The sequence below is a fragment of the Melanerpes formicivorus genome, unplaced genomic scaffold (genome assembly GCF_026170545.1).
Source record: "Melanerpes formicivorus ecotype bairdi unplaced genomic scaffold, bMelFor1.0.p_v2 SCAF_2, whole genome shotgun sequence".
Classification (NCBI taxonomy): domain Eukaryota; kingdom Metazoa; phylum Chordata; class Aves; order Piciformes; family Picidae; genus Melanerpes; species Melanerpes formicivorus.
The window spans coordinates 42,011,778-42,248,857 of record NW_027142354.1 but is presented as its reverse complement, the minus strand read 5'-3'; the positions used below and the strand labels follow the sequence as shown (position 1 = coordinate 42,248,857).

At 47.6% G+C, this 237,080-nt stretch overlaps 3 protein-coding genes across 9 annotated transcripts; all 3 read right to left on the bottom strand.

The window, feature by feature from the left end:
- Positions 1-7,066: 7,066 nt before the first annotated feature.
- On the bottom strand, positions 7,067-96,649 carry FNIP1 (folliculin interacting protein 1). 3 transcript variants are annotated; one of them, XM_068158244.1, is made up of 19 exons: positions 68,193-70,140; positions 67,370-67,960; positions 58,896-59,022; positions 45,354-45,497; positions 38,784-38,884; positions 38,421-38,495; positions 37,778-37,869; positions 35,637-35,720; positions 34,155-34,226; positions 33,249-33,384; positions 32,489-32,690; positions 31,612-31,697; positions 23,065-23,211; positions 20,657-20,826; positions 17,310-18,729; positions 16,468-16,636; positions 13,091-13,288; positions 12,297-12,412; positions 7,067-10,206 (listed from the first exon to the last, which is right to left on the bottom strand). In XM_068158244.1, exons 2-19 carry the CDS (start codon positions 67,378-67,380, stop codon positions 10,128-10,130), a joined length of 3,429 nt encoding a protein of 1,142 aa, XP_068014345.1. In that variant the 5' UTR covers positions 67,381-67,960; positions 68,193-70,140; the 3' UTR covers positions 7,067-10,127. The 3 variants fall into 3 exon arrangements, with proteins under 3 accessions (XP_068014345.1, XP_068014335.1, XP_068014354.1); XM_068158234.1 differs by lacking the exons at positions 67,370-67,960; positions 68,193-70,140 and adding an exon at positions 96,454-96,649; XM_068158253.1 differs by lacking the exons at positions 35,637-35,720; positions 67,370-67,960; positions 68,193-70,140 and adding an exon at positions 96,454-96,649.
- A 3,020-nt stretch (positions 96,650-99,669) lies between these two features.
- Positions 99,670-111,351, bottom strand: MEIKIN (meiotic kinetochore factor). 2 transcript variants are annotated; one of them, XM_068147829.1, is made up of 12 exons: positions 111,109-111,351; positions 109,013-109,100; positions 108,736-108,814; positions 107,974-108,034; positions 107,177-107,320; positions 106,681-106,800; positions 106,409-106,448; positions 105,702-105,763; positions 104,870-104,964; positions 104,379-104,555; positions 102,209-102,332; positions 99,670-99,904 (listed from the first exon to the last, which is right to left on the bottom strand). In XM_068147829.1, the coding sequence occupies exons 1-12, from the start codon at positions 111,275-111,277 to the stop codon at positions 99,858-99,860; spliced, it is 1,206 nt and encodes a 401-aa protein (XP_068003930.1). In that variant the 5' UTR covers positions 111,278-111,351; the 3' UTR covers positions 99,670-99,857. The 2 variants fall into 2 exon arrangements, with proteins under 2 accessions (XP_068003930.1, XP_068003940.1); XM_068147839.1 differs by having other exon boundaries at positions 106,681-106,797.
- Positions 111,352-113,024: 1,673 nt separating this feature from the next.
- ACSL6 (acyl-CoA synthetase long chain family member 6) lies at positions 113,025-181,821 on the bottom strand. Of its 4 annotated transcripts, none has more exons than XM_068158113.1 (21): positions 181,754-181,821; positions 154,764-154,984; positions 152,281-152,395; positions 150,022-150,086; positions 149,498-149,599; positions 149,268-149,367; positions 147,827-148,005; positions 147,278-147,310; positions 145,946-145,997; positions 139,538-139,611; positions 135,231-135,443; positions 133,390-133,524; positions 131,460-131,594; positions 128,554-128,649; positions 127,833-127,905; positions 125,004-125,092; positions 124,333-124,449; positions 123,975-124,118; positions 122,678-122,779; positions 121,334-121,405; positions 113,025-118,229 (listed from the first exon to the last, which is right to left on the bottom strand). In XM_068158113.1, the coding sequence occupies exons 1-21, from the start codon at positions 181,800-181,802 to the stop codon at positions 118,089-118,091; spliced, it is 2,307 nt and encodes a 768-aa protein (XP_068014214.1). In that variant the 5' UTR covers positions 181,803-181,821; the 3' UTR covers positions 113,025-118,088. The 4 variants fall into 4 exon arrangements, with proteins under 4 accessions (XP_068014214.1, XP_068014223.1, XP_068014232.1 ...); XM_068158122.1 differs by having other exon boundaries at positions 135,366-135,443; positions 181,754-181,817; XM_068158131.1 differs by having other exon boundaries at positions 135,231-135,308; positions 181,754-181,817.
- Between the last annotated feature and the right edge of the window lie 55,259 nt (positions 181,822-237,080).

Here is a 237,080-nt window from a genome sequence, read left to right as displayed (position 1 = left end):
CCTGAGAAAAACAGACAAGTATATGATGGTCAGCTACCATGTATGTCATAGAATCATAGAAACATTCTGGTTGGAAGAGGCCTCTAAGATCATCAAGTCCAACTGTCAACCTAACACCACCATGGCCATTAAACCAAGTGCCAGGGCCACACATTTCCTGAACACCTCCAGACATGGGCATTCCACCACCTCCCTGGGCAGCCTGTTCCAATCTCTGACCAGTCTTGCAGGAAAGAAATCGCTTCTAATGTCCAACCTAAACCTCCCCTGGTGCAACTTGAAGCCATTTCCTCCTGTTCCATCACCTGATACTAAGGAAAAGAGACCAATCCCCTCTCACTTCAACCTCCTTTCAGGGAGTTGTAGACAGCCGTGAAGTCTCCTCTCAAGTAGATCTCTAACCCAAGTCATATTTAGGTTAAGGATTATTCCCTCCCTAAACCCAGGAGTTTTGAAGAGCTGTGAAGAGCTGCAGTTGCTTGGAGCAGTGAGGCTTCCCACCAACCCAGGACAACTGTAACACTAGATCACTTCAAGCTCATGGCTCTTCCAAACCTGTGTTTGTGTCCATGGCAGGAGGCTGCTTTTCACCAACCTATAATTTCAGAAACTCTTCTCAGAAATGGTATTTTGAAGCCTCCATTTGCCTCAGGGCTGATGGCTTTTGCAGCCCAAGCAGCTCAAGAACGACATCAGCTGCAGTGACAGAGATCAAGACCTTCCTTTAAACTGTTGGAGCTGCACAAGACAAACAAGAGCCAGCGCTCATTAATTATTGAGGCACAGGCAGCGCAGCTGTAATTATCCTGCTCGCTGGCACGGCTCCTGCAAATTTTATCAGTCAGGTTGGTAATAGATGGAAGCAGGAGGCCACCTTCTCCCTCCTCTTTGTGGTGGTGATCAAAATTAGACCAGATTTGTAGTTACAGCTGCTGTTAATAAATCTGCTCCTTGAAAATCTGGTAATTTCTTAGGAATCAGTGCTCTCAATAAGCTACTGAAAAAGGTAATTGCTCGTGGCTGTAATTTGGAAGTAATTACAGCAGAATTGCTGAATGTAGGCTTCTCAAAACCATCAAAGTTCTCCAAAGTGAAAAGCATCTCTGGCAGGAAAATCAAGAACACAAACCCATTGGTACCTCCTTCCCCAAAGTCACTGTTGGCAACACCTTTGCAGACATATGCATAGAATGGCTTGGGTTGGAAGGGACCTTAAAGATCATCTAATTCCACCTCCCACTAGCCCAGGTTGCTCAGGGCCTCACCCAACCTGGCCTTGAACACTTCCAGGGAGGGGGGCATCCACAACCTCCCTGGACAACCTGCTCCAGTGTCTCTCCACCCTCAGTGTAAATAATTTCTTTCATAGTCCCCACACCAGAGCTCTTAAACCAGAGTCTTTCCTTAGGAGAAGTTCCACCAGTGGTCCAAGTGTTGACCAAGTGACATGTTGTGATCACCCTGTGCCTTCCAGTATTTGGAGCAGGCTACAGGGGAGCATGGCATGGAGTCACAGGACAAGGGTGATGGCTTCAAACTGGAAGAAGCTAGGTTAGATTAAACATTAGGAGGAAATTCTGCTCTTTGAGGGTGGTGAGACAGTGGAACAGATTGCCCAGAGAAATTGTTGAGGCTCCAAGCCTGGGAGTGTTCAAGGCCAGGCATTGAACAACCTGGTCTAGTAGGAGGTGTCCCTGCCCATGCAAAGGGTTGGAACTAGATGATCTTTAAGGTCCCTTCCAATCCAAACCACTTTGTGATTCTGTGATTCTGTATGGACTTGAGCTTCCTCTGTGCTGGCTCTGCGCTATTGTTTAGAAACCACTTTTCTTTTGGTAACATCAGTGGAAACATTCTAGAAACTCATTCTGTTGGCCAAGAAACGTAAAGGAACATACATTCAGGAAGCAAGATGTCAATTTTTCTCACCCATCTTTCTCAGCCCCACTCCACAAACAGCAGTTTAATTTCCTACACCCCTCAGCTCTCTCACCCAGCCCCAAGCAATGCCACAAGAAACACCTTCATGTGTTTCAGAGCTGTGACTTCAGCCCATCCTTCTTCAGAAGAAAATAACAAGAGCAGCCCTGCCTCTCATGTATCTTAACTGCTCCAACACAGCAGAGCCATGACAGGACATCACCACCACATCCCACATCCCCTTAGTGGTTTTCTTGAAGAGAAAAGCTGGGTCTGTCCCACAGAACTCGTGCTAAAGAGTTAATGAAGCAAGTTCCAGATTAAACACATGCTCTGGTTACGGTGGTTGGGAGCTGAACAGGAAGAGCAGCCAGAGACATGGTGGTCAGAGAATGTTCCTCTCTCTCAGCATTTGAGAAAGCACAGGACAGATGAAATCTTGAAACAAAAACCCACCACCATTGAACAGCATCTGTATGGGCCCAAAGATGGTTCCAGCCTCTGGCATCTGCAGCACCATGGGGGCTCTCCTGGTCCTGGCCCTAGGGTCCCTGGGGCATGTGAGCTGTGATCTGCATCCAAGGAAGTGGCTCCTTTGTTCACTTTGTAATGGGAAAAAGATGAGCCAGGGCAGAACAGTCCTGCCACCCCCTTCCCTGAGATAACAAGAGTTGGAGGCTTTTCTTGGTCTACAATTTCAGCTCTGAGAAGACACATTGACAGAACTGTTACTAGAGGAGCCAGGCTGTGAGTCCTTAAGAAAAATGAGCAAACAGAAAGCTCAAAGGTGGTCAGGGAGCAAAGGGTAGATCACCCCAACACACCCTACCAGCACGTGGCCTGGTGTTCCTCTACCTGCCCGTGGTTGGAGATGGCGCACAGGTAGAGCAGCTGTGTCACAAGAACCAGGCAGCTGCTTATCTCCTGTGGTGCTTTTGAAATCCAGGACTAACCTTCAGCCCAAACACTTCCTCTGGGATGTCAAGATGAGGACCAGCCGGCTGGTCTGGGATGCCTCATTGATGCCAAACAGCGGCAGAGCTCCACCATCCTCCCCACATCTGCCCAGGAGTTAACTTCCTCATTCTTGGGGGTGTCTGAGCACCCAAAGAGCTGGCCAGACCTATTGCAGAGCTCCAGTGTGGAGCTTTGGTGGAAATCCAGCCTGGAAAACAGCAGTGAGTGTCTGCTCCTTCCTGGAGCATGCAAACCGCAACATGAAGAAGCCACATGGCTGGGCTCACCCCACAAACCACCAGGGCTGGTTCTTCAGCCCTGTGCCTGTGGGGCTCCCAGGGGTGCTGATGGGTTGATCCATGGCACAAGCTGCCCTGCCCAATGCTGGGTATTGCTCAAACCCACAGAGGTTTTGAGCAAGAGGGACCAGGCAGAGGAAGTGCCCACGTGCTGGCCTTCAGCTGACGTGCACTGATGTCCCGGCCCGTGTCACCCCGCTGTGGCTCTCAACTCCCTCAGGAGACAGGATCTGGTGGCAGAGGCAGCAACACAGGGTTGTTACCAGGTGCCTCCCCGCTGCTTGTGATGTTCTTCAAGTAGTCTTTCCTTCAGCAGTAACACCTCAGACCTCAGGACCAGCTACATGCTGTCACCTTCCCACCTTCTGCACCTTTGCTGCTCAGCAATTACCAGGGACCCTTGGTCCCCGCTGCGGCAGGTTCGCAGGAGCGCAGCTGAAGGCAGGAGCCCAGGCCATGGCTCCCACCCCAAGAGCAGATGTCTTCAAGCTCCAGCTGGAAACAAACAGCTGGAAGAAGCAGAGGTTTAGAAATCCAATTCCGCTGCTGTACAAATATGTTCCGTAATGAAAACAAACAGAGGCAGGGCAGGAACTCGCTGCCTCCTGCTACTGCGCTTCCCGGGGGGAGAGGGGCTGCAAGGCAGCAGGCCACCTCTGTGGGACACAAGCAGGTGACAGCTCACACAAAACTGTCTGTTTCCAGAGGCCACACCACGTGTCCAGCCTTGCAGGATGGCCAGCAGACCTTCCTGAAGCAAAAGAGGCAAAAGAAGCTGCCCAGCAGCAGTCCCTTGGGGAAGAGGAGAGTCGCAGCACGCATCCAACAGAGGCCCTCCTGCCAGCTCCTCAGCCCATGCCATGGGGATCCACAGCTCCATGGGAAGCTCTGTCTTGGTGCTTTCTATGCTGGGCAGGGCAGGAGCAGCATGGAAGGGCAATGGGGCTGGTGAGGGGTCTTGAACACAAGTCCTGTGAAGAGTGGCTGAGGGAATTGGGGTTGTTCAGCTGGGAGAAGAAGAGGCTGAGGGGAGATCTTCTGACTCTCTGCAACTCCCTGCAAGGAGGTTGGAGCCACGTGGGGGTCAGTCTCTTCTCTCTAGTAACAAGTGACAAGACAAGAGGAAACAGCCCCAGATTGCACCAGGGGAGGTTCAGTTTGGGTATTAGGAAAAATTTCTTCCCAGAAAGGATTCTCAGGTACTGGCACAGGCTGCCCAGCGAGGTGGTGGAGTCACCTTTCCTGAAGGTGTTCAAAAGGTGTTTGGATGAGGAGCTTAGGGCCATGGTCTAACAGTTGTGTATGGGGAGGTATTAGGTTACAGTTGGACTCAATGATCTTAAATCCTTTTTCAACCAGGCAATTCTTCCATGGTTCTTTGACCTCACAGTGTGGTGCTGAACTGCATGCCCTGCAGGGAGGCTGGCAGAGCTGGCACAGCATAGCTAAAAGCTGGGGGAGATAAATTTAACTGGACAGGTTTGTGATGGAACAAGATCCCAGTGCAGCAGTTAACCCCTCTGCTCTGTTCTGCTGGGTGGGAGCTGTGCAGTGCCTCTGGTGTTACCCCATCCAAACACTGCTCCTCTTTCGCCTCCTTTCACCCCAGGAGGCAGCAGAACTTGCTGGGAAACCAGGGGACACCTCCATTCCTTCCCACTGACCCCCAGGGAGGGGGAGAATGAACCACCCCTTTGGGGAGACCCCAGTACATCAGACACAGCCAATTTACCTTCTAACTCCTCGGCTGGGAGAGGTCTCAAAGCAAAGCCCACGTTGCTAGGGAACCAGGCTCTGCTCTAACAGCCTGGCTGGATGCCACCAGGATTTGACCTTGTGGTTCTCTGACTGTCAGAGCTGGAAAGCGACAATTCCAGTGAAGCAGCATCTCCAGCAAGGACCAGCAAGGCTTCCAGCCTGAGCTGTGTTTAGGTTTGCCTGTAGCAACAGCAGAGGTGATGTTTTTGTACACCAGCAGGACAGGAAGGTCACCCTGTCAGTGAATGGAGCCTGTAACTGCTCCTGCAGCCTATGACAGGAGCGAGGGGCTGGCTGGAACGGAATGTGCACCCTGCAGCACATCAACAGAGGCGTTGTTACCTCCAGCACAGCCACAGCTCAGAGGCCTCCAGGCCATGTGCTCATTTCTAACCCCAGCCTCGAGCTCACTGTTTAAAAGTGATCAATGTTATAAGCCACTTCTTCAGCCAGAGGAGCCCCCAGCGCTGGTTCAGCAGCAAGCTGCTGATGAGTTCTGGGTGTTTGTGCAGCCACCAGCAACACACAGAGTTGCTTCCTGCCTTGTGGGCCCAGAAATTGTCCTATGGTTACTCTGCACCAAGCTGCATGGAAAACCATAGAATTGTTTGGGTTGGATAAGATCTCTAAGATCAAGTCCAACTGTTGAGCTAACACCACCATGGCCATTAAACCACGTCCCCAGGTACCATGTCTGCAATTTTTTTGAACACTTCCAGGGATGGTGACTCTACCACCTCCCTGGGCAGCCTGTCCCAGTGCTGGTCTGCAGCCCCCTGGTAATGACACGAGGGATGAAAGACGCTGCAGTACTCAGGTGCCCATGGCTTCCTTCCTGCCTGTGCCCAGGCAGAAGTGAGTCAGCTTTGCCCCTCGCCTCAGGAAGATGAAGGGCAGCACAGAAAAGGGGCAACAGCACATCAGGAATGCTGGCTGGCAAGTGCTGTGTGCCTGGAGAGTTAAGCAGGAAATCAGCTGTGGGCAGATCAGTGCTTTCTGGGTGCTGCAGGGATTGTTGCGCTGAATGTGCTGCTGATATCCTCGCTGGCCAAACACCCCCAGACAGATGATCACCAGCTCCCTCCCTGCATCCCCTGGCAGGAAGACACCACATGACCATCTAACTCTAGCAACACAAAATTCTCTGCCCTCCACGAGGTACCCTCAGCCCGACCAGTCCCAGCCTGGGAGTCACCACAGGAGGTCTGGCAGCCCACTGGAAGCAGTGGTGCCCCACCGTGTGTCACCAGCATCCCATGGCAGAATCCCATTGCCTGGTCTGCAGCACCAGCCAAGGCTGCAAGAGGATCTGCCAGCTCCAGATTCCACTGCAGCCTACTCGATACCTCCACCTGCTGTGGGCTCACAGGCTCTGCCTCTGGAATCCACCACGGCACAGACACACCAGGCCAGGCAATAAACCCCTGCACGGTCCTTAAAAGGCAACTGAACCTCTGCCAATTGCTTTTGCATCGCCTCAGCCGCTCAGAGCACTCAGCCAGTAGAGACAGAACCTCAGAATTGTTTTGGTTGGAAGAGACCCTTGAGATCATCAAGTCCAATTATTAACTAAATAATACCAAGCCTGCTGCTAAAGTATGTCCCTCAGCACCCCATCTACACAGCTTGAAACCCTTGCAGGAATGGGGACTCCACTACTGCACTGGGCAGCCTGGGCCAGGCCTTGACAACCTTTTTGGAGAAAAAATTGTTCCTCATATCTAACCTCAACCTCCCTTGGTGCAACTTGAGGCAGTCTTCCCCTATCCTGTTGCTTGCTTCTTAGGAAAAGAGAACAGACCCCACCTGGCTCCAACCTCCTTTCAGGGAGTTGTAGAGGGCAATGAGGTCTCCCTTGAGCTTTCTCCCTTCAGCCTTCTCCAGACTAAACAACTCCAGATTCCTCAGCTGCTCCTCACCAGCCCTGTTCTCCAGACCCTTCACCAGCTTTGTTACCCTTCTCTGAACATGCTCCAGCACCTCAGTGCTCTTCTTGGCAGTGAGGGGCCCAAAACTGAACCAAATACTCAAGGCGCAGCCTCACCAGTCCTGAACAGAGGAGGAGAACTTGAAATGGTTGCAGTTGATAAACCAAACCAAGCATAAAGACCCGACACTAAAGGTACCAGAAGTAAATTGACAGCCTGTATTTATTGCACAAATTTCCCCTAAAATTGGGAATGGTTATTATAATACAAGTGCACATCTTGGGAAATATATACAAAACCAGAAGAGAGAACAAGTATGTACATTTTACCCAGCATTTTACAAGTACCACCATCTAAATAATTTAGAGAAAGCAAAACAAAACAAAACAGAACTGTCATAAAACAGCCAGAACAAACTGAGAGAGAAAAGATAGGCGAGGTGTAAAAATCCTTTCCTTTGAATGTTGGTTGTTCTTAGCAGCCCAGTGCTTGCCAATTGCAATGAAAGGAGATCTATTTTCTTGGTGTGTGCCTAGTGCACTTCAGTTTCCAGCCCGCAAATTAAGACGTTAATGGCGATCGGTAAGGGTGGAGAAATCAAAGATTAGGTTTCTAGTCGAGGAAAACAATCGTGGTATCCTTCACCAGGCCTGGAGAACATCCCTTTTCGCATCATTGAAGCACACAGACAGACGTACCACATGGTTCTGTACCCAAAAAAAACCAGGGAGCTGGCAGCAAAGGTTCCTCCTGTCGGGGGTCTGAGTGCAATCTGACGATGGAGAAGCTGCATCAGTGGTCGCTTCACCTGGCACTGGCTGAACACACTATGGAGACAGGGTCTGCTTGGCAGGGGACAGCAGAGAAGGATGGCACCAAACAGCCATCTGTATCTCCTCACCTTAATACTAATTCCAAGCTGTTCAAGGACCTCTCTTGGGCCCTCGGGAGTCAAATCTGTTTCAAAGCAGTACCCAGAACTCACCTAGCAGTGGTTACCTGGAGGAGGTCAGAGCATTTTTCTACACAGATCGCTACAGGCACAGGCCTGGCTGGTGGCAGAATGAGGGTGCAGCACTGCCCAGCTCTTTGTGCATGTGCTATGGATGAACCCACAAAAGAGACTTCCCCAGAGAAGGGTAGAAGAGTGTCCTTGGGGTTCCAGCATCTCTGACATCACCAGGTCACAACTGCAAATCCAGTACAACGTTCAGAATTGGAGCAGTTTACTACCCAACATATCATAGCCAAGAGTTAAGAAGTCATCTTCTGAGCTCTATTCCAGGTTTCACTGTGTTTGAACAGCTGGGCCCTCCTGTTCTGTGCTGATCTCAAAAGCCAGGTATAATCTAACTGGGGGGTGAAGAAAGAGTTTTGGAAGAACAGGCAAGAAAGGCTTCCTTAAAGGATATATTAAACAAGGGTCTCCATTGCAGCAGTCAACACTCAGAGACAAGAGAGTTGCCGATGGCAGTGCCTCTACCAGCCTTGGGTTCACTTACTAACACAGTCCTGGGAGGAAAGGGGTGGGTTTACCATGTAGATTCTCCCTGGAACAGAGTCTGGAGTTATGAGAGGTCAGACATTACTGGAAAACTACCCTGGGCGAAATCCTGGCCCCAGGGAGGGAGGGGGTCTGTTGTTGGTAGCAAGGGGGCAGGGATCTCTCCTATTGTTTTGAAGCTTATCAAATTGTTAAAATAGATCTGTGTTTAAAATAACTCCACAAACAATGGCAGGCGTGTGGGACTGGTGAGAGGACGATTAGGGAGAGAAGTATTTATAGAACTGCTTAGAGAGTGGAGCCACCGAGCAAGCACAGATCTCCTCCTCCTCTGGAGGGCTCAGGAATCTCAACCTACAGATCATCACTGAGGAAAACAGAACCTGAAACTCAGCCACAGGAACTGGCTGCTAGGACAGAGGCTGTGGAGGAAAGCCTGTGGTGAAGTGTCCAGTTAAACTGAGGTAGTAGAGCCTTTGAAAACGTGATCCACCTCCCACTGCCTGCGTTCATCACTGACACCAGCCCGGGTCCGTCAGCTACGGGGACAGCTGCTGTGTGTACAGTGACAGAAGAGGGATGGCTGAGTAAAGGGGAAGGGAATAAACAAACATTTTCTGCTGGTAATTACACAAGTGAGTAGAAAAGGGCTTAGAGTCATCTGTGACATGGGGGAGAGTTGTCCAAAAATAATTCTGCTGTTCCTACCCCATGGTGCAATCAAGCCTGGGGTCATGCAGAATGGGTTTACGAAAGATATCACTGAGTCACCTGAGCGAGTAAGGGCAACAGCCTGGCCACTTTCTCCCCAACACTTTGGTACAGTTACTTGTAGCTCGTGCTCTCCACAGCTGGCTGCCTGCTGTCCAGAAGGAACAGACACCATGGTGCCATAAAGAAGGGAAGAGGTAATCGTCACGGCGCTCTGGGCATCCCGCGGGGAAACCTCAGCCAATGTTCTCCAGATTTCACTTCTCACCATCGGGATTAGCTTGTGGAAGAAAAGCATCATGTAGTATAAAGCAACATGGAAACGCTAGGAACATTTAATACTGGTTACAACATCCGGCCAAGAAGGAGAATCTCCACTGCTAGCTTGTCTGCTGGCCTCTCCCTCCCTCCTCCCTGTCCCCTCCCCATGCCCCCTTGCTTCCCTCTCCCCAGGAGAACGATCATAAATAAATTTCAGAGCTGTCATTAAGAAGCTTTGTACAAAACAACCCAACCCCCCTCCCCCCCAACCCCAGCCCTGCTCTTCCTCTGGCAAGTATCCAGACTCTGACTAGGACATGAAAAAAGTAGAAGTTGTTTACAAATCATCGCAGTGCGCGAATGACGGATCTGAGCGGGGTCCCAACCAGTGGAAGCCAGTCTGAAGCCAGCTGCTTCACTCTTGGGTGAGGTTCAGAGCTGGTGAGCATAAGGGATGTCTCAAAGCAGTTCTCCCTGAGCTCCCCAGTACGAATGACAGTCAGCCACTGTGGCAGAAAGTGGTAAAATAACCTCAGATCCTTCCTTTCCTGTGGCTGAAATCTCGGGCTTGCTCCTTGTTCTTTGTTCCTTTCTTAATCCTGTTTTATAAAGGACCAAGCGGGAGAGGACGTCTCCAAGTGTCTGCAGGACGTGCAGTCACATACAGAGGTGCTGCAGCTCAGCGAGCAGTCTGGTTTAGTTGCTTCCAAGAGAAAGAAGCCAGAACAAGTTGTCTTCCACTTTGTTTCCAGAGGGGAGAAAAAGTCAACGTCTGTGGCCTCTGGCACTTTAAAGAAGTATCTGAGCAACATACGGAGAGTGAGTGCTTGCTACAGCTGCCAGTAAGGGGAGGTCGCTGGATTCAATCCTAGAAGGAAGCACAAGAGTCACATTTAACCCAACCCAAACCCTAGCTGGGCTGAGCATGTGCCTGAGGAGCCACATTGCCAGCTGGAGCACAAGAGCTTTGCCCTGAGTGCACAGAGCTGTGAGGGGCAGGGTGGTCCTCAGGCATCAGAGAATGCTTTGGGTTGGAAGCGACCTATAAAGCTCATCTAGTCCAACTCCTGTGCAGGGACATCTGCAACCAGAGGAATTTGCTCAGAGCCCCAAACAGCTTCACCTGGAATGGTTCCAGGAATGAGGCATCTCCCACCTCTCTGGGCAACCTGGGCCAGAGTCTCACCACTCTCAGTGGAAAGAATGTCTTCCTTCTTTCCAATCTGAATTTCCCCCTTTTATATTAAACCATCACCCTTTGTCTTCTCACAACAGGCCCTGCTGAAAAGTCCATCCCCAGCTTTCTGATTGCCCCCTCAAAGGCCACCAGAAGGTCTGCCTGGGGCCTTCTCTTCTTCAGGCTGAACCACCACAGCCCTCTCAGCCCATCCTCACAGCAGAGGGCTTCCAGCCTTCTGCTCTGTAAGTAACACAGCAGCTGACTGTGCTACTCTCCTCACTCCCAGCTGGGCTACACGCTCCAGCCACCAGATTGTTTCCAACATCCCCTCCAGCAGTGCCTGCTCATGCTGAGGAGCAACAGCTCTGCCCTGTCAGCACTGCCTCAGCTCCTACCTGCCTGGCTGGGGTTTTTCTCATACAGCCAAAAAACTAGTGGGAGGGCAGATGGAGGGAGGGAAACCAGCAGATTCCTTCCTTCCCTCCAAGAAATGGGAGCAGTGCTTGAGGGACAAAGCAGGAGTACAGGAGTATGCTGAACTGCATAAGCCAGTGTAAGCTTGTATATATGTGAGCTTGTACATAAACAGGTATAAGCTGGAGCCCAGGAAGTTCCACCTCAACAGGAGGAGAAACAGCATTGCTGTAAGGGTGCTGGATCCCTGGAGCAGGCTGCCCAGAGAGATTTGGACACTCCTTCTCTAGAGACTTCCAAGACCCACCTGGATGCATTCCTGCATGACCTGCCCTAGGTGATCCTGCTCTGGCAGGGAGGTTGAAAACTCAATGATCTCCAGAGGTCCCTTCCAATCCCTACCATTCTGGGATTCTACCAACTACTTCTGCAGCAAGCAAGGAAGTCCTTGCACTATGCTGCAGCTGCTCCCCCATCCCTAGCTCCACATGTGCTCTGTGTTCATTCCAGCTCACCCAGTACTCTTCTGCAGCAGATATGCAGAGCCTTCCTATAAACACCCCTGAAATAGCTTCCCTGCCTGTGCCCCACACCCACAGGGAGGTGTCCTGTGCCTTATGTGACACTGAGGGTGTTTGCTGACACCTAGGGAAAGTCAGCCTGGAGGAATCAGGTGCCACACGTTGCACAGTGATGACTGACCAGCTAAGGAGGGAGTCAGATGAGCTCTGGAGTGCTGAGCTCACCTTCCTGCCCAAAGGGAAGAAAGAAAGGCTCAGAGAATGGTAGGGGTTGGAAGGGACCTCTGGAGATCCTCCAGTCCAACCCCCCCTGCCAAGGCAGGTTCACCTAGAGAAGGTCTCACAGGAACCTATCCAGGTGGGTTTTGAATGTCTCCAGATACTCCAGCACCGCTCTGGGCAGCCTGCTCCAGTGCTCCATTACCCTTGAATTAAAGAAGTTCCTTCTCACATTCAGATGGAACTTCTTATGCTCAAGTCTGTGCCCATTACCCCTTGTCCTGTCACTGGGCACCACTGAAAAATGTCTGGTCCCATCCTCTTGACACCCACCCTTTAAGTATTGATCAGCTTTGATGCTTATCAGATTGCTCTTTTCCAGACTGAGTAGCCCAAATTCTCTCAGCCTTGCCTTGTAAGAGAGATGTTCCAGTCCCCTCAGAATCTTTGTAGCCCCCAGGCAATGGCTAAGGAGGAGCCTGTGCAGCTCTGGGTGTTTTCTGCCATGCTGTGGTTCCAGTCCCAATTAGGAACAATTTTCTTGGGCTTAGAACAAGCCCAGGTGGGGGATGTGGCTCTAAGGGACCCAGAGCAGTGCTACCCAGAGGAAGGGTGTGACCATACCCCAGCACCACGCCCAGCTCCTTGACATGAACTCGCATCTGGCCCTTGAGATACTCAGACAGCATCTTGCTTTTGAAGTAGAGCTCCTGCAGTCGGTCCTCCAGGTGCATAACACACTAGAAAGCAAGAGGGAGTTGTGTCAGGGAGAAGGCAGCATGACAGCCAGACCCCACCCAGCCACAGCAACACAGCACAGACCCCACAACCCCAAACATCTACTGCCTGCTCCCTGCCCATGGTAGGTGAATAACCAGCAAGAGACTTGGGGCAACACTCTTACTTCTGAGCAGAAGCCATTGATTGTTCTCTACAACTCCCTGAAAGGCAGCTGGAAAGGAGGTGGGGGTTGGTCTCTTCTCCCAAGGACCAAGTGATAGAAAACAGCTCAGTCTGCACCAGGACAGGTTTAGGTTGGACACTGGAAAAAAATTCTTCCCTGAAAAGGTTCCCAAAGACTGAAACAGATTTCCCAAGGAGTTGGTTGAATCTCCATCCCCGAAGTGTTTAAAAGAGGCAGAAATAGTGGTGCTGAGGGACGTGGTAGGGTTAGAGAATGCCTGGATTTGAGGATCTTAAAGGTATTTTGCAACCCAAACAATTCTGTGATCAAATCAAAACCAAGAAGCCTCTGTCTTGGTGTCAGAGCAGCATTTAAATGGAGAGCTCCAAGAGAGGACGTGCTGGCTATGGAAATTATGGCTGTGGATAAATAACCAAGGCAGAACCTTACACCCCCTGTAACCTACAGAGTGAAAGGGTGCTCTAAACAACATCACCCTGGCAGCCATACTCACAAAGTTTGGAGATAAATTATGCTTGTAAAGCTGAAGAGTGGAATGAAGCAGGTTGGAGACAAGACTGGAGACCAACACTTCTTTCCCCAGTTTATTATCAATCATCCTTCTCTGGCTGCTGGCCACTTGCACTGTCCATTTGTCTGTGTCTGCAATAATGCAGACAGCTTCTGCGATGGGTTCATCCAGCACAGGATGCTAGCAACAGATAAAATGCAGAGGAGAACCTTGAGAATGCCAAGTGACAATGGTCTGGTCACAAAATGTCCTGGATAGCAGGGTCAGTGTCCAGTCACTGCTCTGTCTAAAACATGACTATCTGGTTCTGGCTCCCAGTTCAAGAGATTGGGATATACCAGAGAGTGTTCAGCAGAGGCTATTAGGATGATGAAGGGAATGAACATCTGTCTGTGAAGGAAGGCTGAGAGGGCTGGGGCTGTTTAGCCTGAAGAGCAGCAACCTGAGAGGGGCTCTCATTCATGTTTGTAGGTATCTGACATCTTTGCAGCGGTGTCCTGTGATAGGACAAGGGGCAATGGATACAAACTGGAACCCAGGAAGTTCCACTTCAACATGAGAAACTTCTTTGGTGTGGAGCTGAAGCAGCTTGCAGGGAGTTGCCTTCTCTAGGGACTTTCAAGACCCATCTGGATGTGTTCCTGTGTGACCTGCCCTAGCTGATCTTGCTCTGGCAGGGGCACTGGACTCGATGATCTCCAGAGGTCCCTCCCAACTCCTACCATTCTATGATTTTATGATTCTGTCTGTGCTGACGTTGCAGCCAGCTGTGAAATTCAGCTTCCCTGGGAGCAAGGCACAGCCCTGGAAGGACAATCACCACACTCCATTTTCTTCCAGTTCAGAAAGTGACAATTCTGGCTGACACTTCTAGCTTTTGATATTTGATGCAGCATTCTGACGTGGCTAAAGTATATTTTAAAGGCCTAAACCTGAAAGTAGCCAAAATCCTGTTCCACAGGGCTGTGTTAGCCAGGTGGGTTTCATGCCCAGTTTGTCACTGGTTTCCCTCTACAGAAGGACCAGCAGAGGGAGTCAGGAACCAAGCCTGCACCCAGCTCCTCCCTCCTTTCCAAGCAGCGCGTCACCTCCCGAAAAGCCATGGAGGCTTTAAAAAGGGCATATTCAGAACCCCACTGTCCTTCCTCAAGACATTTTTTGCTGGCTGGACTGCTAGGAAGCATCTTCTTCCAAAAAGTCCCCCAGGGACTCCAACAGAACTGGGATGCAGGGACTGGCTGGAAAGTAGCCCTGAAGAGAGAGACTTGGGGGTGCTGGTGGACAAAAAGCTCAACATGAGCTCTCAGTGTGCACTTGCAGCCTGCAAAGCCAATCAGATCCTGGGCTGCATCAGGAGAAGTGTGGCTAGCAGGTCGAGGGAGGTGATCCTCCCCCTCTACTCAGCCCTGGTGAGACCCCACCTGGAGTACTGTGTCCAGTTCTGGAGCCCCTATTACAAGAGGGATGTGGAGGTGCTGGAACGTGTCCAGAGAAGGGCCACAAGGATGATCAGAGGGCTGGAGCACCTCTCCTATGAGGACAGACTGAAGGAGTTGGGGCTGTTCAGTCTGCAGAAGAGAAGGCTCCGAGGTGACCTAATTGTCGCCTTCCAGTATCTGAAAGGGGCCTACAGGAAGGCTGGGGAAGGACTTCTCAGGATCTCAGGTAGTGATAGGACTAGGGGGAATGGAATGAAGCTGGAGGTGGGGAGATTCAGGCTAGATGTGAGGAGGAGGTTCTTCACCATGAGAGTGGTGAGACCCTGGAATGCGTTGTCCAGGGAGGTGGTCGAGGCCCTGTCCCTGGGGGTGTTTAAGAGCAGGCTGGATGAGGCTCTGTCCAGCCTGATCTAGTGTGGGGTGTCCCTGCCCATGGCAGGGGGGTTGGAACTAGATGATCCTTGTGGCTCCTTCCAACCCTGAATGAAACTATGAAACTATGAAACTGTAATTTTCCTTGAAGATATGCACAGAAAATCAGTCTCAGGCCTTTCACATCCTCCCCATCTTTGACTTGTGCAACTGAGATTTAATTGTGCTGAAGGACACACACCACTATTAGGTTGCATTTCAGATAAATCTGTTTCACAGCAGCAGCTGCCTTGCATTGCTGCCTCTCTTGCCTGAAGTTCACCTACACTTCCCAAATGACTTCAAAAGGAAGCCTAAACTGCAACAGGTTAAATCAGTGCAAGGATGGAAGTTCCCTGCAAGGAAAGGGGACAATCACGGGGAAAACTGTGGTAGGAAGGGTGCTGTGCCATCTGCCAGGCACTGGAACAGGCTGCCCAGGGAGGTGGTGGAGTCACCATCCCTGGAGGTGTTCAAAAAATGTGTGGCCATGGCACTTGGGGACATGGTTTAGTGGGCATGCTGGTGTTAGGCTGTTGGCTGAATTCAATGGTTGTAGAGGTCTTCTCCAACTGAAACAATTCTATGGTTCTATGATCTGGCCAAGGTGTGCTGCTGCTCATTACCTCAGAAGCTGTGGAAGGAAGGGACATGCTGGGGCTCATGGGAGCGGACTGCCTGCTCACCCCTCTCTGTGTAGGTCTTTCCCCATTCCCTTGGGAGTATAAACTAGAGGGAAGCAGAATGAGGCTTTTCAAGTGGCAGCCTGCTTCCCACTCTTCCTGGTGACTATAAGCAGGGGAGGAAATCCCACGCTCTCCAGTCATGCCCCAGTTGAGGTGTGGAAAAGCTGCTGTAGAAAAGAGACGATTTCTGGCACACACTACAAGTGGAAGTCCCCTTAAGGACAATTATCTCTGTATTGGTTTCTCCTCTTCAGATAAAGCCAGCACTATCAGCAGCACTTTGACTGCAGTCCAGAGCAACGTCCCCAAACTGCTGAACATTCCTGATGGCTCCACCACAGAGCACAGCTTCTGCCCTACAGGAGCAGCAGGTTGGCTGGACATGCATAGGAAGAGCAAAGACAGCTTCTGCCAAACCCTGCAGCAAGATTCCATGGCCAGGATGAGATGCAGAGTGACCTCAGGGTTTGGTCTTGTTTAACATCAGCCCATCTGTGGGCACACAATCATCAGCAGCCTGCTGTGTCTGCAGGAGATGATGATTCCTTCAGGGCTTGGCACAGCAATGGGCCTGCCCAAGGGCATGAGCCTCTCAGCTGCTTCAGCAGGAGCCTAAACCTTTGAGCTGCACCTCTGCAGTGAAATCCCCATGAACTTCAGTCACATTAACTGAGAGAGGAGCACAAAATTGGTGACCTGGGACTAGAGGAACCTGAAGAGAGCTGTGACAGTAAATATTTCCACTTCCAGCAGGTTTGTCTGTTCCAAAACATTTGCCATTCCCTACTGTGACAAATACATTTACCAAATATAGCTTCATTACCTGCACAGCATGAGACAGATCTGACACCAAGCAGTGCCTCAGCTTCTCGTCGCTGCCTATGCCTTGCAGAACAAAGTCAGGGACGTAAGATGAACAGTAGCCACCTAGCAAGGACCTTCCAAAATTGGCAATACTGGGCTGGACAGAGTTCACTTCAACTAATTTTGACCTGCAAGAAAGGGATATTGAAGAGATGGACAGCAGTAAACACCAAGTTCAGCTTATAGTGCGGTTACACTTGGTTCCAGTGAGGCTGAGACCTCACTGCTCTCTACCTCTGAAAGGAGGTTGGAGTGAGGCTGGTGTTGGCCTCTTTACTAAATGAACTAATGACAGGACAAGAGGTAATGGCCTCAAGCTGTGCCAGGGGAGGTTTAGGTTGGATATTAGGAACAATTTCTTTCCTGCAAGAGTGGTCAGGCACTGGAACAGGCTGCCCAGGGATGTGGTGGAGTCACTATCCCTGGAGGCATTCAAGAAACAAGTAGATGCAGCACTTCAGGACACGGACTAGTGGTCATGTAGGTGTTGGGTAGAATGTTGGACTTGATGCTCTTAGAGGTCTTTTCCAACCTTAAATATTCTATTCCTTGATTCTAAACCTCCTTCCAAGTGCTTTTCAAACCATAAGGCTTACAGTGAGGATGGTGAGATTCTGAACAGGTTGCCCAGAAAGGTTGTGGATGTCCCCTCCCTGGAGGTGTTTAAGGCCAGGTTGGATGAGGATTTGAATGACCTGGGCTAGTGGGATGTGTCCTGTCCCTGCTGATGGCAGGGGGGGTTGGAGCTAGATGGTCTTCAAGGTTCTTTCCAACCCAATCCATTCTATGAATAACACTTACCCGGGAAAAGGAATCTCATATTCTTCTGCCCAGTCTTCTTGCTCTCCTCCATAGTAGTTACCACTCGGTCTAGTTAGATCATGCCCTGTGTCCTCACTCTCACTGTCACCCAGGGCACTGTCTGAACTCTCATTTCTTGGAATGTCCCAGTCAATTCCCGGGGCCACCTTTTTCTCTAGGTTTTCTTTGTCCCCATGGGGGACGCGAATAGAGATTTTCTCTCTTTGGTCCTGCTCGTTGAAGCAGTTTTTGTAGGTCTCCTGTCGAACAGAGTCCATGAATCTACAAAACTGGCTGGGTGCTTTGCCAGCCTTCGTACATAGCTTTGTAGAAAACTCTAAACTACTGGTGTGAGCGAGGAGGTGTGGAGCTGCTTGCCCTGGAATATCATCAATAGTCCGGGTTTCGACTGCACTCTCGTCGGTAAAATACTCATCAAACAGACTCATGCTCTCCGCATTGTAGGGGTTTGGATTCCAGCTCTGGTGCTCACTAGCAGCTTGGGGAAAGGGTTCGGCTGTCCCACAGTCTCTATTTTGGTCCTCAACAGTTTGTTTGGCTTCACAGTTCTGCTCAGCAGACACTCCTTCCTGCGGCGCTGGCGGGCTGTGGTGCCTAGCCATTTGTTCCACTACTGCCTGGCTTCGGAGCTCGATGTCTGAGTCGGGTGACATGGAGTCCCCGATGAGGAAAGTCACCTTTGTCTGAGCTTCTGCAGCACTGCAAGGAAAGGCATCACAGAAGAGCTTATCTGGTGGCTTCTTCTCCACGGCAATCCCAGGAGACCTCACTCCACTGCCCGCCTGGCTGCCCGCCTCCAGCGGCTCCTCACTCCTCCAGGTGCCGGCTGCCGGCTCCAAGCCTGCTTCCGCCACCACACATTTTTCTGGGGAAGCTGCCCCTGTGCACACCACACTCTCTGCTGTGCTGTCCAGGCAGGCTCTGGGCTGCTTCACCTCATCTTCCTGGCAGTCATCAGGAACAATAGTCCTGTTCTCATCTGAAGAAGATTCCAGCTCTACCTTAGGAGTGTTCTGTGTGTCCTCTCTCTCTTGCTGTGCAACTCCTTCTATGTTCTGTGCAAGGGAAATGGGACACTTGCAGTATCTACAGCTACAGTTTGATGTTCTCATCTCTTCAGCCTCGGTTGGCAGCAGGTTGCCCCTGTTCTTGTGCATGGTGACGAGCACATACTCAGATTCCTCCACCTCTCCTTTCTCCAGCGTGGTCGTTATAACAGTTCCAGGCATGACGATGGCTTCGTCTTCGCCGTTCTCTAGGAGATGTGTCTCTTGAAGTTCAGAGCATCTGATGAAGTAAGTAAGGAAGTAAAGCAACCTCTGTACCAGGTCATGCCTCTTGCCAACCACAACTGTTTTTGCCAGTCTCACGGGTGATCCAATGGCCCCGTAGAGATCACCTGGAGGAAGAAATGAAAGAGTTATTTTGCAGGTTTACAAGAAATGATTTTCCTGGTGGTCACTTTTCAAAGGCCAGGACTACCACAGAAAGCCCCTAAGGCAGAATAGTGAGGACAGCTATGCTAGGATTTTGTTTTCCACACAGAGAATCCCAAAGATGCTGTTGGTATCGTGTGGAAGGTCAAGGTTCTTGTCATACGCTGCTCAGGGAGACATCTGATCTCACTCCCTAGGGAGTGTTCACACCACCTATCTGCAGTGCCTAGCTCAGGAGGCTCCTCTCCTGGGTTCCTTATATAGCCATGGCAAAGAGAAGGCATCTCCTCTGAATTACCCTGGAGAGTCTGGAAACTGGGCTGAACTTTAACCTACCAAAAGAAAAGCTGGAAGGAGAAATAAACCTTGCCAAGAACAAGGACAAAAAATGACAGTGGTGGCTGTACAGCTGAAGCCAACCACCTCCTCTCCCTCCCCTGGAGCTCCAGTATGGGTTGGATGCCTTGTTCTGACTCTGCTCCAGGTTCGCCTGGGGAGGTGCCTGTACAGGTGTTATTCTGGAGGCACTGGAGCACTGTGTGAGTGGAAGGATGGAAGGACAAGGGATACAACCACATGGAGTCCATGAGTTTGTTGTTTGCCAGCAAACTGGGAAGGCCATGCCTGCCTATACCAGAAGAGGGTGACCTCACCAACTTTCCCTTCCCTAGCCAGATTCCATGAGAGTTTGTGCAGACCAGGACAGTCTGAAAGTAGGAAGCTCATCTACTCTTCTCTACTCAGCAATTAGAATTACAGAATGGTTTGGGTTGGAAGGGATCTTAAAAGGTCATCTAAGTCCAACCTTCCTGCAGTCAGGCAGGGACATCTTCAACTAGATCAGGTTGCTCAGAGCCTTGTCCAGCCTGACTCGAAATGAAGAGAGTGTGATCAGCTACTCACTTGACTAGGCTCTGAGACCTTACCCAGGGGGTTACCTATTCATAGAATGTGTTTGGTAGGAAGAGACCTTCAAGATCATCTAGTTCTAACCCCCTGCCATGGCAGTGACACCATCCACTAGACCAAGTTGTTCATGGCCCCATCCAACCTGGCTTTGGACACTTCCAGGTTTGGAGCCTACACAACTTTTCAGAGCAACCTGTTCCAGTGCCTCCCCACCCTCCTGGGGAAGATGAGCATACTCATGATGCCCTCTACTGTGCCTGTTGCATTGAGAGTGTCTTGGTTTTTATCAAAAGATGGATTTCCTTCAGAAGCAGGATTATCAACAGCAGCATCCCAACAAATACAAGCTGATTTTCTTTGTAGAGGGAGGAGCCAAGCAGGACTGTAATCCTCATCATCAGGGCAGGTGAACTTAGGAGACTACAGACCTTAAGAGGCTGAAGAGGGCTTCCCATTTTGGCTGCCATTTTAAAATTGATAATTTACTGAGAAATTGGAGCACATGTCAAAAAATACAGTGACCATCTCTAAGCCTGAAATCCAGCCTTTTGTCTCATTTTGCATTAACCCCCCCGGCCATTAACTTGGGAGGGAATTAACAAGTGTCCTTAATCATTGCTCTCTACAGCTCCCTGAAAGGTGGTTGGAGTGAGGCTGGGATTGGTCTCCTCTCCCTAGTATCAGGTGATAGAAAGAGAGGAAATGGCCTGAAATTGTGCCAGGGGAGGTTTAGTTTGAAGATTAGGAACAATTTCTTTACTGCAAGAGTGGTCAGGCATTGGAGCAGGCTGCCCAGGGAGGTGGTGGCGTCACCATCCCTGGAGGTGTTCAAGAGGAAATGTGTGGCCACAGCACTTGGGGACAGGGTTTGATGGCTGTGGTGGTGTTAGGGTGAAGGTCAGACTCGACGATCTTGGAGGTCTTTTCCAACCCAAATGATTCCCTGGTTCTGTAAAACCCCAAGTGGTGTTTGCCACGTACCAAGCTGTGCCCAGAGTGGGTTGTAGGGATGAGTTTTGGCCAGCATGTCCACGCTCTGGGAAGAATGCTTCTCCAGGAAGATCCTTATAGGTGGTTGCCCATTTGGCATGACAGTGGGGACCCAGGCCAAGTGATTAGTCAGGACTGCAGTTAGGAGAGCTGGTAAAAACCTGCAAGCAAAACATTCCACATCTTTATTTTATTCCAAGTACATACTCAGGATGTTGAATTGACAGCACTGCTATGGATCAAGGATGGCACATACAACCCAATGAAGCCAGCAGAGCTCAGCCCTTTGCTTGGTTCTTTGGGAAGAGAAGGGAAGGCTCTACCCTCCTTTCCACCCCTGCAGTGTTCTTTGTTAGGACACACTTTTAAAGTAAAATGAAACCTTTTAAACCTTGGGGCCCCTCAGTTCCTCTCTTTGGCAATAATTAGGAGGCTTCTTATTTTGCAAGCTGAGTGTTGTAAAACATCTCAAACCCAACTCATTTAGTTGGCTGTAAAGAAACAGCAGCAATGTGTGGCCTCTCTGTTCCAGGAAGGAGACTCCAAACACTTTAAGATCTGTGATTATTGAGGAGAAGGAAGGCTGTTGCCACCAAACCTGCCACCAGCTTTCCTTCTCCTCAATAATCACAGCCACCAGGTGCTGTGTGTGTTCTTCCATCAAGCACATATGGCTGCTCCTTATCAAAAACAACCCCTCCCCAGAGCTCTGTAGCTCCACCATCAAGGCTGTGTCCTTGTACCACCAGCACAGCTTGCACTAGCTAAGCAAAGCAAGGTGAAAAGGCCTTCTGAAGCACAGAGCTATAATTTACTGTCACGATGGAGCATGGTTGGTGCTCCATGGAGGCAGGGCTGGCAGGAGGAGCGTGCAGCAGTGCAGCCCAGGAGCCTCCCACGTGCCGACAGATGGTGCTGGCGGCCACGCAGCAGCTCCAGTGCTGGGGAGGCGGCCAGTCAAACACCACCAAGCCTGTCTGAATAGTTTACAACCATCAGGAACCCCTCAATGTAGTTGTTTCCTCACTGCAGACTGCCAAAGGAGGAAAAAGGAGATCTAAAACTGGATTGCAAAGGATATGTGGCTTGATATTCCTCCTGCTTCCATCAGTGCAAATCTTACCCTATTGAAAATAAAGCAAACGAACCCCCAGGAGAGACCATTTAAATGTAAGCAGGATGCAGAGGGCTCAGAATGCCAGGGACCAAAGAGGCTAATCCCAGGGGGAAAAAAACTTCTACTGCAACAGGAACTGCCTGTAATATCTGAAGCCCTCACAACTCCCTCCATTTCCTCACTGAATCACACAGAATGCACTGGGCTGGGAGGGACCCTCCTCAAAAGCCATCTTGTCCAACCCCACTGCAGTGAGCAGGGACACCTCCAACCAGATCAAGGGCTCAGGGCCACACCTTGAATGTCACCAGGAATGGGACCTCAACCACATCTGTGGGCAACCTGTTCTCCCCTCACACTGAAGCAGGAGAAGGTGTATCACACTAACCAGATTGGACAGGGTCTTAAGCAGCCTGGTCTAGTGGGAGGTGTCCCGGCCAATGGCAGGGGGGTTGGAACTAGATGATTTTTAAGGCCCCTTCCAACCCAAACCATTCTATGAACCTATGACCACCAAGTGTCACTTTCCCATCTATGGGACAAGAAGATGGCAAAGCTGGCAGATGGTGAGCAGCAGCCCCTTCCCCACCCTGCAGAAAGCAGCTTCTCTGGAGCTACTAGCTGATCCTTCCATGCCATTCCCACTCAGACTCCACAGGTTTGTGCTCATTTTAGGGCTTTGAGGGAGTCAAAGGCTTTAAAATCCTCCCTTACTCGTGCCCTGAAGGAAAGAGGATGAAGTGTTGACACCACAAAGTAAATTTATCAGATTCTCCTGAGTTTATCAGGAACTTTCTCAATTTTTAACAACCCCTCATGGCTCTGTCCCCAGGGCAGAAGTGTGACTCCTAAGGAAGCAGTTTCTTTAGTGGCATTTCAGAGAAGTCAGGTTCCAGAGGAATTTGTGGTCAGACAGTGGTACAGACACAGCTCTCAGTGAATGTCTACCCTTGCTCATCACATGACAGCTATTTGGAAAGGTAGATTAATGCCTCCCAGAAGGTATCTTCAGCCCCTTCCAGACATACACACCCATCACATGTTTGAAATGTTCAGCCTTTACCAAGGGTTGGAGGACTATGAGGAAAGAGGCATTCAATGAGAGACTTTCCCGGTACTTTGTGTGTGTTTAAGAAGGTAGGTATTTAGGGCTGGCCTTTTGATTCTTTGATTACCTGGATTTAAGAAAACAAACAAACAACAACAAACCAAACCACAGACTGAAAGTTTGGTTTGAAATATATCAAGGCATCTGGGAGTTAAAAACTGAAATCCACCATACTGGTTTTTGGAAGCGTTTTCCATCAAGAAAGTGAATTCCTTCATGAAACGATGGCAAAGTTGATTCTTCTCTGGTGTTCCTGACATCATTGTAAGCCAGACAGGCTCCCCAATCCGTGGCATCGTGTAGAGGTTGCAAATTGTTGTTCTAGAAAGCAAAACCAAACAAAACAATCCACCAGATTAAACAAAAAAAAAGTCCCAAAAGAGAGAGATTCCAACCCAAAGAACTGACTGCCATGTGTAGTTCCTGCTCTCATTTCCATCAAGAAATGCTCTCATTTCTCTCAGCCATGTACTGAAGTTCTTTACTGTGAGGGTGGTGGAACACTGCAACAGGTTGTCCAGGGAGGTGGTAGATGCTCCATCCCTGGAGACATTCAAGGGCAGGCTTGATGAGGCTCTGAGCAACATGGTGACTGCAGAGCAGGTGACTAGATGAGCTGTAAAAGTCTCAAACAACCATTCCATGATTCTATGATTGTATCCAAATCACACTGCTCATTAAAGAGTCTGAATTCTGAAAGGTCTCTTGCAACCTCAACAGTTCCATGAATTCACCTTGGAGAGCTGAGCCTCACAGGTTTGTCATGGATCTACCTAAACTGGTCCCACTCAGCAACAGCCACTGTCCAAAGTTAGGAGCTGCCCTGCTCCAAATGAAGTGAATTTTGGTGGTGGTGATCTCTCTGCTTTCTCTTCATTCCATTTAAAACAGGCAACTCCTCCATAGTTCTGCCTCCTTATGACCAGGGCAGGTTTAGATGTATCTGACTCAGAAAAAACACTTCAACATCCCTGTGCTTTAAAACATTGGTGGATCTCCAAGCCAAATCCACCCCAGTGTGGACCTGTAGAGCAGGGGACTAGCTTCCTCCTTTAGCTTTACATAGACTGTAACCACCAGTAGAGTGGAACCACCCCGTGGTTCCAAGGATTATAAACCTGCCCACATCATTTTGGCTCTACAGGGAATTAAAAGTCTGGTTCTGCAGTAAAAACAAACAAACAAACAACCCACCCAGGTTAAAACACCTTGATTACTGTTATATTCTAACCTAAACAATAGCTTTAAGGACTGTGCCTCTGTTCTGGCACTAAGGGAACCTGTATTTGCATCAGAGGAAAAATGCAAGCCTGAAAAAAAAACCCAACACAAAACAACAAAGGAAGTGACTGAGCAACTCAGGTTTCTCCCCACCTCAGGCACTACTCTTCCTGTGTAAGATGCATTTTTGATTTATATAATCCCTGATTTATAAAGATCTTCTCTGGATATTTTGCTCTAAGAGCTTTTAGACACTGGCAGAAGTAAAGCAAAAGCTGTGCTGATCAGACAGGCAAACAAATCTGCTCTGGTTTGGAGTCTGAACCCCCTCAGCAGCAGGGCAGCATGGGATGGTGCTGGTACCAGGGGCACTCAGGGGAGGAAGAGGTTATCCCCTGGTTATTGGGCAGAGAAAGCAGCTGGATGGAACAAGACCCCCAGAGCAGCTCCCCGAAGGGCAGCCAAGGTGGCTGAAGTCAGCAGGACTGCTCAAGAAGAAAGGAGGTGAGGGGGGCAGTGGCACTTGCTGTCTCAGTTTTCATTACACAAAATCCATCCTGTGTGTTCAAAAGTCACTATCAGTCACAGGTTTCATTCTCAGACAACATGGTGGCAAAGCCAGAAAACAGTCAGTGGGCTGCAGAGGGGGAAATTTTCCTGTGCAGTGTGCTCTGGGTGACCCTGCTCTAGCAGCAGGTTGGACTGGATGATCCCCAGAGGTCCTTTCCAACCCCCATCATGCTGGGATTCTGTGAAAGCCAAGTCACCTTTATGCTTACCAGACCCACAGCACCCAGAGGACTTGCTGCTTGCTGGGTCACTTCAGAGCAGCCCCAGAGCTGCTCTGTTACCCTCTGCTGCTGGTCCTCTCTTGGCAGGAAAGCACAGCTTGGTTGCAGACCCAGGCACAGGAGTCCTGCTAGGTTACAGGCGAGTGGCACATGGAGCTTGTGGGGGGAACCAGAGGTTTTAGGGGTCTAGAATTCCGAGTTTCAGCAACAGGAGTAAAGACTAGAAGTGGGATAATTAGAGGAAAGCTTTTGGCTCACAGCCCATTAACTGGAGTGGATGTTAGAGGCCCCAGAAAGGAGAACCCCCAACTCCTGGGACTTCAAAGCTCAAAACAAGTATTGAAACTTGCACCCTGCAGACACAGCTGACATTAGAAGCTGAAGATAAACTGCACCAGTGAAGGTAAAATGCAACTTATTCCTCCTTCTTACACAAACTAACCCCAGCTGAGCCTCTCACAGCTTGGCTAGTTTGGAAGGGAAAAAAAAAAGAGAAAAAGAAAAGCTCCTCTGCAGTAAGGCCAACATATTAAACTATTTGTTTTCGTTGAAAAGATAGACCCAGTCTTGTGATTCGTTATTTACTATTCTGGTAACCCTGGGCTGCATCTGCAACTGATAGTGTTTCCTCAGAGAGAGATCAGATTGCCCTGGCTGCCGGCCAGCAGGCATGTGACTGCAGTGCAGGGAACCCTCCATGCCAGCGCAGGCAGCAATGGCACACAAACCAAGGGCAAGGATTAACTGCTTGCCAGCTCTGCAAACACGGCAGGGAAACGCTCCCCTGCCATTTATTAAACAAAAACAAAACTCAACAGCCACCTCCCCCCCACTCAAACCTACAAACAAGCTCTCAATAAACAGAAATTCCCAGAAGGCTGCAGAGTTTTTCAGTGGGTTTTTAAAATAGTCATTAAAAACCCCCAGTTGTCCCCTCTCAGCCATCTGCAGACCCCTGCCCTCTGCCTGCTCCCCATGCTCACACCAGCACCACACAGCAGTGTGCAAGGGAAAGTTCAGCTAACGAGAGACTCCATTTCTTCAGGAGTTAGTACATTTAAAATGGTTTCTTCTTAGAAATGCTCCTCAGAGGCTGAATTCCAGCACCTCAGCACCAGCGATGGGTGCAGCAGGGGCTGGGGCTGCTCCTCAGGAAACACCTTTGCAGCCAACAGTGGCTTGAAACCAAGCAAAACCCAGTTCAGCTGAACAAAAATGGAGACCTGAGCAAAAGCCCTCATGCAAACCCCCTGGGGTTTGTTTGTTCTGCAGGCACAGGTGGCACTGAGGAGAGCAGCACGGCTGGCTGCAGACACACCGGTGCCAGGGCAGCGCCCTTGGCATGGCACAGTCAGTGTTGTGCTGCTCCCCGCTTCTCCTGCGCCCAACACACCCACGAACTCGCCTGCCCTTTGGCCTGGGTTTTAGTCCCAGGCTGTGCTGTCCCAAGCTGTGCTTTCCTCAGCAGCAAAGGGTAGCACGGAGCAGCTCTGAGGCTGCTCTGAACTGACCTGGTGCTACATAAACACAAGGAGCCAGACAGCTCCTCCTGGATGTGAGCATTCCTCCTCAGGGAAGCACCTGGGGATCTTCTCAATGCTCAGCAGGGAGCTGAAGGGGGAGGGGCAAGAAGATGGGGCCAGACTCTTTTTAGTGGTGCCCTGTGACAGGACAAGGGGCGGCAGGCACAAACGGGTAGCTATGAGGTTCCATCTGAACAGGAGGAGAATTTTGTTTGGTGTGAGGGTGCTGGAGCCCTGGAGCAGGCTGCCCAGAGAGGTTGTGGAGTCTCCTCCTCTGGAGACATTCTAAACCCACCTGGACATTACAGTCCTGACAACTTGCTGTGGGTGACTACTTTAGCAGGGGTCTGGAGTAGATGATCTCCAGAGGTCCCTTCCAAACCTCACCAGGCTGCAATACAGAGATTCCAACCCTTGGCACTGTGCTGCTCTGTTCCTGAAGGGTTGAAATGTAACAGCCAAGCTCAGCATTTCTTTGGAGACCGATCCAAAACAGAACACAGATCAGTGGGCTGTAAAAATTTTGCTCCTTATTCATAGAATGGTTTGGGTTGGAAGGGACCTTAAAGATCATCTAGTTCCACCTCCCCTGCCATGGGCAGAGACACCTTCCATAGCCCAGGTTGCTGAAGGCCTCACCCAACCTGGCTTTGAACACCACCAGGGAGGGGACATCCACAACCTCCCTAGGAAACTTGTTCCAGTGTCTCAGCCACCCTCACTGTAAAGAATTTCTTCCTAATATCTAGATGGTTTTTCCCTCAAAAAAGGAAAAATAACAAGGCAGTAATAGCTGCAGTAACTTCAGGGAGCCCACACAGCTCCTGTGCCCATGCTGGCACCGCTGGGCAGGACTCTCTCACTGCTCAGTTCACAGCAGCCTAAGCTGCTTAAAAATCACTGGCACAAAATAGGATCAAATCTGGCTGCCAAAACCAGAGAGAGGTGTTTCCCTGGGCCTTGCACTCAGTGTTTCCTTGCCAGCCTGTGCGTTTGCCACACAGGTATTAGTCAGACACAGCATCAGTATTACTGCTGCGTTGTGCTGCGCTGGCCGCGGGGGCTGGGGGAGCAGAAGCAGTGATGCAAGTACCGTGGCTTATTTCACAAGTCATGTGTCTGCACAGCTGACATGCAAAGAGAGGTTTAAGCCTCTAAGTCAAGTGTTAATGGTTAAATCCACCAGTGCTTTAGAAAATGAAAAAGTGCTGTGAGGTAAAGAATGATGCAAGGGCAGGCCTGGAGCTAGGCACCAGATCGATGGCAGATTTATCAATAGCATCAGGGACAGGACAAGAGGTAATGGCCACAAACCCATCAAAACATGAGGAGCAACTTCTTTAATTTAAGGCTGATGGAGCACTGGAGCAGGCTGCCCAGAGAGGTGCTGGAGTCTCCATCTCTGGAGATGTTCAAAACCCACCTGGATGTGTTCCTGCGTGGCCTTCTGTAAGTGAACCTGCCTTGGCAGGGAGGTTGAACTTGATGATGTCCAGAGGTCCCTTCCAACCCCTATCCTTCTGTGATTCTGTGATCAATTTGCAGAAGAAGCCTTCAGAGAAGGCAGCTTTTACCCAGAATGAGATGACAAGAGCAAAGGCAGGGCTCTTGTTTGTTTGTTTTAGTCCCCCTCAACCTTCAGTACCAGCAGATAAATGCCTCTAAGTGCCTGGCTGAACCTGCAGTAGCTCCTTCCAACAACCCTCCTGGCAGGCTAGTGGGCTGGCCTACAACCTCAGCACCTTTCCTGCCCAGGGGAATTTTCAGGTGGCAGGACCAACTGTCATACTGCCTCCTCTGATCAGCATGGCAGCCTCCAGCTGGTCCCCCATGCCCCAGTGATCTGAGACTATTCTAATCACCAGAGGAGCACAGATCAGCTACACTTCAGACCCTCAGAGAGTCTGGGGCTTTACAAGAATAAAATTCTCCTTAAAAACAAACAAACAAAAACGAAGACAAGACTGCAATGAGTTAAACCAGCTCAGGATTATGTTTTAGAAACACCAACCCACTGAAGTCAGCACCCTTCTTCCCTCCAGCAGAATTTGCAAAGAGGGCAGGAATCAACATAAGTCTCAGGTTCACCAAAGGACTCAAGCTCCTGACTTCCCCGTGACTTCAGTGGGAAAGCAGACGCCTAAAGAGATAATAGTGGCCTAAATGGGATTGCTGAACCCATGCCAAAGCATCTTTGCATCCAGCCCTCACCATTTAAATATGCCTTTGCTTTACTGTTTTTCCTTTCTTGCTCCTTACCAGACACACACTGCCTTGCTTTGAAAAGCATGTGGCTCTTGCATGTTACAAACCCCAAATTTTCTCAGTGGCAGCACACTCTGTCACCTCAAGATACCACAAAGACCTTGCCCAGGCTGGGGGGCACTGGATGGTGCGAGGCTGCTGAATGCACTCACTTTAAAAATGACAACATGAAGCACCCCCCACCCCACCCCACAAACGGCCAGAGAATTGCTCTGGGAAATTCATTTCTATGAAATTAAACTGGATTTAATTGACCTTCTTGCACTACTGGAGAGTAATATTTATATCACCATGGAAACCCCTGCATGAAGCTGGTGGTTGGACACAGGCTGCCAGTGCTGGTTACGCAATGGCTGTGTCATGTGAACGATCGCTCTGCGAGCAGCTGGGCGCTGCCAAGCCTCCCAGCTCTGGTGGGACATGATTTTCCTGCTCAGAGGAGAGCAGCCTTCCTCATCCCACCACGGAGCTCCCCTCTCCTTTTTTTTCCCCCTCCTTCCTCCAAGGGGAAAATAAAAGATAGCAAGGGGGACGTGGTTTGTGTTCTCAGGGCTGTTTTAGCCAGGTTTGGCCGGGCCCTCCCCAGCACTCGGCAACTATTTAACTTGGAAGGACAAAGGAGAAGGGGCGAAGTCCGCTGAGCCTATCTTGAGGGGGAATGTTTTAGGGGAAGCTTGGGGAAAAAAGAGCTAGGGAGGTGCTGCGGTCAGCGGGTGGGAATGCAGAGAAATGGCTGTGGGTGAGAGCAGGGAAAAGAGGCAGAGCAGAGGGGAGGAGAAGACCCAGGGTGGTTGCTCGGAGTTGCCGAACTCGTCTCAGGCCCCTGGGCAGGCTCGGCGGCTCCCAGCAGTCACGAGCTCGCCCTGCTCCCTGCCTTGGCACAGCTCATCCCATCCACCTCTCACCACGGGCCCACGTGCTCGCTCTTCCCTGCCTCCCATCCCTGCTCAGCATACTCTTTGCCCTTCCTCACAGCTGCCCTGGGGTCAGGTTCTAGTAAATTAAAGAGAATAAGTAGATGCTGAGGGGACTGGAACAGCTCTCTTGTGAGGAAAGATTGAGAGAATTTGGCCTTTTTAGTCTGGAAAAGAAACGACTGAGGGGGATCTCATCAATGCTGATCAATACTTAAAGGGTAGGTGTTAAGAGGATGGGACCAGGCTTTTTTTCAATGGTGTCTAGTGACAGGACAAGGGGTAACAGGCATAAAGTGGAACATAAGAAGTTCCATCTGAACATGAGAAGGAACTACTTTAATTTAAGGGTAATGGAGCACTGGACTAGGCTGCCCAGAGAGATGCTGGAGTCTCTATAGTCATTCAAAACCCCACTGTGTGCTTTCCTGTGAGACCTTCTCTAGGTGAACCTGCGTTGGCAGGGGGTTGGACTCAATGACCTCCACAGGCCCTTGCAACCCCCCTACTATTCTATGATTCTGTGATAGATTGTGCCTTCATCCTGCCATACCACCTAAAGCCTGGGTATTCAGGTAGTGAGGGGAACTGGAGAAAAACAAAACCAAAACCAAATGAGCCCTCAAGATCCTTCACTGTCTGGTGAAATGCACCCTGATGTCAGCTTTTTCTTTTTACAGCATCAGAGCACTGTCTTCATAATGCCTTTTAAAAAGTAGCTCTGTGCTGGTTGTAAAAGGAAGCACCCTGCCACTCCCATCTGCAAGATGAATCACTTGAAACAGATGGATTTCATCTTAATTCTCTCCTCATGACTGAAGTATGGGAAGAAAGTACAGTTAAATGCCAGGGATGTGCTTATCTGCATTACTCTGTGTATTAACTGTCGAACAGGGACACTCTGCAGGTACTGATAGCAAGAGATTACAATGCTGCATTTTACTGTGTGAAAAGGATAGTCCCTTGGAATTGTTGGTTATCTGAAAGGCCTTGAGAGCAGAATTCAGACACAGGAAAAGTCATGCTTTGCTCATACACCAGGAAAATGGTGGATTTCCCTAGAGGAGGAGGATTTCCCTGACATGGCTTTGCAATTCTTCTCCCTCTTCCCTTCATGGGTCTTAAAAGATAATTTAAGAGGTGGCTAATTTAAGAGCTTCATTACCACCTAAAGTACAGAAAATCTTATCATCTGTGTCCTGTTCACATCAAGCCCTGATGGGTAAACACACTTAACATGGCTTTGCAGTTCATTCCCCCATCTCTCAATGGGCCTAAAAGTATAATTAAAGAGCTTTCTGGGAGCTTCATTATTATGAAACTGCTGGAACAGGTCCAGAGGAGGTCACAAAGATGGTCAGAGCACTGGAGAACTTCCCTTATGGGGACAGGCTGAGGGAGCTGGGGTTCTTCAGCCTGGAGAAGAGAAGGCTCCAGGGAGACCCTGCAGCGGCCTTCCACTACCTGAAGAGGCTTTTATAGAAGGGCTTGTAGTGATAGGATGAGAGGGCTTGAAGAGGGCAGATTTGGACTGGAGATTAGGAAGAAATTCTTTCCAGTGAGGGTAGTGAGACACTGGAACAGGTTGCCCAGGGAGACTGTGGATGTCTCCCCCCTGGAGGTGTTCAGCACCAGGATGAATGAGGCCTTTAGCAGCCTGGGCTAGTGGGAGGTGTTCCTGCCCATGGCAGGGGGTTTGCAACTAGGTAATCTTTAAAGTCCCTTCCAACCTAAACCATTCTATGAATCTGAAGTACAGAAACTCTTGCTCCTCTGTGTCCTGTTCACATCAAGCCCTGATGGATAAACGCATTCAGCAAAATCCAAACACACAAGCAGATTATAGCAGCTAGCGCTCACCAGTACCTTTGCTGTGCTTAATTTTGCAGAAGACTTTAGATACTTTAAATTACTTATTCTGCACTAAGGAGAAGACCCTTCTAAACCAGCCCTGAGTGCTTTTGAAGGGCCAGAAGACAGAAAAGCCAGGAGACAAAGAGTGCTCACCTGAATTCATTAAGGGCATCCACAATTCTGTTATATGCCAAACTCCGCTGACTGGCATCAGCTGATCTGCGACTCATTTTCATAGCCTTGAAAACAATCATTAAACAGATAAGTAACACAAGGCTCCAGAAGCACAGAAACTGGAAAACAAAGTCATGTGTTTGACTTTATCTTCCATGCAACCAGTCATGCAAATAATTCTTTTTCTTTTCAAGTGATAAAACGATGGTACAAGTGCCAGCTTTCATATCTGAGGGAAGATAGGTGAGGCACATGTATCTGCAGCCTCTGCTTCTCATGTGCTTCAGCATCAAGGCATAAAAAGGGTCAAAGTTTTCAGTGCAGTGGCAGAGAAACCACTAAGTATTTCCTAGAAGAGAGATTTGAAGCAAATCTAACCACATATTTGACACTTTGGTCATGAAAATTTCCTACACATCAGAATCAGGGGGTTAAAAAATACAAGAGAAAGAGGAAAGCTTGCTATTTATTTACAGCCTCGAGTAGTCTAGAGAGGGTTTCTGCCCCTGTGATCATAGGACATGGAACTGAAGCAGGCAGGTAGGAGGTGGCCTTAAAAGCACCTTTCACCCTTGATGATCCAGGCCTGGCTGGGAGCTTACACAGCCCAGTGACTGCTCCAGCTCCCACCAATCCCTCTAGTGCAGTGTCCTCACCCTGTTGTGCTTTCGCTAGCAAAAGGAAACATCATCTGAGATGCTGAAGAGCAAAGCTGTTCTCTGGTGCAGTTCCAACACCCAGCAGCAAGTTGATCCCACATTTGTAAACGAGTAACAAGAGTCAGGAATTAAATCTGCCAGGGCTGGGGGGAACACAGAGCAATACAAGCGCAGGAATCAAGAGAGCCTGTGTTTACCTGTTCTATTGCACTCTTCAGTTTGTTCATGTGACTCTCAAAAAGAGGGAAGTGTGAGAAGAAGAACTCATTAAATTTGTTGTTTTCATCTTCATCTCTCGAGAGTGAAAAAATAACTCCAATTGCTATCTTTTTCTTCCTGACAATTCCTGGGCTAGGCCCAGAGCTGTCATCTGACAAGTTAAAGCTTTCATCCATGGACCTTGAAGCATGGGAAAAAAAAAATAGAAAGTTAATGTAACCCACTGCTTAAAGTTGTACTTTGGTTTCCTGTCTGATGCAATTCTGGAACACTTAGCTTCAACAAACACCTTTTGTTTGCCTGTGTTGTCAAAGTGTCACCTTTGATAACAGCCACTTCCCAATTTTTCACGAGCAACCATCAACTGATCCTGCAGTCGCAGAAGCTGGCACCGGATTCAAAGTGCTGGTGGGATCAGAACGTGGTTTTCTAGTTCTCTCCCATCTCTGCCAAGAATTTGTGCTTTGAGTAGCATTTTAGGGCTTCTCATCCTCCCAAGTACAGCCCCCAGGTTTCTGTTTTGCTGCAGGATTTCTAGTGAGTGCAAACAACGAATGCCAGGGAGAAAACAAGATACCGAAAAAGATCAGGCGTGGAAGTGCCGCCTGGCTTACACCTCTGCAAGCTCCCCGCAGAAAGCAACAGCAAGAGCAGATGTACATTTGCAAGAGCAAAATCGAGCTGACAGTGGTGGAAAATCCATGGGCAGCAACCAGCATTTTCACATCCCCGGCTCACCATCGAGGGAAGACTCCGTTCTCCAAGCTGGTCGTCTGGCTGCGCCGCCAACGCCGCTGGTAGCTGCTAGCACAGCTTTTGTTAAACGAGGAGCCCGGAGATGGAAATGGAGTGATGAGCAGACTGCTAAGAGATGCTGCAGGAATAGTAACAATAATAGGAATGAAGAACTAATAATAATAAAAAAAACTCTCTCCAGAAGAAAAAGCATTTGGAAAATAACCCCAGCAACTAAATGAAGCCCCTCAAGATAGATTGGTGTTGCTTCTCGAGTGCCTTCTCTTTTGCTTATCTAGGTTTCTCATCTAAAAATAACCACTTTATAGTAACATTAACAAGCTATACAAGCACTGCAAGGGTGGGACAGTCCTGCAGCTTTACATAATAGGCAACATACAGGCTGCACCTCGCTCATCAGCCCTCTGTATCGGGAAAGAAATTCTTTGTGGAGAGGAGTAATGTTAATCACCGTCTTTAACAGCCTTTCCAATCCCAGCTTGAAGTGCCCAAGCCATTCTCATTCCAACCCAAAGTGCACAAGCTATTCCCATCCCAACCAGAAGTGTTCAAACCTCTCCAAAGTACCCAAACCTTTCAAATCCTAATCTGAAGTGCTCAATATCCTGAAACTAGAGGGAGGAAAGGGCTGTTGTGGGGACAAAGTCATGTTTTAACATTACCATTTGGAAAGGAGAAAGTATGGTTTAAAAATGCTGCAAATTGGTTGCCCCAAGAAGTGGACTCATTCCAGGTCTGGTTGTTGCAGGCTCTGAGCAATCAGCTCTAGTTGCAGATGCCCCTGCTGACTGCAGGTTGTTGGACTAGATGATCTTCAAAAGGTCTTTCCCAACCTAAATCACCCTGTGATTTTGGAGTCTACAGGGTTAACACAAGAACTGCCATTACCAGATCTTGCTATACCGCTGTCTCTGTCCTCATTCTGCTCCCTTCCAGGCATATCCATAGGGTTGCTGTGAACTGTAAAACAAGGAATACCAATTAGCAGGGGAATATACAGTTCCTTTCTTGTTTGCAGATCTCCATGTAATTAATGAAACAAAAACATGCTCATTAATTCAGATCAACAGCACTGCACAAGGCCATCACCAAGAAAGGCTGCTTAGCTGAACAAGCCAAAACGCTTCTCTGTGTGTGTTTTTTCTCAGATCCATGGGGTTTAGCACAAGCTAAACCCAGCACATTTTGTTCCTTTGCACAGATATTTGTCAATTAAATGTTAATATACCAGAAGGGTACTGGTCACATGGGTAGTACTCAGTGTATAGACAAAAAAAACCCCAAACCCAACAGTATAAACATGACTTCATCCATATACCAGATGGCTCAGATGTGATTTGTCTGATTTGAAAAGGATTTTTACAGTGCTGTCTTGAGAGAAAATAAATACTTTTCAAAGGGTGAGCAGTGTGTTGGTTGTTCAACTAAGCTGGAAGCTGTCCAGATTCACAGGCTGCACAGACACAAGATCAGAAGTCTCTCAGGCTCAATACCCTTTAAGTGTGATAGATTGTTCTAAATTTGTGTGTGAAATCAAAGCTACTCAGCCATGGAAATAAGACCCAGGTACTATGAGCAAGGAATGTCCGTTTTAAATCAACCTGTGCTAGCTTTAGTTTTCAGTTTGGTTGAAACAAGTCCAGATCAAAATAGCTTGAAATATTATAAACTGAAATACCAAAGTACTCTTGCACTGAGGGTGGTGAGACCTCTGGGCAGCCTTGGGCAGGAAGTGGGAGATGCCTCATCCCTAGAACCATTCCAGGTCAGGTTGGACAGGACTCTGAGCAGTGGGGTCCTGTTGAAGATGTCCCTGCTGACTGCAGGGAGGTTGGACTAGATGACTTTTATGGCCCCTTCCAAGCTAAATCATTCTATGATTGGACACTAGAAGAACCTTCTTCACTGAATCAGTTCTCAAAGACTGGAACAGGCTGCCCAAAGAGAGGTGGTTGAATCCCTATCCCGGGTGGTGTTTAAAAGCGGCAGAGATGTGGTGCTGAGGGATATGGTTTAGCACCAGCCTTGGTGGAGTAAGAGAATGGTTGGATTCAATCTTAAAGGTCTTTTCCAACCCAACAGACCTCCAGAAATATGAAACCCACCATTCAATCAATTCCAGTAACTACATGTTTCCAAAGAAGCACAACACAACCAACACCGAAGAGCACTATTAAAGTGCCTGCTGTCCTCTGGGTTTTTAAAGCATGTAGCCCAAAGGTGGAAGAGCAGACAGCACTCTCCATTTTGGGTTTGCAAAACAATTTTTAATAAAGGGTTAAAATCTTATTTCCAGGGCTGAACTACAAACCCACCCAAGTGCTGTCACACCAGCTAGACTAACCACACAGCACACAGCACACTGCAAACCTGCAAAGAAAGAGGCGCTCCGGATCAGGCGGAGCGGACCTTGCTCTGAGAATGCCCGCCTAGGGCTGCAAAGCTGTGAAAGACCTACATGGCAAAACGCAAAATACACATGAAAGAATGAGGTTAGTAAAGCAGAACAGTCTGGAGGGAGTGGGCCAGGGCAGGGAGAAGATATAAGCCAACATAAATGCAGACTAAGGTATGCAGGAGAGAAGCTCTTTCGCTTAACGAGAAGGTTGAGTCCAGGATAGGACTCGTGGTTGGACTACAGCATGTTTGTAGAACAGAAATAATAGGCCCAGCTTTACACTGTCTCCCATACAAGGCTGGGGGTTCTCTCCAAGTTGAAAAATGAGTAATTTATGCAGGCTCAGTGCCTAACTTGATCACAAGCAGGAGATTCATCAGGGAGTACAATGTTGGTTTTAATATCCACACTGCTGGCGTGGCTGAGGAACACTGTTGCTGGAGATGATGGTGGGGGGCGGGGAAGGTAGACAGGAACTGATCTTAGGAGGACCAACTGAAAATTATAGGATGAAGTGGTTGTTCTAAGTACAGTTTAGTGGCTGGATCATGGAGAAAACAAATGCTAGCAATCTATTTTATTAATACTGGGCTCGAACTGGAAGGAGCTGTATGAGATTAAATATTAGAAGACATTCTTTCCCATGCTGTTAAGGCACTGGAACAGGTTGCCCAGAGAAGCAATGGAGGCTCCAAGCCTGGAAGTGTTCAAAGCCAGGTTGGATGGGGCCTTGAGCAACCTGGTCTAGAAGGAGGTGTCCATGGCAGAGGGGTTGGATCTTTAAGGTCCCTTCCAACCCAAATCATTCTCTGATTCTATGATCATAGATGCACCAGTGAGAAAAGGTGTATTTACTGTACACAGAGGAAGGAAAAGTGCATTTTTAATGAGTTAATTGCCAGTCCCTCTTCTAAATGTGAAGCTAGTGCTCACTCCAAGTTTCCTGCTTGCACAAACCATGGGCTGCTCTGGTAGGTCTCCGCTCATTAAGGGGAAGGACGTGACCAGTGGTGTTTGTTTTGGTGTTGGGCTTTTTTTTTTTCCTTCTGTTTAAAGCAGTATATCTAAAAAAAGCAGCTTGTAAATAGTTCCCAACCAAAACACATAGAGCTGCCTCCTGTCACGGGCTGGTGAAAGCCAGGGAGCCAGGAGCAAGCTCTGCTCTTGAGCTCAGAAATGCTGCAGTTACAGTTTAACTTGGTTACCTCCTTCACCCATGGTTCCTGTGGCACTCAAAGGGGAATTGTAAACAGGCACTGCTGAACCCACTGAAAACTTTAGCAGCTCAGTCACAAAGCAGTGTTCAGCATCCTTAGCAAGCAAATGCTCCCTTCACATCCCATTGTGTGCCCACAGCTCCCAGCCAGCTCTTGGGACTGGGATCCTTTCTGTGCTCTAGGGAAGAGTCACCCAACTTGCTACAGAGCTGGACACAGATTAACCTAGCTACACCTAAATCATGCTGAGCCTGCACCTGACAACTGCGTTCTCTGAATATGAATTTGCAAGTTTAGCTCAGAGTACTGATAAGGTCTGAGAAGCTTGGAGCATCTGAACCTTGGGGGCCCTTCCAACCTGGCATTCTGGAATTCTGTGTGATACAGAAATCTTTTGCCAAGTGCAAACCACTGCAAAACCCTGAAAGTAGATGAAGAGAGTTCCCCTCTCATAGATCAGGCACTTACTCAGTCATGCACTGCAAAACATCACAACTGAGGTCTGAAAGGAATGCTGAATGTTTAGAAAGCTCCATCTTATTAATGTTTCTGACTTAAATTCAGGAAGCATTTAATAGAGAATAGGTTATTACAACTTTAGGAAGAAATTCTTCACTATGAGGGTGGGGAAGCACTGGAATAGGTTGCCCAGAGAATCTGTGGAGGCTCCAACCCTGGAGTGTTCAAAGCCAGGCTAGATGGGGCCTTGAGCAACCTGGTCTAGTGGAAGGTGTCCCTGCCCATGGTAGCGGGGGACAGAACTGGATGATCTTTAAGGTCCCTTCAATCTCAAACCATTCTGTTATTTCACTAGCTCTCTTTAGAAGACTTTTCTATTCTAGAATCTATGATTACTCAATTAAAGATACCAGGAAATAAAATCTTTTTGCAATTACCTATATTCCCAAGAAGTCCATTCATAATTGTACTGTGGTCAGGCTTCAACGTGTTGCTGTCTTGATTAATGAACTCAAGACTGTCCTGTAACCTGCAACACAGAACACAAAACACAAGCAGTGATTTGCATTTCAGTAGAAGACACTGATGCATCATTACAGCACAAATGAAATGGAGGAGATAAGAACTCAGGCTTCCACTAGAAAAAACTTTCAGAGCCTAAGCCACATTCTCAGGTTAATTAATGCACAGGAAATGAAACATTGAACCCTCTAAAGCCAGATGGTTGTGTAAAATCTTCATCTTGGACTAGATCCAATCCAAACTGTTCTATGATTCTATGACTCAGCTGCCCAAAACCACTCCTCATCCTTTCTCCTTTGGTAGTGGCAGGTACTTTTGTACCTTAACAGTATCAAGCTCCACCTTATCAGCATTCAAGGATTGGTTCATTCATTCACATAGAGCAAAGTGAGGCGAAGACAAGTGCAAGGGAAAGGTGAGGACACTAGTGACAGGATGTAACAGATTGGGGAAGAAGTAGTTATTTTTCTAGAGAAAGAATCTGGAAGGTCCAAAAAAAGTCTTCTGTGCTCTTTCATTCATCTGGTGTGCAAGAGACACAATTTGTACTGGACTCACGTGTTCAGACTTCCATAGATGCTGCTTCCAGTGCGAGCTGTGAACACCTTGCTGAGCATGAGCTGAGGAGGTGAGCTGGAGGACAAAAGAGATGCTGTCAGTCAGCAACACAGTGTCAAGAGAGGCTTTGCTTCCCATTTCCCAGCCCTCCAGATTTTGCAGACCTAAACATGCCCTAGCAGCCTTTTGTGTCAAAAAGTGACCTCAGAATAACTTGAAAGCAAACCCAGAGATTCCTTTCTCTGCACTTGTGGCATTCAGTTCATTATGTATCGGCACTAGGCAGGAAGCCTTCTGAAAAGACCAGCAGTAAAACAAAACAAAGCAAAACAACCACAAACAATCAAACAAACAAACTCTTACCGAATCTGGTGAATTTTCAATGTGGAGCCCTTGTAGCTCATGGCCACAGAGCCAAACATCATCTCTCCCAGCATGTTAGCATCAGAGGAGCATCGAGAGCCCTGGAAAGAACCCCCAACCCAACAACATTTGTTTTAAAGCATTTCAGGAGCACAATTCTATTCAGGCAACATACAACTAAGGCAAATAGTCCTTGTTTAAAAAAGAAACCTGCAAAACATCTGCACATGCTGTGCACCACAGAGAATGCTGGCACAGAAAGTGAGCTTCATATGGCTGTGAGCTAAATCACTAACTCCATCCAACAAACCCAACCTATACACAGGGGTGAGGGGAAGCAGAGTCGCTGCACACTGAGGCAGGGGACTATAAAGTTTAAAGAGTGTGGTAACACACTTGAAGAATCATTAAGATTGTGCTTGACAAGAATCCCAACTCCACTGGAGATCTTGCAGACCATGCATTGGAGTCAAGCTGGATCAGTCCTTTCTAGAGTGACTGATTCATAGAATTGTTTCGGTTCAAAAGGACCTCCAAGGCCATCCAGTGCCTCTGTCAACCTAACACCACCATGGCCACTAAACTATGTCCCCAGCTGCCACGTCCACACATTTCTTGGACACCTCCAGGGATGGTGACTCCACCACCTTCCTGGGCAGCCTGTCCCAATGCCTGACCACTCTTGCAAGAAAGAAATTATTCCTCATGTGCAGCCTAAGCCTCTCCTGGCACTATTTCAGGCCATTTCCTCTCATCCTAGCACTTGTTCCTTGGGACAAGAGACCAACCCCCAGCTCACTTCAACCTCCTTTCAGGTTATAGAGAACAATGGAGTGTCCCCTCAGCCCCCTCTTCTCCAGACTAACTTATCCATGGATGGTTATTCTAGTTTTGATGCATCTTTCCCTGGTACTCCTCTGATGGCACCAGTGAAGAACTGTAGCACCATGAAGCCAGGCTTCAAATTGTGCAGTTCCTGCTCCTTGGGTGGCGAGAGCTTGCGGTGAGGCACACTGGCTAAATAGGCAGGAACATCCTGGAGCTGCCTCACAGTCTAGACCAAATACTGCAGAGCAAACCCTAAAATTAAAGGGCAATCAACTGCAGATGACTGCTTAGCTGACAGTCACCTTATTTGTGTTCTTCCAGTGTCTAACATTACTGTCCCATTATCCAGGGCTGTTTCACCTCTAGGCTAGCAGAGCATCAGTGCTGGCTCTGCTCTCCATTTGTGTATCATTTACATCAATGTCCTGATCACTCACAGAGCTCAGGCAGATCATCAGTGAGGTACTTAGGTACTGTGCAAGAGGTGCATGGTAAGTCATAACACTACCTTGGAATAATCCTTCCAAAAGGTCCCTAAAAATCAGTCCCAGAAACATTCTTGTGTTTGGAAAAAGCTAAGTGTTTTATCTCAGTCTTCATTATCCAAGCTCTGAACATCCAGGATCCTTAACCAGATTCATGCACAGGTTTGGAATATCACAGGATCCCAACATGGTGGTAGTTGAAAGAGAACACTGGCCATCATCCAGTCCAACCCACACAGCAGCTTGCCCAGGATCACAGAGTCCAGGTGGGTTGGGAATCTCTCCAGAGGAGACTCCACAACCACTCTGGGCAGCCTCCAGCACCCCCAACCAAGTTTCTCTTCCTATTCAGCTAGAACCTCCTGAATTCCATTTTGTGTCCGTTGTCCTTTGTCCTGTATCTGAGCACCACTGAGAAGAGTCTGGCCCCATCCTCTTACCCTCAACCTTTAGCTCCTGCTGAGCACTGATCAGATCCCCTCTCAGGCTGCTCTTCTCCAGGCTCAACACCCCCAGGGCTCTCAGCCTTTCCTTCTCACACAGATACTCCAGGCCCCTCAGCATCTTCATAGCCTTCACCAGACCCCTTCTAGTAGTTCCCTGTCTCTCTTGAGCTGGGGAGCCCAGAATATTCAGCTATACCAGGATTTTGGCCAGCAGCAGTGAGCTCAGAGCACCACCAAGGACAGTGTCCACACCAGCAGTAAGCAGTGGTATGAAAATGGTCACTAGATGTTTCTGCTCAGCTAGCCTGTAGAACAAGGGCAGGAACAAGGAAATGCTAATCAGCCAAAAGGCAAAGTACTTCTAACACTTCTCAGTTTTTAGCTCTCCTCAAGCACTCTCAATTAGGATGATGACACTTCAACAGCCACACGATTAACCTCAGGAATCTGCCAGCAGTGCAAGGAGGAGAAGGGATGACTAAGAGGAGCCACCACAGTTAGAACAATGAGGATCCGATTGCTAGGTCTGTTGGTGCTCATATGACAGGGCAAAATCTGATCATTAGCTGGGTCTCAGAGGCATTTCCATCTTCCCCTCCCAGGATTTCAAACTGCCAGGATGCACTGGAAGCAGCACTGGAAAAACCAGACTTGGGCAGTCAGGATGACCCAGCAGCTCCAAGGAAACATGAGCACAGACCTTAATGGTGCTAGGAAATGATAGGTCTGGCAGCATCGTGAAATCCTGCAGTAAGGACACTGCAAATTACTACAGCCAAATGTTAGGGCTGTTCTTTTGGAATCTGCTGCAGATCTCCAGCTGAAGGACTCATTCTGGGTAAATGTCAAGTCCTTGATGGCTGGTTTTGGTTTTGATTTTCTGCTCTTGTGAACAGCTGATTCTAAAGCTGAGGGGAAACACGGTAAGATAAAATATTGATTTTCTTTCTCAAGCAAGCAGATTTAAAAAAGCAAGTGAAAAGCAGCTGCTTTCAAATTTAATTATAGGGGTTTCTCTTTCTCTGGAAGGCAGAGACAAGCTGTGCTGAAGGCAAAGAGCGTGGCAAGATGCACCCTTGGACTCTTTCAGTCTGTAATTTGTCTGCTCTTAATAGCAATAATGTTACCAGGCATAACAGAAGAGGTACATCTTTAATGTATCTCTTATGAGGAAAGCCTGAGAGACTCGGGGTTTTCAGTCTGGAGAAGAGAAGGCTGAGGGGAGGATCTCATGAATGCTGATCAATACTTAGGGTGGGTGTCAGGAGGATGGGACCAGGCTTCTTGCAGTGGAGCCCTGTGACAGGACAAGGGGTAACAGGAACAAACCTGAACATAAGGAGTTTCATCTGAACAGGAGGAGGAACTTTAAGGGTGATAGAGCACTGTAACACACTGTCCAGAGAGGTGCTGGAGTCTCCATCTCTGGAGACATTTAAATCTGCCTGGATATGTTCCTGTGTGACCTTCTCTGGGTGAACCTGCCTTGGCAAGGGAGTTGGACTGGAGGATCTCCAGAGGTCCCTCCAACCCCTACCATTCTCTGAACCTTTCTTTCTTCTCTTTGGGCAGGAAGGTGAGCTCAGCACTCCAGAGCTCATCTGACTCCCTCCTTAGCTGGTCAGTCATCACTGTGCAACGTGTGGCACCTGATTCCTCCAGGCTGACTTTCCCTAGGTGTCAGCAAACACCCTCAGTGTCACATAAGGCACAGGACACCTCCCTGTGGGTGTGGGGCACAGGCAGGGAAGCCATTCTGTGATACTGTACTGCATTTACTAAGGAAATGCTGCCACAGTTCAAGTCTTTGAGTCTTTAATGCTGCAAAATAAAGCTCACTCAAGACCAAAGCAGAGTGCAATCAACTGAGGAAATGGGTTACATATTAAAACCTCAAACAATAAGTAAATAAATAAAATAGCCAAGTTGCATCTGGCAAAAAGGGCAGAACTTGAGGCACTGAAAGCTTGGACCCAAACCAATTCCTTAGGTGATATTTACAAGCTGACATAAAAACTGATCATAAACCACCCGCAAGTGTTTGTTAGTGCACATTAGCATATTACAGGTGGTAACATTTGCATGATTTGGAAATTGCATTTCTGGATCTACTTACAGCACTTAATATTCCACTTACTGTACCTGTGTCCTGTCAATAGCTGAGTAGGGGTGGAAATTAAAAAGGCAGCACAGGAAGAAATGTCAAACATCATAGAATCATAGAATTGTTAGGGTGGGAAGGGACCTTAAGGCTCATTCAGTTCCAACCTCCCTGCCATGGGCAGGGACACCTCACACTACAGCAGGTTGCTCACAGCCACATCCAGCCTGACCTTAAAAACCTCCAGGGATGAGGCTTCCACCACCTCCCTGGGCAACCTGTGCCAATGTCTTACCACCCTCATGGTGAAAAACTTCTCCCTAACATCCAATCTGACTCTACCCATTTCTAGTTTTGTTCCATCCCCCCCAGTCCTATCATTATCTGACACCCTACAAAGTCCCTCCCCAGCTTTCTTGTAGCCCCCTCCAGATACTGGAAGGCCACAATTAGGTCTTCTTGGAGGCTTCTCTTCTCCAGACTGAACAGCCCCAACTCCCTCAGTCTGTCCTCAGAGGAGAGGTGCTCCAGCCCTCTAATCCTTGTGGCCTTTCTCATGACCAATAAATCAGAGAGACTTACAGTCCTGGCTGCACAGACAAGCAGTTACAGAGGTAACACTGCTGTCCTAATGCACAAATCATGGTGGGCAAGTTTAAGACCATGTTTAGCTTTATCTTAATGGATCCTAATTGGGATCTGGAGGAGGGATCTGGATAGGATAGAATTAAAGACATGGACACCTGGAACGAGACCCTGTATTTCACCTTGCAGTTAAAGTTGCTCATATACAGAATCATAGAATCATTAAGGTTGGAAAAGACCTCTAAGATCATCAGATTGGTGGATTTAAACAAGGAAACATAAAGAAGTCTTTTTCAGGCCATGTAGTACTGTATTATTTGGGCTTCCATTTTATAGCTTTAAAAACCAATCAAACACAAGAACTTGTAAATACTCAGATACATTCAGTAACTTCTGACGGCAAACTTACTCTGGGCTCTTCTGCACACATGCTACAAAATTTTATGGTGCAGTAAAGAACTTGTGTATTTATGGCCCTCTGCTCACTTGCTGGGGAAGCCTGAAAAGAGCACAGGGAACACAGCAGAGGGCTTACACCAAATACACTGTGGAAGATCAAGTTAAGCTGAAAGTTTCTTGTCTGTTTTCTGAGCTGGTTATGCAGCCACACATCACTTCACAGAATCACAGACTGCCAGGTTGGAAGGGACCTCAAAACTCATCTGGTCCAACCTTTCTAGGTAAGAGTGTGATTGAAATGAGCTGGCCCAGCACACTGTCAAAGGTCAGTCCTGTAATGGTCCAGTGTAGGCCAATCACGGCTTCCTCTGAGAGGTGATTCCTCCTGGGGAAACATCTTCTTCTGCATTCTTCAGAATCTCCCCAGCAATAACCTGTCCCCATCACCCCTTTCCTTTTCCATGGGACTCCTTGCAAAAAGGAAGAACCCTTTCTGTCTTGGCAGCCACCCTTTATGCACTGTTCCATGGTAATAAGGTCTCCCCAAAGCCTTCTGTTCTCAAGGCTGGATGAGCCCAGTTCTCTCAGCCTTTCTTCCTCTGGCAGCTCTTCCAAGCCTTTGATCATTCTCATGGCCTTTCTCTGGGTGACTGTCTGAGCGATACACGTGAGGAAAGGAGGACATAAAAGGGAAAACTTTCCACAGCTTTAAAATCCACTGTCATGCCAACCATTAAGATTAATTTCCATGAATAATGTAGACCATTGTTTGCACAGAGCCTGCCCAGTAGGAGAGACAATTTCTGGATAGTAGGGGGCACCATCATTCTTCTTGGTCACACAATGCACGAAGGAGGTTATTTTGTGCTGGAAGGAAGCTGCTGACAGAAACGTCTCTTCCTTTCATAACCACAGCTAAATGCCCTTCCAGGAAGGGAGGAATGGAAAAAACAGATCCTCAGCCACCTTACTAAAGCTGTGGAAAAGAGTGTGATGAGAAGGAGAAAACAAGAATACACAGCTTGCCAGATATAGCACGAGCTAATGTGACAGTGGGGAAGTCAGCTCCGAGAGGTTCTTCGTTCCTATCTACGGTAGATCAAGGCATCAGTAGTACTGTACTCCAGAGCAGGTTGTGGAGATAGCAGCTCCCTCAAACACACAATTACTTCATTACAAAGAGTGGAAGGGCTTAGTTCTATTTTAGGGTGGCTTAATATAAAACACTTGTGATCCATGGAAGGAGAGATGACAGAAATACATCCGTGTCAGATGACTCCAGCTACTCTCATGGCCAAACTCTCTTATGTAAAACCTAACTCGAGTGCACTGAATCCCTTGTTACTAAGCTCTTACACAGACTCACATTTCTATGTTCTTTGCCTGGCATTTAGCAATAAAGTACAATAAAACACCTGATCTATACCAAGATGAGATACTTATGCTCAGCTTGACCGTACCAAATGAGTGTTACCACCCAGGTCATAAGACAGAACAAATGCCCTGCAGAAGTCAAGGCCATTCAAGACCCATCCTGAGAGAACCACCTGGTTGGTTTCCAACTTGTTCAGACCCATAGCTACAGAATTAAACATTTCTGAGTCAGAACCAAAGTCTGATTTTGACTGAAACCTGCCTCTAGTTTCAAGCATTTTTAAAACACTGAGTACCTCACTTCGTATTTGGCATGGGTCACACCAAAAAAACAGAAGGAAGAGTGACTCACCTGGTATTTTGGGCATTGCTCTTTTGGGTCAGAGAAGGATGAGGAGGAATTGATGGAACTATCCAAGGAAGAAGAGCTGTCTCCTCCAGGCTTCAGCTGGCAGCATTTGCCAAACACTCTCACCTGAGCATCGCTGCAGAGTTTCTGAAACACAAACACCAGAGGTGACACAGTAAGACCCATGACCTGAAATCACAGTTTAGCAGCACTGCACTTACCTGTCTGGGTGAGTTGTTCAATAGCTGCAGGGCTTGTGCCCCGGGAAAACACAACATTTATTGATGTCTCTCATAGCCTGGCTGTACCAAAGAAAGCTCAGCTGGTTTGTTTCCAATTAGCCAGGAGCTAACAGATCACTCCAACCCCATTTTCCTAAGTCCTCATCCCTCTCTGAAGCTGTAGAAATCACAATTTTAGAGGCAGGATTAGGAGAAATGATGGCACTGAAGTGTTTTAAGGGAAGATGGCAAAATAGGTTCTAGCTGTCCTCATCTTGCATCCTCTGCCCAGTGGGACAGAGGTGACAAAGCAGCATGATAGACACAGACATCCAGAGCAACCATGTCAGCCAGCTGATGACAAGGAGCAGTTCCTGATATACAGGAAAACACACTGACTGAGAATAATGGAGCAAAAATTCAAGAGATTCATGCCACAAGGATAAGTGGAGAGAAAGATACACTATTTTTATCCCCTAGTCTCTCTAAAGAGCGGCACAGAGGTGATATGTTCCTCTTGCTCTCAGTATGAGGGAACTGTGAGCCTGAAAATGGACAAAGCTGGAAAATGGCATTAGTGTAACAGAGAAGCCAGGAACGTTTCACAGAATGATGGTAAATTGGTCCAAGGGGTGATTTCTGATAGAGATTGGGACAGAAAACATGGGCGGGGGGGGCGGGAAATGGGAGTTAGGAGGGCTCAGGCGGAGCTGGAACTGACCAACAGTATGGATAGGACCTGTGTGGTTATCAACCACTGCCATGGGAGATGCTCCACCACGGTTCTGCTGACTGTTCCAAACCACTAGTGATTTCCTCTGTGAGTCCCAGCATACCATTCACACCGGCATCAGGCAAACCCTCTTCACCTCCAGCTGTCGCTGTGTTTTTCATACGCTCGTTACACTTCAGCACACCCACGCAAGGTTGGCTTTATTTACATCTGCTGGTGGGCAGCACCAGGAGACAGAAATAGTCTCAACACTGCTCAAATTTACATACTAACTCTGCCCTAGGACTTCCTTCACTACCATTTCCTATACAAGCACCAAACCAGTCAGAGCAAGCTGGAGGCAAACCCTGCTGGAAGCAAGGTTCAAGGGGCAGATGGAAATGCAGAAGCACTGTTGTGTGTCACAGCTTCATCTCTGGGCTCACAGGTTCACACCACAAGCTCCCCTTTCATTCAAGTATGTCTCAAGCTTTAATAGCTATGACCAAAAAAAGGAAAAGGCATCAGGGAAAGGGTGGTGGGGGGGTAACTTCATCAACTCTGCTCAATAATCAGCAACAACTGCCCATGCTGCTGTGGTGGGATTTTGATGAGGGACAAGATGGGACCTAGACCCTTCACAACGCTGGTGAAGGGTCTAGAAAAAAGTCTTACATGGAATGGCTGAGACTGAGGGGAGACCCCATTGCTCTCTACAACTCACTCCCTGAAAAGAGGCTGGAGCTGCGTGGGGGTTGGTATCTTCTCACTACTATCAGATAATAGAATGAGAGGAAATGGCCTCAAATTATGCCAGGTGAGATTTACGTTGGAGATTAGGAAGAATTTCTTTCCTGCACGAGTGATCAGGCATTGAAACAGGCTGCCCAGGAAGGTTGTGGAGTCACCATCCCTGGAGGTGTTCAAGAAGTGCGTGGCCATGGCAGCTGGGGACATGGTTTAACGGCCATGGTGGTGCTTAGGTTCAAGGTTGGACTCAATGATCTTGGAGGTTTTTAGCAACCAAACAATTCCCCGATTCCCATGCCTTTGTCCTAAGCTGTGCAGCTTACTTTTTGGGTTTGGCTGTTGTTTTTTTTTTGACTAAATCTTGCCCACAGTTGGGGCAGGTGACTTTTACTTGGCCCTATCTGTGGGCAAGGTTTAGCGAAGCAGCAGAAAGCATCAGGGATTATCGAGCACCACGCAGCAGCCTGTGCTGCTGCTCCCATTAGAGAGCCGCTGCCGCAGAAAGCCTCAAGGAAAAATGTGCAGACAGATCAGGAATTCTGTGGCAAGAGGGGAAGGAAGCATCCAGCAGCTGCTGAGTCCTGGGCTTCAGTACCACGGAGCCTCCCATAGTAGGCTGCTCTGGCTAGGCCCTGGCGGCTCGGAGGCTGAATTCACGCAGTGTGTAGATTTGCTAATGGCTGGAGCACAGTACACAATGGCTGGAACATGTGAATGATCATCATATGACTGCAGCAGGAACTCGTGAACTAGAATTGCATTTTATCTCTGACACAAACAACAATGTCCTCGGCTAGGCAAGCATCATGTGATAAAACCACATAAAATCCACAGGGTTACAGAAGCTTTTGCAGGCAAACCGCATTTCAGCTTGTGCTTTCCATCAGATGTTGAAAGTTCCTTCTAACTGAAGCTTCCTCCAGACTGGAAAGCCAGTAAATGCATTTCTACAGGTGGAAAACAAACAAACAAATAACAATAAAAAAAAAAAGGCCTGTGCATTAAATAAATAAATAAATAAACAAAAGGCTGAGGCTACACATTACTTACTTTAAAATCATTTCTTCTCGTGAGCACTGCTGGTTGGTTTTTTCCCCCTGCGCAGCACCTTTCCCCAGATCCACTGGGGAGTCTACTATCTTGAAATAAAAGTTGCCTCATTTAAATAGCAAAGCAGGAGCAGGGCTGTTTGGTCTTTGCAGCGGAGTTTAATGAAACAAGACTCCTGCAAGGAGCCTACAAAGGAGGTCAGGATCTTTCAGGTAACACTTTCCAGCACCCTGAGAGCGGTCAATGCCTCCTAAAAGGCAGGTCACAGCTGAATTTTGCTGTTTGCTCTTTAGCACAGGGTTCAGAATAACCTGTTGGACAACGCCATCAAGCACCTGCGATGCCCCTCTCTCTCCTCTGTGGTTTCTGACTCCAAATACCAATGACATTTTAGATACTACAGATCTCAAGATATGCTGCATCAAAGCAGTGGGATGAGCAGCATTCCTGCCTAATACTCCAAAAGACATTCAAGCCAGGTTTCCAAAAATAAAGAGCTAACCTAACTATTTAAGAACTGTACATGGGGAAAGCTTCAAAGTTGTGGATTTTCATTCCAAATAAGATGTGAGTTGCAACAAAACAGGTCCCTGGAGCAAGGCTTCTGCTGGAGTCCTGCACAACACCCACTGTTGCTGGAGAGCAGAAGGCCTGCTGGAAGGAAGCCGCCGCGGGCAGCTGCTGCTCCTGCCTGCCAGGCTGCTCTCCCTGCTGTGGTCACACTCTTTGTTCTTTCTCTGCCAGCTCGCTGCAGATACTGCCCAGCTCCAAAGACTTCCTGGCAGTCACAGATCTTACATTAGAGGTCATCAGTTGCTGAAAGTCTTGGAGACCTATCAGGTAGTACTGAGGCTAACTTAAGAGTACAATGTCTTTATAGTACACAACAGGGTATAAAGGAGTTTTCTTCTACAGTTCTGCTTCTGGAGTCTCTTTGCTCCATCTCTATCAGCAAAGACTTTTAACTCTTTCCCACAAGGTCTATAAATTCATCAGTAACTGGAAAGAACATGCCCAGTCCTGTCCAAAGGAGGAGAAATTTCTGCTGGACCAGTTCTGGTTTCAGGATAATTATGGAATCATAAAATGGGTTTGGTTGGAAAAGACCTCTAAGATCACCCAGTCCAACCATCCTCCAACTCTGCCAAGGCTGGTGCTAAACCATGGCCCTCAGCACCACATCCCTATCTCTTTTAAACACCTCCAGGGATGGACATTCAACCACCTTCCTGGGGAGCCTCTTCCCGTGGTTGAATGGTTCAGTGAATAAGTTTCTTCTAATATCTAACCTAAACCTCCCATAGCACAGCTTGAGGCCATTTCCTCTTGTCCTATCATTTGTTCCTTGGGAGAAGAGAACTCCTACCTGACTCCAACTTCCTTCCAGGGAATTGTAGAGAGCCCTCAGCCTCCTTTTCTCCAGGCTAAACAGCCTAAGTTCCCTCAGCTGCTTCTCACTCAGACCTGTTCTCCAGACCCTTCACCAAATCCATTGCCCTTTCCTGGAGCTGTTCCAGCCCCCCAATGTCCTTATTGGAGTAAGGGTCCCAAAACTGAACCCAGTACTCAAGGTGTGGCCTCACCAATGCTGAGTTCAAGGGGAAAATTGAGGACAGTAAGAAAGTTGAAAGCAGCCTGGAATGTTGGACTAAATGCAGCCTGTGCACATGTGAGTGACAGAAGGAAAGAGAAATGTCATCATCTGCTTTGCTCTTTCCTACCTCTCTGCACCAGCAGGTGCTCAAATACCACTGTGGTGGCAGTGACAGCAAAATCTATCTCCAAGCCAAGTTGCCACTCTTCAAGAGCTCTGTACCTCACTTCTAGAACAGGTTTTTCTGCCATGCTGAAAAATCATTCCAAAACAGAGAAATTAACCCTTTTGCTTTACCTGCATGTGTAATTAAATGTGTGCACTCACCTCTGACAGGACAGTCACCTCAAGAAGCATTCTCCCCTTCCCTGGGACCATCCAGATATCTTTCTCAAAAAGGCAGCTGCCAAGTGCAACATTCTGCCTTCACCTCCAGAGCTCTCAACTTCCTCTCTTACTCAGAGGTCAGGGAAAGAACTAAGACGCCCCTCAGCTCCCCCACTCCACTATACTCTTCCATCTCTGTTCAGAGAGAAGAAACAGAGCTAAGAAGGTGGGACTTGGGCTCTATGCTTACAGCCTTATCTGCTCAGCCTGGCTCACTGCAAACCTGTCCACAGAGAGCCAGGGAGAGACCAGAGTCTCCATTTCACACAACTCACCTAAAAGCAAAAGGCTCACTATCCAATTACTAATCCCTCAAAGCAATTTGCTGTTCAACATTTATCCAGGGCTGAAGTGTATTAGAACACGTGGCTAATCCTGGCTTGTTGGGAGCAGCATGCCATTTTCCTGCTTTGGGCTAAAAATGGCATTTGGAGGGAGAGAAATTGCCACAGGAGGGGATCAAATCTCATACAAGCTTTCAGTGAAATGACCCCAAGGAGAAAACACAACCAGGTTACATGGCAGAAGTGAACTTCATGCTCCCAAAATCCAAGTCCACTGCTGCACCTCTAGAGCTCAGATTCTGCACCCTGGGCCACTCTTCAAAAAAAATACAACAAACTGCCTCTGGAAACCTTCTTCTGCCTCTGGGTCCTGGGAACAAGCCACTACCCTTCAATTCCTTGCCCTTGCACCTTCCCAGCCAAACCACCCAAACTCGGCACAGTGCACAGCTTGGTTCTTGATTCTTTCCTCCTTTCTCTTCCTCATTGCTCCCTGACACCACTTCTTCCTCCCTGGACTTGTCCAGCAACAGGACAAGAGGCAACAGGAACAGACTGGAGGTTCTATCTGAACAGGAAAAGAAGATTCTTTGGTACGAGGGTGCTGGAGCCCTGGAGTAGGCTGCCCAGAGAGGTTTTGGAGTCTCCTTCTCTCAAGGGATTCTAAACTACCTGGCCATTGTGATCCTGGGCAAGCTGCTGTGGGAGACCCTGCTTTAGAAGGGAGGTTGGACTGGATGATGTCCAGAGGTCCCTTCCAAGCCCTACCATGCTGGGATACTGTGACTCCATGCCTTCCTCTAGGCTGATCTTTAGACTTAAGAAATCTTTTGGCTTCTTCCATGCCCATCAGCACTTCAGTCAAATCGTGAATGGTAACTGCTGTGTTAAGTCACCAGTAGACAACATAAAAAGGGAAATGAGCAGTTAAAGGAGACAGCCAGCCCCCATCCCTGAGCTTATTCAGCCTGCTTTAAGGAAAGCCCTGACACAAGGTTCCCCTTCCCAGCTTCTTCTTTGGTTTACTCCTCACTTCTCTCTCATGGTCCCATTTCTGTAGGAGTCTTTATCCCAGTCGCTTGCCCCTTGTACTTCAGCTGGCCTCTGCACACTGCCATTTCTGGAGACACAACTTGTCCCTCACAAGAGCAGCAGCACAGCAAAATACAGCACAGCCTACACATTAGGTTAGCCTGAATGCAGCGCCAAGGTTGAGAAGCCAAGCACACTGTGGGCAGGAGAGGCAGAGTTAAGGCTGAAAGCTCAGCACTGGCTGGGCCATCTGCAGCTTGAAAAGGAGCTGCTTGTTGTGCCTGACTTGAAATTCAAACCAGGCCCAGTTATCACAGCTTCTTGGAGGAACAGATCTGTGTTCACACACAGCTCCTGGCTTGGACACTCAGTACAACCCAACAAGGTGGCTGGACCTCACACAGCCAAGAGGCACCACCCAAGGAGGTGAGTGGGACTGGTAGGACACGCAAGTGGAAAGCAGACAAGGAGGTGTTAGAGGAACAAGGAGCAGACAAGCACAGGAATGAGTCTGCTAGTACAAATCAGGCAGAGGACACAACACTCTCACCTGCAGATCAACATAGTCTCACTAGAAACTAGACACTTACTAATCACAGAACACCCTGTTGGAAGGGACCTCAAGGATCATCTGGTCCAGCCTTTCTTGGGAAGGGCACCATCTAGAGAAGATGGCCCAGCACCCTGTTCAACTGAATCTCAGAAATGCTCAATGTTGGGGACTTCTCCACTTCCCTGAGGAGATGATTCCACTGGCTGACTGTTCTTGATAAGAATTTTCCTCTTGAGTCTAATCAGAATCTCCTCAGGAGTAACTTGTATTAGTTACTCCTCATCTTCTCCATGTGCCTCCTTCTAAAAACAGTCTCCAGCTTCTTTGTAGCCACCCCATAACTACTGGAATATAGTGATAAGGTCTCCCCTGAGCATTCTTTATGTGTATGAGGAAAAAACTCTGAAGTAACTCTCTAGAGGAGACAATGGATCAAACCCACCAAGCACTTTGATACTCAAAAATCAAAGGGATGTGGATGTTTGAGTGTTGACCAAGGCAACAGCAACCTCTACTTCTCATGTCACAGGCTGTCATGGTAGACTCAACATGCAGATGCCTCTTCTGAAACACTTGCTCATGACCTGTCACAGGGCTGGAAAAGGCTCTGCTCTGCTGGCATATCCTGACAGAGCTCAGGCAGGGAAGCTCTCTAGTTTTCTGATGCTCATGAGGCAGCAGCCTTCCAGCTCTCTGCTCACAGAGCCTGGCTGATCAATAGCCCATCTCCTGGAAAGCCAAGGAAGAACCTCTTGCTTAGCACCAAAAAAGGCATAGGACTCACAAAGGGGATCTCTCTGCCTCCCCCAAGCCAAGTGCCCACAGCTGCCTAAGGCAGATCTGCTGCCGGCCTCAGTGGAAGCGTCTGGCACAGCTCTCGGCCAACATTCCCAGTGGAGCAGCTGCCAGCCCTCCCAGTCACCAGGCTGCTGCCTCTTGGCTCTGCTCACCAACTTTAACTCTAGCAAGGCTCAGGGAAAACATCACACCTCCTGCACAATTAAAATACCTTAAAGGCCACACTGCAAACTCTCAGCTGCCTTCTGTCCGTCTCTGGGCAATACCTTCCCAAAGTTCTTGTTCAGCTGATATTGAGTGTGGTAGTTCAACCCACCACACAGATCATTATTGAAAGCACAAAAAGGCTGATTTAATGTCCAATGGAAACACAAAATCCTTATTTGTGCTGTAGTCACATTGCCCTCATGGATAATACGAACCTAGTAATGCTTTAATAATTAGAACCCAGCTTGGTGTGAGCACTAACTCTGCAGTTTGCACTCATCACAGTTGGAGCCTACTGTTTTATGTCTTGAAACATCTGTGTCTGGGAAAGTTTGCTTGGATTCTCCTTAATTTTTATAACCATATCTTCCCTTAGAGAATTCCATCCAAACATGAGAAGGAACTTCTTTAAGGATGATGGAGTACTGGAACAAGCTACCCAGAGAGGTGGCGGAGTCTCCATCTCTGGAGACACTCAAAACCCACCTGGACATATTCCTGTGTGACTTTCTTGAGGTGAAACTCCCTTGGCTGGGGGGGTGGACTGGGTGATCTCCAGAGGCCCCTTCCAATCCCTACTATTTTGTGCAATTCCAGTGACTGAGCCATGCTCAGCCTTGGTCCACCACACATAACTCTTGCCATCTGTAGAGATGAGTTATATAAAGCAGAGCAATGCAGAGCTCACCTTGCTGCAGGCATCCAACTCACAAATGACAGTTGCTTCCACATCTCACAAGCAACAGAAAATGGGAACTGAAGACCACAGCAACATAAAGCAAATTGGAACCCTCTGGGTTCTCTGCATTAAGCTGAATAGACTTCAACCAGAACAGTCTGGCCGCTGCTAGGCCCTCCTGCAAAGCTCCACTCTGGGTTCTTTGTAAATCCAGAGGCATAAATCCCATTAGGAAATGGGGTGGGGAGGGGAAGGGAGATGCAGAAACTGGAAGAAACAGCAAGGTACCAGTTAATAAGTGGTCAGGTTCTATGGTGTATTAGCCCAGAAAAGCTCAAGTAGCCAAAGAGAGCAGAAGTTCCTACAGCCTTCTCAGTGCTTAGTCATGGAGTCACGGAATGGTCTGAGCTGGAAAGGATGTTCCAAGGTCATCTCCTCCACCCACCCTGCAGTCAGCAGGGACATCTGCAACTAGAGCAGATTGCTCAGAGCTCCAAACAACCTGACCTGGAATTGTTCCAGGGATGGGGCATCCACTGCCTCTTTGGGTGACCTGGGACAGTGAAGAACTTCTCCCTTCTGCCTAATGTAAATCTCCCTCTGTTAGTTTCAAACCATCAGCCCTTCTGCTGGCACAACAGGCCCTGCTAAAAAGATTGTCCCCATCATTTGCTCCAACTGCAGCCTCCTTGAGAGACACCACTCATGCTACTTCTCACTCCATCATGATGCCCAATCCATAATTCTTAAGAAGAGTCTTCATCAGTCCAATGTAGGCTAACAGGAGTGAACCATGGCAACGTTCTTTAGGAGCTTACATAAGCCACCCATATTGCAACACGGGGTCTTCTCATTAAGCACATGGGAAGTGGTTGTAATTTCTGTAAATGAGCAACTCTTGCCTTTTCTCTCCTGAGCAGCACACTCCTTTTCTCATAATCTCTTACAATAATGTTTTATGCTTCATTTATCTTACCTAACAAATAAGTGTGGCCAGCAGATTGAGAGAGGTGACTCTGCCACTCTACGCTGGTGAGACCTCACCTGGAGTACTGTGTCCAGCTATGGGATCCCAACACAAGAGAGACATGGATCTGCTGGAGTGGGTCCAGAGGAAGCCATAGATATGATCAGAAAGCTGGAGCACACCTGGAGGCAGGCTGCAAGAGTTGGGGCTGTTCAGCCTGGAGAAGAAAAGGCTCTGGCAAGACCTTAGAGCAGCATTTCAGTGTCTGAGGGGAACCTACAGGAAGGCTGAGGAGGGACTGTTTAGGGCCTATAGTGACAGGACGAGAAGCAGTGGTTTGAAACTGGAGCAGGGGAGACTTAGGTTGGACATTAGGAGGAAGTTCTTAACAATGAGGATGGTGAAATACTGGAACAGGTTGCCCAGGGATGTGGTTGAGGCCCTGTCCCCAAAGACATTCAAGATCAGACCTGATGTGGCCCTGGGCAGCCTGCTCTAGTTGGAGGTGTCCCTGTTGAGTGCAGGGGGGTTGAACAAGATGACCTTTGAGGGTCCCTTCCAACCCAATGCAATCTGTGAATAAAACAACCTTGGGCAATCTCACAGACTTGTTACTTCTTGTAAAGAGCTCATTCTTCCTTCTAAGACATCAACAATCACTACACTGGGTAAACTGTGTTCCAGATGTGTTCAGAGTGCTGTGTGTATAACTTGTGTGTCTATCTAGTGGGAAGGAGACTCACATCTCAGAGCTCCTCGTTGCTGTTGGCTTTTGTGGGGTGCTGAACAGATTCCCTTTCAGAAGGGAGAGTGCCCAGCCCACACACATCTTGCTGCAAAAGGGCGAGAATGCCCTGGAATGTGCTTAGAGCCAAGATATGGCTTTGTACAGGGCAGGGTGTATCTGTGTTAATGAAAATGGTCATAAAGAGCAAGGAAAATAAGCAATGCCTTGCACATGGCCAGTGTGCACTGCTGGCTGCTCAGGCCTGCTCTGAACCCCCAGCAAGCTGAGCCCAGGGCTCTCCTGCACATCGTTACCTGCACCAGGATCCTTCTCTTGCAAAGCTTTGTTCTGCCTGACATGAGGTTATCTGAGTGCTGTGGAAGGCAGATATCATGGCAAGGGAATGTTTCAATGTATTGGCTCTCAAAGTCTGTTTATAGAAAGGCACAACGAGGATCAGAGGGCTGGAGCACTGCTCCTACAAGGATAAGCTGAGAGAGCTGGGAATGTTCAGCCTGGAGAAGGCTCCAGGGAGAACCTGTGGTGGCCTTTCAGTAGTTCAAGAAGCCTGTAATAAAGCTGGGGCTAGAGTTTTTGACAGGGTCTGTTGTGACAGCACAAGGGGTGATGGTTTAAACTAAAAGAGGGAGATTCAGGCTGGAGAGGAGGAAGAAAGTTTTTAACACTGAGGGTGATGAGACCCTGGTCCAGGTTGCTCAAGAGATGGGAGATGCCCCATTCCTGGAATCACGGCAGGTCAGGTTGTTAGGAGCTCTGAGCAACCTGCTCTAGTTGCAGATGTCCCTGCTGACTGCAAGGAGGTTTGACTAGATGACCTTTAAAAGCCCCTTCCAACCCTAACCATTCCATGACTCTGTGAATACCACACAAAAGAAGAGCTGTATCAAGTTACTAGAGATGAGTCCTGGCCATTTCATACACCCTGGAAACAGTTTTCCTCCACCAGTCTCACCTACCCATTTCAGAGAGCTGGTGAATATTCACCGCCGCCTTAGCAAAGGAAACAAAGGAGAGGTTAATATGGAACCATAGAGGCTTCACTAGCAGCTATTTATTCTGCTGCTGTTGAGCTGCCACAGTCAATGATCTTCCTGGAATAAACCAAAACTGTGAAGTTTGCAAGCTCACTGTGGAAGAGCAGATCTATCTTACAGAGCTTTCAGGCTTTCAATAGATCAACTGAGATATGGCCACAAGGATTTATACTGTACATCATCTTTTTCATTAATGAAGTCATACTTTATAATTAATGATGTAACAGTAATAAGCACAGCCAACCATTCATAAAAACAAACCACTTCTAAAGACCTCTTGTCTTTAAAAACCTATTTTCCTGGCAAGAACACCTAGAAGAACAAGAACTTAGAAATTCTAAAGCCATTCTAATAAGTGAAAAATTAAAAGGAAAGATGCATTTTGTTCCAGGCTTGTGAAACTTGTTTTACTGCATAAAGTCCCCCAAAAGAACTAGGAAATTGGCATCTTGGGTCATGGCCATAAAAATGTTGGAGTAAGGGATGGAGAGGCCTGAAAGTTAGTGACTATTGAGGCACAAACTGATGCTAGAGGTGAGGATACGTGGGTGTAGGAAGTGCTCAGGATCAAGATCCCAGAATCCCAGCATAGTGGGGGTTGGAAGGGAGTTCTGCAGATCACCCAGTCCAACCTACCAGCTAAAGAAGGGCACCCACAGCAGCTTGCCCAGGATCACAATGGCCAGGGAGGTTTGAAATCTGTTCCAAGAAGGAGACTCCACAACCCCTCTGGGCAACCTGTTCCAGGGCTCCAACACCCTCACACCAAAGGACTTTTTCTTCATGCTTAGGAAGAACTTCTTTTGTTTCAGTTTGTTCTCATTGCCCCTTGTCCTGTCATTGGGCACCACTGACAAGAGTCTGACCCCAGCCTCTTGCTCACACCATTTATCTCTTGCTGAGCATTGATCAGATTCCCTCTGGGGCTGCTCTTCTCCAGGTTCAACACCCCCAGGGCTCTCAGCCTTTCCTCCTTACAGAGATGCTCCAGGACCCTCAGCATCTTTGCAGCCTCCACTGGACTCTCTCAGTAGTTCCCTGTCCCTCTTCAACGAGAAAGCCCAGAACTGGACCCAGTACTGCAGATGTGGCCTCACTAGGGCATCGTAAAGGGTGAGGAGAACCTCCCTTGACCTGCTGGCCATGCTTTTGTAATGCACCCCAGGAGGCCATTTGCCCTCTTGGCACAAGAGCACATTGCTGGCTCATGGTGAACTTGTCTACAAGGACTCGCTGGTCATTCTCCATGATGAGAAGCATCAGGCTGACAGCACTCAGAGTTTACAATGCTGGATGAAGATTCTTCTGGCTGTACTCCAACACCCAACATGAACACCAGGGCTTAGGGGTAACCTTGGTTTGTTTATTCCTACTTACAGAACTTAGTAGGTCCTAAGGGTAATAGCAACTGGGATCCTAAATGTCTGGTCTCACAGTGCTTTCTGTTTGCAGAATTGGAAATGGTTTGGAAGTGTTTTTAGGGATGGTGAAAAGGAAGTTCAAGGCAGTGCAGTTAAGTTGTTCAGCCTCACACAACCACTTACAATAGCACTGTGGCCTGAAATTAATCTTCTGGCCAGAGCCTTTAGAAGGAAGTATCCTCCTCTGACTGCATCCATTACAGTTTCAATTAACAGATTACCACACTGACTATGCCAAAAGAGAAAACAGAGAAAAAATTTTCAAGTCACTTGGTGTGAAAAATCTGTCAGCACTGCATAGAAATGACTAGCAAAAGCTAACCAAACAGGATGCCAAAAGACACAGGGCTGGAAGGACCTTCTGATTGAGAATGTAGACCCCACTGTGGCATAAAAGCACATCCCAAACTACCCATTTACACCCTGCCTCAGCTCCACCAGCACTACCTGATGCAGCCTCAGGAAGGAATCCTTCTCTTTGCAAGAGCGGAAAGTAGACAAGCCCATGAATAAAGAGACTGCCACAGCATTTAAAGCTCTCAAGAGTAAAAGCACTGAAGCCTGAGTAATTTGCAACTTAACAGGCATTTAAATATGGAGTCACAGAATTGTTTTGGTTGGAAAAGACCTTTAAGATCATCTAGTCCAACTGTTCTCTAACTCTACCCAGTCTGGGGCTAAACCATGTCCCTCAGCACCACACCTCTATCTCTTTTAAACACCTTCAGGGATGGGGATTCAACCAGCTCCCTGGGGAGCCTGTGCCATTCCACCCTTCCACTGAAGAATTTTGTTCTGATACTCAACCTAAACTTCCCCTGGTGCAATTTGAGGCCATTTCTTCTTGTCTTGTTGCTTGCTACTTGGAAGAGGAGACCAACCTTCACCTCACTCCAACCTCCTCTCAGAGAGTTGTAGAGAGCAATGAGGTCTCCCCTCAGCTTCCTTTTCTCTGGACTGAACAACCCCAGTTGCCTCAGTCATTAAATTACATAGCTCTGTGTATAACCAACATTTAAACATTACTGTAAATAAAGCAGAACATCTGGGATGTCTCAGTCTTGCCATTTCCAAGCCCACAGACCACGTAAGTTAGGAGAATGCTCACCGACACTGAAACGTCGTCGATTTTCCTCTTGGCACTGGAGTCAAACAAGACATTCCGTCCTCTTCTCTCACAGTCCTGATACACAATCAGTCGGATCTGACTCGGGTCAAACTCTGGCAGAGGCCAGCTGTAATTAGAAAAGCAAAGAGCAGAAGGCTCAGTTACAGCAACCCTTCATGGCCCTGTTCTTTCTCCATCATCTCCGTATACAACTTTATTAAAGCAGAGCATAGATGCAATGCCATTTCATCAAACCTTTTGATCCTACAGCCAGAGCTGTGGCTTTTGTTTTCCTCTTTCCCCCCCACTTGCCAGATTTCACTGGCACAAACAGCAGCCATCCACGACAACCGTATACAATGATGTGCGCAGCCCTGCGAGCTCCTGTCCTCTGTCTTGTGATAGCTCATGTTTTCATCCAGCTTTTGGAAAGCAAAGTCACAAGACTCAGCTTTTGTGTTTGAAGACACGACTTGGAAATTTCACAAGTCAGCAGAAGGGGGATTAAAAAACAGAAAAAAAGTATAAGTTAATTCGCACTGGCCTCTCCCTTAAACTGATGAATTTCTGCCTTTGCGGCCATGGGGTTCCAGCCTCAAGCACTCAACCCTACAGCTGAAAAAAAACACAAAGTACCTTTTGTACCCTTCTTGCTTTCACAAACACTGTGGTAACCTATGTGTAGAATTATAACATCATAGAATTGTTTTGGTTCAAAAAGACCTCTAAGATCATCAAGTCCAACCATTGACCAAGCACCACCATGGCCATTAAACCATGTTCACAACTTCTATATCCATGTATTTCTTCAGTACTTCCAGGGATGGTGACCCCCACCACCTCCCTGGGCAGCCTGCTCCAATGCCTGACCACTCTGGCAGCAAAGAAATTGTTCCTCCTGTCCAACCTAAACCTCCTCTGGTACAATTTCAGGCCATATAGAATCACAGAATTATTTTGGTTGGAAAAGACCAGCATTATCAACTCCAGCAGCAGCATCAACTACAACATCCCTCCTAATACACAGGCATAGGTGCTGGGGAACAGAGAACCACGGGTAGCTTGGGCCTGAGTCTATGTTCAAGTCTTGGCTATACTGACTTAGAAATAATCTTCACTTAAGCCATCATGATTCCAAGCCAGGCTGCTGCGTGGGTCAGCAAAACACACAAAGCAGTTCTCCTTCAACACATCAAACTGGTTTTTGCAGTCAAGATCAAGGAAGGGAGCTTTCCTGAGCCTTCCTGAGGAGCTCTGCCAAGGGAGGACTTGCAGAGCTCAGGCCTGGATCTCATTGCATGACCTTGTCTTTAAGAGTGCTTTGTAGCCATTCTCCTAAATTTCCATTTAAAAAAGGCAGGAATCACTTTAAAGCCCAGCAAGCACTGTTGCCCATGGACTTGGGAATCTATTTTCACCCATACCTTCTCTGTTCTTGGAAGATAAGAAACAAGATGCCAAGAGGAATCATCTTTCAGCTCGTTATGAGCCATTTCCTAGATCAAGTGAAATTCTGTCTCTCTTATCCTTGGCTTTTAGACAAGTAGCATTAGCATGAAAGTCCAAGAAACCAGAAACAAGGTCCTGGAACTTTCCAGCCATTAATGAAGGATAGAGACTCCCAGTTAACATTTATTTCAGCAAAAAGGCATCCAGAAGCCATCAAGCCAAGCTGGACAGGGCTTTGAGCTGATCTAGTTGAAGATGTCCCCACTCACTGCAGGAGGGTGGAACTAGATGATCTTTAAGACCCCTTCCAACCCACAGCAGTCTATGATTCTGTGATAACACAGATTAAAGTAAACCTGACAGGCTAGACTCCAGGACCATGGTAACTTTCCCTCTTCTCTCTCCCTCTAATTCACCAACCAAAAGGTTTCCTTCTGTGTGCCTATGCTTTATGCCACCAACAGGCTAATGGCGATTTGTAATACAACAGCTTCTCTAACAAGTCACAGCAGAGAACGAATTTGATCCCCAAAGCCATGGTTATCTGTCAGAAGTTTTTAAGACCAGCCAATATAGATTCACAGGCTTTACAACTAGTGTAGTCCCAGCAAGGTGAAACTAAGCATCAAGACATACAGTTGACTTGTCCTCTAGAGAGAGGAAATCCATTTCCTAATCCACTCTGCCTCACCATTTAGCAACAGGAGAGAAAACCAGAAGCTGCAGAGAAAAGGCTGTGCAACAAATGTCAAAAGCAACTTATTACAACAAAGCAGCTTGAGCAACATGAAACAGAAATAACTTGATGTCTAGATTTGGGGCAAAAGAGCTGCACACCTTCTGCATTCGGGCACCTAAGAGCCAAGCACTGTCCACAGAGGGATGAGCCCAGCCCAGGCTGCCCAGGGCAGTGGTGGAGTCCCCATCCCTGGAACGGCTTCAAAGCCATGGAGATGTGGTAGTCAGGGACATGGCTTAGTGGTGACCTGGCAGTGCTGGGTTAACAGTTGGACTCTATGCTCGTAAAAGGTCTTTTCCAACCCAAATGATTCTGCAATTCTCTGCCCACACAAAGAGCAAACTGAGCAAGTCCTCTACCAAAAGCCAAGCACAGTGACAGACTCGGAGCAGAGCTTACACTTACCAGGGGCTCCGCTAATGACCCCCATCTAGTACTGGATAAAATGTAGGAGAACAAAATGCAGTTTGATGCGTGTTTGGAGTGTTAGCAACCACAAGGCTCAAAGGCACTTGACTGTTAGTTGTATGAGCCTGAGCCTGGCTAGAGGGGAGGAGGCAAGTGAGGCTGCTGGACAAACCAGTTTCCCAGAGGAACCATCTCCTTATATTCAAGTGAAATCAACAGATGTGTGCAAACTCATTTGCCTGGCCACTGTGGTTCCTATGAAGACACAGTATGTGACAATAGCAATAAACTGCTGGTGCTTGTTCCACCCTCACAACCCATCTGCATTTCCTTCACACTCAGACCAAAGCTCATCTTCCATTACCTAGTACTTTTGATATTTGACTTTGAAATTACTGGCAAAGAAGGGCAGGAGCTGTTCCAGATCTTAGAAAAGTCTACTTATAAAAAGCTCCAAGAGCAGATTACACACTAAGAGGAGAGAAAGCTAAATATAAAACTTGCTGTATTCGGAAACATATTTGATCAAGGTAACAAGAGCTTGTTTACTTCTCAGCTCCTTCACATGACATTTTAACTTTCTCTAGGCCAGCCTTTAGAAGATATTATCCATCACAATTGGTGATAATTCCAAAGAAGCATTATCTCTCTTACATAATGGAGTCCTTATGCACACTGCAGCCTCCCAGAAACATTCCCTGGCAATAGCAGGCCACTTCCCAAAGCAGAAGAAACTTGAAGAGAGCTGGGGGAAAGTTCATTTAGACAGACAGTAAACAGAAGCAGACTGGCACCTCCAACTCACTCCCCCCACCATCTCCCAGGGAGGCACACTTCTCGGGGTGGGGGGGGAGCAAGACATCAAGGAGCTTTAAAATACCGTTAAGCTTGCTGTCTGGACAGATGATCCCCACCCCAAATGTACCAATTCCTGCATGAAACACACAGAGCACGTCCTCAAAACAAATGTAGCAGAGCAATGCTGCAGCCCTGCTCTTCATCTGGATGGAAACTGACCTAGATCTTCTGAATATAATTAGTTCTGTTTATAAATGGAAACCAACTTTGACATTTAACTGATGCTTTCTGGAGAATCTTAGAGGAAAACCAGGAAAGGTAGAATCAAGTGTTCTAAGCAATGCCAATGAAAGGTGAGATTCCATCTCCCTGGAAATGACAGGTCTCTTAATGAGGACTTTATCCTGTCTGACCTATCACTCTCTGATCATTCCTTGAAACTGAAGTAAAAACAAGCAAACAAAACAAAACCAAACCCTACAAAATGAAACCCAGAGCAAACAAACAAAGGTAAAAACCACCATCAAGAAAACCCCAACGATCTTTTCACCGGTGGATGTGTTTTTGTGGCTTTGCCACAAAGTTGGTGCTGTGAGTTCACGTGAAAAAACAGTGACAAAGAAATCTTTTCTGAGGAGGACACCAGTCCCGTGGAGCTCTCCACCACAGACTGAGCTGGTCAGAAACACCTGTATGGATAGAATGGGGTAGAAATCCTTGATGTATAAACGCTGTGAGGGGTATTTTGGAAACAAAGCACATAAGAGAAGGCTCCGAGGAGACCTAATTGTCGCTTTCCAGTATCTGAAGGGGGCCTACAGGAAGGCTGGGGAAGGACTTCTCAGGATATCAGGTAGTGATAGGACTAGGGGGAATGGAATGAAGCTGGAGGTGGGGAGATTCAGGCTGGATGTGAGGAGGAGGTTCTTCACCATGAGAGTGGTGAAACCCTGGAATGGGTTGTCCAGGGAGGTGGTCGAGGCCCCGTCCCTGGGGGTGTTTAAGAGCAGGCTGGATGAGGCTCTGTCCAGCCTGATCTAGTGTGGGGTGTCCCTGCCCATGGCAGGGGGGTTGGAACTAGATGATCCTTGTGGTCCCTTCCAACCCTGAATGAAACTATGAAACTATGAAAACCAGACCTCATACAGTCACAGCCTGGTTGGGACTTGAAGGGACTGCTGGACATCACCTGGTCCAACACTCCCTGCATGGATTCTACCATAAGTACAAAGCACAAAGGAAAGGAATTTTGGGGGTAGAAAGGCAAAACTTCCACATGAATAATCATGACATTAATAGAAACTAGTAACAATGAATTCAAGGTCTGAAAAATGATTTTTAGTGCATGGTCATTCTTAAACCCTACTATTGTTCAGCTCTTCTCTTCTTCTGTCTGTTCCACTTTCCTGCCTTTTTTACCTTATTTCTAGTTCACATTTCTAGATCTATTACATGCTTCCTGACACCTGCACTGCAAGCTGCACAGCAACCCAGAGCTCCAGGTGCTCTCCAAGGATGGATTTTGTCATATATCTGAAGTTTAGTACTGCTGGAGACTTTCCTCAGGAAGATGCAACTGAATGACTTTAAATCACCATTTTAGACTCTGCAAGTGTTAATAGATGGAAGGAGAGACAGAAATCCTTCATCACCACTCATCTAATTAAAAGACACGATTTTCCCCTGGAACTGTAAGCAAGTACATTCTCAGACTCATAGAATGGTAGGGGTTGGAAGGGACCTCTGGAGACCATTGAGTCCAACGCCCCTGCCAGAGTAGGTTCAACTAGAGCAGGTTGCACAAGAACACGTCCAGGTGGGTTTTGAATGTCTCCAGAGATAGAGACTCCACTACCTCTCTGGGCAGCCTGCTCCAGGGCTCCAGAACCATTAAATTAAGTACGTTCCTCCTCATGTTTAAATGGAATTTCTTGCATTCAAGCTTGTGCCTCTTACCCCTTTCTCCTGTCACCAGGCACCACTGACAAAAGCCTGGTCTCATGCTCTTGACACCCACCCTTTAAGTATTGATCAGCATTGATGAGATCCCCTTCAGTTTGCTCTTCTCCAGACTTAAAAGCCCCAAGTCTCCATTTCTCAATTCCTCCTCATTTCCACTACAACATGAGCAGCACTTCATGGCATTAAAGTTTAATACTGTTTTTCCTCCTGCCTGAGACTCTACTCTTAAAACCATTCCATATTAACACATCTTAGATAGTATCTGATGATGTATTAATAATTAACATAGATATTTAAGAGGCCTTGACGAAAAGCCACGGCAGCAACTGATCACAGACTCTAAGAATGGTAGGGGTTGGAAGGGACCTCTGGAGGTCGAGTCCTACCCCGCTGCCAAAGTTGGATCACGTAGGGCAAGTCATAGAGGAATGCATCCAGACGGGGCTCGAAAGTCTCTAGAGAAGGAGATGCCACAACTTCTCTGGACCTGAAGCAGGTAGGAAGTGCAAAAGACTTTGCTGAAGAGTAAAGTGGCTCAAATCTAGAAGATGACTAACCACTGGAAAAGTTAAGTTGAAGCTATCAGTCAAACTATTGTTTTCCTACATCATGTTACCCACAGTTATAAAAACTGCCTGCTGATGAATCACTCCCAACTATTTTTAAACGCATCTACGCAAATGATATTTATAGTTTGTGCTGGCTTATCTGTTCTGCGTGGTTTTCATGTTAGCACCTTTTTAAAGGCTGACAACAGCCAGGGCAGAGCAGGCGGCAGGTCCACCTGGCTCATGCCCTCCTTGTGAGGCTTCACACGGAAGCAAACGTCTTCCTCTGCTCCTGCAAGATGAGCCTCAGAGCTGAGCTTCTCTGCAGCTCCTGCAGGTGATACTTCACAGGTGGTGGTGGTGTTGCTGTGGTGCTTTGGGCCAGTCAGCTTGTACATGAGTGTCGGACAGAGGCTGTCCCTGTCCTGAAGAACTTGTGCTGTAGATAGGAGACTGTTCCATTAGGATATTTCTGAAGTAGATTATCTCCGTGTTGCTCTGAGGTGTACAGTCTCTTCTCTGCTCACCTGTACACATACAGCCCATGAGTATCCTGCGCAACAGGGTGAGAAGCAGAAGGAAAATGGTCCTTGCCTAACTCAGTCATCACATCACACGCTTCTCAGCCCTGTCTGAGATGCCTTTTCAACAAGGGATTCCCTTCTCCTGCCCAGATTCCTCTGCATACTTCTGTTACCTGTTAATGGATATTTTCTTCCTTTGGATTTGAGAAGATAGAAGTTGAGTATCTAGGACACATGGGGAAGGTATAATACGTATTTTCACACCTTTTTACTGCAATTTAACAATTCACTCATGCCTTGACCATTGCTGTAGACAGACAGCTGTGTAGAACATTCTGAAAGAGAACAACTAATTTGGAAGCAACGAAACCAGCAACGTTTCATGGTAATGATGCTTCCAGCTCTGGAAGACCACCCATTAGCTTTTGTCAAAGAGGCATGGGCAGATTATTTATCTTTTTGATATTAACCCCTGAAGCACAAAAGAACTTTGTCAGGTTTCACGTGATAAGGATGAGCCAGGCTGCACTGCCAATGTGCCAAGTTGGCATTTTTCAGTGAGAGCTCCCACTTCGGTGCTGGTGACATAATGTGACCATCAGGCTGGGAGGAGGAAGAAGATCCCTAAACTAGAGAAACCACGGGATCTATACTTAGACAATTTTTTTTGCAAGATAATTGTCTTTACATGAGCTGAGGTCATGCCAGGGTTGTGTGAGTGCTGTGGTGAACGCCTGCTGATTCTGCAGAGCAAGCTGGCACTGGAGACTTGGCCAAGGCCACGGAGGGAGCTTGTGATGTTGGATTGCAAAGCAGCTTGCCCAGTGCTCTGGGCAACGCTGCCCTCTCCTCTCTGACCTCAGCTGCAGTTTCACAAAGCTCAGAGGAGCTGTAGTCTGTGGAGCCTGGAAGAACCAAGAGATGGTGGGGCATCTCAGACAGCCTCCCAGGAGGGCTGACTGCTCCCAGAGGCTCCATTTCCTGGGTTTATCAGAAGGAAAGCATGTTTCTGTCAAAAACAAGACATCCAAGCCATCCCCTTCTCATTTCTTGAAGAAAGATGACACAGCCACGGGCTCTGCAGCACCGCAGGGGTCAACTCCATGCTACTTCTATAAATCTGTCTCGTTCATTTACCAGCTTAGCAATCCTCACCTTGAATAGCTACACTGCTTGAGCTCCAGGAAACTTCTGCTGCTGACACTAAGCACATCTTGTACACCAGGCACACAGGCAGCCAGATATTTCACATTCAGTATAATAAACTTCTATTGGCTTCCAAGGTCCTCGGCTCTGTCCAACTCTTTAACTGTATATGAAGCTGCCTTGAGTTTGTTTGCATTTTTCCCCCTCCCTTCTACCAAATCACTTGGCTCTCATTAAGATACCTAGTTTATACTCCCAAGCCTAATACATGAGCCAGATGCCTTTCCACCAGCAAAAACTAATCACAACAAACCAAAAACCAACATGTAACATCTAGAGGTTAGGTGCAGCCTGGTCAAACGTTAATCACAATCTGGAGGGTGACATTTAAAATAAGTAAGTTGGAAGGTTTTGAGTAACTTTGCAATTTACAGAGTTTCAGAACTTGCAATCAGGAATTTCAGAGAGAGTTTCTAGGACCACTCCAGGTATGTCATTCCCTAAAGCACCTGCTCTGCTCTTAGGTGATTTAAGCATATATATGCGTACAAATCTATGCACGTATTCTGTGATATGCACACACACACAAGCTTGGTGCTGTTTTGAAATACCTGTTTTAATAAAAACCACAGCTCCTGTCAGTGAAATTCACTAGCACTGAGCACATTTTGCAGGATTCAAGCAGACTGCACTTCCCCTGTGCAAAATTGCAAGAGATAAAGCCAGTTCGGGATAAAACCCACATATTTGTGCCATGTAGGATATAAGTAAAAGAGGAAAAATAAAACTATTAGACCTCCAAAAGCTTCACATCTCTGGAATAGAGATATTTATATCACAGTGCAACTATTAAGCTTTTAAATCCATAAAATCACCTCAAGAACTGTGTGGTGACCATACCTGGGAAGCATCTTTGTCCCCCGAGCAGTTCCACTTTCCAAAATCCCTCTAAACTCCTGTTGTGCCCGGCTGCCAACTCAGGTTAATAATAGCAATGAGCCATATTCATCCAAAACCACAAGACTGTCAGGTGACATATCAAGAGGTCTGAATTTAACTCAAACAAAAGGCTCTCCATGCTGCAATGCAAAAAAAGGCTTAATCCTAGCAACAGGATCACCAAAACCACCTTAAAGCGAGCATTTTGCCGAAGCACAAACCAGGCGTTTGCAGCAGGCTGCCTTTGCACTGCCCGGGAGTTTCATAACCCCAATCCTGCCCCTCCATTCTGCTGGGCTTCCTGCTGGAGGAACCACGCTGCCCGGCTGCCCCGCTCTTTTGTCTCTTCGCTGCAGAGAAGATCAATCTAATTCATCCCAACGCTAAGCGCTGCTTTGGCAGCCGCCGGAGCGTTCATGTCAGTCCCATCTATCCTCCTCCTCCTCTTCCTCTAGCCAACGCGATCGGAGTTGAGTCTCATGACCCAAGTCCCCCGGCAACTGTGGCCGCCGTCCTGCCACCTCCACGAGCCGCGACCGCCGGGAATTCAGCCTGCTCGGAGAAGAAGAAGAAAGGGAGGGGGGTGAAGCGAGGCGGCCTCCTTCCAGCCTGCACCCCCAGCCTTCACATTCCTGGAAGCGCCGGGATGCCTGCGCCGGAGCCGGGGCGAGTGGAGGCAGCGGTGGCAGCGGTGTCGCTGCCAGCCATCATGTGACCCGGCTGTCAGCACCGCCACCTGGAGCCGCCAGCCCCGCCGCCAAGCCCGGCCGCGACCCCTGCGCACCATTTCGCCACACAGGCAAAGGCCTGGCAAGCTTTAACTCCCCAGGGTCTCGGCTGCAGGCGTGCTGGGAAGCAGAAGCGGGCAGAGGTGCCCGCGCCCGGCTCTGGGCTCCATGGCGTTGTGGAGCGAGCTCCGCTCCGCTCCTCGCGGCGGCCGCTGCTCCCCCCCCCCCACCGGCTCCGGTGCCAACAAAGAAAGCTCTGTGTGCCCTGGCGAGGGCTCCTTAATATTACAAGGGAAGCATCAGGAATGAGCAAGACAATTGGATGGCGATACATAGGGGGCTTAGTGGGGGGAAAGGAGGTGAAAAAATAGCCACAAAGAAATCCTGACCCGCTCCAGAGCTGTAAACATGGTTGCTGTTGTGAATACCTGGACCACGCTAGCGAGGCTCCCCAGTGCATCACCAGAGCAAAGAGCTCACTATTTAAAGAACTTTCTTGTTTACTCAATAACTTTTTTTTTTTCCTTTTAATTGTGGGGGAGGACTGAGAGAGATGGGCAAGGACGTGAAGAATCACAGACTCACAGAATGGTAGGGGTTGGAAGGGACCTCTGAAGATGGAGTTCAACCCCCCTGCCAGGGCATTAAAGAAGGGGATTAAAGAAGGTCACACAGGAGCACATCCAGGTAGGTTTTGAATGTCTCCAGAGAAGGAGACTCCAGCACCAATCTGGGCAGCCTGCTCCACTGCTCCATCACCATTAAATTAAAGAAGCTCCTCCTCATGTTTAGATGGAATTTCTTATGCTCCTGCTTGTGCCCATTGCCCCTTGTCCTGTCACTGGCCAGCACTGCAAAAAGCGTAGTCCCATGTAGTCCCATCTTCCTGACACTCGCCCTTTAAGGATTTATAAGTATTGATGAGATACCCTTTTCAGGCTAAAAGAGGGAGCCAGGCATCCAAAAGAGCAATGCACATTAAAAGCAATCAAATCTTGTCACAGGCATACGTGGGGCTAACCATTCACTGTTCATTTTATACTATCTTTGGACAAAACTCAAGGAACACAGAAAGGCAGAGACCATGACATTGTAGCTCCTACTTTTTTTTTTTCCCTTTCTTTTTTCAGTGTCTGAAAACCTACAGGTTTTGCCAATATTCCATACACAAGGTCAACAAAAATCCATTTCTCATCAGGATCTCCTGTTGCGCTCCACAACACAAAGCTTAGGGCTGGCAGCGATGCTCTTTTATCACAGAGTGGATGCTCCAGCCCCAAAACCCAACCGTCCCTGTAACTTTGGTGACCTTTTGCTTTCTGGGATGGAACCCACTGGAGAACACCAAAGTCTCTCTTCTACTAGGCATGTCCTGGACTAAGTTCAGGGAGAAATCCTGAATCTATTCCCACACCAGCAGTTTTGCTGCTGACTTAAACAAAGGCAATAATTTTAAGCTTGGTGCTGGACAAGTATTTGGAGGCAAACACAGTAAATCCAAGACATACTTACTTGGTTCCCAATCCCAAACCATTCTCCTTTGTGACCACGAATGTTTTATCAGGAATTGCCCATTTAGAAAGGAGGAGTCAAGGTCCTGACCCCCCACAGAGTATATTTCTGGACTTGGCTGCTCACATGTGATTGGGACCAGGGGATTCAATGGAATTACTCACGTGAGCAAAATTGGGCAGTGGAATTCATGCCTTAAAACCAAATCTTGCCTTTGAACCTTAAAATGCCAAGCCTGGGGAACTGTAAGCACCAAGATTTGACCTCTCCTGCCTTCCTGACCTAGTGAAAGGAATGTGCTGTGCGCAGTAACTTTCTTTACCTGTGTGGCAAAGGCATCCCTCCCTAAAGGGTACTGATGTCAAAAGTGACCTTTTTTTTTTTCTTAGGCATGCAATGGTGAGAAGTTCAGTTCCATGTATTATGTAAACATTTATTTACAGGAGTAACATCTAAAGTTTCCCTTCTACCTCAAGGTAACCTGATGCGCATTAAAGACAAGTGCTTTGAAAGCAGACCCAGCCTCTGTCCAACAACTGACCAGGAAAAATACTGGAAGGAATTTCTCTTCAAATAGAGACAGACTCAAAGTGAAGAGAGAGTAAATAACTATTCACTGCTCTAGCCAAAGAGTTATTGCTTGAGGGAGGACTCCAGATCCTCAATGTTGGTTTCACACTGTCACCATTCCCACATCCAAGAAAATGCTCAGGCTTCTTTAGGATTACATATACATCATCCTCCACTCTAGGTGTACGGACATCCCACTTGCTGAGCTGGAACACAGGAGGTTGTTTTCAAAACCAACATCTCACTGTCCTCAGCGATTCAGAATTGGATGTTCTGGTCACACCAGAATGTTTTTAGTTCCAAAAGAAGTGCCTCATTTAGCATCTAGGCATAAACTGGCTTTGGCAGGGGAGAGGCACTCTCCATCTCTTTGAAAGGGTGGAGGCTTTTTGTGTGTATGAATTGGAACTTGGGAAGCAAAGCTGGTCATAATCTCTAGCTTCAGAACCAAAAAAAATTCCAAAACACATCACTTGAAAAAGTGATCAAAATCTCCTGCCTTAGCTCATCAACTTCCAGAGCCATCCTGGGAGTGCACTTCAATATCCATTCATGTCCACCCAACTGCAGATGGGAAAGATGGGGGTGAGGGTGTCCAGCCACATTAAAGAGCCCAGAGGATGAAGTACATCCCGCTGATGGGGTTCTGTGCAGATCTCTATGACAGACTGGGGCTGTGGCTTGGCCAGAAAAATTAAACCAAAAATCCTTAAAATAACATCAAAATGAGTTACTGTCTTCATCTTCACAGACTGCATTGCATTGGAAGGGACCCTCAAAGATCATCTTGTCCAATCCCCTGCAGTCAAGCAGGGACATCTCCAACTAGATCAGCTTGCCCAGGGCCACATTAAGTCTGATCTTGGATGTCTCCAGGGATGGGGTCTCAACTACATCCCCGCGCAACCTGTCCCAGTGTTTCACCACCCTCATCACCAAGAACTTCCTCTTTATGTGCAGCCTAAATCTACCCTGCTCCAGTTACAAACCATTGCCCCTTTATCCAAAAGCAATTCTGAAAATGTTTTAAACTGCTGCAAAGTCTCACAAGCACCTTTTGGCTATAAAACATCTGATTTTAAACTGAGCTGACAATAGTTTGCTCCAACCACAAGCTCAAAACGTACTGGAATGGTTCTGTTTTGTTCTCTGCTGCCTTAATGAGGTTTTTTAGTCTTTCTCCTGAAGGAAGGCTTCTCTCACTGTGTGCTGTAAATGCACACAACAAAGAGCCTGTGAGCAAGCCAAGAAATGCTTATTGCTTAGTAATGCAGGAAGGTAGGAGCTGGAAGCCACACTAGACAAAAAAAAGAGAGAGGGAAAGGCAATTAGGATTTGATTTGAAATCCACCTAGAAATACTTGGATACCATTTCTCTACAAAACACTTGCCTTGGTAGGACTACAACTGAGGCAGGCTTTGACAGAAAATGTGCTTTCAGTGCATTTTTCTATCACTGCAAGAAATATTCCACAGACTTCCTCACTGCTGGAGAGGAAGAGTGGACAGTGTGGAAGCAGAAACGCTCTGTACACAAGCAGAGCACACACTCGCATACCTGCAGGCACCAGAGACATGCACACGCAAACAGAAGCCCAGCCAAAGGTCAGCAAGAGCCCAAATGATGAGGAAGATCACTGCCAGCAGCCTGCAGGATTTGCAAACCCTAGACCTCAGTTTCTTTAAAGGAAACCAGATTTTTAAATATTGAAAGCAGCATTTTTCACAGACTCACAGAATGGTAGGGGTCAGAAGGGACATCTGGAGATCATCAAGTCCAGCTCCCCTGCCAGAATAGGTTCACCTAGAGCAGGTTGCAGAGTATGGTGTCCAGGCAGGTTTGGAATCTCTCCAGAGAGATTCTACAACCTCTTTGGGAAGCCTGCTGCAGTGCTCTACTGCTCTCAACAAAGAAGTTCCTCCTCATGTTCAGATGGAACTTCCTATGTTCATGTTTGTGCCCTTGACCTGGCACCACTGAAAAAAAGCTTGGTCCCATCCTCCTGACACCCACCCTCTAAGTATTTGTAAGGGTTAAAAAGATCTCCCCTCAGCCTTCTCTTTTCCAGACTAAAACTCCCCAATTCTCTCAGTCTTTCCTCATAAGAAAGATGTTCCAGCCCCCTCAGCATCTTTGTAGCCCTTATGTGTACCCTCTGCAGCAAATCCTTCTCTTTCCTTGACAAACTCAGTATCACAGTATCAATAAGGTTGGAAGAGACCTCAAAGATCATGAAGTCCAACCTGTCACCACAGACCTCATGACTAGACCATGGCACCAAGTGCCACGTCCAATCCCCTCTTGAACACCTCCAGGGACGGTGACTCCACCACCTCCCTGTGCAGCACATTCCAATGAATGACTCTCTCGGTGAAGAACTTTCTCCTCACCTCGAGTCTAAACTTCCCCTGGTGCAGCTTGAGACTGTGTCCCCTTGTTCTGGTGCTGGTTGCCTGGGAGAAGAGACCAGTCCCTTCCTGGCTACAACCACCTTTCAGGTAGTTGTAGAGAGCAATGAGGTCACCCCTGAGCCTGCCCTTCTCCAGGCTAAACAATCCCAGCTCCCTCAGCCTCTCCTCAGCTCAAGAGTTGTAAATGTGGTTGCTCTTATGATAACCTGGGACATGCTGGGAGGGCTCCCCAGCGCATCACCAAAGCAGAGAGCTCTCTATTTAAAGATCTTTCTTTCTTTAAAGAACTTTTTGTCTTTAACTTGTGGGGGAGGAGTGAGAGAAATGGGCAGTGACGTGAAGAAGGAGCCAGGCATCCAAAAAAGCAATGCAATAGAATGACAAAACAAACCAACAAAACCAAACAAAAAATTAAAACCACCAACAGCCACCCCCAAAACAATAAAAACAAAACAAAGGGGGGGGGGGAGGGGAAGAAAAAGAAAAAAAAAAAACCACAAACCCAACCCCAAAAAACTACCAAACCAAAGAGCAAAGAACCAAAGCTTCCAAGCTCTTCATGCAGAGGAGCTTCCAAGCTCTCCCTAGCAGCAGGAGGTCTCATGACTGGAATAAACTGTCTCTATGGACAGTGCAAGGGAGCATCAGCATAACTAGGCATCTGCCTGGGAGCATTCCTGGAGGGGATGACATGGAACATTATCTCTCTTTCAAGAGCATGGATGCTGAGACCTCAGCAGATTGACTGTGCCATCACTGCAGTAACTCTTCAAGTCATGATAAAATATGTTAATAAAACCCCACAAGTGGCAAAGTGAAAAATCTGATGCATGGTTAAGCTACTGGAACGTTGGTGTTTGTTTTGTGTCTCATTTCCAGTCTCCTATAAATGAGAGATAGAACAAACCTCCATAATACCAACTGGTACTGCAAGACAAGAGGGCATTTTCCCCCTGCCAAACAGCTATTTTATTGTGAGCTCTCGTCTGTGCAGAGCAGAATCATCTTCTGCTGCAGCTATTAAAAAAATCAAGTCTAAATGGCTCAGTATTGTGTGTGTTTAATGGAAAGCTGGGGAGAAAAAGGTTCCAAGACAAGTTGCTTTTGATGCACGCAAATCGTTGCTGGAAATAAAGGATTTTCTCAAGTCACGCAGAATTGCCCAGTGTGGCTGAGGAGAGCTGTGTGGGGGAAGTCTTTGTTCCCTCCTTTATGCTAGGGTCTCCACTCCTTAAGTCCCCACAATCCTTCTGTTCAATCCTTTTGGTTTCCATCCCCTCCCCAAAGCATGAATGATAAGAGAACATTCAGTGACATGCAGCATCCACCCCAGCCTAGACACAGAATCACAGAATTGTTTCAGTTGGAAAAGACCTCTAGGATCTCTGAGTCCAACCATCAATCTCACACCACCAGGGCCATTAAACCATGTCCCCAAGTGCTGGGTCCACGCATTTCCTGAACACCTCCAGGCATGGTGACTCCACCACCACCCTGGGCAGCCTGTTCCAATGCCTGACCACTCTTGCAGAAAAGAAATTGTTCCTCATCTCCAACCTAACCCCCCCCGGAACTATTTCAGGCCATTTCCTCTCATTCATGAGAAGAACATGAGGGGCTTGAGTCCACAGTTAAGCTAATTTCACCCATGAAAACCAGCACCTATGTCACATCTGAGATACCACTGCTGAGAATGACTAGTATGATAAGCTGCACCAGGGAAAGTTTAGGCTGGAGGTGAGGAGAAAGTTCTCTGAAAGAGTCATTCGCCACTGGAATGTGCTGCCCAGGGAGGTGGTGGAGTCACCATCCCCGGAGGTGTTCAAGAGGGGATTGGATGTGGCACTTGGTGCCATGGTTTAGTCATGAGGTCTGTGGTGACAGGTTGGACTTGATCTTTGAGGTCTCTTCCAACCTTGGTGATTCTGTGTGATAAAATAGTGACTGCTTCACAGTGCTGGAGAGAACATACCCAAGCTCACAAGGATGCATCAACCGCAAAGTTTGCAGAGGTAACTCAGTGGGCAACTGATGCTTTTTATTTTGGAGACTGTGGATATTAACAGCTGATGGAACAAAAAGAATATAAGATAGAAGGCAAGAATTCTGCTGCCAGGAAAAAGATATCAGAGAAATCACTGTATCTCCACTATTGCTATCAACATTAATGTTAATAATGCTAATAGCCCCTTGAATGCCTCCTGATGTAGCAAGAGTACTTTGGTTGAGGAGGGGAGATGTAGAGTAGACATTAGAACAATTCTTTCCAGTGAGGCTGATGAGACACTGGAACAGGTTGCCCAGGGAGGTTGTGGATGCCCCCTCCACAGAATTATTCAAGGCCAGGTCGGATAAGACCTTGAGCAACCTGGGCTAGTGCCCCCTGGCAAGGGGGTTGGAACTAGGTGATTTTCAAGGTCTTCCTTCCAACCTAAACCATTCTATGAATCCTAACATTTTCATTTTCTTTAATAGCCAGACACTGAATTCCCTGTATTTATCTTCAGCTTGAAGAGTCTTTTATATCCCCTGATGTATTGAGACTCTCAGTGTTTATTTTCCTGATCTTCTCAGTGACTGTAAGGACCATGGCAGTTCTCTTTTCATAGTTTCATAGTTTCATTCAGGGTGGAAGGGACCACAAGGATCATCTAGTTCCAACCCCCCTGCCATGGGCAGGGACACCCTACACTAGATCAGGCTGGACAGAGCCTCATCCAGCCTGGGCTTAAACACCCCCAGGGACGGGGCCTCGACCACCTCCCTGGACAACGCATTCCAGGGTCTCACCACTCTCATGGTGAAGAACCTCCTCCTCACATCTAGCCTGAATCTCCCCACCTCTAGCTTCATTCCATTCCCCCTAGTCCTATCACTACCTGAGATCCTGAGAAGTCCTTCCCCAGCCTTCCTGTAGGCCCCCTTCAGATACTGGAAGGCCACAATTAGGTCACCTCGGAGCCTTCTCTTCTGCAGACTGAACAGCCCCAACTCCTTTAGGCTGTCCTCATAGGGGAGGTGCTCCAGCCCTCTGATCATCCTCGTAGCCCTTCTCTGGACACGTTCCAGCACCTCCACATCCCTCTTGTAATAGGGGCTCCAGAACTGGACACAGTACTCCAGGTGGGGTCTCACCAGGGCTGAGCAGAGGGGGAGGATCACCTCCCTCGACCTGCTGGCCACACTTCTCCTGATGCAGCCCAGCATCTGATTGGCTTTGCGGGCTGCAAGTGCACATGGAGAGCTCATGTTGAGCTTTTTGTCCACCAGCACCCCCAAGTCTCTCTCCTCAGGGCTACTTTCCAGCCAGTCACTGCCCAGCCTGGATTTGTGCCTGGGATTGCCTCGACCCAGATGCAGGACCCTGCACTTGCTCTTATTGAGCTTCATGAGGTTGGCTTGTGCCCACTTCTCCAGCCTGTCAAGGTCCCTCTGGATGGCCTCCCTTCCCTCTAGCGTGTCTGCTGCACCACACATCCTGGTGTCATCAGCAAACTTGCTGAGGGTGCACTCAATGCCACTGTCCATGTCACCCACAAGTTTTACACAAGTGAAAACTCAATGCATTACTTCAGGAGACATAAACCAGAAGCTTCAAAGTGCATTAAAAAACTGCTGGTGTACTCTAGCTACACCTGACACGCCATGGGATTTCTACACCAACATTGTGGTTCAGAAATAAAATAACTAACTATAAATAAGTATTTCTTTTATTTACCAGGTAGACCTATCAAGAAGTAACTATTAGCTAAAACCCTAGAATGTCAACAGCTGCCATTTTTTTTTATGTCATGCTGATGTTTTAACCTGTGAGCTGTTTCAGGGTGGGTGATGCTATGCTCAGGGTACCAGCAGGCAGCAGGTGTCTGCCTTCTCGTAGGCTGAGCACAGCCCCACCCCCCTGCCAGCATGACAGCAGGCAGGCCAGGATGACCTCTGGTGGTATCTTCAACCGAGGAACACTGCAACGTGGAGCACCCAAACCATCACCATCATGTCCAGTGCCAGGGTATGACAGCAATAAAAGCACCTGCTGCAGACCCGACCATCTGCTGCGCAGCCCAGCACATCCCACTCACTACCTGGGAGGCCACCACCGTGTCAGGGTGGAGGTGGCCATCTGCTGCTGCTGATTAAAACATCCTGTAATACTTGTTTTGTGAGTTTTATAAAGGAAAAAAAAAATATTGCCTTGGTGGTGAAAGTCATGGAGCAGGAGCAGGCAGCATGGGGACTGCAGCATTCCTTGGCTGTAGGCCACATCCATCTAATTGATTAAGGAGGCTCTGCTCGTGACTGAGGGATAACTGAGAGACCAATAAATCTCCACACAAGTATTTGCCACTTGGAGATGGAAAGCAGCTGTTATGGACCCTTTGCAATGTGCTGTGAGTTTGGTATTACAATGAATATTAAAAATATCAAGAATCCTCCCCCGACCACTCAGAACTTCCCTGCTCAGTGTTCACATTTTCAGCTCAGTTACCACGAGTACCAAATGCACAAGGGCTACAAATTCAGGCTTTCACAGAATGGTAGAAAGCAATGTCAGGACATCATCCAGCCCAATCCCCCTGTTAAAGCAGGGGCAGCCACAGCAGGTTGCCCAGGATCACTGTGTGCAGCTGGGTTTGGAATCTGTCCAGAGGAGACTCCACAACCTCTTTGGACAGCAGGCTCTAGCACCCTTACACCAAAGAAGTTTCTCCTCATGTTTAGATGGAACTTATGTTCCAGTTTGTGCCTCTTGCCTCTTGTCCTGTCACTGGGCACCACTGAGAAGAGTCTGACCCCATCCTCTTGCCCCCCACCCTTTACCACTTGCTGAGCATTGATCAGATCCCATCTCAGGCTGTTCTTTTCCAGCCCCAGGGTTCTCAGCCTTTCCTCCTCACAGAGACATTCTATTCCCTTAATCATCCTCATAGCCCTTTTCAGCTATGTCATCCTCAGCACAAACTCAAATCATTCCAATTTCCCAAGATTTGATCCGTTACTTCCAAGCCTTCTCTTTCCCCCACCCCAGGTCCCATTTATCTGCACAGACAGCATTGCTTCAGCCAAGGCTTATGTGATCTTTTTTACCCCTGGAAAAAACCCAAGCAGCAAAACTGCAGCTGTTCAGGACTCCTTGGAGAAGGAGGAAGACAGATGTAAGTAGTTACTCTCCACAGATTCACAACACTCAGAGCCTGAGCAGCATTCTACTCTGTCCCTCATGTGACTGTTTAATTAGGTGTTGATTCACTCAGTCATGAGACACAAGGAAACAGGGCTGCAAGCCCTAACGTCAAAGTAATGCCTGTTCTGCCAGTTTCTGTATTAGCAAAGCACAAAGGGGACATCCAGTTCTGAGAAGCAAAACTCGTGTTTCCTTGCCCATAAGCCAAACCATCAAATCCCTTCAACCTTTCCATAAAAAAAAAACCAACAACAAGCAGATGAATTATTTGGGAGCGAGATGCTTGTAAACTCCACAACTGTTCACCTCTGTGAGAGCTGAGCCCAGCTTGAGCATGGGCAGTGTGAGCTCCCGAGCCAAGCTGTCAGCAGGGTGTGCCCTTCCAGCTGGTAATCCAGGTCCAAGCTGCTCCAGGATACCCTGCTTCCTTCTGGGGCTGCTTTGGTTGTTTGCTTTGGAGAAAAGACTACAAGCTGCTCGGCTATGGCTTTACTCCTGGTTGTTAACTGAATTTCTTAGCTGCCTCATTACAAAAAAGCTTCTCTGTTATGGGGTGCAGTTGCCACAGCAACAGGCTGTTAAAAATATCAAAGCCATTTTGAGCACATGGCAAAGCAATTTCACAAACCCTCTGTGTTTGTAACAGGAAAAGCTGGCGGACAATTATTTATATGTGTGAGGTTCAAGCGAGGTTGGACACAGGGATAAGCCCAAAATGCTGCTTCCAGTCTAAAACCTGCTGCTGTAGAGGACTGCAGGGAACTTCAGCTTGCTGTCTTAGCAGGTCACTTATCAAGCCAGTCACAACAAATAGAGCAGTTTGGGTTGGAAGGGACCTTAAAGATCTAGTTCCAACACCCCTGGCACGAGCAGGGACACCTGCCGCTAGCCCAGGTTGCTCAAGGCCTCATCCAGCCTGGCCTTGGACACTTCCAGGGAGGAGGCATCCACAACCTCCCTGGGCAACCTGTTCCAGTGTCTCACCACCCTCACTGTGAAGGACTTCTTCCAAATCTCCAGTCTAAATCTCCCCTCTTCCAGTTTCAATCCATTCCCTGTCATCCTATCACTACAACCCCTTGTAAAAAGTTCCTCCCTACCTTTCTTGTGGGCCCCCTTCAGATATTGAAATGCACCTCTAAGGTCTCCCTGGAGCCTTCTCTTCTCCAGGCTGAACAGCCCCAACTCTCGCAGCCCAGGGGAGGTGCTCCAGCCCTTTGATCATCTTCATGGCCTCCTCTGGACCAGCTCCAGCAGTTCCCTGTCCTTTTTTCCAACAGTGACATCTAAACTCAGTGTGTCATGAAAATGCATTAAACACCAAAAGCTTTTTTCCTGAAGAAAACTCCCCTAAGCCTTTGAGTTGCAGCATTTTCAACGCAGTGTTTGTCGTCTTAGCCTCCCCGTTTGTGTAGGTTTTAGTTCAACAAATAATTAGACTCTGGATTAGGAACTCTTCTTTAAAACACATGCCTAATGCTGAGTGCATGAGCAATGGTGATACTTCCATGGTTAAAGCAAGCAGCATGACTTGGGAGTGCTGACTTGGCCTTATTTCCCCCTCAGACCTCACCAGAACCCCCTCTCAGTTCCACAGGAACAACTGCAAACCAAAGGCAGAGGATGATTTGTGTAAAACAAGTACAACAAATTCCTGCCTGTGGAACGAAAGCCCTGCCTGGTCTATCCATAGGTGATGCTCATTTGTACCCACATCTCAAGAACACTAAGGAGAGATTCTCCCCATGAATCAACAACCATCTGACATCACTGTGTTTGGCACCTTTGATCTCAGCATCCTTCACCTTCTGCCAGTCCAGTGTGATGCCTGCCCCACTTCTACCACCCTTCTACACACAGAGCAGTTTCTTAGAATCGTTTTGGCTGAAAGAGACCTTTAAGGTCATCCAGACTAAGCATTTTCTAATTCTGCCAAGTCTAGGGCTAAGCTGTGCCCCTCAGCACCACATCTCTGCCTCTTTGAAACACCTCTAGGGATGGGGATTCAACCAGCTCCCCGGGAGGCCTGTGCCAATGTTTGAAAACCCTTTCAGTGAAGAAGCTTCTTCTAACGTCCAACTAAACCTGCCCTGGTGCAACTTGAGGCCATTTCCTCTCATCCTACCAAGTGTTAGTAGAGAAAAAGAGACTGACACCCCCACCTGGCTCCAATCTTCTTTCATGAGGCTTGCTTCTGTGCCAGCTCTGTATTTGGCAACCTTTAAACAATCTCCTTAGTTAAACCTCAAAACTACTAAGAAGCTCACTACACTTCAAGTGCACTGCCAGGCTTTGAACCAGAAACAATTAGGGACTCTTCCATAGATCTACCAAATCATGTTAATGGATGCCTAGGTGGACTGGATCTATACTCCAAACGCTTTTCAGGAGGGAACACTTCTCTAACTTGGCTCCAACCCAAGGAAATAACATCCCTCCCTTACTGGCTCTACAAGTTGGACAGGCCCTTACTTAATTTGTGGAAGGGATGAGATCTTGATTTGCACAGATACTGCAGGAGCCCCAAGACTAGTGTGAGGAGCTCAGGCTGCTCAATTCTCCAAGGTAGGAGTCACGCTGCTCAATTGTTTTCCAAATTAAGCATGCAAAGGTGACCTGAAACTATTTCAGGTAGATCTATATAGAGCAGGCACTGAAGACACTGCTTAACTTCACTTTCATGTAACTTGTAAGGACAAATAAAAATCAGATGTTTGGGCAAGCCACATGGCCTTGAGCAAGCCACATGGCCATAGAACTTCATTTAGTATCTCCAAGAAATTCAGACTGCTGGAACAATGGAACAGCCTGGCACCTACCAAACCAGTACCTTCACACTGGGAGGTCCTGAATTCTTTGGTTCTCCAGAGCAGACCACTCAAACTTCAGAAGAGCAATTAATGCTTTTAGGTGTCAGCTAGGCAGTGGTCCCTCTGATTTTGAAAGACTGCTGTCTTTAAACCAATCTTAACAGAGTGCTCTAGTGTGTTTGCAACACAGTGCTTTGCTCACTGCCATGGTGAGCTTTCTACTCTCAGGTTTTCTGCTGTCCCCTCTGGTTTTCTCACTCTGTGTTCACAGGCCTGGATTTTTAAGAGTGGTAGGAATGGAAAATACAGGCTTTGACTAGCCATTGCCCTGTAATGATTCAACAGCCTCCAAGGTTGCCCAGGAAGATTGTGGATACCCCTTTCCCTGGAGATGCTCAAGGCCAGGTTAGATTAGGCCTTCAGCAACCCAGTCTAGTGGAAGGTGTCCCTATCCATGGCGGGGGGGGCGGAACTAGATGATCTTTAAGGTCCCTTCCAACCCAACCCGTTCTTTGATTCTAAGAAAATAAGCTTTTCAATCCAATTATCCACAGAAGAGGGATTTCCTATTGCAGAACGACTGAACTGGTCAAGTCTTACTGAAAACTCCCCATGACAGATAGCTGCAAGCTCTGAGCATGAGCTGAGAGCAGCTCCTATGTCTCCATCTGCTGCTAAAATCTTGGTTTGTGACCAAGAAAGCGCAGGGCCAGCTCAGTGTGCCCTGCCTGGGTATCAGCACAAACACACACCTTCCTTATCATGGGACTGAGCTGGAACACACAGTCCGAAGCAGCCCTGCCTCCTGCAGCAGAATCAACAGAAGCCCTTGATAAACCCTGCATTGTTGCACTGGGAGAGGTTGTACTTAATCAAGATATCTGCAGTGGACGTTCGATAAACCTCTTGTTGCTGGTGGCAATGGATTGGAGGAGAACTCCAGAGCTCCAGACGCTGCCAGCCAACGCAGCTTGCCAGCAGATGTGGCTGGGGCAACTCCTGACTGTCTCCTAGAGGGACTCTCCTGGGGCTGCAGCAGAACAAGCCACTTCTGACCAGCTCTGATCAGCTCCACAGCGGTTCTTGCACCTTTTGTAGTTCACACATCAGAGTCTCCTGTGAACACAAGGAATGTGCATTGTTTCCTCTTTCCTAAGGAGCAGCAGACTCAGCTTTGCTTTCTCAAAAGCATTTTCTTGCCTCATCTCTTTTTACAGATTCACAGACTGCTTGGGTTGGAAAGGACCCTCAAAGGTAATTTTGTCCAATCCCTCTGCAGTCAGCAGGGACACCTCCAACTAGATCAGGCTTCCCAGGGCCTTATCAAGTCTCATCTTTAATGTCTCCAGGGATGGGGCCTCAACCACATCCCTGAGCAACCTGTTCCAGTGTCTCGCCACCCTCACTGTAAAGAACTTCCTCCTGAAGTCCAACCTAAATCAAACCTGCTCCAGTTTCAAACCATTGCCCCATGCCTAATCTCCACAGGCCCTCCTAAACAGTCACTCCCCAGCCCTCCTGTAGGTCCCCTTCAGATACTCAAATGTAGCTATAAGGCCTCCCTGGAGCCTTTTCTTCTCTAGGCTTCTGTTCTCCAGCCCCAGCTCTCCCAGCCTGTCCCCACAGGGGAGGTGCTTCAGCCCTCTGATCTTCTTTGTGGCCCTTCTCTGGACCTGCTCCAGCAGGTCCATGTCCCTCTCATGTTTGGAGAGGGGGCACAGCTAGACACAATACTCCAGGTGAAGTCTTACCAGAGCAGTGTCAGAATCACCTCTCTCCTTCTGCTGGCTACACTTCTTTTTCTCTCCCCCTTCAGCCCATCCACGTGAGCATCTCTAAGATGTGGGAACTCAAAGCAGCCTAGAGCTGCAGGTACCCTGCTGCAAGCCAGAACAGCACCACGTGAAGCTGTTTATTCTGCTGCATCGACAGGAAAGAAGGGCTCACATGCAGGACAGCCATAGCTGTCAATGCCACCAGGACACTTGGGACTGGGTTGTTTGGTTGGATTTTAGTTCTTTTCTGGAAAGGAGCCGTGGGCAGAGTAATCACTCTCTTGGCTCCTCGTTTCCCTTTCCCCTCCTCACGCTAGTGCATGTCATCTGAGGTGACACAGCAGCAACCCCAAACAGGATGCACCCTACTGCTTGTGGCAGGAGGAGGAGGGGATGGTGCAGCACCCTGGGGAGCCCTGCAGAGAGGAGAGGCAGTGTTGAGGTCTTCAACAGGACAAAACTAAGAAGAGAACAGAAAAATGGAAGGGAAAGTGAGCTGGGCTCGAGCTTTCTTCTTCCTCTCAGTGCTCTCTACAACTACCTAAAAGGAGGTTGCAGTAAGGTGGGAGTTGGTCTCTTCTCCCTAGTATCAAGTGATAGAAAGAGAGGAAATTGCCTGAAATTGTGCCAGGGGAGGTTTAGGTTGGAGATTAGGAACAATTTCTTTGCTGCAAGAGTGGCCAGGCATTGGAACAGGCTGCCCAGGGAGGTGGGGGAGTCACCATCCCTGGAGGCGTTCAAGAAATGTGTGGCCATGGCATTTGGGACATGGTTTAATGGCCATGGTGGTGTTGGGTGATGATTTGACTTGGTGATCTGTTCCAACCAACACAATTCTATGATGCTGTGAGTGTAAATACTAGTTTCTAAAGCAGAGCACCAAACAGCAGGGACAGTGACAAACACTATGAGGTTCAGAGAACACCAAGCAGAAAGAATTCTGTAAAGTATACTAATTAAATCCCAGCAGCCCCAGCTACCTGCTTCCAGCCACACTTGCACACATCTTTGTACCTTTCTGAACACAGGGCAACTCCAAAACGCTCATGACACTGACTTTGCACCCAGCATTTGCAGCCTTTTATTGTTGTCCTTAGCAGCTCTCAGCATTCACGTCAGACCTCCCAAATAAGAGCTCACTGCACTGCTCTCTGCTTTAGTGCCACAATGCAGAAGTTGCAGCCAGACCACCTCCCAGCCTAGGCACTGTCTCTCCCTGAGCAGATGCACCAAGTGCTGGTCTCCAGCTGCCTGCACCGCACTGATAAACGCAGGGGAAGATCCTTTTCTCGTCCACAAGACAAGGGAAGGAAAGCAACAATTACAACTTTTGAAAGTCTCTGCATCTCTTTTGTTTCCAGCTCAAAACCCATTGAGTCACACCGAGGACACTCAGGACTTCACAGGACTGGGCTATTTTGTATTACCCTTCAATTCTAGGTTTCTCTTCTTTGGTATGGGAGCAATTTCTTGTCGACCTCCCTGTTCCCCATCCAGTTTCTTTCAGTCTGTTTTGTTTTGGGGGCTTGGGTTTTTTTTCTGTCCATACAGAACAGAACAATTGTCACTGGTGACCCTTCCTTTATCTTGCATGGTTTTCTCTCCAGTGTGGGTGCAGATAAGGTCATCTCCTGAATGTGATTTCGTTGATTTGTCCTTCTAGTTACTAACAGAAAAGAAAGAGCCCAAGCAAATACAACCCAAAACCTCAACAAACAAAACTCCTACCACCTGGTGTCTTACCTTCTGACCCTGATGTGAAAAAATGTCTTACCCAAACACAAGCTCTCTAGCAGTCCTGTGAGCATTCTTCAACTGAAAAGGAAATCTGATGATCAGATAGATACATTTTCAAACTAACCAAAAATGCATTTGAAGATCACAGAACTACAGAATGATTTGGGTTGGAAGGGACCTTAAAGACCATCTAGTTCTAAATCCTGTGCTGTGGACACCTCCTAGACCAGGTTGCTCAAAGCCCCATCCAGCCTGGCTTGGAACTCTTCCAGGCTTGGAGCCTCCACAACTTTTCTGGGCAACCTGTTCCAGTACCTCCCTAACCTCATGGGGATGAATTTTCTCCTAATGGCTAGTCTAAACTGAGCTTCTTCCAGCTCAAAGCCATTACCCCTTGTCCTATCACTACAAGCCCTTGTAAAAAGTCCCTCCCCACCCCAGAGCCCACTTCAAATACTGGAAGGCTGCTCTAAGGTCTCTCTGGAGCCTTCTCTACTCCAGGCTGAACAACCCCAACTCTTTCACAGCCTGCCCTCACAGCAGAGGTGCTCCAGCCCTCTGACCACCCTTTGTGGCCCCCTCTGAACCTGCTCCAATAGTTCCATGTCCTTCTTGTGTTGGGGACCCCAGAGGTGAACCACTAGAACTTAAAGCAAGTAAATTAAATCAGTCTTGTACTAAAGTGATAGCTTGGCTTATCTGAAAAAGAAAGTTTGCTAAACATTTCTGTTTATTCTATAAAATAATAATTCCTTTACTGTCTGATATGAATTTGTTTTAAGTTCCTTTGATTTGGTGGTTTGGTTGGTGGGGTATTTTTACTTCAATGCTTTTTAATTATGTCTGCTTTGGATAAAGAGGGGTCATGAGTTCATGATTAGCATCTCTTTTATGACTAGAAACTTCACCTAGTTAAGAAACCAACATGCTCCTTTTCACAGCTGCTCAGCCCTCCATGCTGTGAGTAGAACAATTTCCTTTTCTACTAAGAAAGTCATTTCCAGTAACTCACAGCAGCTGAAATACGTTTAAGTACTGAAAAAGAAAAGAAAAAAAAAGGAAACAACCAGCACCTTTTTCTGTCTAGTTAAAGTCTATGTCAGAGTTTAGGCTGCCTCTAAATAGAAACTCAGTCCTCACTGAAAGCCAACTCGCTGTCCTAATATTTGAGGCAGTTCTTTAACTCTGAAGGGGTAATACTGTTATTTTTCCTCCAAGAACAAGAAAATTCTGGCAGACTTCATCCTCAACAGCTTCTCAGATGTTCAGATAACATCATTCAACTAGAACAAGGTTCTGAGACGGAAAGCATGCTCACCCCAGGTCTTGCAGCCTCTCTTCCCCACACACAGCTTATCAAAGGCATGTGGTTTTCATTCACACCTGAACTAACATCAGTTTTCCACCAATTTTTAGTATCAAGGTACACCCAACAAAAGGGGTAAACAAAGCATGCAGCCAACTCTCCAAATAGGAAGAAGGTTTTCTAGGTAGGTCTTTGAGGTGGGGGGCAAAAAGTAAGAAATACAAAACTCCACAAGAGTCTCATTCCTCACAGTATCACAGTATAACTTAGGTTGGAAAGGACCTCGAGGATCATCGAGTCCAACCTATCAACACCGACCCCATGACTAGACCATGGCACCAAGTGCCACGTCCAATCTCCTCTTGAACGCCTCCAGGGACGATGACTCAACCACCTCCCTGAGCAACCCGTTCCTCTTTGCTAGCTCTTCCTCAGCTAACAGCTTACAAGAGCATCCTTCTGACTTACCAACCCCTCTCACAGAGGAAACCACGAAGATGATCAGGGGGCTAGTTTCTTTACCACGAGGGTGGTGGAACACTGCAACAAGTTGCCTAGGGAGGTAATTGAGGCCCCATCCATGGAGATATTCAAGGTCAGGCTCAACAAGGCTCTGAACAACCAGATCCAGTGGACTTCTGTTCCCATGTTCTCCACCACACACAACTGAAGTGGATCATTTAGAAATCTAGTTTAGAAATTACTGAGGGTAGCAGAGACCAAGCACAGCACTGCCCAAGCCACCATCCCACCAGCACCAAGGCTAAAATAAAAAGCAAAGAAAACACACAGCAAAGCAGCTGCTCCTGTGAGCCATGCTCAAACAATCAAACAATATCCCTCCTCTCTCTTCAAGTGCAAAGTGACACAGGAACTGGGGTGAAGACACTGCTCTGCCTTGAACAGGCACAATGCCAGGACCTCAAGTCAGGGCTGAACCGAGCTCTAAGTTTCTTCATTTATCAACTAAAACAGATGGCAGAGAAGTGCAATTTGGCTCCTGTTTCTTTCCAGTTATATATCACACAAAGTGAAAGGGTAGAGGGTTGGTGGTACCATCAGAAGTTTTATGTTTTGTTGACAGTTTGGCTGGACATTTGAAGACACTGCTAATGAGGCACATGCAGACCTGGAGGAGTATCAAATACCATGGACACGCAGGGCATGAACTGTACCTATGTTAAAGGAAATATGACTGCTTCTGCCAAGGGTTTGACTCATTTTAAGCTAAAAATCCCTGCTAATTATGTTGTGGAAATATCCTGGAGAAGGAGAGAAGGCTCAGTGGTGTGTGACGGATCATTTCCACACTTCCAGCAAAGGCCACACCTCCCAGGCCCACACTCACTCAACAACGAATCACAGGGAATTGTTGGGTTGTTCCTTGTTGAGGCTGAAGTGGGCATGAGGTGTCTACAGCCAAGCTTGTTGCTACTCAGTGACACTGGCATCATGGAATCATAGAATTATTTTGGTTGGAAAAGACCTTGAAGATTATTGGGTCCAACCATCACTGCAACACCACCATAGCTATTAAACCACGTCCCCAAGTGCCATGTCCACAGGTTTCTTGAACGCCTCCAGGGATGGTGACTCCACCACCTTCCTGGGCTGCCTATTTCATCACTGCAGTTCCTGGCCTGTAGAAAATGGGGGTTCTTTCAAGGCCATAGTTTCAAAGACAGACAATACCCAAAAGCTGAAGGATACCAAATTATCACCACAAAAGCATCAGGCAAGACTGTTGAAAACAAAAAGTGTTTACATGTAGTCAAACTGCTTCAGTCCAAAGGTTTCATCCCTTGGTAAGGACCATGAAATTACCTTTTCAGAATCATAAAATGGTAGGGGTTGGAAAGGCCCTCTGGGGATTGAATCCAACCCCCCTGCCAAGGCGGGTCACACAGAATACATCCAGACAGGTCTTGAAAGTCTCCAGAGAAGGAGACTCCACAACCTCTCTGGGCAGCCTGCTCCAAGGCTCCAGCACCCTCACACTAAAGAAGTTTCTCCTCCTGTTGAGGTGGAACTTCCTGCATTCCAGTTTGTATCCATTGCCCCTTGTCCTCCACCACTGAAAAGAGACTATCTCCTCCTTCTTGACATCCACCCTTTAGATATTCCTACACAGCAGACCTTGTAGAAGCAGGCTGTAGTGGTGGATGCAGGAGTTAATACTCTGTGCAGCCTGTGTACTATTTTGTGCTGCAGTTTACATGTTTGAACAAGTTTCCCCACAGTGCATTGTACTCTGAATAATAGTATCTCCAGAAGCTATCAGTTGCAGAGAAGAAGAAAAAGGTCAAACTTCTGCACGTCTGCGTAAGAATTGCCTCAATTAATAGCACCAAGCAACAGCACGAGGCACTGTAAAAATAAATCAGTCCTTTTGGATACAAAGGCTTCCCTAACAACCCTCCTCACTTCTCTGGAGCAGAACACATTGAAACGGGCAGGTATTTTTAGAAGCAAGTGGTTTGTCCTGCAGAGAGAACTGCCCCTTGGGAGTGGGATCCTCGTGGTCACATTCCTCAGGCACAGCAGGGTCACACCTTTGCTTTGTGCAAAGGACTACTTCCCATAATGAATTCTTGCTACTCGGTGTAAGGTGGAGGAGCTGAAGCATTAGCAAGTCATTTCCAGATGAATAAAACGACTCCCTGTTTGGAATGGGCATAGCTCTGTTTTCTCCTCCAGCAGGCATTTTATAGCTGAAGGTTCTCTAGCTACACCACAAATGCCAAACGTTCCAGATCCTCAGAGCCAAATTCTGCTGCTGAAGCCCACCACAACCATGCTGTGGATTTGCTGGTGCAGCTGAGCCCTGCATTTTAACTAACCTTACTCACGAGCATGTGATCTCACAGACATTCTGCTCCAGATGTAGCAACAGGAGGGAACACAGCCTCTGAGCATGCCACCACCACGTGCATTACTTTCCACTCGTAAAATGTGCCTCTGAAGTGGTCACCTACAGCACCCAGCCAAAATTACAACACATGTTTCAGGCTCCAAGTCATACTGGACCAGTTTGTTCCTGAACAGCAGCCTGAATTCATCCAAGCTGTCACCGTGAGCATACACTAGCTCTGAAGCATACACACAGCAAAGGATAAAGCCTTTGGAAAACAATCATCTGTAAGTCAACCCCAAGAGGGCAAGGTTTACAGCATGAGACATGTCAACACACCTTCAGCCACCAGAAAACAAATGGTGGAAACATACCAGAAGAGAAGACCTCCCAATAGACAAGTAAATGCATCCCATGCTCTTGGCACAGCTTCATGCCCTTGTGACCTCATCTGCAGAATGAGGTTTCACACAGCACCCCTAAGCCTGCAGAAACACCTTCTTTTCCTCTAGGATGCCTACACATAAGCCATGGCAAGAAGCCAATCTACTGTTCCTCACACAGTGGAGATGACAGGCCAGCTGATCCTGTCTCTGCTGAGCAAGCAGGGGAGCAGAGGTCATCTTAGCCCTCAAACCCATGGGGAAGAGGACAGCAGACATCTGTGCTTTCCAGAGGGAAAATTGCCACACTTGCCTGTGTGGCACACACCATTGGAAATCCAAGAATAACTCAAAGATTCAGATGCTCAGTTGGCAAGATCCAGCCTAGTAGCATGACACGAAAGTCTGACCAGCAGAGATCTCAGGGCTTAAAAGGCATCACATGATTCACTCACTACAGGCACTCAAAGAGATTTCTAACTTAGAGGAAGGAGTTGAAAAGCTGGAAGGGGAACCAAGAAAGTGACTTCCCAGAGGAGTTTAGTGAGGTAAAGGCCACAGGCCATCCTCAGACAACCCGTGCCATCCTGGGGGAGGAAGTGATATTGCAGACTGGGAGGAAGCTGAGCACGCATTGACAGCACCAACCTTGTGATGTCCACTAACAGCAGCGTGATCTCCTGACACCAAGTTCTCAAGGCACTGCAAGATCCCAACTACCACAAGAGATGCCAGTAAGAAAGGCAATAGAAGAGAGCCTTCTACTGTGCTCCTACTCCATGATCCCTGTTGCATAGGTGCTGGGAAGAAGCTGAAGTGAAGAGAGGGCCAAGCCAGGTCTGTGCCCACCAGGGAAAAATTTTCCAAGGCACAGTCAGGTAGGCACAAGCACCTCAAGGGTTTTGAAGTTATGTGGTCATTCACATGCACCTTGCAGGACAGGGGTACTGAGCCCAGTTAACTCCTTTGGATCTGATGATAATGAGTAAAAGCAAGCACCACCTGAGGGTTCACCCTCTGATCTGCAGCTCCTTCATCAGGCACGCTACAGACTCAGCTTGCAGCACTGCCTTGTTCAGAGCTAGGATATAATTTTGAAGGACGTGCTGGATCTTTTTGCAGCCACACATGCCCACTTGGAGACCTAGAGAACAGTATCAAAGAGGGCTTGGAGTGGCCCCTTCAGCAGAAACTGTCAAAAGCTGCTTCATGCTCCAGGGGTGCTTACTGGAACCCATCAATTTGCATGTCTCCACTTCCAAGATGAAAGTTGACTTAAAGCACTGGAAGGTAGACAAAAGCTCAGACGACAGGAAATGCAAAGCAGAATTTGGCAGAAAGAGGCACTTTAGAAAACAGCCATAGATGTCAAAATGCAGGCCAAAGTCAGCACAGCCTGCACGTAAATCAAAGTGAAAGAGTTCCTAAACCTTGCTACACTCCAGCTAATGAACCCAACCAAAAAGCCAAAAGCTGCCAGGAGAGACAGATTGTTTTTAATAAACCCCCAAACTGATGGGGCATCTAAAAGGCAGAAATTAGCTTCACCTAAAACACGAGATTGGTTGGGATGTTTAAGAATTTGAGTAGTCTTGTAAAAATCATGGGACAAAAAGCTTTTTTAATTAATCAGGTAACTGGGAAAGATGAAAAGCTTGGAGCTATTACAAACCAAAGTCCAGCTAAAGCTCTTTTTGAAGATAGACTTTGAGGTGGTGAAATTCCAGGAGTTTTTACAACTATTGGAGAAAGTCTTGCAGGATTGGCAGAAGTGAACAAAGATAAAAACCCCACTATTGCACTAATAGCAGGCTTTGGTCAGGCTGGCTTGATGCACTGAGAGCACTGCTGAGGAACACTGCAAATATTGGGTTCAGTTCTGGGCCCCTCACTACAGGAAAGATTGAGGTGCTGGAGTGGGTCCACAGAAGAGCAACAAAGCTAGGGAAGGGTCTGGAAAACAGAGCTGGTGAGGAGCAGCTGAGGACACTGGGGTTGATTAGTCTGGAGAAAAGGAGTCTGAGGGGAGACCTCATTGCTCTGTACAACTCCCTGCAAGGAGGTAGGAATGAGGTTGGGGCTGGTCTCTTCTTCCAAGTAACAAGTGATAGGACAAGAGGAAACAGCTTCAAGTTTCACCAGGAGAGGTTTAGGTTGGAGATTAGTAACAACTTCTTTGCTGCAAGAATGGTCAGGCATTGGAACTGGCTACCCAGGGCTGTGGTGGAGTCATCATCCCTGGAGGTGTTCAAGAAATGTGTGGCCTTGGCAGCTGGGGACATGGTTTAATGGCCATGGTGGTCTTAAGGTGGCATTTGGACTCAAAGATCTCAGAGGTCTCTTCCAGCCCAAATAATTCCATGGTTCTATGATTCTCCAAAGCCCTGTGCAGTGCTGTGAGGATAAGGAATCTGCTCACTGGATTGCTCACAGACCTGACACAGCTTGGTGAGAGATTTTCTACCCTGGGTTTGGCCAGGCTGTACACAGAGCTACCTGCAAAGCCTAACTGGATGGAGTGGGCTACCCTGTTTGCTGTAGAAGGTTAATTCAGTAAGAATTTTGGCAGAGGTTTTGTCAGATCATTGTTTAAGCTCTCTCCCAAACCTCAGCATGATGCTATTAGTGTCCAGACATCTGTCTCTGAACTGCTTTGGCACATCATAAAGCCAGAGCTTCAAAATATGAAGGAACATGGAAGTCTGTGGTGGCTCCCCTTGCTCTCAGGAACAAACACCAAGCAGCTCCTCCAACAGCACCTCATCATTCATGTCATTTGTGTTGGCCACCTTCAGAAGTAATATGAAGGCTAACCAAGAAGTTTTGTGGGCAAAACTTTGACTGAAAACAAACAATCAATGTAAAGATAACTTTCACGTTCCTCCTTCACCATACTCCAGCCTCTGCTTTCAAAAGTCCCCAGCAAAATGTTGTTGGTTTCTCTGAGTCTATCTGAAGAGATTAGTTAGTGGTTCAAGAAGCAGTGATGCCTTTGTAAGAAAGCATACAACATTTGTACAGCACAAGGACACAGACAACTCCCTCGTGAAGCATCTTTCTATCATGCTAACCATTTCCAGCTCTTGGTTTACTGCAATTCACTCAGTGCATCCCTCTGCCAAAAATGATGTGAAAATAAACAGAACTCAGGGTGCCAGTTCAAGTTACTGCCATGGAGAACAGAAAGAGCCTGGTCTGATGAGGGATACTTGCTTAGGTAGACTGCAGAAAATATTTTACATTGCCCCCATCCTTAGGGCTTTTGTATCTCAAGACCCTGGCAAACTACTCTCTCAATAAATGAGCAGCACAGATTACAGAAAGACCTTAAAACAACAACAACAAAACCCCCACGTTTACAGGATGACCAAAAATAGTCTTCTCCATAAATAAAGAAAAGAATGTTTAAGTTTATTTATTCTTCTGTCTTCCCACCTGGCAAACTGTGCTCATCCTCAGAAATGCTCAGGGAACCAAAGCAAACCCCCGAAGGAAGAACATGCCCAAAGATCCTCCACACCATTGATAAGACTCCAAACTGGAAGGGGTTTTCAAGCTTCAGCAATTACCACCCAGCTGTACCTCTACAACAGGTGTTTTAACAGAGCAAATAGTTTGCAAACATGGCTGGAATGCCCCTCAGGGTGAGATGCTTCTTTACAGCTCCTTAGATTAAAGAGAGACACTGAGACTTTTCCTGAGCTGTAGTGTAAGAGAAACTCCTAATTAATAACCCCTCTGTCCCCCAGCGAGGTGGGAAGGATGTCTAGAGATACAAAGGAAGAAGTACTTGAACTTTATACATAAGATGGAAAGAAACACCAAGTTTCCTTCCCACATACAAGCCCAAAATGTCCCAATCCCACAATTCAGTATCATGGAATCATGCAACAGGTTAAATGTTCTCCAAGCCCAATCCTCCCTCAACAGACATACTCTGCTGCAGTCCTTCCAGCTGTATTTACCGTTGCCAGTACTGCCCACGTATCTCAACAACAAAGATCTAAAGCCTGAGACCCCTCAGGTAATTTTCTGAGCTTTAGGCTCCTTCTGCTGAACTCTTTTCAAACAAAAAGCTGGTCAAGTGATTGGTGTTTAGCAGCTCCCTCTTCTCCAAAGCACTAAGGCAGGCCCCTGGAAAGCCCGAAAAGAAGCAGCAGCTCCAAGTTCCTATCTGTGGCAGTCAGTGACTTAAAGGCGGAGTAGAATTCTTTGTGTGCTCTCACGTTTAGCAGAAATGGGCGGCTGTTTCTGCTCAGTTATTGTAAGACTGTTTCCAATTTACCGGGGATATGGATCAGAAAGTTCGAGAACAGGGTTCATTTAATTGCTGGTTAAAGGCATAGATACATTTTAGATACCTACAGCACACAATTCACGTAAACAGCTTTAGGCATTTTTGCAAGAGGAATACTTTGACGCTAAAGCTCTAGGAAACAACATATCTGAAATGTCACACTCCTAATAACTGTAACAGCCTGGGCTGAGCTCTAGGGTCACCAGCAGCCCCAGTGCCAGATGCTACAACATGGCCAAGAGCTCCTATTTATAGTAAAAGTTGCCTTCAGGGAAAATCCACTCACGTGAGGATTATTTGCAGCAGACAGCCACTACTCTACACCTTGGGACTCAAGGGTTTGTCTCGCTCTCTAGAATACCTGCAGGTGTTTCTCTGTTTCTTGTTAACAGATTCTAATCACTACAGCGTTGAATATGCTGTTTGCCATGGAACTGTCACAGCTGTACAGGTTTCCAGACAAAGGGCCAAGCCCTTGGTTAAACTGAAGAGCTAAAGTAGTAGTAAGTAGCAGATCTGTTGTGATTTCCCAAGGCTTCTTCTGTAAAATAAACTGCTTATCTATTTATTTCTTTTGAAAAACAAGCTGGTACATCAACAAATACTTCACAGTTGCTGACTGACTTGCTCACATCACTAGAGCCTTTAACATCTAGCTCTGAAAGATTCTCCACGATCTGGCTAGAGCCAGACTGAAAATTTAACACACCCCCACAACACAGAAAAAGCTTCTGGGCAGGGGGGAAAAAAAAAAAAATCCCAACAACCAACCAACTAAACAAAAGATGTTTTACCTGGGGGGGGGGGGGGGGGGGCCGGGGGGAAGTATTACTTTCAGTTTTGCAAATGGTGCAGGCTCAGATTAAGTGGAATTTTGTGTCCTGGTTAACAGTCACAATAAGCCTGATGGAAATGGAAAACATGTTCATAGTCAAAAAAAAAAGAAAGAAAGAATGAGCACCAAAATCATCCTGAAGTGTTCTGCCATCCTGATGTCAGCACCAGAGTGGTTGGGCTCCTCTCTCTTATTATTGTTGACAAAACACATTAAGAGAATTTGTGTGGGGTTTTTATGCTGTTCTACACAGCCTCCTCAGTAAGAGGACTAGGACAGCTTTATCAGAGTGAAGACAGAAATAACAGCACTAAGAATATCTGGAAAACCTTCTGTGATTCAGAACACAAACAGGTAATAATTTAATCAGCCTGTAAATGCAACCTTGCCCCACTGAAATCGACGAGGCTGTTGCCTTCAGGTTTACTGGAACCAGAAAAAAAAAGCAGGGCTCTTGTTTCCAGTCTCTGAAGACCCAGCTGTAATATAGAGCAGTCTTTATTCTGTCTATGATCCAAAAGTTTCAGTCACTGATAAGACCATACACAGTGAAGATTAACTAAAGGCTTATTATCCCCTTTTGGAAAAGGAAAGCAGCCTTTAGGCAACATGCCTAGAGGGCATCTGTATTAGTCTTCAGAAAATAATACTTGGCTCTCCTAAGAGTCAGGTCTCCCACCCTGCCAGAGCCTTAGTCAGAAGAGCCACCAGCTTCCTCCTGGGATTTTATACCTGTGGGTCTGCCAAAACCAACAACTGCAAATTCACTAGTTGGTGGTTGAGCGTGCACAGCACAAAGTGAAGCAGCGCCATGGAAATGGAGGAGGGAAGAGCAGACAGAGGGACAGATCTTGTTCAAATTCACATCCAATTTGGCACAGAACCATGCAGGTGAAGAGGGAAGAGGAGATCTTGTGGAGCACTTACTCCTGCTCCTTTCACCACAAGCGTGATCCTCACATTTCTGCCCCAGGGCCAGCAGCTGTGGAGTTAACCACCAATCTCCACACAGACCCATCGCTAACACATGTCTTAACAGAGGGGGAAAGGCAAGTTAATTACACAGAGCAGTCTTAGGGCTCCTTCCACACCAAGGAGTCTGATCCCAGAGTTAAGCTGATTTAGAAAATAAGATGACACAGACATCATGAAAACGACTTGTCTCTTTAATAAGATCATTTTAAAAGGAACACCTTCACAGTGACTCGCAGCTGTGATCAGTGTCTTTAGAAGGTGCACGCTCCAGTTCAAGTTCTAGATTTCAGGTCACGTCCAGGAGTATGTCCTGACTCCATAATGGCACAAAAGAGACCCATCAATATTCTGTGAAAGCTGTGATGCTTTAATTGCTGCAGATACACTCTTAAACCACCTAAACGGCATCACTGCAGTTAAAAAGGACTATCCCACTGCACAAAATTAAGCCCATCACTCAGAGATCTCCCATTACAGAGCAAGCCACAGGCTGATCATTTGTATGTAATAAATTTCCAGGCAGAGGGTGGGAGGAGAGCTTCACCACACTGTTAGAAGTGTTTCAAGAGGTGCATAACTCTAACTAATGAAGCGTATTGGATTTGCATCCAAGTTGCAAACTGCACTTCAGAGTGATTTTGCAGGTTTCTGTGAAACCTTCACTACTGCCAGGGCTAGGAAGGAGTGCATCACTTTGGAGCATCATCACTGTGCACTGGTGGAATTGCACTTCTTTTACAGTCACAAAAAACAACCTGTTTCCAAGCAAACTAACCCCCGAAGAGGCCCTGGGTGATTTCTAGGCCCCGGTGCCTCAGTGAAGCCTCTTCCCACACTGAATCCCCACGCAGGACCGAGAATTGAAGTCATCACCAAAAACCTGCTGAACGGTTTGGTGATCCCACGTCCTACCCGACTGGAGGGGACTAGGAATAGGGCTTCTGGAGATGGGCTCCCTTTCCTGCTCCCCCCCGCCGTGGTGCTTGGCACCTCTCGGAGAATCCAGTTTTGTTGCGGTCAGAGCATGACAAATTTCACCAGAAACCCTACACCTCTCTTGGCAGAGCCCAAAACTTCACGTTTTCTCCCTCTTTCCTCCACGTTTCTGAGGTGGCTCCCTGGGGATCGCCAGCCGCCTGCCCGCCCCAAGCGCAGTGGCGTCTTGTCCCCCCCTCCACGGCCTTCAGCATCCCCGGAGAGAACCGTGAAGGACTGGGGCCCCACACCCGACCCGGGGAGGGAGGCAGGGAGAAGAGGGGGCCGCCACTGATCGCGATCGGGCGAAACCCACAGGAAAGCAACGACGGGTTGTCACGGGGCTGAGTCCCCGAAGGGTGGCAGCCCGACCCAGCCCCGAGGCGAGGCGACCCCCGAGAGGAGGCGGCGTAGCAGCCCCGACGTGGCGGCCCCGGGGGGCTCCCACCCAGCGCCCGCCTGGGGGGCCCGGGCTGAGGCACCTCGGAGCTCCCGAGGTGGGGGTCGGAGCCCGGGGCCAGCGGTACGTGCGTGGCTGAGGGGAGCTGGGGAACCGCGGCAAGCGGCACAGGCGGCTGCTGAGGGGGAAGGAAAGGGGCTACTAATTGCTCTTCTCCGGGGCTGGGCAGGCGGCGGGGAACTCGGCGCACAAGTTGGGCTAAGGGGGGGAGGAGGAGGGTGGCCCCGTCCCGGTTACCTGAAGACGCAGTCGTCCCGGGGGTCCCTGGCCGGGGAGATGAGCCCGTGCTTCTTGTTGAAGAGCTTCTGGAAGAGGGTGGGCGGCATCTTGGGGAGCCGCCGCTGGCCCCCGCCGCCGAGGCGCTGGGCTCCGCGCAGCGCCGTCCCCTCGCCGCGGCTAGTTCCGCCCGCCCGACTCCATTCGGTGTCACAGTCATATGACAGACATTAGTCACCCGGCGCTGCCAGCGGGGAGGGAAGGGAAGGAGGGACGGCGGGGCGGGCCGAGCCGAGCCCGGCGGGGCGGGCCGACGGCCGCTGACTGGCGGCGGCCTCACGTGGGGGGGGCGGTAGCCAGAGCCCCGCGGCCCCCCGTGGCCGCTCACCGCGACTCGTTTAAATCTCCGGCCCCGCTCGCCTCGGCAGTGCTATGAGGGAAGGCGTCTGTTCCCCGCTCACCACGGTCTCTGTGGAGAACGGGGGCTGGGCAACGAGGGGCGGCGATTACACGCCGGTGCTTTGTTTTCCTTCTGCGGAAGACAGGAGCGCCAGGAAAGCAAAAGAGAACTCCAGGCACCAAATCCGTCTTTATGCTGTAGCCGGTGTTTAAGGGGCTTCCCGTTCAGGGGTGCAGCAGGGAGAGCTGATTCGCTTTAACTAGAAAATCCAGCTCCTGCCCCCTTTTCCTCCCAGGTGCATGAAATGATTGTCCCCGTACATTAACAACATAGCTCAGAGGGGCTCAATTCAAGACCTGCACGGAAATTGCTTTTGGAGGAAGCAACATTCACATCAAAATAGCGTTTAGGGTGTAACATCCAGCTGGCAAATCCAGAATACATACAATAAAAAAAAAATGTGATGGGAAAAAAAGATCTGTGGATCTTGGCAAAACCGTTTATTAAATGTTTAAATGAAAAGGGAACACTGGCCACAGCTAAGTCTCTAACGTCTCACTGTTCAGATGCAGCACTGCTAGGGAGTTTAATTAAGGGCTGGCAACACTGACTCACCTACTTTCCCTAGAAAATGGAATTAAACTAAGGCAGTGTATGATGTAAGATTAAATTAAGCAGATTATTTTGAAAAGGTGTAATTTAGTGCATGTGTGAGATATCTGTAACAATGATTCCTCACAATCAGCTATCTGTAGGAACTTTGGTCTTCATCTCCCAGAATTAATATTTAGATTCATCTTTCCCCCCTTGTTCTGTATGGAAGATATATCTGCCTGCCACAGATATACAGGTGACCAATCTTCACCCTATGAAAGCTTTAAGATGGGCATGTAAATACAGCCATAAACACAAAAAGTCCTCAGGGGAGACTGCAAAATAACAATGAGCTTTAGCCAGGATATACAACTCGGCTTTCAGTAGTTTCACAAGTTACAGCAACAAAGACTTAGCTAATCCCAAGTGTGCTGGGATTCAAGGGGATAGAGTCCTTTTAAAAGTAAGTGTTAACCTGTTCCAAATCTGAATTAATAGCAAGTGGCTCTGACATGCCTGATTGACTTAACCAGGCTTAATAGAGGGAGCAGAGGGTGGACAGTAAGAGAAAAGGGGATAAAGACTGGTTTAATCACCCATTCTCCTCTGAAAACCTCCCTGCAGGCAGATTTTTGTACCTACACAACATGCATTTCAACTTCTGTGTCCATTCAGTATGCATTGCCTTGGGCCCCAAAACTCTCCTCTTGGTGTTCTGAGGTTAGGAACTACACCAGACCCAGCTGCATGCAAGGTCTTTCCCTCTGGCAGCACGCACACGCACCCCTAGAGTGCTCCAAACAAGAAGCAAAACGTCTTCCATCATCTCCAAGCACTTTAGGTCAAAGTCTTCTAGCAGGACTCTTCAGATAACAAACATAACTGTGCAGTGTTAATGAAGAACCTCTTTCAGATGCATGTACAATACGTTCACTCCAGGCACAATCCCTGGCGATAAAGGATTATCGCAGCTCTCGCGCCAACTGCCTTGCTGCGAGCGATGCCACTCGCACCATTAAGACTTCGTCATCGTGTCTGGGATGTGGCCGAGCAGCCCTGCTGACACTGACCAGATTGCTCCCCTGAATCACTGCACAAACAGGCCCTTCTGCAGCACCCAGGCACTGGCTGTGACCCATAACCTTTAGGCACTGGGATGGAAGAGCCAGTTCCCACTCTGAATGAAATTTCATGTAGTCATTCTTGGGTTCAAACCCAAATCATGAGGAAAAAGCCTTTCCTTTGAGAAAAGCAGAACAAGAGTAGATATTGTTGTGGCCTCCAAATGAATACCATTTCCTTCCCTGGGGCAGACAGCTAGCCTAGTAATTAATTACACTTTCTCCAAGAGTCAGACAAAAGATGAAAATAAGGAGCAGAGCTTTCGTAACTGAAGGGCAGGACGAGAGAGATTGTGGGTCATGATATTTCTGTCCTGTATAACCAGCAAGAAAAGCAAAACTCTGCAATGTTCAGGCTGCCACAGCCAGCTCCACAGTTACACACTGTATCATCTTCTCTTGGACTCTCCAATTAGTTTGGCAGTATCAGTCTGTTTCTCGGAGAAGAAACTACGAGATGGTTTGGAGCAAAGTGGTTTTCCCTAGGACTCTTCAAACACCCTTATGATAAACACCTCATTTATTCTGGGCCATCTTTACCTTGAACAGCCATCACAATCACAACTTACTACAGACAGCTCTACACCAAGGAGCTCACCTCTATCTCCTAGGGGCTCTGGATTCTTGCATAATCACAGGTGGCTTGGAATTTGCAAGAACAGGGATATTGATAATTAGAAGCACACCCAAGAGGACTCCAAGGAGCTGTTGGCAGAGCTCATGCTTAAAGGAAGAAATAACTTAATGGTATAATTTTTCACCCTGAGCTATACAGTATGTTTATACAACACTTGTGCACAGACTCATCTGGCAGCATTTATTTGCATTTTCTTCTACCCCTGAGCAAGGGGAAGAGGCTCAGGGTCTGATCTTTCACAGGTATTTCTAAGTGCAGTTAAACTAATTAAAGTGGTGGATTTTATGTGCTCTTTTTTGGAAAGCCAGAACCATCTGCCAGGGGATGAATATTCTGGGTGATAACACAGAGGGAAAACCTCAAGTTTCAGGGGGTTTGGAAAGCCATGGTAGAATTTTAAAACCTGACAACTTCCTGCCTACTGAAGAACCATCTTTACAGAGCCATCACGGAACAATGCCCAGAGGAAGATTTAGTTGCTTCAACCAAATAATTTAATAAGATTTTGAGTATTTACAAGCTTACTGCAGAGCAGTAGACTAAATTTCAAACAGTGTATATGCCAAAAAAACAACCATACAGTCAATTATTGGTTGGTAGGTCTGTTTCACCTCCCTGCCACAGCAGCAAGACAGTAATTTCTTCTCTTGACTCCTGCTGAAACCCAGAAATTTCATCTGTGTTTACAGTAGACCCAGTTTTCAGTACTTGTAATGTTATCTGGGGGAGAAAAAAAAAGTGAGAAGTTAAATACTATCAGCAGGGACACGTTCTCAAGTGTAAGAGAAAGCTCCTTGGTGTGACAAGCTGTTAAGATGTTCAGTAGATATCTACACTATCATTTGTTTGGAGGGATCTGAACCCTCTAGGTCAATTGCCAAGGAGCAGAGAACAATAGTGTTGAGTGTGTACATTCCTAATGCCAAGGAGTATCAGCTGAATGAGTCCTTCAGCAGAGATGAGAACATCCAGCATAATGACCACCCCACCACCACCACCTTTAGAGAGTTTAATTCCTGATTCCCAGTCCTCTAGAAAAGCAGTAACCAACCCAAGCTTCTGTTGTGACAGCACTTGTTGACTTCCATCTTTTTCATCATTCCAGTGATGACACTGGAACAGGTTGCTCAGGGAAGCTGGGAATGCCCCTCCCTGGAGGTGTTCAAAGCTCTATCCAGCCTGGCCTAGTGGAAGATGTCCCATGGCAGGGATTTGGAACTAGATGGTCTTTAAGGTCCCTTCCAACCCAAACCATTCTATAAATCTATGAATTTCTGAGATCCATTTGCCTACAAACTCTGTCCTATATCACCACGGTTCTCTTGGGCACATGACATAACATCTCTGTTCCTTGATCTCCAGTAATTAATTAATCATTAAGGAATACATGCACCCACACCCAGAAACACTCCCCTGCATTCTCTGTGCTGCATTTAACTCAGTGTAATAAAGCAGGAGAGCATTTGGAGCTAAGAGACGGCAATTCCACTGGAAATTTGTGTACAGTCAGGAATACTGAACACTATTATACTTATGCACTAGCCCTGTGTTACATTAAACCTGCACAAATGACAAAGACAACCTGCAGAAGACTTGCAGACACTGCAAAAGGCAACTTTAAACCTCAGAAGACATCTGCCATCCAGTGGCACACTGAGGAACTTCAAGAGAGATGTGAAAGAAGAGGGGATTTTACCTGAGTAGTGCTACGTTTTGCACATGGTTCTCATTTTTGTGCAGCAAAAATCTCGGAAGTGAAGAAAGAAGCTTCCCCTCTGCTCAAGAGCTCAGGAGAAAACAGAAACCTTGACCAAGAAACTGGTAATGTTTAAACACACCCCATTCCTTCAGCTTGGGTGCACAGAGAAGAGTGTGACCAGCAGATTCCCCTCTACTCTTCCCCTCTACTCTGCCCTAATGAGGCCACATCTGAAGCACTGGGTCCAGCTCTGGGCTCACCAGTTCAAGAGAGGCAGGGAGCTACTTAAGAGTCCAGCAAAGGCCATTAAGATGCTGAGGGGTGTAGAGCATCTCTGAGGAGGAAAGGCTGAGAGCCTGGAGAAGAGCAGCCTGAGAGGGAATCTGATCAATGCTCAGCAAGATCTAAAGAGTAGTGAGCAAGGGGATGGGGCCACTCATCAGTGGTGCCCAGTGACAAAGGAAGGACCACGGGCACAAGCTGCAACCCAGGAGGCTGTGGAGTCTCCTCCTATGGAGAGATTCCAAACCCACCAGGAATCTGTGATTCTGGGCAAGTTGCTGTGGGTGCCCCTGCTTTAGCAGAGGGGTTGGAATGGATGATCTCCAGATGTCCCTTCCAACCCTACCATCCTGGGATTGTGTGAACTACTTTCAGGGGTTAAAAGGGGCTGGATGTTAGGAAGAAGTTCTATACAGAGAGAGTGATTGCCCATTGGAATGGGCTGCCCGGGGTGGTGGTGGAGTTACCATCATTGGAGGTGTTCAGGAGGAGACTTGATGGGGTGCTTGGTGCCATGGGTTAGTTGATTAGGTGGGTTGGATTGGTTGATAGGTTGGACATGATGACCTTGAAGGTCTCTTCCAACCTGGTTTATTCTATTCTAAAGAGCTCAGTTCAGCAGAGCAAGACATAAAACACACCAGTGCTGGAAGCTGAACCCTAGAAGTAAGGCAGAGACAGTAAATCAGTGAATAAGCTGGTATCTTTTCCAGGGAGTCTCCATACCAGTGAAGCTCAATATTGTGTTTAGGAGCAATTTGACGAGGTGCAAATATTCCCAGTTGCCCAGTAATGTGTTTTGGCCTTAGTACTGTAGCCTAGGAACTGGTGTTAATCCCTCTGTTAGAGATCCTTGGAGGTAAAAATGTTTGTGTAGCCTGCTGGTGCACTATTATTGCAGTAGGACACTGTTAAGAAAGAAATTTGAAGTTTTCAGTGTTTTTTCCTCTCTAGCTTTGTGATTTTCCCCAAATATTCAGACTTTAAAAAGCCCACCCCAAACTTTTGAACAGCCAGTTAGATCTGCAGCATGAACCCATTACCTTCAGGCAGCCTTTTGGGAAAGCTGAATGCTTTTGTGTCAGCAGGAATTTGGTGAGGCCTGGAGAGCTTCCGGGGTGGTGACAGTTTGACAATGGAGCAGATTTCTTCTGTGCCACATGGAGGCTGTAAAGATAAATGGCATTTCATTGACACAACTGCTGCCACTGAAGAAATGCTCTGCTAGCTTTCTTCTAGGGAAATTGGAGAGGACATACAGATTTCCAGGGGTATCATTAGAAAACATTTATAATTACTTGTGGACACTCAATATGCTATTGGAAAGGGTGACAGAAAGCTTCAAAGCTTTCTCTTCAGCTGTGACACTGTAAAGTACATTATAAATCAGCATGTCAAAATGAAAGAGTGCAACAAAATTAGAGCCTTAAAAATATTCCTTTCTTCTAGCCTTTGAGCCTTTTTCTGAGCTCAGAGATGCAGTAACAACTTCTCCTGAAGAAGAAATACTTGTGGGATTCAGGAATAGGCTGTCCCCAGGTGAGGCTTTGCACACTGGTGACAGGTTAAGCTACAGCTCCATCAAAACACAACCCACACAGGAACAGCAGCCCTATTAAATAACAGGCAATTCACACTGCCTCATGCAAAAGATGTTCTATTGTTTCAAAAATTGACTTAGGACTCCAGTTATTCCTCTTTTCACCCTCCACCAAGATCCTGATGCTAATCTAGCATCCATCAACACCAGGATATTTTCCTGCCAAGTAATCTGGTGCAAAATGAAGCACTTTTCCTACTTCAACAGCTTCTCTTTTCCTATTTTAACATCTTCCCTTTTTCTAAGAACTTGTTCTGTGTTGATTTATTTGGGAGTTGTGGCATGAAAGCCACAGAGATGTCTCTTCTGCTCCTGAAGAGAGAAGTGGCAGAATTATTCTACTTTTACTGACATTCAAACTGGCATTTCAACAGCAACAGTTTGTGTCAAAGGAGTAATGCAGCTAAGACAAGGAGGTGCTGTTGTAAAAACGTTGTTGAAAATGTTGCAAAACCACAAACCAGATAGCTACAGATTTTTTTGTGTGTTTAACTGCCCAGCTAACAGAATTGTACCACAGTGTTAGTACAGCCAAAACTGGACTGAGCCATGAAGAAGGATTTGTTTGGTTTTAGTCATTAAATCAAATTTCAGGACAGACATTAAGCTCTGCAGGCTGAGCACAACCAAGAGCTTTCTTTTCCTCCATGACCAGCATGGTGGAACTCGTTTGTGGAACAAACCCAATGAATTCAGTACCAGTTTCAAATTCCTTGCTGTTTATTTTTAGCCCTGCAGTATTTGCCCAGTACACAATGCTTTCTGTAACAATTACTAACAGTTCTGGGGGACTAAGTACCGATTTCCTGTCATTCAATTATTTTTGATCTTACCAAAACTAAGACACCCTTTTACTGCAGCACAGAACGCAGACATTTCAGGCCCCCTTCACAACTAGGGGATAAAGCACTTCCTAATACTTCTCAGGCATATTTCATAGACTGGAAGCATTGAAGGCTTTAGGTTGGAAGGGACCCTTAAAGGTCAGCTAGTGCAGTAACCTACAGTCAGCAGGAACATTTGCAACTAGAGCAGGTTGCTCAGAGCCCCAAACATCCTGACCTGGAATGATTCCAGTATCTACCACCTCTCTGGGCTACCTGGGCCAGAGTCTCACCACCCCCAGTGGAAAACATTTCTTCTTTCTCCTCAGTTTAAATCTCCCTCTTTCAGTCTAAACCATTACCTTTTGTCCTATGACAACAGACCCTCCTAAAATCTCTATCCCCAGCTTTCTGATCATCCCTTGTAAGCAGTGAAAAGCCACCAGAAGGTTTCCCTGGAGCCTTCTATCCTCCAGGCTGGACAACCCCAATTCTCTCAGCCTAGCCTCAGAGCAGATGGCTTCCAGCCCTTCCATCATTGCTGTGGCCTCCTCTGTCCCTGCTCCAACAGGTCCCTGTCTGTACTGAGGACTTCAGAGCTAGCCGCAGCACTGAAGAGCTGCTTAGAGGGGCAGAATCCCCTCCCTTCATCTGCCACCCATACTGCTGGGGATCAGGCCAGGAGAGAGTTGGCTGCTGTGCTCCTGAGTGCCCCCTGTCACTTCTGTCACAACTCAAAACCCACTTCCAATTCATTCCTTTACTAGTCAGCACAACAGCACCACTTACCCCCACAGCACGTGTCTGTTCATGTGGTAGTACTTTTGCTGTCAATCCCACTGCTCTGGCTGAAGTGCTTCCTGGAGCACCAAGCAGTTGGAGTGATGATGGTCCTCCTCCTGAGGTACTGGAATGTTCTTTTACCTTAGATACCAGCCCTTTAGGTTTAGCAGTTTGATTTTCAGGCTAAAGGGTGAAAAAACCATTGTCATGAAGTGAGTCTCTACAGCATGGTGAGCCCTAACAGAGTGCCACTGTCACACTCCAGCTCTACACAACTGACTCAGTACCACTAACACAGCCAGTGTGAGAAACACTGAGCTTAGGGGATACCCGTGACTATTGCTGCTAGAAGGAGGGAGAAGCAAGCTATAGCTTCACTCTCTGCAGGGACCCCTTTCATGGGAAGTGCTACACTTCCAGGTGGAGCCTTCCACCTACACAAGGGAGGGATAAATCATCTGTGTTACAAACTGGCTCATTTCTTAAGGATCCTTCACCTGTCTTTCCGGTCCTAACGGTGAGGAACAGCGCATAGCAGTTTTTAGGTTTGGAGTTCTCTCTCTTGCAGCTGTAATTTTACAGGCTTTTTTTCCTGTGATGAATTTCCAACAAATTAATTAACTTTGAGACAAAGAACCACAGCTACTCTCCAACCCATGCCTTGCAGGCTGCTTTGAAAAGAAGGACCGTTCCAAAGCTACCCACGTAAACACAATTCCTCCCTTCAGTAGAATCCTGGTCTCCCTCTCCCTACCAACACAGCTGCTTTACTCCTCTCTCTTTCCTTGAGGAAATGAGGCTGCTTATTAATCTTACATTTTCTTGGCCATTTACTGCTACACACACATACTGTAAGAGCAAAGGAACTGCATAAATCACAGCAGCCTTTGCCAGTGGCAACTTCAGCTGCTATTACTGCCCAAATTAAGCAGGGCTGTAAGCAGGGGGAAATTATGCAGCAGCTAGGCCCCAGCCAGAATTGCATCAGTTCAGAACTGCAGTTACATGAGGAACTCTTAATAGGTGATAGGAAGTAAGTCCAGATAAGGACAATGACATGAACAGCTCCGTTCCTAGATAAGTTTAATAAGAAATGCTCTTTGGGTTTTTTTTGTTCTTCCCCTACCACATTCATTAGAACTAAGTCTTATTTACAGGGAAGATTTTCAGGTCACATTTTTTCCTTCAAGACCCAATGGACCTCAGCCTGTGCCAGGGGGGACAAATGACCCAGTGGAAGCTTGGCTCTGATATTCTGCCATCATTTAAGTGTGGGTAGAATATTCTGATGCCTCACAGCCATTACAACCACTTTAGGTCATGTTTTACCTGCCACAGTACTTGAAACACTCAGTGATGAAGAAGTATAAATGCAATGTGAAAGTCTCTCTCTAGAAGAGGGGGAAAAAAAAGAGTGAACAACTATTCTGAATAAATATTAACATTCAAATTGAAAATAAAAATCAATGTTTAAAGAACTCATAGGGAAATAGAGATGAGAGGAAAGGGATAAGGCTTAATTTAAAACATATTGTTACTGAGTGACTTCACACTTGAGTTCTTTGATAGTTTATCATCAAATCATACAGATTATTCTGAAGCCATCTGTAATTTAAGACCCACAGCAGACATTCCCTCAAGTCCTCAGCTCTGAAGCACATTATGACAGAACATATTTAAAGAGACTAGAAGAGAAAACCAGGCTCCTAAGAAATGCAGAACTGTGAGATTGGTATGAGCGAGCTCTGAGGGGAAATGTCTGCAGAGACAACTGGAAGCAGCAGCACAAGGGTTGAAAGAAATTATATTCTTGCTAGAAAAACCACCCCTTGTGTTCCTCAGATTCACAAAGGCTGAAGTCACTAAGACCAAATTTCTAAAGTTAGTGGGGACACAGGTAGCAGAAACTCAACAGGAGTGTTTGCAGCATCAGAGGCTTATTCTTATCAGCCTCTCTTTTAAATATCATTCAAAAGAGAGGTGGAAAAAAAAAAAGAACAAACGTTTAGGTGCAAAAAGTCTGCTCTGCAGATTACCTTCTGCTGTATTGGTCTGGAAAATCATCCTCTACAGGTTCTAGAAAACATTGAAGCTAAACTTTAATAGAAGAAAAAGCTCCACAGATGAGACAGTATTTTAGTGCACACCAAGTTAGAAACAGAATATTAGAAGGAAAGAGAAGGAGTTGTTTCCCATCATGCAGACATGCCTTAAATGAAATGATTATTCTGCATCTTACAGAGGTGCCTTGCACTGCAGTGAAGTTGATGTACACACTCTGAATATTGTAGAAGAAACCAAGAATTACCTAATATTGTTGAAAGATTTGAGAGGTGGGGTATCTTATCTATGGCCATGGCTTTGCTGGAGTCCAAGAGAGTGGAGTTCTTGTACTTGCCGGAGTCCACAGGGTAAAAACCACTTCCTTCTGGACATAAAAGATGTAACTGTAAGCTTCTTATGCTGAAATTCATTGAGTCACTGATTTTGTGACCAAAGTGAAAGAAACCACATCTGCAAGACAGTATTGTCTCAGCTCAACTAACTACAGAAACGTTTAGGAAGAATTTGACTCTAAGCAGATTTGTTGGTCATTCCCAAAACCACCTCCTGTCAACAGTGAGTATTTTAAGTTCCCAAGTCTAATTCAAATTGCACCAGGCCCTGATTCACAGTGGACTGGATCCCATGTTAAAAGATCTGACCTGGTGAGCCATGGTTAAGAGAAGCCAACAGCCTTGCTATTGCAGATAGTCCTCCCAATTCTTCTACATCAAACAAAATTTAAGGAAAACAAGTCTCACCTGAACCTTCATCTCTAAATATTTCAGGGGATGAGCAACTGCTCAGGCTGCTATTAGCACCTGTGTTAAACTCTTCAGTTGAGCCTGTATCTAAACACTCTAGGAGAAAGGTGGAAACACCTGTGGGAAGAGTCATTCCTGTACCTACAGAAAGAGACAAAAAGGTGGCTACCAAAAAACCAAAGTATCATCTTGTACAAACCATCAGGAATTCGTTATCCAAGTTTCATCCCAGTGAAGAGCTCAATACTATCAGGTTAGAATCCCATACTGATCCATAATCCAATTAAAGAAACAAGTAACCAAAGGGCACCCTGAAGCCAAATTTCCACTCCCACAAGCTGACAGAAGACAACTTCCTTACCCAAGGCTCAAGAGCTGAAGAATTTAGCCTCTAATAAGGTAATTCTGAGGCAGGTTTGTTTTCAGAAGCACAAACTATTTAGCCACAAGCTTTTAAAAATTCAGGTTTGAGTAAACTGAAGAACTCATGTCAACAACTAGTTTTGTCCATGATAAAACCAAGGTTGGGGATTTCATCAGGCCAGATTCAAGACTCTCAGATCTTGCAGGTCTCCTCTTCATGCTGCCTACAATGCATGTAGTGTGAACCAATGAGCCCCATGCTGGAATAGAAGTGGTCTCCAAACCTTTCTTTTCTAGCAGCAGGTTGTCACAACCAGTACCAGAGCAGCACATCAGTACTGGAAATAGAACTCAAATTACATTTATTTTACATTTAGTTTTAGAGATATAGAAGTGTATGTAATACTCTGAGGGACTGTCATTCTACTCACTTGAAGTCACTTCAGTACATTTCAAGCTTTCTTTACTTTCATAGTTGATTAACAAGGATTCCTAAAATTAAAAGACCAGTACAAACAACCTGAAAAAGCTGGATGTAGACAAATAAATGCCATTAAATGTATTCATTGGTAGATACCCAGAAAACTTACTGTCTGGTCCCTCCCTACTTAAACTTGCTATTCATAGTGTAATTTGTACTAAGGTTAACAAATATGCCTCGGACTTCTGCAATCCCTATGGAATGCCAATCCTTTGATCCTACACTCTGCTGGATGAGACCTCCAGTGAAAGCACACTGACATCAGCTGAAGTTATGCATGAGATCACTGTGGAGTAATCAATTTCCCCATCTTTTATTTATTTCAGAGGCCAAATTCATGCTGCTCACTTTCAGAATCCTAGACATGTTCACAGAACCTCAGCATGGTGGAGGTTGGAGGTGACCCCTGGAGATCAACCATTCCGACCCTCCTGCTAAGGCAGGGGCATCCACAGCAGCTTGTCCTGGATCACAATGTCCAGGTGGGTTTGGAATCACTCCAGAGGAAGAGACTCCACAGCCTCTCTGGGCAGCCTGCTCCAGAACTCTAACACCCTCACACCGAAGCTATTTTTCCTCATGTCACCAAAATACAGGGCCAAGTTTAGTCTGAAAAATGCACACAACTAACAGGAAAGTCTGCTTGGCTGGAAAAAGAATGTTACATTTCTTTGATTTATCCTCCATAAAAAGAGCAAGACAACACTCTCACCTTCATCTGTACAGAGCTTTCTTCTATTTTATATTCTTTTGTTTCCAAATCTGTTTCTTCTTGGACATTCACTCGATTGCTGCAGTTGAAGAGAAGAGCTAAGCGCAGTACAACTACACCAAGCAAGAACTACAAAATGTCTTTATGAGGTGCCAAGAAATAGTCTGACAAACAACAACTCATTGAGAATTCAAACTGCACACCTCCAAGAGACATCTCATGAAGTCAAAGCAACAGAAATTACAATAATGATGCATTTGAGTGAGTTCTAACAGACCTTTCATTGCATGACTGCCTCACTTGGGTCATTTCACTCTTTTCCTTAATTTTTGGTAGGGTTTTCACATTGGCCTTTCTCTTCAGGCCTAGAAAAGAACATACATATAGTTCAGTAATTTTAGTGTTAGAATGTAAGCAATTATTACTAACAGAGAATAGAATAGGCCAGACCAGACCAGGTTGGAAGAGACCTTCAAGATCATCGCGTCCAACCTATCAACTAATCCAACACCACCTAATCAACTAACCCATGGCACCAAGCACCCCATCAAGTCTCCTCCTGAACACCTCCAATGATGGTGACTCCACCACCTCCCCGGGCAGCCCATTCCAATGGGCAATCACTCTCTCTGTATAGAACTTCTTCCTAACATCCAACCTAAACCTCCCCCGGTGCAGCTTGAGACTGTGTCCTCTTGTTCTAGTTCTGGTTGCCTGGGAGAAGAGACCAACCTCTGCCTGTCTACAACCTCCCTTCAGGTAGTTGTAGAGAGCAATAAGGTCACCCTTGAGTCTTCTCTTCTCCAGGCTAAGCAACCCCAGCTCCCTCTTCTCTCCTCACAGGGCTTGTGTTCAAAACCCCTCACCAACTCCAGAGCACCTTTAGCTGTTCTCCCTCTTCCATGTCCATCATTTTGGATCCTATCATTATGAACACTATGAAGCCTGAATTTGCTTTATTTTTACCCAAGCTTTTTTATTTTTTCCAGCTGTGTATCAAGATAAAAAAATAATTAGCAGATTTCAAGAGAGATTTCACATTTCCTATACCTGCTGATTGAAAAAAAAAATTCCAAAGAACACAACAAAACCACTTCAGAAATTGCCTTTACTCAACCTGGGCTGAAAGTAGCTTGCATCTAAATCAGTTTTAAATGGAGTTTATTAGGTCTATCTTAAGAGTTTCTGCATAAACCTGTCCTCACTGTACACAATCCCAAAGGCCACAGTGACAGCAAATTTCAGAGACCTGTTTCCCTAGCCTAAAACCAATGTGTTGCTTAGCTTCATGTTTTATCCCCCCAGAACTGCAGAGCCCTTTAGGTGAAACTCCCTGTGAATTCAGCAAAGTGACAGCAAATTTCAGAGACCTGTTTCCCTAGCCTAAAACCAATGTGTTGCTTAGCTTCGTGTTTTATCCCCCCAGAACTGCAGAGCCCTTTAGCTGAAACTCCCTGTGAATTCAGCAGAGGACAGGGTAGATTAGGACTTGTCACAGGGCTCATTCCTTGCCCTCTTTCTTTCAAGCGTATGTTAAGCAGGACTAGACCTCAAGGCTGCTACTTGCCCCCAGTCATGGACACAGGAATACTGCACACTCACAAGATCATGAGCCAGCAGAGTAGGATCAGGACAGAAAATAATATTCACTGTATCCTGTAACAGTAAAGTCCTATTTTTAAAGTACCAAGATCACTGTGTGACCAATACTTTAGCAAGCTGCACTACTACTGTCAGCCTCTACTTCAATCCCACACCCTCTCCTCAAACCACCTTGTGTCTTTAAAGTCTTTAATTCTCAACTCCAGATCAGCTAAACTCAACAAGGATGCTGCTGCTTTTGAGGACACCTTCAAGTAACTTTTAAAGTTGCTCCTTTCCAAGGCGAGCAAGGCTTTTGTTTCACTTCTAAAGGAAACCATTAGGCAGACATGAGGGGGATAGCCATAATTTACAAAGTAACCCCCCTTTTTATTCCAAACCAGCCGCTAAACCAGAGGAACCACTCCTGCTCTCCACGCTGTATGGCACACAGATAACAACCATCAACTTTCCAACCACACAGCACAAGCAGGGCTGGAAACAGAGGCTGAGAAGCCCAAAGAGACACGGCTGGGTGGTTAGGGGATGTGGACGACACGCCGAAGCCACACGAGATGATTATTGGTAAGAATCGTCTCCGGGGGGTGACTTAACCTGCCCAGCATCCCCACCTGCTCCACAAAGCGCCATGCCAACAGAGGCACGGCAAAAAGCCAGCACAGACCCCCTCCTCCCAGCCGCCTCCACCTCGGCTCCCGTCGCCCCGCCTCGGCCGCCTTATCGCTGCTGCGACTCGGCCTTGGGCCCCGCCAGGGGTGGAGAAGCCCTTACGCCGGGGCTCCGCTTCGCCGCTGGGGCCCGAGTCCTCGAAGAGGCGCCGGCGGCACGACTGGGAGCTGCCGGCCCGGCTACCGAAAACCCCGGGCACAGGGGACGAGCGGCGCATCTTTAGCGGTGCCTTTGCGCCCCGGCAAGGCCCCTGGCAGTGGAACCGTTCCATCCCGCACAGCCGCGCCTCAGCAAGGCCCTGAGAGGCGGAGAAGAGGCAAGGAGACAGCAGACGATGCCCTCACCACGACCACAACCCTCATACAGACCCAACCGGCCCCGCCCGTCCCTGGCCCCTTCGCCTCCAGCCCGCATGCGCAGCAGCACGGAGGGCCGGCAGCAGGGGGCGCCGTCACCCCGCCCCGCCGCAGGCCTCAGGAGGGTGCCGGGGGGGCAGGTGCGAGGATGGCTTTCGCTAGGTTCCCTTCGGTTCCGTGCCGTTGGGTTGGCTTGTGCCCCGTCCGGCGCCCTGTCTGTGAGGGGAAAGACGTGTCGCACAGGCGCTGAGGGGCTGGCTGCAGACGAGCGGATGAGAGGAGGCAGTGTGGCTGTAGGGGCAGGGAATGAGGAGAGTTTGAACCACCAAGGAGGGAAAAGGCCTCTAACGTCAGCTGGTGCAGCTGCCATCCCCACACCGGCATGCCCGCTCGTCCGCGTCCCCAGCTGCCATAGCCACAGGTTTCTTGAACACCTCCAGGGGTGGTGACTCCACCGCACCCCTGGGCAGCCTGCTCCAGTGCCTGACCACTCCTGCAGGAAAGGAAATGTTCCTAAGCGCCATTCTAAACCTCCCCCGAAGCAACTTGAGGCCATTTCCTCTTGTCCTATCACTTGTTCCTTGGGAGAAGAGACCAAATCCCCCGGCTCAAACCTCCTTCCAGGGCAGAGAGCCAGAAGGTCTCCTCTCAGCCTCCTTTTCTCCAGGCTGAACCCCATTTCCCTGAACTGCTCCTCACCAGACCTTTCTCCAGACCCTTCACCAGCTTTGTTGCCCTTCTCTGGACCTCAGTGTTCTTCTTGGAGTGGGGGGGCCCAAAACTGAGCCCAGAATTTGAGGTGCAGGCTCAGCAGTGCCCAGTACGATTGCTCTTCCCTGGGCATGTTGTCAGCACATGCACGACCTGAGGCGTTTTAATGCCCTGAAGTGTAAATTAATGCCGAAGGAGATTATGAGCAGAGTGAGGGAGAGTGACAGGTTGGACTCGATGATCCTCAAGGTCTCTTCTAACCTTAGCGATACTGTGGGAGGCTGTGTTCTGGGGTGGGGGTAATGTCAGGTGGGTCAGGGATGGTTGTTTCCCTGGAACCAAACACCATTTGCCCATGAATAATCCTGCCTGGTCCTGCTCTTGCCCCCCTGGGCTTTGCAGGGGTGCACTGGACACTGCTGATGTCTCTCACTGGTGTTGGCTAATAAATGAGCCAGGTAAATAAATGGTTTGATTAAAAAATGCCAAATAAATAGGTTTGTGATACTACATCTCACTGTTACATGTATACATAGTATGTATTGTCATGTGCTACACATACAATGTTACATCCCACTATCTAAACTGCATGATCAAAATTCCTGTTGTGAATCATAGAATCAATAAGGTTGGAAAAGACCTCAAAGATCATCAAGTCCAACCTGTTGCCCAAGACCTCATGCCCGCTAGACCATGGCACGAATCCTCTCTTGAACACCTCCAGGCACGGCGACTCCACCACCGCCCTGGGCAGCACATTCCAATGGCTAACAACTCAGTGAAGAACTTTCTCCTCACCTCCAGCCTTTATGTTTCAGCTTGAGTTTGTAGGGCAGAGGAAACTCATTACTTCATTAGCAGGACAAATAATGATAAATGACAATTCTTTTTCATCACTGCATGTTCACCCAAGTGGAGGGAGAGATGCAAGCACACGCAAAGACCGGGAAATGGAGACGGAACGCTTTTAAACTTTATTGTCTTAAGACACATAGTCTGAAAAAATACTATGCATTCCCAGTTGTCAATTCATATTAAACAAGCAGATACATTTGGTTATGGTATTACTGATTTAAAATAAAATTAAATTAACAAAAAAAAAACAACAAAAGGAGACCTTTACAGAAAGACTGCAGCGTCTTCAGAGAACTTTGCAATCGCTCTTTTGTTTGTCTCATAGAAGATTGCTAAAATTAATCTCAGCTTCCACTATTCCTTTAGTTGTTATGTTATGTGTTTGCTCTTTTTATTGTTTACCAGAGGCACACATCCTGAACGGCTTCATCCCGACTGTGAGGACAGAGTGCTGGAGTAACAGCAGCTTGTAGGAGCGAGCTTTGATTGGAGGTCAGCCCACGAGAAAAGTCCTAGGAGCAGCTTTGCGAAATGGGACCATTTGTCTTATTTACAAAAGTTTCTGTAGATGACTTTTTGATATACCTGCTGATATACCAAACCCCACAATCCTTAATTACAGTTAATTTATTGGGGGTTGTGTCTTTTTATACGAACGCATGTTCTCTTTTAACCCCTTCACCTTCAGCTGAAAATAGGCAACACAGACCAAAATGCTTCATTTGTTTGCTGCTCCTACTTTGCTATAATACATAACAAAAAGCTGAAATGAAGGGCTTAAAGGGGCTCTAGATGCCTCAGAAAACATTTTATTTTGGAACAATTCCAGGGAGCTGAAACTTTTTTCCCCTCCCAGACTACAAGCATCCAGACTTCTCCAAAGTGAACAGCCTCAGCTTCATGACTTAACAGGAGTAAAGCTGGTGTAGAAACCACTGAATGTGCAAATTACTGAGGAATGTTAATTCCAAGAAGAAACAAATACCTAATTCTGATTTTTATTTTACTTTGTTTTGTTGTTTTTTTCCCAGCAGACAAACCCAAAGTGAGCTAACGATACAAAAAGTATGCAGGTAGAATTGCCTCTAAATAAAATGCTTCTCCAAATTCTCTGTAAGGCATCAGGAGGTCTTTAAGTAATCTTTTACCATGCAAAAATAGTATGTTCTTTCCCAGTTTACATTCATCTTGTAGCAGTTTATTTACAAATAGGTCACCAGTTTGTGCTTTTAACACATTAAAAAAAAAAAACCAGAAGAATCCTATAATTAATTTGTTTCATTCCAGTAAGATTAAACCAGGTTAATTTTTCTTCTGTTATGTGCAAGAATTCATATTCATGGCAAAATAAAAGATGACACTGGACATTACTGATGCTGATTCTAGACTTACTAACAGCGAGGACAGGTTGTAAAATAGTACTGTTGTTGATAAACAACCCACCGTATCTCTCTCTTGCCTCATGTGCATCAAGCATTTTACCCTGCAAATGTGCCTTTCAGGACAGAATTATGATGTGGATTTCCTACCAAGACAGGGTTGGGACTCTCTGGTGTGGTTTCTGCTCACACTCGTGTGCGTCTTTGACCATTTCTGTGGCAGGACAGAATTTTCTCTGTGCAATATATTGAGCAAATAAAACATTCAAAATACAGAACTAAGCAATATTCCTCTTCCTAGGAAAAAAAAAATACTATTTTATTCTGGATTTTATATACGACCACTGAAGAGTCTTCCAGTGATGCCACAAACCCAGGAACAACCTCTGATATTTAATGTGTGAGAACAGAGTGTCTCAGCCCATAAGTCATGACCACAGTGTGAGCCTTTGGATGCAGAATTACCTGCTCTCACTTGGCTGCTCAAGGTGATGGTGCTTTTACATTACATACATTGAGTAACAGCCCCATCCTGGGAGCCCAACTCTGGCCAGCACCCATTCCACCAGGCTTGGCAGACTGGGATTGTGCTGTCAGAAGCACAGTCTGTATTTGTTTTCATTCATTAATTGTAGACTGAATCCATCGATGACAGTGATGAGTTAAAACCAATCATCCCAAAGCCACGGTGAACAGGGCTCTCAGAGAACTGTGTTGCCACGTGCAACAGCACTTGAGCCTCAACTCTTTCAGTAAGATGAATATTAGAAATAATTGTTGTAATTAGTTATCTTGAGGGGGGGAAAAAGCCCCACAACTGGTTATGGGACAGCCCTGGGGATTTTTCCATGATGGTCACAGGAAACATTTCAGTTTAAGACAGCTCAATGCAGAAGAAGTATTCCTGGAATTCAAAGAGTGTTTGTGCCAAGCTCACGCATTTCACATTTGTTCTTCTCAAGTTTTAACCTCTCACAACATTGTCATGATTGTGGTGAGCGTGACCCTGCAGGGGAAAAATCTGATTACACAAGAAAGGATTGAAGAGAGCTTTTAGTTTATTCTTACAGCTTTGCTCAGGTTCTGAAAGTATTCACACTTTTGGTGTGACTACACAATTTCTCCCCCATTTTGCATTGTCCTACTGTGGCCAAGTCTGGATTTTCTCTTTCTGATTCGTCGGTGTTCATGTCTTTGGCTCTAGTGCATCTGACATTTTGCATCAAATACTAAAAGAACCCTAAAATCATAGAATGTTAGGGATTGGAAGGTACCTCCCAAGATCACTGAGTCCAAGCCTCCTGCCAAAGCAGGATCACCTAGGTCAGAAATCACACGGGATAAGAATTAGAAGAATACAGGTAGATTACTCCACATTAAGTACGTAAAAATACCAGCCAGCTAAATCATAAACAAACTCATACTTACACAAAGTGGGGAATTATATTACCTAGAAACGTCTGGTAAACTGAAATTATCTTAGGAAAGAAGTAAATTAAATTCATGTGATAGAAAAAGCTCAGTGGAAAACAGCTTCTCTGTTCTTATTTAGATGACTAGTTAATTTTATTTTAGGCATTTCACATTAAACCAGGAAATTGTACCAATCCTTCATAGCATTGACACATGCATATGCAGTGACTGTCTCTTGGCTGATACAAAAAGAAGGTGGACTAGACCCTGTAGAGATGCAAGTCCTTGATGACTTGATCTAAAGTTTGCACAGTAATTCCCATCCTCTGTAAGATGTGGCAGACTCCACTTCCCAAGGGATGCCTTTGCTGTACATGAATGTAGGAAAGCATCAGCTCACAGTAGTGGTATTTCTCCTCTCCTGGGGCTGATGTGAGTCATTGGAGCGGAATCACATGAGGAGCACATGAGGGAGCAAAGAGGGCTTCAGACTTGGACACTTGATAAATCAAATTGTCATGTTCTTTATAGCGGGATTACGTTAGCGGATGCAGTTTCCGTTGCATCATTTTGTTCTGAAATCACTGCAATAAATCAGTCTTCACTAACTCACTGATTCACCTTCAAGCACGCAATGGAGCTTCAGAGGGTAAAGAAGAGATGGGTGCAATGAAAAATTTCAACTTTTAGCTTCACAGTCTACAGTGGACTCCAGTTTAAGAGAGAAAAATCAGTGTGCTTTCAGTGTCCTAGCAAGGATCTAGCAGGCACAGCTCCATGCTGGTATGCACTGGTACAACAAACAGCAGTTATTAAAACACACATAGATACGTAGGACCCTGTTCAGCATAAGGAAGCCACCGACAGTCCAAGTATTCAAGTGACTCAACATTACAGTTTGCTCATAGTCTTGTACCATGCTTTGTATCAGGAGAGAGCTCTTCAGTCTATTCCTTTCCCACGTGGGATTTATCCCTTTTCTCATGGCTGCAGCTGGCTGTGAAATCTCAGGCTTCATTCAGCCCAACTTCTTGTTTACTCCAAAGCACCACTGGAAGTGATGATAGGGAACTGAAGCTTCCACATGTCCAAACACAGGCATTTTCTCAGCAGACCTTTCTACATCACATCCAACGTTTTACCACACCATGACACCTTACAACAGCCTGGCTAACACAGCCATTTGCCCAATTTTGTGCACTTTTTGGAGCAGTACTTCATTCCCTTCCATGGTCAGCCAAAAGATGTCTTCTGGTGTTGCACCTCAGGCTGGCCTTCCTCCCAAACCAAATCTGCTTTTCTAAGCCCCATTCAGAATTACAGCTTGTCCCTTGTGCTCCATTTTTTCAGCACTGTTTCTGAAAGGGAGTTAGTCCAACTGGACTACACAGTATTAGCAGCATGTAAAGTAATAAATTAGGGACTGGGAGCCTATGGTTTAATGTAAACTCCCACAAAAAGCCACCACAGAGCCAGCAGTGCTCCTGCCACCACCTCAGTTTGAGTAGTTCAGATGTCCATGAGTGCTGAAGGAAGCCCTAATGTAAAACCAGCATTCCATGTATAAATTAGGTAGGGATGAAAAGGAAATAAAGGGAATTCTATCCTATTGCTTCCTAACCTGTTCTTGTCATTTCAAGGTGATATTAATCCATTAGATGTAATATCCTAATAGAGTCTCTTAAGTACAAGTAGTGGGAGATCCATTCCTACTTCTACTCCAGTTACAGAACCCTAGAATGGTTTCGGTTGGGAAAGACCTTTAAGATCATCAAGTTGTTAGGTCATTAATGATTAAATTAAATCAATGACATTCATGTCCCAGAAAATGTATTAAAAAAACCCCAAAACCCTATCACTTAATATATAAACCAATATCCAGCTTGAAGTTCCAGATCAGGGAAAAGAGATTTTCACCATCAGTCACTGATTGTTTGAGGTAGACCACATTACTGAATTATCCACAATTTTAGTTCCTCATGGATTAGGTTATATACAATCAAATATCAACAGACATACCTGCAACTGTCCCTATTGAAATTAGAAATGCTGGGAGCTAGTAATTAGGTATGCTTCCATAATTTTCTTGGTCACAGGTTGAAATTTCTGTCTTATTTTGTCACAACTTAGCATCATTTTTAGTAGTGCCCTAATTGTGTACTGAGTCAAAGATGAACTCTGTGACACCTGGTGGAATAAAAAAAGAATAAAGAGGAAGGAAAATTATAGTTAGTGATGAAAAATGAAAGGCTCAGATGTTGAATTCACATGTTTCTCCATTCCTGCTGTGTCATTCTGGCTCTGTATTTTGCAGTGTTATTCTAATATTGCTACAAAGTCCGTTGTTCAACACATTCTTCCTGTTGTTTCAGATGGAGATGCTTGAATATAGCTCTTCTATTTGCTTTTTGAAGTAATCTCTTAGTTCTGGTCTCTTAGCCTTTAATGTTGGTGTCAACAAACCATTTTGTACCGAGAACATATCAGAGTGAATGTAAATGGCTTTGACCTAAAAGAGAAAAGGGACATATTGGTAGTAAAAATCACACTACACTCAATAAGCATAACTTCTTAAATAGACCTTGCTGCAGTTACCTCTGGCTCTGTCTGTAGCCCAGGGGATCCTCAGAATGGTTTAGCTTGGAAAAGACCTTTAAGATTATAGACCCCAACGATTAACCCAGCACTGCTAAGTCTGCCACCAAATCATGTCCCTCAGCACCACATCTACCTCCTCCACTTGAGGCTGTTTCCCCAGGATTTTTATCACCTGCGCAAGTTTTCTAAGGTGCCACTAAATAACTTCACCATCCTTCACCATCCCCTGCTCTCTTGCTGGTTTTCCTGTGTCCATGCTGCTCCAGCAGCCAGCACAGAGAGAATGAGCACATAAACCTCTTTTCCCTGTGAAACCAAGGCCAGAAGACAGTGAGGCAGGGCACAGGGGACAGTGTCACCATATGTGATACTGCAACTGCTGTCTCACGAGGTTGAAATGCTAAGGGAGGAAGGGAGGGAGGGCAAGGGGGACGTCCTAAAAACATCATCTTAACCTAGCTGCAAATGTAAGCAGCACGAATTTGGTCTTGCAAAACTATCATGAAGCTTTGCAGACACAAGGATGATCATCTCTAAAGGACTGGTGATGTTTTATAAGCTAATTAAAGTGAAAGCAAATCATTCAGCCCAGACAAACAGGATTGTGAAGGCTGCTGTTGTTAGCAGTGCTGTCTCCGAGCACAGCAGGGAGCCTAGCAGCACAGATGGGAGAGAGCTTTGCCTTCCAGTGCCTTTATGAGAGTACCGGTGTTGGAGAAAGCAGAAAGCAGCTGGGTGATTGGTCATAGGCCACCCATTTAAGACAAAATTCCCCACCATCTGCTGCTTTTGTGATTCCCCAAGCCAGACTGGTTTGCATTTTGTTAGACTGGGAGTTGCAGGAATATAGACTGATGATCTGTTTTTAAATTTCCAGTAGGTATGTGATTCAACTTTCCCCTGCAAGCACTGTGGCCCAGTTCCTTCACCAGTGATGTCCTTCACAAAATCAGTGTTTGTGGGGTTAATGCCTCCACAACTTGTTGCACTGATTTACAGTGGAAAAATTGTTGGTTAGAGATGCCAAAGTTGTCATTTCCATGCCAGAGACAAGGATGATAATGATTCCATGTACAGTGCATCTTGTATTGAGTTGCTGGAGCAGGTCCAGAGAAGGGCAACAAAGCTGGTGAAGGGTCTGGAGAACAGGGCTGTTGAGGAGTGGCAGAGGGACTTGGGTATGTTTAGCCTGGAGAAGAGTAGGTTGTGGGGAGAGCTCATTGCTCTGTACAGCTCCCTGAAAGGAGGTTGGAGTGAGGTGGGAGTTGGTCTCTTCTTATTATCAGGTGGTAGTATGAGAGGAAATGGCCTGAAATTGTGCCAGGGGAAGTTTAGCTTGGAGATTGGGAACAATTTCTTTGCTGCAAGAGTGGTCAAGGATTGGAAAGGCTGCCCAGGGAAGTGGAGTCACCATTCCTGGAGGTGTTCAAGAAATGTGTAGCTGTGGTACTTAGGGGATATGGTTTAATGGCCGTGGTGGTGTTAGGTTGACAGTTAGACTCGATGATCTTAAGGGTCTTTTCCATCCACAACAATTCTGTGATTGTATGATTGTATAAACCTGTCTCACCACAACCTTGGCCATAATATCTGGCTCAAAGTCTGGGTTTAAGATCACATATTGCAACAGAGGCTGAATTTTTAAGCCCTCTGGTTTCAAAATGTTAAACATTTATTTTTAATTTCTAGACAGCAAGGCTTTCCTCACTACATTATCATTTATTAATTGGTAGAATAGATTACTTGAAGTTATTTCATAGCACAACAGACTTAGACAATTAGAAAACATAATCGTTGTTTCAGTTGGAAGAGACCTCCAAGATCATCGAGTCCAACCTTCAACCCAACACTGCCGTGGTCATTAAACCATGTCCCAATGTGCCAGAGCCACAGGTTTCTTCAACACCTAGAATTAAGTTCATTGCAAACCAGACTTGATATTGAATTGAATTTTGTAATTGATTTCTTGTTGCTTTTCCATTTTATTTGCATGTGGAACTGACAAAAGAAGAATAACAAAGTTCTGTTTAATGTTGCTGCTGCTGCACTCAGATGTGGTGAATTACTCATTAGAATGACCACCCAGAAGCAGTCTGAACAAAAGCAGAGAGGTCCTTGCTAATTATATGTGATAATTAAGAGCATTAGTGTAACAGAAATAAGCATTTGACACTTCAATATGTGTCAATTAGTCTTTTTTGGGGTTTTTCTGTGTTTTTAATGCTATATAGAATCATAGAATCAATAAGGTTCGAAAAGACCTCAAAGATCATCAAGGCCAACCTGTAATATATACATAATATATATATAGTATACATTATTATATAGCAGATATATTTTATAGATAGTATTTATTGATATAATATGATCCATGGTTGATTTCAGATGTCTCCTGGAGTGCTTGCAGTTCTGTTGCAGAAATATTTACAGAAGCACAAGGAAATATTTAGCACGGAGGCTGAAAATAAATCGACCAGCAGCATTTCCTAGGTCAGTTACAAGAATGGTAATTAGTGACCTAGTTTCTTAAGAGCGCTTTCTGTGGCAGAAGCATCAGAGTCCTACAGATATTTACTTTGACCTCTGGTTGTCAGTCTGGAGATTATCCATGTCTCTGGATTAGATTTTTGCCTCCTCACCCAAAACTTTCACTACATTTCATTTACATTTCAAGCAGGAGTTGAAGGGAGAATCATAGCCTGTGAATTTTTCAAAGGAACAAATATTTATATGCCAACAATCACTAAAGTATAGAATGGTAGTAGTTGGTATGGACCTCTGAAGATCATTTATCCACACCCCCTGCTAGAGCAGGATCACCTGGGGTAAATCACACAGCAACACGTCCACTAAAAGTCTCTGTCCAAAACAGCAGACAGCACAGACAAAAGTCTCTGTGCAACAGCAACAAGGATCTGGAGTGACACACCAAGCCCTGACAAATCCCCATTTGATGCAAGTGGACAGATTGCTTGTCTGATCACACTGAATTAGGTGTTCCTTGGTTCAGCTTACCTGCTCAAAGGAGTGAAGTCCGCTCTCCTTACCCAACCGTACCATGTCTTCCATTATCACTTGCTGCAGCTCCTGGGTTCAAACACACAAAGTCCTCATGTAAAGGTCAGGTGTCTCTCTGGTAGTTAATAAAGAATTAGCAAATGTTCTATTCCACAGTCACAGAATCCCAGCACGGTGAGGGTTGGGTATGCCTTTTCCTGTCACTAGGTACCACTGAAAGAAGTCTAGTCCCATCCTCCCACCCTTTATCTCTTGCTGAGCATTGCTCAGATCCCCTCTGAGGCTGCTCTTCTCCAGGATAAACAGCCCCAGGTCTCTCAGCCTTTCCTCCTCACAGAGATGCTCCAGGTCCTTCAGCATCTTTGTAGCCTCCAATGGACTCTTTCCAGCACCTCCATGTCTCTTTTGAACTGGGGAGCCCAGAATTGAACACAATACTCCAGATGTGGCCTCACTAGGACAGAGTAGAGGGGAAGGATAACCTTCCTTGACCTGCTGGCCACACTTGTCTAATGCACCCCAGGAGGCCACTGGCCTTGGCCAAGAAGGCACATTGCTGGCTCATGATGAACTAATCCCCCTGCACTCCCAGGTCCTTCTCCACAAAGCTGCTTTCCAGCAGGTCACCTCCACACCTGTCCTGGTGCAGGGGGTGATTCCTCCCCAGGTACAGGACCCTACACTTGCCCTGGTTGAACTTTATAAGGTTGCCCTCTACCCAACTCTCCAGGATGTCCAGGTCTGGCTGAATGGCAGCACAACCTGAGAGGGTGTCAGTCACTCCTCTCAGTTTGGTATCATCATCATTACATAAATGACACTAATTAAATAAACAATAAAGACATATCCAAGCATACAACATAGGTATGATGATGTTAACCCTTTCCTCAGAGTGAAAAGCAAGGTTATACTGTCAAACATTACATGGCATAGATGCTTGAATTCATGATCTTTCAATCATCTGCCAGGTTAAGATGCAGAACTAGCACAGACACCAGTGGAATGACTGAGCTGCGTCAATACTCACTGCTGTGATCCAACTTGGTTACTCAGTATCAGAAAGCACATGGAAACAAGACTGGGATCCTTATTTAAGACCTCTAACCAAACACCACCTCTCCTGTTTCCATATTGGTGGTCACTGCCAGACATGCCTTTGCAGGAGTCTGCAGAATTCTGTGCCAGCCCAGCACACATTGCTGGGTCCAGATCAATCCTGCTTCGTTTTCAGTGAGGAAATAATTCCTGCTGCTGATATCATGAGTCATAGACACCAGCTCTTAACTAGGTTATGCTACAGGGAAGGAACAATCTGCCCTGTAGACAGATAGAAAGACAAACCTTATTTTTACAGAGCTCTGCATATGTTCCATCAAACCCTCTTTTCTTTGCCCAGCCTGGCATAACTTCAGAATCAGGCACCACGATTCCCACCAGAAAAGCCTGTAGGAGAAGGACAAGGAGAGCTGCAGGCAAAGGCTGAACAACATTCAAGACCCTACACTGAAGTGAACATACAAACTGGTTGCATTTAGTATGTGTTCATCACTTCTTGCTCAATTAGGCCAATAACTTGCTCACCTCAGTGAGGTGTATATTGGTGTCTGTGCCTTTTCCACCGATAAAATGGTTTTCTGTGAGTGCTCTTGCATTTGCCAACAATCTGAGCACCTTTGGTTAAGTTTGTGCTCTGGACAGTAATTAAATTCCTTTCTTCACCTTTATGTGGTGCTGAGGGATGTGGTTTAGAGGTGGTGGCTCAGCAGTAGTGGTGGGATTGAGCTTTAGGTATGCAGTTGTACTTGATCTCAAAGGTCTCTTCCAACCTCAACAGTTCTTTGGTTCTGTGATTCCATCATGCTTTTTATTCCACAGGCATAAGCCAGAGCAGAACAGAGCCCATAACACAGAATCATAGAATCACAGAATTTTTTTGGTTGGAAAAGACCTCTGAGATCATCAAGTCCCACTGTCAAACTAAGACCACCATGGCCATAAAACAATGTCCCCAGGAGCCACACAGTTTTTGAACACCTCCAGGGATGGTCTTGCCACCACCTCCCCTGGGCAGCCTGTTCCAGTGCCAGACACAAGCAGCACATGGGCCTGTGAGTCTCAGGAAAACTGATACCAAAGGAAGCCTCATATTTGTGGTCTGTGGGTGCAGAGGGATGATCTGCAATGGTTTCAGAAGCTGTACATGTTTGCATCAAGGTGTGAATTAAACATCTTCACCACACGCACAGCTGCAAAGAGAGAGCAGGGCTGTAATTTGTGGAGAGGGGCAAGGCAAAGCCAGGACAACACTGGTCAAAATGCATAGGCAGTGGTTGTGGAGCACCAGTGATTTTGCCTTCTTCTGGCTTAGCACAGGCAACATGGCAAAGGAGAGTGTTAGAGAACCAGAGGTGACACTGAAACAAATGTAAAGCCTTGATCTTTAGCCAAAACATCCTCCAAGCTGCTTAAGGTCACACAGCAGCTCAGCTCCTGTGTGGCTGACAGCCAGCTCCAGAGCAGAAGGGAGGCATCAGGGCACAACGGTTGGGTGACCCACTCCCACTTTCCCCTCCCTCACACCCAGCTCTCCGTTTTCTGTTCACAAAGGAGAAAGATTTTCCTAAACCCCAGATTTTACCTGCAGGCTGTCTCCATGGACATAGATCTGGGCCACGGGGTCACTGCGGATGTAGATGTTCTCTATCTTCTCTGGTGCGATATATTCTCCCTGAGCAAGTTTAAATATATGCTTTTTCCGATCAATGATTTTAAGAGTGCCATTCTGTCAGGGGAGAGAAACGAGAGTTCCCACAGAAGTTAGTTAACCACAGAGGCTCGGTCAGCAGTCTGCTTTTAACACAGCATTGCCAGAAAATGCCTCTCTGCTACGTCAAGCTTGTCCTGAAAAATCCAAGCTTAATCCTTTGTCAAGAGAGCTCTGCTTGGGAATTTCAGACCAGCAGTTGACAACTTAGAGAGGCTAACACAATACGCACAGGTAACCATTTCCCAATGTCTCCAGTGTGAAGCCAGCCCTCCTGGTCCAGTGCTTCCTTTGTCTTCTCTTCATCTTTCAGATAACCTTTGAAAACGTTTGGTCCTTTCACGCATATCTGCAAAACAGGCAGAGGGGCTGATCAATTATTGGATTAGCCTGCTGCAAACACTACCAAGCTAAACAGCACTTCACTAAACCTGAGAGATTTTCAAGGTTTATTTAATGGCTGTGCTCTGTGAAACTAAAATAAATGGTGCTGTGTAAAATTACCTACGGATAATTTTCCTTTTGTTGTTTTTTTTCCCCCCCAAGCTGAAGGAAATCTGAAAGAAGAGATTGCAATGTTGATTTGCACTCAGCTTGCAGTTCTCAAACCCAGCCTCATTTCAATGAGCTTCCTTTATGTGCAATATAGAAATCATAGCAATTCAGTTCATCTTAGCTGAACTCATTCATTCAGTCTTGGCTGTTAAAGTAATCAGGCTGAAAGTACTGCCACAGCCCCTTTTTAATTAAAGCTTTGCTGCTCTCTTGCTGAACTGACATTTTATTTCTTGATGGGAATACAGAAGACATCTGCAACCATGCACCTCACAGAGCTAAAATACTTCTATGACTACATAACTACTTAGTACAGTGAGAATTTGATATAAAAATGTGATTTGCTACCTCTCCTTCTCCTTTGGAAGCAAAATAATTCAGCTCTTCCACATCCTTCAATCTGATTAAGTTACAGGGCAAAGGGGCTCCTACATGACCTGGAAATCAAAGTTATCAAGTCACTTCTTATCTCTCCTATAAACAAGAATTAGCATTTTATTATCAGTTGCTTGCACAGGTGTAGGCACAGGGCATGTTCTTGCAGGAGCTGTGTCTGTGTGCAGAATTAATGTCTTCATTTAAGGTTTTGAGCTATTACAATTAAATACCCAAAGCTCTTGTTTGGGTATAAACCCTGTTTTCAAACATGCCCTAGTACAGACTGTGCCTCTCTTACCTGTAATAGACTAAACCCTTTTTAAAGCTTAATTCATTCTAAAAGCAACCTCTGTTGTTTAAATCACCTGGGAATTTCAACTGCAGGAACATCATGTTGAGCATAATCCCCCCAACCCCTATAAGTTTTTTCAAAGATGAAGTGAGGACAGTATCTGCTGCAGCCCACAGGCACTGTCAGAGCACTCAGATGTGCAAAACAGTCCCACGTCCCCCAGAAAGAGCCACTAGAACAGACAGGCTCAAAGAGAAGGACCAGCTCTGCATCACAGAGGCCTCAGGACCTCAGGAGATCATCCAGTCCAACCTCCCTGGTAAAGCAGAGCACCCACAGCAGCTTGCCCAAGGTCACAATGGCCAGGGGGGTTTGGAATCACTCCAGACAAGGAGAATCCACAATTCTCTGGACAGCCTGCTCCAGGGCTCCAGCACCCTCACAGCAAAGAAGTTTCTCCTCCTGTTCAGTTGGAACTTCCTGGCCTCCAGTTTGTTCACATTGCCTCTTGTCCTGTCACTGGGTACCTCTGAAACATCTGGCCCCAGCCCCTTTCTCCCTATCCTGTAGCTCTTGCTGAGCATTGATCAAATTCCCTCTCAGGCTGCTCTTCTCCAGTATGAACAGCCCCAGGGCTCTCAGCTTTTCCTCCTCACAGAGATGCTCCAGGCTCCTCAGCATCTCTATAGCCTTCCCTGGAGTCTCTCCAGCAGTTCTGTCTCTCTTGAACTGGGGAGCCTAGAACTGGCCCCAGTACTCCAGCTGCGGCCTCACTAGGGTGGAGTAGAGGGGGAAGAGAACCTCCCTTGACCTGCTGGCCACACTCTTCTAATGCACCCTAGGACACCATTGGTCTTCTCGGTCATAAAGGCACATTGGTAGCTCATGGTGAACCTGTCATCCACCATGACTCCCAGGTCCTTCTCCACAGAACTGCTTTCAAGCAAGTGAACCCCTCATCTGTGCTGGTGCAGAGGGTTATTCCTCCCCAGGTGCAGCACCCTACACTTGTGGTTCACAAACTTTGTAGCTTTCTCATGGGCTGAAATCTCATCTGACAAAGGGACCTGATCAAAGCTCACGGAAGATGAGGATGATGCCACGTGGGTGGCACTTTGCTTAATGCTGTCCAGGGCATGGACCTAGGGGGCAGCAAGCCCCAGCACACACCAGCATCTGCAAGGGGCTGGTTCTGGTTTGGAGAAAAACAAACAGATGGCCACTTGTGCTGGGAGAAGAAAGCATGTGCTCTTCTCCAGCCACTGAACATGTGGGTTGGAAAGAAGGAAATGTTTAACTGGCCAGGACAATTAACACCCAGTGTCCAAGATTACTACTATCCAGTATCCAGTTAAATGAGGATGAAACTGATTGAAAAACATTTTAATAAATATTGACTAATTATATTAAGAAGAAATTAAGCCACAGCACTTGTATGGGTTATCTCAGTCTTTCTTAGTGATGATTTTTTAGCTCAAGATCAGTTTTTAAACCCTGAAATAAATAAAGTATTGAGTGGGTCTGTGATTGATGCCTGGGTTTGCTCATGAAGTACATGAATAGATCCATCTTTTCAGCCTTTCTTTTTAACTAACATCCATTTAAATTCAGCTCCAGTGCTGTGGAGAGGACTCACAGCACCAGGAGCACAGAGTATCATGAACAACAGCTCAAGGGACAATTCCAAATCTCTCCAGGGCAAATGTGCCTAACAGCTGATCCCTGCTTATTTATTCTGGACTAGTGAGACTTTAAACAACATTAAATTTCCTGAAAAGTATTCACAGATTGATGAATGCTGCATAACACTCTGGGATGTAACCCTCCACTATTTTCTAGAGAAATCTGCCTTTATTTTCTTGTTGGAGATAGAATCATTAAGGTTGGAAAAAACTCTCTAAGATCATCAAGTCCAACCTTCTACCCAATACCTCCATGACCACTAAACCATGTCCCAAAATGCCACATCTACTTGTTTCTTGAACACCTCCAGGGATGGTGACTCCACCACCTCCCTGGGCAGTCTGTTGCAATGCCTGACCACTCTTGCAGAAAAGAAATTCTTCCTAATCATAGAATGGTGAGGATTGGAAGGAACCTCTGGAGACGATCTAGTCCAACCCTTCTGCCAAAGCAGGATCACCCAGGGCAGGTCACACAGGAACACATCTGGATGAGTCTTGAATGTCTCTAGAGAAGGAAACTCCACAGCCTCTCTAGGCAGCCTGTTCTGCAGCTCCAGCACTCTCACAGTAAAGAAGTTTTTCCTCATGTTGAGGTGGAACTTCCTTGGTTCCAGTTTGTATCTATTGTCCCTTGTCCTGTCACAGGACACCACAGAAAAAAAGCCTGGCCCCTCCTTCTTGACACCCACCCTGCAGATATTTATAAACATTAATAACATCTCCTCTACATCTTTGCTTCTCCAGGCTAAACAGCCCCAGCTCTTTCAGCCTTTCCTCATCAGACAGATGTTCCAAATTAGATAGTGGAAGAGAATTGATTACCTGATGTCCAGTCACCTGGGGTGGTGAAGGTGCAGCCAGCTGTGCATTCTGTTTGGCCATAACCTTCATAAACCTGACAAAGAAAGAGATATCTTTAATCAGCGTTGATGGCTTACCTAGTACCCAACAACATTCTAAGATCTGCCTCCTGTGGATTTGGCTCTGTAGAGCTGAAAATAATGAGCAGACAAGATCAGCACTTAGCTTTTGAGACAAGAAATACATTACTCTACAAGATTAATTTATTAGTGGGGAAAAGAGGCATTTTTGTGGAATGCTTAGAAAGTATTTCTTTTATCCTCTCATTTTAGGCTCATGAATGAAGCCTTTTAGTTCCCCTGGGCTTCCTAGAGGAAGAGAAATAACACAGTGGACATCGTAAGTGGGTTCAACTATCTGAACATTCTCTTTCTCTATTTATGTACAGAATTAAAGTTGTGTAGTGATGTTCCTAGCATGTGCCCAAGCACATTTCATTGCACACACTCAATGAAGTGCTAGGATGGAGTCTTTGGGGTTTTTTGCAACTTCCTGCTGCTCCCTTCTCAAGGTCGTTCCCACTGCAGCTCCAGAGCTCCAGGGACACCAGGACGCTGGCTCTGCCCCAAACCCTGTGGCTGTTGTTGTGGCAGTCGTGAGGTCCTAACCCATCTCCTTTCTGACATGCAGTGTTTCCAAGCTGGCAGCAGATGAACACCTCCAAAGAGCCACGTGAGCCCACCTGGCATCCGAGGGCGGCGCGGAGGAAGCCCAGGACGGTGGGAGATGCAGGGGCAGCACCCGTCACTATCATGCGAACACAGCCCCCAAGACTGGCCTGTGTGACAGCAGGAGAAGAGAGAGGAGAGCAGCACAAGTTACTGCAGGTGGCAAAGAGAGAGGAAAGCAGCACAAGTTACTGCAGGTGGCAAAATGAGCACTGTCCCAAGTATTGCTGGCACTGAGAGTGCACAAAATGCTCTCTCTAGAACAGATGCAGCTGTGCTACAGAAATATGAACTGGCTGTGAATCGTAGAATCCCAGCATGGGGGAGGTTGGAAGGGACCTCTGAAAATCATCCAGTCCAATCCCCCCTGTTAAAGCAGAGGCACCCACAGCAGCTTGCCCAGGATCACAATGGCCAGGTAGCTTCGGAATCTCCCCCGGGAAGGAGATTCCACAACCTCTCTGGGTAGCCTGCTCCAGAGCTCCAGCACCCTCACACCAAAGGTTTCTCCTCCTGTTCAGGTGGATCCTCCTGGCCTCCAGTTTGTGCCCATTGCCCTGTCACTGGGCACCACTGATAAGTGTCTGTCTCCATTTTCTTGCCCCCCACCCTTTAGCTCCTTCTGAGCATTGATCAGATCCCCTCTGGTGCTGCTCTTCTCCAGGCTCAACAGCCCCAGGGCTCTCAGCCTTTCCTCCTCACAGAGATGCACCAGACCCTCAGCATCTTTGTAGCCTGCACTAGACTCTCTCCAGTAGGGATCAAATGTCAGCTAAATCACAAAAGGTAGAACTAGTGCCCAAGTTAAAAACCTTTTGATGTATGAAGGTGAAATTCCCACACCTTTTGGAGCATGTGCAGCTTTGGCTTGACTGCTGTGGCTACCTTCGCCTGGGCTGGCTGAAGTCCTGCAGAGAGGCAGCCCTGGCCTTCGGGAAACACATCTAACTCTGGGAAACTGTTGGGTAAAACCCAGACTCTCCCCCTCCGGTCTTTTTTCCCCCTGCATTTACACATTGTGGGTTTTAATGACGTGGCTGCCAAGCCATCTAAACAACACTGGCCCTTCTTTAGGGCAGATGACCTTCAAATATTTCTGGAGGTTATTACATCAATTCCTGTGTTGCCTTTTACTACTTTCTCCCTTAATTTCCTTGTTCTTATTCTAAAAGGGAAAAAAAATAAAGAAAAAAAAGAAAAGACAGCAGAAAAGAAAGCAGCTCCTGTTTGAGCCCTGCAGTCTCGCCAGCTCCTGAATCAATATGCAGCCTGCCCTGCCTCGTGTCTGCGCTCCCCTCTGTGCTGCCTGAACTCTGCTGCCTTGGCATACTGAGGACACAACTAATCCACAGAGACAAAGTACAGTCAGTTTCTTTAGTTAAAAATAAAGTGGCAGGTCTCCAGAGAAGTTATCCAATTATAAACCCCCTCCCCAAAACAACAAACAAACAAGTAATCAGAGCCCTCCTGAAGTAGTACAGAGCCCCCAAAACTTGGTTTAGTGCCAGTTCAATATATTTTTTTAATGGAAAGGCACACAGCAGGGCATTCTGATTCCTCTCCCCTCTCTTGTTCTACCAGAGTTTACACCTGCATTTTTCTCTGCACCCTTATTTTTATTTCCCTGTTGTCAAGTTTTGAACTTGCCCAGGTGAAACCCATCCCTAAACCCAGTTGTATCTGCAGAGGATTTGCAGCTAACTTTGGAGCAACATCTCTTTGATGAGTTACTCCTCTTTTCCTCAACACCTTCCTGAATTTCATGCTCAGGCAGAGACAGAAGTAGGTTGATGCAGTCCGTTCCCTGCCTGTCACTGGGATGAGTAGGCAGAACCCATAAACCCATTAAGCCCATGGGTGCTCAGTCCCCACAAGGCAGAAAACACAACTAATGAAGGAGGTGACAGCAGCCCTGGTGTCAGAGGCTACAGTCCTGTTTCTGGGCACCTTCACCTGGCATATGCCTCCACACAGTCACATTTCTCCTCAGGGCACAGCCTGTATCAGAGAACTGCAAAACCAGGGACTGTTCTGCTGAGCAGTGATTTCTCAGCACTGCTGAAGTAGGAATGTGACAAAAGCCATCTCACTCTGCCATGTGTTTCTCTCTTCCCCTCCGGAAATCTGTCTCTAACAGAACTGAAATTCTGGCGGCTTCATAGAATCACAGAATGGTTTGTGTTAGAAGGGACCTTTAAAGATCATCTAGTCCAACCACCCTGCAATCACCAGGGACATCTGCAACTAGAGCAGGTTGCTCACAGTCCCAAAAACCTCACCTGGAATGGTTCCAGGGCTGGGAGTTCTACCACTTCTCTGGGCAAACTGGAGTCAGAGTCTCACCATCCTCAATGGAAAACATTTCTTCCTTGCATCCAGTCTAAATCTTCATCTTTGACTTCAAACCACCACCCCTTGTCCTGTCACAACAGGCCTTGCTGAAAGCTCTGTCCCCAGCTTTCTGATCTCCCCTTTAAGCCCCAAAAGGCCACCAGAAGCTCTTCCTGGAGCCTTCTCTTCTCCAGGCTGAACAAGCCCAAGTCTCTCAGCCTGGCCCTCACAGCAGAGGGAGGGGTTCCAGGCTTCCCATCATTGCTGTTCATGGTGTTTAAAAATAAATAAATAAATAAATAAATGTGGCAGAAGTTAACACAAAAGTTAGTGAAGCAACAATCTGTGCTGCATTTCAATTTCTATTGATTTTTGTCTCTTCTCTGGAGAGATTGCAAACCCGTGGACATTGTGACCCTGGGCAAGCTGCTGTGAGTGACCTTAGCAGGGAGGTTGGACTGGATGGACCCAGAGGTTCCTTCCTTCCCCACCATGCTGGGATTCTGTGAAGCACACTGACTTTATGGAAAACCAGTCATTGCTAGAAGAAATGATAGCTGACTTTAGTCTCCCTTCTGCAATTGCTTACCTGTATTTTATTGAAGAAAAGTTTATCCCACAAACTGTCATTCCGGATGATCCCGTTGCGAACTTCAGCCTTTTTCCGTCTCGCTGCAAATTCCAGAATCCAGCGCTTGAGGGATGTGTCTGCCTGGCTGAAGATCTGCAGGAGCAGGGGGTGAGAGGCAGTGTGGCACCCAGCAAAGAGAAAACATCAACAGCTGGTCTCACCAGCGCAGCTACACATGCTGCTGAGGCCAGGTGTGGTGTGGGTGCCTGACAGTTAAAGACGACTTCTTTTGGAGAAGAGGAGGCTGAGGGGAGACCTCATTGCTCTCTATAACTCACTGGAAAGTGGTTGCAGTAAGACAGGCATTGGTCTCTTCTCCCTACTATCAGGTGATGGAATGAGAGAAAATGGCCTGAAATTGTGCCAGGGGAGGTTGAGGTTGGAGATTAGGAACACTTCCTTTCCTTCAAGAGTTGTCAGGGACTGGAGCAGGCTGCCCAGGGAGGTGGTGGAGTCACCATCCCTGGAGGTGTTCAAGAAAGGTGTAGAGATGGTACTTTGGGACATGATTTAATGGCCATGGTGGTGTTGGGTTGATGGTTGGACTTCATGACCTTAGAGGTGTTTTCCAACCAAAACAATTCTATGCAACCTGAGCAACTAGGAATGAGCAGCTTGAATCCTAGAGCAGATATCAGTGATGAGGTGATGGGGCTGAGTTGATCTAAGCTCAATCAGGCACCAGCATGAACAACATCTCCCCAAATCAGAAACCACCAGTGTCCATCCCTCCTGATGCAGCAGAATCCCTGACCTTGGGGAAAAATTTAATCAGTAGCTTGTGCTTAAGCTCTTCTTCAGAGGATGAGTCTTCTGAGGAACAAATATTCCCAACTGGTCAAACAGATTTAACATGGTGACCAGATGTGCCTGTCTTAACTTCCAAGACCAGTTTGAAAGTTAGTTTGAAAGATCTCTAGATCCAAAAGCCAGCCACCACACATTTATACTACCTAAATCACAGAATAGCTTTAGTTGGAAGGGATCTTAAAGATCATCTAGTTCCAAACCCCTTGTGATAGGCAGTGACAGCTCCTGCTAGCCCGGGTTGCTCAAACCCTCATCCAGCCTGGTCTTAAACACTTCCAGGAATGAGCTATCCACAACCTTTCTGGACAACTTCTTCCAGTGCCTAACCACCCTCATAGTAAAGAACCTCTTCCTAATGCCCCATCTAAATCTCCCCTGCTCCAGTTTAAATCTTCACAGTCATTTTGCAGCTCCTGATTTTCATCTGCCATTGCCTTCAGAAAATGAGATTTAAGCTCCAAAATTGATTGAAGGGCACAAAAAGTCATAATGCATCCAGGTTTGGCTGGCGTCTCTGTAATGAAAAAAATCCCTCCTGTCTGGAAATGCCACCAGTAACCCCAGTGAGAATAGGGTGAGAGACTAATACAGAGGGATTCCATAGTAAGATGCAAAAGCCATATCTACCATCTGTGTAAATGGACATGATCTAGATTTAGGAATTGGAGCAGCTGTATCAGTTACAAGAGGGTAAGGATGTGTTTGCAGTGAGGCAGGATAATCCACTCAGGAAAGACCCACCACAAAGGGACATTTGGCAAGGGCTTGTGGTGATAGGTCAAGAGGGAATGGATTGAAGCTGGAAGATTTAGGCTGGAGATTAGGAAGAAATTATTTCCAGTGAGGTGGTGAGACACTGGAACAGGATGCCCAGGGAGGTTGTGGATGTCCCCTCCCTGGAGGTGTTCAAGGGCAGGCTGGATGAGGCCTTGAGCAACCTGGGCGTGTTGGAGGTGTCCCTACCCATTGCAGGGCATTGGAACTGGATGATCTTTAAGGTCCCTTCCAACCCAAGCTATTCAATGAACCTATGAATCTATGAAAGTTGTTATTCCAAGGGGAGCAAAACAAAGCTCACCTTATCATACATCCTGTTCAGCAGCCGTGGCACGACAGGGAAGATGGTTGGCCTCAGGGCTTTCATATCATCAGACAGCAGGCGAATGTCTCCTTGGAAGAACCCAATTCGCCCTCCATGGCAGTACACCACAGACTGAAGGGAAGGAAAAAAGGAACCTCATGTAACCTCTTTGCTTTTCATTTCCACAGCACAGCATCCCTCCCGAGCATGAATCTGCCTTTCCTGAAGGCAAAAATGGGGCTTTAGCAGTACAGATCTAAATAATGTAACCACAAATTTTGCACTGAGCAGAAATGGACAGATAGTTCTGGGCACTTCTCAGAACTGGCAGTTCAGCAGCCACCAAATCTGCCACTGTTTCTGGAGGAACAAGGCTTTCAAGAAGGGATTTCCCTTCATCCCCTGCATACAGGGGATTCCCATCCCTGGAGGTGTTCAAGGCCAGGTTGGATGAGGTCTTGGGCAACCTGGCTTAAGTGAAAGGTGTCCCTGCCAATGGCAGGGGGGTTGGGAATAGATGATCTTTAAGGTCCCTTCCAACCCAAAGGATTCTGTGAATCTATGACTCTGTGAAAAGTCCAAGTTATGGTCAGATTTTTGGATCTGAACTTCTCCTGTGAAGCCCAGACCTACCATAGCAGCTCACAGCATGAGGACCTAGTGTCAATAAATGCATGCACATTAAAAACATTGTAAAACACACTGAGCAGCAGCTGATTTTTAGGTGTTAATACTTTAGTTTTGTTTAAATACAACAGTAGAGACTACGTTAGCAATACAGCGCCTCATCCTGTATCCCAGAAAGAGAAGCCCACTTCGTCAAAGGTACTTTACTTGCATGGAAAACACAGATCTACAAGTTTTGGACTTGGAAAGAAACAGGCCACTTTGATCAGATCAGAACAGGGCTGGCTGGGTGGCATCAGACAGGGCAGGCAAACTGGCAGCTAGCCAGGACTAGTCACAAACTGGTCAAACTGGCATTGTAGCACTTGAGAGTGTTTGGAGACCAGCATCACTGCCCTACTTTTGGAGCTCAAGTAGGAGCAGGCATCCTGCGCAAAACACCCCCCAATGCCAGGAGCTGAGCCTGGACCAGTGTGCTTGCTTTTCTGAGCTCTGCAAGGAGCAGACTGAGAATATCAGCTCCCCAAAATAACTTAACTACTTTAAAATTCCTTAAAAGACACACAAGTTTTTAACAGGGCAGATGTATTATTTCTGGCACAAATGTCACTGGGAAGTGAGAGGCTCATATTTGGAGGCCTGTCTACCTCCAAAAGTATGCTTTCAGCCTAAAACAGCTCTCTCTGAGAAAGAACAAAGCTGCAGCTGAATCCAGACCAAACCTTCACCTGTTGGATCAGTTTATTTTGAAGCTTCTCAAGCCAGGAGAACTGAATGTGATAGTCTCAACTGACTTCTCTTATGAAGAAAGGCTGATGGTCTCAGGGCTCTTCAGCATGGAAAAGAGAAGGCTGAGAGGCCAGGCTGGATGAAGCCTTGAGCAAACTGGTCTAGAGAAAGATGTCCCTGCCTATGGCAGGGGGGGTTGGAACTGAATGATCTTGAAGGTCCCTTCCAACCCAAACCATTCTATGAATCTCTGAATCCTGGAATGGCTCTGGACTCACGGCCATGTCACTGGGACCAGAGGCTTGGCTCTGGTGTTATGCAGGTGGCACTTCTGGAGTACAAGCTTTTTTTTAGTGCTACAAGATATTGCTGGTTATTTAGTATTTTATTCATTTTATGGCTTTGGCTTTGTTGGTTTTTTGTTGTTGTTTTGTTTCTGGTGTGGAAAAAAGAGATGCTTTCCACTGCCACTAGGACCTTACCTGTACCATTCTCTCAAACATGTGTGCTAAAGGCAAATAGGAAATGTGTACATCCTCACAAGTAGGAGACCACTGACTCTGGAAGAAAACAGAAGGAGCCCCAGGAGGCCTCGTCAGTTCAGGCAGGTTTCTTACCTGTATAACTCTTTCAAACATGTGAGCCAGAGGCAGGAAGGAGATGAGCACATCGTCCTGTCTCGGAAAGATCACTTTCTGCAGGTGAAGGGCATGGGAGACAGAAAGGAAAGAAACACTGACAGGAAGACAACAAGAAAGTCATAAAACAATAAAAAAGAAAAATGGCACCAGAGGAGCAAAAGGGTAAAGATTGTCGAGAGAGGAAGGGAGCAGCGTAGGAAGGGAAGCGTTAAAGCCACAGCGTCAATGACAGCTTGGTTAGCAGGAGGAGTAGAGAGCACGAGATGGACACAGAGGGCAATGGAGAGGGCTCTCCATGGCAGGAGGCATATCGTGTCCACACAGCTGGAAACGGAGGCTCACCCTGGCAGAGAACCCAGCTGGTGTTCTCTGCTCTCTACCATGAGGTGCTGAGGCCATGGCTTGCACTCTTGGCTGGGTAAGGACCAGGAGGAGCATCCTGCAGCTCAGCAAGGCTCTCCCAAGGTTCTCCCACATTGCACAGAGCCCATCAGAGAATCACAGTGCTACCAGAGGCAAAGCTAGAGATTGGTTTATTTTTTTTTCCTTTTCCTGTGATTAATCATTTATTTGAATCAGAATATGTTGGGGAAATTAATGATTTTCTTTTTAAGATGCAAAAGCTAATGATTTCTGTTAGTGTTCCTCTTAACTGTAAGGGATTAAAATGGGATTTTTGAGGGCACTATTGCTGCCCCATAGACAGGTGCAAAAAACAAGTTTGCTAATGTTTTAGTTCTCTTGCAGGCTGCAATAAAGACCCTGAGAGCTTTACCTGATCCATGTCTGAAAAGACAATTTATCCCTTCTGTCCTCATTGCCAAGGGTGAAGCTTGCCATGATATTATGGATTGGGTAAACTGAAAGCATCGTTACCCACTGGCCTCCACCAAGGGCAGTGGTTAGTGGAAAATGGGTATAAAATCTATAAGCTGTCAGAATTAGCTGTTTATAAATCATTATTACACCCACTTTGCACCTCCATGGCTGGGACAGAATTGTTAGGCTGGATTGAGGCAGAGGGATTTTCTTCCTCAGGGGGTATTTTATTGACGTTTAAGAATAATAATGTTTTTTATTTAAGTCTGTGCAAGTCCTATTTGGATAGTTCCTCCCAATTACTGCCTAGTGAAGTCAGACAGGATTGACCTCACAGGCATTTTCAGCATCATCTTTCAGATTATTTTGTGTCTCAGCCTCTTTTATTCTATGTTATTTTATAGGTTTTTTGTCTTTGCAAGTCATAGTTGGATAGAGTTGTTAGCCATTGGAATGTGCTGCTCAGGGATGTGGTGGAGTTGCCATCCCTGGAAGCGTTCATGAGGGGATTGGACGTGGCACTTGGTGCCATGGTCTAGTAGGCATGAGGTGTTGGGTGATAGGTTGGACTTGATGAGGTCTTTTCCAACCTTGTTGATTCTATGGTTCTATGATATTCCCTCCCAATTACAGTATCACAATATAACTAAGGTTGGAAGAGACCTCGAGGATCATTGAGTCCAACCTATCAACACCGACCTCATGACTAAACCATGGCAAAAAGTGCCACGTCCAATCTCCTCTTAAACACCTCCAGGGACGGTGACTCCACCACCTCCCTGGGCAGCACATTCCAATGACGAACAACTCGCTCAGTGAAGAACTTCCTCCTCATCTCAAGTCTAAACCTCCCCTGGTGCAGCTTGAGACCGTGTCCTCTTGTTCTGGTGCTGGTTGCCTGGAAGAAGAGACCAACCCCTTCCTGGCTACCACCACCTTTCAGGTAGTTGTAGAGGGCAATGAGGGCAATTATTACCTACTGAAGACAGATAGGGTCGACCATGCAGCCGTTTTCAGCAACTCACTTCATATCATTTTGTGTGACAGCCTGGCTTAGTCTAGTTATTTGGTTTTGTCTGTGCAAGTCCTATTTGGATATTCTCTCCCAATTATGACCTACTGAAATCAGAAAGGATTGACCGTGGGCATTTTCAGCAGTTCATTTACTATCATTTTGTGTCTCAGCCTACTGCTATTTTATTTTATTATCTTTTTTTTTTGTCTGTGCAAGTGGAATTTGGATATCCCCTCCCAGTTATTACCGACTGAAATCAGACAGGATTGACCACGCAGGCATTTCCAGCATCTCAATCCAGATTATTTTGTGTGTCAGGCTAATTTATTTAATTTCATTTATTTTATTTTATTTATATATTCTCTTATGTTATTTATTCTATTTAATTTTATTAGTTTATTTGCCTGTGCAAGAACTATTTGGATACCCTCCCTGCCTCCCCCTATTACCTACTGAGATCACACAGGATTGACCACGCAGGCATTTTCAGCATCTCATTTCAGATTGTTCTCTGTGTCAGCCTGAACAAAGTCATTAGAGCCTGCAAATCTATTTAGATATTATTTCAAACTGGCCTCCTTTTCTGCAAGCACAGTAATGTCAAACCATCAGCATCACTATCTGTGCTGCGTTTTTTGCTGCTGCTGTTGTTGTTGTTCTTTGCTTTTTCTCTTGACATAAGTGCCCAGACAACAAATAATTTGCTTTTCAACTGGACCAAAATAGTGACCTTGAATATTACTTCACACTTGGCACAGTTGTCCAGTTCAATATAAAAAATGCAAACAGCTTCTTGGTGTTTGAGAACAATAAATAATGATAAATCTGCAGGTTCAGTTTAAAAATGGTCCGTTTATAAACAGCACTGAGCCAGGCAAAACTGGCACAGGAGCCTGTAAACAGCAACCTGACCACATTTGGCAGCTTTAGGTCTTTTTATTGTGTTAATTTATACTACTTTTATGTATTTTGCACTTTGCTTGGTTTCCTGGCTGTGGCTAGGTGTTGCCTTACTCTTGTGAAGCACTTACTCTCCCCAACAGCACTCTGGTGCCTGAACCTATCAGATTTACAACCACTTACATCAGACTTAAGTCTCAACCTGATACCTTTGAGATTCACCAGAGAGTCCCATGGCCGTCAGTGAACCCTAAACCCATTCGTGAGGGCCAGCCCTGGAAGATGCCAAGTTCCCCTCAGCTCCCTCTAAATCAATTCTCTTCCAAAATAAACGTTCCTGCCCTTTGATGCTCAGGGCTAGATACGCATCAGCTTTCATCTGTGCAATTCTGTGATCTCCTTGCCTCTGGACCCAGCGAAGCCTGAGGGCTTGCTGCCAGAAGCACTTCATCCTGCAAGGAGTCACCACTCTGCAAACCTTTGGACATGTGAGTTCAGTGGGGTTCCTCACTGCACGTGGCACACTTTCGTTACAGCACTAGTCTGGAAGTCTGAGAAAGTTCAAGGATTAGGATCATAACACTGCAGCGTTCCCAGCACCAGCAATAAAAACAGTAAGGAGTATCAGGTAGTAAATTGTCCATCTTGTGTGTACATTACTACATGGTGGAAAACCCTCTTTACTCAAAAAGAAAAACAAATTAGCTAGTTCTTTATCTTTGTTAGCTACAAGCTGCATAAAACCCTTACTATCTTGTGCTAAAGCAGTTCTGCTTCCTACATGGTTCCTGAAACCACACTGCATCAAACATATTATCCAGGCACTTGGTCAGTGCTATCCTTTGTTGAAAATATAAGAGAAAGTGAGATATACTCCAATATAGCAATTAAATTAACCATTGTGGTGAAATATGCACCTGTTCATATATATATTTATGCATCATTTTATACACACACATATATATACACATGTATATATGTGTGTATATATATACATGTATATAACACTTCAAATGCAGAGAGCTTTCAAATAAAGGCATGTGGGCACAATGGGACTCAAAAGAGCACAACTGAACCCTCTGCTCCTTTGTTCAAGCACCATTTTCATCTGTGCAGGGCTTGTTTGCTCTCTTAATATCTTCCAAAGACACTGATTAACTGATTTACAGGAGCCAACGCTGCTCCTCAGGAGCACTTTTTGCCCTACAGAGCCAGGGAGCCAGCACTGGGAAAGGGATTTAATGCCCTCCAGTGCTCTAAGCTCAGCCCTGCTCCCATTTCCATGGATTTAACCCTCCTAATGAGAGAAATTTCACCTCTTATCTGCAAGAGCACATTTCCAGCCCATGCAGGCACACGGCTTAACCCACACACACTCTGCGCACAGCAACATTCTCTAGGTCAGGGTATTCACCTCTGTCACTTTCAAAAAGCCTGAAAAATCAGCCACCACGTTCCCATGGGTCAGCATAGCACCTTTGGGGTTCCCTGCAAGGAAAAAACAGAGTTGCGTCAAAAGATGAGCCAAGTAGGATTTCCAAAAGCTTAACAGCAACCAAACTGAGAAAGGGTTCAAATGTTAAGTTTTCTTCTGGGACTTTTCAAACCTAGGTAATATTCAGAGTAATTTCTGATGTAATTTCAGAGTAATATGCAGCAGAAGCACTTAGTTCAGTGCTCAGCATTGAATCAAATGATGCTACGTGAGTAGTTCTGGTGAAGAATCTGAACAACAGCTTCCACCAGAAACAGTCCAACTGCACTTTATGAGAATGCTCAGATGGAGAAGCTTGGTGAACAGGACCATCAGACCTGGTTGGCTGCTCCCAGCCTTTCCAGGTAAGATCTGTTTTGCCTAAAGATTGTTCTCAGCCTCTCTAGGTAGGACCTGTTTCAGACAGATTTTTGACTAAAACTGATCTTGAATACAAACCCCGTTTCAGAAGCTGTTAAGTTTTCACTTAGCCACTGTGCTGGAGAACCTGAATCATGCAGAGACCAGGCAATATATGGCAAAAATTCAGCTACAAGAATGCATGAGAATGCAATCAAGAGGAGTCATGAATATTGGCAGCAGCAGAGCAGAACTGTCCTGGAGACAACATCAAACCCATTTAGGAGCTGGCAAAGGCTCCGTGCTGCACCTGCAGCATTTCATCCATTGCCCACTCGAGCAGCTCCACACCATCAGCATTTCCTTCTCCACTCTCTTTTCTTAGCTGGGAGTTCCCCTTCACACCCTGATAAATCTTCTGCATTTCCTATCTGCTCATACACCAGCATTTGGTGTTCATGAAAGAGCAGAAGCAGATGCTGAAACCAATGGCCAACACAAACCAGAGCCAAGAAGCCTGTTCAGCATGGGCACATGAGACTCTACGTGCCCTCCTGTCACAGAACTGTCCCTTTGCATCAGCCTCAAAGGGTTTATTTCTGACAAGAAGGCGTAGCTGAGTTGAAATCAGCCTCTCTCTCTCCAGAGGGTTTTTAAGCAGATTGGTTTAATTCGATCCCACCGCTGCAGCGCAGTTCCTGCTGCGCCGAGCGGAAGCAGATCAGAGCAGCTTTACCTGCAGGTGACCTGCATATGCATGGCAGGCACAAGGATGTCCCCAGGAGCTTTGCAACACTTTTACAGCTAAGCAGAGAATCACAGAAAGGTTTTTGTTGGAAGAGAGCTTTAAGATCATCAAGTTCAACCATTAACCCAACAGTGCCACTAAACTGTGTCCCTCAACACCACATCTACACAGCTTTGAAACCCCTACAGGGATGGGGACTCCATCACTACCCTGGGCAGCCTGTGTCAGGGCTTGACAACCCTTTTGGGGAAGAAATTGTCCCTCATGACCAGCCTCAACCTCCCTTAGTGCAACTTGAGGCTACTTCCTCTTGTCCTATCACTTGTTCTTTGGGAGAAGAGACTGATTCACACCTAGCTCCAGCCTCCTTTCAAGGAGTTGTAGAGAGCAATGAGGTCTCCCCTCAGCCTCCTTTTCTCCAGGGTAGACAACTCCAAGCCCCTCAGCTGCTCCTCACCAGCCCTGTTCTCCAGACCCTTTCCCAGCTTTGTTGGCCCTTCTCTGGACACTCTCCAACCCCTCAATGTCCCTGTCATAAGTCACCCAAACCCCACAATGGATGCAACAGGCTCACAGAACTGTAACTCAGCCAGAATTTCATCCTGCCTTGCACAGATTAGGAGAGGGCAATGGTGTTTTGTGAACCAGTTTCAGCACAGGAAAATGTGTTTAATCTTCTGAGTTCTAGAAAAGTTAGCAAGCTGAGTCCCTGGCAGCTCTTCAGTGCCAGCACACAGCCAGGTGGCACAGCCCAGCTCAGCTCCTTGCTTCAGGAGCTGTGGTGCTGAGCCCTGTGCCTTGCCAGCATCGCTGACATCTTCTGTACCCAGCCTTCTCAGATCATTAAATGAAGGCTCATACAAAAGCAGTAATTATTGCAGGGGTTTATTGCATTAAAGGAGGACATTCTAAACACAGCCTGTTTTACTGAAAATTCGGTGTTCTAAGAGCCCTGCAGTGATTCAGTCCCAAAATCTGGTGTTCTAAGAGCCCTGCAGTGATTCAGTCTCAAAATCTGGTGTTCCAAGAGCCCTGCAGTGATTCAGTCCCAAAATCTGGTGTTCCAAGAGCCCTGCAGTGATTCAGTCCCATCCACTTGCAGATGAACATAATGCACAGGATGTTTCTTTGCTTTCATGTTTATGCTCCTCTGAAGCTCAGAGGTGAAGCTGGAGCAGACAGGTTCAGCAACAACTGCTCCCGTCCCAATGTGTTGTACCAGGAGGCACCAGCTCAGCCAGGCAGGTTTTGTCCCAGTGTTCTTTCTTTCACAGCTGGGTGCACAAGAGAATCCAGACTTCTAGAGAACTCCATGAACCAACGTCAGGTGTAAGTACAAACCCAGTAATGCCTGTGTTATTTCAGCTGTCCAGGCAATCCCTGTGCTCAGCCCTTGTATAAGTAGCTGCACTCTTGCAGCCTTGCACAAGTTTCTTTGTGTCAGCAGCCCACAGGCCACTCACACACTAGTGGAGGAGAGGACATGACAAACTGCACCCTCCTGCTATGCCAGCAGCAGACCTGCCTTCTGCACCTTAGCACAGATATTTTTTGGGGGGATTTCTCAGATCCTTTGAGCCTCAGACTTGTTTATTTAATCCACCTGACTTTTAAGGTATATCCCCCACCTCTGCTCAAATTGCTATGATGTGCCTAGAAGTAGAGGGACCATGCTGGCTCCTTCCCCTATGTCCCACGAACAACAGGTCCAGCATCCCAGAGATGCTGCAGTGGTAATGGTGTCAAAGCAGAGCAGCAATGTTAGAGCCAGGAGAGCCTTCTTCAGGAGAAATCCAGAACCAGCTGTGCTGCCACAGGAGAGCTGCAGCTATTTGGGCTGGGGGATAAATCTTTACCTTCTCTAGTTCTTCTGTTTCATTAACCCAGCAAAACGCTTGCTATGAGGCCCTTCCCAGACCTGCCACTTTGAGAGAAAAAGGTTACAGAATCCCAGCATGGTGCAGGTAGGCAGGCACCTCTGGAGATTGTCTAGTTCAACCCACCCAGAGCAGCTTGCCCAGAATCACAAGGTCCATCTGGAAGGAAACTCTACAACTTCTCTGGAGAGCCTGCTCCAGGGATCCAGCACCCTCACACCAAAGAAGTTCCTCCTCCTGTTCAGATGGAGCCTCCTGGGTTCTAGTTTGTGGCTACTGACTCTTGTCCTGTCCCTGGGCACCAGGAAAAACAGTCAGTCCCCATCCTCTTGCCTCCCTTCCTTTAACTCTTGCTGAGCATTGATCAGATCCCCTCTGGTGCTGCTCTTCTCCAGGCTCAACAGCCCCAGGGCTCTCAGGCTTTCCTCCTCACAGAGATGCTCCAATCCCATCAGCATCTTCATAGCCTCCACTGTAGTCTCTCCAGTAGTTCCCTCTTGAACTGGGGAGCCCAGAAGTGGACATCTTGGCAGGCTGGCAGTGGCACTGCTTGCTTCTTTAAAACAAACCAAAAAATGATGCCAGGCTTGTACCATTGCTCTCCTATTTGAATTTCCTCATACAGACCCATCTTGTGAGCGTCCCTCCTAGGACATGGGTGCAGTGTGGACCCAGTCAGCTCATAGCCTGGGTGTGGCAGATTGCCCTATCCTAGTGCCAGGCTGGTGTGACGATTTTCATAAGCAACAGAAGAACATTTTCCACACCCCTAAACACCTCTCTCAAGCAGCAGCTCCAGCACTAGCTTAGTGGTGTGATCCATTTTGGGATGCAAATTCTTCCCATCCCATGGAAGCCTCTGGCACTCGGGCACATGCACTGGCAGGCTGTGAGAAACCACTGGGAAGCAATTGTTATCCAACTGGTTACAGGTGGATCCTTGAAGAAATGCCAGTTTGCTTCTCTGGAGTAATTATATCCTGATGGTTTGGGGGTCATCTGTGTGCTTCTGGCTTGTTTCTGAGTGCTGATGATTTCTTGGTAAAACAGAAGTTGGTCTTGTGACCTGAGCTGAGCAATCTGAGGCTCTCCCTTCTCCCTGGGGAGGCATTTGGGCATCTGATCCTATCAAAGAAAAGCACACATCAAAGTCCATTTCTGGGATTTGTTTATCAACAGCTAAAATTGTTTCAAATTCTATGATTTCCAGGTTACAAATGTTCTAGCCAAGGTTTGTTTCCCACCACACAAAAATATTTAGAGCCCTTCAGATCTGAGAGAGCCCCTGAGAACAAAGCTGTTGGAAGCTTCTAAATGGTCACTAGAAATAGTCTCATGTGGTCTATACTGCAAGTCAAACTTTTGATATCAAAACACCACAGGGAAAACAGATCAGAGTGTTGATGGAAGGGCCAGATGTGAACCACCAGCGGCAGAGGATGGGCTGGTGGTGGAGTCACCATCCCTGGAGGTGTTCAAGAAGGGATTGGATGGGGCACTTGGTGCCATCCATGGTTTAGTCATGAGGTCTGTGTTGACAGGTTGGACTTGATGATCTTTGAGGTCTCTTCCAACCTTGGTGATTCTGTGATTGCTCTGGGAGGGTTTAGTTGCAAATAATAATTTGCTGTCTGTGGTTTGGATGGGAGAAAGCCAGTGAGCTCCCTCCTTGTCCTGTTCTGTCACTTCAGGCGTGCTCTTGAGAAAAGCCCAAGGCCAGAAATCATAGAGCCACAGAATTGTTTGGTTTGGAAAGGCCTCTAAGATCATCCAATCCAACCATCAACCCAACACCACCATGGCCATTAAACCCTGTCCCCAGGTGCCATGGCCACACATTTCTTGAATACCAGCATGGCTGATGACTCCACCACCTCCCTGAGCAGCCTGTTCCAATGCCTGACCACTCTTGCAGGAAAGAAATTGTTCCTAATCAGCTTCTGGTTGTATTGGCAACTAAAAAAAGGAAAATAAAAAAATCCCTTCTACAGCTGAAATTTTTGATTGAGAAAGAACAATTTCAAGAAAAATGTGACTTGAAACCCACAATTGCTCTGCACTTGAACCTCCACACAAACTGCAGCTGTAGGCACAGCTCCTTTGGTTCCCTGCAATTCCCACTTGTACCTAGTTTGTTTTGCTCTGGTGCAACAGGTGCTCACAGCGTGAATGGCTTTGCTGACCCTATCCTGCACTGGCTTCAATCTTTTCCTTTTAGGAATGAGCACTGATGGAACTGGGCAGGACCACAGGCTCCTGTCCCACAGCACCCTGCCTTGGGCACTCTGAATGCCATGGATCTCCAAACTAACAACAATGCATCAAGGTTAAAACTTCAATATATTTTAAATTTATTTCCTATCTATATATAATTGTAAATTAATATTTAATTGTAAATTTAATAACATTTAATACATCCTGAGTTTGTACTTGGAACTCAAAGCAATTGCTCACCTGATCTCCAGTGCAAGTCTTCTCCAGGAGGTGGAAGATGAAGATGTCCTCTCTTGCTCAGCCTAACCTTCAGGCTTTGTGCTCTCCTTGCTGAGCAGCACAAGCCAGTGCCTTCCTGGGTGGCATCTTCTCCTTGCCTACATGAGTGGAGACCAAGTGGAGGATGCTTTGGGGTGGGACCAAGCGTTAGTCAATCCTGAGAGCATGGATGAAGCTGGGAGAGCTGCTCCAGATCCTTCCCTGAATACCTCTTTGGTAGATGTTTTGGACATCAGGTTCTCAGAGCAGGAAATTCCTGCAAGTTATATGAAAGCCATAGTCTGGAGAGAGGAGAAAACACTGCATCTGCTAAAAGCAGGCAGGGATATGCTGCTGCTCCTCTCCAAGACAAAAGGACAGAGGCATGTGAGCACTGGCAGCTAGGGCTGTCCCAGTATGTGGTGCCCCAGAGCCAACCCAAGGAGATAACAAACACAGGAGCAAACTGGGGCAATGCTGCAGAGCAGACAGAGATGCTGAGGACACTGGTGGGGCTGGGGACACTGGTGTGGCTGGGGACACTGGTATGGTTAGCATACGGAACACGGAAAGCTGTGGAGCCACATTAACTAAGGTAAATACCAACCCATCGAGCACTTCACAACCACACTGCAGACTGGGAGGCAGAAACGTGGGCAAATTTCCAAACCACTGGAAAATCATCCTGCCAAAGGGTATGTCAGGGAACTCAGGTGGAAAATAAGTACATCAGTATTTTTAATTCACAGTGTGTATGCAGAGAGACTCTTGAATAGCGAACGTGCACAGAAATATCACTGCCACGGCAGCAGAACAGCAAGCTTGCACATATTGAGATGGGATTAGTAATTCATGTGATCACCTAATTCAAGAATAAAATGCCTCTTTTACCTGTAGTGCCGCTAGTAAAACAGACAATGGATAGATCTTCAGGTCGAGGAGGCTAGAAGTGCACAAGGAGAAGAAGAAAATCCCATCAGTCGGCTGCAGAAGGGGCCATGGCAGGCTGCTGGCATTCTAGAAACTTAGAGCTGAAACATAATTGATTGGATCTTTGCCATGAAACCTTTCATTCCCCTTGGCAAACACCAAAGGCCACCATAAAACCCTTTTTATCAGGTTTCTGCAGTGGATGCAGACTCTCTCCCTGCCATATGTTTTGCTCCAGCTGCATTAAGGTCATGCTTTAGCATAAGATGACTTTGATGGAACATCTTGCAGTTCATATTTCAAAGACACCACCTATACCTGTAGGTGTGTGTGTGGAAACTTGAGATAATTTACTGATTTCCAGGAAAAAATCTGGAAAGTTGTGGTTATCCACAACAACAGACAGCTTTCTGAACCTGCAGCTTGCTCCCCTTCCCAGTGGTACCTCTGTTCTCAGAACCACTGCCTGTGTGAGCTATTTTGGGTCTCAAATAAATAGACAAGGAGCCTGAAAATCAGAAGCTGATTTTGCACAAGTGTGAGCAGCCAGTGGAAAAAAAAAACCATTGATTCTATTTTCCCAAGATATCCCAAAGAAATGCTGCCAAGTCCTATTTCTGATCTACAGAAAACCCACCAGGAAGCCAAGGGTGAAAACACATCCTCCTACTGCTGCCTGGAATAGGTGTGACACAACAATGGCATTTAATTACTGTCCCATTAACTTGCCCAGCAAGGATAAACCATCTCAGTTAAGTGTCCCAGGTGGAGAGGATGAAGCAAATGCACATCTCCAGTGGGTGGTATCAACACACCCTGGTCTCCTCCACTGCTTCCCCATTGGAGAGAGTTGGAGGAGACCTTTAAAGCTCATCCAGTCCAACCCACCGCAGTCAAGCAGGTACATCTACACTAGAGCAGGTTGCTAACAGCCCCAAACAACCTGACCTGGCATGGTTCCAGGGACAGGGCAACTCCCACCTCTCTGGGCAACCTGGGCCAGTGTCTCACCACAATCACTGGAAAAAAATGCCTTCCTTCTCTCCAGTCTAAATCTCTATCTTTCAGTTGAAATCATTCCCCCTTGGACTGGTCATGAGGCACTGCCCATCAAGATGCACGTGCTTCCTGGGGTGGAGCTGGATGATCTCCAGAGGTCCCTCCCCAACCCCTACCATTCTGTGATGATGATTCCTTCTGCCCAGAGCAAACCCTCCCCTCTGTCTTCAGTGGAACAGATGTGACAGAATCAGCTGCAGTCAGCAGTGGGAGAAGCAGCTTCCCAACACTCACCACGGGCACGTGTCGACTCTCACGGCCACAGTCCTGAAAGAGATTGAAGTAACAAAACTGATTTCCACTTTCATTCCTGGGCTGTAGCCCACTTGTCAATAGTCTGCAAACCATGAAGGGAGAGATGAGCTAGAGCAGATTGATGTGTGGCTAACACTTGGATCATCTTCTCTATCCAAACATTCCTGCATTCATTGCAGTGCCATCCTTGGGTTGGTTGAGCTGGATCCAGGCTGTTGCATAGAAGTGTAAAGCTGTAGGCTTCCATGTAGGAGGACAGTGTCTCAAACAGCAACCTCCCTTCTCAGGCTTAGTGAGCAGCTGATGTCTTATCTGAGCAGGAAGGTTTGAAATGTTGGCTCCTAACAACAAGGAGTAACAGTGCAGAGGCAGCTGCACTGAGCCACACATCAACATCAACACCATGAGCTGCTCTTTTGTGTTCTCCAGGCACTGAATCTGCCACTCCATTCACAAGCCCCTGTCTATTTTACTGTCTCTCGACAGAAACCACAAAATACAGCAAAAAGAGAGGGAGAGCAAACTCACCTCCACCTCCTGCATGGTCTGGATGCGGACCCCACACCTCCTCCCTCTCTCCATCAGCTCCTTCTCAAAGGGGTCCATCAGGATGATGGAGCTCAGCCCTGGGGTTTCCCTCCTCTCCACGTGGTCCAGGAGTATCCTGGCTTTTTCAGGTTTGTCACAAATGACTGTGGAAATGTCAGCTGGAAGGAAAGCAGCCAAATGAGCTGTTTGTGGTCAATGTTCTTTTTTTTTAATGCAAGGCTGGCTGCTGGCTCACAGCTGATGTTGTATCAGTTCTGGTATTCCAGGCTAACGTCAGAGATCCTGGAATATACCATTTACTTCCCTTAGAAAACCAGTGCCATTGTAGCTAGCCTAAAACAACCCCAAAGCTGCAGCTGACAACTACAATTCATTCTGGGATTCAGTTCAAAAGACTAAAATTTCTCACCAAGTGGGCTAAAAAATCGAGGAGGCAAAACACGAAGCAGCACAGGAGTGGGTGGCTGTGGAGTAATTCCCACAGCCAGAGCAGCCTCACCCGGGGTTCTGCACAGCCAGGCATGTGGGAGATGCAGCAGAAGCAGCCCTGACCCAGCATGGGGACACACAGTCCTCACAAAACTCTCTAAGCTGACTTCAAGACACTCAATAACCCATGGACAACAAGTTCTCCATGGGTCAGCAATGTGCCCTTGTGACCAAGAAGGCCAGTGGGATCCTGGGGTGCATTAAGAGGAGTGTGGCCAGCAGATCGAGAGAGATTCTCCTCCCCCTCTACTCTGCCCTGGTGAGGCCACACCTGGAATACTGCATGCACTTCTAGGCTCCCCAGTTCAATAGGGACAGGGATCTGCTGGAGAGTCCAAGGGAGGGCTACAAGGATGATTAAGGGACTGGAGCTCTGCCCTATGAGGAGAAGCTGAGAGATCTGGGGCTGGTTAGTCTAGAGAAGACTGAGAGGGGATTTAATAAATGTTTATAAATATCTGAGGGCTGGGGGTCAGGAGGGAGGGGACAGGCTCTGCTCAGTTGCACCCTGGGATAGAACAAGGAGCAATGGATAGAAACTCCAGCACAGAAGGTTCCACCTCAACATGAGGAGGAACTTCTTCACTCTGAGGGTCACAGAGCACTGGAACAAGCTGCCCAGAGAGGTTGTGAAGTCTCCTTCTCTGCAGACTTTCAAGACCCATCTGGATGCATCCCTGTGACACCTGTGCTGGTCCTGCTCTGGCAGGGCGGTTGTACTTGGTGATCTTTGGAGGTCCCTTCCAACCCCTAACATCCTGTGATCCAATGACTAAAATCAACTGTGTTTTGGAAAGCAGAAGAAAAGGAAACATTCTGAGCAACAAAACTTGTTTCTGAGCAGATTACATGAGTGGTTGGACTTGATGATATCTGATAGGTCTCTTCCAACCCCAGCAGTTCTAAGGTTCTACATCAGGTTTGTTTGTACCTGTGTTGACGATGTAGCGAATGGCTCCGGGACCTAAGGTGTCATAGAGGGGAACCACCACCATGGAGTAGGTGTAGCAAGCCAGCTCAGAAATGATCCACTGCAGGAGGACATCAAAGCATGAATGTGAGAAGGGGGCCATGGCAGCAGGTTTAGCACACTTGAGAGCAAGCTTCAAGAACGAAGCAAGCACACAAGTCAGGAACATCAAGTTGAACTTCAGATCTCACCTCTGGACGGTTTTGCGCAAAGACTCCGATGAACTGCTTTGTGGATGGCTTGCAGCCCTGCAGGAGAAGGCCTGAGCCCAGAGCTTCTGCTCTCTCAGCCACCTGAAATTTGGAGAGCAAAAAAAATACATCAGAAAGAGGAACATAAGCAATACCAAACTCAGCAAGACTTTTGAAGGCTCTCAAAAGATCGCCTTTGCTATCTAAAGGTCAAATGTTTTATGTTATCTTGAGCCATCAATAGCTGACCTGCAGCTGACTTCTGGTTGGCAGTGCCCCATGGCTTTGGAGCGTGTCTCTGCTGCTGTCATGAGCAGGCTGATGGCACTGAGCTGGTCGCCAAAAGCCAACACACTGCAGTGCACCCAACCAGGGGAAGTGGGAGCCCTTGCATGGCATGGTAGCTTTCTCCTGGTCTAGCATGTGTGTAAGCAATGGGTCCTTCTGCTGGGCAGGGTGAGAGCACTGGGAGGCAAGGACTCTGGGGGAGGGAAGGGGTGTGTGGGGGGGAATTTCCAGCTCACCTCCTTGTAGGAGAGCCACTGATAGGGCTGCTTGGGTTTCCTGAAGCCCAGGCAGGGGCCATTTTCTGGAAGACATAAGCAGAGATGATGGAGTTACCAGGAGTCAATGTGCTGTGCAGCAGAGCCCTCAAAGAGTAAATCCACTGTTATCAAGATTGGTTCTTACTCCTGGGGCAGCACTCACAGCAAGGCTGATGCCATTAAACACATGGGTACAGATAACCTAAGATGGGCTGCTGGGATCTCCCAAACAGCCACTTCAGCCTCCTCCCTGAGGGGACAGCAGCAGTTTGCCACAAAACAGCCTCCTTAAAAGACATTTCTCCAAAGATGGGATGAGCATGAGTGTCTGATGAGGGCTTTCATCCCAGCACAGGCTCCCACTGCTTGCTCTGCCTGTTGATTTAAACACTTCAAAGTGAAAAGTGCTATTTTTGGCACAGCCTGCTCTGGAGGTGGCTAAGGCAATACACAACAGTTGATGACAGGAGGAATATTTGAGAAGTGTAATTAATTTGCTAGCTGTACTTACCTGCACAAGCTCCACCCCCCTCCTGAGCTGGTGATTTACCCCCATCCTCTGGTGTGAAATAGTTGCAATTCCACAGAGGCTTCTGGAGGTACCAAAAATAATCTATGAAACTGGTGTGTTGAGTAAGGCAGCAAATCGTGAGCAGCCAGCACAGAAATAGTTATGGTAGAGCTAGGAAGAGTCATCATGACTTTTTGGAGTGGGGGATGCTGGCTCACAAGGGTGTGAGAACTCTCTGATCCATCCTGGGGTAAGGGCGATGGACTGATAGACCACACTCAGCTTTGCTAAGAGCTGTTGGCAGAGTCCTTTACCCTGCCATGTTGTGGAATTAACAGGTAAATCTCTCTGGATGAAAGAAATAAAGGGAATAACGGGCATTCTGAAAGAGAGGTCAGGCACTGGAACAGGCTGCCCAGGGAGGTGGTGGAGCCAGCGTCCCAGGAGAGGTTCAAAAGACATGCAGACATGGCACCTGAGGACATGGTTTAATCATAGAATGGTTTGCATTGGAAGGGACCTTAATAACCTTCTAGTTTCAAACCCTTGCCAAGGGCAGGGACACCTTCCACCAGCCCAGGCTGCTCAAGGCCTCATCCAACTTTGCCTTGAGCACCTTCAGAGAAGGGGACACCCACACCCTCCCTGGACAACCTGTTCCAGTGTCTCCCCACCCTCACTGCCAAGAATTTCTACTTAATCTCCAGTCCAAATCTCTTCTCTTCCAGCTTCAATCCATTCCCTCTCATCCTATCACTACAAGCCCTTCCCAGCTCTATTGTACTTCAGGTACTGGAAGGTTGCTCTAAGGTCTCCCTGTAGCCTTCTCTTCTCCAGCCCCAACTCTCCCAGCCTGTCCCCATAGGGCAGGTGCTCCAGCTTTCTGATCATCTTCATGGCCTCCTCTGGACCCAGCTCTTTGAGGTCTTTTCCCACTGAAACAATTCTATGCTTTTATGTAAGCTGGAGGAGTGGCTGGTGAAGAGGCAGCAGCCAGCAGAACAAGCCCCAGCATTTGCGGCAGCCGAGGAGCTCAGTTGGGTTCCATGCCCAGATCAGCCCTGTTTAATGGATTCATAAATGTTCTGGAAATGAATAACGCCTGATGAGCCTTGCTGAGGCTGCAAACTCAGGCTCCTAACTGTCTGCCAGCAGCAGCAGAAAGATCTCGTGGCACCAAGAGGCTGCACAGGAAAATTCAGTGGCATGAAGGACAAAGTAAGACATGTGGCAAACCATAACCTTAATCATAACCCACCCCTGTACCTCTCCAAAAGCAGCACTCACACTACCATGGGCAGTGCAGGCTGCCTTACTCCTCACTGGGCCTCCTTCTTCCTCAGCCTCTACTCCTTGGACCTCCAACTCACTGAATCTGACACTTTGCTGGCCTCTGCCCTTCAGACATCCCACCCTTTGGACCTTCACATCCAGGTCTCCTTTCACTTTGTTTCCTCTCCACTGACCTCCACTCTTTGGGCTGCCCATTCTCTGACATCTCCACTTGCTGAGCCTCCTACTCCCTGTCAGGGCCTCCCATGCTCCTTAGGTCTTTGAGTCCAGATGGGTCTCTGCACCATTTGTGCCTCCCACCCTTTGGTGGCTCCTGCACTCTTTCAGCCTCTAGCCTCTCTGAGCTTCCCTATGCTTTTGAGCCTGCCACACTGTCTGAGCCTCTGTGTTGTGTGGCAGTCCACCTCTCCCTGTATCTTCTCACAGGCTCTCACCAGAGATGCTGAATCCCCTCCTGAAGACCTCATACATGGTCCTGGCATCATCGTAGTAGTGTGTCAGCAGCTGTGGGCTGTCCCCGATCACCGAGCGGCGTGCTCCAGCCAGACCCTGTGTGACACACAATCACAATCACAGAATGGGATGGGTTGGGTTGGAAGGAATCTTAAAAAGCATGTAGTCCCAACCCTCCTGCCATGGGCATGGACACCTCCCACTAGGTCACGTTACTCAATCCAACCTGGCCTTGAACATTTCCAAGGATGAGGCATCCACAACTTCTCTGGACAGCCTGTTGCAGGGTCTCACCACCCTCACCATGAAGAGTTTCTCCTTACATCTAATCTAAATCACCCCTTGTCCCTGTCACTGTACTCCCTGATAAAGGCCCCCCTGAAGTGCTGGAAAGCTTCTATAAGGTATTCTGACATGACATGACACAGATATCAGCATTGTCCTATGGGCAAGGGATGGGGAAACCCTGAAGCATGAAGCATCTCATCCCCCAAATGCCAGGCAGGCCTCTGCAGCCACCTCCACGTTCCTGCCCCAACACCTAAAAGTATGGCAGAAGTAGAACATCTACCTCAACTCCCCAGTAACATGGGGAACCACCTGACCCAGCTGGTTGCTACAGGAGATGGTTGATGCTTCCCCAAAGAGATTTGAGGAGGAATTGTAAGTGACAGAGTGGGGATGTGCTGGAGGAAGTGAATGCTCTGGGCACAGGTCCCCAGGACAGGCACCATGGCCACCTTCTCAAGGGCATCTAGACCAACATGAAGGATGAACTAAAACATAAGCCAAGCTCCAGGACTCAGTGCATGGGTTCAGCAGGGGTGTTTTAAGAGTGGGTAAGAGGAGCCAGGCAGGATGAGAGTGACCAAACCAGGACAGTGCTGTGAGCCAGCAGAAAGTCTCACTGGAGCCCAACCCACAGGGAAAAACTGCTTTGGAAAGTGTCAGTTCCTCCCAACTCTGAAAAAGCTTTTGGAATTCAAGACAATAGCATTTTATAGAGGACATCACAAAAGGCTGTTAAAAAAACCTCATTACTTCTAGATGTTAATTTAAGTGGAAACACTTTTCAGGGATATTTCAGTTCTTCAAAACGAAGCAGCTTCATTAAACTTTAAAACCTTTTCTGAAGCATGAAAATGAATAACTCCTCAGCTTCTACACCCAGATTTGGGTTCAATCTTTCTTCTTATTATCACTGAGTTTCTAGCAGCAAACTCAGCAATGGGCACACAGATGAAGCACTGGCTGATTTGATCCTATTAGCATTTAATCATTTCCCCCCATGCAGTAAGCACCTCCTGTAATTTTTGGTCATAGAAGAAGAAAAACTAAGACCAAGTTGTTAATGCAAACCCCAGAGAATCCATTAAGGAGCAGTGTTTGAGCTTTCCAGTGAACAGAAAAAGGTGAATGAAAGGGTAAAGTGGTCCCTGGCACACAGCACATTACAGGACTGATGTCAGGATGAGGTTGGGGAGCCCTCAGAAGAAACAAAAGCAGCTCCTGGCAACAGCATCCTGGGTTTATGGGGTGGGTGTTGGTCTCCTCTCCCTAGTAACTGTGGTAAGATGAGAGGAAATGGCCTCAAGTTGCACCTGGAGAGATTTAGTTTGGATATTAGAAGAAACTTTTTCACTGAAATGGTTATTAAACACTGCAATAGGGTCCCCATGGAGGTGGTTGAATCCCCATCCCTGTAGGTGTGTAAAAGATGCATAAATGTGGTGCTTAGGGATGTGGTTCAACACTAGGCTTGGTAGATAGATAATGGTTGGATCTGATGATCTTAAAGGGTCTTTTCCAGCCAAAACAATTCTATGGTTCTATGGCCTGCATCAGAATAGTGTGACCAGCAGGGCCAGGGCAGGGGTTGTCTCCCAGTACTCAGAACTGGTGAGGTTGCTCCTTGAATACTGGGTTCAGCTTCAGGTTCCTCACTCCAAGAAGAACACTGAGGTGCTGGAGTTGGTCCAGATGAAGCTGGAGAGGGTTCTGAAGAACAGGTCTGGTGAGGAGCAGGTGAGGGACTTGGGGTTGTTCAGCCTAGGGAAAAGGAGGCTGAGGGGAGGCTTTCTGGCTATCTGAAAATCCCTGAAAGAAGGCTGGAGCCAAGTGGAGATTGCCCAAGGAACAAGAGATGGCATGAGAAGAAATGGCCTCAAGTTGCATCAGGTTTAGGTTAGACACAAGGAACAATTTCCTCCCCAAAATGGTTGTCAAGCCCTGAAACAGGTTGCCCAGGGCAGTGGCAGAGTCGCCACCCCTGGAAGGATTGAAAAGCCCTGGAGGTGTGGTGCTGAGGGACATGGCTCTGTAGTGATGTTGTCCTATTGGGCTGGTGGTTGGATTCAATGATCTTCAAGGTCTCTTCCAACCAAAACCAGTCCACGCCTTCCAGGCATGCAAAGCCCCAGTGAAGCCCAGCCTCTCCTGCCCAGCAAGGTGCCCCCAGCCTCACCTCCACTTCCTCCGACTGCTTCCTCAGGTCGCAGGGTGGCTTCACGGCCTGGGGCCGGCTGGCAAACCAGTAGGCAACGACGGCGGCGAAGGCCCCGATGCCCACCAGGGCTGTGGCCGGCAGGTTGCGGAAGAACTGGCTGAGGTCATCGAACTCGGGGAGCCGCAGGCTCCGCAGGATCTCCTGAGCCTGCATCTTCTCCACCAGGGAAACCGCGAACTCTGCAAGAGCCACAACCGCACGGCCAGGTCACCACGCGGCACAGACGTGGGCAGCTGGCACTGGGAAGGGGAGAACACACCGCCCCTGGACCACAGGCTGCCTACCAACCACAACCTGAGCCTGAGAAGAACACACAGCCCCTGGCCAGCCATTGCAAACCCACTGCTCTGCTGGCCCCCAGGCTGTCTACCAACAACAACCTGAGCCTGAGAACAGCATCTGTGGAAGAGGTATGAGAAAGGAGGAAGCATCCCTAGAAGGGTGAGCAGCAGCAGCCAGCCAGCTCCTAAAAAAACAGCCAAGTACAAATGCTGTGCATGGAGGAGACAGGCAAAGGGACAAGTTTTATGGCATGGGGTGCCAACACTCTGCCATCCCCAATTTATCCCCTTTATTCCCACCAGCACTGCTGGATGGCAGGGAGGGCAGGTCTGGCTTCTGCTGGACTCCTGGGAAAGCAGAGCTGCCGCTGCCTTCTCTTAAGGCCACCAGAGAGTGGAGCTGGGCGAGCAGCTCACTGCTTCTGAGGTGCAAGGTGAAGCTGTCCTCGGGAGACTTGTGTTTGGGTGTTGAGCACACCAGAAGCATCTGACATAACTCCTATTTACAGTAACAGCCCAGGTTCAGCTCCCTGCCAGGGAGTCTCCAATGTCGGCCAGCCCAAACAGATGCTGCTGAGAAGGGGATCCCAACAGTTAAGGTTTCCCGTTAAGCCCCACAGCTCTATTTATGACTTTACAAGAGGTCAAGATCTTAAAGAAAAAGCTTTTCTGCTGCAGGAGCCTGGGCAGCCCCTTGCCTCTCGTGCTCTGGCCCTGCTCCAGCCTGTGGAGCTAACAAATGATTAATGGAGGGGCTTCACTGGCATGGTGGGGCAGGACATACTGCACAATGGCACCACTGACCTCAACACAAACCAGCTTTTTTCCTCCTGGGAACAGTGTCTGGGTTGTGCTGAAGGGCAGGATGAAACTCTTTCAGTCTTTTCCCATAGTAGCGCTGGGCAAGCACTGGAGACCAGCACAAGCAGTCTGCAAACACCTCCACTCCCCCACCAGGCACTGGAGGAGGGTTTTTGAAGTTTACACAAGCAAAAAAGCACAACAAACAAGTAACTTCACCTTTTGTTGGGCTACCAAGTGGTGAGGGGCAGCAGGGAGCGGTGGCAGAGACACGGAGCCCATGTTTAGTGTCATCTCCCTCCTATGGGCTCTGTTTAGCTCAGTTGTCCCTTGGGCCAGATGCTGCACCCCAGTGACAGACCAGCACTCCACAGCTACCTAGAGCTCCTGACCATGCAAAACACCAGCTGCTCCAAGAATGTTTGCAGAGATCACAACAAATGTCTCTTCCTGAAGGCATTCAAGATCAGGCTTGATGTGGCCCTGGGCAGTCTGATCTAGTTGGAGAGGTCTCTGCTCACTGCCACAGGGTTGGACAGGTTGGACAAGGTGACCTTTGAGGGTCCTTTCCAACCCAATGCAATCTGTGAATCAGCATCCAGATACAGCAGGTGGGATGTGGCTTCCAGGCTTTCCAGCTCATGTCCAGCTTTTCACCCGCTATCACCCCCAAGTCCTCCTCAGCTGCTCCCCAGCCCTTCATCCCCCAGCCTGCCTTGATAGCAGGGATTGCCCCAACCCAGGTGCAGGACCTTGGCCTCGTTCAACCTCACGAAATTCACATGAACTCACTTCTCACAGTATCACAGTATCACCAAGGTTGGAAGAGACCTCAAAGATCATTGAGTCCAACCTTTCACCACAGGCCTCATGACTAGACCATGGCACCAAGTACCATGTCCAATCCCCTCTTGAACACCTCCAGGGATGGTGACTCCACCACCTCCCTGGACAGCACATTCCAATGGCTAATGACTCTCTCCGTGAAGAACTTTTTCCTCACCTTGAGCCTAAACTTCCCTTGGCACAGCTTGAGACTGTGTCCCCTTGTTCTGGTGCTGGTTGCTAGAGAGAAGAGACCAACCTCTTCCAGGTCCCTTAGGATAACATCCCATCACTGCAACCTGATCCAGTTGAAGATGTCCCTGCTTACTTCAGGGGGTTGGACTGGGTGACCTTTAAACATCCCTTCCGTTCTCTGATTCTCTGTGGTCCCCATCCCTGGAGGTATTTGAAAGAAAAAGAGATGTGGTGCTGAGGGACAGATTTGGTAGAGTCAGAGAACGGTTGGACTCAATGATCTTAAAGGTCTTTCCCAACCACAGTGATTGTATGATTCCATTCTCTGTCCAGGTACAGGTCTATGGACATCTGGATTTTGTAGCATCATCAAAAGGATCCTGAGAGTCAGGAATGCATAAAAAGAACAAATGTTGGAAGCCAAACCTGACACAATATGGAAATAAAACTATTCCTGTATAATCCAGATAATGAAGGAGGTGTGATGAGACCTTTATTGACTTTGCATCCCTCTGACACACGTTGGGTCTCATTTATGTCAGTCCTTTGGATACTGAGAGATTTGCTTTAGAGGCACCAAACCCACCTTTTTTTTTTAATCTGCCAAGAGACAAGATGTTTGAAATCAGAATTACTCCTTCTCAGACTGGAAGAGGGGAGATTTAGATTACATATAAGGAAGAAATCCTTCCCCATGAGGGTGGCAAGGCACTGGAACAGGTTGCCCAGAGAAGTTGTGGAGGCTCCAAGCTTGGAAGCATTCCAAGCCAGGTTGGATGAGGCCTTGAGCAACCTGGACAAGTTGAAGATGTTTGTGCTCACTGCATGAGGTTTGGACTAGGTGACCTTTAAAGGTCCCTTCCAACTTGAACCATTCTATGATAACCATGAGACTTTTAATTGTTGGGAAGTATTTGGCTCTAGCAAACTCACAGGCATGCTGCTCCTTGGGCTTGCATGCAACATATTCCCCTTGCTGGGGTGGTGGCAGGGACACCATGGGCCACTGAATCCCACAAGCAGGGTGCTGTGGGTAGCATCTGCCTGTGCAGTGAGCTAAAACATGCTACAACAGCCAAATTCCACCAGGCACACAGGGAAAATACTTAAATTCAACTCATAAGCAGAACATTCACCTCAATCCAGTGCACATAGAATCATAAAGGCTGGAAAAGGCCTCTAAGATCATCAGGCCCATTCTTCTACCCAACACTTCCATGACCATGTCCCCAAGAGCCACATTCACTCATGCTATATTCATTGTTTTTTCTGGACACTTGTTCCACATTCTGCTGCCTCCTGCTAACTTCCTACTCAAGCCATTATTTCCCACCAACACAAAGTCTGTGTGCAGCAGGATCAAATCACTGGATCAGTTGCCTGAATCCTTCATTCACAACCACAGCAGCTGGGCTAAATAAATAAAGCTGGGTGTAAGACAGAAATTCACTTCTTCCTGCTTAGGGAAAGCTGCTGGCCCATCTCCACGAGGAATTTGGAGATCCCTGCAGCCACAAACTCTGCTCAGAGTTTTAGGTCCTTTGTGGTTAAACAAAAACTGGGAAGTACTTCTTGTTAGTGACTTGTTTGTAAGTACAGTGCAGGGCATCTCAGAGAATGCCACAGTGGTGGAGATGTCAGTAATAACAAAATAGAAACCAAACAACAGCAAAGGCACTTGGAAGCACTAGGTTGGAAAGGACCTTTCAGATCAGCAAGTCCCACTGTTAACCCAGCACTGCCAAGTCCCCAATTAGCTATGCCACTCAGCACCACACCTACAAGACTTTTAAACACCTTGAGGGCTGGGGTCCACCACTGCCCTGGGCAGCCTGGTCCATGACTTGACAATCTTTCAGTGAGGAAATTTCTCTCCATACCCAACCTAAATATCATCTGGTGCAACCTGAGGCCATTTCCTCACATCCTATCACTTGTTTCTAGAGAGAAGAGACCAACCTCTAACCACTCTTCAACCTCCTTTCAGGGAGCTCTAAAGAGCCAGAATGTCTCCCCTTGGCTTCCTTGTCTCCAGACTGAAATACCCCAGAGCCCTCAGCTGCTTCTCACTAGAATAGATTTGCAAACTCCTCTGCTGTTGTGTTCCTGCTTTCACTTAGTAATCCAAGTTCAATGACTAAACATACACATTGAAAACAAGATCCTGTGCTGAGGAATAAACTCACCCAGTCAAGGGAAGTTCCCAACATCTGTGACTCCTCTTATTCAACCCACGACCTGCAACTTCAGCCATCAACCTCCATTTCTGACCACATTTGGTCTTTGCACTACAAAGCTCCTCTGGTTTGTGCAACATTTAATCTTCATTTTTGCACCCTAAAGTGATACATGAGCCTACATTTGATCTGCTCATACTTGATCTGCTTGGGGCAGAAAACCTGCCTTGGGAAGGTGGCCAGGACAGGGACCCAGATGTGTTTGGGAGGAGCAACGTGGTTCAGCCAGGAGACAAACATTCCAGAACCTTCTACCCCAAGAGACGAAGGAGAGCGAGGAGAGGGATTTTGTGCTGAGTTTCCATCACAAGGCACTGTCACACCCCAGAGCACAGCACAAGCCATCGTTGCCATCACCATGGCCTCAGGAGCAGCCTGAGTGCATGCTCTCCACAGGCTTCCTCCAGTGGTTTTGCCTCAGTCCTGCTACCTGTGGCAAATCCATCACCCTGATGCGGTGTGTGCTCCCACTGGGGAGCAGCCCTGGGCGCAAGTGAACAGAGCACAGGGACACATCCATTTATTCCAAAGAGGACTTCACATTGCTTGGATCTCTAAAATATTCCCATGGCAGAGAAAAGAGAAACAAATATACACAGAAGAAAGCAGGTCTGAGAAAGGAAATCATGCTTTATTTTTGCTGCCAGGAAGGAATATCCATGAGTGAGAATCTGGGGCTGATGAAGCAGCCCTGAAACTGCCCACAGCCAGGGCTTGGGGTAAGCAGGACTTCTGCAGCTAGCCTTTGGGTAGCCAGCAGTGCCACCAGGCTGGGAATCTTCCCCCCCCACCTTCAGCCTTTGGTACCAGCAGGCACCACAGGGACAGTGCTTATTCCTGGTTTATTTTAGCTACAAACAGCACCATTGTGCAACTCAGTTTTGATCTTGCCCTGCTGGAAGTGATGCTGGAACTCCCCACACAGTCACTGGAGCTTCAGTGCCATAAACCAGTGTGGGAACAGCCTCCAACTACTAGCGTCTGCATAATGCAATTAAAACTCCCTGTCCTGTGCAGCCAGGCGGTCACATCCTTCCCACACTCACATCAGTGCCCTGGCCCTGGCTTGGGAAGGAGAACTCCTTTTGAGATGCTTTTCTCTTCCTGCCCACCAGCCTTCCATCCACAGCAGGGTAGGGAAGAGAAGGGTGAGTCATCTTATCTTGGAAACTGGGCAAAGTATCTGGTCATCATCACTGTGTCCAAGCACAAAAGCAGGACTATTTGTGTTTGACTTGCTTGTACAAAACCAAACTCATATAAGCAGCTTTTTAATGTCTCAGATAATTAACCACTTGGAGTGGGGAACTACAAAATGCAGCCAGCGGACACTGAACAACTCAGAACCTGCAGACCTCCAGTTCCAATCCCTGTGAGCTGCAGCAAGAATCATAGAATCATAAAGATTGGAAAAGACCTCTAAGATCAAGTCCAACCTCCTACCCAGCACCTCCATGACCCCTAGACTATGTCCCCAAATGCCACATCTACTTGTTTTTGGATCACCTCCAGGGATGGTGACTCTACCACCACCCTGGGCAGCCTATTCCAAAGCCTGACCACTCTTTCAGGAAAGAAAATTCTTCCTAATATCCAACCTAACCTTTCCCTGGTGCAGCTTGAGGCCATTTCCTCTTGTCCTGTCATTAATTACTTGGGAGAAAAGGCCAAAAGGAATATCCCTGTGTCAGCCTCCACAGATCCGTGTCCTAGGCTACAGCACTGGCTGCTTACTTATTTCACTGAGGAAACAGAATTTACAGGATCTCAGACATCTCAGTCCAGAGAGAGAGATTTAGAGGGATTTCACCCCTGTGAAGCAGCATGAGCTTTCAAGCTGTGATCTCTCACATTCAGCCCCACATACCCCAGGCTCTGAGATTTGTAGCTGATTCCCTGAAGCAGGGTCAATGAGAAAAGATTTGCACAAGGAAGCACCCACCAAGGTTTGGACTATCCTCCCTTTCCTTCCCCTGAAGAAAAAGTGCTCTTAGTGCTCCCAAGGGACAAGCAATAGCACAAGAGGAAACAGCCCCAGGTTGCACCAAAGGAGCCTTAGGTTGGACATAAGGGATCATTTCATCCCCAAAAGGGTGGTCAAGCCCTGAACCAGGGCTTCTTCCTGGAGGGCTTTCAAAGCCCTGCAGATATGATGCTGAGGGCCATGGTTTAGTGGTGACCTAGCAGTGCTGGGTTAAAGGTTGGACTTGATAATCTTAAGGGTCTCTTCCAACCAAAAGAACTCTGTAATTCTACTCTGCACACAAGGTTCAGGTGACTCTGAGATGAGGATTCAAATCATCTCATGACTATGTCACTACATGAGGGTTTCCATTTACACAGGAGAAGGGAGCACCACAATTCACAGGGACACACCAAACTGGCAGGTACTGGTGGGGCTGCATCACAGGGACCCTTGCATTGCTGTGACTGTGCAGGCAAAGAGACAAAGGACAGTTGGGGTTCTGCATTTTTCTTGCAGAGTACAATTATTTTCTTTCTTCCCCTCCCTCTCCTCTTCTCTCCCCCTCACTCCTTTTTCCAGACTCTATGCAAGCACTCTGTGCCACAGGGATCCTGAGAGGAGCTGCTGTCATTAAATGCAACTCAGGTACCTCTGACTTTCTCCAACTTGTCAGGGCAGCAGCTCTTGGGACACCACAGGCTATGAATTCCCAATCAGTGCCATAATTAAAACCAGGGAGTGTGCCAAACCAGTCTGCCCTGTACCTCTGCAAGTCCTGCTTGTGCAAGCACAGAAAAGGAGGAGTTGGATGAGCAGAGCCTGTTGTGACAGGACAAGGGGCGATGGTTTGAAACTAAAAGAGGGAGATTTAGACCAGAGAGAAGAATGAAACTTTTTACAGTGAGGGTGGTGAGACCCTGGCCCAGGTTACTTAGAGAGGTGGGAACTCTTCCAGGTCAGGATGTTTGGGGCTGTGAGCAACCTGCTCTAACTGCAGATGTCCCTGCTGACTGCAGGAATGTGGTCTTTAAAGATCCCTTCCAAACTGGTTATTCTATGATCCTGTGAACCTTTAGTTCACACCTGCTTCTCTCCTCTAACAGGACATTAGTGGTTGGACTTCATGATCTCAAAAGGCCTCTTCCAGCCTCAACAGTTCCCTGATTCTGGGTTTTCCTGCAAGCCTTTTTCCCCATTTAATGCCTCTCACCTTCGGTCAGCCCACAAATTCCCACAGCCTCTGTCCGATCTGTTGCTGCTGTGATGTTTGGAACAATTCATTTCCATCACAAAATACATTTTCATTAAAAACATATACAAAATCCTCCTGACTCACCAAAACCAGACCAACCCAAACTCCTGCAGGTGCTTCACTTCAGCCACTGTGAGTGAAATCCCTGACTCCCAAGCACACCAATATATAAGCCACAATTCCTGTGTTTTCCCTGGATGATACAATTCTTTGCAGGACTTGATGATCTTAGAGGTCTTTATGTTTCCATGAAAATTCTATATTTAATTAAAGGATCAAAGCAAAGCCTTTGAGTGTGGCTCCATTGTAACTCCATGAGTCATAACTGAGAATTAAAACCAAACCAACCATCCTGGTTTAGAGAGAAAATTGCCTTTTCTTAAAGTATAATCATGGCAGGACTCAGAATAAGGTGTGAAATGTGATGGGTTTACAGTAAGGACAGTGAGACACTGGAACAGGTTGCTCAGGGAGGTTGTGGATGCCCTTTACCCTGGAGGTGTTCAGGGCCAGGTTGAATAAGGCCATGAGCAACCTGGGCTAGTGGAAGGTGTCCCTGCTCATGGCAGAGGGGGTTGCACTAGATGATCTTCAAGATCCCTTCCAACCCAAACCATTCTATGAATCTAGGGATGCAGAGCATGCATTTGCTCTTGGGCATCTATTTTCTATAACTTTCTATTATATTCTAAATTATTTTATATTCTATATATACACACTATAATTTCTATCTATAGTTCTGTTTTCTATGATCCATTTGCATGGGTGGAGAACGAGGAAGGAGAGGCACACAGAGGCTTGTGGCATCTCTCTGGGAAGCAGACACTGGAGAAGCACCAAGCAAGCAAGAAACGTAATAAAAAGCAGGCTATAATAGTATGTAGATTGTGTTTTCACTAATGAAAAATGTCCTTTCTTGCTTTTCCTTTGGGAATCAGACCCATCCAATCTCTTAATCTGGCTCCTGGCCAACAAGGCTCTTAAAGAAGGTGGTTTCGATGGTACTTAAGCCTCTTTAGCTCAAATTGCTTTCGTGCCAGTGGAGCTGGACAGGGGGCTCAGGGCACCCTGAGCTGGGTGTCTGGGGCATAGGAACCAGATGTGGGGCTGCAGTGATCCCCATGCCACTGCCTCCCCCACTCACCCCACCAGTGTTGTCCTTGCAGGTAAGCAAGGAAGAGTCATCTGCCATGGCAAAAAGCTTTTCATCTGGATCAAGCGTCTTTGAAAGGAATAAAAATCACAGAATGCCTGGTTGAAAGGGATCCCAAGGATCATCTGCTTCAATAGTACACTTGAAATGGGATGGACCAGCACCCTGTCAAGCTGAGTCTGCCCATTGTAGAGGAATCCACTTCTTCCCTTGGGAGAAAGGGAAATGAACTTTACAACGAGGAAGCCAGCAATGCTCTTGTGTGACCTCTGCATACTGAAGGGAGAGGACAGGGAAGGATGAATGAAAGGACCCAGCTCAGCAGGTGGCTGGGGCTGTGGTGTTACCTTGGCCCAGGGGTGTAAGATGGATTTTTTAAGGAAAGACAGGCTCCCAGGGACCAAGCTGTTGCCAGAGCCCAGTGTTGGGACCTCACTGACCCACCAGCCTCCTCCAGCCTGTTTTAGCTTGCTCACCACCCAACACACCAAAGGCAGGACACAGACAAAGGATGGGAATCGCCAAGCAACCGGAGGAGCAGCGCTGGCCTCCGGCTCCCAGCGCTGCCCAGAAATGCATTTGCAAGAAGGTGCATTTGCAAGACACAAGATCTTTGCAAGCATCCACTAAAGAGAGGGAAATGCTAACAAGGAGCTCAATGTCCTGAAAGCCCCATTTTACAGAAAGAGCTCAGTAATCACACATAAATAGAGGTATTTAAAGTATCTGAAATATCTGCAGCAGACCAGTCCCTTGCCAAGAGAAATAATTCAATAAATAATTCAGTAGCTGTGCAGAGATCTTACTTTACACGCTTGTAATGGTTCAGAGAGCAAAATCCAGCACCTTGCTGGCTGGATGGCAAAGCCTTGTGCTCACAGCCATGGTGCCAGCTCACCCTCAAAGCCATCCCTCCTCACTCCCGTCCCTCTGCACCCTCTTCCCCATCACCCTCCCTCTGCATAGGGTCCACCTCTTCAGCCACTGATGCCAATCCCCCTAAAGGAAGCTTCCTCCTCCAGCCCCCCATCTCCTGGCCACACTCAGGCACTGCTCAGAGATTTGAAACAACCTACAAATACCATTCACACCCCTCAGCAGATGGGCACAGCAGTGCTCTGAAACCAACGTGACTCATGCATACAGGAAAGCTGAGGGCTGGGATCCTGGTCCAGATCTGCCTCTGGTCAGGATAATGAAGCATTAGGAAGCCTGTGCAAGTAGTTGAAGTTTCCTGCTAGAAGGCAAACCCTCAGTGTCTCAGAGCTCTGCCGTTTCTGAACTCTATCAGTTGCTTAAGGCACATTAACCCTCCTCTGACTGCTGAAACATCCCTAAAATATTACCCAGCACCAGTGTGTGATCAACCAGAGTCACAAGGTTTCATGGACCAGCCTGAAAACCTCAGCCTGTGGTCACAGGATGAAGTTCTGATGGCCTGTGGTCACAGGATGAAGTTCTGATGGCAAATCCCATCTGGAACATTTTTGCACCCACATTCCTGCTCGCCCCACCCTTCTCGTGCCACTGTGGCTGCTGTGTGCTCACCCAAAGCATGCTCAGGAATCCTCCCAACCTGCATCACAACCCAGCCAGAAGACAAAGCAAACCTCAAGCTTTCTGGCTGGTTGGTCTTTTGCTTGCAGCTCTCTGGGGACACTCATGTGGCTCTGCCAAAACCATCTCAGGGGCTGCAGAATTTCTTCTGGGGAAACCACAGCCTGGTCCTTCCCTGCCTGCATCCTGCCTGCTTCCTCAGCTCACAGGCAGCACAGCTCATGGGAACAACCCATGGAGGTGACTAAAGCAGGAGCGAATTTGTCCCTCAGCCTTACAGCAACGTTTAGAGGTGCCAGTGAATCCTGTGCATGTTTACTTGGGCTCATGTTCAAGCTCCTCACCCTGTGGGCATCACTTCTGTCCCTTCATTGCACCATGGTGCTGCTTGTGCCAGGGCTGTGGTTCAGTTCTGGAAGCTGTTTGCAAAGCACCTGCAAAGTTCCCCTTTTCCCAGAGGGATCATAGAATCATCACAGAATGGCACAAGTTGGAAGGAACCTTAAAGGTCACTTAGCTCCAACTCCCCTGCCATAGGCAGGGACACCTTCCACTAGAGCAGGTTGCTCGAAGCCTCACCCAGCCTGGTCTTAAACACTTCCAGGGATGAGGTGTGCACAACTTCTCTGGGCAACCTGTTCCAGTGTCTCACCACCCTCAAAGAGCTTCTTCCTAATGCCCAATCTAAATCTCTCCTGCTCTAGTCTCAAACCATTGTCCCTTAGCATAAGGTAGCCATGCTCAGGTATAACTGTCAGTTCCTGTGAAGAAGTTGTTTTGTTGGGGTTTTCTGAGGGGTTTTGTGGGTTAGGGTTTTTCTCTGAGTGACGCTGATGGTTGATTGTCCTATATACTGTATGGCTCTTGTGTGACAGGCTGTGAGCAAACAGCTGAAACCGTGCCTTAAAAATAGTTATCTGGGGCAGAGTACAAAGAGAGGCACTGAATGGAGAGAGGGAAAGGCAGCTGCACCCGCAGCAGCCTGCCTGAGCAGCAGCAAGAAGGTGCTCTGCAAAGAGCTCAGTGGCTTGTTGCCAGGCAAAGTTGTGACGTTTGCCTTCAAGCATTGATTAGATTTAAGCAGACCTCAGCAGGGTCCAGTGAAGAGCCCCACCCGAAGGCACCAGAGCCAGGTCACAGAATCACAGAATCCCAGCGTGGTGGGGGTTGGAAGGCATCACCCAGAGATCATCCAGTCCAACTTGGCTGCCAGAGCAGCATCACCTAGAGCAGCCTGCACAGGACCTTTGTGCCCATCCCAGCATTCAAAACCCCTAGGCCAGGGCTGGGTGGTGGAAAGGAAATGTGGGGTGAGGTTTTTCACTCCTGCATGCCCAGGTAGGGAAGCAGCAGGTACACCAGCACACCTTGCCCCAGCTGTTTTGGGCTACCTCTGCTCTGTCCTCACAACAGGTCACTGCCAGGCAAGGACAGGCACAATGGCAGGTCCTGTGCTGCCAGTTCCCAGCCTAGCTCAGCTCTCCATGACCATTCACACCCTGCTCTTGGCTCTGTCTCCACAGTCAGGATGTGTTGGACCAGTCAGAGTGACACAGTAGGGCTGAAGGGTCACCAGAAGGCAGGAGCTGGCCCTGGCTGCTCTCCCACTGTGTACACAGTGCACCAGATTTGATTTCTGTGCTGTTTGCACAGGGGGATGGAGTGACCCAGACTCACACCGCTGCTGCATGGGGCTGTGGGGTTCCTCACCACCAGCTGGTGCTCCCCTCAGACTTACGCCTACCCTGGGGCACAGGGCTGCTGGTTGGACCAGGCAACTGAGCTGGCAGAACATGAACTGTCCTGCAAAAGCAACAGAAAGTCTGTCTCTTTCCCAACCAAATTCCTGCCTGGAGTGATCATAGAATCATAAAAACGTTTTGGTTGGAAAAGGCTTTTGACATCAAATCCAACCATTACCCCAGCACTGCCACTAAACCATGGCCCTCAGCACCACATCTACACAGCTCTGAAACCCCTCCAGGGATGGGGAATCCATCTCTGCTCTGGGCAGCCTATGCCAGGACTTGATAACCTTTTTGTGAAAGAAAGTGTTCCTCATGTCCAACCTAAGCCTCCCCTGGTGCAACCTGAGGCTGTTTCCTCTTGTGCTATTGCTTGGTCCTCAGGAGAAACTTGGGAGCACTGAGAGCATCCCAAGCATCCTGCATGGCCATTGCTTCATATTCAGACAAGTCCAGTAGCAGGGGGAATGCAGGACCCGAAGTGACACAGAAACCTACAGAAGCACACCACAGGAGACTTCCCATAACACCCCAGAGACAACACAGTGCCATGCTCAGAGTTAATCCTACAGAGGACAGGAAAGAACAGAAACATCTTGTCTACCACTTCCCAGCCACACATTAGCCCAAACTGCTTCTCTAGCAACTCAGCCTGGACTGAAACTCCTCCTTGAAGTCTTAGTCTTGTGTGTTCTCCTGCAACATCAGCACTTACATAGAACATGTTTGCAGCAGGGCTCAGCAGGTCAACCTGCAGCTGGCACTGCCTGCAGCCAGGAAGGTGCTGGAAACCAGGCCTGTTGCTGTTTGCAGGATGCTGCCCATGCGGTGTCACACCACAGATTTTCATCTGCTGCTTCAGATGCAGACACAGCCCAAGACCTGCCAGCTTGTACCATACAACAGCTAAGCATTGTCTTTATTTTGAGGAGCAATTCTCTGTAAGTCAATATCACAGCTTGAAGAGCTTCACAACTTGCTGGCCTCCCAGCACACTTAAAGCAGAGCCCCATGGACCATGAGCAAACCTGCTGCTAGGAGCATGCCCCTGACGATGGTGTTATGACTGTCACTGAAACTGGAAAATTACATTGAAAATGGGTGCTTAATGAATAAATAAAGCAACAGTTGGGGCACAGTCTAACTCCAGTAACTACAGTTGTAGCCCTCACTCACAGTAAGCTGCCTATAATTAGACCAGGTTAATTACCAATCGAGCATCTTGCAGTGCTTTTCTGAGGGACCTTGTCTATGTAGATGGGAAGGAGTGAAGGGACCCCAAAAGGTCTAAGTGCACCTGGAGAAAGGACTCCAAAAATCTAAGTACACTTGAAGAGAGGAGCCCAAAGGTCTAAGTGCACCTAGAGAAAGAACCCCAAAGGTAGCAGTGCACCTGGAGAGCTCAGGGTGTGTGCAGCCCCTGTGCACATATAACATGACTGCCTCCATCGTGTCCAGACTTCATCCCAAAACAAACTGCCAGCCAAAGGCGGCTTCAAAAGTTGCTCAAGGCTTGGCTTATTTGGCAAGCTTGCGGCACAAGAAAATAAGAATTAAGGAAGAGATAGGTCCTGTGCCAAAAGACCTGAAGGGAACAACTCTCTCCAAGGCATGGGGACCAGCAGCAACGACCAGTTCAGGCAGGAGAAGCACAGTGCGCAGACCTGCTGTCTTCTGCCGTGCCCTCTGCCTGCCTGGGCCCCGTGCCAGCAGCCTCCGGTCATCACCAGCACACAGTGCTCAGCACCAGCCAGGGCTCCTCGGAATAAGCTCTGCATGTTTCCTGCACACGAGGCTCTCCATGCTGTTAAAGGAACATCACTTGATGCTTCTCCCTATTTTGCACCAGGAAACCCAGGCTGATCACTGCAGAAATGGTCACCGTGGCAGGGACCTCGCTCACTGCGCTGCACAACAGCAAACAGCCATGTTCGGCTCCTGCAGGTTTTCCAGTGAGGCTTCACAGCTGCACCTTGGCCATGCTGACCCATCATGCTCTACTAAAACAAGGAGCCTCTCTGAAAACATCTTCAATTCCTAAACAAAATCTCTTCCTATCCCATCAAAAGATGGGGCACACCAGGGACAGGAACACGCTAAGCACAGAATCCCAGCATGACGGAGGTCAGAAGTGACCTCTGGGAATCATCCAGTCCCACCCCCCTGCTAAAGCAGGGGTACCCACAGCAGCTTGCTCAGGATCACAATGGCCTGGTGGGTTTGGGGTCTCTCCAGACAAGAAGATTCCACAATCTCTCTGAGCTCCAGAACCCTCAGAGCAAAGTTTCTCCTGATGTTTAGGTGGAAATTCTGAGGTTCCATCTTGTACTCATTGTGCCTTGTCCTCTTGCTGGGCTCCACTGAAAAGAAACTGACTATCATGGCAAGCAAGAAACCACACTCAACATCCAGAGAGGATGCTTCACGCCTACAGAGAAGGCTCCCATGTTCTGTGCTCTTCCAGGACAGCCCCCCAAACCAGCCTCTATCTCTGCATCTAGATGACCTTGTCCCTGGTGTGCGGCCGGGCATGGAGGCAGAGCCCAGCGGAGGTGCCTCGGGGAGTCCCTGAACCCCAGGTTTGTTCCTGGTCCTGTGCAGGATCCCTGGGGCTGGAAACAGCAACCATGGTTGTTCCGGGGGCTGGAGCTCCCCAGCCTCTGCAGCACTGGGATCTCCATCCAGAACTGGGCTGCAGCTTGCGTCCCCCATTCCCCCCTCCCATCCCAAACCTGTTAAAATCGTCTGAAAAACTTCCAAACCCTCAGACCTGTCGTGCTGGAGGCTTATCCTCAATCCAGCGGGTTCTCCCCCATTGCAGCCGATATCCCTCTTTCCTCGGCAGCACCTATGGGTGCTCTGTGCACCCCTTTTTTTGGGTGGTTTTGGTTTGCTCCGCATCCCGGAGCCAAACGACCGCAGAGCTGCAGCCCCCGTGGCTGGGTGAAACCCCCCTAAAGCCTCCCCAGCTCCTTACTAGGATTATGAGAGTAAGTGTAAACACGCACACACGCACCAGCCAGGACTCACCAGCTCCAGGGAAGGAGATTTCCCTGCTCTGCCCTTGCAGGCAGTCAGCTCATGGCTGGATCTCCCACCGCTCGTGGACTTGTTGAAGAACTGCTGACTCCAACCAGTCCCACCCCCTTCCCATCTGCAAACTGCTGAAAGAAGTTAAGCTTGGCTAATATCAGCTTAGGCTGTATTAGCACAGCGGCAGCGCTGCCCCAGTGTAACCCTTGAGGCACTGGAGACTCCAGTTCCCAGCACAGGGAGCATTATTGCAGCTTCTCGCAGAAGCGGGGGGAGCTCCCCCCTGCCTGCTACTGAATATTCCATGGGTTTGACAGGGCTCTTTGTCAGCCTGGGAGCTTTAGGGCTCCTTCCAGGCTCCAGGCAAAGCTTTTGGAACTCAAACTGCAGAGCCCTGCCGCAAACGCTCAGTTTAACATGAAAGACAGCATCGGGTTTGCTTTTCCTTTGGGAAAAGGCATCACCAAATGAAGTTTCTGACACGGAGCAAGTCTGCGCTGCTCAGCTTCAGAGCTTGAGCAGAATCAACGTAAATCACAGAGTGCTTTGGGCTGGAAGGAGTCTTAAAGATCCAACCCCCCTGCCATGGGCAGGGACACCTTCCACTAGCCCAGGGACACCTTCCACCAGCCCAGGTTGCTCAAGGCTTCATCCAGTCTGGCCTTGAGCACCTCCAGGGAGGAGTCAGCCACAACCTCCCTGGGCAACCTGTTTCAGCACCTCACCACCCTCACTGGAAAGAATTTCTTTCTCATCTGAAATCATCCAAATTAAGAACGTAGCAAGAGGAGCAGCACTGGTAACACCATCCTTACATTGTTAGGTAAATTAAAAGCAAAGGAAAACACCCAATATTTGAGCCACACCAAGTCTTGTTAATTTAAACTGATGAGAACACCCCCTCCCCCCCCCAGCCCCCTAACACCCCCCCCACACACACTTTGTTGTTCAGCTGTGGTGGTAAAATCATCAACATTTAAGATCTGAGAGGTGTGGCTGAGGTGTTTCTCCCAAAGAAAAGAGCATTCATTTCAACTAAAGGCTAACATCTCTCATTGTTTCCAATTCCTCACTCCTGTGCTCACATAACCCCAGGTGGGTCACTTCTGTGGGCCCCACCAAGAGCTTCTCCCCTTATCAACACCTTATTTACTCTGTGATTCCTTCCTGGAGTTGTGGCAGTCAGCAGGCACCTGAGGAGTCTTCCCCTCCCCGGGATAGATACCTGGCTTTGTTAAGATGGAAATTGTTTTCCTCACCTGTTTTCTTTTTTTGTGTGTTCCTGAAACCAGATCTCCACAAACACCTGGCAAAAAGGGGAGGAAGGTGGAGATGCTCTCTCACTGTTGCAGAATCAAAGAACTGTTTTGGTTGGAAAAGGCCTTTAAGATCACCATTCTCTACCAAGGCTGGTGTTAAACTATGTCCACATCTCTGCCTCTTTGAAACATATCCAGGGATGGGGATTCAACCACATCCTTAGGCAGTCTGTTGCAGGGCTTGACAATCCTTTCAGTGAAGAAATTTCTTCTAATGTCCAAACTAAACCTGCCCTGGTGCAACTTGAGGCCATTTCCTCTTGTTCTGTCACTTGCTACTTGGGAGAAGAGACCAACCCCCACCTCACTTCAACCTCCTTTCAGGGAGCAATGAGGTCTCCCCTCAGTCTCCTTTTCTCCAGTCTAAACTCCCCCAGTTCCCTCAGCTGCTCCTCACTAGCCCTGTTCTCCAGACCCTTCACCAGCTTTGTTGGCCTTCTCTGGACCTGCTCCAGCCCTTCAATGTCCTCCTTGGAGTGAGGGTATGGTAACAGAATGATGTTTGCATTGGTGACACAGCAAATATTTCTGAGCACTTCCCAGGAGCAGCAGGAAGCAAGCACAGGAGAATGGAGGATTAGTTCAGTAATTAGGAACACTAATAGGAGGCTACCAGAGGAGGCTTCCTGCTCTTCTCCCTCTAGCTCTCAATTTCCTTACACCACAGGGATGCCAATGGATGGCAAAGGGACAAAAAGTAAACCCATGATGGTAACTTTTCCTTGCTTGTGCATCCCTTCCCAGCTGTCACCCTCAAAGCATTTTCCAGGATCCAGCAGCACAGGCTCCATTTAGCTGCTGAGCACAGCAAGGTGCAGGGCTCCTATTGCTGCCTGAGATGCTTCTTGCTACCTCAACAAGGCTGGAACCCATCAGTCACAGACCCCAACCACAACCCACACCCAGCTGCAGTCCCCTCAGGAGCAAGGGACTGGCACTGTGCCAAAAAATGAAGGGAAAGGGGGGATTGGCATCATGCCCTGGCATTTTTGGAGCAGCCTGTGTTTGTATATTTAAGGGCATCTTAAATCACAGCCCAAAGTCAAACACGTCACTGTAACTTCCATTTTCTTCTGACAGCAATAACAAGCAGCTACATTGCTTGGATGCTTTGCAACACTTGGTTTATGTTCTGAGTTCCTTGCCCTGGCTTTAGGGTTGCTTTACTAACTCTCCTGTTATTTGTATTTCTGTTCCTAGTCAGTTCCACTTTGATTTAGCATTCTTTCCTCTCTGTGCCTGGCCCTGCTGTAACTTGCCTTGGCTCTCCTTTTTCACTGATATTTTTAAGTCCTCATAAAGACATTTCTGTCCATCATAAGTTTCACAAACTCTCCCCAGCCCGTGCATGGCTGCACATAAGTGAATTTCCTATTCTGCTGCCTCCTCATCCTCAGGTTTTTTATTTGTGTGGTTGATTTTGTCTCCAGCCCCTTCCCTGCTCCAAAAGATGAGGTGTTCAGTGGATCTTAAGTTCTTGCTGGATAATAGAAAGAAACTCTCTATTAGAAAGAAATTTACAATTAGGGTGGTGAGACACTGGAACAGGTTGCCCAGGGAATCTGTGGATGCTCCCTCCCTGGAAGTGTTCAAGGCCAGGTTGGATGAGGCCTTAAGCAACCTGGGCTAGTGGCAGGTGTCCCTGCTCATGGCAGGGATGTTTGAAACAATATGATCCTTAAGGTCCCTTCCAGCCCAAACCATTCTACGATTCTTTTCCAAGCAGGCGAAGCTATGAAAGCAGCCTTTGAATCCCTCTCCGTGGGCATTTGAAGATGTTTCTCTGCGAGACAAGGCTTCAAAGGGTTAAGGTGGGGGAGGTCCTCAGACAGCCCATTCTTCAGTCTCAATGACCCAGAGCTTTTGCCTTTTCAGACGTAGTTAGGCAAATAAAGCCAACAGAGGATATGCAAATGCCTTTTCCGAAAGGAAACACAGCCCGGAATTGTTGTTGGCAGGTCAGAGCATCACACCACCCTCAGCAGCCTCTCAGCTGCCGGGATTTGCCTGCCCGGGGAGAAGCAGCCGGCACAAAACCCACCCTTTGCAGGCAGAACAAAACCAGGGCTGGGGCATTGCATAGGGAGAGGGAAGAGAGGTCACTGAGGATATCTCCAGATGGTCTCCGAAACCTCAGCTGGGTCGGGCTCCCTTGTTCGGGGCGAGACCCGCAGTCCCTGCTCACAGATCCGAGGGACATCAGCGGTTGGTGCCGCTTGCCTGAACTTTGACAAGGAGGTTGCTCACAAGCTGCTCTCAGCTGGGCTGCTCAGAGAAGTTGAAACATTTTGTGGAAGAGAACAGAATATTAAAATCAAGCGGAATTAAGTCATCTGGGGTTGGGGAGAATCGCACGAATTGTAGAATCATCACAGAATGCCTTGAGTTGGAAGGGACCTTTAAGATAAACTAGTCCCAACCCCCCTGCCGTGGGCAGGGACACCTCTCACTGGCCCAGAATGCTCAAAGCCTTGTCCAGCCTGAGGCAGCCACCATGTCTGAGCAACCTGTTCTAAAGCTGAACTCTCTTGTAGATACAAAGGAAAAATACATTTAACATCTCAAGAAAGATGCTAATATATTTGTCTTTTTACCCTCACCATTCGAAATGGCCTCAAAACAAGCTCTAATTCCACCCTTCCCCCCCCCCCCCCCCCTTCATACCTAAATATCCTGCAGAAACCTGCAGAGTAGATGTTTAAATCTGCATAATTCACATCTCCTGTAGTTCCAGGGTGAGTTTGGCTTGGATCACCTCCAACCATTTAAATCAACTGCAGAATGATTTACTCCCTCTCTAGATACTTTTTCAAAGAAAGGGGAGAAAAAAAGGTTAAATTAAATCAGCTCAACAATCTCAGTGCATGTTCTTCTGCTGACCAGCTAATACTTGCCCCTGGAGGAAAACCCAGAGGTATCCCAGCTTAGCAAACCCCTTGGTGCTTTTTCTGGCTGTGGCTTTTCAGCTGGTGCCACCTAGCAGCAAGTGGCACACCCCAGTGAGCACAGCATGTTCATGATGTTCCTTGAGCTGATTTGAGGGTTTGGTGGCCCTGGAAAATACCTGCTTGCTGCTCTGGAGGCAAAGAGGATGTGGCTCTGCCCCTTGTGCAGACACACTTGCATGTCCTTCCCAAGGAGGCTGTTCCTGAACCTGCATCTCTCCCCAGGCTCCATCACTAGCCTGTAAGAGCCCAGGGGCTGCTGTAGCTTTTGCATGGGGACAACACAACCTGAGTCTCTTGATGGCTGGTGGGAAAAATAAAGGTAATCTTAGCCCTTCCTCTCCTTTGCCTCAGTTTCTTGATGGCTACTGTCAGAAGGAGAGGTCACCTTAGCCCTTGCTGCTCTTTGCCTCAGTTTCTTGATAGCTGATGGGAGAAGGAAAGGTCATCCTAGCCCTTGCTCTCCTCCACCATGAACACTCACAGTGGCTTGGCTTGCCTAGCCTCCTCCTTCCTACCATCACCAAAACCTTCAGCAGCAAGGTCAGTGAAGGCAGCCTTGGAGTTTGACAGCTAGTCAATAGACCTCCATGGGTAACCACCTCAGCCAGCAAGCAGAAAAGATTCCTCTCTACTGTTGTTTTTCTGAATCACAAGCCAGAACCCAGGAGGTTCCTTCTGAACAAGAGGAGAAAATTCTTTGGTGTGAGAGTGCTGGGAGCCCTGGTGCAGGCTTGTGGAGTTTCTTGCTCTGGAGAGATTCCAAACTCACCTGGACATTGTGACCCTGGGCAAGCTGCTGTGGGTGCTCTGCTTTATCAGGGGGCTTGAACTGGATGACCTCCAGGGGTCCCTTCCGACTCTCACCGCTCCAATCAGACAGGAACCCCTGGGCCAAGTGGCATGAGAGTCTCTGGAGCCACTTGACCTGCCCAAGGCCAACCCAGCCAACACTGAGTTTGCAGGATTGTTTCACAGTGATGAAGTGGAAACTGTTGCCTGCAGCTTGCATGTGGTGTACGCTGAGATTGTATCTACACCACAGCAGCCACACCGCTGAGCAAATGGAAAGCTGAGGCATAGCCTTGCAACGCCAGAGTTCACCAGGCTAAATATCAAGCCTGTTCCTCCCCTGACTGGGAGTTTCCTAACCAGGTGGTGATTTCCACCGAACCATACCTTCTTGTACCCTCAAGTGACATTTTCTTTTTGTGGTACAAAAAAAATTGACTTGGACAAAGCGGTTGGATTTCTCTTCTTTCCACCTTGGGGAGTGGTCTACCACACATCACAGAACACAGGAAAGGGCCTTGTGTGGCTAACCAAGGAGCTCCAGGGACAAAAAGAGCAATACATGGGTTCTGTGGGACAATCAGTGCAGGGTTGTGCCATTACCTCAGCCCACAGCAAGCAGGAGGTGCATTTTTCACCATACTTTTCTGAAGTATCTGCTACAAGCCATAGCTACATCACTGCTTGTAAAAGCTCAAGCAGTGAGTAAAGAGTGAGTGAAGCAAGACTGCAGCAGGGAGTTTGGGAACCAAACCTGAGCCTGCCAGGATGGCTCAGGGGATGAACTGTTCTTGTGGCTTTGAAACTCTTTCCTGACTGAAGAATCAGCTCAGTGTCTTCCCCTACCTCAACACCAGCCACCATGTTTACCACAGCAGAACAGTAAAATATTTGGCCATATGGCCAGCAGGTCAAGAGAGGTTCTCCTCCTCCTCTATTCTGCCCTGTTGAGACCACAGATGGAGGACTGGGCTGTCCAGTTCAAGAGAGACAGGGAACTACTGGAGAGAGTTCAGGGGAGGCTGCAAAGTTGCTGAGGGGCCTGGAGCATCTCTGTGAGGAGGAAAAGCTGAGAGTCTTGGGGGTGTTGAGCCTGGAGAAGAGCAGCCCCAGAGGGGAGCTGAGCAATGCTCAGCAAGAGAGAAAGGGTGGGGGCCAAAAGGCTGGAGCCAGACTCTTGTCAGTGGTGCCCAGTCACAGGACAAGAGGCAATGGTCACAAACTGGAACTCAGAAAGTTCCATTTGAACAGAAGGAGAGCCTTCTTTGCTGTGAGGGTGCTGGAGCCCTGGAGCAGGCTGCCCAGAGAGCTTGTGGAGTCTCCTTCTCTGGAGAGATTCCAGACCCACCTGGGCAAGCTTCTCTGTGTGACCCTGCCATGGCATGGCAGTTGGACTGGATGATCTCCAGAGATCCCTTCCAACCCCTACCATGCTGGGATTTAGGATTTTATCTAGTCAGAGAGCATAAGGAAGAAGCAGAATCAGACAAAGCCTCCAGCTCCTTCCTGCAGCCTCCGGTCACCTTGAAGGCTCCATGACAATGTTTACAGCAGGAGGAGGATTTGACACAGTACCTGACCTGTCACAAATAAGCACTGATAGCCCTCCACAGCAATCCATCTGAGCCCAGCCAGACGTTACCCTTGCCATGCTGTACGGGATCAGCTCCGAGTTCCTCAGACTCTCTGGGAAATGCTTTGCAAAGACTCTTACTCAGCAGCTCCGAGAAGAAAAGCCCTGGAGAGGCAGGAGTGGCTTACAGCAAACTAAGGAATGCAGAGAAAGGAGCAGGAGGGCTCCTGCTGGGGTTCCCTGGGTTGTACAGATGTATTTTGAGACTGCTTATCCCAAATTTCAAGACATGTGCTCTCCAGCACACCTTACTCCACTGATTCTTAGGCTGTCTGGGTTCACAAGCTAAGTCCCCCTCTTCAGAGGGACAGGAAGAGAGAAGCTGAAACAGTTTGGACACTGGTCCCTTCTCCAGAAGGGACAAGGAGCTGCAGTCATGGAACAGCACAGATGACCCTCCTCAGAACTGCCAGTGCTCCTGGCAGCTGCTTCTGGACCTGCAGGGTCCCCAGTGCCAAGGACCTGCAGGGCTTTGGCTGTGCAAGGTAGTGCAAGAGCCAGAAATAGCAATGATGGAAGAAACTCATTACTTGTATTGATCCATCACTAAAGAACACATGCAGAGCACTTAAAAATAAGGCCATTATTAATAGATGTTCTTCTCCACTGTTCATTTCTGGTCAGAAAGAGGGTGATTAAGTCAATCATGTTGTTTGGGGGCTGCATGGAGAAATAACCTAGCAATGCCAAGAAAAAGAAAACAAAACCATGGAAAAAGAGCTGCCCTGGATGCTTGAGCATCCCTCAGGAGGTAAATACCTGTGTCATGTTACCTACTATCACTTCTCCAACCTGGCTCAGCCTTGCTTCTGGTTAGCCATAAATTACTCAGGTGCTAGTTGCAACTCTGCAGTGATAAGGAGGGAAGGTGCTGCTGTTTCAGGAGGTTGGAGTGGGATGGGAGTTTGCCTCTTCTCCCTAGTATCAGGTGACAGAATGAGAGCAAATGGGCTGAAATTGTGCCAGGGGAGGTTTAAGTTGGATTTCAGGAACAATTTCTTCACCTGAAGTGTGGTCAGGCTTGGAACAGGCTGCCTGGGAAGGTAGAGTCCCCGTCCCTGGAGGTGTTCAAGAAACGTGTGGACATGGCACTAGGGGACGTGGTTTAGTGGCCACTGTGGTGTTGGGTTGATGGTTGGACTGGATGACCTTTACAGGTCTTTTCCAACCAAAACAATTCCATGAGCCTCCCAAAGAGCTCTCAGAAATGCAACAAGAAGGAGAGGTTGACAGCCTCTGATTCTCTGCAGTGTTTGGTGACGTCAAAACTCCAATTAGACTCTTACTGATGTAATGTTGTGTTTCTTTGTTCCTGGCTTGCTCCCAAGTCAGCTTTCCTCTTTCTGTGGGTATTCAGTTAATTCAGTTTACCATCTGTCTTCAGAGCTTCTCTCCTTTTTTTTCCATTGCTTGAATGTATTTGTAATAGCCATAGGAACACAGAGACAAGAATAGGATCAAGCCTCCAGATGAATCCAGAGCAGCAGAGAAATGGCTCTGCACTGTCCTTCCCCAAAAGCAAGCAAGGAAACCTAAATACAGTCACTCTTTCCTTTGGATGGCATATAGCAGCTGTTCAAATGGAGCAGTAATTGAGGGCTGAACACTAAAAGCAGCTAAGTATACCCCAAATAGCCCAGGTTTGCCACTTGTGCAGCAGCTGGGCTGAGCAGCCTGGAGCATCTGCTCTCTTCCACACACAAAGCACAACAGGAAACATTTCTTCTCCAAAGAGCTGAATTTTGGGCCATCAACAAGGACTCCTGTGCCACAGCACAAGAGCCAGGTTCAGAAGTGGGGCTGTAGAAGTCTGTGACAACACCAGGTGAACCTCTTGCTTCCTTTGCAAACATACATTGAAAAGTATCAGGAGATGCACTGGTTCCAAAAGGGACACTGCCATGGCCCTTCTTGTGCCTCCATTCATGAGAGTAGGCACCTGCTGGGGCTTCCAACAGCTGCCAGGAGAGCACACCCTCCTCTTCCTCACGGTATGGCAGGACAACAGGGTGGAGGAGCAGCTGAGGGTTGCAGTCATACGAAATGAGGAAGGAAGAGAAGATCAGGAATCTTGGGATCTCCTACCTTCACTGAAGGGGAGAAGAGCAAAGGGTAAGCTCTAACCTCATGCTGCTTCAACCAAAGCAGCCCAGTGTGCACATTCCCAGGGGGATTTGTTGGGTTTATTTCACTGAGCCACGCTGTGCAACCTTCAGGCCATCCAAGTCTGCACATTAGGAAATAGGTAGCTTTGTCCTTCTCTGACTTCTACCATTGTTCTGTTCAGGTGAGCATGGCAGACCCTTTCTCAATGAGTCAAACCCTTGCAATGATGCCAGAAATTAATTCAAAGCAAACAAGAGTGCTGCACAAGGTTGTAACCACGGAATGGTTTTGCTTGAAAGAGACCTTTAAGATCAAAGCCAACCACTAGCCCAGCACTGCCAGGTCACCAAGAAACCTCAGCACCACCACAGCCTTGAAACCCTTCCAAGGACAGGGACTCCACCACTGCCCTGGGCAGACTCTTCCAGGGCTTGACAACCCTTTGGGGGAAGAAATTGTTCCTCATGTCCAACCTAAACCTCCTCTGGGTCAACTTCAGGCCATTTCCTCTTGTCCTATCACTTATGCCTTGGGAGAAGAGACTGACCCCAAAATTACTCCAATCTCCTTTCAGGGAGTTGTAGAGGACCAGAAGTTCTCAACTCAGCCTTCTTTTCTCTAGGCTGAACACCCCCAGACCCCTCAGCTGCTCCTCACCAGCCCTGTTTTCCAGACCCTTCACCAGCTTCCTTTCTCTTCTCTGGACATGTTCCAGCACCTCAATGTCTTTCTTGGAGCAAGGTGCAGACTCATCAATGTCCAATAGAAGGAAAAAAATAAAAATCACTGTCTTGGTCCTGCTGGTGACAACTATTAGCCAAGGAGCCCCTGGTTCAGTAAACAAGCACAGCTACTGTGACTCCTTTCCAGCACAGAGTAGTCTCTGATGGGGTAGAGCAACCAGAAACCCCAGACCACACATGAAAGCAATCCCAAGCACACAACTGAGCAAGTGCCACGCTAGGTGAGGCAGAGCCCTCACCTCTATGGTGGCATCCAGCTTCTGCAGTTGAGTGGTGGCCTTGGCAGTGGTAGTTCTGTGGTTGGACTGAATCTTAAAATCTTTGGAAACCTAAATGGTTCCATGACCCATGCTGATGCACCTTGCAGCTGCCGAGAATGGGATGCAAATGGAATAACAGCAAAGCTGTCTTCCAAAGACACTATCCTGTAGATGAAAACCCTGGGCTAAAATCATGTCCACACCAAAACTGAGCATGGCATGAGGGGAGGTCACAATCACACTTACTTTGGGATACCTGGATACAAAGGGGGATGTTTGGCTACAGCAGAGTAAACACCACGTTGGGAGGCACACGGATCAATCCCCTCTGGGTGGACATGGAAAACTCAGAGCAGCAGCTCACACATGAGACTCTCCCCCAGTGGGCCCAAGTCTCCTTCCCTTGCCATAAACAAGTCTGCTGCATCCAGTTACGTAGCTCAGAGAGGTCCCTGGAGCCCCAGGGCCCAAAGGACTGTGAAAAACACCTGCCTGCAGCCTCTGAGCCAAGTCCTGCTTCCTGATTTGCCATAAAAATCCCTCTGGGACACATTTGCACTGTGTGAGCTTTACCACAGTTGCAAAGCAGCTGATCCAAGCAGCTCTAAGCCCACTGCCAATTCTCAGGGACAATATTCAGGCCAGAAATACTGGGGTCCCAATTTTTTTCCCCAATATGAAACATCCCTTTTCATGACCAAAAGAAGGATGTGGACATGAATGTGGCTACTGATGTTTCCCATTCTTGACTCTCCCCCACCATGAACATTCACCTGATGATGCAAAGGTCACAGAATTATTTTGGTTGGAAAAGACCTCTAAGACCATTGAATCTGACCATCAGCCCACCACCACCACAGCCATTATACCATGTCCCCAAGTGCCATAGCCACAGGTTGCTTGAACACCTCCAGGGATGGTGACTCCACCACCTCCCTGGGCAGCCTGTTCCAGTGCCTGACCACACTTGTAGCAATGAAATCGTTCCTAATATCAAACCTAAACCTCCTCAGCACAATTTCAGACCATTTAATCTCATTCTATCACCTGACACTAGAGAAAAACTGACCCCACCTGTCTCCAACCTCCTCTCAGGGAGTTGTAGAGAGCAATGAGGTCTCCCTTCAGCCTCCTCTTCTCCAGCCTGAACAACCCTAGTTCCCTCAGCTGCTCCTCACCAGACCTGTTCTCCAGACCCTTCACCAGCTTAAAAGATGCTGTTTTTGAAAGTCATATTCCTTTTGTAGTTCTTCCCCTCAGAATTTCAGCTGCCATGGGGAAAGCTGTTTGAGGGATCAAGGGAGAACAGCACCAAACCAGCCTTACCTTTCTCAGGACAGAAGCTTCACAGATCCAAAAGATTTAGTCTTAAATAATTGCAGCAGACCATTTTGGGCTGAACTATTCAATAGCTTTTGAGGAACCTCCTGTTTCAGGCTTAGCCCTCATTTTCTAGCCCAGACACTTCAAATCTTTGCTGCCTGCCCACAAAACAATGGGATCCACACTCATCCCCATGCCCGGCAGCTCCAGTTCATGAGCACACACGGATCACAGAATAATTGTCAGGGTTGGAAGGGACCTCACCGATCATGTGGTTCCATCCCCCATGCCATGGGCAGGGACACCTTCCACTGGCTCAGGTTGCCCAGCACAATACCCGGTGTCACCCATCGCGTGCCCTGAGACATTAGCCAAGGATGGGCCAAATGATTGCAGGGGGAGGCTGATTCGGGAGGAATTATGTAAGCCGCTTTCAGCTGAGCTGGCTGCACGGCTCTGCGCTCGCATCCCATTGTGCCGGCTCCAGTCGCATGCACCACAACATCCCGGCTTCATCTTTGCCATCACAAGCGCGCTCCCGCCTGCCCTTTCCCTTCGAAAAAAAACTCTCAAATGTCCTTTACCCTGGAAGGAGGGATACGAGGCGGGGAGCAAAAAGCAGGTCCTAAAGCGAGGGATGCAAAGGGGCAGCAGATAGCGAGTCCACCCCACTCCCCCCACCCCGCACGCTGCGGGAGGAAGGAAGGAGCTGGAAAGCAACAGAATGAGGGATGGAGGGCACCAAATCTCACCCACTGAGGTGTTTTTGGGGGGTCACTCACCCAGCAGCAGCCAGCCGGAGCCTGCGGAGCCCAGGAGCGGGGCGAGCATCCCTGCGGCACGGCCCGCTCCCTGCAGCCGCGCACTGCGGCGCGCTCTCGGCCAGCTCCCTGCGCGCTCCCGACCCGCCGCGCCCCCCCTCTCAAGCACGGGGCGGTATTTTGAGCAGCCCTCCCACTCTCCCCATCCCTCCGAGCCTTCCAGCTTCGTCTAAAAAGGGGTGATGCTGGTGGCTGGTGACGATGGGAGGAGAGTGGAAGCATCCCTTCAGCCCTTGCACGACCAGGAGCATCGGTGGGAGGAGGAGGGAGGGAAATTGGACAAACTTCAAAATAATGGCTGTTATTGTCACCTTTGGCCAATAAAAATCGCTGCTGGATGGTGACCTGCACAGGAGTGGTCTGAAAAACTGCCCAGGGGATGCTGAAGCGCCTACAGCTCCATCAGCAGAGCCTGAAAGACAGACCAGCAGTGCTTCACCAATGCACCCACAGCCCCCTCAAATACATGCCTTAAAAGGAGACAAAGTGCACCACTAAATAGATGGAATAGCAGATTTGCATTCTTAGCAGTTCCCTCTCTCCCTGAGCAAGATGGTTGTAGGAAAATTAATCTCCAGGCTCCACTGTATGAGAAGGGCTTTGCAGAAAAAGGCTTTAAAAGGGCTGCACCAGTGGTGAGCTCACATCTTGCATCCCTCCAGCAATCACATGCCAGTGGAATAGACAGGGCAGGAGTAGCAAGAGGCAGAAGACAAACTGCCTTTTCATCCAGCCCTTGGAGTGACTAACATGGCAGATGGGCAAAGGTGATAGAACTTGCTCAAAAGGGGGACATGCAGCTGCTCAACTCTTTAACATGGAGTAAGGCACACCAAAAAGATTTCCCTGTCTGCACCAGGAATTAGAACTAGCTCAGGTTTGGGTGCAGCTGGTCAGGGCACAAATTTCCCTTGAAGACTTTTGGTTTGTTTAGAGGTGAAAAAAAAACAACAAACCAAAACTGCTGCAAAGGAAATTCCATTTGATGACAAACATTCTTTTTTTTTCCACTGTGTGGTTTCATTCTCATTCACTGTGAAAAGGACTTAAAATATTTTACTGTCTATAGATGGCCAGCAGCTGATGTCACTTCTTTTACTGTCATCACTGCCCACACCTGAAAGTGGTTAGAAAATTGCCATGTCCACTCCAGTCAAGGGGCTGTGGGCCTTCCAAGATCTGTGGTCTCAAAGCAGAAAGCCATCATCAAGTGGTGTCAAAACATTAACTAAAATGGCTATCAAACAGGATATGGCAAACATCACCTCCACTGCAGGGTTCCACCTCCATTGAGTAAAATAGATTAGAGGTGGAACACTGCACCATCTATTCTACTGAAGAGCTTCTGCCTAGCTTGTTCCTACTACCTTCTCCTCCTTGATGAGGAAAACCAGCTCCTACCCCACTTTTTACCTTCCTCCCTGCAGCAAATCGTGTTGGAAGGCTGTAAGCACATTTTATCTTCTGCAAGCTACCTAGATCCTAGAGTTGCTGTGTCTAAGCAAGCTCAGACTTCTTCCTGAGCCACAAGGCAATGCCCTGAGCCCTAATTCTGGGCTCCTAAAAGCCTTGTTTGTAACTAATCAACAGCACCATGGCCACAGCTCGCTGATTGGAAGTATTAAGTTGCCCTAGTGACCTAGGATCTCTTGGGCTTTCAGGGGATAGGCCTTTTAAAATAACACTTCCTTAGCCAAGCTGAGGGACCAGTAGAAACTGAAGTGTACCAGCTCCCCAAACTGCACTAAACAGGCTTCCAGCAGACAGATTTGCACAATGAGTCCTGAAAACACATTTCCCCCATCTAACATAGCAATGAAGGTCACTGACACAACAAATAACTGGACCTCCATGCTCCTGCTTTGTTGAGGAGTCACAAGGCCTCTGCTGATGCTCTGCAAAGAGCTTTCCTGACCTCATGATCTCCTGCAGCAGCTTCTACAATCTCTGTGCAGGTTGACAAAAAACACAAGTGACTTCCTGCATTTCACCACAACCTTCCTGCCTCTCTGCAAAGATCTCATTAACTCTCCCCCCCCCCAAGTCTTTACTTTGAAGCCTTTGATGGTTTTCTGCTTCTCTGTACAGCAGACTCCAGGGCAAACTTGGATAGCAAAAGGTCCAGGTACTCAATTATTTTGAAGTTGCTCATGTCCCAACAGCAGATGAACTCTTCTCACTGAATTAAGTGCTCTCAGTATTCATCATCTAGGATGATAGTAAGGGAGGTGTTAAGGTGACAGACACTTGTCATGATGACAATAACATTTTCCACAGCAAGAAACAACTAAGAACTTTGAGTCACAGAAGAGCCCCAAATTGCTACACCTCAGCACTCTCTCTGCTGCAAATGAGGTACCTTCAGCCATCAAGAAATGCAATTCATAACCACAGGCTAACAACCACCTTCCTAATACCTGGAGCAGCAGACGTCAGAATGATCAAGGAATCTGAGCTTGCACCCATCTCTAAACTATGGTAAGTCCTCCAATTCCCCCCCAAAGCTGCTACTGCCAGAAGAACCATCTCTGAGTCACAGACTCACCAAGGTTGGAAGAGACCTCAAAGATCATCAAGTCCAACCTGTCACCACAGACCTCATGACTAAACCACGGCATCAAGTGCCACGTCCAATCCTCTCTTGAACACCTCCAAGGATGGTGACTCCACCACCTCCCTGGGCAGCACATTCCAATGGCTAACAACTCTCTCAGTCAATATCTCTGCTCCATATTCCCTCACAGTCTGAGCTGGGTTAGAGAGATTCTGCACTAGAGCACCTCCCTGGGAACAAACCAACCCAAAGTGGCTTCTAATTTGTCTCACAATCAGGTGCAAAGCCATCAGTCCAGCCAGAGAAGAAATACCTGTTTCTTAGTTCCTGCTTTAATATTGTTATCTATTGTCCAAAACAATCTGTTTCCCACCAAGCACACTAACAGAAAAACACCCCTCCAGAATCCCAGCATGGTGGGGATCAGAAGGGACCTCTGAGCACCTAGTCCAACCCCCACACCCCCCACACCCCCCCCCACCATGCTAAAGTACCCAGAGCAGGCTGTCTAGGGTCACAACACGCAGATGGCTTTGGAATCTCTCCAGAGGAGATGACCTTAGGAAGGGCTCCATTCCATTAAATCTTTTCAGATATGCAATACACATAATTCAGATATTAGGAACAATTTCTTTCCTGAAAGAGTGGTGAGGCATTGGAACAGGTTGCCCAGAGGTGTGGTGGAGTCACCATCCCTGGAAGTGTCCAAGAAGCAAATAGATGTGGCACTCGGACACAGTCCGATGGTCGTGGAGGAAGTTGGACTTGATGATCTCAGAGCTATTTCCCAACCATTGTGATTCCATATTTCTAAGCTGCTGTATCTCTGATTTTGATTTCATGTTTTCCAGTCTCCTCATTGCCACCCAGCTGGTAAATAGTTACTATGGCAGCACTTCACACAGTGACTCAACATTCTCCCACATCTCAGCAGCAGCTCTGTCTGCCCTTCTGGTTTTCCTGCAGTGATAATCTCACACTCTCTACTATTTCATTGCAGAATTGTGATTTTTAGGAGCTCATTCTCCCCTTGTGCTGTTCAGCATTTGAGGGAATCAATGCAGGAATCTGCTATGTGAGGATCATACCTACTCAGGATGCTGTTTCAGCTTCCCTTTTGTGTTGTTCACAAAGATGTTCCAACTGTTTCCATCACGTGGTGTCTCATTGGAGCTTTAGATTGCCCATTGCCAAGTGAGTCCATCCAACAGCAAACCACAGCATGCCCAGCTCCAAAGTGTCCCAGTTGGGATGACTTTGAGCAGAACCTCCTTATCCCATTATCACTCTTCAGAGCTCCTTGTTTTCTGTTCCAGGGCAAGGACTCTTAAAGCATTTACCTTGCTTTGAAGTTTGTATTTGCACCTTGAGTTTGCTCCTTGGTCCTGTCTGTGGTCGTTAGGGATGAGATGATCAACTAGCTTTCATTATTACCAGCAGCACAGCTGTCTGGGTGCAGAGTGAAGCCACAAACCTCTGCACCTGTGCTTTCAACCAAACTGTGGGGGACCAGAATCCACCACACCCATCCAACTTACAATGTCTAATAGCAGCAGAAGGTTTTTGCAAGTTAGGAATTCAGAAAGAATTGATTTTGCTAACAGTGAAACCTTCAAAGCCTGTGGATTCCCATATCACAGCTGGATTGCTCCAGGACTAGGAGGGTGGGAAGTCACCACTTTTTCCTGCAGCTGAGGTGTTTGGTTTGCCTTGTTTCAGCTTGTCACAATGCAAATGAGTCTGAACTGGCTAATTTGGGATGAAATTTCATAGCTTTTGCTTTCTAACTTGGTAGCTGCCAAGGTAACAAGAAATTAGTCAAATACCTGTGGCAAGGGTTACAATAGTTTTCCAGGACACCTGATGCAAGTTGAGATTTTTAGAGGCACAAAGCAGAACTGCACTCAAGGCAGAAATGTTTACTTTTCTGCAAAGCTCCCCAAGCATCTTCCACTTCTTTCTCAGATGCTCCTGAGAACCCTCAGCTCTGACATCACACACTAAGTCCTTTCCCGTGTCACCACCTTCCCAAGAGAGAACTCGAGGATCGGCGCCAGGACCGCCCAGTGTCCTCCAGCACCACGGACAGCGCCCGCCCCTCATTAGCAGTAATTAACCCTTTCTTCGCCCCTTTAAACCACCGACCTAGCCATGGGCTCCCTCCTGTGTTATCTGCCACCAGAGCGACAGCGCACAGATCCCTGCTACTTGGCAGCCCAAGTCACACAATCATGAAATTGTTACAGTTGGAAGTGACCTTTGGGATAACTCCAACCATTCACCCAGCACTGCCAGGTCACTACTACCCAGCACTGCCAGGTCACTACTACCCAGCACTGCCTCAACACCACATCTACACAGTTGTGAAGCATACCCAAGCTTGGGGATTCCACCACTGTCCTAGGCAGACTCTTCCAGGACAATGCTTTCAGTGAAGAAATTGTTCCTCATGTCCAACCTAAACCTGCCCTGGGGCAACTTGAGGCCATTTCCTCTTGTCCAGTCACTTGTTTCTTGGGAGAAAAGACCAAACCTGACTCCCCTCTCCCCAGCTCCAACCTCCTCTCAGGGAGTTGTAGAGAGCCAGAAGGTCTCCCCTCAGCCTCCTTTTCTCCACACTACACAACCCCAGTTCCCTTAGCTGTTGCTCATAGGATGTGCACTCCAGACCCTTCAACAGTTTCATTTCCCTTCTCTGGACTGCTCTAGCACCTCAATGTCACAGTATCACAGTATAACTTAGGTTGGAAAGGACCTTGAGGATCATCAAGTCCAACCTATCACCACAGACCTCATGACTAGACCATGGCACCAAGTGCCACGTCCAATCTCCTCTTGAATGCCTCCAGGGACGGTGACTCCACCACCTCCCTGGGCAGCACATTCCAATGCTGAATGACTCGCTCGGTGAAGAACTTCCTCCTCACTTCGAGTCTAAACCTCTCCTGGCGCAGCTTGAGACTGTGTCCCCTTGTTCTGGTGCTGGTTGCCTGGGAGAAGAGACCAACCCCTTCCTGGCTACAACTACCTTCCAGGTAGTTGTAGAGGGCAATGAGGTCACCCCTGAGCCTCCTCTTCTCCAGGCTAAACAACCCCAGCTCCCTCAGCCTCTCCTCACAGGGCTTGTGTTCAAGGCCTCTCCTCAGCCTTGTTGCCCTTCTCTGGACATGTTCAAGTGTCTCGATGTCCTTCTTAAACTGAGGGGCCCAGAACTGGACACAGGACTCAAGGTGCAGCCTAACCAAAGCAGAGTACAGAGGCACTATGACCTCCCTGCTCCTGCTGGCCACACTATTCCTAATGCAGGCCAGGATGCCATTGGCCCTCCTGGCCACCTGGGCACACTGCTGGCTCATATTCAGGCAGGTGTCGATCAGCACCCCCAGGTCACTCTGTTTGGCAGCTCTCCAGCCACTCTGACCCCAGCCTGTAGCTCTGCATGGGATTGTTGTGGCCAAAGTGCAGCACCCAGCACTTGGACTTGTTGAATGCCATCCCATTGGACTCTGCCCATCTGTCCAGTCAGTTGAGGTCCCTCTGCAGAGCCCTTCTACTCTCTAACTGACCAACATCTGCTCCCAACTTGGTGTCATCTGCAAACTTGCTGATGACTGACTCAACCCCCTCATCCAGATCATCAGTGAAGATGTTGAAGAGCACAGGGCCCAGCACTGATCCCTGGGGGACGCCACTGGTGACTGGCCTCCAGCTGGATGTGGCACCGTTCACTACCACTCTCTGGGCTCAGCCTCCAGCCAGTTTCTAACCCAGCACAGAGTGTAATGGTCCAATCCACGAGCTGACAGCTTAGACAGCAGTTTGCTGTGGGGGACGGTGTCAAAGGCCTTGCTGAAGTCCAGGTAGACCACATCCACAGGCCTCCCCACGTCCACCAGACAGGTCACCTGATCATAGAAGGAGATCAGGTTGGAGAGGCAGGATCTGCCCTTTCTAAATCCATGTTGGCTGGACCTGAGCCCTTGGCCATCCTTCAGGTGTGCAGTTATTGCCGCCAGGATAATCTGCTCCATCACTTTCCCTGGCACTGAGGTCAGGCTGACTGGCCTGGAGTTTCCAGGTTCCTCCATCCGACCTTTCTTATGGATGGGGACCACACTGGCCAGTTTCCAGTCATCTGGGACCTCACCTGTGAGCCAGGACTGGAGGAAAATGATGGAGAGTGGCCTGGCCAGCACATCTGCCAGCTCTCTCAGCACCCTAGGATGGATCCCATCCGGTCCCATGGACTTGTGAGCGTCCAAGTGGCTCAACAGGTCCCGAAGTGTCCTTGAAGTGAGGGCCCCAAAACTGAACCCAGTACTCAAGGTGTGACCTCACCAGTGCTGAGTACAGAGGGATGATCACTGCCCCAACCCCACTAGCCACACTGTGGCTGATCCAAGCCAGGATGGTGTTTGCCTTCCTGGCCACATGCTGACTCATACTAGGCAGCTATTGACCAACACTCTCAGGTCCTTCTCCACCATGCAGCTTTGCAGCCACTTTTCCTCAAGCCTCTAGGATCTCCTGGGGTTGTTTTCACCCAAGTGTGGGGAATCCAGCACTTGACCTTGTTCAGCCTTGCTGAAATCATGATGAAATGACAGGACTGACATCACAATAAGTATTAGGCATCCCCTACCCAAGACAACAGTACAAATCACTGCTGAGAGTCATACAAACACACTGTAAGGGGCCATCTCCCACTACGTCCTTCACCCTGAAGGATTTAGGGACATACTTTGGTTAAATGAAGGGACAAGCTCAGCCTTTTGAAGGCAAAGACAAATCTTCCCTCAAGGCAACAGACCACTGCATAGGTGCCTAAAGCATTCTCAGTGTTTGTATTATTCATATCACCTTGCAGAGCATTTTGGCTTGCTGGCAGCTCCCACCTGAGCTATGCTTCCATCAGCAAGTATCTTACCTTACTGGAAAGTGCAGGGTTCCAATCAGGGCACGGTGAGGACTCCCTCAGATACATGGAGGCAGGAGACCAGCACAACATATGCAGCCTCACCAAGCTGAGGTCCCATGGTATCCAAGCACAGCAAGTAGGACAAGCCCCAAAGTGTCAACCAGAGGTCAGCCAACAGCCCAGACCCTCAAGTAATTGCATGGTCATGAGGCAGGCTCCTAGGTCAAGAAATCAGCCCACAGGTTGGGATCCAAATCAACAGGTTCCATGGCCAGCTACAAGGCTGGCTGTGAGAGAGCTGGAAAGAAACTCTCCTGCAATACAGCCAAGGAGTAAGTGCCTCTGGGACTGAACTTAAATAGGCTCCTATGCCCATGGAAGGGTGTGGGTGGGAACTCAGGTGAGGCCAGTCAGGGCCATCAAAGCTTGTTAGCTCCTTCATGACTCTAGTCATTAAGGACTTTCTGCTGCAAGAGATTTCTCTTAAGTGTCTGACTCCAGGTTTTCAGCATAATGAGGCTTCCAAGTGATACTGTTATAGCTTAAATGAACTTTCTCTCTGTGAAACTTTCACAGTGAAGGTCTCTCACTTGATAAGTGCATATATATATATATATAAAACATATATAATTCGTTGAATCTGAAGCCATTTACAGAGTGGCAATTTTTAACATGTCTCATAATTTTCAACATGCCTTTGCTGTGAGGGTGCTGGAGCCCTGGAGAAGGCTGCACAGAGAGGTGGTGGAGTCTCCTTCTCTGGATAGATTCCAAAGCCAGCTGGACATTGTGATCCTGGGCAAGCTGCTGTGAGTGACCCTGCTTTAGCAGGAAGGGATAGACTAGACAATCCCCAGAGGTCCCTTTGAACCCCCACCATGCTGGGATTCTGGGATTGCCTTTTTCCCTAGCCCATGGATGAATATCAGAAGGTGGATGACCAGGAGGCTGATGCAGATCTGTTAACAGCAGCGCTGCCAGGTAGTGCAGGCAATGGGGTTGTGCTGTGACTGTAAAGCAGAAGACCCTTCACACCAGCAATTTAAATGTTGGTTACATGAGTTCAAAAGCCACCAGACTCCTTTCAAGCTGTAAATGCTGAACAGAGAGGAACAAAGCACTCAGCTTCCCCAACCTAGGCAAGGAGAGAGACGCCCTCACAGCCACATTTTGCTGTTTGTGGACATTGTGCCCTTGTCAAACACAGCAGAGGGGCAGAGCAGGGCAGTGAGCTTTCTGATCTGCTTTTTCCTATAGCAATCCCTTCTCTCCTCTGCTTTTGAGGAAGCTGCCATCTGCTGTCAGAGGCTCATTCACAGACATGGAGCCAGCACCAGGAAAATCAACAGAAGTAAAAAAAACCTGCTGAATCAGAGAATGGTAGGGGTTAGAAGGGGCTTATGAAGACCATTGAGTCCAACAGTCCTGCCAAAGCAGGTTCACCAGAAATAGCCTCTTGAGAATGCAGCTGAAATACCTTTTATTTGAGTTTTTACTTTCTATCTCACACATTTATCCATCATTTTACACATTTAGCTTCTGCTGAAATTAATTGTGCCAGGGGAGGTTTAGGTTGGAGATTAGGAACAATTTCTTTCCTGCAAGAGTGGTCAGGGATTGGGGCAGGCTGCCCAGGCAGGTGGTGGAGTCACCATCCCTGGAGGTGCTCAAGAAACCTGTGACTTGGGGACATAGTTTAATGGCCATGGTGGTGTTAGGTCAGTGGTTGGACTTGATGATCTTGGAGGTCATTTCCAACCAACACAATTCTATGATTCTATGGTTCTATGAGATGGAGCATCTTTTAAACAAGAATTTGTGTAGCAGCTGGTGAGTCTGCCAGGGATTTGGAGATCGTTTGCTTTCTTGCTTCTTGTTTGTGTTGGTTTAACTAAAATATAGAAGGGATAAGTCACATAAGTTTTATAACAACAAGGCTAAGAATTCAGGAACCTGTTCAAAAGGAAAGATAAGTGAGGTCTGAATAGCCAAGGTGAGTCTGGAAGTGGCAGGTGCTTCAGGGGCAGCAGCACAGAGCTTGTTTGTGCCATGCAGAAAGCAGAAATCACTTCTCTCCAAGGCAACAGCAAAAGTGGTTGTGAAATAGTAAACAGTTTGTTAATATCTTGACTCAAAGAATGTATCTCTCAAGGGGGGGAAACACACTGTATGGTCCAATAAAATGGACGTAGTAGAAATGAATCCTGGTCTGAACACAAGGATGCAGAATGGAATGTGCAAGAAGGGCCCCTAAAATAAAATCAGAGTGCTAAGGGGTTGACTGAATCTACATGATTCAGTTAGAGAGAAAAGGCCAGTGCATGAAATAATCAGTTCAGAGGAATTACTCACAGAAACATGTGTCATCAGAAGGCTTTAAAGCCAGAATTAATGCTACAAAAGAGCTGCATTGCCTAATGTTCTCTGGAGAAGGAGGCAGATGTAATGTGAGGAAGCATGAAGTGAAGCCAAGGACTCCCTGAAGCTCAGTGTCAGATGTTGTGGTAGGAGCTCACCATGATGAGTGACTGGGCAAGAAAACACACAGGAATGTCAGTGTTGGTAAGCACAGACATGCACATAGGAAACATCACTCTGCTAAAAATAGCAAAGGGCTCTACATGAAGCTTACTCAGCCCAGGGTCACTGTGGACCACCCTCAGCAGCATCAGGGAAAGGCTACTGGAAAGGCTAATGAAATGTTCTAAGCAGTCTGGGAGTAGACTGTGGTAGCTGAAAGTGGAATACTGTTTATGGATCTGCTCACTCCATTTGGACACATTCCTGCTCAGCCTGCTCTAGGTTAACCTCTGTTAGCAGGGGGGTTGGACTAGATGATCTCTAGAGGTTCCCATCCAACCCCCACCTTGCTGGGTTTCTGTGATCTGCAAAAGGGCTCACAGAGCTCAAGGAGGAGAGATGGGGAGATGGGATCATAGAGGAGATTTTGGAACAGGTGTCACGAGGAAGAGGAGCAGTGGAAAAGGGAGACCATGGGCTTTGCAACCAGGAGAGGCAAAAAGAAGACAAATTGCATGTAATAATATACTACTCCTCAAAACAGGCTGAACAACCCCAGGTCCCTCAGCTGCTCCTCACAAGACCTGCTCCCTAGACCCCTGAAGTAACTTTTGACGCAGATTTTTCAGCCTTTCTTAAGTCCAGAAGCAGCAACACACCTGAGCTGAGCTGCTGGTTTGATGGTTGAACTCCCATGAATTGTTGCCATGCATGAGATCCATGATACAGGTGTAAAAAACAGAGGGTCTAAGAAATCCTTGGAAGGCTTTGGCTTTCCATTTACATCAGAATCTTGAAAACACCTCTTGAATGCTAAAGCAGCTGCCTGTAAGCACACAGGAGACCTCAAGATCTTCTCCTAAGCTAGGTCAAGCTGTTCCCTAAAGAGCAGTGCTTCCTCCTCCCCTGCAGAGGAGGAGAGTGGGAGCAGCTGGAGCTGCCAGGCAGGAGCACCAACACAAAAAGAAGGTTGTGCTGCCTGTGACACTTCTGGCTAACGGTGACAAAGGCACTGGCTGCTGCTGCTTAATCCCAAGACTGAGAAGTAAATGCAGGTTATGAGATGACCACAAAAGTTCTTGAAACCAATTTCTCAGCATCCAGGTGGGAAAAACCACACTGAAACCATCACAGCTCTTTGAAATTAATCATAGAATGGCTTGAGCCGGAAGGGACCTTGAAGATTGTTTAATTCCAACCCCATGCCATGGGCAGGGACACATCCCACCGGAGCAGGTTCCTCAGAGCCTCATCTAGCCTGGTCTTAAACACTTCTGGTGATGAGGCATCCAGAACTCCTCTGGGCAACTTGTACCAATATCTCACCAGCATCATAGTACATCCCCCCTTATTTTCCCCTGCTGAATAACCTGATATAGATCTGATTTCTCAACTCTGAGGTGATGCCATCACTCTGCTTGCTGCTTGTTCAGTGCACACTGATGGGCATGGGCTGTAAGCCACCATCTCCACCACAGAAGCACAGAGTAAAAATTGTCCTGGTTGTTTGGAATGGCTGTGAGATAAACAGTCTGTTCGTGGATGTTGTGTAAAACATAGCAGTTCCAAACATTGCTGTTCCTCTCAGCTGACTTGGAAATGTCAGGCGCTTCCAAAGGATGTGATTAAACCAGCAGGCAGGTCTCTTGCAGCTGCTGGGAAGCCACAGAGTGCTTGAAGACACTTTGCTCCACAAATTTCATACATAGCACTTCAACCTCTCACTCTGAGCATTGAATCTTCTGCCTGAGAAAGTCCTGCCTGCAGCCCTGCAGTAGCTGGAGCACAACTGGTTACCGCCTCACTCCAGACCGAAAGATGAAACGGGTCCCGACAGGCAAGGATTGGTTTTCGCCTCCTCACAGGATCCTCTGTTTTCCTTTTCACCCTCAGTTTTGGCCAGCTGCAAGACAAAAGAGTTGTGGAATCATGGGGATTTCTCCAGTATTACTCATCGTGGTTTTCAATTAGCCACCTGAAACAGAAAAGCAGAGTTTGTTTTTCCCAGCAGGGAGGGAAATTAAGATGTTAAAGTGAGAGGGTCATTCATCATCTTTGGTGGTTGGACTCGATGATCGTAGAGGTCTTTTCCAACTGAAACAATTCTGTGGTTCTATGATCATCTACTGCCTAGTGCACAAAGCTGGAAATGATAGCAAAATGCCCACAACTTGAATAAAGCCAGGGGAAAACAGGTTGGAAGATCTTTTTCCTTCTCTGAAGACTGTCCATAAGTAAGAAGAGTTATCTGCAGGAGAGGTACTTAGTTTTTTCTAGGGATTTACATGAAGAGTAAGTCTAGTTAGTGGTAATGGCCCAAGAGTGGGGGGCAGTCTCTTCTCCCAAGGAACAAGTCCCAAGGATAAGAGGAAATGGCCTCAAGTTGCACCAGGGAAGGTTTAGATTGGACATGAGGAACAATTTCTTCCACAAAAGGGCCATCAAGCCCAGGCCCAGGCTGCCCAGGGCAGTGGTGGAGTCCCCTACCCCTGGAGGGGTTTAAAAGCCATGAAGATGTGGTGCTGAGGGACATGGTTTAGTGGTGGACTTGGCAGTGCTGGGTTAATGGCTGGACTTGATCATCTTAAAGGTCTCTTCCAACCCAAACCATTCTATGAAAAGCAAGGAGGGCTGAGGAGCTGGCACGCAGGCAGTGCTGCCAGGGCTTGTTGGGTGCTGGGTGCCCTGGGGTGTTACTCTCACTCAGCCACAGGAACTTTTCCCATCGTGCTGAACCCCACTGGTGTTCCCAAGCAGGGTGTGATGCTCTCTGAGAGCAGGTTTTCCCAGGACCCTCCTTTTCCCTTTTGCCAGGCTGCCCAGCGTATTCTTTTGCTAACAAACTCACCAAAGCTTTAAGCACCAGGTCAAAACGTTCCACGCTGACTGGGAGCTGAACCTGAAGATGCCATATCAGTAGCTTCTAAAAATAGGATGAAGTGGGAAGAAAAAAAAAAAAAAGGTGCTTAGTAAGACTGAAAACATAAAAATAACTTTTTGTTTGAAATCTCTGTGGTCTGTCACAGTGCAGTTCCCCAAGTTGCTCACCATGCTGATGTCACTGTGACTCCTCAAGGTACCTTGCATGGGATGTTTGGTTTTGTTTTGCCTGATGAAACACCCTCAAAATTAGGTAGGAAGATGCTGCCTGAAAGAGGTTGTTGAGGGTGTGAAGCAACCACTTAAAACTTAGAAAATGCTACCAGAAGACAACTGCTGCAGTCCAAGAAACGTCCACCTTGGGCAGAAATTTTTAGGGGGGAAAAAAAAATGTACAAAATGTAACTAAATGAAGTCTGAAAGCACAATGGAAGGAGACGGATTTCACTCTGGTTGGGAAAGATCTTCAAGATCATCAATTCCAACCATTATCAAACTCTACAAGGGCCATATCCTTGCCTGTTTAGGAATCATGCAACCATTTAGGTTGGAAAAGACCCTGAAGATAAGCTTCTGAGGTTTCATCTTTGGTCTGATTAATAATAAGGTATAAAAAGTAGGAACAGAATTCATTGCACAGACACCAGAAGAAGATAAAGTCAGAGCTGTGAAAATCATTATCGCTGTGAACAAGGGTAAAACCCTTGGCTGGAAGGACCTCATCAGCATGGGTGGCTTGATGTGTGGTAGTTTTGTTCTTGCAGTTTGAAGGCTCGTTTCTTGGAAGCCATTCATGCAAAAATCCACAAGTACTTGTGAAAAGTTGATTTCCAGTCTCTTTGCAGTTATTGTGCAGTCAGCATCTGTCCTCCCAGACAGAAACTACTGTTTGGCGTCTGCTCATCATCACCAGCTCACCACCCCTGGGAATGAGGAGCTCAGTCCCTTCCCATCACTGCCCATGTCCAGGTCACAATGGATTTGGAACAAAAACCCCAAAACAGTGATTTTACAGAAGCACAGAATCCCAGCACGGTGTACATTGGAAGGGACCTCTGGAGAGCATCCAGTCCAAGCCCCCTGCTAAAGCAGGGCCCCCCACAGCAGCTTGCCCAGCAGCACAATCACCAGGGGCGGTTGGAATCTCTCCAGAGAAGATGATTTCAAAACCTCTCTGGGCAGCCTGCTCCAGTGCTCCAGCACCCTCATACCAAAGAAGTTTCACCTGTTCAGATGAAGCCTCCTGGATGCCAATTTGTCACCATTACCCCTTGTCCCATCTCTGAGAAGAGTCTGGCCACACCCTCTTGCCCCCTACCCTTTAGCTATATTGATCAGCATTGATAATGTTAATTGGAGAGACAATTGTCAGACTCTGATCAATAATCTGAATTCTGTTTTGCATTTATCATACCAAATATCCCAAACTACTTGTTGAACTTCAATCATTCTTGTCTTGTGCCATTCATGGACCTTCCCTGATTTGTGCTTGTGGATGGCACTTCAGGACATGGTTTAATGGCCATGGCTGTCTTAGGTTGAACTCAATGATCCCAGAGATCTTTTCCAACTGGAATAATTCCATGATTCTTTGGACCTGTTCCCCCCTCTAGTGCTGTGGGTAATGTCTTTCATTCATATCATGCTGATGCAGCCCTCTCAATCCCATGTCACCAAAGCACTTATAAACCCAAGCCTTTCCTGTACCTCCCTTTCTGGACACAGCTACCACCAAACGGAACCAAGTTATCATGAGTTTGAGAAGGAGAAAAAACAAAGAAAAGCAGAGATAACAAATGAGGCCTCCTTGTCACTGCACAGATTATCACCAAAGAGCTTGAGGTACTTCCTGGCAACATGAAAGCAAATCATCCAAGAGCAAACCCTGCCCGTCCTGGGCTGAATTCAGGAGAAATGGGATCCCAACAGCACACAAGGTTTTAGGGACATGGTTTACTGGCAGTGGCTTAGCAGCAGTGGTGGGATTGTGGGCTGTAGGTGAGTGGTTGGACTTGATGATCTCAAAGGTCTCTTCCAGCCTCAATGGTTCTATGGTTCTGTGATTCTACACATAGAAGACAGACCTTGGGTTCTGCTGGGTGTTGAGAAGATCCACTCTGACCCATGCCATGATGTTCTGGCTTATATTTTTACTGTCTGAATAAACTCACCCAAACTTCTTTAAATGCAGCTGATAATCAGATGGCCAACACAGGTGAAGCAGCCAGGCTGTAGCCCAGCCTAAGACTCAGTCTTCACATTTGCACACCAGGCTGACAAAACCCATAATGATGCATCTGCTAAAACCTGGAAACCTTCAGACTATCCTGAGCAACTCCTTCAGAGGTCCACATCACAGCAAGAGGAGTTTGGAGGCTCACCAGAGTCAAGGGTGAAAGTATTGGTGGACAGCAGGTTCTCTGTGGGAGAGCAATGTGGCCTTGTGGCCAAAAAAGACAATGGGATCCTGGGGTGCATCAAGAAAAGTGTGGCCAGCAGGCCCAGGGAGGTTCTTCTCCTGCTCTGCTATACCCTCAAGAGAGACAGGGGTCTGCTGGAGAGAATACAATGGAGAGCTATGAGGATGATTAGGGGAACTTGAGAGACTGAGAGCCCTGGGGCTATTTAGTCTTGAGAAGGCTGAGAGGGGATCTGATCAATGTCTATCAATATCTGAGGGGTGAGTGTCAAGTGGGTGGGGTCAAGCACAGTAATAAGACAAGAAACAACAGGTTCAAGCTTGAACATAGAAGATTCACCTCAACAGGAGGAGAAATTTCTTTACAGTGAGGGTGACAGAGCCCTGGAGCAGGCTGCCAGGGAGGTTGTGGAGTCTCCTTCTCTGGAGACATTCAACCCCACCTGGATGCACTCCTGTGCAGACTACCCTAAGTGATCCTGCTTTGGTGGGGGGGTTGGACTCAATTATCTCTGGAGGTCCCTTCCAACCTCTAATGTTCTGTGATCCTGTGACACTCATCAAATCGTTGCATCTTTGATGGCTTGATTAGACCTCACAGAGTGTTTACCAAGAGTACAGAAGAGCAGCCTGTGATCTGTGCTGTGGCTTTGGTGACGAAGCATCTGTGAAGCTTCCACAGAGGACTGGAAATTAAGCCTGTGTCAGAGAAATCAGCTCAGGAGTTTGCTTAATTTAACATAATTAACAGGGTTGTTTAATCAAGGCCACCCCATTGTAAGCCTTGATAGGTCCAAGAGAAAACACTGTGTGTTTGTGAGTGTGAACATGGAAATGAAACCATTGGGAGAAGGGTCAACATACTGAGACTGCTGAGTGGAGGAAGTTCAGACTTTTGCAAAAGCTCACTCCAGAGGGGCATCCCAAAAATCAATTAAACCTTCAGCTGAATGTGAGGGCAAGTCCATGTCTTGCAGTACAACAGCAGATTGTTGACTCACCTCTGCTTTGTCATCTAGTTTCCAGCCACACCATTGCTACAGAAGGAATCATAGAATCACTCAGGTTAGGAAAAACCTTTAGGATGACCAGGTCCAGTTGTTAACCCAGCACTGCCAGGTCACCACTAAACCATGGCCCTCAGCATCACATCTACACAGCTTTGAAACCCCTCCAGAGATGAGGACTCCGCTGCTGCCCTGGGCAGCCTGTTCCAGGTCCTGACAACTCTTCTGTTGCTCCTCATGTCCATTCAAACCTCCCCTGATACAACTTGAGGCCATCTCTTCTTCCCCTATCACTTGTTACTCAGGAGAAGAGTGTTACAAACACTTTCCTGCAAGGTTCCATGTAGTGAATGAACAGTGGTGACAGCTGTGGAGGTGGGTTCACTTGCCACTTGAGTTACGTACTGAAACATCTGGATTGCTCACTGAATCCCAGCATGGGGAGGGCTAGAAAGGCCCTCTGGAGATCATCCAGTCCAACCCCCTGCTAAAGCAGGGTCGCCCACAACAGGATCACAATGTTCAAGTGAGTTTGGAGTCTCTCCAGAGAAGGAGACTCCACCACCTCTCTGGGCATCCCTTAGTGGCAGCAGTTACTACATTTTATCACTGTTTACTACACTAAGAGCTCAAGGTTGGTGCAATAAATCTACATTCAGATGAATTAACTTCATCTCATTAACCTGAGATTCTGTTTGGAGTCAGAGCAGAGGGCATCTTTCCTTCCCCCACATGGCCAAAAGAGCCTCTTTGACTTTACCCATCTGCACTCACCTCTGCCTGGGAGGCCAGATAAGGCAGACAGGCTGACGTCACTGCCAGTGACTAGGCACAAACCTTCCCCTGCACAACTCTCTGATGTAGGTCAGTGCTGATGGTTTGCCACTGGTACACTGCTTCCTGGAAGGGGCTTTTGCAGGCTTCTTAGAACAGAGCTGCACTTGGTTCTGTAGGGAATCTGTAGTTTCAGACATTGTGAAAGCTGGGACAGCGGTTAGATGCTCAGGGGTTATGCAAATCACAGGACAGTAGCATTACAGAATCGTGGTGGGAGTGGAAGGGACCTCTGGGGAGCCTTGGAAAGAATCTTCTCTTTGGGAAGGGACCTCTGGACCTGGGGAGTTGAGAACTGGACCCAGTACTGCAGCTGTGGCCACAGTAGGGCAGAGCAGAGGGGAAGGAGAATCTCCCTTGACCTGCTGGCCACACCCCAGGATCCCATTCATCTTCTTGGCCACAAAGGCACATTGCTGGTTCACGGTGACCTTGCTGTCCACCAGCACTCCCAGGTTCTTCCCCACAGAGCTGCTTTCCAGCGGGTCACCCCTCACCTGTACTGGTGCAGGAGGTTGTTCCTCCACAGGTGCAGGACCCTACACTTGTCCTTGATGAATTTCATGAGGTTCTCCTCTGCCCAACTCTCCAGCCTGGCCAGGTCTCACTAAATGACAGCACAGCTTGAGGCAGTGCCAGCCACTCCTTCCCAGTTTGGAATCATCAGCAAACTGGCTGAGGGTCCACTCTGTCCCTTCATCCAGGTCAGTGATGAAGATGCTGAACAAGACTGGAACCAGTGGTGACTCCAGGGGAACACTGTAAACCACAGGCCTCCAAGCACACCCTACCCCACCGATCACAACCCTCTGAGCTCTGTCCTTCAGCCAGTTCTCAGCCCACCTCACTGTCCACTCATCTAACCTACACTTCCTAAGCTTCCCTAAGAGAATGTTCCAGAATTCAGAGTGAAAAGCCTGGCTGAAATGTTATTGTTGTTTGCAGTTCAAGGCTGTGGGGAGATTTTCTTCGACTACAAACACCAAATGTTGAAGGGACCAAGCTCTGAGATGTATTTTTGGAGGATAACTTATATGCTGACCCGATAACCCTCTGTAACTGGGTTATCAGCTAGAGGCTTTCCTTTGCCACCAACACACAGCAGCTCTTACTCATCTGTGGCAGAATTTTGAAGCAAAGATCCTGTGAAGCAGGATGTTTGTAGCAGACCTGGCCAAGAAAACACAATGGCTGCCCTCATAAAAAGAGCATGAAAGAATATTTACATGTGATAGCCATAGCTGAGTCTGCAAGTCATGAGGCGATTAGTTTTCATGCTTCTAAGGCTCTCTACTGCATGCCTGTGGATGAGTGCCAAGAGCCTTGGAAACCCCAGAGGTCTATGTCAATTTCTGGGAGTGGAGAAAGGTAAACACAGCCTGGGGCCAGAGGAGAGCAACCAGCTCAGCTCAGCTTGAGAGGACCTGGGAACCAATCCTCTATCATCCTCTTCTGGGACAAAATATAGTGACTTAATAAGGAAACAGAAAACAGAAGGACAACAGGCAACAGGCACAAAGTGGACCTCAGGAGGTTCTATCTGAAGAGGAGGAGAAATTTTTTTGCTGTGAGGGTGCTGGGGCCCTGGAGCAGGCTGCCTAGAGAGGTTGTGGAGTCTTCTTGCCTGGAGAGATTCCAAACCCACCTGGACACTGTGATCCTGGGCAACCTGCTGTGGGTTTCCCTGCTTTAGCAGGGATAGTTGGACTGAATGATGTCCAGAGGTGCCTCCCAATCCCCACCATGCTGGGATTCTGTGACATGCTCTTGGGAAGCCAAGGCATGAAGTGCAACACTGGCAGAGGCAGCTGGCCAAAGCACACAAGCACAAGGGGGCCAAGCAGCGGTGCAGGATCACAGACAGCAGACATCTGCCTCCAGCAGAACTTTTTTCTCTTTCTGTTTAATTTTCGTTGTGGGTTTTGGTTTTTTTTCCCCTTTCTTTCCTGCTTCACATTCTACAAATGTGCAACCTCACTTTGGGACCTAGCAGCGGGCTGTGGAGACGTAAGACATGACAGCTACTTCTGTCCTGCACATCCCTGGAAACATCAGCAAGCGTCTCTCTCCCTTACTGCAGCTCCTGTCCCTGATGAAGCACTTCCTCGGAGCGATGATGCTGATACCAGACACTGTTTTTCCACAGCCTCCTCAGAGCAGCTATTTGCTTGCTTAAACCATCCAGACTGGATCCAACACAGTAATAAGGAAACTCATTGTCCTGGCATTTATCTCCCATTATCAGCCCAGAGCTTAACACTGGTTTCTGCTTTTGCTGGCAAGTGTCCAATTACAGGGAACTGTGTGAGTAACTGCTTTGTGTTAGACTCTTGTAAATCACTTGCTAAGCTTGAAATGCTCTTACTAATGTGTTTTACACCTGTTGGTTTTCCTCCTGGACCACTCATCCCTCTCTTCACAGACACTTTGTCCTACCTATTCTTTCAGTCAGTCTTCAGCCCTTGCCCACACACAGAATCACAGAGTCACAGAATCATCACAGAGTCACAGAATCATCACAGAATCATCACAGAGTCACAGAGCAGTAGGGGTTGGAAGGGACCTTTGAAGACCAGCCAGTCCAACCCCTCTGCCAAGGCAGGTTCACCTAGAGAAGGTCAAGAAGGTTACACAGGAGAACATCCAGGTGGGTTTTGAGTGTCTCCAGAGATGGAGACTCCACCACCTCTTTGGGCAGCCTGCTCCAGTGCTCCACTACTACCCTTACATTTAAAAAGTTCTTCCTCACATTTAGATGGAACTTCTTATGTTCAACTTTGTGCCTGTTACCCCTTGTTCTGTCACTGGGCACCACTGAAAACAGACTGGTCCCATCCTCCTGACACCCACCCTGTAAGTATTGATCAGCATTGGTGAGATCCCTCCTCAGTCTTTTATTTTCCAAACTAAAAAGACCAAATTCTTTCAGTCCTTCCAACCTCTGCTATTGTGTGACTCTGTGACTCTGTGATGAGAGATGTTCTAGTCCTGTGATCATCTCTGCAGCCCTACAGCAAGTCCCCTCCTTGTATGTAAGCTGAAAGGAATTTCTCTCCGGCAAGAGTGGTCAGGGATTGGAACAGGCTGCCCAGGGAGGTGGTGGAATCACCATCCCTGAAAATGTCCAAGAAAAATGAGCAGAGATGGCAATCTGAGACATGGTCTTGTGGTCATGGAGGTGTTGGATAGAAGGTTGGGCTTGATGATCTTAAAGGTCTTTTCCAAACTTAATGATTCTATGAAGTGTGAAAGGATATGTCCCCTGCCTTAGTGTGAAAGGGGAAGAGGAGGCTCAGGGGAAACCTTATTGCTGTCTACAACTACCTGAAGTGAGGTTGTAGCCAGGAGGGGGTTGGTCTCTTCTCCCAGTCAATCAGCACCAGAACAAGAGGACACAGTCTCAAACTGCACCAGGGGAGGTTTAGACTTGAGGTGAGGAGAAAGTTCTTCACAGAGAGAGTTGCTGGCCATTGGAATGTGCTGCCCAGGGAGGTGGTGGAGTCACCATCCCTGGAGGTGTTCAGGAGTGGATTGGATGTGGCACTTGGAGCCATGGTTGAGTAGTCATGAAGTCTTGGGTGACAGGTTGGACTGGATGATCTTTGAGGTCTTTTCCAACCTCATTGATTCTATGACTCTATGATGTCTAAAACACCCAAAAAACCATCCTGAAACATGCATGACCTTGACAGCTGCACAAAAAATGTTGGGAATTACCAGGGAAGTGTCATAGTTTATTGCAGGAGTGTGGGAGGAATTATTAAGCATGGCTTTAAATTCCAGTGACAGGGAGGAGGAAATTCTAGCTCACTGCTGGAAACTACCCCTGAGATGAAACAGAGAGATATGGGTAGGAGGGTGCTGGGGTGCTGCTGCTGATGTGATTTGATAATGGGTTAACTCAGGAGACAGGCTTTCCTCTTTCCCCTCCAGCTTCATGCTTTGTAAAGATTGTGCAAACTCACAGCTCGCCTCCAAAGTGCTCCTCACCCTGTGATCTCTATCAGACAGCAGCAGGAGAGCAGCTTTTGCTGTAGTGGGGTTGGCACTCCAGGAGATGGATGTGTTCAGTCAACTTAAAACACCTCCTGCAAGGGGAAAAAAGCAAAACTCTGTGGTTTCAATTTACTTGCAACTATCTAAGAGGAGGTTGGAGTGAGGTGGGGGTTGGTCTCTACTCCCTAATATCAGGTGACAAAATGAGAGAAAATGGCCTGAAAATGTGCCAGGGGAGGTTTAAGTTAGAGATTAGGAACTGCTGCAAGAGTGGTAAGGCATTGGAACAGGCTGCCCAGGAAGGTGGTGGAGTCACCATCCCTGGAAGTGTTCAAGCAACCTGTGGCTATGGCACTTGGGGACATGGTTTAATGACCAAGATGATCTTAGGTTGAAGGTTGGACTCGATAACCTTAGAGGTCTCCTCCAAAACAAAAATTCTATGATTCTATATCCCCCAGCACAAGAGCTAAACTGAGAGGAAGCATCAAGTTCCTTGACCTGTAGTTAATAAAGCAGCTGCACAGTGGCTAAGGGAGTGTTGTCCTCCCTGCAGACCTCTTTGGCCGTGATCCAACCAGGAGAACACCACAACCTGCTTGAGACACTACTTTTGAAACCTCTTTCAGTTTCCAGTGGGCCATAGCAAACGGAGGGCAAGAGCAAAGCAGATCATGTGAAGCATAATGCAGAGTCAGATAAGGGTTGGATTTGATGATCTTGAAGTTGTCTTCCAACCAAAATGGTTCTATAACGGTTGGAAGAAATAGGTTTTGATCTTTGGACTGTGATTAATAGGAAAACATTCACTGCCATTTTTTGCTCGTGACCACAGCATGTTTGCAAAAGCAAACAAGGGGGAAACAACTGAAGTGACTGTTAAATATATCACTGCTCAACAGAGCAGGGCAGCAACAACTCAGCGTCAGCTTGCAAGTTTGTCCCTAACCCCAGCTGTAAACATCTGGTCTGAGTTTAGAATTAGTCCAGATTTTCATTAGTAAAGCGCAAAGTGTAGCCCAACAACATTTCTGGATGGTGAGTGTGTGCTGCTGCTACTTGCTCTGATGCTCTGAAAGTAGGGGAGGCGCAGAGAAAAATCATAGAATCGTTAAGGTTGGAAGAGACCACTAAGATCACGTCCAACCTTCTACCCAACACCTCCACGACCCCTGGACTACGTCCCAAAGCGCCACATGTACTTGTTTCTTTGAACACCTCCAGAAATGGTGACTCCACCACCTCCCTGGGCAGCCTGTCCACATCCTCAAAATCCTGAGCAAAGGATTCCTTTGCCTTCCCAGGAGAAGACTTTGACCTCTCATCCAGCACATCCAAGCACATTCTGATCAGGCTGTCAGGTAAGAAATATCCTGCTAACCCTGGTATGGAAACTAGGTTTTCAGATTTTAAATGAGAGATGGAAAATGAGCTGCCCTGTCCAGGACAAAGCTGATCTAACACCTCCTTATCAGATCTCCAGTATCTGTGGCTGATCTTCCTCTAATGCCAGCCTAGGGGACAGCTGTTCTTATGAAATCTCCTTGTTTTCTTGTTTTCTTTTTCCCCATTCAGCAGGCTTCTGAATCATTCTTTACCCATTTTCTCCACTCGTTCCTCATCATCCTCTTCATTTGCTTGTCCTGCTCACGGGCAGCACTGCCCATATTAAATGGAATTTGACTGCATGCTCTCTTGGATACTGTCTGAGTTTTGTTTTCCTCCTCAGACAGCTGGGAAACTTCCCCTGAGGGTATGGTGCCTTTCTCAAGAGCCTCAGCACCTCTGGTTTAACTCAGAGTCAAGCTGCAAGACATTTTCTGAATGTAGCCCTATGGAAACTGCACAGGACAGCCACAGTAGATATAATATCTGAGAAAGACATGGTGTTGAGTCCTGTAACCCCAGTCTTCTGGGGGGAGTCTGGACATAAGACATGACATCTTTGGAAGTGCTGAGGAATTAATACAACCCAAGATTTAGTTCTCCAGCATCTAGGTTAGTGTGTAGATTTGGCTCTAGATGTCTATGGATAGCCTATAAGTGGCATTTCAGATAGGGATGCAGATATCTGCCTACACTTTATCCAGCTGAAGGGTTGTGTAGCGCATCTTGGAAGAATATACTCAAAGGGCTTCAGGTATGGAGACTCTAAAATTGATATAGAAAATGTGTGGCCTCTTACTCATTTGAATAAGCATCAGATTCCATCCTTCAGGTAAATCTTCCCCGCCTCCCCTTTAGCAAGAGCATGTTTGTGGTGAGATATTAATCATTTCCTCCAGCTCTGTGTATATAAGAGAAGCACAAAGCAGAGCCACAGACACACTTCACCCAGCTGAAGAGCAGAGCTGACATGGCAATGCTGGTCCAGTTCACGGCTCTGCTGAGTCTCGGGGTCCTGTGCAGCTCAGCACCGCTGCAGCCAGGCAGACCCTCAGCACTCAATGAGCACTACAGCTTCGTAGAGAGGGTCATTCAAGAACTTCTTGTTGACCTGAATCGCACTGTGATTGATGTAAGTTCCTTCGGGTTGGGTGGCTTTCACCTGGCTCCTTTGCTAGCCCAAGGTTTATCTTGAAGGTGCTAACTTCACTTTTCTCTTGAGCAGGTGTCCAGTATTGAAGCTGTGAATGCTACGGTAAGAAACTCATCTTTTTCTCCTGTTTGTTATCGCAAAGCCAGGGCTTTTCCACTTCAGAACTTTGATAGCACTAAGATAGCTCTAGATCCCCAAGAAAATGGAAAGGTGTTACACAAACCTACAGAAAGCTGCCAGCAATGCTGATAGCATTCAGATGGCTCCCTCAAGAGGTCTTACATCTGCACTGGCATCTTGATGGCCTCAGACATTCACTCTGAACCCTTTGCTTTGGGACACTCCAAAGCTGTTATTTGGTCTACATCCCATGCAGAGCCATCAGTATCACTGAGTTGTGTTATCCTGCAATCCAGTGAAGAAATGGAGGAGATGAGCAGCAGAAGTGAGAAGTAGAAGCCCATCTCCCATTCAAAGCAAGCAGGAGACAAACAGCATTAGCCCCTCTTGCTGTCAGGGAGAAAGGTGAAAAGTTCACAGTGGCAGCAGCAGCAATAATTACCTGCATTTAATTAAGCTAATTCTGATCTAACTCCAAGAGAGAGACAATAGCAAGAAGTGATGCAAGATTGGACCATCCTCTCCCTTGAGGAGCAAATGTCTCTGAGTCTGAACACCTCTGACTTACATGTCCTGTTTCTAGTGGCACCATCAACCTCCACCAAAGGCAGTAGAAGGTGGTGGGGGTTTTGTTTGCTTGTTTTGTTTTGTTGGGGGGGTTTTGTCCATGGCATGTTTTTAAATGAAAATTAGAGATAGCATCATCATTTCTGTTGTACCAACTTACCCCACAACTGCTAGAGTAACTACTTGCTGTCCTTGCAGCTGGAGAGATGCATGCACAGCCACCTGAAAACCTTTACTGCCGCCTTGGAACCTATCAACAAATACCTCGCCGTAAAGCTGAAATTAGTTAGATCCTACAACAGCATTCTCCCCAAAGTAAGTTTGATTCTGGGGTAGCTGATAGCACAGTGTTCAGCAAAGGTGGGTCCATAACAGGGCACAACAGCTGAGACAGGCACTAACTGAGACAGGACTAGAAGTCCTTTCTGAAAATGACTGATTTAAAAGGATGGAAATGTGTTTGCTTTCTTCCTTAAGTATTGTCCCTCGGGAAGTGGTGGAGTCCCCATACCTGGAGGGATTGAAAACCTATGTAGATGTGGTGCTGAGGGCCATGGGTTAGTGGTGGTCTGGCAGTGCTGGGTTAATGGTTGGACTTGATGATCTTAAAGGTCTCTTCCAACCAGAACGTTTCTATGATCATCTTGAGGAGCCATGTGCTACCACCTCTCACCATGGTTATCTCAATTGCAAGATGATCATCTGATGACCAAGCAGATGTGAGTAGAAGCCATGGCAGCCCTGGCTCTCAGGACATCTTCTGCATGCTGTTGGATCACTTTTGGATCCTCACCCTGCCTCAGGGTTTCCAGAGACCACCTCACCCAGCCCTCCACAACACACTATGAAATAGAATGAGGGGAAATAGTTTTAAACTGGAAGAGGAGAAATTCAGACTGGAGACTAGGAAGAAATTCTTTACAGTAAGGGTGATGAGACACTGGAACATGTTACCTAGGGAAGTTGTGGCTGCTGCCTCCCTGGAGATGTTCAAGGGCAGGTTGGATGAGGCCTTGAGCAACCTGGGCTGGTGGGAGGTGTTCATGCCTATAGCATTGGGGTTGGAGGTGGATGATCTTTAAAGTTCCTTCCAACCCAATCCATTCTATGATTCTATGATACTGCAGGCTTAGAATTCCTTAGAAGGTGCATGTGTCAAATAATATAGACATAAATATAACATCAGTGTGACCTGGCTGAACCACGTTCCCCTTGTCTTTAAAGGATCTTGATGAGGCGTGCATGACTGTACAAGTGACGAGCAAGGTCTTCCTGGAGACCCTGAAGAATTTCTTGAGATTGCTCAATGAGAAAGTTAGAAATGCTTGAAAGGACCAAGTGCACCAAGTCCCAGATGAAATGAAAGACCTCAACTCTACTCCAGCCAAAATGTGACTTGAATGTTAACTTATTCTCAGGAACAGGGGCACCGGATATTTATACAGAGAGATCCATGTGGTGTGTGTCTAGATAGAGAGGTTTTTAAATACATATAATATATATATATATATGCTGCTCAGGTCAGAAAAAAAGTATTTAAAAGAATATTTATATATTTTGTATCATTTTAATACTGTAACTTATGTTGTACTGAGAAAGAAAGAGAAATGTTATTTATTTATTTATTGATTGTATTTATGGGATTCCTTTAATGGGTACTTGGAAATCTTTGTGGTGATGATGCTGTGTTGAAGTGCTTGGTTTAGGAACCTGCTGTTGCTGGGGTGTGAGGAGGAGCTCTGTGGATCCGGTTTGGGGGTTGCTTTCAGGCTATTCCTCGAGCACACCAGCCCAAGCTGTGGCCCCAGAGCTCATCTCTGCATCACCCAAGTGCTCTCGAGCATGGGACAAAGCCATCCCGTGGGACAGGGACCATCAACGTCATCCAACACCTCCACCGCCATGCCAACTCCTGGACCAACCCAAGAGCTGGAGAAGACTCATTTCATCTGTGAGCTCTCATCTCTGCTCACCCACTGGGCATTGGGATCCAGCCATTTCAACCACTTTACATTCCATGACTTCGACCACTACGTGTTTCATCATTGACATGTCACCCCAATGCAGCCAGCTTCTGCACAACACAAGCAGACAGAGCTCTGATGGTCCTATCCGCTTCTGCTCCGGGTTTGTCCTGCTGATGGGAGGTGTTTCCTGCGTGCAGCTCATCTGAGCCATGTTTCACCAAGCTGAATCAGGCAGGACATGTTTTCAGATTGTTTGAGTATCCCTAGTGATGGGAGGGACTTGTGAGTAAAACAATTGGTTCAGATTCCCAAAGTTAATAGTTAATAAAATCATATTCAGGAGGAATGTTACTGCTGGGGCTGGTCTGTAAGGACACATGCCATGTGTCACCTGGACTGACGTATCCATTCCTAAATGTTTGTGACCTCCCAGGAGTACAAACAGACCTTTGCAAAAATAAACACATTACCTTCCAGAATGAAGTGGCTTTGTTTGTGAAGGGTGAGAGGTTCCAGACCTGCTCAGGTGAGCTGAGGATGATTCCCGAGTGGGATGGACACACTGATGCTGCTGGAGATGGGGAAGAGGAACCCTGCTCAGGGTGAGCACCCCTTGGCTGCCTTCACGTAACCGAGGACCTTCCCAAGGACCTGGTGCCCGCAGGTCCAGCTTGGCTACAAGCTCAGCTTTACCAAATCACACTGTGCTTCACCTTTTCAGCAGAGCTGGGTGACTCAATCCCAGCTGCACCACATCCCTCCCACACTTACAGTGCAGCAAAAGCAGAACAACTTTTACTTGCTGCAGCTGAGAAGTGTCCCCTCATCTTCCCTGGTGCAAGAAGAGATCCCAGCACAGAATCCTTGAAGGGTTCTTGATCTTCAAGAGGATGGAGAAGACTGAGAAGGGATCTTATTAATGTTTACAAATATCAAGAAGAAAGGGCCAGGCTCTTCTCAGGGGTGCCAAGGTGCAGCAGGAGCAACCTGGAACCTAGGAGGTTCCAGCTCAACAGGGGGAAAAACTTTGGTGTGAGGGTGCTGGAGGCCTGGAGCAGGTTGCCCAGGGAGGCTGTGGAGTCTCCTTCTCTGGAGAGATTCCAGGCCCCCCTGGCCATTGTGCTCCTGGACAAGCTGCTGTGGGTGCCCTGCTTTAGCAGGGTGGTTGGACTGGATGATCTCCAGAGGTCACTTCCAACTCCACCATGCTGGGATTCTGTGATTCTGGGAAACCTCTAAATAAAACCAAATGGTGAACCTGTTTACTAAAATCAGAGAAATGGAGAGCAATGTCCAGAGGGATTCCCTCCAGTTAAACAAAGTCAAGGAAATCTCAGGTCCTGAGCTCAGTCTTGTTCAGTGCTGCAATAGTTCAAGTGATAATAAGAACCTGAATAGCCTCTTAATTGCCACTTAATCCCTCAGACTGTATTATCAATGAGGCTTTTAATTCTTCACGGACATGGTTTTAAATTGCACTGAGATACTTGACATGAAATTTTCAATTCACCCTTCAGACAAATGAGAGGGCAGCAAGCCTCAGCTATGGGAAAAAGAGCAGCACGCCAGAGTGTGAAGCAGAAAACGTTAATCAGGCTCAGCATTCTTGGCACAGCAGCCCAGGAAACTCTGACAGACAGACAGACGGGAGGGAAAAGTGAAGCGTTAATAACCCAAAGTCAACACCAGGCTGGCTGTGGGCAAGCGCGGCCAGAGCTGTTGCCCAGGGCAGCAGACTGCTGGGGGAAGCCAAAAATCTGACAGCTCTGGTGCTTTGCAGGGTGCAGGAAGTGGGATGCAGGCAGCAGGGTCCAACTCTGCTTAGAGCATCCCAACCCTGAGGCTGACAGCACCCTGTAACACTTCCTAGGTTGCAGGCAATGGGATGCAGGGCATCGGATGCAGGCAACCGGATGCAGACAGCAGGGTCCCATCTCTGCTTAGAGCCTCCCAACTCTGGTGCTGGCAGCACCCTGAAATGCTGCCCAGAATGTAGGCAGTGGGGTGCAGGCACACAGGAAGTGAGATGCAGGCAGCAGGGTCCCAGTTCCAGCTGGAGCTTCCCAACCCCGGTTCTGACCATGCTCTGGAATGCTCCCAGACATAGCACAGCCCTTCCTCCTCACCACCCCGCCCAAGCAAGGGGCAAAGTCCACCGACCTGCAGTGCCTTGGTTCTCTGATCCCATGTGAGCTCCTGCAGCTGCTCAGACACTGCAGTGCAAACAGGAGTGAAGGGAATGCCTCTTTTCAATCAATCTTATCACCAGGATGACTGCAGTGGTGTGCCGAGCATGGTTGTCTGGACACTGTAACCACCGCTGCTTCATCGCAGCTTTAATTGTGCTGATTAGAGTCTTGCATCATCAATAACCCAATAAACTCCAGTAAACCCCAATAAAACACTCAGTGGTAAACTGTGACTTTGATACCCGAGGCTGTTGCAGACGTGTTTGTGTAGAAGTAGACTCTCCTTTAGAAGCTGATTGTTGTGTTTCTTACATCACCAACAGCAAACAACGAGAGCCCCAGGAAGCTCTGGCGACTGTCTGTTCCACCACTGCAAGCAGGGTGGAAGAAGGTTTATCAAGACACATCAAGCACATGGAATTACAATACATCCAACTCTTTACACAGACACCAAGATCTCAAAACTACATTTTGGAGCTTAATCCAGGGGTGCCTCTCCTAGAACAGTGCTTTCCAAGTTGTGAATGGCTCTTGAAGCACTCCTCCCTTGTGTGGACAGCCATGAGGGTCCTAGATGGCCCAGCACAGCCTGAAGGAGAGTTGTCCAGCCCACCAGGAATTTCCCTGCCAGAGCTTCCCCCTTATTTATAGAATGGGTTAAGTTTGAAGGACCTTCAGGATCATCTAGTTCCAACCCCAATGCCATGGGCAGGGACATCTTGCTCAAGGCCTCATCCAACCTGGATTTGAACGCTTCCAGGGAGGGGGCATCCACAAATCTCTGGGGGAATTTGTTCCAGTGTCACCTAGGGAAGTAGTGACTGCCAAGGCAGAGCCAACAGAAAACAGCTTGGACACAGAAATACATCTCCTGTGCTCCATCCTTCCCCTTCTTTGAGCAGGACTTCTGCTGCCATCATGTCTTAGCCCTAAGGATGGAGAACAGCTGTGGCATTGCTCTCCTGTTCTGTTGTACATAGGGAATGGTGATATCATCCCAGACAGATGCGGGTGACCTCAACCCCCTCGAGCTGCAATCAGCAGCTAAATCTGTCCTGACACTCTGCAAGGGTAATTCCCCTATGCATTTATTTCTTTTTAAAAATACTGGATTACTCATTTTCTGCTGCTGTTTGACTTCCTTTTTCCTGCTGAGCTCTTGTTAGTCCCTTGCCAGGATCCACATACTGTTTCCAGCCTCTGCAGAAGATGATCCCACTTCTACAGCCCTTGGATCCCATGGGGTTTCCCCCCCTCCTTTGGACACAGTGTCATTGCAACTGCAAAATTAACCATCCCTTTCTGGCCACCCCTCTCTCCAGAGCCAAATTTCAGCAGGTCAGTGGGTGGGGTTTGAAAACACCCAGACTGTTTGGATGGATCATCTCTGCTTCCCTTAGACTGGTGACTGAGAAGGCAATGAATCACCTCTCTAGGTCTTCAGCCTCCTCTGGATGCTCACCAGTGACTGCCAAAGCCACCACACAGGTGAGAGACACCAGATTAAAGACGGCAAGAAGTGCAGGGCCATGGTTGCTCCCAGGGTGCATGTAGGTCCTCAGGGATCTGGAACAGGATTTACACCATAGGCTCAAGCCCAGAGATGTCTGGCACCTCCTCTCCATGGATGGGAAGATACAAGAAATTGTAGACATAATTTCTTTCTTAACAACACAGAATGCTTTGGGTTGGAAGTGTCCTTTCAAGGTCCTCTAGTGGTAAATAGGGAAGACTCTTTCCTCTGCTAATAGGGCTGGAGGATGGATATGTGCATATGATAACTTATGTTGGTCCATGTGCACCAACCTGCCACCACTGGGATTGGGGAGGTGTGGAAGCTGCCTGTGAAATCTCTCTCCTTAGAGTTTAACAGCAAACCCCAGAACACATCTCAGCTCTAATTTTGCCTGAAACATAACAAACTCGTGGTGGATCTCCAGGACAACATCTCTGTGAGTGAGCAGACTTTCCTTGCTTTACCAATGTGTGGTACTGAAAAATCCTAAGTCCTAAAGCATCCAGCCCCTGCCAATCCCCATCAGATAGAGAGAGCCTGGCAGAGGCTCAACAAAGCAGTTGTAGCAGAGGGCAAGGGGTCAGGAGGCTGAGATGTGCAGAATGAGCTGGCTTGAGACTCATTCCTGATATCCTTGAGTCTGTGGAGCTCTCCCCTGGTCCTGCAAAGGAAGAGCATGCCTCCATGACTCACAGGCTTTGCTTTTTGAGTAGCTGCAGAAGAAGTCAGACGAGCCATGGGGAATAGCTTCTGAAGAAAGGGAAAAGCCTTTCTGTGCCCAATGCCTATTTCATAATTCTCAGCCTCTGATCCTCACTCAGCCTGACTTGGACCTGTGCTCCAAGGGCTATTTTCCAAGCATGACAGCCCAGTGTCCAGACAGCTGGCCACTGACCAGTGACCACAGCCAGAGCACGAAACCCAAAAGGAATGTCCTTGGGCTGGGGAGCAGAGCTGCACATCTGCTGCAGACACCCTGGCTGAGCAGTCACCAGAGATGATGAGCTGAGTTTCTACTGATTCTGACCAGCACTGAGCACTACCCTGCAGCAGAGAGAAGCTGGGTTTCCTTCCTTCTGCAGAGGCAGACCACAGAGATAGGATAGCACTGCTTAACTCCTTCCAGTACCATGACAAGAAGGTATCCATGATGCTGTGCAAAGAACGTTCTAAAGCGTTTCACCCTCCCACATTCAGGATTCACTCAGACTGGAAGAGAAGAGCCAAGGAGGAAAGAAGGAAGCCCATCGTGTTTGAGGAACCTGAGGGTTTGGTCTGCTCAGAGGTGTGAGAATGCAGCTGGCAGCTGGAAATGTGGTGGAGGCAAATATTTAGAGAGACAAAAACACCCCACATTTCAGAGTTGCACATTGAATGCATAGACATCAACCTGACACAAGTGTGAAGAGGGTGTTCAGAGGAAAGAAGTGGGGTAATGATCAATCTTGTTGAAAGCAAGAAGGCAATTTTAAGATGGAGTGTCATCAGTTAGTAGAATTCCTTCCACAAACATCTGATTTCCCCCTAATATGACAAGAAGCCTCACAAGAGATGCTCATGTCACCCTTCAGCTGGCTGAATTTCCAGTCCAGGGGTTTAGATATGCCATGCTCATATAATGATAAACTATGTGGTGATGATTCAGAAGTTCTCCAGCAGATCCTTCACAGGAAGCGAATTTTGCTCAGAGGACCACAGTCTCTGCACCATCACTATGCTGAGACTTCTCACCAGGATTTCCAAGCTAGCTGTTCAGAGCCCAGCTCACAAAACCAAAGCTCATCATCTCTCCAGGCTCAGAGAAGTGAACAGTTCTATTAGTTTTCAGTTAATGTTAAACTGGAGCAGGGTAGGTTTAGGTTGGACGTCAGGAGGAAGGTCTTCACAATGAGGGTGGTGAAATACTGGAACAGGTTGCCCTGGGATGTGGTTGAGGACCTGTTGCTGGAGTCATTCAAGATCAGACTTGCTGTGGCCCTGGGCAGCTTGATCTAGTTGGAGGTGTCCCTGCTAACTGCAGAGGGGTTGGACAAGATGACCTCTGAAAGTCCCTTCCAGCCCAATGCAATCTGTGTATCTGTGACTTTTCTGTTATATTCAATTTCTCAGTGAATTTTCTGTTAGACTTCCAGTTAATTCCAAACTGGCCAGGCCATTTTCTGCTCCTTGGAGGAGGACACAGGTTTTTCAGAGGTCCCTGCCCAGAGATTAAATCAGTGATTTATATCTCATCAGCACAAATCCTCCTCGGATTTTTTGGCAGAGGTGGAGCTGGGTGGAGGTGCTGCTGGAAACTCCCTCCTACCCTTTCAGCACCCCACAGAAGCTATCCCCTAAGTGCCCAGTGGGAAGGAAAGGTCAAAGCTGCCCTGACTGTGAGGGGAGCAGAGTGGTCATGGTGGTTTCTGCTCTGAGTGAATATTTGCAAGTGAGTCAGCATGTGAGAGACCAACTGCTCGGTGTACGAACACCAGCGCACCGCAAGTTCCATCTTCCACTCTGATTTTATCAGCCCTTTCTTTTTTCCACCCTGGCTGCAATCTAAGAATGCATTTGCATGTCATAAGCAGCTATAAAAAGAATAGAGAATAAGGTGGAATCCCAACCTCACCATTTTTTCCAGCAGTAAAAGTCCATCCCACCCACACCTTTCCTTTCCACCCTCTCTGCAGGGACTCTCATTTTTTTTTTCAGCCAGCTTTGAGGTAGAAACAAAACCCTTGATGCTCACCAGAAGTTTGGCTTCAACCCTAATCACAGAATCCCAGCATGGTGGGTTGGAAGAGACCTGTGAAAGTTATCTAGCCCAACCTCTCCCTGCTAGAGCAGGATTCCCTAGACTAAATCACCCAGGAACATGGTGTTTCCCCCTGCATTGTCCAAGGGAAGAAATTCTCCCCTGCAATTTGAACCTGGCTACAATATAGAGTGAGCAGAAGGGACACTCCTCCACACCAGACAGAAAAGCACTTCATAGAATGACAGAGTGGTGGGGGTTGGAAGGGACCCTTGAAGGTCATCTGGTCCAAATCCCCTGCTAGAACAAGATCACCCAGAGTAAATCACTCAGGAACACATCCAGGCAGGCTTTGAATGCCTCCAGAGAAGAAGACTCCACAACCTCCCTGGACAGCTTCTTCCAGTGCTCTACCACCCTCAAAGTGAAGAACTTTGCTTCCCTTTAAATCACACTCCATTTATTCCATCTGATCTCCAGCAGCCAGAGCAGTGCCAAGGATGTGAAAGTTCCTGAACCAGCCTTTCACCATGAAGGCAGCAGAGATGGGGGGAGCATCTGAGTCTCAGGTGCAATTCTGCTTCCCAGGGCATTGCATGGTGTTACTGGAGGGGTCCACACTATGCCTGAACTCATTTAAATCAGAAGAACAAGGTTTCCTTAGAAGAGACCTCCAAGGTGACTGGCATTCCTGACCAGTGACCTCCCACTTGGCTGAACTGATGTGAACCCCTTGCTGGCTCAAGGCAAAGATGACATCCCAATGGATACTGCCACACCAAGGTAACACAGAGTGCTAAACAATTTCAGCTTGGGAGTAGAACTGCTCTGCTGATTACAGGAAACATTGGGAATATCAGACTGGCTCCACCAAGGCAGGAGAAACACCCCAGTTCCTGCACCAGCAAAGCTGGCACACACAAGCAAGGAAGCATGGTCTGGTCCTCCATACACTCTGGAGGTATTTAAAAGACACAGAGATGTGGTGCTGAGGGACATAGTTTAGCACCAGCTAAACTTAGATGATGGTGAGACTTGATGATCTTAAAGGTCTTTTCCAACCAAAACTATTCTATAGTCAGCACTCAGCTTCTGCTGCCAGGGTGGTTCACCTAGCAAAGGTTCCTAAGTGGTGAGCTGTGAGGAACAGCAGGGAAGATGCCAGCAAACAGCTAGTGAAATGCTAACAGTGAACTGCAAAAGACTCAATGATCTTGAAGGTCTTTTCCAAGCTAAATGATTCTGTGATTCCAGGATGGCTCTTTAGGGGAGGCATATGCCCAACAGCATCTCCAAGACCTGGTTTATGTCTAACATGATGGTGGCTTCTAATTAATTCTTAATTGATTCTGAAGAATTCTTAACTAAGAATTCTCAATTAGTTCTTAATTAAGAATTCTCAACTAATATCATGCAAGGAAAGTGCTGGAGTGACAGCATGTGTTGTGTGAAATTATCAGCTCAGGAGGGCAGGAAAAGCAGCATGTGGACTTCCATGAGTTTGGGTGACACCTGTGTGGCTCTCCTAACCACCTCAGGGGAGAAGAAGCACATCAAATCAGTCACTGCAGCTCTGCATCACCTGGTAGGGTGACCATCTTAAGGGTAGGAGAACCTATTCCACAGTAAAGAGTGTTATTAGATAGTGGCACTCCTGCAGCATTGAAAGAGTTAAACTGCAGCAAAACCAGATATACAAACAATTCTGAGTGTTGTGGGTAGGGAAGAAGCAAGGTCCTGCAAACAGGAGCCTGGCACAGGTTTCACTCCTCTTGGTGAGAGCACAGAGGAGCTATGCAGCAAGGCCAAAGGTCAAGAACATCCCTGTTGTCCTCCCCAGCAGGATTTAGGGGCTGGGGGGCAGGAGATGGTCCTGAGCATCCAGGATGCACAAAAGCCACCCCAAAGCCCACTCTGCGCTTGAGGAGCAATTCTACACATCATCCATGGAATGACATCCCCATCACCCAAACTTCCTGTGGATCTTCATCTAAATGGTTTCAGGTTCCTCAGGAGAGCACAGAAACTGGGAAAACATCCCTCAAACAGAAATGGAGACAGCTTTTGTGTCCCCAGTGAGATGCTGAGCTGCACTAGCAGCCCTTGGCATGTCCTTAGGCTCCAATGGGCACCACAGTGTCTCTGGAGGACGATGTGAGCACTGAATTCCTCGTGAGATACCTTATGAGGACCACCCAGAACAAGGCAGGAGCATTAAAGATGAGAGCATTATTTTGTCTCATTGTAATATTAAGTAGGGTAAATGTGAATGTGAAGATGTGAGAGACGTTTGGGTAGCCCTGGTTTATCTCACACCAACCTTTAGACAATATCACCTCACAAAACCTCTTCAGCGCATAGAATCAGAATGGGCTCAGACATCTGACCCATGAAGCTCCTGATGAACTTCTGGGGGGGAGCCCTTATTTTAGAAACATGTAGTTTCCTCCATCAGATAAGAAACTAACAGCTTCTACAGGTGACTGCTCGCCTTCACTTCAGGCATACTTGTGGTGAGGTATTAATCACTTCCTTGCAGCAGAGCACATATAAGAGGAAGCCAGGAGCCAGATTACCCAGTCCAAAGAAGGAAGCTCGGTGCCTTCACCATGATGCTGCTGAGCCTGGCCGGGGTTTTGCTGTGCTGTGGAGCTCTGTGCTTCGCTCTCCCGCTGCCCCCTGCCACGGGAACAGGCTGTCCTAGCAGCTCCCTCATCCTGGAGACCCTCAGTGATGTCCAGACACTAATCTCTAAGGTGGTTCAATTTTCTTTGTGCCCTACACCTGACGTTTTATGCCGGTGGAGAACCTGCTAACCTGATGTTTATCTGTCTCTTGCAGGGCAGCAGTGAAGTTCTGCCTCTGGTAAGATCACTTTTTGGGCTGAGTTTGTAAATGCTGTGTGCTTGTGGTGTGGTGAGCGTGCTTCTTGAGACAGAAGGGGAAAGCAGTTCTAGGTAAAACCCATCTGGGATGTCTGCAAGCTCTTGTGCTCACTTTTGCTAAGAGGTTTTACAAGGTTTCTCTCTTACAGTAACCTTTCATGGTGAGAGATTTTAGGTTGGATGGGAGGAACAATTTCTTCTTTCAGCAGCAAAAGGGTTGTCAAGCCCTGGAACAGGCCACCCAGGACAGTGGTGGTGGCCCCATCCCTGGAGGGGTTTCAGAGCTGTGTAGAAGTGGTGCTGAGGACCATGGTTTAGTGGTGACCTGGCTGTGCTGGGTTAATTGTTGGACTGGATGATCTGAAAGGTCCCTTCCAGTCAAAATGATTCTATGAGGTAGAACTTCAATAGCCACCAGGTCACCTGTGGGCTTTGTGGGAGCTGGGCTCATGTGTGTCTAAGAGGTGATGTGCAGGGCTCAGCTCCCCAAGACTGCAGCAAGACCTCCTCCTCCCTGCACAATTACCAATGCAGAGTTATCTCCATGAAAAAACAGTGCTCAGGGCCACTGCCTTCAGCATGCCCATGGATAAAAGCTTGCTCTTAGCCAGCACTGGTTAACTTTCTCTGCATGGGGCAGTTCTGACCCTCTTCTGATGTCAGGTGGAGGCAGGCACCTTCTTACCATCAGCAAGAGGGGGTCAGGCTGTCCCCCCTGCATTTTCTGTGAAGAAATACCTGTGGTGTTTGAGACTAATGGCATCAGCATTGGGGGAGCTCAGGAGAAGGAAGGAGCAGGTAACAATGTGGAGGTGCTCCTCACCCTTCCTGCACCCTAGTGCACCTAAGGAGGCAAATTAACACCAAAAGATGCCTGATCCTGCCCAGTTTCACACCTGTAGTCTTGCTCTGCAGCGTGTGAAAGTAACATCAGCCTTCAACAGAAAGCAAGCGCTGGGGTGCTGGCCTCAGATTATGCACAACACAATTTGTGTAGTTGGCACTGGAATTGTGTTGATGCAACCTGGGATACATCAAGAAGAGAGAAGCCAAGAGGCCGAGGGAGGTTCTCCTGCTTTTCCACTCTGCCCTGCTGAGGCTACATCTGGAATACTGTGTCCAGCTCTGGGCTCCCTAATCCAAGGAGGGCAGGGACTTGCTGAAAAGGATACAGCAAAGAGCTGTAAGGATGCTGAGGGAAGTGGACCATCTCTCTTGTGAGGAAAGGCTGAGAGAATTGGGGCTTTTTTTGTCTGGAGAAGAGCAAGCTGAGGGGGATCTCATCAGTGCTGATCAATACTTAGGGTGGGTGTCAGGAGGATGGGACCAGCCTTTATTCAGTGGTATCAAGTGAGAGGATGCCACTTGATACAAGGGGTATTGGGCACAAACTGGAACATAAGAAGTTCCATCTGAACACAAGGAGGAATTGCTTTGAGGGTGAAAGAACACTGGCACAGATTGCCCACAGAGGTGGTGGAACCTCCATCTCTGGAGAGATTCAAAACACACCTAGGTGTGTTTCTGTGTGACTTTCTCTAGGTGAACCTGCCCTGGCATGTGGGTTTGACTCTGAATTCCAGAGGTCCCCTCCAGCACCTACCATTCTGTGATTGTGCAACACAGCACAGGCAGGAGAGAGATGACTGAGCTTTGTTATTGCAGAACAACGTGATGGAGGCAGGAGGGACTGTGACCGCCTATCTGGAAGAATTTATTGAAGCCTTAACAAGAAGCACGAGGCTGGAGGAGAGACTAATAGCCCAGAAGCTGAAGGAAATCCAGGATGCTGGGAAGTCATGCCTTGGGTGGATGGTACGTTTGGGCTGGACTCTCTGCTCATTCTCTTGTGTTCTTTAGGTGACCATAAAGAAGCAGGAGAGGTTTAGGGTGGAGATTAGGAAAAAAATTCTTTACAGAAAGAGTGGTCAGGCATTGGAACAGGCTGCCCAGGGAGCTGATGGAGTCACCATCCCTGGAGGTGTTCAAGAAAGTGTGGCCATGGCACTTGGGGACATGCTTTAATGGCCATGGTGGTCTTAGGCTAGAGGTTGGGCTTGATCTTGGAGGTCTTTTCCAACCAACACAATTCTATGATTCTGTGAGAAAGGACACCATGGGGTTTGGTCTGGTTGTATTGAGATGAAGTTCCCAACTGAGCAGTTTCCCTCCAGCAGTTTGGCCATGGTCCTGCTGACTCACTTGCTCTGCTCACCTCTTCCCAACGTCTTCTTGCCAAGAGAACGTCCGTCATTTGGTGGAGGTACCCTGGGGCAGGCAGGGACTGGGAGACTCCAATGCTACCTAGCCTCAGGGGCAGAAGGTGCTCTCACTGTGGGTTGGCTGCATTAAGTGAAACTTGCTGTCCCACCCTGTCACCTTCCTGAAGAGCCTTCATGGTCTTAAAATTAAGACAAAAACCTACAGCCAGGGAACGGAGTGTGACTTGTGTGTCTGGATTCTGTTCTTTAACTCTTCTTCTCTCTTCCCCCAAGGAGCAGGACTGGGAGCCAGTGGAAGAGGAAGACTTTTTAAGCAATTTGGAATATCTCCTGAGGTTCCTGAATCACTATGTCCTCTCAGATGAGACAAAGTAGTTCTACAAAGAAGTCTGAAGCATCCCTGAGTCCAGCCTGCCAGGAGACCTGGGCTTTGCAGCCCCCTCGTTAGTGTATCCTTACTCCATTGAGCAAGGCTGTTGGGAGCTGTTATTTATTCATAGATCTATTCATATTTATTTATTCTATTTATTTGTAGAAACTTCAAGTTATTTATTTTTACAACAAAGAAATGCAAAGATTGTCTACTTTAGGTACCTGCTTTCTAACCGGGGTGTGAGGAGCACTTCTGTGGATCCAGCCTGGGGTTTGCTCTCACACTCTCTCTCTAACCACACTAGCCCAAGCCACAGCCCCAGAGCTTGGCTCTGCAATGCCACAGTGCTCTGAAAACTGGGACCAAGCCACCCTGCAAGATGGGGACAGGGACCATCATTGCCACCCAGCACCTTTCAGCCCCTAGGATCAGCCTGAAGCCTGGGATGCAGCCCACGGGATAGCTGTTGGCTTTGCCTCCACTGAGCCACCACCAAGCACGACCAACAGCGGCTCTCAAAGACGTCAGAGCTTAGGAAACCACAGAACCTTTGTGGTCTTTAATTATTAAGACACACACAAAAAAAAGACCTCAGCAAGCCCCAGAGAGGCTGCATGCAAATGGAAAACGATACTCACACCCACTGAGAGAATGAAGGTGAAGATGACTTTCACTCAGTCTTGCCAGCAGGGACAAAAGGCCTGAGTAAAGCCTGGTGACTAAGAACCTGGTGAATAGAATGGTTTATGTTGGAAAGGACCTTAAAGATCATCTAGTTCCAATCCCCCTGCCTTGGGCAGGGACACCTTCCACTAGAGCAGGTTGCTCATCCATCCTGACCTTGAGCACCTTCAGGGTTTATCTACAGTCTCGCTGGGCAACCTGTTCCAGTGTCTCACTGCCCTCACTGTAAAGAATTTCATCCTAATCTCCAGTCTGAATCTGCTCTCCATGTGCCTTTTCTTCCCAACCAAACCAAGCCTTCATTTCCTAGACTTTAATGCTGCATTCTGGCAACATCACCACTTTGTTCCTGCAGCTGAGGCTCCCTCCCCTGAAGGTGTTTTAAAAATGAGTAGATGTGGCACTTTGGGGCACGCTCCAGTGGTCATGGAGGTGTTGGGTGGAAGGTTGGACCTACTGATCTTAAAGGTCTTTTCCTTCTTCAATGATTCTGTAACCCTATTCTGTAAGCTTGCAGAGCATTTCCACATCTCTGTGGGAGGCTTGGGGCATTTTCAAAGGAGAGTCTCATCAAAGGAGGCAGCTCTCACTCTTTACATTATGCTTAAAAGACCTCTATGAGATGTCACCAAACTCTAATGGAATCTGCACAATAAATCTCTTGCACAAAGGTGTCACTGCTATGCTTTTCTTATTATTTGGTGGTGGTTTATGGGGGTTCATTGAATCACAGAATCTCAGCATGGGAGGAGTTGGAAGGCACCTCTGGAAATCATCCATTCCAAACACCCTGCTAAATCAGGCTCACCCACAGCAGCTTGCCCAGGACCACAGTGTCCAGGAGGGTTTGGAATCTCCCTAGAGAAGGAGACTCCACAACTTCTCTGGGCAGCCTGCTCCAGGGCTCCAGCACCCTTGCACCAAAGAAGTATTTCCTCCTCATCAGATGGAACCTCCTGGGTTCCAGTTTGTGCCCCTTGCCCTGTCACTGGGCATCACTGACAGGAGTCTGGCCCCATCCTCTTGCCCCCCACCCTTTAGCTATTGACCAGCATTGAGAAGATCTAAAAAGGCTTAGATTAGTCCAGTCAGGGTTTTCAGCTGGTGAGGTTTTAACAGTTTCAGGAGGGGTTTCTATTCAGAAATGCATCAGTTTGTTATATAGCCTACAGATGATTGATACCTCTGGGTAGGGGATCAGCATAGGAGGTCCAGGACCTCCTCAGACCTCTTGTGTTTTCAGATTTGAGTAAGACTTGCACTCAGATAGTGAGGGAGGATTTTGTTTCCTACCTTTCACTTCATGACAAACACCTACCTGCAGCATCTCCCCTTCCCCACCTGGTTGGCCATTCTGCATTTCAGGAAGATCCACCCATACAGAAGAAATCAAACATGTAGCAAACAGCCATAAAATCCTGCTTGGAGATGGAGAAACAGTGCTAGATATCGCCATAGACCATCAGACTGGTAGGGCACACACCTTCCCTTCCAAGGGGATTCTCCCACCGGAATCCCACCTTTAGGAAGCAATCCTAGCCAAGCCTGTCATCTTTATCTACACTTGCAAGCATCACTGAGCACATGGAAATAAAAATTCCCTCAATTCAGGGAGAGCTGAGCAGAGAGCAGTGCTTGTGCAAGCCATGGTGTGCCTCTGGGATCCCCCAGACACCACAGTGCCTGCAGGGAAGGGTGGGTGAACCAGGCAGGGAAATCCATGCTGAAATCTGCAGGGATTACTTAATTCTTCAAACATGTTCTTAGCCTTGATAATAATTTTAATGGTACCTGCAAAGGAGTTTCCTGGAGGTGGGGGAAGGCACACACAGACATTGTATGAACAGGAAAACCCCAACCCAACAGCAGGTTCAGCCATCACCAACCTGCCTCCCCCACACGGTCAAAAATAAAGCATTATCCAACACCCACAGCAATGCAGAGCGCACAGAAAAGGTTCAACATCTTTAGTAGCTCATCCCTTAAGCAGGTGAGAGAGCAGAGGAAGGGGACACCAAGTGTATCTGCACTTCAGGATGATGCCCACACCATCACTTGAAAGACCCAAGATGCTACATAAGAAACACAGGGACCTGTTGGAGCAGGGCCAGAGGAGGCCACAGCAATGCTGGCAGGGCTGGAAGCCCTCTGCTGTGAGGCCAGGCTGAGAGAGTTGGGGTTGTTCAGCCTGGAGAAGAGAAGGCTCAAGGAAGACCTTCTGGTGCTCTTCCAGTCCATAAAGGGCTGACCAGAAAGCTGGGGACAGATTTTTTGAGCAGGGCCTGTTGTGACAGGATGAAGGGTGATGGTTTGAACTAAAAGAGGGAGTTTTAGTCTGGAGAGAAGGAAGAAATATTTCCCACCTGTATATTTTGTACATATTCATTGCATTCCATTGTGGATTGTAGCTTTGCTTATGAATACAGCTTGCATTTGCCTCCACCTGAGCTAGTCTGGCAAAGTTAATGTTGGGGGAGAAATTTCAACCCACCACAGAGGGTAACCTGTGGATGTGGCCCACAGGTCTCCCAGAGAGATGGGAGAACCTGGACAGAGCTCTGAACAACCTTCTCTAGTTGCTGATGTCCCTGCTGATTGCAGAGTGGTTGGACTAGATGGCCTTTAAAGGTCCCTTCCCACTCAAACCACTCTGTGATTCTACATTCTAGCTCATCTCCCCTAGACTGGCACACAGCCTGCTGAAAAGAGGCTGGAAGCTGGATCAAACCCAACATACTGCATCTGAGGCTGCCCTTGTGTGCAAGGGGAAGGAGCAGTCACAATCTTCCAGGGTGGGTAACACTGCTAGGAAATGGGCCATGGTCCTGTGGGGTGTGAGGGGAAAGCTTGGGAAAAGGCTCAGCTTACTCCCAAAGCAAGTTCTACATTTGTCAGCATATATCTTCTGAAAGGGAGATAAAACAGTAGAATTGCTTTGGTTGGAAGAGACCTTTAAGATCACCAAGTCCAACTGTTAACCCAGCACTGCCAGGTCACCACTGAGCCATGGCCCTCTGCACCACAGCTCCATGGATGGGAAACCTCTCAGGGACCAGGAACTCCACCACTCTCCTGGGCAGCCTGGGCCAGGTCTTGATAACCTTTTTGGAGAGGCAATAGAGCAGTGGGCCTGGAGTATGGGGAGGTGCTGTGGAGAAGTAGTGTTGGAAAATGGTTCAGTTGGAGCAGGCTGAACCCACCACCATCACTTCCAGGTGCCTGGGGAAGAGCAGATGCATGTACCTCCAGAGCCTACCTTCCCCATCACTTGTTAAAATGCAAATTAAACTGCTATCGCTGTAAACTGGGTCATCTCCCCAGGCAGCTCCTCAGGGTCTTGGGCTGCAGCACACCACAGAGCAGGCAGCTCACTCAGCACCACTGAGGTTTGGCAAGAGCTTCTGCTCCAAATAAAAGAGAAAATCCGTCTCAGCCTGCAGCTAGCAGTGGCTGTTCTCTAGGTGGCAGCTCTTGCCTATGCCATGGCATAAGCCAGAGGAGCTGGGAGGAGAAAGGCTGCCAGGTTGTTACTCACTCATGATTCTAACCAACTTTTCTCAGTATTACTCAAAGAGCTCAGAAGTGTCACAGAAAGGGTTCAGAGTTGTTTTCTGGACACACTTTGAAAAGAGTTTGTGTGCATCAGATTCACCTGCAGCACCCTAGCTAGACCTACTGAGAAAGGCATCTTCCCTCTGAACAGACCCCAGCCTCTAATGTCCAGCATTTTTCACTGCCTCAGGGAATTCTTTTTGTGCTTGATTATCCCAGCTCCTCAAAACTCCACTTGCCAATACCTTTGGAATGTCTTGAGAGGGCCACAAGGGTGAGGAGGGGATTAGAGCATCTCTCTTACAAGGAGAGCCCTGGGGCTGTTGAGCACAGAGAAGAGCAGCTTGAGAGGGGATCTGATCAATGCTCAGTAAGAGCTGAAGAGGAGGGGTATTGGAGGGAAGAGGATGAGGCCAGAATCCGGTCAGTGATGCCAGTGACAGAGCAAGAGGACATGTGTACAAACTGGAACCCAGGAGGTTCTATCTGAAGATAAGAAGGAAATTCTGTGGTGTGAGCATGCCAGAGATCTGGAGCAGGCTGCCCAGAGAGGTTGTGGAGTCTTCTTCTTTGGAGACATTCCAAACCCACCTGGACATTGTGCTCCTGGGCAAGTTGTGGTGGGTGCCCTGCTTTAGCAGGGGGCTTGGACTGGATGCTTTCCAGAGGTCCCTTCTCAGCCTCACCATGCTGGGATTCAGCCAGTTTCAAATGAGAGCTGTTGTTTTAAACCACCTTTTTGTTACCAGAAGGCTACAGATCTGAAGGGTTTAACAAAGCAGAGTCCATTCTTGCCTTTCCAAAGCTAAAGAGCATGTCTGCAGCAGTATTAAGCACCTCAGGAGATGCTGGCTGTGAGAAGAAGCCGGGAGTGACATCCAGCCCCTGCAGCATTGCTGAGATATATCCTATGCAGGACACAGGGAGCTGCTCTCTGAGACCTTTGGCCTCCTGATAACATCTTGCTGCTTTTCTCAAGCAGCTCTTTAACATTAAGGCAGAGTACATTTTCCTGGTGGGCATTAAAAGGAGCCACACTGACCCAAATGGTATGAAAATCATTCAGTCCATGGCTTGAGTAGGTATTGAGATGTGCCTGATGGCTTAGATGAAGGTACAGCCTACAGAGCAGTGTGGATCTGCTTATTAAAACCTCAGACCACACAGAAGCTTGTCCTAATATCCAACCTAAACCTCCCCTGGCACAATTTCAGGCCCTCAGTCCTTCTGTTCTGCACACACATGACACAAAGTCCTTCATTGCCTTTGAGAAGTGTTACCTGAGGACCAGAGTGTCATTAACCAAGCAAACCCCAATTCTCAGGAAGGGGCAGCTGCCAGCTGAAACTGGAGCTCTGCACAGGCTGTCACAGCAATTAGCCACCTCAGGAGAAGATCCAGCTCTCACACTTACTGATGACATGGACAAACAGCTTTTTGTGTCCTTTCCAGCCCAAAGAAAGCTTTTTCCACAATAAAGCAGGCAGTTCTGCAGGGCTGCTCTGGATGGCTGAGCACCCATCTGCTCCCATCATTCCTGCCCTCATCATGCTGCAGAGGTGAGGATGATGGATTAGGTCCTAGGGGCTCATTCTTTGCCTGATATTAGTTTCAGAGGTGCTGAAATCTTTAAACTGCAATAATTTACATCAACATTGGATGTAATCTTATCTGAAAATCATTAGCTTTAGGGCTGTGTTACTAATCTTCTCAGATATAAATCATAGAATTATGTTGGTTGAAAGAGACCTCTAAGATCATCAAGTCCAGCTGTCAGCCCAACAACCCAACACCACCATGGCCATGAAACTATGTCCCCAAGTGCTACAGCCACACATTGCTTGAACACCTCCAGGGATGGGGTCTCTACCAACTCCCTGGGCAGCCTGTTCCAAAGCCTGACCACTCTTGCAGCAGAGAAACTGTTCCTAATCACCAACCTTAACCTCCCCTGGCACAACTTGAGGCTGTTTCATCTTCTCCTATCACTTGTTACTTGGGAGAAAAGACTGACCCCCATCTCACTCCAATCTCAATTCAGGGAGTTGAAGGGAGGAATGAGGTCTCTTCTCAGCCTCCTTTTCTCCAGGCTGAACAACCCCAGTTCCCTCAACTGCTCCTCGCCTGCCCTGTTCTCCAGACCCTTCCCCAGCTTCATTGCTCTTCTCTGGACTTTCTCCAGCACCTCAACGCCCTTGGAGTGAGTGGCCCAAAACTGAACCCAGTATTTGAGGTGTGGCCTCACCAGTGCTGAGTAACAGAGGGATGATCTCCACCCTACTCCTGCTGGTCACAGTGGCCAGGATGCTAGTGGCTTTCTTGGCACACATTGCTCACAGCTATCAACCAACACCCCCAGGTCCCTTTCTGCTGGGCAGCTTCCCAGCCACTCTGCCCCAGGCCTAGAGCATTGCATGGAGCTGCTATGCACTTTGCACTTGAATGTGTCCTTTTCCAGCACCCTGTCCATCATTAGTGCCCTTCCACACTGCTCTTGCTTGTGTTGACACGTTTCTCTGGAGACTTCAGGAAGTTTGCCAGATCATTAATCATAGCTGTTTCTCATATCAGACACACTGCTACTTCAGCTGCATGTGCTGTTTTCTTTCCCTATTTCAGTGATTTATGAAGGCGATAAGATACCAATCACATCCTGCACTCACCCAGCTGCTCTATATAAAGGAGCTCAGCCTCTGCCAAGAGAGACAAGCCTGAATTCAGATACAAGGATCGAGCTCCCAGACATCACACCTCCAAAATGTACCTTCACTTGGGTTTGCTACTGTTCACCTCTGGGGCATCCAGCTACTTTCTCCCTCTGAAGGCAGCTCTGCAGAGCGAGAGCATCATCCATGAAATGCTTTGCTTACTTGAAGCTGAAAGAGAGCCCATCAAAGTAAATCATTTTCTGCTTTGCCCCAACCCCAGCTTTGCTTTCTGAGACATTTTCCACTGCTCAGCTAACATATATCTCTGTTGTTTTCAGGAGCGGTTCCTCAGACCTCTTCACATCAAGGTAAGAAACTCTTGTTTCCTATCCCATTGCTATCAGTCTCCAAAGGGAACTTGAAGTGCAGCCTCTGGTATTGCAGGGCTGAGGACACCAAAAGGCAGGATGCAGAACACAGGCTGCGGTGGGACTGCCAGCTGGGGAGCCCAGGGCTTCACCTCCTTTCCGCTCACTTGGGCTCCTCTTGCTGTCCCCAAATGCTGACACAAGCTCAGGTTTTCAAGATTCCATCAATGTGACTAATAACACAAGCTGGCTGCTAACAAAGATAAATAGCAGGGCACAAGCCCAGTGTTTATCAGTTCTTGTCAATGCATTGCTGGGGGTGACCTACAGGAAAGCAGAGAGAGAACAGGGCTCTCTTTTAAACCAACATCTGCTGCACAACAGCTTCTCAGCCCAGGAAGCTTCCAAGCACCAGCAGGATGACCCAAAGGCCATGCCACACTCCATCTGTCCTGTCAAGCAGAGCAACTCCAATTCACACCCAGTAAACCTTGAGCAGTTTTCCTTCTTGTGTGGACCGATAGCAGATTGTGTGTGAGGGACATGGGGCAGGCTCCAGAAAGAAAAATGCAGCAGATTAAAGGAATTCTTCTTAATTAGCAGATAGGGACAAGGCACAGCTAGAAGAGGAATGAGGACAGGGTCCTGCACCTGGGGAGGAATAACCTCCTGCGCCTGTACAGGTGAGGGCTGACCTGCTGGGAAGCAGCTCTGTGGAGAAGGACCTGGGAGTCATGTGGACAACAGGTTCATCATGAACCAGCAATGTGCCCTCATGGCCAAGGGTCTCCTGGGGTGCATTCAGAAGAGTGTGGCCAGCAGGTCACAGGAGGTTCTCCTCATCTCTGCTGCCCTAGTGAGGCCACAGATGGAGGACTGGATCCAGTTTTGGGCTCCCCCAGTCCAAGTGAGACAGGGAATTACTGGAGAGAGTCCAGCAGATACTGGAAAGATGCTGAGGGGCCTGAAGTATCTCTGTGAGGACAGGCTGAGAGCCCTGGGGCTGTTGAGCCTGGAGAAGAGCAGCCCCAGAGGGGATGTGTGTAATGCTCAGAAACAGCGAAAGGGTAGGGAGCAAGAGGCTGGGGCCAGACTCGTCAGTGGTGTCCAGCAACAGGGTCTTTCAAGAAATAAAAGCTTTCTGTTGCAAAGTAGCAAACTATTTATTCTACCCTTTTTCCCCCCTCCTACCTAGAAAGAAAACTGTGCACATTACAACACTGAAAAATTCATTCATGAACTGAAGAGGATCCCCATGCAAAGGTGTATGAAGCAAGTTGAAAAAGATATGGAACAGCTAGAGGAAAACTGTCCTGGTTTGAGGGTAGGCTTCTACCATGTCTATGTGTTTCAAGTATTTTCTTCTAGCTATCCATTCATCCAGGATTTTTACATTGGGTGATGCTGTTCAAACTCCTGGTAGCTCATTCACATGCATGCTAAGCAACCCAGGAGCTGGAAAGCCATGGACACATCTCCAGCTGGGTGCTGCTGCTGCAGCAGCTCCTGGGCTGCACCAATTTATGCACTTTCATTCTTAGGGCCATGAAGGTGCTAAGGCAACTGGAGCATCCATGAGGTTGCTCTGGGCAACCTGATGTAGTTGAGCACCCCCGTGCTTACTGCAGAGCGGGTTGGACTAGATGACCTTTGGAGGTCCCTTCCAACCCAGACCATTCTGTGATAGGCTGAGGGATCTGGGCCTGTTTAGCCTGGAGAAGAGCAGCCTGAAAGGGGAATCTGATCAATGCTCAGCAAGAGATAAAGGGCAGGAAGCACAAACTTAGAACCCAGAAGGTTCCATCTGAACAGGAGGAGAAAGTTCTATGGTGTGAGGGTGCTGGGGCCCTGGAGCAGGCTGCCCAGAGAGCTTGTGGAGTCTCCTTCTCTGGAGAGATTCCAAACCCACCTGGACATTGTGATCCTGGACAAGCTGCTGCAGGTGACTCTGATTTAGCTGAGATGTTTGACCAGATGATCTTCAGAGGTGCCTTCCAACACCCACCATGCTGGGATTTGGTGGCTTATGATCTATAGGAATTGTGTGAAAAGATTTGGTACTGGTGAAGGGCAGCTGGCTGGCCTCATCCTCCACCCCAGTGAGCTGGAGAAGCTACAGAGAATGTGCAGCATTGGGGTGGAATCCCTCTGTAAGTCATGCATCAGTGTCTTCTCTTTTCCCTTAGAAACCTCCATCCACTGATGAAAAGTGCTTTGAGCTGGCAGAAACAAACTTCTTACGGTTTAAAGAGAGCCTGGAAGAGTTCTTGAAATGGGTCAGTCACAAGCAGAACTGCAGCAGCATTGGGAGAAGCAAGTTGGATTTGTACCTGGACAGCAAGTGCAGCTGCCCTGACTCGTGGAAACACCCCAATGGCTTGTTCTAGGGAAGAGTCACCCAGGCAGCAAGGAGAAGGTGGGAAGGGGCGAAGAGAAGGTTGGCATGGTCTGTGCTAAGTGCTACAGCCTGTAGGTGAATCCAAACTGTACCCAGCAATTAAAGATTCATACAATGAGCACAGCCAAGTATTGTCATTTCTGTCATGCAGGTATGGAACATGAGATGTCTTTATCTCACCAGAGATATCTAACCAGGCCTGAAGTTCATGGGGTTTTGCACAAGGAAAGCCCAACCCTGACTGACAGACCTGAGACCATTCAAAGGCTTCAAGGACTGGGGCCAGGGAAGGGTTCTCAATGGGTGGCAGGAGGATAAGGGTGTTCAGGAGGGATTTACAAGATCCAGCACAACTCCATAAGAGGCAGGGTAAAAGGGAGAAAAAGACACAGCATTAATTAGCCACACAGAGAAATAAAAATCCTCTGTTCATGCTTCAGTCCAAACATAAGTAGCTTTCCAGCACGCTCAGAAGAGCCTGCACCATCAGGCACCTCCAGGTTAAAAGAGCAGTGGGGATGGGGTGGTAGGGGTCTTGGTTTGGCTGCCTGCATCTTTCTGCATCCCATGCAAGATGAGCACTTTGGAAACACATCACAGTGATCTGTGAAAATGGAAGTGAGAGAGGATCAACTAGCAAATTTCAAAGTCTATGAGAACATGTGGAGTACCAACACCATTTGGATTGCAGCAGGGTTCTGAAGGGCTATGTTCCACTAGCCAGGTAAAAGATGAGTGTCTGTGGCTGTGTGTGAAAGGAGGGAACCTGCACAAAGAAACAAACCTGCTGAATTACTGTGCTTGAATTAGCCACAGCACACAGAGCAAATGCAACCAACTACTAATCTTCCACTTGGAGCAGCTGATGAGCAATAGCTGAATTTCCTCATACCATCAGCCACACCTCACCTCCTAAAAGCACTCAGCTTAAAGCACTTCTGAACTGGAACTTAAAACCACTTTTGAAGTGGATATCTTCCAATAGATCTCACTCTTGAAACCGCTGTTTTATGTTACTTATCTGTGATGTTACCTTAGCCCCAGAGTTCTACTTGAGGGGATGCAGCTTTCTCACCAAACTGTAGCTATCACATCAGTTAAAAAAACACCAGAAAGCAGTTGAAGAGCATTTAGCTTAGCTTCACAAACTGCAGATGAACACAAGAATACAGAATTAACCAAGTTGGAAAAGACCTTTGAGATCATTGAGTCCTACCTATCACTCAACACCATCCAATCAACTAACCGTGGCACTAAGTGCCTCAGCCAATCTCCTTTTAAACACTTCCAGAGATGGTGACTCCACCACCTCCCTGGGCAGCAGATTCCTAACATCCAGCCTAAACCTCCCCTGGTGTAGCTTGAGACTGTGTCCTCTTGTTCTGTCACAGGTTGTCTGAGAGAAGAAACCAACCCCTACCTGGCTGCAACCTCGCTGTGCAGTGCTTTGAGAAAGAACAGACCAAACCACACCACTTGAGGTGTTTGAGAAGCACATTGATAAGGCACTTTGGGACATGGTGTAATGGCATTAAACTGAAGGTTGGACTCAATGATTGTAAAAACCTTTTCCAACCAAAATAATTCTATGATTTTCTGGGGCTGGGCTGGTCAAATACAGAATCTGACAAAGCCAGAGACAGCTATCCCAGCCAGTGCACCAGCTGGGATGGCTGGCAGGAGAGTTGCATTGTCATCAGAAAGACACTCATTCTGCAGGAGGCCATGATTTAGGTTGGACATTAGAAGAAACTTCTTCACTGAAAGGGTTTTCAAACACTGGAAGAGGCTCCCCAGCGAGGTGGTTGAATCCCCACCCCTGGGGACATTTAAAAGAGGCACAGATGTGGAGCTGAGGGATATGGTTTAGCACCAGACTGGGCAGGATTCAAGAATGGTTGGACTGAAGCATCTTAAAGATCTTCTCCAACCAAAGTGATTCAGTGATTCTCAAGAGATCTTAGCAGACAACATATTTTTACTACCTCCTGTGGTCAGGTGTGCTGGGAAGCTTGGAGTTTTCTGCTGAGCATCCACCCTGCACCAGCAGCTCCTCCAAAGCATTAACCCTAATGTCCTTCAACCTAACCTTTAAAATACTCAAGATGACATTCAGGCTCACCTCAGAAACTGTGGTATCCCATTGGCTTGATGAGAATGTACTGCAGCACCCCCAGAGTGATTCATAAAGAGGGGAGGAAAAAAAACCCAGGTACCTACTCTCACTCCTACAACACCCTCTTGTAACTCCAGGTCACCACTTCTCTGTGGATGTTTACTGTTCAACACACCTACTTGCTGCCCTTTCATGAAAGGAAAGCAGAGAAGGAAACCAGCTCAGAAGTCACTCTTGACCATCCAAATTAGGCCAGTAGCCACACTTTCCTTTAGGGAAGGGTTCATTCTGAACTTACAGCCTTTTCCATACCTTCTTCCTGTGCACACAACTCTCCTCTTCCCAGCATGGAGGATGTCCAGGCCACCCCTAGCAGCACTGGCATGTCCAGATCGTGATACTCACTCACACCAGATCACAACAGTCAAAGTCTGCTTGTCCAGGCTTCTTCTCCATGGTCTCCAGTTATTTAGTTCATGAAAAAATACTGTTTCCTTCTGAAAACTGGGCCTTGGCTTCACTCTAAGCTCACCTACAAAGCCCCACAACTCTGGGCAGGGAAAAGGGTGATATCCCAGCTGATTGCACAAAGCTTATGGATGGATAAATCACTCAATGATTTAACTTCTACCTGGAAGATACTGGTCAGAACTGCAGAGGAGAAACCTAAGATGATGCTGCCACTTAACTGCAAATTGTTTCCTGTTCTGTCTCATCACCACCTTCTCTCACATAAGAGCTTCCTGATACCCAGATGGAATCCATGCTGTTACCCCCTGTTACCTCCACTTGACATGCTATGAACACAGAGTTTGGGATCCATAACATCAAACCCATCAGCTCCAGCACACTGTTGGTTGCTTATGGACAGTGGGGCATCAACCCAGCATGTTCCTTTGTCCCCACACAGCCAGCTAGCATCACTACCCCTACACCCATGAGCAACAGCAGCAAAACAGGAGTAGATCATCAGCTCCAGAAAACATCACAGGGTGTTTTAACTGGAAACAAGCAACATCCCAAGTTTGTTCTGATAGAAGAGTCAGAATTTGGGCACAAACCATGCTTACAAATCAATCTTTCTGTACTTCAGGTGCTTGCTGGATAAACATTACAGACCACAGCCATTAGCAGGACAACTGGGCTTACTTTGAGCTTTCTCATGTCATCTCAAAAGAATAACACCTCAGGTAAATGATATCCAAGGAAAACTCTCACTGAGCCTGCCCAGTGTGCAACCAGTTAAACCACTTGGCTCACTTGTGGGGTTGGCAGCAGGTTCATCAGGCCTGATGGTGGGGAGGAGTTGGCCATGCCTGACAAGCCTCAGGTCATCCACCAAGATCAAAGCCATACTGAGCTATTCCTCATACTTCTACAGGGGGAAGCAATCAAGCAAAACCATTTATACCCTCCTGGAGTGTTTTAAGATGTGAGTGGGCAAAGTACTTGAAAATAATGACTCTGGAAGAGCTTATACTTCATATTAGTGCTTCTACTAAAAACAGTAGTTTAGGATCACAGATTCTTGGAATCCCAGTATGGTGGGGCTTGGAAGGGACTTCTGCAGATCATTCAAACCAACCCTACTGCTAAAGAAGGTCACCCACAGTACCTTGCCCAGAATCACAATGGCCTGGGGGGTTTGGAAACTCTCCAGAGAAGGAGGGACAACTTCTCTGGGCAGCCTGCTCCAGGGCTCCAGCACCCTCACACTCAAGAAGTTTCTCCTGTTCAGATGGAGCCTTCCAGGTTCCAGTTTGTGCCCACTACCCCTGGTGCTGTCAGTGGGTACCACTGATGGTTACTGCTGCCATTCAGCAATCCAAATGTGGCTTGTTGATATCACAGGACTGTCAAGGTTGGAAGACATCTTTGAGACCATCAAGTCCAACCACTCACCTAGAGCACACAAAGTCCTCATGCCCTCAGTTAACTAGAGAGCAGACTCACACAAGTCTGGTCCACAGGTTCTGACCCAAAGGAAACACAGTCAGACAGCTTCAGCATGTTAATTGTTTCTTCCCACAACTCCATCAAAGAGTGGGGAAATACAACAGGCACTGAGGTTATGGCATCTTTCAAAGCTGAAAGACTTTGAGAGCTGGGTTTTTCTTTTAACACAGAGATGTTACCACATCCTTGAGTCACAAAGACTCTGAGCTATTGAGATTCTCATGATTAGAGAGCATGTGGCAGCTTCTAGTAGAAGACTGGGGAAAGAATTTTAACATATTATAGTAAAAAAAGGAAAAAAAGAAGAAGTGTCAGACATTTAATCATCTCTTTGAGCTAATGACCCACCAATAATCCATACAGTTCTTATAGAATGGGTTGGAAGGGACCTCCAAAGGTCGTCTAGTCCAACCCCCCTGCAGTCAGCAGGGACATCCTCCATCAGATCAGGTTGCTCAGAGCCTTACCAAGCCTGGCCTTGAATAGCTCCAGGGATGGGGCCTTGACTAACTCCCTGGGCAAAACTGTTTCAGTGTTCCACCACCCTCATGGTGCAGAACTTGTTCCTAATGTCCAGTCTAAATCTGCTCTTCTCTCATTTCAAACCATTGCCCATTGTCCCATCACTGAAGCCCTTTGCAGACAGGCCATCTGCAGCTCTCTTGTAGCCCCCTTCAGGCACAGGAAAGCTGCTGTTAGGTCTCCCTGGAATCTTCTCATCAACATTGATCAGTTCTCAACAGTGACCTTATGTAAAAGGTATAAAATATTCCATGGCCCTCCCCCCAAAGACTCGAGATTACAGGAACCAAATCTCATTCTGGTCAGAAACAATCCTGAGCCAAACTCAATTCTCTATATCCAATGCTGTAAATTATTTGAACCTTCATCCAGACTTTGTAGCTAAGTGCAATGCTCAGAGCATTCCCAAAGGCAAGGGGAAAAAAAAATAAAGGGGAAAAAACAATAGAGAAATCTGGATCTAATGTTCTTGGCAGCAGCACAATCTTCACTCTAACAGCTTCCATAAGCACTGGGCACTCATCTCTGGAAGCATATTTTATCTGTGACACACGTCACATGCAAGGCTTTTAGATTTTCATTGCTTGCAATTCACTGCTCCTACTCATCCTCATGGCAGGCTCTACACTTTCATAGAATCATAGAATCAATAAGGTTGGAAAAGACCTCAGAGATCAAGTCCAACCTGTCACCCAACACCTTATGATGACTAAACTATGGCACCAAGTGCCACCTCCAAACTCTTTTTGAGCACCGCCAGGGACAGGGACTCCACCACCTCCCTGGGCAGCACATTCCATTGGCCAATTACTCTCTCTGGGAAGAACTTTCTCCTCACTTCCAGCCTAAACTTCCCCTGGCCCAGCTTGAGACTGTGTCCTCTTATTCTTTCAGTGCAGGACAGAACTCACTTGGGACTGAGTGTAGTTTAACCACCTCCCACCAGCAAACAAAGAAACCATGGGGAAGTCCCATCTCTGCCTCAGCTATCTGTGAGAGCATCACCTGTGTTATGATCCTGAGCTGGGCTGGCAGCAATCAGATATCTCAAATAAACCCAAGGCTCATCCTGCCGAGCTCACTGCCAAGCCAGCCCTAGCCCACTCCTTTGGGTGGGGGTAGCTTCCATCCACTCCAGACATGATCCTTGAAAAGCCACAGAACCTGCTTACCTTTTCAAACACATCAAACCCAATCATAGCTCTTCCTCAGACCTTCGACCTCACACCCTAAACGTGACCTTCAACACATGGCTTATTTCCAAGCAGCTGGGCAAAACATGAATCACCAGCTAGAGTCACAAACACAAATCATTTTCCCAGTGGTCAGAAAGCTACTGGATGGGTCCAGAGATGTTCAAATGACATCATGGAAACAAGCTTACCTTTCTGCTTGGGTTCTGCTGACAGGACATTGCAGGGGCACTTGTCACCATTTACTGAATCTGAGCCTATGAGGAGAGAGGTGGAAGAAGTGTTTTAGCTTTTGAGAAGTTACAAAGGAAGGCTTAATAGCTAGAAAATAAAAACAGAAATAGATGTGCCACACTAAGGGCCCTCCCCCAGATACACACAGGAGATAAGGCTGTGGTTGAAGAGCAGCAGGAGCTGAGCATGCAGGCAGTGGTCACTGCTCTGCCTCAGCTTCCTGTGCTGCCCAGTTGTGCAGCCCCAGAAAAGCAGCATAAAACAAAACTAGAATGAACTTACTGCAGTTTCTGAGTGCAGGACTGCTGAAGGCTTGGGGATGGATAATCCTGGATGAGGAGCTGCCTTCACCACTTTCCAAACCACATTGCCATGACCAGAGCTTCCCACTGCAGCACCCATCGCAGCACGGGGGAGGCAAGTCCTGCGCACTCAGGTCTGCGGGTGGGCATCTCAGCAGCTCAGCACAATGTATAGCAACTCCCAGAAGCTCAGCTGAGTTCTGCAGTCTCAACAGGATTCAAAACAGTCACCAGAAACATCTCTTATCCAGTTGTTACTCACTGAGCTTCTCAGTTCTGCAGAACATGCCCTTACTCAGCAGCTCTTCTGTGGCTTCCCAGTAACTGCAGCTTTTCTTTACCCAAGAGCTAAGATGCACTAAAACACAGCTCCAGGCACTACACAACTACAGCCAGTGCCAGTCATTTGCAATTTCAGTTAGAGCTGATCAGTCTAATACTGCAGCACTCCAGGTAGCCACCAGTCTATGAGCAACACACATGGTGTGAAGAGCTTTGTTTATGGCTGACACTTGCAACAGCTCTGCCATCACAAACCATCCCTACTAGAAGACTTAGGTTTACCAAGCACTGTAGCTGGGTCCAGGTAGCTTCCACAAACACCCTAACAAAACAACAGCTCTCAAGAGTAAAATTCCATTCCAATTCCCACCTCATTTCAATGCCCATCCCACTTTCTGCATGTAAACCCCAGCCTGGCTTAGAAACTCAGCTACAGTGAACACAAAAGCTCAGCTGCTGGGAAAGCACAGGACTAAGTCCTTGAAGAAGAGCAGAGTTTCCTCTTCCACAGCCTCTACCAGCTCCATGGAAATCTTCTGCTCCATCCCCCACCCCTTCCTTCAGCTCCATGGAAAGGTCCTGCCCCATTCCCTACCCCTTCCTTCAGCTCCATGCAAAGCTCCTGCTCCATCCCCCCTCCCTTCCTTCAGCTCCATAGAAAGCTCCTACACTAGCCTTTCCTCCAGCTCCAAGGAAGTCTCCTCCATCCACTATCTCTTCAGCTCTATGGAGCTACGTTGCCTCTTAAAGATTTCAATTTCTCACAGGTGTGGAACTGCCTTTTGTTGGT

Excerpts from the sequence above, each read along its gene's own strand:
- MEIKIN (XM_068147829.1), bottom strand. The coding sequence starts at position 111,277 with ATGGAACGGTTCCACTGCCAGGGGCCTTGCCGGGGCGCAAAGGCACCG. Across the intron at positions 107,321-107,973 it reads ATGTACTGAAGTGACTTCAA|GTACAGGAATGACTCTTCCC; the intron begins GTGAGTAGAATG and ends CTCTTTCTGTAG. Across the intron at positions 104,965-105,701 it reads TGTTTCAAGTACTGTGGCAG|GAAAAAAAGCCTGTAAAATT; the intron begins GTAAAACATGAC and ends AATTCATCACAG.
- FNIP1 (XM_068158234.1), bottom strand. The coding sequence starts at position 96,542 with ATGCCGCCCACCCTCTTCCAGAAGCTCTTCAACAAGAAGCACGGGCTC. Across the intron at positions 32,691-33,248 it reads AACGGAGTCTTCCCTCGATG|GTCCATGGATGAAAGCTTTA; the intron begins GTGAGCCGGGGA and ends CCATGCTTCAAG. Across the intron at positions 23,212-31,611 it reads GATGCCCTTAATGAATTCAG|AACAACAATTTGCAACCTCT; the intron begins GTGAGCACTCTT and ends TTTGCTTTCTAG.
- ACSL6 (XM_068158113.1), bottom strand. The coding sequence starts at position 181,802 with ATGCTCGCCCCGCTCCTGGGCTCCGCAGGCTCCGGCTGGCTGCTGCTG. Across the intron at positions 149,600-150,021 it reads AGTGGCTCTCCTACAAGGAG|GTGGCTGAGAGAGCAGAAGC; the intron begins GTGAGCTGGAAA and ends TCCAAATTTCAG. Across the intron at positions 145,998-147,277 it reads AGAGTCGACACGTGCCCGTG|CCTCCTCGACCTGAAGATCT; the intron begins GTGAGTGTTGGG and ends GTGCACTTCTAG.